Genomic DNA, 235,679 nt, shown 5'->3' on the forward strand with positions numbered 1-235,679 from the left:
CCTCCAGTGAGCCAACATATTTGTTGACTAAGGCCATTTTTAGGGAATTACCTGTCTCACTTCACCCGTATCTGAAGTGACTCTAAGCGTACAGCTTTGAGCCACACCGCATTTCTCATTCGCAATTCAGTTCCTGAAGCTCTAGAAACTTTGCCGCCTCCCTCCCCCTTCTCCGGGGATGTGCGCGAGCTCTGTTTGTTTTCGCTTTTGTAAAACCTGAGCGTTATGATTTGTCCCCCGTTCCTTTAATAAAGAAACGACAGAGAGCCTTTGTAACGGAGGCTGGGCCGCTGGGTTTGGGGGGAGAGGCGCCACACCCCCTGAGAATAAAGCCCGCGCGACGCTCTCGGAGAACCACGCACGAATGAACGAAGCACACAAAGAATACATTTGGCGACCAAACAGCGCCCTGCAGAAGGAAAGTGCCCGCACTCGGAGCGGGGGCGCGACTTTTGGCGCTCTTTGGGAGCGGCGGGAAGGAGGCCGACCACAGGAACGGGTGGGCGCGGGAGCTGGGGCCGCCCGCTGCCTGACTCCCGCCCCGTCCGCAGCGGCCAGCCGAAGCCGGGAGCCGCGCGTGCCGAGCCAGGTGAGGTTAGCGGCGGCAGCGGCGGCGGCGGCGGCTGTGGCGGTGCGGGGCGCGCCGCGCTACCTGGCCGGGCGGGGCGGGGCCGGGCGGCTGAGGGCCGGCCCAGCGTTCCCGCTGCCCGAGAGCCGCTCCACCCGCCCGAAGAGTTGCGCGCGAGTTGCCGTTTTTGGCGCCTGAAACCCCCATGAGCGCCATTCCCCCGTCGCGTCCCGCTGGCCGGGCGCCGGGGGTGGGGGGTGAGGGGGACCGGCGGCGGCCGCGGGCTCTACCCTGCCGGCGGGTGCAGGGCACGCCTTTGGCGAGGCCGGGCGGGGTTGGGGCCCGGGTTGCCATGGCAGCTACTAGCCGGGGCGGGAGCCCCACGCCCGCCGCCGCGAGGGAGCCGAGAGCTCTGAGGTGTGCTCCGCGCGGACTAAACCAAGAGCTTGAGAGAAGTGGGGGGGAGGCCCGGGCTGGGCGCCCCCCACGCTCCAGGGCGCCGGCCTGCTTCGGCCGGGAGCCCCCGCGCTTGGGAGCCAAAGCGAAGCTCCTTGCCTCGGGGCCCGAAGGGAGGCTCGCGCGAGCCCGGGGGGGTCGGGGCGGAGGGGCCGGGGAAGCGCCGGGATCGTCGCCTCAGTCCGGGAGTCCCTGTGCGCGCGTCTCTCGCCTTCACATTTTACACCCCACAGCGGCGACTCGGAGCAGGGTTGCACGTCCCAGTCATGAAGTTCTGTAGGTGGGGCGGGCTTTAATTTGCTTATATCTAATGATTTCAGGAGCCTCGCTTTAAAATGGCGGCATTCAGTACGCACCCCTGCTAAATGCTCTCCCGGCACCGGGGCCACCTCGCGCAGCGCTGCTTTTGCTTCTGCTGCTAACAGATGGCATGTGCCGCTGTCGCTGCCCCCGCCGCTGCCGCTGAGAGCAAGACCCCTTAGCCCCTGGGTTTGCGCTGGCAGCATAATAAGGTAAGGCTGGAGTTGAGCCGGGGTTGTGAGAGTGGCTGCCTTCCTGGGACGCCAACGAAATTAAATGCCTTTTAAACTTTAGTTTTCAAGTGGCAAGTAAAAGGAAAAGTAATACTGCAACTTTGCTGCAATCTGAGGGCTTTAATCTTTCTTCTTCTTCCTGTTCTTCCGTCTTTCCTTTTCTCTGCCTTTTCTTTCGTGTTCTTCTTTTTATATTTCTATACGGATTTTTTTTTTCTGTGTGATTTAAAGGCATTTCTTGCGTGGCATATCATCAGCAAAGGCTTTTAACACCTAATTTCCCCGTGTTCCTGCGATATCGTGAGCAGTGCCTCAGCTTCCTTGCAGAGCCTTGTCTTTTCCCGCTCTGGATCAACACATTTGGCAGCTTGCTTTTACTACCGGCATCTGAAGGGCATGAGGATAGATTTTAGGAGGCTGTTAAAAAGGTGACTTTATTTTTAGCATTCACACAGTCAGCTTTTATGGTAACAAAACGAAATTAAATCAAGGCAAGTAACGAAACTTAACATTCAGGTGATTTATTTGTGTAGTTCTAGCATTACTGTAGTGGACCTACTGTGTACTTCTCGGACTACTGTCTATTGATTGATATGTATGGATACAACAGTGAGGTTGAATTTATTATATTGCTCTACTCGAGGTAGTGTATTTTAGAGGACTTCTTTTTTTTCCTAGATGTTCATGTTCCCAAATTGCTTAATTGGGCATGGATCCGCACATACGGGATAAAGCTTATGATTATGAGCAGGTATCCTTTCTCTACAAATGTATTAACTTCATGGGAAAGCATCAATTAAAACAATTATTACAAGATTTGATTTTGAAATGACTGCTGATTTTTCACTGCGTTGACTCCCTGGTTTAATCGATAAGTCTGGGTGATTACTGATGTGATGGTTGGAAAGTGGACACTTGAAATAGCAATCCAAGTGACTAGGCATCCTTAATATAATTCATCCGTGGTTCTCCCCAACCTCTGATAAAAGGAATATTGACAGTGAGGCTTACCAGAGACCTCGGATATTTCTGGTTATATTCATACCTTCTTTTTTGCCTATGCAGATGTTTAAATGACAATTTTTTAAACTTGTTTTTAAATTTTTGCCCCAGCATGCAGTACCTTTGGGAGCTGCCTTCACGTTTATGGAAACTTCCCTAAACATAGTGTAAAAGGGCTTTTGCCTATAGCCGGCTGATATTCTGCCTCTGTCTACTTTTTACTTCTCCCTGAGCAATAGAAGCTACTGGCTGGCAGACTCTTCTGCTATTAAATTTAGCAAGCTTCTGGGAAGGGGTGAAAGAGATTGTTTTGCACCTATTAAAGAACAGTGCAGTTTTCCTGCCCAGGTGCTGCGGTGTGCCTAAAAAGGAAAAAATGAACTGTTTACAGTGGAATTTACTATACAATGAATTTTGCGTCAGTGTTTCCAGATCATTTTTTGAGAGAAGTGTATAGGGGATTCATTGCTTCACATCTGAAAGGAGAGTTCCTGCAGGTAGAGCAAACAGATACCTGTGTTGTTGCCCTGGGGAAGGGGGGTGGAGGATGACCCAGACCAACTTCTCCCATTTTTAGTGCTTAAAGACTTACATCTCACTTCAACACACTTGGCCCTCTGATGTGCTGCCTTGGTGCTGAATGACTTTGGACCAAAAGCATCCTTAAAAAAAACGTGAAAAGATTAAACCTTGAGGCCAGAATAGACCAGCTAAACTAGTGGCAGAGACGTTAGGGGGAAGTTTTGCCGGTTAACATGCTGCAGCTTCATATAGTGAGGAGATTGGAGACCCCGTGTGAAAACATCAGTGAAGGGGTTTGCCAGGAAAAAAAAAATATTTTGAGAGAGAATTGATATAGTGCAAGGCTGGAGGTGGTGACTGCATGTTTTGCTCTACTTCTAAGAGCTACTTCATTTCTCTAATTTCCTTTGCTGCTTTAAGCACTCATAATGATTCCCAGGACTATTATAAAGTACCTTTTTTTCCTCAACTGTCCACTCCAGGCATTTTACAGCAGCTGCTCTTTCAGGGGGATATAAAACCTATGATTATGAGCTGGTATCCAAAGTATCTTTGGTATTCCCTTGCACCCACCCTTTACCTAAGCAAAGCTTCATGCAAAGTAGACACTTGCAAGATGTTGAATCAGAAAAGAAAAAAATGAGTAATTTGTAAATTCACAAAGGAGCAGATTTTGTGCCCAGCTTTTAATTGCAACAGTACATTTTTGTGTACCTGCAGGAACTGAAAAATTTAAAGTAGGTGAGATGGTCCACTTTCCTAATTGTCTGCATTCTGTTTGCCTCTCACTGTACCTCTAGGCTCTCATGTAATTCATTTTTCTGACCAGTAGGTATTTTATTATTTTGCCCAGCTCTACAGTATGAAGAAGTAACCAGAGCAGCTTGGGGGAAGGAAAAAAAGGTTTTGTACTGCACGTGCTGGAACAGTGACAGTCTCTTGGCTGCTCTGCAAATGCTGACAATAGTTTGAAGTACAATTTTGTTCTCTACCCAGCTGTCTTTAGATGTGAGAGGGGATAGGAGGAAGGGGGTGAGAAGCCATCAAGTGATGTAGATTTTCATTCTGAAAATCATACACTGCTCCTGCTTAATAACACAATACATTCAGGAAGGGGATGGTATTTTCATGTTTGGAAATAAATGATGTTGTCTGGTAGGACAACAAACAGGGATTGGGGCATAGCAGATAAGAATAAGTTACATGTTTGACAAGTAATCTGATCCTGTAATTAAAGGTAGATAATGGTCACTGCCATGTTAAAACTATCTAGTGTCAAAAAAACAAAAACAAAACCAAAAACAAACAAACAAAAAAACACTAGTGTCTGAAAGAGCACGAGGCTACAGTCACCTCTACCTCAAGGTTCTTCCACACTCTTGTGTTTTCTTAAACAGGGTCTCTCAGGCTGAACAGATGGATTCCCCTCAACCCCATTCTCAGTGTATGTTATGTCAGAAAACGGAAGTCAGAAGTTGTGTTTCTTTGTGGGCTTTTTCTGCCCCTCCTGAGGTGTGATACGGTTGTCACTTCGAAAATAGAAGGAAATGTGTACCTCAGATAAAATGAGGTGGCAATTTTTCTTTTTTCCCTAGGAGAATAAACTGTGTTTGGGAGCAAGTCGTTTAATTTTAATTACCAACCAAACAACAAACAAACACAAATTATGGCCAAAAAGAAAGCAATTAGATCTGTATTCATGTGGGCTTTCAGATCTTAAGGAAACCAGATGGTTCCAAGGCATCCTGCTCTTCCTAAATGGTTATATATCGTCTCAAGACAGCCAAATGACAGTGTTGGAGGGACACCTTTGAGGATTAGGATAAATAAGGTATCTGTTACATTACCAAGTGTTAATGACATCCATGTGATCTAAAAGGGATCAGAGAGGTGTTTTTTTTCCAGCTCATTTTAGTAAAAACGCAGTATCAATCCATCATTTATTTCTACTTCATATTAAATGGAGCGACAGTGTTTTTAAAAGATTGGTCAGAGGCATAATGCAGTCTGGGAAGAGGGACCTTATTTTTGGGTGAAAAATAAAGGTATTCCCAGGTTGTCTGGGCACATCCACACAAGCACACACGTACATGCGTGCACAAAATAGTTGTCACTTTTGAACAATATATACAGCCATGCGTTGACTTCTGCCTAGAAGATTATGGGCAAATATCTATTCAATTCCAGGCAGTGAACTTTTGGGAAAAGGATACTCAAGAGAAAGGAAGAATGAAAGGAAGTTTGATTTAAATGTCTTTTTTTAAAAGGTATTATTTATTTATTCATGAGAGACACAGAGAGAGGCAGAGACATAGGCAGAGGGGGAAGTAGGCTCCATGCAGGGAGCCTGATGTGGGACTTGATCCTGGGGCTCCAGGATCACGCCCTGGGCCAAAGGCAGGTACTCAACCGCTGAGCCAACCAGGCATCCCAGAAGTTTGATTTAAATGCACATGAGCATGTGTGTGTGTAGTGCATGTATGTATGTGAGTATAACATGCATATGTATCTACGTGTATATTCACGTGCATGTATATATGATACACATATAAATTTTCCGTCTGTGTGCATATGATGCTTTTCAAGAAACTCCAGCACAGTCATCCCAGAACTCTGTAACAGCCGTGAGGACAAAGTGTTAAGGGGAAGAAAAGAGCCTGTTTGGAGATTTAAGAATCAATTACGCACGCTTGTTAAATACTATGTCCACTCTCAAGGCCCACTTCCATCAGTGCCAAATTGGCTTATGAGTAGGAGTGATTTGTTTCCCATTTCAGGCAGGAGTTTGTTTTATGCCTGCACCATGGGTGAACTCAATGGGCCCAGGAAGAAAGGGCCTCCAATTGAGAAAGGCAGTCTGGACCGAAATGTGGGGAGTTGGCACTAGAAACTTCTGACAGGCTATTTGATCTCCTGAGGCCATGGGAGCATCCTAGAGCTTGGCAGTTTGCTGGCTCTTCTTCCCCCCTCCCTTTTTTTAAAAGATTTTATTTATTTAATCATGAGAGACACACACAGAGAGAGAGGCAGAGACACGGGCAGAGGGAGAAGCAGGCTCCATGCAGGGAGCCCAATGTGAGACTCGATCCCAGGACCCCAGGATCACACCCTGGGATGAAGGCAGGCACTAAACCGCTGAGCCAGCCAGGGATCCCAGCTGACTCTTCTTTTCCATTTTGAATCATTCAAACTGCTTCAAAATTATCTGCGTCGGATTCTTTGCATCCTGAGCTTCCTGGCATTTCCTGCAATTGATGTGGAAGTTTGAGAGACGTATCTTTGGGCTTGTTCAGGGGTCCCTGGGCCACTTATCAGGCAGGTGGCTGGGTTTTCTGGCCTCACATCCTCCATGCCCGGCATGTAGTAGGCGCTCCATGAAAGTTTGTTAAATAGAAGTGTAGATTAGTCTTTCTAACTGGTCCTTAGATTTTTATCAACATCTTTCCTGTGATTTCAGGTAGCAGTATCTCTATCTTTAGCGTCCCCCCTCCTCCCCGCAAAATCAGTAATAACCACAACAGCAACAATCAGACTGAAGCCCAGGGTGAGTGTCCTCTGGCAGTCACAGTAACAGCTGGAACAGGCTCAGGGCAGAGCAAGCAGCGGCAGCCTTTGGAGTGGCCTGCAAGCCAGCTGCTGTTTTTTTCTATCACGTGCAGTTACACTTACCTGTATCTGCCTCCTGTCTCAGGGAAATCAGTCTTCAACAAGAAGTTCTGTAGAAATAGTTCTTCAAACCGTTGCACCAGATTAAAAGAAAAAGAAAAAAAATGAGAAATACGGGGACTTCGAAGCCTTGTGCCACGTGTAGTTTAGAAAGTGATGAAGTTACAGACAAAAACCAAAAGGACGCTGAGAGCTGTCTCATTTTCAGTTAAACACTGCCCATTTGGAGGTTTAATTTGCATAGGTTTTTATTTACCAAGATACAGGTATGAATAGCGCCTCTTTTTACTGGATCCAGAAAGCAAAGTCCACAGGGTACAAGAGACACAAGAGCTGCCATTTCGCATCTCCCACAATTATCTTTTGTGCCCAGAGGACCATCACTCTTTAGATACAGCTTCAAGCAATCTCCCCTTATGTGGCAGTATGAAGAGACCAAACAAGAGAGTAGGATTGGGGGGGGGGGGAGGGCTGTTAGCAAAAAAAAAAAAAAAAGCCAGTAAAAACCAGAGAGCTTGCATTTCACCTTTTGTCTGGTAGTCCTCAACCTTCACGAAGGAAAACAAAACAATGCAAAACAAAAGCACCACGTATAATACTATCTTGAGCATATAGCCCTTAGTATAATTCCTATTTTGTGCTTTACAGACCAAGAAAATGAGGTGAACACGTGCTGTTAAAGTGGCTGCTCTATTAAGATTCGATTCAGGTACTATGTAATGCTGCTTCTGCATTGTTAAAAAATGTGTAGAGACACATTCAGCAAGACCCATGGAACACTGGAGGCCACATTTCCCTGTAGTGCCCACATGGAGGTTGCATTTGTTCTCTGAAAAGTCAGGTGTTCGAGAGATGGTCCAGTTGTGGGTTCACAGTTCACAGATGCTTCTCAAAATGCTTGCTGTCTGTGATCGATGAAGATCCCAAAGTAGAGGAGTGTATTCTTTTCCAAAGTGATTTTGAGAACAATTTAAACTCCTCAGTTCATGTGAGCATTTTTCCTAATTGGATAGCATGAAGAAAGACCTTATTAGCTCACCCAGAAGTTAGGAGTGAAAAATCGTATGCGTGATAAGGGCACATTTTAGGTCTAAAGGCTTCAAAATACAGAAAACATGAGGTGGGAGACTGGAGTGCCAAATAACCTGATCTGTTTCATGATTGCCTGTGGTAGTGGCAGTGGCCTCAGGTGGATGCAGAGGCTACAGTCAGTAAGGGCGCTACCAGCTTTCTGTGAGCCAGGATCTCGGCTCTGATTGACAGGCACCCCAAGAGGGCCTTTTTGAGAAAGACTTTAGATTTGGGTGGGGGGACTTTTGCCCAGGCAACTCGCTGCCTTGCTAACATGTGTGAATCCTCTTTCTCAGACAGAGAAACCTGGTTTTGCTGGGGGACTCATTTGTACATACTGAGAGCTTTAGCGTCATGATAATAAGAGGGCAAAATGCTTTTACTTTCTGGCTAAAACTTCTCTTCCAAAGCTCCTTTGTATAGCGAAGTTGACAGGCTGGAACAATGTGCCATAGGGCTTGGCATTTCATACTGCTGGAAAAAGACAAGAATACCTCCACGTGTTGCAAAGAGTGTGATAATGATAATAGTAATAAAAGGATCTAAGATATGATTCCCTTGGAAAGTTCTCATGCACGCATGCACTTTGAAGTCGCCTTGTGGAATGGTGAGAGGGAACCAGGGCAGAGAGACCAAGTCTCAGAAGTGAGTTCCTCCTCTATGAGATGCTGCAGTCTGCAATCCTCTCCCTTACTAATATAATAGCAGCTCTCAAAATTGATCCTAAATGAACAGGAAACAATAAGGCTAGCTAATGTCCAGTTGTAAAGACTTATTTTACTAATATGGTCCATTCCTGAGTTCCTTAAAATATAGGAGTTCAAGTGACTGGTTGTGTGACCTGTGCTATGTAAACTGGGGGTGGGGGGTGTGGTAAAAGTCACATTTTTTTTTCACTTTTAAGCCGCCTCCTGGCCTTCCATCCATCCCCAAAGAAATTTCCGTATTTTTAACCATCGAAGAAAACAGTTCAGACAGAGGCACTCAGAAATGGTGACAAGCAATGACAGGAAATGCTGGTTGCACCTCGTTCTCCTTCGTGACTCCGTGAGACCACAGCTGGCTGATTTGCTTTCAACTTCCTGTTTGGGGGCTCTTTGGGTCAAAAGTAGCAGTGTTTTCCATATAGATTTTTTTTTTTTGCTTTATTCTGTAAGGCCACAATAAATCTGTCACTGGACTGCATGTTTTGTATATTTTATGGACTGTATCATGTGGTTTGAGTTTAATTTGGAAAGCAGTGCTGTTATAATCAAGAGTCCCCCCCCACACACACACGTGCAGCTTTAGGGTCTGGGAATTGCATGGGGCCTTCGAAAGTTTATAGCTCTATTTACACAATAGTGATTGCCAAGGAGGGCATTTCCTGCCAGTTAATGACCGGTTGGAAAGGCCAAAAGTCCAAATCCAGGAGTAGAGGACCATTCATTAAATGCCACGAAGAGACCAGGGCTCTTTTATCAGGAGGTGGTGAGGAGAAAGTGAAACCACATTCTGCCTTTTGAAGAGCCCAGGACAGCGTGGGCAGAGCCACAGATGGATGCAGGGCCACTTTTCAAGATAGGAACCAACGAGCTGGTCCACAGGTTGTCAAATCCAGACTCGGGTAGCTAGGACATTTTCCTTTTGGTGGAAGGGACAGATAAGGATGAGGCCCCCTAACTCACCCCAGTATTAACTGAGAGAAAACACTCACCTCCCAGGTGTTACAGCTACCTTAAAAACCTGTAAGACTCACATGAATGACTTTCCTAATTGGTTAGATAATTGATTGTTGCTAAAGTAGACGAGAATTTAGGAATGGAAGGCATGATACCTTTACGAGGTCAGTTTCACAGGACACCAATATTGCATTTGGATTCCCTGATATAATGACAGTACATAAGGTGTACCAGGAGCACTCTGCCTTCTGTGGAAGTTCCTTTGAGGGTGAGGGCTGTAATGTTAACCGTTTAACCTCAGACATTCCCAGGAAACAGTTTTGTCCTCAGCATAATTCTTGCCTGCTATAAAGCAGCTGAGGTGTGAAGAGTTTGGCATTGATTTAGAGCAAAAACAGAGTCAGACCGAGATTAGGTTCATATCCAGGAATTCCGGACTTCCTGGCCTGTCCTTCACTCCCTTAGCTTCCTAAGCCGTCAGTTTGCCAAAATGTTAAATGCTTATGGAAGATAAACATCTGTTCCGAGTTCTAGAGTAGATACCACCATGTAAGGGAGGTTGTGTGACACTCCCACTTCTGAACATAGCTTGATCCTTTACCTTGAAAATTTTAACTTTTTTCATATCTTCCAAATTGTGGGGGGAGTGCAGGGGGTGAGCTGGACCTCTGAAATATAGGCAATCATTACAGGCCAGACACCTGGCTTTCTTCATGGGATTGAGTAATCTGTCAGATGCACAACAAACCAAATATTAAGTTTCATTTTTGGGTCTGGCAAATGTCATTATATGCTTTTTAAAATATGCAGTCATCCAAGGATTTTTGGCCATTACCAGTTCACAAAATAAAAGAGTTTTCTGAAGTTTAAAGCACTCTACGAAGGAACTGTATACCCATTACTGTTGTTGCTATTAGATGAAACCTCGAGGAGATGTAGAAACAGAGTGACTGGCAGAACTACAAAATATATTTTTTAAAGACCTGATTTTATTCTTTGAACATCACCGAGTTTGGATGTTAAGATACACTAAAATTTTCCTAGCTCAGCTTAAAGACAATATTCTGGTTTACAAAATGTTGTGGGCTAAGAACAAACAAGGTTTTTCTAAGTAGGTGTTCTATTGACCTGAAAAATTAACACTCATTTAAAATTTAATTACCACAGCTGCATTTAAATAATGATCCAAAAAATGTTAGAAGTATCTTGTTCTGAGAGGTTACATACCCCTTCCACCTTGACATTATTTTGTTTAGCAGATTCTTTATAGGTTATTCAAAAATAAACTTCAAGCTGGCTCAGGTAACTGCCACAGTCTGTACTAGGGCCATCAAAGTTAATGAAGATTTACCCTGCTATATATGGAGCCAACATTAGCTCATGGCATGGGAAAAGTCTATTCATTCTGTCATTGTAGCTTTTAAGTGGTAGGCAACAACTCATTAGTGCATAATGAAAACCATTTAGTAGGTTGTGACTAGCACTCTTATAAACAAAACTGAATAAAATAGTAAGAAAATATCAAAATATGTTGTGTAGGAAGATTAGATATTTTTGGTGAGGCTTTTTCAGATCTAGATACATACATACTTCGAATGTGAAATATGCTTCTTACTATTTGTTGCTAGCAAAAAGGTTGAGAAGTCAGTGCTTTAGTGGGCGTTTATTTCAAACTGAATCAGAAACATAGGGCAGCCCTGGTGGCTCAGTGGTTTAGCGCCGCCTTCAGCCCAGGATGTGGTCCTGGAGACCCAGGATCAAGTCCCACATCAGGCTCCCTGCAGAGAGTCTGCTTCTCCCTCTGCCTGCCTCTCTCTGTGTCTCTCATGAATAAATGAATAAAAAAATCTTTAAAAAAAGAAACATTTTGTCCTGCTTTTGAGGAGAAAGTGGTCGAGGGATACTGGGGGCTGTGGTACTGACACACTAAGCAATGGCTACTTAAATACCTTGACAGTCACGTATCTACTTTTCAATCTGAAAAATGAGACATATTGCTGCTGGGATGCTTGCTATAAGGTTTAATGTCTATGGTATTTTGTAATCCTGAGGAGATCCACTTCCTGTCAGTATTCTGTATTTACCAAGTGGTATTGCTAAAACACGAGACAAAGAAAAGACTGCTAGCTAGGAACAGAAGGCAAAAAAGTATATCTTAGGAAAAAAAAACACACTAAAAATCTTGGGATAGTTGGGCCTGAGTTCTTCTAGCAGGAAAAGAATTGTCAAGAAAATTTAAATGTAAGATAAAGCCCACCTTATTTTAGGATGAGTTAAATGTAAGTTAAAAGTGTTCAAAAATTGCTTTTGATTTCTTAGAAATAAAAAACGGTCCTATCTAGAGAGAAGGTATGTGCCAGAAGAAAGCTGATTTTTAAAGAATATGAATGTACACATTTACCATACATTGGGAGAAAATCTGAGCATGGTTGTTTTTTCTGCAGTGAACAAAGGCAGACATTAAATGAATTTGAAAACTGTGGATAGGAGGCAGAAGGCAAGCGTCTGTTCAATATACCTAGGATATTGATGTGAATGATTATACAAATAGAGAAGACAATAGCCACATAGCCTTTCTCATTACTATTTTATACTAATGAGAATTAAGCCCAGTAATAGAAAAGAAAAAGCTTTACTCACAGGTGGTACTGAGTGTACTGTTTTAGGAGATTGGAAACATCCTTAGAAACCTGGACAATATTTGCATATTCCCTTGACTTAAATAACCATTAGAAGGGAGGAAAACATTGCCTTCTGGGGCACTTGGCATCTCCAGTTGGATCCTAAGGACCTTGTCTTTACCCCCCACCATCCACCTCCTTACCCTGGCCCTCAGTTGCCTCCCAGTGTCATTAAATCTTACTACTGCTTTCTCAAGTCTGAGAATTTGAAATGAAATTAGGCTTTTCATCACAGACATTTAAATGCTAAACTTAAGTTACCTCTGAATATAAAATAAATAAATAAAATAAGCACAATAATAGAGTGTTACTCCATCACCCCCTAAAAAAAAAACACCCAAAAAAACCTTGTTACATACATTACCATATTGATGATGAGAAAAATGAACACACACTGATGGGTGAAACTGCGTACATTTCCAGATCCTGGGAGTGACAGCTTTTAGCTATTTCTCATTCTATTCATTAAAACTCTTTAGAAAGCATCACTATGTATGTTTCTTGGCTGGAGGATAACGTTGCTCGTAGCAGCGATTGCACCATAAACAACATTTACAGAGGAGCATAGAGTAGGTATAGTAAGGTGTGGGTATTTAGAGCACACATTAAGATTTCCAGCTGCAGCAAGCATATGGTTATGGTTGGTGGTGTGTTTTAGGCAAACAAAATTAGTCATTGGTTTGGGGTGTCAGATCCTTTTTTTTTTTTTCACTTTAGCCGTCTGTGTTTTGTTTTATGGAATACTCGGCAAATGATTAGTGATAGGAAAAGCTACATAAGAAGGTTTGCTAAGGCCAACTAAACCCCAAGCTCTTGTTCATTTCACTTAGCATTCCACTGTTTCCCGGTGTGTTTGTGAAATATGATAACTCGCATGACACATCTGCCAAGTTACATTTAAAACTTTGAGGCAGACACACACCTTCAACAGGTGAGTTCTTTTCATTTATTGTGAACAAAAATTTCCTTCAGAAGGCAACGAGACAGTGAGGGCAAACTAACTTCTAGAATGACTAAGGGAGATAGAAAGGAAGAGACCAATGCTAGATTTGCTAGTCTTTTGCTAGGAGCAAAAGACTATACTGTAGTCCTCATTTTTGTGGAGCCCTATTGGCCAGAAGAAAATTAAGAAGTTGATATTGCTGTTGGCTCATCAGTGAGGAAAACCACTTGGTCTGAAGAATTGCAGCCATCAGCACTCGCAGGAAGCCTGCAGTGATGAGGCAGAAGGAAAGCAAAAAGCCTGATCATCTCAGCCCCAGGACAGGAGATCCAGCTCATATTGTTCCTCGTGGTAGGTAACAATTCAAACCAAACAAAACACAACAAAACCCTCTTGAAACGAGAGGTTGGTTTGTTTTTGAGTGAAAATAAGCTGGGTTTCCTTGGATTCCTATAAGGGGACTACCATGAAGTATGCATCCAGACTTCTGAGACATCCTACTTTTAGCTTCCTAAAGCAGAGCAGACTTAGGAAATAGGAAGTCAGAAAATAAAATCAACAACCATTGCTTTCTTTTGTGTCACTAAGGATCCCTTTCTGAATTGGTTGGTGTGAACGATGGCATAGACTTGTCACCAGGTGTGATGTCAGAGGCCTGTGACTTCCCTTGACACTTCCTCATGCTGGTAGGCCCCAATAGGGGCCTTGACATGGGCTCTTGGAGTTCTTGAGTGGCAGCTTTTGCTACCACCTTCATCTCCAGGAATGTCTTATGCTTTAAAATCAATCTTAATATCCATAGGCCGGAGTTTATATATAGGAATAAAATTTGAACCCCCATTTTCACACCCAATAAAAACGTCCTATAATAGGTATTTATTTAGAGTCAACTGACATTTATTGAACAATTACTATATGCCAGATGCTTTGATAGGTGCTTTCATTTTGTTATGACAAAATTTCCTTGAGCTATGAAATACCATGGGTTCTATCCGGGCAGCTACTCTCCTTGGCATCTAATAGTTATCAGGCTAAAAATGGCACCTTCAATTCTTTGCTCACTTTTCAAAATGAGCAAACCCCCCCCACCACCACCACCCAACACATGATAATTTCTTCTTTGTTGGGTTGCGTTCTCTTCATCACTGGGGAAACAACTCATGTCTTATGGGCTGCCTCTTCCATCAGCAAAGGCATTTTTTTCCTGGTAAATCAGACTGACTTTAATCTCTCACTCATCCCAATGGAACAAAAACAACAAAAAACTAGTTTTGCTATCTGGTGGATGGTGCTACAGTTGGATAAGAAAAATCCAAGGATGTAGAGTAGGAGTCAGGAAAATGATGTTGAGTGCAACCATGTGTACTGTAGAAAATCCTAGAACAAAGTTGGATGAAACTTGTGCAGAGTGAAGAGAAAAGTAACAGAGCAAGACCATGGGAGTCTGTCTTTCACTCCTAGGAATGGCCCATGCAGTCTAAGGAGAACAGAGGAGGAGGAATCTCTCTGATTAAAGGAAGAAAGAATGTTATTTTGTGTTTAAGGTAGGAGTGACTTAGATCCTGCTCCCTGGCTGGCAGGGAGGCAGAGGCAAAGCAGAATTTGATCTTTGATCCTACTTTCCCTCACCAAGCATAGAACATAGGAAGGGTCTGTAAATGGCCAGATACAAAGAGCATGGCTCCCCTACTTACACAGCGTCTGTGTTAATATGCCCAGTCTTACCGGTGCAGCCTGATTAAGTAAACCACGAAGAACCCTTGTGTTTATTCTTTTTGCCCTTAAGGTGTAGGATTAAGCTTGTCAAAAAAGAACTGGGATAGGTTGGAACAAAACAAAACAAAACAAAGACAAAGGAATTCATCCAGAATAATAGATACGGTTGTTTTTAAATGGCTTGGGAGACCTGTCGATGCTACTGAATTGGTGCAGATGTGACTGACATCTTTCTATAGGTTGGGCTCCAGGAAAATGAAAGACGAGTGGGGAAAGCTGTAAAGAATAATGAAGCTTTGAATATAACTGCCAGGGATGGGCTCTTCCTTCGTCACTGTCCTTTAGATGAGGATCCCGTGGCAGTCCTTGATAAAGTTAAAAATTTCAACATGGGCAGCCCCTTCCCTGTTGTATTTGATCCTTCTGGTTTTGGGGGTGTCTTTTCTTTTACCATGTAATTCAAAAAATAAGCCTAAGGTCCGGATTCAGTCCTCTTCATTGCAATCACCTTCTCCATTTTCCCTTCTAGAACGTATTTTCTTCTTCTTTTCTCAGCAGCTGATGGTTATTGGTACAAAATAGCTTGAACACGAGCCTTGTACTTAATGTCTGGGTTGAAGTTGATTCTAGTCAAAGAGAAAGGGTTGGTGCCTTGAGGTTCTGAAATGCTTTTTATTTGAAAGAGGAAAATGATGCAAATTTGACAACATGTTGAAAAACTTAAATCTTTGGAGTTATTGTAAAGGTACTAATTATCTAAACCCGCATTTCCCAGTCTGTGTTTATTTTGCCACATGTTCCAGGTAAAAAAAAGGGGGGGGGGAGGGGGATGCTTCTTAGGTGGGATGCCTGGGAATTGATGGTTAAAATGAATACCACATTCTGAGGATTAAATTGCATTAAAGCTATATTCCCTACCCACTCCCAGAGTATCTAGAGATATATGTGTATGTGATAGTGTATGTGTATATATGTATATATAATTTTATAATTTCAAGGGGTTTTTTATACTGCATTTTAAGTCACTGGTCAAACACTACTTGATGATAAGAATTTATGAATACTCCATCAACAGGCATCAAAATAGTTGCATGACATCTTCCTGCCAAGAGAATATACTGCACAAAATCAGCAGTATTTAGATTAAAAGATCCTCCTCCCCAGGAAAAATGTTTGTTAAATAGATTTCTAAAACAACTGTGAAATCTTTGCTTTTACGTTTCCTGTTTATGATTTCTAGTTTAAACATCTTCCTTACCATTTGACTGGAGAATAGGTATCTATAGTATCCTGAATTGAGCAGCAAGCCAAATGGTTTTACATTTAGGTTATTGAGGGTATCTCTGTATTTTTGTTCAAGTGAAAATATTCAGCAGATCCAAACTTAAAATGATAGCATGAATGGGCTTATTCAGTCTGTGATCAACAATTTTCAACTCTTTGCTTGATAATTGAAAGGATTTCACAGGAAGGCAAGTTCATATGGGTTGGTTTAAATTAAGGCTATTGTGTTGAGGGAATCAAACAGCTTGGTAATCAAGTTTGAACTCTATGCCTCTCTTAACTAATTAATTTAGTCTGATACCTCTTCAAAGGTCTTGTTCCATGTTACCAATTAACTATACCTCTTAGGCATCTCAGTTCCTCCTCCGGAGTCTGCTCTCCAGTTTATTATTACAATTACTTATTGGATCAGTAAAAAAAATTGAATTTGCAAATGGGTCATTTTTGGATTTGATTAGTATCCATGCTAATACATTCTCAGAGTCCTTTTGCACAGCAAAATTGTATTTTTAACAATGAGGTCTGCACATTGAAGTTAAAAATAATTTAACTTATTAATAAATAATGTTAAAATAATTAAAATAATATAGAAAAATATGTTTCCCAAAAACTGGCACTGTGTTCTCTTTGTGTGTATGTATGATTATCATTGTAATAAATACAGAAGAGATGACGACTTGTTTGTTGAGCTTACGGTGGGGAAAAAATCCAGCAAGGAAGACAAAAGTGAGTGATAGGAGAAACCCTTTGCCTCCACTTCTGCCCAGCTGTGTTCAGTAGAGATGAACATTTACTCTAGAATCCCAAGTATCTTGTCTTTTCAAAGCTAGGGGAGTCTGGCTTTGTCAGACTTGCTGTCTTGGAGAGGTATTCACTTCTTCAGATTCAAATTCCATTTGATTTCTCTTATGTGTGTTCATCAAAAGGTAAGCTTACATTTGACCTCAGTTCCTGGTATAATATTCATGTTCCTTAACATCCATGTGGACATTCAGAGGTTTTGTAGCCTCTTTTCTTGGCATGAATTTGATTCTTCTGGTATTGGAATTGAAAACTGTAGCCTTGTATGTATAGAACAGTTGGCAAAAGTGAGGTAGGGGGCTGGTTTATCTGACACCAGTCAACAAGCTACCTAAATGCATATGAAAAAAAAAAAAACAAATCTGCAAAAAAATAGATGGGGAGAGATCAGGTATACCAGTTGTGTGTGACTTGTGCAGTTGACTTTCTACAGGTATTAATTCTGGCATCCTTCCAAAGCAGGCTTTGACCAGGTAATCACTGTACCTCTAACCTTGGAAAATTGCTTTGGTGATAAAATATATCAGACATCATGTCTTCTTTTGGTTTATAAAGCGTATTTACAGACTACGTGTTTATTAGTTTATAATAGGCCATCCTGAATGCTAAATGCTTCCCCTCTGACATATATGCACATAGGAACAGTTTTGACATTCATTCAATTCATTCATTGTTATGACTTATATTTAAACCTGAGTTCTGTAGTAGTTTGCAGCTGTGTTACAGATCTGTAGTAGCTGTGGACCTTTTGTAGTTATATCATCTCATGTAATATCTGACCTAGAATCAATCAATCATACCTTTTATTTAAATTTAATATGAATCATAACCAGTTTTTAGTACCAGAACAGGCCTCACAATAGAACAATCTACTAGGAAGAGAAAAACAAAAGAAAAGGAATATTAAAAAGTGATAGGAAGAGGTGATAAAATTTTGCGCTCTTTTTCAAAAGCTTATTTATTTAAGTAAGGCCTACACCCAACATGGGGCTCAAAACACATCCTTGAGAGTCACATGCTCCACTGACTGAGCCAGCCAGGTGCCCTGTACTCCTTTCTCATGGAAACAGTTCCTTACTCTGTGCTGGGCACTCTGATAAGCACTTTGCTCACATCCTCTCATCTCATACCCACTGCCACCCTGTGACATTAGTGTTATTATTTATCTCCTTTTTACAGATGGGGAACCTGATGCCTGGGGAGATTAGTAGCATGCCCAAAGACATTCTGCTAGTCAACAGCAGCATCAAAACTTGAACTTAACCCCCTGATTCCACAGTCTGTGCTTAAAATCTCCATGTTTATATTATGGAAATATTTTTTTAAAAAAGGTTTCCATTGGGAACTTGAGTGTGCTATCTCTTTTGCAATGCATTAGTGACCTAAGACAGAGGGTGCTGGCTGAAGACAGTGCTGCCTGGAATGAAGTAAACATCTGGACAGAGCAAAGGCTACAGACTGCCCAAGTTATAGAACCACAAACTCTGGGCAGCCCGGGTGGCTCAGCGGCTTAGTGCTTGCCTTCAGCCCAGGGCATGATCCTGGAGACTCGGGATCGAGTCCCACGTCGGGCTCCCTGCATGGAGCCTGCTTCTCCCTCTGCCTGTGTCTCTGCCTCTCTCTCTCTTTGTGTCTCTCATGAGTAAATGAATAAAATCTTAAAAAAAAAGAACCACAAACTCTTAGAAGTGAAGGGGAGTAAACATCACCCAAATAACAGGCATCCTTGTGTGGGATAAGTCCTCTCTGCACGCCACTGTCAGTAATAGTAACCAGACTTTTAAAAGTTATATTATGGTGAGAAAAACTCTTATTTAATAGTGGTGGTGCCTGATATATTTTTTAAAGATTTTGTTTACTCATGAGAGACACAGGTTGAGAGAGAGAGAGAGAGAGAGGCAGAGACATAGGCAGAGGGAGAAGCAGGATCCATGCAGGGAGCCCTATGTGGGACTAGATCCCTGGACTTCAGGATCACGCCCTGAGCCGAAGGCAGATGCTTAACCGCTGAGCCACCCAGGCGTCCCTGCCTGATATTTTTATAGCAATCTTTTGTTTAGGAGATTTTACGGTAAACTGCGCTGAATGGATGCAGCCATCACAGCATATTTTAAATCCTGGATTGATTTTTCTGATATTTGATTTCCCAAGACTTCTCTGTTTCACTTTCCTTCCCATCCCACTTATAGCATTTTTCTTTCTCTCTCTCTTTCCTTTCTTCCCTTTCTTTTTTTTCCTCTCTCTCTCTGTGTCTCTACATTGGTTGTTCATTCAGCATACCCTCACTGAGCATAGTGCACAAGCCAGCCATGTTTCTAGGTGCTGAGGATAGAACCCTGAGCAAGTATTCAAATAAGTCTTAATGTTAAGGAACTTAGATGTTTTTCTATAAAGACTTTCAAAAACAAAGTAACAGCTAAATTGAGGGGGTTATTCATGTATTTTTAAAGAGAGGCAAATAAGAATGAAAGTCAAGGGAGGCAATGGATTGAGACAGTGTTGGACTCCCACTTATTCAGCCACCTTTAAGGATAAAGTTCATTTCTTACTTGAAGACCCATACTCAACCATCTTCTCTTATTGATCTCACCATGTACTTGGCACTTTGCCATGCCACTCTGCACATGGACCAAATCTCTGTTTTCCCATCAGCTAATGCAATGTCTTATATACAACAGGTGCTCACTACTTCCATAGCTTAGCAAGTATTTGTTGAGAGTTTAGTATATATAAGTTATTGAGTCAGTGACAGGATGAATAAGATGTGTCCCTGAAGTGTTCACAGTCAAGCAGACAGCTTAAATCAAGAGTTCCACCGTGTGACAAGTGTTGAGCTGGAGATGGACAGACATGTTTGATGGGGATGCTGAAACATTGAATAGAATTCTGCGCTGGATCTCATTCATCCACTTATCTGATATACATATCCCTTCTGGGGCATTGTTCCCTACATTTGAGCCCATCCATTAAGAAGGCACCCACTTTTTAGTAACAACACAGGGAAGTTAATCTACATTCTCCTAATCTCAAATGTCTGAGTACTTGACTTCAAATCTATGAATGCCATGTAATTACAGATTTCATTTGTAAATAAAACTTAACTAGAGCTGTTGTTGATATTGCTTGGCATCTCCACAAATTATATCTTAATAGAACTTTGAATAATATTTACAATTATTTATTTAGTAAGCTCTACCCCACCATGGGGTTTAAACTCATAATCCCGGGATCAAGAGCCAGGCACCCCAATCTTAACAGTTTTTTTTTTTTTTAAAAAAGCACTTGGATTCATTTTGTGCCCAAATCCTTTGTAATACGCCTATACATTTTAGGTGATGTTTATGCATTTTTGTGCCCACAGGAGGCAGGACAGAGTGGTGATGGAAAGTGTTCTGGAGCATGTTTGAATTTGATCTATGCTTTACTAGTCATCCAATGTGTGGCTATGGACTAAGCTACTTAATCTTTCTGTGTCTCAATTTCTTCATCTGGAAAATGGGGACAATAGGAGCACTTGGGTGGCTCAGTCAGTTAAGTATCTGATTCTTGGTTTTGGCTTAGGTCATGATCTCAGGGTCCGGAGATGGAGCCCTATGTGGGGCTCCATGCTCAGCATGGGGTCTGCTTGTCTGTCTTCCTCTGCTCCTCCCCTCACTTGTCCTTTCTCTCCCTCTGTCTCTAAAATAAATAAATAAAGTATTTAAAATAAAAAGAAGATAGGGACAGTAACAGTACCTACATCACAGGACTTTTATGAGCAATAAATGAATCAATGTATGTGAAAAAGCTAAGATTAGTGCCAGAGACATAGTAAACACTGCACTTTTGCTGTTATATTTTCAATTCAACTGAAATTACATGCTTTATTCTGTTTTTCATAAATCATACACACTCCTCTGGAAAGAACATTCAAATCATTAGAGATTGATGGGAAGGTTTCTATTACATGAAGTCTCTAGCCCTTTGATTCTTTTCACAGCAAAAGCCAAGTAAGTTCACAATTATCTATACTTGGAAATGAGAGGCCAACTTTGACATTCCTTTCTGCTCCTGTTATGTGGCCATAGAGTTCAACAAGACTCTCTCCTGTTAGCTTGGTAAAAATCTCCATAGCTCACACATTATCCCATGCTAAGGGATCAGTGCTTTTAAAACATTTGCTGTGTAGCTTAAAAGCTACAAGAAATAAAGCATACAACAGAGTTTGCTTTACATTTCTTGACTGCCATCGATGCCATGCTGCCTTTGAGCCTTCTGATTTACATGGCTATTTCTTTAGTCACCTGGTAACATCTTTGACAGTATGCTGTCTAGGGGCCAAAATTTAATGGTGAGCTTCAGTCTTCTACTTCTGATCACTGTTTTTGGCAATGCTCAGGAATTCCATGTGATCAAGACAAATTGGCAAATACAGAGTCGTTTAGAGTAACAGTGAATTAACATTGAGATGACTGTTTGCCTTTCGTCTTTCTGTATTGTTTCACATTTATTCTTTCCAGGGCAGTGATGATATAGTCATTTTCATGATTAGTCAAATGGAAAAAAATGCTGAAAATGGCAAAGAGGAATGAGGGGGCCACTCTGGCCCAGTAAACAGGAGATCGGTGGCACTAGATGCTATACTAAGTGCAGCTCAAGCCAGAGCCAGGGAAGATCCACTTTATGGACCAAGTTTGTACAATTTCCTCAGCATTCTATTTAGATGATGATTTTATCTTTGTCATTAAGTGGCACCGTGTGGATGCTGTGCTCACCAAGCCGGCTTCCTCAGTAGCCATAAGTAAATGGGTTAATAAACTTTTACATGGACCACGGATATAAATTTTTACTCAGAAATTTCCTCACAGAAAATACGTAAGCAGTTAAGTTGGCTATAGAAATCCACCAACAACCTTTATAACCTACTGTAATTATCCCCAGAAATCATCATGTGTTCAGTGACTAACTCTCCAGAGCTTTTACTAAGATAAATAAACAGAAGCAGCACTAACCAGTTCCCTTGCATTTCCTAATCTCTGGCATGCCTTGTAGTCATATTTTAGACTTAAGGAGGGCTCTGTCTCTCCCTAGGAATCCAAACTATGCTTTCTCCTAGTTGGCTGGCTGGAAAATTTAAATCTCCCTCTTGCTGATCAACTTCAGTCCCGAGGTCTTGTATATCCTTGTACATTGTGCATATGCCAAGGGATCTGAACATGTGGTATGTGTTAGCAAGCACCTTACACAAAATAGCGGTGTGATAGTCCAACAGTATGCAGAAGCAGTATATTAAAATACTTACTGGAATACTGTCTTATTGGTTGGAACATAAACACTGACCAGAACACCCTTTCCACTGCACACTTCCTGTACGTCCCCATGATTCAGCAACAAAAATGTCACCGAGTGCCCAATATATCCTTCAAGGCATGACTGGTGTTACTTTTTTTTTTTTTTAAGAATTTGTTTATTTATTTGACAGAGAGCAAGCATAAGCAAAGGGAACAGCAGAGGGAAAGGGAGAAGCAGGCTTGCTGCTGAGCAGGGAATCTGATGTGGGGCTTAGTCCCAGGACCCTGGGATCATGACCTGAGCCAAAGGCAGATGTCCAACCAACTGAGCCACCCAGGTGCCCCGTGACTGGTGTTTTTAATCATGACCCAGAATTATCAGAAAAGGCATAATTCTGCTTTTCCTATACTATGTCTAAGGGGGCAACAAAGTTTGAAAAAGCATTTCAGAAAGATATCCATCAAGACTGATTAAAAGCAACAAATATTAATGTTTAAGAGTTTTGTTTTTTGAAATCTCATTTTTATTGATCCTCTCCTTGCTTGACAGTTCCAACCAATGAGGTGTTAATATAATAAGACCTCAATACGAATTTATGGACTTTTGTAGTATCTTTATGGGCCAGCAGTATTAACAAAAATTATTTGTCTTTGAAATTAGGGTGTTGAGAAGATTATTTGGGGATTGGTAGCTACTGGTAGCTACTTTCAGTGAAAGCACTTCCAAGCTCATAGAGTTGGGTGGGTGGTAGACTATAGAATATTAATCTTCTGTGTTCTCTTTTTTAATGAAATTTGATTGAGGAATTATTTTCTCACTTAATAATAGTCTAAGAAAGCCTGGTGTAGAAGAGTCTAAAATGAACTGTTATCACCCCTAGATTTTTTTCATGCGCACCTTTTTTTATTTCATAAATATGCATTTGTATCTGGAGGGAAAATTATTTTCTTTCATCAATATCATACATGCTTCAAAATACTTCTGCATTATTTAGAAATAGCAATGCAGACGAAAAGGATAAAGATGAAGAACACTAAAATGTTTTTTGAAGTTCAGTTCGCCAGTGGAAGTTTTTTCAAATAACAGTAACATGTTGCTTATCACGCAAGGACTTTCAAATGGGGGGTGGATGTGAATCTTCACTGCTACTTTGTGTTAGAGGTGGTATTCTCTGGAAAAGAGCACTATAGAAATGTGAATGTTGCTTGTGTGTGCTTGGGGAAAAAACTCCATCATTTCCTTCAGAAGCGTAGCTTTGAACATTAAGGTCAACTCTGTATCATTCAGAGCAATGAGCAACGAATATTCTAATTTATTTAAGAGTTACCACTATCATGAGAAAATAAATACAGAGTAACTTACAAATGTGCCCTAAATAGAGTTTTCTATGTGCAAATATATACACTTAGTTTACTTGAGGGAGGCTTTTTGATAGACTCCATATTAGAATCTGATATTTATGCTAACATATATTTTTGAAAACCTACTATATGCTCAGCACTAAAACTGTTTTGATCCCTTTTTTCTGCATTATTCCCTTTCCATTGGCTTAGTAATCCTCTTTTATCATTTCCACTTCCACTACCTTTAGAAAATGGCATTTCAGGTGTATCAGATGGTTTTTAAAGCATGTTCTTACCTCTGCTTAGCATAGTGAGTGTATTTGGATAGCAAATGCAATAGGATTGTGTGAATAGGATAATCACACAATCATGTGTGATTTCATGTTTAGCTGAGATAGTACTGTTCCACTTATTGCTAATGGTTTTCCTGATTTTTCTGTTGACGTGAATAACCCGGTAACGAAATGAGGTATGGAATTAGTGTTTTCCTTGGGTCTTAACTCTCATTTCTAGTTTCCACTGCATGTGAAAAGGGAGAATCCCTTCATTGGTTATCTTACCAGCCTTTGCCATTGTAAGGAGCAGGTTCTCTTGAGTTTAGCTAGTAGTACAAGGTATATTTAATTTGGATTTTATTGGAGCATCATATTGTTCCATTTGTAGGAGTTGCTGGCACATTTTCTCAAATACACTGAGATATTAATTAAGTGGAACTCAACTGTCTGAAACTCATAATCAATAATAATTTTTTTCAATAATAATTTTTATCTGCATTCCATTGTTATGAGAAATAAAATACGAATTTACCAGAGATTAAAGATAAAAAAAATAACCTGTATTGTAGCCTGAGGTAGATTCATTTTGAAGCCAAACCCCAGTAGCTTCTATTAACCTTAATAAGAATTGATGTCCAGGGATGCTGGCCTCAAGGCATTATAATATCTCTAGTAATGAGATAAAGATTTAATTATGTTTATTTTATGTTGTTTAGTAAGTCATAAAAAGGATTGTATTGAAAAGATTTCTAACAAAAGTGGTTCCTAGTAACCACGATTTAAGAAAAAAATTCTCCCAGTATTTTCATTAATTCATCCTGTTTTATATGATCTACTAATTTCAGACAACGTGCTTTATCTTTTCATAAAACTGATGAAGGAAAGCTATTTCTTCTCATGCATCCAGTCATTATGTTAACAATCTCACGCCACATTCGTCTTCTCTTATCCCTTAAAAAGAATTTCAGCCAACCTCTTTTAGGAACAGTGATGGCTGAAACTTTGTTAAATGTACTGTCTATACAGATTATGTTTGATTGATTATGAATGAAAAATCCACTTATTTTCTAAACACTATCCATTGTTAGGAATTGATATGCAATTGATTCAGCTGTAATAATCTGTATAAATTTTAAATACCACCAAGGTGAGAAGAGCAGTCATTGTAAAGGCATGGTTTTAGTTATTTGGAAACATTTTATAGGGTACATATTTCTTAAATTATGCTTTAAAGGTAGCCTTAGGCAGGGAAATCCACTATGCTTGCAATTCTGGAAGTTGCCGCCAGGTGGCATAATTACCACTTTCGTTCACCATCTTTGTTGTTAACCTCAGCGCTTTCTTTGGTTTTTCCTTTAAGGAGAACTTTTCCTTTTAATCAAAATACTTTGTACTAAGAAGCTCTGGGCCATATGCCTATGAATAGCTTCCTGTAGGTTTTCTGCTTATAGATTTCCCTTCTACTGCCCCAGTTAATTGCTTTGCTGCTAGTTCTTGTTGCCCTAAATGACTGAAGTCTGATTTCTTTAGGTTTCAGGTAAAAGTATTAGTTCTTTGGCACTCTTTATGTAGGAAAGAATTGTGTCATGTTCAGTAAAATGTCTCACTAGGTTTATCTCCTTTTTAGCCAGCAGTCTTAAGATTCTGTCCCTTCCCCCTATAACACTCACACATGCACCCACAAACATACACATGTGCAGACACACAGGTTTCCAGCAGTGTAACATACATCCATAGAATCTTCCTTTGGTCTCTGACTAATCTTGTGGTGGTCTCCTTTCCACCCAGCTGACTTCTATAACTTATTCTAACTAATGCTTTCTCTTGGACTTTGACGCTTGGATTGTTTTAAAAGCTAATTTGCATCAAATAGTAAAGATTATCTATTAACTTCCCTAGCAGGTTGTGAGCAGTTTTATAGGTTGCTTTGTAAAAATAGGCCATTTACTCTATTTCTTCTGAACATTTGAAAGCATTTCTTTCAATTTCCCTTTCAAATAAATATAAATAAATGGAATAGGTTTTGAGTAGAAACACAGAGGCTTCAGTTCTTTTTTTTAAATAATAAATTTATTTTTTATTGGTGTTCAATTTGCCAACATACAGAATAACACCCAGTGCTCATGCCGTCAAGTGCCTCCCTCAGTGCCCGTCACCCATTCACCCCCACCCCCTGCCCTCCTCCCCTTAGTTCATTTCCCAGAGTTAGGAGTCTTCATGTTCTGTCTCCCTTTCTGATATTTCCCACCCATTTCTTCTCCCTTCCCTTTCATTCCCCTTCACTATTATTTATATTCCCCAAATCAGTTCTTACGATTGGATGTATTCTCATGCCATGGAAATTAAGAGTTTAAATATGAAGAGAGAGCACAGAAAGAGGGAGAAAGAATTAATCAGACACTAAAGGAAGGAGGGAGGGGAGAAGGGAGGAAGGGAGGGAGCTATTGAGAGATTGAGTTTAAATCTTCTCCAAGGTATAGAACTAAGGATTCTGGGGCACCCGGGTAGCTCAGTGGTTGAGCATCTGCCTTTGATTCAGGTCATGATCCCGAGGTCCTGGGATCAAGTCCCACATCGAACTCCCTGTGGGAAGCCTGCTTCTCTCTCTGCCTATGTCTCTGCTTCTCTCTGTGTGTTTCTCATGAATAAATAAAATCTTAAAAAAGTAACTGAGGATTCCACTCTGGTTATTAGAACTGAGCTCTCATGCTGGCTATGTCACTAACTCTTTGTAACTGTGACCGAGTCATTTATCTTTATAGTCTTGTTGTCTTGTCTGAAAAATTAGGGCATTGGCCTGTAGGTCATCATTGCTCACATTGTGAATCTGTGACTCAGGCCCATATTAAAGCAGAAATGTAGGAAATGCAGCTGTGCTTGAGGTCTTGCTCGGGTTCATGATTGAACAACTGAACTAGCAATAAAAAGTACAGATCATTTTATAATAATGAAAATGTATAAGTTCATTCTTTTCCTTTTTGTGTCCTGCATTTCCCGGACCTGCTGCTATCAACATAGCCCTCTACATTCAGGAGACATTGGTAGATAGAACACTCTCGTTCGCACATTAAAGGAAAACTGAACCCTGAAGTGGATCTTTCTGTCTTCCACTTGCATAAACACACCAGTCACTGTGAGGGACAAGAAATACTACTTTTAGATAAGAGAAAGTATTCTCAGAGGGCATAGGTTGCCATTCTGTGTTTCTAGGAGTTTGTGCTTATAAAGGAAGTGAGATTCAGAACTTCGTTGTATGCTACCTCAAAGAATTTGTGGATGTGAGATTATCTCCATAGCTAGAGTCAAACTCCATGAGAGAAGACAATATGTCTTATATGCATTCCATGTCACCCACAGACCAAATGCAATGCTATGCACACAGCACCGAAGTCCCCGATGCACTTCCTCTCTGATACCATAATAAAAAGTTACTGACTCAGGGAATCTTAGCCTGACATGGTGCTTTGGAAGTTTCTAGCCCAGTTTCCCATGCCAAGTGGTAGAAACCCAGCGAAGACAAGTGCCCCACCTAAGGAAGCAGCCCAACATACTGTGAGCCAGCTCAAGCTGTCAGCCAGCCCCTTGCTATGTCAAGTTCAACTATGCCTCTCTCAGACTCTCTCTAGCTTTTATCTATAGATCCTTTCAGAGAAAGAGAAAAACAAGTCAATCTCTTGCTCTTATTTTTTCTTGTTCACCTCCAGAGTCCCTCGTTTTTAAAAGCATTTGTATAAGGTACTTGGTGGCTTCCGAGTAGATACATAGCAAAAACATTTAAACAATTTTTTATAATTATTTTAAAGTCAGGGGATGAGGTTTGTCAAATTCCCATTTCCATATTGAACAAGACGAGGTAATTTATTTCAGAAGCACTTAATTACTGCTTATCCTGTGCCAAGCACCGTTGTAAGTGTTTTATAAATATTAACACATTTCAATCTAGAAAACAACCCTATTAGATAGATGCTATTATTGGCACCATTTTCTGTGTGAGGAAACTGAAGTATACATCATTTAGGTAAGTTATCCAAGGTCTCCCAACTAGTAGTTAAGAGGTAGGATTATGAACAAAACCTTCTGACGCAAAAATCTTGCACTCCACCACAGTACAATGGTGGGAGATTTATCCTTGGTTCATAAAAAAGGAGGGACATTTGAATGTTTCTCTTTTTGTTTGCACAAGTAAACACCCAATTATTGAAAGTTTCCCATTTTTCATGGCATTTCATTTATTAATACTATCAAATTCACTTTCCTTTTTAAAGATCTGAAAAAGGTATTGTTAAAGACCTAGAAATCATCTATTCTATTTGTTCTTGCCATCTTGAAGCACTCTACCTTTTTACTTGCATTATATAAAACTTTTTCCCATTTAATTAACTGATGTTGCTAATATCTGAGCGAGTTTTACTGTAGCCTCTAAGGATGTTGTTACATCAGCTCTGTTTTCCATCCCTGGGGCATCACTTTACTTTTTTTCCAGCCAGGTCCTTTGTCCTCTCCTAAACTGGATTTCTTTAGATGTTTACTTTGGCTAAAGTCAGGCCCAAAATGTCAAGTAATTTTCTCACTTATATATTTTCTCATTGTCTTAAAATTCCTCACAACCTACCTACCACATTTCATACCATACTATGCCATTAACTGGGAACTGGGCTTATCGTCTGCCTCCTTTACACCGGGGAGTTCACATCTGCCCTATGATTTGTTCCTGCTGGGAAACTGAGAGGCTGAGGTTAAGTATCTTTTTTTTAAGGTTTTATTTATGTATTTGAGAGAAAGAGAGAGAGACATAGCAAGAGAGAGCACAAGCAAAAGAAGCAGATTTCCTGTGAGCAGGGAGCCCAACACAGGCCTTGATCCCAGGACTATGGGATCATGACCTGAGCCAAAGGCAGATGCTTAACTGACTGGACCCCTCAGTCACCCCTGAGTTAGTTAAGTATGTTAACCAAAGTACAAATGCAGGTCTTTGGGCCTCAGTGTTCTCATATGTGCAATGAAAACAAGTGGGCTCAGAGCCCACTAAGTGTCAGGCACCAGCCTTCTGCCCTGTAGCATTTCACAGAAATAACTGCACACCTATGATCCAGCAGGTTCAGGGTGGAGAGTTCTGTTTGAGCAGTGCTCTGAGAGCTCGATGGTCTCTTTTCCTTGGTGGAGCTGAGAAACTGGCCTTAGAAGAATGAGTGGGATTTCTCCCTTTTTATGGGAGGCTCTTTCCATAATTCTATACAATCCTAAAATATATATCTTTTAAAAACAAATTTAAGTGTGTGGCACTGACATATTTGCTAGACGATTAAAGTCCATGAGAATAGAACCCATGTCCAATGCATTGTACATAGTACTTAATACATATTTGCTGGGCAAACAAGAAAAACTTTGTTGTAAATATGTGGACTTTTACCTATACATGACTAAACAGTTCAAGATTTTAATGGGTGGCTACTATGTTATGCATACTGCTGCCTTTGTTATTGATGTAATATCAACTCAGTATTTATGGAGAACCTAGTTGTGTCAGGTACTGTACTAGGTGAGCTAATAGTAAATATACGTACACTTCTAGCGATGTTTAATTTGGATTAGTATTGTTCTTGAATGAAGTCGTTGATTCTCGAGTGGTTTTAATAGAATGGTGGAGATGGAAGCCATCAGACTATAGTCTGTGCAAGAGTGATTGAGAGTGAGGAAGAGAAGGTATCAGAGGGAGAATATTCCAGCAATGAAGGCTTAGGAAGCTTTCCTTGAGAAAGAGGCAGAGCTGAAGTATGAAAAAGTCACGTGGCTATTTTGGAGGAGACACAGAATTGCACCCTAAGAGATAATAGAGATAATGGGAAGATACCTGAGGATCATGGTCAAAGAATGGATGAGTTCCTAATGACATTATGGTTTGGCTTATTCATCAGAAACCCTTGTGGACTTAAACATAAGTTTTTCAAAAATGAAGAGTATATAACATCTTGTTTCCTAAAATTATGTCATCTATCCCCTAAGGTTATCTTTTGGAAATTTGAGATTTTGAAAATAAAACATAACATGAGAGGCTGTCGGCTTGTCCATGTTTATGCCCTTGACACAGTTATGTGGCCCTACGTTTATCCTTAATAAATGTTTATCAAGGGAGACTATATTTATGAAAGAGAAATTACAGAGAACTACTACTGATATGCATTCTGTAATTGAATATGAGCCATTTACCCTGAGTAGTTTAGAGTCTTTCATATACTTGCCTGAAGGTAATGCGCTAGATTGATCTTTCAAGATTCCTTGTAATTCTAGAATTCTCAAAATCTTCATTGGTCCATAAAAGAGTTTCATTTGACTTTTGACAAACCTGATAACCCAAGTTGTGTTGTTTCAGTGCTCACTAAATGTGAAAGGTGTTCTGGTGCTTGAGACGTGAATGTTTTTGGTGGAACAGTGTTTGCCATTTCACGTGATAGATAATACCTTCCATATTTGGACCCTGGGAACTTAAGCTCCATTTTATGTCAGCGCGAATTGAAGGAGTTTCTATTATGCTGAGCATCTTTATGATCTTTTGTGGGATTATACTATTACTTTAAATAGAATCAAGGCATTTTGGTCTCCTTCATCGATATAGTAAATTATGTGACAGTCACATTTCATCATTTCAGTCATTCAGTACTTGGTGATATAGATGTTATAATGTTAACATTAGTTTCCACCTCATCCCTGTAAGGTGTACTCACATGATTTTATATTAATGAACACAACATGGTAACTACAGTATAGAATTTTATCAGCTTGTTTTAAAGATTTTATTTGTTTGAGAGAGAGAGAACAGAGCGAGACAGCAAGAGAGAAAGAGAGAGAGAGAGAGAGCAGGAGCTGGGGGGAGGGGTAGAGGGAGAGGGAGAAGCAGACTCCCCGCTGAGCAAGGAGCCGTATGTGGGACTCCATCCCAGGACCCCGTGATCACAACCCAAGCCGAAGGTAGATGATCAACCGACTGAGCCACCCAGGAGCCCCTGGAATTTCTAAAGCTCTAATGGACATTCTGTTCAGTATAAGTGTAAGTGTTCCCTTTAACTCAGTATTTGGACCATTTCTCCTTTTCCTCTTTTGCTTGGCCATGTAAGCTGAGTGGATTTTTTTTTTTAAGATTCTTACTCTGTAGGTATCTTCTTACTTTCCATGTGTGTTGGTGCTTACCTCAATGCACAGACTTCCTTGCTGGTTGGACTTCAGTTTTTCCTGGAGTTTTATTTTCAAATCCCTGCTTTCTTTCCAGGCTCTTCCTCACATCTTATCCCGAAGCCCTCATGTAAAGAAATCTGTTTAATTTTCCTTCTTTTTATGATCGGCATGCCCCAGATTTTGACATAGCAAGCTTACAAATGAGCAACAGAGAGAGGAGGTTTGGAAGGTACTGGCTAGCTTGTTGTAGTATCATAGTTTAACAGTTGTTTCATAAATGTCTAAATCTTGCTTGGAAATTTTTTATTTGATTTGGAGAACTTTTCTTGTTCAGAACTTTTATTAAAGGAAGGATTTAGTATGCTCAGAGGCTTTTATGCTTCCCTTCTGCCAGCTGGGTGCTAGATTTCTGGACCACATATTTTCTTGAATGGGTGATTTTCAACCCAATATATCAACCATTTTTGAACTTATTTGCCAGACATGCAGGAGAAGATATATTCAAAAAATTATAAGCAATTCGGGATCCTCTGGCTTCCATGGATAGGCAGTAATGAGCTTTTGTTTTGTAATTACAGGAAGCTGGGAAGAAAATTGAGAAACTGGAGATTTTTTCATTAGTGTCCAAGACTCTATTATTATGACATCTGAGAATATTAAATATGGAAAACCTCAATACCACTATTTGGTGACAGGTGGTGACTTGAAATTTGTGAAATATTTTTTTTTGAAATTAGACTTTAACATTGCTCCTTTGGGGATCCCTGGGTGGCGCAGCGGTTTGGCGCCTGCCTTTGGCCCAGGGCGCGATCCTGGAGACCCGGGATCGAGTCCCACATCGGGCTCCCGGTGCATGGGGCCTGCTTCTCCCTCTGCCTGTGTCTCTGCCTCTCTCTCTCTCTCTCTCTCTCTGTGTGATTATCATAAAATAAAAAAATAAAAAAAATTCATTAAAAAAAAAATTTAAAACATTGCTCCTTTGTATTGTCTACTTTACAGGACATTAGAATGGTTGAATGAGATAATGAGTATAAAACACTTAATACAGTGTCTGGCACAGAATAAGAGCTCAATAAATGTTAACGATTATTAACATCAAGGAATATCAATTGTTCAATAACCCAGAGACTGCTTTCAAATACATCAGAAAATGTGCTCAGCAAAGCAAATTTATCCTCCTCATTGTGTTTTTGCTTTTTTTTTTTTTTTTTGGTGAACCCTAAACTCACTGTTAGAATTTTTACTCAATAAAATTCCCCAGTGTCCCAATTGATTATAAATTGATACAGAGAATATTTTTATGGAGCATTTTGTATGTATGTTTATCCTGACCAGAGGAGAGCAGGAGAAATGGACTCTCCTCTGAGTAGAAAGAAGAAAAGTAGAAAGAAGAAAAGCAAAGCCCAAACAGTTGGTTAAAGGAGAAATATGGGGATCCCTGGGTGGCGCAGCGGTTTGGCGCCTGCCTTTGGCCCAGGGCGCAATCCTGGAGATCCGGGATCGAATCCCACATCGGGCTCCTGGTGCATGGAGCCTGCTTCTCCCTCTGCCTGTGTCTCTGCCTCTCTCTCTCTCTCTCTCTCTGTGACTATCATAAATAAATAAAAAATTTAAAAAAAAAAAAAGGAGAAATATGTGAGCTCATATGTTGTGGCTAGTAGCAGATTGTGGCCAGGAGGGTTAGATGGTTATGAGCAGGTAAGTGGAGTCTGATTCTAAGACATTTTCAGAATTAGAGAGGATCAGATAGAGCATGATAGAAAAACAGAGCCCACAGTTTAGGCAACCTATGGTAGAGAGGCAGTTGGGACAAAATCATGTGTGTAAAGAACGTGGTATTCTCTGAAAGAATAATAATAGAGATAAGACTTCCTAGGCCTTCATTGCTGGTATATTCTCCCCCGATACCTCCTCTTCCTCACTCTCAATGCAGTTGCATTGAAATTAACAAAAGACACAGATTCACAGGGTCAATAAATATAAATATAAATCTTTATAATCTCAGAAGCAGGGGACTGCCTTTCCCCCACAGATGCAAAGCTATGGAAAGTACCCTTCTGGTTTTCAGTAGTGTGAAATGCCTCCATAGCCATGAATTAAAGTCCACTAGGGTTATGAGTTGCCAGTGGAAGACACTAGATGAATCGGGATGGTGGAGTTAAACTTCTGGGAACTCTGCCTACCCATTCAGATCACAGATTGCCAAAATGTAAGATATGATGAAATCGGATCACGAGCTTTTCATGTGTACACTAACAATTTTAGGCATTTCAGCCAAGTAGATGAACCTCTCTGGGCCTCTGTTCAAGGTCAAAGTGATCAATAGATTACTTTGCTCCTCACTGGCTTTGGTAACTGTCGTGAGCTCATGTAGAGTTTTTTGGAGTATTGTCATCTTGATGTGAATTTGTTTTTCCACACCCTCCTTTTTAAAACCTGAAAACTGGATTTAAGTTACACACCTTACAGGAGTAGGCACGTAAGTTATTTCTCCATTTTTTGAGGCAAACAGGAATTGAGATTGATAGATTTCACAGAATTGTTATTGAAGGCGAGTATTACATTTCAGGGTTAAGGTGTTGCTTTTCATTCTCATGGTATAATCAAACCAAGCTTCTCGGCACGCCTGGGTGGTCAGTTAAGTGTCTGCCTTAGGCCCAGGTCATGATCCCAGGATCCTGGGATCAAGCCTCCCAGCTGGGGTCCTTGGGCTCCCAGCTCAGAGCCTGCTTCTCCCTCTGCCTCTGACTGCCACTCAGCCTACTTGTGCTCTCTCTCTCTCTCTCTCTCTGTTAAATAAATAAAATCTTAAAGAAAAAGTTTCTCTCTAAATCCCTTTTACCTGTTTAGGTTGAGCTTGAGAAATAGTGACACATCATTCTTTAGTGTTAGAGGCAGTCAGCACTTATACAAAATGCAATGAAAAGATGTTAAGCCATCCTAGTTTACATTTCCTCTAAATTTTTCTGTAAAGAAAGGCCCCTGACTTCCAATCCCGCAAAAATCTCTCTGAAATATCGAGAAAAATAGAATTCCTTCTTTCTTTCTTTCTCTTTCTCTTTCTTTCTTTCTTTCTTTCTTCTTTCTTTCTTTCTTTCTTTCTTTCTTTCTTTTCTTTCTCTCTTTCTCTCTTTTTCTCTTTCTTTGTTTATTTATCTATGTTAAAGATTCTCTTTTTAAGTAATCTCTACGCCCAGTGTGGGGCTTGAACTTACCACCCCAAGACCAAGCCAAGAGTCTCACTCCACTGGCTGAGCCAGCCAGGCAGCCCTGGAATTCCTATTTCAGAGGCCTTCAAGGAAGGATACTCTCAGGTCCTCGTGAAGATTGGAAGAAGTTGGGCAGATTCTGTCCTGTGCTCCCAGCTCTTCACAGCTAACTCTTTACGAAAGCAGCCCGCTCCCCAATCAACTCTAGGCATTTGGTTTATAGAGATAGCTTTCAGTCAGGTATATGATATGAATGGGAGAAATAATGCCTCTAGCAAACGTAACTTCAGACATGAAAGGGAAAACACTTATGTACATGTGCCTAGAAAATTCACTTTCCCAGAAAACTTCAAGTCTACTGGGAATTTTGGTATTGATGTGTTAAACTACTGGGTCCTTGTAATCAGGGTGCATTTGGTCTACTCCCAGCATTTTCAGCCACAAACCTTTGTCCTCTATCCTTTCACTAGTTTTATAAGCACTCATAATAAGGAGCAGAGATTTTGTATTGAGATTGAGAACATTAATTTCGTGGCTATAGTACCAGTGATGAATTCAGGTAAGGCAGCCCTCACTGGATGCCTCCTAGATAGAGCCATGCATTCCTTTACACCATTAAATCACTTAGATGTGACTTAAGTTTACTTCTCTGACAAATGGTCATCCTTATGTGACTCATATGCTTGACCAATTACTTGGCTGTTTATAAGTCTTAAAGGATAAATAAACATTTAGTGATAGCTTTTTAAAAAAAATATTTTATTTATTTATTCATGAGAGACACACACACAGAGAGAGAGAGAGAGGCAGAGACACAGACAGAGGAGAAGCAGGCTCCATGCAGGAAGCCTGATGTGGGACTCGATCCCGGGACTCCAGGATCACACCCTAGGCCAAAGGCAGGGGCCAAACCGCTGAGCCTCCCAGGGATCCCCTAGTGATAGCTTTTGATCATTGTTTTTGCAGTGTGTGTGTGTGTGTGTATGTGTGTGTGTGTGTGTGTGTGTGTTTATTGATGAACAGTGAATATTCAACCAAATCTTATCAGTGAGTAAATTGGCCCCCAAAATTCAAATGAATTCAACTCAACTCACTGTGTGTACTTTGGGAGGAGCACAAGCACTTTCAAACCACTCGGATGCTGGTTAAAGTCCTGTAGCAGGAATTTACAGGATGCCAGCAGAGCCAGAAAGTTGCTATTTCAATGCAACTCCCTGCATGAGCTTGTTCTGCAACAAAATGGAACTGCAAAAAATCCTCTTGGAGCTTTCAATGAGCGTTTAGAAAGGAATTTCCACCACAGAGATTAAGACTGACGAGTATTTGAGTCAATTCAAAGATGGGAATACAGTTACATGTCCCTAAATGACTGGGGTCATTGATAAATGGGTAGGTAGTTAGCAAGATGCAAACAAGAGGCTCCACTTTCCATCTTGTTTCTCTGCCTACTTTTAACCTCGGCCTGACTTGAATCACTCCCTAGCCGGGTTTCATGCAGCCTGTGAGAGCTCTGCCCTTTGTCTACCTCCTGTTTACTGTTTGTTCTTCCAGATTATGTTGGATGCATAAAGTTTGCTCTGACTGGGTGTTGTGAGCTCCGCAAAGAAAACTGTTTTACCAAGGCAGATCATTGTTACCATATGACGTTTATGGCCAGTCAGGTTCTAATATCTTTGAGCGAGGCTCCTAAGATCTCCATAGCAAATATATATTCCTCGGGTCACCTTCCAGGTCCTTCGGAAACTAGCTATACATGATTTGCCTTCCCTCCTGGCCAGCCCACGTCTGCTCACCATCTGATGGAAACCTGGCCAACTAGTGTTCTTTCTTACCCTCATTCACTAGGTTTCTGTTTCTTTTTTGTTTTTTTGAAAATTTTATTTATTCATGAGAGACACAGAGAAAGAGGCAGAGACATAGGCAGAGGGAGAAGCAGGCTCCCTGCAGGGAGCCAGATGTGGGACTCAATCCCAGGACTCTATGATCACGCCCTGCGCTGAAGGCAGATGGTCAACCACTGAGCCACCCATGTGCCCCACCCGGTTTCTGTTTCTTCATTCATTTTCTAAGGGCCGGCGCCACTTGCTCCTCTTGGAAAACTCTTATGATGACTCCAGGCCTGAGTGACATTCTTTCCTCAGAAGTCTTCGTGCATTTGTTGTTAGTGTCCCTGAAGTCAGCTCTGAAGTATCTGCATTGGGCGCTTTTCTTTCACATTATGTTGTTTTTGCCTCCCCGACTCCATAGAGGCTTCCTCAGGGCGGAGGCTGTGTCTTTCACCTCTTCTGATTCCCCCGGAAGCTTGGTCCAGAAGTCTGAGCATACAGTTTGTGTACAATAAATGTTTCTTGGTCAATTGATATTGTCACACATGAACATTTTTAAAGGCCTCATTTGCTTGAATTTTAGGGAGTGACAATAAATATTTGTTAAATGGATAAAGGGAACAAAAGGTACAGTTTTCTGGTTTATTTTTTGCCCCTCCTCCTCCCAAGCCATGGCCCAGCCAACACCTAGGTCCGTGCCTGGGTCACATGAGATGCCAGATAAAGATTTGTTGAATGGATTTTTAGCAAAATCACCCTGCATATAATTACATGCCATCAGTCTTAGGACTCATTTTGTATTTTACTCATCTTGAATGCTTGAGCATTATAGGACTCGAATTGCCAAATATGTTATATTCCCATTGACTTCAAGTTCAAGTCCAGTTTATTACTGAAGAGCTTTTAATGGCACTGAAACTTATGTCCCATCAACACAAGCAAGCAATTCACCAGTATTGTTTAATAACAACTGTGTTTAGGACCCAGGTTTTAAGGTGTATTTATATTAAATTGGATTTATTTAAACTCTTTAAATGGCATTTATTAGCAAGTTCTCATAATTTTGTATATTATTGAAAAGAGCCATACCTTTTGTAAAAAGAAGAAAAAGAAGAAAGAAGAAGAAGAAGAAGAAGAAGAAGAAGAAGAAGAAGAAGAAGAAGAGAGAAAGAAAGAAAGAGAACGAAAGAAAGAGAAAAGAAAAAATGCACTCCTTTGACAGACAAAACCAGTCACATAAGTTGCTATGATTATGGTCAAATGAGACACTGTGGCACCTGTGGGGTTTTTTTCTGTGATCATATGTATGAACTGAGGTGGGGGGGGGTCTCTTAATTGCTTTATCAAATGGAATAACTTGGCTTACCGGGTTTTTTTTGTAGAAGGTATATTAAATGTATTACTCTAGGAATATTATGGGACAAAATGCAATGAAGCTTTAAAAAAACCAACAATGCAAAAGTTCCATACATAGGCAAAATATTCTTATTTGTACAGCCTTTTCTTTCGGACAGCAAAGCCTATTTTCCATAGGATGCCTATGAAATCATCTGCAGTGCTGAGCACTTTTCCCATGCCTTAAAGAACATGTATTGGTGGACCACTAACCAAAACACGTCAGGGAAATAGGACTTGAAGCAAAATCGAAAACTTGAAAGCTTTTCAACCTTGTCAGCTTGCCAACTCAAGCAGTGTGTGGCAGGTGTGTCATATATTCGTGGAGCCAAAATAAATGGTCCCAAGAAATTCCAAGCTAATGCAGATGTAAGGGAAGCTTAACATGGAAGGCAAGCAAACATTGTTTTCATTGTTTATACAGAGCTTGATGAATACATTGAAAGAAATGCCTCTTCAGATAGTGCTTTAGGGGCCAAATTGAATCTGTGTGATCTTTGGGACCAGGCGTTGGCAGCATTTCCACGTTATGTGCTGACTTGTGCAAGGAAGGTAAAAGAGAGGAGGAGACACAGAGTGTAGGAAAAATGGCCATGTAGACAGCTTTGGAACAAGTTACTATTTCCATTAGATCAGTAGAAAATATTTATTTCTTTTGTTTTACCATCAAGAAAACTTCCATAAGAAAAGGTATGAATCCTTTAAAAAGCTATAATCTAGTTTTTCAAAGGAAGCACTTAATAATGAATCTAGTGTGTATATAATTTTAAAGTAGGAACATTTATGTCTTCTCTAGAATTCTTCTAGATAAGCATTAAGGAACAGTCACAACGAACTTGTATTTTCAAGGAAGAATATGTAGGGAATGTCTCGTCCTGTGGCTCAAAGTGAAATCACCACCCCCACTCCCAGTTCAGTTTCATCACACTGATTATTGGGCAAAAACATTCCAAAGATTACCCTACTCTTTGAAGATATAGACAGAAATCACTTGGGTGTCCCACATTTTTACTCTAAACCCAGGATAAGATCTCACTGCAACGAAATGAGCAGGAATAGATCATTCCTGATGAAAACTGAATGTGCTATATATCAAGAATCCCAGGCATTAAACAGTCTTATTTGAAAGCTAGAATTGTGAGAAAATACTCAACTTTACAGGGCCAATTGGTTCAAAACCAACAGTGGTAGCCAAAGTTCAACCAGCCTAGAGGGTGTTCAACAAAACTTGCCAGCAAGGTAAACAGAAGGGTTAATGTTAAATTCTCACTTACTCTTTGACCTTTCAAAATAGGAATCCTGGGGAATGCTGCATGGTTCTAACTTCCCATTAGAACATTGAGCTGGCAAAACTAAGTAAGACGTGATCTCTACCTTCAAGGAATATATAGTCTAGTAAAGGAGAAAAGTTAAGGGTTGATAAGGAGGAAGAACGTTTACAAATGTGATCTGTGCCATAAGACAGACACAGTATTGTGATGTGGTGAAGAGGGGACTCTGGACCCAGACTGCCTGGGTTTGAACCAGCTTGGTCACCTATGAGCCACACGAAGTTGTACAAGGTTAATTAATTTTCCTCTACCTCTGTTTCCCCCATCCGTAAAATGGGACAATAGTATCCCCCTCCCCCTAGGGGAATCCAGGGAGCAGTAAGACTTGGTGTGAGTCATTTTGAGGTCTTCCTTTTGGGGCTGCATTTTGTTGCACTGGTGTTTGAGTGTTTGCTTAAGAGCATTCGTAAGTTGTAGGCCTTGCTGTCTCATTCATGGGCAATTAGCCTATGCAGAAGTCCGAAGACCTAGCATCTGCTTCCAGCCCTTCATAAACCCTCACAATCATTTCTCTTCCTGGTGCCTTAGGTTTCTTCTCCAGTTAAATGAGCATAGGAAATTCCATGACAGCAGGGACCTTATCTTGTCCAACATCTAGAACAGTGCCTGGCTCATAGTAGGTTCTGGGTAAATGTGGGTGCAGTTCAACTCAGAGAAATTAAGAAGATGTTTGTATAACAATGTGAATGTAATTTTGAGAAGGAATCATAGGTACAACACAAAAATGACTGGCTTTCCGTGGTTAAGATTCCCAAGAGGGATCCCTGGGTGGCGCAGCGGTTTGGCGCCTGCCTTTGGCCCAGGGCGCGATCCTGGAGACCCGGGATCGAATCCCACGTCGGGCTCCCGGTGCATGGAGCCTGCTTCTCCCTCTGCCTGTGTCTCTGCCTCTCTCTCTCTCTCTCTCTCTGTGACTATCATAAATAAATAAAAATTTAAAAAAAAAAAAAAAGATTCCCAAGAGAGACAAGAGATAAGAAATGATCTCTACTACATTTCTCTGCCAGGATCTAAGCACCAGATTTGGAATCAGACAATCTTGCCTCAAGTTGTGCTTCTACAACTTAAGGCTCGGTAACTGTAGATAAATCATTTAACCTCTTTGGGCTTCATTTCTTCATTGGTCTTTTTGGGCGACCACCTATGCTTTTGAGTGTTCTTTAGAGCTCCAAAAATCAAGGAAATAAAAGCACTCGAGAACTAGCAAATACTACACAAGTACAAACATACTAAGAAATGGGAGCTTTTCATGCTCTACATCAGAGGAGTGTAAATCATAAAAAGCAAAATTATATTCCTATTACCTGAGTGTAAGGCAGTGAAGATAAACCTGTATGGTCCCTGAGACACAGTTGATCTTCTTTAAAATACAGTGGGGCGGGGGTGGGGGGTGGGGTGGGAATGGCCCATTCCCTGTCTTTTATACACAGCCAGAGGAGCAGAGTGACTCGAAGGAACTACTCTACCTCCACACAGCACACCAGCTCCCTTTAGCTGCCGCACCTTGCCTCTGTGCCAGCTCCAGAAACAGTTCCAAGTTTGAAGGAAGACATGTGCTGGCTACAGACTGTTTTGAAGAATTGGCCAGGATCCCACCAGAGGTTGCAGGCCAATTTCAAAAAGAAGAAAATTATTTCCCCCCTTTGCCCCATCTATCATAAAATGTATGGCCAGAGTCCAGTTCCTGGTTGCATTTTTCTTTTCCAAAAGTTCAGAATTCAAATTTATTATTCATTATCTATTTCTGTACTTCATGGACCTCTATAAGGAAAATATTTCTCCAGATCCCCTCACTGTTTATGTTCTAAGCAAATCATTTATATAATTATATATGATTATATATATATGCATACATATATATGTATTCCTTTTTGGTTATTTTTATTTCACATGTGTTCAGACAGCCTATATAATTTAGTTGTAGGATTAACTTTGAATATACTTTTAAATATAAGCTTACAAACTTGCAGAATGTTCTCTTTTAGGGTATTTTCCATACTACACTAAGTCAACTACACTATGGAAACTAACTTACTCTTGAAATTCCACTTAGGAACATTACGTAGAATTTGTGTCTAAGGAGAATTTAAAAAAGAAAGCTTAGGGTAGCCAGTTCTATCACTCATGAGGGCTTTTTTAGGGGGAAGGTTGTAATGTTTATTTAGACTCTTTTTACTATGAGTGTTATTGATATGTTATTCACATACTATCTAATTCACCCATTTAAAGTGTAAAATTTAGTGAATGGGTTGTAGTGCATTAAAAAATTATGCAAGTATCACCTCTAATTCCAGAATAGTTTCATCACTCCATTTTCTCCTCTCCCCAAAGTCCTCACAACCGCTGATTTGCTTTCTGACTCTGGATTTGCCTAGTGTGGATATATCATATAAATGGAACCATATAATATGTGGCCTTGGTGACTGGCTTCTTCCACTTAGCATAATGTGTTCAAGGTCCATCCATGTTGTAGCATGTGGCAGTACTTTGTTTCTTTTCTTTTTCTTTGTTTCTTTTAATGAGGGACTAATATTCATTTTGTGGGTGTGTCATATTTTGCATATTCATTCATCTGTTAGTGGATACTTGGGTTGTTTCTACCTCTTGACTATCATGAATAGTGCTGCTATGAACGTGCATGTATAAATAGCTCTTTGAGACCCTGCTTTCAATTGCTAGGGGTATATACCTGGGTATTGTGCTGGGTCATATGGTAACTGTTTAACATTTTGAGGACCTGTCAGGCTGTTTGCCACAACAGCTGCACTATTTTACATTTCCATCAGCAATGATGTTTCCGATTTCTCCAACTTTTCTGGTTTTTACTATAGCCATCCCAGTGCATGCAAAGTGGTATCACATCGTGGTTTTCATTTACATTGCCCCATCTGGCTATTTTTTAAAAATATATATTGTAAATATTTTCCTAGAGATCATTCGCCAGACAACCTTAACTCTCTAGAAAGTGATCCTGCATGGAATATATTGCAAAAGGGCCCCCAAACCAGTAAGAGCAGTCATAGACTTTCTGCACGAAAGCCTTGCACTTTGCCCCCTAGGCTCATCATTCAGTGAGTAACTAATATTCACTCTTATTCTACATTCATGATTGGCTGTTATGTTTTCCAGAAGGGAGCCGGACAATCTACTATGGCAGGTATTATGTCAGGAAGAGAAATGACAGTACAAGTGACAAATAACAATCTATCACCAAAGGAGGGAAACTATAATAATTTCTAGGATGTTTATGACACCACGTTATCAACTAGAGGTCATATTATGTTCAGTATTTTGTAAGAAAGCAAAGCTACATATAATACATTTTAGAAAGGTTTGCATGAAAAATGACTCAGAGAAACCCAGGTGTGAATGGATAAGCTTGCCTGAGTTTTCTAGATATTTAATTTCCTGGAGATATCTAAACAGATGATATTGAGTTTCATCTTGAATGTGGAAAGACAAATGGAAGATTCAGATTCTGTAAAGTTGTTAAAAATCACGTTAAAAAAATTAAGTGAAATGTTTTCAAGAGGGGATCCCTGGGTGGCTCAGCGGTTTAGCGCCTGCCTTTGGCCCAGGGCGCGATCCTGGAGTCCGGGGATCGAGTCCCATGTCGGGCTCCCAGCATGGAGCCTGCTTCTCCCTCCTTCTGTGTCTCTGCCTCTTTCTCTCTCTTTATGTCTATCATAAATAAATAAATAAATAAATAAATAAATAAATAAATAAATAAATAAATCTTTAAAAAAAAAGAAATGTTTTCAAGAACTGGAATTCTACTTTCATGATAAAGTTGACCATTGGTTAATTTGACTGATACTCTAAACTTATTTTTATCTTAGAAAGTCCTTGTTATTTCAGTATGTGTCCATGACATCATGGCATTAAATTAACCTTTTATCTATTCTCTCAGCTGAGTTGCTAAAAATTGTTGCTGGTTGACACTGGGTTAACCTGCAAATCCTAAAGCTGCAAAGTATTTAATGTATGACTGAACAGTACTTTCTGTTCCATGTTTTTGTAAATGCTGAAACCTCCTTCGGTAGACCTTTACAGAGACTAAGAACTAATAGGGCAAACACGGGGCGGGGTGGAATACCAGTATCTTTTCAGAGGATTTTTTTCTTTATCTGAAGCCCTTTTACATTTTACTTCCTCTCTCCTACCTCACTTGCAGTGGGTGTCCGGCAGGTTACATCACGACCATTTTACGTGATCATCAACAACTACATTTTAAATACACACACAGAGTGACCTCTAAGAGCAACTTAAACTTTCTTAGTGATTCCTGGTCTGGATTTTGAGAGCAGATAAGAAAGCCTTCGATCAGACCGTAGTAAAGCCAGTTTAATGACAGGTCTTTGGTAGCCTCTAGAAACTGAGGGGCTGTCCTGTCCAGCTCTGGCATTTTTTGTGCAGTGAACCCCTAAATGAATTTCTGCCCCCAAAAAGAATGAAACCATCATCTCTCCTTTTTAATTGGGCTTGTATTTTTTTTAAGATTGATTTATTTATTTTATTTTATTTTTATTTTTTTATTTTTTTTATTTTATTTTTTTTTGATTTATTTATTTTAGAGAGAGAGAGAGCACAAGCAGGTGAGCAAGAGGAGAGGCAGAGGATAAGGAAGAAAGAATACTTGAGCAGACTCCCCGCTGAGTGCAGAGACCCACGTGGGACTGGACACGGGGCTGGATGCAGGGATTGATTCCAGGATCATGACCTGAGCCAAAACCAAGAGTCCACCACTTAACCAACTGAACCACCCCAATGCCCCAGTTGGGCTTGTATTTCAACAGTAAATCTATGTGGCTGCCTCCTTTTACTCTACGCTGAGAAATGCTTTTTTTTATTGACAGTGGCCAACGGTACTGCATTACACTGTCAATATCTAGGTGCTTCCTGTTTTTAAATAGGATATGGTACTTCTTTTCCAAATCTAGAGTTTAAAACAGAAGTATTGTATTAGATTAGCTAATTTTATTTTTTTTTTTTTGCAGGTTTCTGAAAAGTGCCTTTTCTGAAAACTGCTGCTTGGATTCCACTCTAGAGCTATCTCTTTATAAACCCTACCCAACCCCCAAATCTGGTGCGCTTATAGTTCAGTTTCAGCAACTTGTCCATTCTTTTTTTCCTTTGATTCCCAGTTTTCATAATCATTTTCCCTCCTCCTATTTAGCAGTAATTTTTTTTACACTTGTAACATCCTTACCAATCTTAATCCTTAAATCCAAGAAATAGGGAGAAGGACATTTCTTCCCTTGATCTGAGACCATTCCATAAATTGAAGGGTAACCAGCAGCATATGCTTTTTGCAAGAATAATTGAAAACATCAACTGGAGAATACAGAATTCTTTTGAAAGCCTGCCAGTTATTTGAAGTAACTTCGGCAAAGGAAAAAATTAAACAAGCAATATCTTAACCTTCCTGGTTGCCTTGTTAGGAGTTGGTCTCTAATTTAATTTTCAGTTATTTTGATACAGTTTTTGGTTTGTGATTGGCTTTTTGTTTGACAAGACCAAATTTTGGCTAAAACAAAAACCTAAGTGCTAACAAAGAAGCATTTCACCAAAGCAACCTTACCGCTTCACATATAGCTTGAATTCACTCTTACCTTTTAACAGGAGTGAAACTGTCCTAGAGTGGGTGCACTTGATTCTAACTTTGCTTTCAATATGACGGCTGTCAATGTCACCCTGGTTCGTGACACCAAGTGGCTGACTTTAGAAGTCTGCAGAGAATTTCAGAGAGGAACCTGCTCTCGAGCTGATGCAGATTGCAAGTTTGCCCATCCGCCAAGAGTCTGCCACGTGGAAAATGGCCGTGTGGTGGCGTGTTTTGATTCTTTAAAGGTGAGTCTCATCTACATACACATAATATTTCATTTAAATTTGCTAATATCTATGTGTACTGAAATATGATGTGCTTTGAAATGAGGAAAGCTAATAATAGCATGGAAGTGGTAGGTTTTGTTTTTTTTTTAAGACAGGATGTAGACTCTGTGTTTGTAGGACTACATCGGACTATAGCTCATCTCATCAAAGCCCACTGATCAAGACAGACTTGAAGGAAAAGAAATTAAAGAATTTTTGTAGGAGTGAGATGTTGCAGCCTTGCCATACTTTACTTCTTTGCATTTGATCTAAATTTTGAATACTGTGATCATAATTCTTGTAGAGCCTAAAGAAGCCCTTTACTGAATTATAACCCTATTAACTGTGTTATCAACATACACTTGGCAGGGACCAGTCAGCTTTCAGAGGACAAGTAAAATCAGACTGAAATATTATAAGGTGAAAAAATCTCATCATCCAGGAAGAAAATATCTTTTAAAGTTTATTTATTTTAGTCATCTTTACACCCAACACGGGGCTCAAACTCACAGCTGATCAAGAGTCGTCCACTCTTCCGACTGAGTTGGCCAGGTGCCCCAAATACCTGGCAGTTTTATTTTTAATTTTTATTATTTGTTTGAGTAAGCTCTCGGCCTACCATGGGTCTTGAACTCACAACCCCAAGATGAAGAGTCTCACAGTCTACAGAATGAGCTGGCCAAGGCCCCCTAGCATTTTGAACTTTCTTAGTCAAAGTATATTTTGAACTTTTAACTTAAACATTGCTGCCAAACTAAGATCACTTAATTTTCTTCCAGAACTGATGATTAATGAAGCTTAGATTTGTGAGTACATTTTATAAGCAAAGTCCTATTGCCAAGGTCATCAAACCCAAATATTATGTACTAGAGTATAACCAAAATATAAGAGCAAATGAGATATTATGTAGAATAGAACATATGTGATTGCAGAACAAGAAAATGCACTGACTTTTCATGTTTTATTCATAGTTATCTTTAAATTAAGGACAAAGATGTATAAATTAAAGCATAGAAGTAAAAAAATGATAATAGATTCCTGGTTTAATAAGATTTGCTATGATGCATTCGCAAATTTTTTTAAATATATCAAAATGAATTAAGCTTAATAAGAACCTTCTTAATTTCTTGATATTGTTTTAGCCTCATCATGACCAATTTTACATCATTAACATTTTTATTTATGGCTGCATTGGTTGACAGAGATATTCCTTTGTGTGATCATTTCTTCAGAAAACATTTTATCAAAAGACACCTTACATAGTTACTTTTTTTTAAAAACGATTTTATTTATCTATTCATGAGAGACACAGAGAAAGAGAGAGAGACAGAGACACAGGCAGAGGAAGAAGCAGGCTCCATGCAGGAAGCATGATGTGGGACTCGATCCCAAGACTCCAGGATCACACCCTGGGCCAAAGGCAGGCGCCTAAACTGCTGAGGCACCCAGGGATCCCACATAGTTACTTTACCTTCTTTCGTGGTTACTAGTTTTTGTTGCAGACCTTCCCAAGTCAAGAATGGAAACTTGTTATTGTAAAAACAAACAAACAAACAAAACAAACAAACAAAAAAACAGTAATCCTTACCATTGAAAATGTCTGAATTGCTCTTATTTGCAGGAGATATTATCATTAAAGGGCTTATTCTCTACATTTCATTGTCATTCAAGTTTCATCTACAATTATTTTGTATGTTACTGAAATTTCCTGCTGTATTGCCGAGAAATGCCTTGAAGCAGAGAAGAGCACTGGTCTAGTCTCAGGGAAAACAGGAGATATCTTTCATCCAGTCTATTTAGAGGGTCTGGGACAGCATAAGGCACTGTGCTTGTTTCAGGGGACCCGGGGTACTGTCCCAGCCTTGCTACTGTGTCTGACCTTAGCTACTTACTCTGATAAGGCTTACATTACTTTATCTCAACCTAACTTCCAGGATGACTATGGAGGGTCCATGAGATGACGTAAACGAAAACTTGTGTATTGCTCTAAGAGTGAATTAAATGGAAGATTATTTTCTCACAATGTTTGTCCTAGGAGTTCTTTAAAACAGCTCTATTTAACTAGGGTTTATTGTTTAAAACTACAAACTCGGGATCCCTGGGTGGCGCAGCGGTTTGGCGCCTGCCTTTGGCCCAGGGCGCGATCCTGGAGACCCGGGATCGAATCCCGCGTCGGGCTCCCGGTGCATGGAGCCTGCTTCTCCCTCTGCCTGTGTCTCTGCCTCTCTCTCTCTCTCTCTGTGACTATCATAAATAAATAAATAAAATTTAAAAAAAAAATAAAACTACAAACTCATGTTTCAAATGGACATGCCCAAGGGGCACCTGTGGCTCACTCAGTTAAGCATTTGCTTTCAGTTTGGGTCATGATCCTAGAGTCCAAATGGACATGCCCAAATCCAGTTGCCATGAGTGTCATATTAGTTCTTCAAGCTGGGTATCACTGTTTTTATAGTTTACTCTTTGATAGAGTTCCTTGCAGGCTTTGTAAATTCTATCTTTCCAGACATCTGGTGGAAGGAGATGTGTGATCTTCCTAATCATTGGTATACTTCAAGTCTGTTCTCCTACTTGGAGTGCCATAAAGAAAACGTTTTGAAGCAAATAAGCAAAGCAATTGTTAACAAAACACTACTGTGCTACCACTTTAAAGCTTGGAAAATGTTTGATTCAGAGATGACATGGATAATGGCCAATGAATATTAATAAGCCATTTAATTATTTAAATACCCTGTCTACTCACTATATCCAGTGGTGTTAAAATAATTTTTGCATTATGTTAATATCTTGATGACCAATCACACAGGATAAAGACGATTTCTATAATCCTCACATTTTCATATTTTAATGAAAATTTTAATATTTCAAATACCCAAAGCCTTTCAAACAATTAATTAGTTTGCCATTTAGATAGCACATTTGTCACAGTTCCACGTCCACACAAAAGCTTTGTGGTTCTCTGCTTTTATATTATTCCTTATTGATGATATGAACCCTATACTGAGTCAAGAGTAATTGACCTATGTGGATTGTACAACTATCTATTTCTAATATACAAATAACATACCTCAATGTTTATTGTAGCATTTGCTACCCTCCTTGAGGTTGTATAATTGAAACACCTTTGAAATGCATCTGTGCACTATTTCTATTTCTATGAGTGGTTAAATAATTGAAGCAATCATTTGATGAGTTTTGGGCTGCTGCTTTTGGTTTTCTGTGTTTTGTTTTTGTAAGGATTCCATTAGCACTAGGTACTCTACCAGATGATGATGGTTCTTTGCCTTCATAATAGGCACATAGACAAGATGTTCTACTCACCTCACACAATTATACTCACCTCATAATGAGCGAATGTTGTAAAAATAAGGAAGGCAAGCTTGATGGCTAATTGTGCATTGTGTTGAAGTGCTGTGCCCATCACTCCATGAATGTTGAGTGTTCATTGATGAAGGTTGTACCATCTTCAGATAGACATCTAGACAGTACAGCCCATAGATTAATTTCCAGCCACATGAAAGAGTCTCATGTCATGTTAATATGCAGCTGTTTTTTACTCAATTGCCTAGCCTGCTGGGCACATTAATTTCAAAATTTCTCTCCAAAATATTGGTTAACCTGTTCTATGCCAATTTCTTGATATGACAGTTTGCCGCTGACCTATCTTGATACTTCCAGTGCATGTCCCTTATATTTAACAATATATCATCACTAAAAAGACCACACTAGAATCTTTGTGATCATTTCCGTAGCCAAGATTATTATCTTCATGTATTCTGCTTTGACGATGCCATGCTATCTCCCCTCCATGCCTGAAGCAGTGTGACGTCAACCACTTGTTATCCAGGAAGGGTATAAATGCTGTGATTATTTCATTATGACAGGTCAACACCCATTATATCTGCCCACCCTCCTCCCCACTTTGAGTAGTTTTGTAACAAAAATTTCCTGGCAAAGGCCTTGGCAGCAAGTATAGTCAGAGGACAGTCATGTCAACCCACATAACATTCCTGAAAGATGGAAACTGGGTGCCGAATGCACATAAAATAGCCCCATACCATGTCTTCAAACATTACATATGATCACAAGTGAAACCATATTTTGACAAGTGAAACCTGTTGTCTAAGCGTATGGATTTGAATCCATCCTTGGAGGTCAGATTGCCCTGAGTTACATGTATATTCTGTACTTAGTCTCACTAGTCACAGCCATGTTCACTAGTTTAATTTTTGACTGAATATTTATGTCATCCCTGTTTGCTAAGGGAAAACTTACTGGGAGCAGAAGACTCCTAGCAACATAATCCCAAGGGTTACTAGATTATGCAAGACTTAGAACCATTTCTAAGCTTGATCAGAAAGGACTGCCTGCACATAGACAGCACTTGTCATCCTGAGACTCAGAGAAAATAACATTTTTCTTCCTTGAGGATATCTATCTTTGGTAATACTGACTGTGAAAAGGAAGCATCTTTTTTTTTTTTTTTTGAAAGCATCTTTGGTAAAAGTCAATGCTATTTCAGACATTTCAAAAACTTTTTTTGAAAGAAAAATGAAATTACAATTAGTACCTAAACAAATAACATATTAACAACTCAGACTGTTTAAACTTTTTATTTTGAAATAATTTCAGGGATCTAGAAAAGTTGCAGAAGTGCTGCAAGGATTGGGGTGCCCGGGTGACTCAGTCATTTAAGTGGCTGATTCTTGATTTCATGATCTCAGAGTCCTGGGATCAAATCCCATGTTGGACTCCTTGAGATCAGTGGGGAGTCTGCTTGAGGATTCTCTCTGTCTCCCTCTGCCCCCCCGCCACCATCTCTCTCTCTCTAAAATAAATTAAAATAAAATTAAAATAAATAAGATAGAACAAGGAGTTCCTGCATACCCGTCACCTGGCTTCTGGTAATGTCAACAACTTACTTACCTTAGCACAGTTATCAAAACCAGGAAATTAACTGTAGTACAATATTATTAACTAAACTAGAGGCCTTATTTGAATTTCCCCAATTTTTCCCTGATGTCCTTTCTCTGTTCCAGGATCCAATCCAGGATCCCACAGATTGCACTTACTTGTCATATCTCCTTCGTCCCCTCCACTCTGTGACAGTTCCTCAGTCTTTCCTTATCTTTCATGACCTTGGCACATTGGATGAGTACTGCTCAGTTATTTTGTGGAATGCCTCTTAATTTCAGTTTGTCAAATGCTTTCCTGTGATTTGATTAAGGTCAAGCATTGTTGGCAAGAAAACCGCCAAAAAGATGTGCATTGTATCTGAGAGTGCATGATGTTGATGTAGCTTATTACTCATTATATTAACCTTAATCACTTGATTAAGATGATGTCTGCTGGGTTTCTCTGCTGTAAAGTGGGCAGTTTTCCTTTTGTGCAAATTGATAAATATCTTCTTCATTTATTCATCATCTCTTACAATATGCCTTTGATTGTAAGGGACATCCTAATATCTAAGCTGTTAAAATGTAAACGAGTGTCTTCCTTAGAAGTGATGGGTAGTTTGTGTCTATAATTAACGGTCATTCAAGAAGGGAAGTGAGGAGAAAATAGAGTGAGGGCATAACAGAAAAAGAAGCAGTGATGGGTCACCAGAATGACAGGACACTGGAGGATGAGAAGCCCAGGAAGTTTTGTGATGTGTCCGTCCCTGTCATGTGACAATGGGTGACCCTTATGCTGAATGAAGTCCATGCCCCTGGCCACCTCTAACTTATGATCCTCCTACATCAGAAAACTTACCGGCCATTGTTTCCAAGATAAATAATATTTCCCCCAATTGTAGAAGTTATCCATCTCTATGAAGGAAAGGAAAATACAAAAGAAATCTTGAAAGTCATACACAAGGGGACGCCTGGGTGGCTTAGTGGTTGAGTGTCTGCCTTTGGTTCAGGGCGTGATCCTGGTCCAAGGATCGAGTCCCTCATTGAGTCCTGCATCGGGCTCTCTGCGAGGAGCTTGCTTCTCCCTCTATGTATCTGCCTCTCTTTCTGTGTCTCTCATGAATAAATAAATATTTTTTTTAAAAAAGTCATACATAAGAAGATAAGAATAAAATGTAACAAAAGGTAGGTAAAAATGTAAACATTATCCCCACTTTGCCAATATCATCATTTTCTATTTCCATCCAGTTTCTCCATCCTTTATGTGACTATATATATGTCTCATAAAGCTTGCTTTACCTCTTGCATCCTCACAGACCTCACTCCACCACTCCCTCTCCCAGCCATCCTGTGGAGCCAAACTCTCCCTCCATTTATCCCTCCTCTCAGCGTCATGTTCTTCCCAGGGTACCAAAGAAAGAAAGAGAGAAAGAGAGAGAGAAAGAGGAGGGAAGGAAGGAAGGGAGGAAGGAAGGAAAAAGAAAAAGGGAAAGGAAAAGAAATCTAGATACTGCTTGATCTTTCATTCAGAGACTTTTTAAAAAAAAATATCACTTATTGGGATCCCTGGGTGGCACAGCGGTTTGGCGCCTGCCTTTGGCCCAGGGCGCGATCCTGGAGACCTGGGATCGAATCCCACATTGGGCTCCCGGTGCATGGAGCCTGCTTCTCTCTCTGCCTGTGTCTCTGCCTCTCTCTCTCTCTCTCTCTGTGTGTGTGTGACTATCATAAATAAATAAAAAATAAAAATAAATAAAAAAATCACTTATTGTGGCAATTTTTCTGGTCAGAAAATGAAAACATCTTTTCTAGAAAACTGTAATATAGAGGGACACCTGGGTGGCTCGGTGGTTGAGCGTCCACTTTTGGCTTAGGGCGTGATCCTGGGGTCCTGGGATTGAGTCCCACATCAGGCTCCCTATGGAGAGCCTGCTTCTCCCTCTACCTATGTCTCTGCCTCTCTGTGTGTGTCTCTCATGAATAAATAAAATCTTAAAAAAGAAAACTGTAATATAGAGACAAAGATTTCATAAAAAAACCCAAATCTGTAAGTCTGTTACCTGATGAATCTCTTAAATATATATGTCTTTTCAAAATATATTTTAGTGACAACTGTTTCCTCAAAAAGAAAAAAAAAAGATTTCAGCCATTCCATGGAATTCCAAAAGCTTTTCATACTTGTGAAAGAATAGTATTTTAGAAACATACATCATGTAAAAGATACTATTATTCAAATAATATGCAGCCATCAGAAATTCTACTTGAGGACTATGCAATTGTTAATAATACGCTTTATCTTATACTGATGCCTACTATATTCCAGAAACTTTATACATGCTGACTCTAACCCCCACCATAACCCTGTGTTGGCTTTACTGTTGGATGGGCCAGGTTTCGCCAGCTGTGTGGTCTTGAATAAGTACCAACCTTCCTGTCCCTATGTTTCCTCACTTGCAAAAACAAAGAACCTGTCAGCACCTACCTCTGGAGTTAGCATTAAAATGATGTGATCCACATAAGGCACTGGGAACAGAGCCTGGTTCATTATCAGCCCTCAAGAAGTGTCTGTGTTCACCAAATAAATTCTGGGTGCCCTCACAATTTAAACATGAAAAATGAAATTAAACTATCACAGTAATAGAAGAAAGTGCAGGTGAACACTTTTATAACCTAGGGGGAGGGGAAGACTGAAACACACCATCAAAGGCAGAGACAATCAAAGCAAATGATTATTAGAACAGACCACACAATAAAAATCATGCTGAGTGACAGTAAACACCAAAGAATTAGAAGATAAACAATAATTTAGGGGATCCCTGGGTGGCGCAGCGGTTTAGTGCCTGCCTTTGGCCTGGGGCGCGATCCTGGAGACCCGGGATTGAATCCCACATCGGGTTCCCGGTGCATGGAGCCTGCTTCTCCCTCTGCCTGTGTCTCTGCCTCTCTCTCTCTCTCTCTCTCTCTCTCTCTCTCTGTGTGACTATCATAAATAAATAAAAATTAAAAAAAAATAATTTGGGGAAAATTGTAACTAATTTGACAGATAAAAAGGTCTTTAATATACAGCAAGCTTTACAATTTAAAAAAATTACAAATGGTATTTTCCTAGAAAAAATAGTTAAAGGACAGAAACAGTCAAGCAAGACAATCCAATGTAGCCAGTTTCAGCATGGGGACATTTGGGTGCATCCTATTGACACAACTACCCTGACACAGCCACCTGTTTCAGCTGTTCTCATCACAGTACATTCCCCCAACCTCACTCTCTCCCCAACCTCCAGTCCAGAGAACTCTTGCTTTGTATTTTAGTTCTTTCTGCATTATTCATGTTTTCTTTCACAAAACTGTTCCTCCTAATCAAAAGGAAAATAAAAAGAAGGAAAGAGAAAACCTTTTAGACAGGGTTAACCTCCAAGGGGAAACTAAAATCATCTTTATTATCAAAGAAGTTTTATGATATTAAATATAATGTTTGCTTACTCACATCTGCAGAGGAAAGTTGAAAATTTCATTGAGCATTTCCTCTACCATCTGGAGCTGAGAATACGGAATCTTATGTGCCCCAAATACCTTCTCTCTTCCCCTCTGCTCAGTGTCCATTGATAGATACATAGATAGATAGATACATCGATCTATAAATACATAGATGGATACATTAGATAGATGCAGTGTATTCGTCCATTCACTGGATAGGTACTTAGCACCTGTTGGGTGCCAGGCATGGTGCTAGGCATGGGGATCTAGCAGTGAACTAGAAACAGCCCTTGCCCCCATGAAGCCAACAGTCTATTTGGGGGAGGGACAAACAAAAAGGAATTCAATATTCAGGTGAATTTCACCGTCCACTGTGAAGAATCATGAGGCAGGGAAAGGACACAGAGAATGGGGGAGGGGGGCTGCTGTTTTACATTAAATAGCCAGGCGGAGAGATTTGAGGAGAGGCATGAAGGAGGTGAGCGAGTGAGCTATGAGGATTTCTGAGAATATTCCAGGCAAAGTCCTGGAAAATGCAATGGCAAAGGCCCCGAAGCAAGAATGATCCTGGTGTGTTTTATGAATCTTGAGGTCACCAGGGTGACTGGAGCAGAGGGATGAAGGGAAGAGCGGTGGGAAATGAAGTGGGAGAGGTAACAGGAAAATGAGGAGATGAGTTGGGGCTGTGTCTATCATGTCCGAGATGAGGAAGGACACTGGAAGCCTGCTCTAGACGTCAACTGGACTCTTCTGAGGCATATCTTTTCCTTGCTGCTTTTGCTCTGTATTTTTTTTGTTGTAATAAATCTTAGCCAGTGAGTCCTATAAAGCCTCTGGCAAATTGCCAAGCAAGGCTCTTCCACACCACACATTATCCTTTATATACATTATTTACCTGATGACGTTTTACTTTTACTTTTGACGTTTTAGAAAAAATGTTATGAGCGGGTTGTTTCTTTCCCTTTTTGTTTTTTAAAATTTAATTTTTGAATGGACAGTGTATTCTAATAGTCCAAAAAATTTTAACAACCAATGACCATGAATTGATGAGTAGACAAAATGTGTTTTCTGCATATAATGGGCTATTCTTGATCTATAAAAAGGAATGACGTAGTGATACGGATGATCCTTAAAAACATTAGGTGAAGTGCAAAAAGGCAGTTCAGAAAGACTACATATTGTACGTGTTGTATGATTTCATTTATGTGAAGTATCCAGAGTCGTCAGCAAGTCCATAGATGGAAAGCAGATCAGTGTTGACAGGGGCACTGGTGGCAAGGAGAGAATAGGTTGAGAGAGCTAATGGGTAGAAGATTTCTTTTGGGGATGATAAAAATGTTCTAGAAGTAGACAGTGGTGACGGTTGCACAACTAGGTGAATATACAGAAAACCGCTGCCATGTACACTTTAAAGGGGGGGACTTTATGATATATAAATATCTCAAAAAATAAATAAAAATTAAGTATAAGATGTATGCAGTAAAAAAACCAATAAAGGGTATGCAGTGAAGTTTCCCTCTCATTTTTTTTCATGCGGCTATGACCTTGCAACCAATGTATTGAGTTTTCTCTCTCCCATAAATATTTTATGAACATACATGCAAATATATACATACCAAGTCTCACTTTTTTACACAAATAGTAGCATACTGTTCTTCTCCTTGCTATTTTTGTTTTAGTTACAAATGTTAAACGGAGAGAAAAAGATATACCATGCTGACATTAATAAAAAAAAAGATTTACTAACTAGAACCCAGTATTTGTGTGCAATTCTGTTTATCTTTAATGTACACAAATACTGGGTTCTAATTAGTAAATCTGTCACTCACAGGCACATGTAAGTACTTTATATGGATGCTGGGGCTGAACAAACAGGTGAATAGAGAATTGATAACAATAGCCAGCTTCTTCACCATCACAGAAAAGAGTTCAAAGTAAGGAAAAGGGGAAAGCTAGAATGAATCATGTGGTGTGGATTAGAGTGGAAACATCAGTATGTTCATTTTCATATATTCACAGACAGATACAGAAATAGACATAGAGATGTGTGGAGGCATGGATCACCATACATGCTTATGTCTCCTAGCTCTGTCTTAGGAGGACCCACAAGCAAGGGCACCCCAATAGTAATAAACATACCTAGCACCCAGCTCTTGGTCTCCAAATACCATTCTTCAATAAGGGAACCAGGGCTCCTTGGAATAATAGCTGATGCTAGACTGAAGCAGGGAAAGTAAAAGATGAGCCTTTAATGTCTTATGGGGCCAGAAAGTAAGTAAGTGCTCAAAAATGAGTAGGGCATGACAAGAGGACATGGGAGCCAGTCTGAAGAGGCTCCCACCCGCCAAAGTGTCAAGGTCTTAAAGACAAGGAAAGATTGAGGAACGGTCAGAGATTGGAGGAGACTAAGGAGACATCTACAGGTTAATGCAATGTGACATTGTGGATCCCATCCTGGAACATAGAAAGGACATTTGGGGGCAAATTGGTAAAAATCAAAAAGTCTCTCGTTTAGTTAATAGGGCACTAGAGTTAATTTCCTGGTTTTGATAACACTGCTATGTATGGTATGTAAGTTGTCTACGTGAGTGATAGGAATCTGAGTGAAGGGTATGCACAGACTCTGTACAATTTTTGCAATTTTTCTGTAACTCTAGAGTTATTTCCAAATCAAATGTTTCTAAAAGTTAGCTTTTTTGTTCTTAAACAAGCATCTCCTGTCCTCTGATACTCAGAAATACAGTGAGGTACTGTTTCTTTTCATTTTGCTTTCTTCAGCCTCAGGTATGTTCATGAGAAAATGCTGATGTCTGTGCAATGGCTGATCCTGGGCCTGACCACAACCAGTTGGATGAGGCAGAGAGTTAAATCATTCAGAAAACTTTCAGGGGCACCTGGGTGGTTCAGTGGTTGAGCATCTGCCTTTGGCTCAGGTCTTGGTCCCAGGGTCCTGGAATTGAGTCCTGCATCAGGCTCCCCACAGGGAGCCTGCTTCCCCCTCTGCCTGTGTCTCTGCCTCTCTGTGTCTCTCATGAATAAATAAAATCTTTAAAAAAAGAAAAGAGAAAGAAAGCTTTCATACCTGTAGTAGTGCTTCGCAAACCTAGATAATCTAGAATTGGGGCTGGAGAAGGAAGACCACTGAATTCAAACTGTTAGGATTTCCAGATAAGGAAACTGGAGATCCATTGAGGGAGAGTCACCTACCCCAGGTCACATAAGCAGTTACCAGAGAGCCTGGGGACCCCAGTCTTCTAATCATTTCAGTTACCACCACCACTACCCCCTGCCATAGAGAAGAAGGAAATGGAAAAAACATCAATTGGGCTATCATTTTTACTAGACCAAAATCATCTGGCCCTTACCTTGGTCAGATTGTGTCATGTGATACTGGTGTGTGCTGTCTGTGAAGTTTTGTGGTTCCCCTTCACTTTTTGTACTTCAAAAGGTGGGCCAGGGGGCGGGAGGAGGAAGCCAATGTTGCCATTCCTAATCCCTCCTTCATTTATTGTTTCATGACACTGCATTTAGATTAAGACTTTTTAAAATTATTTTTATTATTTTTAAAGAGTTTATTTATTCATGAGACACACAGAGAGAGAGAGAGAGAGAGAGAGAGAAAGGCAGAGACACAGGCAGAGGGAGAAGCAGGCTCCATGCAGGGAGCCTGACATGGGACTCGATCCTGAATTTCCATGATCATGCCCTGGGCTGAAGGCAGTGTTAAACCGCTGAGCAACCTGGGCTGCCGAAGACTTTTTTTTTTTTTTTTTTTTGAGAGAGAGAGAACCTTGAGCTGGCGAGGGTTTTGGGGAGGGGGGGTAGAGGGAGAAAGAGAATCCTACGCAGGCTCCATGCCTGAGGCAGGGCTTGATCTCATGACCTGAGCCAAAATCAAGAATCCAGCGCTCAACCAGCTGTGCCACCGAGGCGCCCTGCATTTAGGTTGAGACTTTTTTTTTTTGAGAATTTATTATTTTTTTAAAGATTTTATTTATTAATTCATGAGAGACACAGACAGAGGGGCAGAGACATAGGCAGAGGGAGAAGCAGACTCCTCACAGGGAGCCCCATGCAGGACTCGATCCCAGACCCTGGGATCACTCCCTGAGCCAAAGGCAGACCTTCAACCGCTGAGCCACCCAGGCGTCCCTAGATTGGGATGTTAAATTAAGGTTCATATTTAGTTCTTTGATAGTCACTGGGGCTATTAATTTTGAGAAGAAAGAGGAAGAGAGGTCAGGTAGCTGGATGGTTTTTATTTGTAGACAAAATTAACTTCATGATTTAATTAATTTCTTTCATTGTTTTATTTAAGGGCCAAGAGTCAGAACACCAAGCTGTCTCAACATCCTTGTCTATCTTTCTCCCCCAAACCTTGTGTTGCTGAGTTAGTTAGCTAGAGTTGGGGATTTTGACTGGATGTGGATCATATACATCTTCGCTGCATGAAACTCTGACATCTGATTCTTTTATATATTCATTAGTACAATGCCCTAGTTAGTTAGAGAGGTACCTGTCACAGATCAGCTGAAACTATTGCAGTGGCAGTTCAAGTTTCATGATGGTCAAATACTATTTCATAAAATAACTCGGAATCTAACTCAACTCATTTAAAATGTTGTTTTACGGGAGCATAGCTCAAGATCATTTCTCTCCACCTCAAAGCCAAGGCTGCCATTGGCCATCAGGTGAGAAAGGAATTGCAATTTGGCCAGGGTTGTATTTTTCCACCACAATTTGATGCCATTAAGACCAACTGCTTGCCACAGGAACCTTGAATAGTGTGAAATACCTGAAAATCAGAAGTTTGAGAACTATCCTACTGTATGTCAACTCTTTTGTTTGGAAGAAACTCTTACATGTTAGAGAAATGTATACCTGATCCTACTTGATCATTAAATAATTCTCTTCATGTTGTGGAGCTGTCTGAAGTCATTACAAATATTGTCTTTTTCCCTACTTAAAGTTTTTGTGAAATGTGGATGCCAGGCACTTCTGTGCATCTGGAAATAGCAATTAGCTTTTCGAGAAACCTGACTTTATTCATAGAACATCATTTACCTACTGTTCTTCTTTGCCCTTACAGATTAGCTTTCTGCTCTTAATGGCCCTGACCTTACCATCTTTTCCTCTGTCTCAGCCTGCTGCTTGATTATTGACCTATAGGGTTATATATTCCAGACGAATCTTGGTCGTTTGGTCTTTCCTCACTTATCTCTAAATAATCTTTTCATTTTCTTCCATATTTTCCTCCTCTCTGTAATCAGTCTTCAGTTTCTTAAATTGATATTTTTTGTAGTCAATGCTGTAGAATCCAGATTTTCCATCCTGTGTAGGTTTTGAAACAATGCTTTTATTTCTGTGCCTTTGATTCTTCTCATAGGGTCAAGTTTTACTGCTAGATGTAATTAGGAGTTTGATTGGCTCATTTTCCTGCCTTTCTTGATATTGCTTTCTTAAAAGTCAGTAAACGATTCCATTTATTCTTCAACCTTTTATTCTCTAAATAATCTCCACTGTTTGGGCTTGGCCATCTTGTCTCCAAAGTCAGAGTAAATTATTTCTTTCAATATCTTGTTAATGATGAGTTTGTATGATGTTGCTTAGTTTAATCTGTGATTTAGTTAAGTACAGTAGATATATCTGTAGGTTCCATCAACTTTGGCAGATATAATTTGGTCATAGGCATTTAAATATTTGCTATAAATTGGATTTTTTTCTATCCTAAGTGGCCATATGTTTTTTGTTGAAACTCCAATTTTTATTTACCCACTGGAAATTGGTAGAGAAGAAATTTGCTCCTACCCATGTGTTCGTGGATATGCAGTGGACAAGTGAAGGTAGTTTCCACACTGTGAAAACCATCCACAAGTTGGAAAATGTACCATTCACAGTGATATAACTGTTAAATATGTGTTAAATATGACAAATTCCCTCAGCTGAGACCTATCTTATGTGTCAGCCATGATTTGCTAGCTGACTATAAAATAGTAAAGTTCTAATTTCTGTCCCTAGCATACAGCAATGCAAACAAGAAACCTTTTTCTCTGGAACTTTAAACTCTTCACCCACCTTTTATATGCACCTAGGTGCACTGAGTAGGCAGCATTGTAGTATCGATCAGCTCTTACTCAGTTCCAAACCTTTTTGGAGACTCCATTTTTAAAGGTCACACATTCTTTTTAGACCAGCCGCACTGTTTCATTGTCTTCACGTTTTTGTTCATTCTATTTATGAAAGAATAACACTGAAGTAACACTTCGAGAATGTTTATCTTCAAGAACTTGGTGTTCTTGTTTTAAACATTTGATACATACCTATCTCAGAAGTTGTTTCTCTGTTGTGTTTATGCTTATCACATGCTCCATTAAACAAACTTAAAGTTTCTGTAGTTTTTGTAGAAATATGACCTCTAGAATTTTTGCAAATTCATGGTTATTTCTCTTTATTTTATTAGCCAGGAAAGCATTCTGTGTAGAAGCAAATTAAATATTCAAATGTAAGTAACTGAAAATTTTTAAAACCTTGTCTATTATTTTGCCAGTACTCCAATGGAGGACGGATTTATATTTTTTTCTAGCTTTATTAAGACATCATTGACATATAACATTGTATAAATTTAACTTGTACAAACTGATGATTTGATACAAGTAGTGTGAAACCTTTAACACAATAAAGTTACTTAACTCTATCACTTGCATAATTACTTTTTTGCAATGAAAAAGTTTAAAATTGACTCTTTTAGCAACTTTCAAGAATATAATTCAGTTATCATTCACTCTTTTAGCAACTTTCAAGAATATAATTCAGTTATCATTCACTAAAGTGGTACATTACATCCCCAAACTTATTTGTCCTATAAGTGAAAGTTTGTACCCTTGGACCAACATCTCTCTGTTACCCCCAGCCCCTAGTTCCTGGTAATCTCCACTCTATTCTCTGTTTCTCACTTGAGATCGTATAGTATTTGTCTTTATGTGTTCGGCTTATTTCACTTAACATAATGACCTCCAGGTCCATCCATGTTGTTGCAAAGGGCGGGATTTCCTTCTTTCTAGTGGCTGAATAATATTCCATTGTACGGATACTGGAATATTGCCTTATTTTTCAAAGAAGTCTTAGAAGTCTTCTGTCTGGTTGAATGTCTGTTTCTTGAGTGAACAACAGATGTAATCATGGAAATAATCCGCAGCCGAGCGTAGTATCAGCAAATAGTACAAACAGAGAAAACACTGCCTTGTAATAACATCCCAAACAAGGACTCCTTGTGTGGCCTTGAGCAAGACGCTCTGTTTCTCTTCATACAAGAGCAAGCAGCAGCACTCAATTTGTAGGACTATTGGTTGTGGTTTACTACAAGGATTTTATAAATGTCAGGGGTTATTTAATGCTGAAAGTCCTGTTAAATCCATTAAGAATTCTATATACATTCAATTCCCCAAAGAAATGATTCATTCAACAAACATTTATTGAAACCTATTACTTGCTGGGCACAGGGCTCAGGACTGTGCAGGATACAGTTATGGAAGACATGATCCTTGCCTGACCTCTTAGTATGAAGCCGCTTGTGTTATGTGCCATAAGCCAGGTACAAACTAACCGCTAAGAGTCCAGGGGAAGAGGCGGAGGCTGAGATTACATCCAGCTGTGGCATTGAAAAGTGCAGTCATGGGAGAAGTACTATTTGAGATATTCTTTGAAGGAAGGATAGGAGGGTATCCCAGGCAGAGAGGCATAACCTGAGCAAAGAGAGGAAAAGGTGGGATGTAGGGGGAGGGAGTGAGGTGTTAAGTCAGCTTGGCTGAAGCTAGAGCTTGTGTTGTCAGAGAAGTAGCCTTAAAAGTCCATGAGGAGTTTGAACTTGATTTGGAGCTCTGAGGAGTCTGACGGTTTCTAAGTGGAGAATTGACATCATCTTAAGTGAAGGTCTGCCATACTTTTCTCGGTTTCACCTTGTTTACCACCGTATCTTCTGTGCCTCACACAAGTCTAGTACATATTGCGAGCTTGGAAAGTATTTGCTGGATGAAACATGAGCTTGCTGAATCACTTGGAGGAGGGGAGAATAAATACGGGGCTCACCTGCAAGGTGCCCTGTCACCTCTCTTTCTGTGTCTGGACTTCTACCCCCATTACTTAAATATGAATTGAAAACTGTTTATGCCCATGTGCTGACTTTTCACTCAACCATATTTTAACCTAGATATGATGGCTTACACACTGCTTGTTTTTGCAAATTTAATTTCATCCCTTAGCATTATAGAGATCTTCTTTAGTCAAATACTGTTGGATGCTCTCTAAATGTTGCATTTTTTAGTGCTTTTACTCCATATATAGATTTTAAAAGATTTTTGCTGAGTGGCCCCTGTTAAATATTATTTTTTTTAAATATTATTTTAAAGTATTTATTTGTGCGATTAATTAATTGTGTGTGGTAATAAATTTATGTTGTTTATTATTGTGATTAGTGTGATCATCTTGTAATATTCAAGCATTATTTTTTTTTTGCCTTACAATGTTTGAAATAGAACTTCACAGCAAATGGCTAGCTTGCAAATCAAAGTATTCTTGGAAACATGATTAGCACTAATAAGGTCATTCTGAGTCAAGTACAAAGTCATAATCTGCAGAAAAGGGTTCTGTGTAAAAGGTGACTGCCTAGTCCAATAAAATATATATATCTGAAGTTTAACTAATAACTTACTCTGAATGTACTTACTCTGAATGTGATCTTTTAAAAGTCCAAAGAGTTTGATCATAGAAAGGCAAAGAAAAATTCCCAGAGAGAGAGCCCATGCACTGATATTTTTAAATAAACTTTTTTTAAATTTTTATTTTTATTTATTTATTTTTATAATACATTTATTTTTATTGGTGTTCAATTTGTCAACATACACAACAACACTCAGTGCTCATCCCGTCAAGTGCCCCCCTCAGTGCCCGTCACCCATTCACCCCCACCCCCCGCCCTCCTCCCCTTCCTCCACCCCTAGTTCGTTTCCCAGAGTTAGGAGTCTTTATGTTCTGTCTCCCTTTCTGATATTTCCCACACACTTAACTAGAGCCCTCAATAGCTGGAACTGAGTGCAAGTAATCGGCTTTTAAAAGAAATGGGAAAAATGATTTCAAGATGTTGTCTAGGTTTATAAGCTATATCTTGGAGTTTGTGTAATCAAGCTCAATCTCTTGTACCTTCTCTATCTTCCTCTTCGTTTCTGTGTCATGATTATCTGTTCTTCAGAACAGAAATTGCTATGGGTATAATCCTCATTAATGGAGATATGATTCAGGTTTGGGCACCTAACTATTTTCAAACACAGTAAAGGTGCCTGGAATATTTTAGAAAAATGTCTCAGTAAAGAAGGAAACTTTAATAATTTTTAGGATTTAGCATTCAAGCCGACATCATCTAATATTTTGTAGTAATATCCATAATTGTGACTGGCATATGTTAATAGGCAATTGACAGCTAAACCAAAACTGAGACTCTCACATTTCTCCCCAGTTCTCAAGACCTCACTCTGGGGGCACAGGACGTTTACTCCATCTTTGAAGTATTATTGATAAAACATATTTAATCATATTTCACTTGTTGCTCCCCCAAATTTCCCATTCTCCCACCAGAGAAATGCATAAGAAAAAGTGACATTGCTTCCTGTCAGAGATGGAAGGAAAGAAGGAAGGAAGGAAGGAAGGAAGGAAGGAAGGAAGGAAGGAAGGAAGGAAGGAAGGAAGAGGCACCTGTTGAGAAGCTTTTCATTCTGCAATACTTCAGCTCAATAATAATGTATTTGAAACAAATCAGAATGAAGGTTTAATGGATAAAATCACACACTAATGAAAAGGCAGTAAAAGAGAAAGTGAGAATCCCCCAGAGAGAATTATCTGTATCATTCTTTTTTTTAAGATTTTATTTATTTATTCATGAGAGACACAGAGAGAGGGGCAGAGACACAGGTAGATGGAGAAGCAGGCTCCATGCAGGGAGCCTGATATGGGACTTGATCCTGGGTCTCCAGGATCACGCCCTGGGCCAAAGGCAGCGCTAAACCACTGAACCACCCAGGCTACCCTGTACCATTCTTCATCACACATTCTCCACTCTAAACTTCTTGGCTTTCCCTGAAGCAACAATGAACAGCTGTGATGAATACAGGCTCCAAGAAGTCTCATCCTCCCAATCACACATGCTCCTCCTTCTCCATAGCATCACTACATGCCTCACATCAGTCACCTTTGATGTTTACCTGCCCCCTGGGTTTTCTGTGATTTCTGTCACCATTGTGTCAAGTGCTAGAGCGTCACATGTCTCTGCAGTCTGGGGAGAAAGATTTGCAAACTCCTCGTGGGCAGGTTCCGTGTCCTCTTCCTCTGTGGATCTTCCTCAGGGTCCAGCAGTCTTTTTTACAAAGAGATGCTTATCAACCAGTATACTTTCTTTTACCAGGCAGCGAGAACAATGCAGTTCAATCTATTCTCCCATGTACTGTGGTTGCCAGAAAGCGCACAGCTCCATTTAGGGCACCGCCAAAGTAATTAACCTGCGTCTAGAGTTTTAAAGTTTTTGTGTGTTCTTCCTGAAGTCCCACCTTCCCCAACACATCGTCTCACTCTTTAGGCTTAGATAGTGATCTTACTGGCAAGATACCTTTCTTGTCTTTGGGGAGGAATGCAGTGAGAAAGCAAGAGGCCAAGGGAAGGAGCTAAATCTATGTTGAATTCACTATTTTCGGCTTGTGAAGCTGTCTGGTTTTCATTTAGACGCAACCACACATTGCAGTCAGTCTGGTGTTGGAAACTGGGGGCCTCCGTTGGAAACAGGCTGGCAGTGGTACTCAGAAGGAAAGTCAGTGCTGTTGAGACTACTCATTGTACAGAAGGGGAAGAATTACAAATACCGGACACTCCTTAGACCGCTGTTCAGTTTCTTCCAAGGGAAAGGATGGACAGTGTTGTCTGAGATGTACTGTTTCTTTACTGCATCGCTGCACGTACAACCAATGAACTTTGTATTCGGTGCTTGCTTTGAGGTTGGGGAATCTATCAATACCTCAGCTTTTGATTATCCATGCTGCAATACCGTCGTCAGCATTGGGTTGTTTGCCTATTTGACATGAAAAGTAGTTTCCTCCTTTTAGCTTTCTTTGCCCACGTCTTTTTTTGGGGATGGGATGTGAGGAGAAGAGGTAAAGCTTCCAAAAGAGTGTGCTTTCTGCAGTAAGTAAAGGTACTTATTTATTGGAGAGCTGAGAAGAATTTTCTAGAAAACCTTTTGTTGCTTAAACTTGGGTACATGGGAAACATTTAGAGAAACACACTCTGGTGAGGCTTGTAGAGCACATGCAAGTGACATGTAATAAATACACAGCTCGTAGTACCTTTAAAACTAATAACACTGTTTGTAAATAGAAAATGAATGTGTTTCCTAAGAGTAATAGAATAGAATTTCAAAAAGTCTAATTCTTTTTCTCCATGATCTGGACTGGACTTTTTTTTTCAATCTTTTTTTAAAATTATTTTTAATTCATCTCTACATTCACTGTGGGGCTCGAGCTCACAACCCTGAGACCCAAAAGTGACATGTTCAACTGACTGAGCCAGCCAGGTGCCCCAGGACTGGCCTTCTTTCATATGACGGTTAACATCATTACTGAGGTTAGAGATGTGGGATTCCAGTATCCAAATCCCAAAGGTCTGACCTTTTGGAAACTGGATTATCGGTAACACAAGAAAATGCTTAATAAATAGCTAAATCCATTGTCAGATAGGATAGTATTCCCACAGAGCAGAACTTCTCAAGGCTCTTGTTGGCACACTAGTAGCTCCAGCTTCACCTGGGAACTATTAGAAATGTAAGTTCTCAGGCCCCACTGCAGACCTGCTGGATCAGAAACTCCAGGGGCGGGTCTGATAGTGTTTGAAGAAGCCCTCCTGGTGATTCTGACAAATGTTAGGTTTGAGAACCATTGATTTAGAGATTTCTCAGTGCTCTGCATTGTTCCCTTCATGCTTCTGCCTTTCTTTCTGTCCACTTTTGTCCCAAAAACTTCATACTTGGGTTATTGTTTCTATTACGATCCTGGGGAAAGAAAGCCACGTCTGTTCTGGAAGGCTTCCATATCTCTGGGAAACTTATTCTCTTTCTCCCCCGCCAGGAGCACCACAATACTCAGTAGCTAAGATAAGGCGCTGAGACCTACTGCAAGGAAGACAGTTTAGTTCTGCTGAGGCCAACATTTCTCAAAATTCTTTGGCCACAGAACCCAATTTTAAAAAGATTTTATTTCTGTATTCATGAGAGAGGCAGAGACATATGAAGCGGGAGATGCAGGCTCCCTACAGGGAGCCTGATGTGGGACTACATCTCAGGACCCTAGGATCAGGACCTGAGCCAAAGGCAGATGCTCAACCACTGAGCCAACCAAGCCCCCCCACAGAAATGTATTTTTGTGGAGTATATAGAACCTTCCCATTCGTGTCTAAATGTATGAAACCAAGAAGAAAAAAAATGATTTAAATAATTTATCAATTCTAATCATTTGGAAAGATTAGTGACTTTTTTCATACCCCCAAAGCTCTGTTGTAGGTGTTGTTAGCTGCCACAGCGGACATTGACAGTTTTATACCCAAGCAAGTATGGGGACTTGCATATATATATATATGACATATATTGTAAGGGCAGGAAAGTTTTCCCTTCTTCCCTTCTAGGCTCTTTGGCTGGTGTAAGAATTAGATTGCTATCAGACAGCTTAACAGGAGGCAGCTAAACAAAGATTTAATAACATGTTTTTCTCCTATGTACACGGGAGAGACCCAGGAAAACTGAGTCATTCCCCCAGATGGCCAAAACCATCACCTTATCTACCATATTTAGCTAAAGACAAAAAGGTGATCAGGAAAAGCACAATAAACATGGGTATGATCCTTACGCAGATTTAAGATTCTGCAGACTTAGAGTCATCCTCCTCTTCTTAGTACAGCCAGGACATCCCCACAAATAGTGTAAATGTAAATGTCCCGTACAAAAGGGTAACTTCTCAGTTTTCAGGGCTTCACCTGTGTCTGCCATTTCTTAAAAATCACTGGTTTAAAATTATCAATATGCCAAAGGGGCATAATTTGGGGTGGCAAAATCTGGTCCCATTCCGTACGTGCCTTGCTATATGCTTATGTGTAATATACATGATATATTTACTAGTTTTTTACAATAGAAATAGATATATCACATATTCAATCATGTTTCACACTTCTATGAGTCAATCTCAGCTTCTAAGAGGTCGACTTACCGAGATGAAAAATTAGCTCAAACATGTATAAAGAGGAGCACCTGGGTGGCTTAGTGGTTGAGCGTCTCCCTTTGGCTCAGGTCATAATCCCAGGATCCGCATGGGGCTCCCTGCAGAGAGCCTACTTCTCCCTCTGCCTATGTCTCTGCCTCTCTCTCTGTATCTCTCGTGAATAAATAAATAAAATCTTTTAAAAATGTATAAACAGTGTTATAACAAGACTCAATTTTATTACTTATCAATTTGTATAAGTAATATTCAAAATCCCTTTGATCAATGACTTACTAGTATTTTAGGCACTATTACCATCTTCCCTTATAGACTCTTAATTTGTTCTCCTAACTTACCTGGGGAAAAAGACTTGCCTTATTTCTTTTGATCATTTTAATATATGTTATAAATAAAATACAGCAGCAGTTGTAATGATGTAAGAATTGAAAAAGCACCAACCGAAAGGTGCAATGCTCCAAATGTTTCATATATAATAGAAATCACTTTAAGTGTTTTCTTCATTAGATTCTAAAGTAAATTTGTGTTCTGTGGGATCTTTAAGTAAGGAGCCTGTGATGGTGGGAAAGTGTCTTTTGACTAGATAAACTTGTCTCCCAAGTAGGCCCTAGCTTATTGTTTCAGTTATTTTCAAGGATAAGATTAAAACCTGGATCTTTTCTTTTTCCTCTGGTATCTAGTTCTGAGAAGCAAAGTGTCCTTGGCTTTTTAACATTGTATATAAATTCCATCCCTGGGCATGTGATAATTTCTATTACCCATGTAATCAAGGATTACCCATATAGTAATGCAAGACCTTTTTTGGAGAAGCAAAATGCTAAAGCATAGTTTGTAATCTGTAGTATTTTTTATACTTAATTCACAGTAACAATTTTAGTTCTATTGTAAGTAATAAAGAAAATAGTTGTAATATTTTTTACACTTTGTACTGATTTTATTTCCAAGGCACACTAAATTGCATTTTCTTCCTATATTCTTTCAAAGCACCTGTGAGGTATACAAGGGCAGGAATTATTCCTATCCAAACTGTTTACCATAACTGGAAAATCATTTAGCCATGCTCTAAAGATAATTAGAATCCAGGGCACTTAGATCCTAGTCGAGAACTTTTTTTGATAAAATACTGCTTTCATCTTACAATTTAGATGTATTACTGCCTTGTCTAGGAACAGATACATTTGAAGTCAAAAGTACAAATAGCCTGTGATGTGATTCCAAACAATGGATTCATGTCAACACTGGAATTATTATTATTATTATTATTATTATTATTATTATTTATTATTATTATTTTCCCTATCACATAGTCTTTTTTTAAAAGATTTATTTTAGAGAAAGAGAGAGAATGAGATATGGGGAGAGGGGCAGAGAGAGAGGGAGAGATAGAATACTCAAGCAGACTCCCCACTGAGTGCTGAGCCTGAGGCAGGGCTCATCCCATGACCCATAAGATCGAAACCTGAGCCAAAACCAGGAGTTGGGCACCTAACCGACTGAGCCACCCAGGCACCTCTCTATCATACCATCTTTTTTTTTATCATACCATCTTTAAAAGCATAGCTACACTTGCAATTGTCTACTCTCTAATTATAAGATCCAGATCCATTAGTGTCATCAACAAATATCTGTATTATTTTGTCTTCTAAAAGCTGTGGAAAAGCCTAAATGATAAGTTATATTGAATAGAACAGATATATTTATTTATTTATTTTTTAATATTTTATTTATTTATTTATGATAGTCATACAGAGAGAGAGAGAGGCAGAGACACAGGCAGAGGGAGAAGCAGGCTCCATGCACCGGGAGCCCGATGTGGGATTCGATCCCGGGTCTCCAGGATTGCGCCCTGGGCCAAAGGCAGGCGCCACCCAGGGATCCCCAGAACAGATATATTTATATTATTAACGTGTGTACCTGTTTCCTCTAAATATTGATTTGCCTTTTGAAATCTTTAGTATTACTTTGTGGATAATGTACTTAACCCAAAATAAATTGGCAATATAGAAAAGAAACAAACGTAGCTATTGTTCATAGGCTACAGCTGGAGTGTGGAAAAAGTCAAACCCTAATTTTCAGGACTACAAATCATCACCCCTCTTTGCACCCTCGGAGTATAGACACTCCCTAGTCGTTTAAAGCAAATCCCTACTAAAACCGAGCATTCAGTGGCATAGACTTTTGCGAGGTGGTGTGTGCAGTATATGTGAAATATCATTTGCCTGTGCTTTCAGTGGGATGAAATACTTCAGAGGAACACTTTGGTACTTCTTTTGTGATAAGGTTGATCTTTTGTCATTGTTTGAAGATTTTCTCTGCTTTGTTATAGTATGGAACCTCTAGCACTCAGGCATCTACAGTCTGAGTAAACCTGCTTCTGAATGGCAGTACTGTACTTTGCAAAGCTTCTTCTCTTAGGGCAGTAACAATAGCCACAAAATGCACACCAGCAACTTTTGCTGAGCCCACTTCCATCTGTTTCATGTCTGTGGATTCTTGCTGGACTGTTGCTTTTGTCCAGCCCTGGTCATTTGTGCTTAAGCTCTCTTAACCCAACTCCTGATCATATGACACCGCTTTCCCCCAGACCAACTGGCCAAAATTCTATCATGCAAACATTTACTAAAAATCTGTGCTAAGAGAAGACGTGTTTGTCCTAATTGTTCTGCTTCACTGAGGATGAAAGACTTAATAGTGCATATAAAGCACCATGAATAGTGCCCAGCACGTGGCCAAATACACAGTAAAGGTAGCCGTGACTATTCAGGTGAACATTTAGGTACCTTCTCTTATTCTTTTCCAAGTCCCTCGAGATCCCTAGGCAGTTAACAAAACATCCCTGCTGTGCATTTATCTATTAAATCATTTCTGGGCATACCTAACTGTCAGTTGATGTGCAATCTCTGTTACAATCTTAGAGGGAAAATAATGGCCCAGGCAGCAGAAGTATTTGAACTAGCTCATTCCGCTGTTTAACACATGCCGAAGGATTGCAAAGCAGTACTGTACTGGGTAAGAAGGTGAGCTCCAGACCCAGCGCATCTCGGTTCAAATACTTGTTCTGGTCCATTTGTTTTGTCATTCTGTGGGTCTTTCTTCACCTTGCTGTTTCTCAGTAAAACACTGACCGGGGTTATTGTGGAAATTACATGAAGCGCTTTGAACGGTGTCCAGCACGCGGTAAATACACAGGAAAGTCAGCTGGTATTCAAGTGGAAGTGGTGTGAAAAAAATGCAAACCAGACCACAGTGTTCTATAAATCCCTCAAATGGGTTTTGTCATTATGACTGCTTTCAAGATATGAATGGAAAATATAATTTTACAAGGCCTCAACCTGTTCTCCAAATGTGTGTCAAGAGTTGTCACATGCTGAGGAGCATGTGCTAAGACTAGAGACACAATTATTCCCCAGCACCCTCATAAATGGTCACAGTTTGCCTCCGAAGGATCATTTGACCTTACATCCCAGAATCTGGTATATAAATTCGATGTAAAACATGAAATAAAGCTAATTACACGCTCTAGTTATCTTTAGTAGAAAAACAAGTGCAAAAGATTGGCAGACTGATGTTTTAGACTACCTAACTCATTTCACTGTATCACTTTCTGAAATATTTTTCTAGAATGGAATTTGATTTACCTGTTAGGAGAGACACGAACTGGCCTTTTTTTTTTTTTCTCTCAGAAAGCCACACTTTCTGAAGTTTTCTAATTTTCTGATTTTCAGGGAAGGCACAATGAAAGTAGAGTAGAGGGGTGTTCTTTTCTTTTTCCCTCCCCCAAATAAGGATTGAGGTAATTAAAAGGCACTAGTTAGACTATAGCCATGATTCTAGAAACTTAATAGAGAGGGTACACGTGGTTCAAGAACATTACACACTTACAAGTGTATTATCCCCCAATAACTCTTGTTCCAGCTGCTTCAACTGACTTGGCAGTACAAATAATAGGTTTGAAAACTAGTTAACTTTTGCTGTTCTTCACTTTGTTTTATTTTTGCCTTGTTCAGATCTGGAGATAAGCATTCTTTGACAGAGGTCATATTTCAGCTTCTCCTTCATAAGGATTATGAGACATTTATGGCTGAGAGATTGACTTATTTTAAAATATAAAATCTCCACTTATCATTCTATCTTCGTTAAACTCATGCCATTTCTAGTGACATTGTTTGTGGATGGCCTTGTTTGGTTCATTAAATACTAGGAACAGTTTCATCATCATCAAATATTAACCGCTCACAGAGAGCAGAAGGTGAGCTCCACAAGGTTGCTGTATTTACTAAGAGCGACTCATTTTGAAACATATATTTTTTAACAGTAATTTCTGTAGTTGCATCTGGAACATTCTCAATTATGTTCACATCCCTGAAACCAATTGCAGATGAAGCTTAATATACTCGGCAGATATTCAGGCCACGCAGAATAGATCTTTATTTTGAAAAGAGAAAACATTTGTAGCAATAAAATTGCTTGTTTTTATGTTCACAGAACAAAACAAACAGGAAGTTGGCCTAGTTTTCAGATACCCTTTTTAAAAAAATCACTTGGTTTCAAAACGCCACTTTAAGTACACGATGCGTTTGGAGTTTAAAGTTTTTTGGGGGGAGGAATTTGGTACTCTAAAATGCCTACAATTTTAATAACAAGGTAGGCATAGAGTTTTCATTAAGAGTTTTGGTGACAAAAATAGATTACCCTTAACAAAATAAGCTTAGTCCCTGCCTCAGAGTATTTGAATGGCAGTCAATACCCCTAAGACTTCCTGCTTGGAAATTGCAATTCCACATTAGTCTGGTGGTGGGGTAAGCGTGTGAGGAAAATGCTTATTTCAAGTGGATACATTTGGCCTCTCTTTGGGGCTGGAAACTGGATTTCACATTTGTGAATTTAGCAAGACTCCACAAACAGCTGATTGGATACCATGCTTTTAAATTTCTTTATCTGAGAGAAGCCTTAGGTTTAGCAAAAGAGGGACTGATTGTCATCTTTGTTCCTCTAATTTCAAAATGCAAAGGTAAATCAATAACTATACCTGCCCTTTGTATAACCTCTGGGTGGAGGATCCGTGCCTGGCTATAGAGATGCAATTATTTAACGTATTCTCAGTGGCATACTGAGCCCTACAAAGATAAATCTTTGCAAGCTGAACAATCATCAGTGCCTTTCCCACTTTATAGGCTCCTTAGAAGTTTGCTGAGCTGTTTGAAACTTTATTTCTTTGAAACTTTCTTTTCACTCAGAGACAGGAAACTAAGTTTTGCCAAGTGGAAACCCCAGGTTTAAGTTGAGTGTAAAACTAAGACCCTTAGGAATCGAGGGGATTGCCAAATACCTCCTTACTTCCCAAGTTTTAGTGCAGTTTTAAGTCATGGGAAACCTAAGGTAGGTGGCATGGCTTCAAGGGACTGGAGTCACGGTGTAGGGGAAGCCTGTTTGATAAGCCCTAAAGTTGGTACTCCAGTGGTTGCCTGGCTGAAGTATTGAAAGAAGAAACCTGGGAAAATGATTGTGAGATTTTCTTTGTAGCAATCATAGGGAAAAGCTCCTCCTTGTTAGCTGTCAGCAGACCCAAGCAAAGGCAAAAATGTTCAAAGTCATTTCAACGAAACATCCAGTTCTTGGAACTTCACTGTCTTTTTCTAGTAAGGAAGAGAGAACTAGAAATAAGGAATATGAAGGGAAAACTAACTTGTCCTGTCAGATGCCCTGGGGCTTGGTTTGAGCTTTAGTAGGAGGGAGTATTAGATCAGCATTTTCCAGAGGGGCAGTCTAGTGAGATACTGGTAAAAGGTGTTTTATGAATAAAAGAAGGATGGCTTCTGTGATTCAGCTGTGTTGTGGTAGCAGGTTTTTTTCTTTTTAACTTTATATTTATTTATTCATAAGAGACACAGAGAGATAAGCAGAGGGAGAAGCAGGCTCCCTGCAGGGAGCCCAATGCAGGATTCGATCCCAGGATCCCTGGATCACGCCCTGAGCCAAAGGCAGAAGCTCAACCACTGAGCCATCCAGGAGTCCCAGGATAGCAGGTTTCTTTACTGTAGGACATATGAGAGAGATGCCTTAATATGCTCTGATGTTGTGTCAGTTTCCAAGAGAGAATGTAGTCTGTCATTCTTATAAGAATTTCACCAAGAAACTGGGCTTCTGAGGCTCCTCTCTTGGAAACAGTGGTTTCCGGTACGCACTCTGATGAATGCTTTCCAGCTTGACTGTGTTTCCATTACGTGTTGCCTGTAAACATATAAACTTCCCCAGGGTAGTACGATTTCATTCTTTCTGACCTTATTCTAAATCTTTGATAATTCCAACAAGGGCATCTGCATCTTTTCGTTGAATGTTTTAAGACGGACGGACTTGCTCTTATTCTGTGAATTTCTGCATTTAAAAATACAGAAGTCATCAATTACATTCCTATCTCTGTTGCACTCATGGAATATAAATGCTTTGGAATGCACAGTGCAATTAAAAGCATTTTTGTTTCAAAACGGCTTGTTAATATGTCATAGGAAAAATATGAAAAAACTTAAGTGAAGTTTATGAGGTATTGAAATTTGGGGGTCAAAGATCAGGCAGATGAGCAATCAATCGCTTGCCAATCTTTGCTCCCAGCCAAGCGCTGGCTTCTCTGCTGGGACTACAACATGCATAGAACATGGCTTCTGTCCTTATAGAGTTTATGGACGAGTGAATGCTCCTTACACCAGAGATCATTGCATACTTACTAGGGACTGCAGCACTCCAAATGTGGTCTAAGGACTACAGGACTACCCTTTCTGGGGTCTGCGAGATCAAAACTGTTTTCGTGATTATATTAAGATGTCATCTCCTATTTTCACCGTCATTCTCTCAAGAATGGAGTTTTCCAGAGACTACGTGATGGGTGATGTTGCGACAATTGAATGCAAAAGCAGGAACGAGAGGAGTCTGCATGCCTAATGACTAAAAAAAATAAATTCAGGACCATGTCTAGTAATGGATTCCTAAATGTTCACAATAACCACTTTTGTGATATACATATTCTGCTGTGGGAGGGCAATTATGGATTGCCATTTTTACTGAATATATTATTTTGTTCATTAGAATTAACCATGCCCGTTTACTTCTCCCTCTCTTTTAATATGAGTAATCAAGGTTTGACTGAAAAAGACATCTATGCAAATAATGGCTATTCATGCCATTGTTTGCATGTTTTGAATATGTTTCTGCATAGATCTTATGTGTGTCTTTGGAAACATGATGCTTAAGCCATCATTTTGCTCAGCTTTAATGGATGACTTTTGCTGAAATTTGAGTATCCCACAGACAAGGCTGAAGAAAAAAAATAGTTAACCCACCCTCCTTACCCCTCCCACACTCAAATAAAACCTTCAAAACACCAAAGCCTCATCTTCCTGTAGTAATTCCTAAGTTCCAAATATGTGTATAAATTCCAAATCAGAGGAGTTAGGCCTGGTCGTCACCGGCCATGCCCTTCTTGGTCCTAAGCTAAAAGGAGGAGCCCAGGGCAGGCACAAAGTCATTTGAATATAGGATTGCGCCACTGTGGGTGGGAAAGTAGAGTGGCTGACGGGTAGGAGGGAGCTGTGTGAAGCTTTTGGTGGGAGGAGCCATGGATTAAAAATTGCTTGCTCCAACAGCCAACTTCCTTAAATTCCTTGCAGCTGGTCAGGTAAGAGGGGACTGAGGGTGCCTTCTACTTTGCTTGGGGCAACGGAAGGCCTAGTAGAGCCTGGGCTGATTCCATGGAGGGAAATCCTTATATCCTTAAGGTAAAGGGAGTAAAATGGGTTTTTGAGGATTGATTTTATTTAGCTCAACTCACCAGGGTAGAAGTATGGATACGGAGAGGGTTGCCAGATAATATATTAAATGGAGAGCATCCTTATACTAAAAAATTGTTCATTGTCTGATATTCAATTTGATTGTGAGTTCTATATTTCTTATCTGATAAATGTGGCAACCCGGGGCCAGGAGGGGTGGTGGTGGTTCCAGGCAGAAGCCCCAGCCAGGAAGAAAGGGTGCAAGCAGCTGGAGTCCTCTTTGTCCTGGGTCTGTATTGCTATGATACGTAACTAAGTGGGGTGTCTAAAAAAGAGTGGTGAAGGAACCCTAAGAGCCCAACATTTGACTATGGGACGAGAGAAAGACACTCCTGTTTGTTGTTCCATGACAAAGCCTATGTTGTATGATTTTATTTGTATTTTGTTCCTTAGAATAACAAATTGAATGTCATGTTTTCTTTCCTGTTTTGTGTATTTTAATGACATTTAATGTTGGCAGCCATCAAACTAGTTTAAAGACAGCATCCATGAATAGGTAGCATGAGAAGTGCCTTCTGACTTTGGTAACTTGGTACCAGTGTACTTTCATTGTTTGGGGGCTTTCATTTTATTCCAGTTAGCTGTTTTGTAAACAGAGAGGGTAAGTTCTTGAGGAGCTTATTATTGAACAGATATTCAGTTAATATTTTTCTAATTCAATTGAAAGTATTCAATTAGATTGGACAGGGTTGGGAGGGGTGGGTGGCATAGAAGAAGGGGCAGGAAGCAGATTTGAGATATTGGCAAGGCAGGCTTGGTTTCACTGCAAACAGTCACTATGGTTTTTAGTGTTATCTGCTCTTCAAAAAAAATTCACGTAAAAATTTAAGCTCAGGATTATCTGAAAACAAATGTTTGATGTGAATGCAGCTGAACGGGTGAGGGAGGGGGTCTGGAGGTATAGTGGGAATATTTTTCTTGGAAGAAGTCAGCATATGCAATAGAGACCCACAAGAAGGCCTCACCTGGTGTTCGTTGTAAAGCCACATATTCTACCTTTGTCTGAGTAGCTTCGGGGATTTTGACTTGTAATTTGTTCAGAGAAATGTGGGTCAGGGTGGAGCAGCTGGTGAAGGCAATGTGTTTGAAGTTGACCCTGGAAATTCAGTGTTCCCCTTGGGTGGACTCAGGTGCTGATTACATATGAATCAGCTGCAGGTTCCTTTATTCAGCCCTGTGGGGCCCTATATCCTAGGGGTTCTTGTGGCTACAGACCCCTGGAATCAGCCCAGGATTTGTATCTCTGTGCCTCATGGATTCATGACCCTTGTGGTTCAGTTATATTGAATTACCAGGATTTTTCAGCCATTGTGTCACATACACCCCAAAGTATATATTCATAGCAGAAAAAGAAGAAGAAGAAGAAGAAGAAGAAGAAGAAGAAGAAGAAGCAGAAGAAGAAGAAGAAGAAGAAGAAGAAGAAGAAGAAGAAGAAGAAGAAGAAGAAGAAGAAATGAATTAGCTGTTTTTTAGACCTGAATAGAATAACCAGTCATTTGGGACAGGCAACCAGGAATGGCCTTATTCATAAGTTGGCTATTCTTGTGTTGGAAGAAGAAGAAAACTTTTTTTTTTAATTTTTATTTATTTATGATAGTCACAGAGGGAGAGAGAGAGAGAGGCAGAGACACAGGCAGAGGGAGAAGCAGGCTCCATGCACCGGGAGCCCGATGTGGGATTCGATCCTGGGTCTCCAGGATCGCGCCCTAGGCCGAAGGCAGGCGCCACCTAGGGATCCCAGAAGAAGAAAACTTAATGGAAGGAAACAGCCAGAGAAGCAAGTAGGCTTCTAAGGCAGACTTAGTGTTACTCCCTATAAAATCATTCTCACAAACTTTATTCATTCGCTCAACAAGCATATGGAATGACCACTCTTCACCAGGCACAGAAACATCCCTGGAGGTTCAAAGATGAAGAAGATAGAGTCCTGCCTTTGGATAAGCTCAAAGTCTAGGCATGCAAACAATTTATCGATGTGCACAGTGATAAGTGCTGGGATAAAACTGAGTGCAAGGTGCAGATGGAGGCACAAAAGAGGGAGAGGTGAAGGAGAGTGGGGGTGGGGAGATGAGTCCAGGCAAATCTTTACAGGGGAAGAATCATTTGAATGGAAAATCCATATTGGGTAATGCGAGCCTGGGAACTTGGCTTCAGTCCTTACCGTGCTGCTTGTAAAGTAGGACAAGTCCTCTCACTTCTTTAGTCTTTACTTTCTCAGGAAGATAAAGGCACACAAGATGTTCCTCAAAATCCAGTTCAGCCCTAAATGTTACAAGCTAGTAATCAAGTTATCTTAGTGGACTGTTTCAGAATAGTCATCGTTGCGCCTACTCCCTTCATCTTTTTCAAGGTCACAAATTTAAAGCTTTCTTGAGGCAGATAGGCAAGAAAATTCTTCTGCCCTCCTCCCAGCTTCTTACCTATTCAGACCTGATGTCCAGTTTGCACCAAAGTCATTGCCCTGTGTATGCATAAATGGGATGTCAAGAAAGCAGAGTTCAGCAGCATAAGGAAATGAGATGCAGAGCTGACTGCAGTTGGGATGTGTGTGTGTGTGTACTTGGCTGCTCCTCTCCATAGGGGTCTATGTTCAGCCTCATTAATCTTGCCTTTAGAATTTTCAGGAAATGGTTTGTTAAAGACTTTAAAAAAAAAAAAAGATTCTCGTCTGCATCCCAAATTTAAATTACAAGTTGTATGTAAGATTTAAGGATGCTCTGTATGCATATTTATCAATGTTCATAGATTGTATAATGTTGGAGGAGAAAATGATGCAGATTATATCCATTTTTAGAAAGACAGAACCCTAAGTGGAAGAAAGTGGGAAATTAGCCATTAGTATGCTGACATCTGGCTAATACTCAGTTTATGTTGCTCTCCCCCTTGCTTTTAGCTCCTTTAGATTGTTCCTAGCCTTTAAATAGGTCTTGATGGTCGTAGGAACCAGGCAACCTCAGATGTGTGATTTGTAATTCTCAAATAACTGTTACTTCCTCTGAGAAGCCGTGTCTATGCATGTTAGTATGTGTCAGTGGGGCACTGTGATCAATAGGATTTTTCATTTAACACATGATCATTAAAACGAAAAAAACATAATTTGTTTCATAGAACAAATCATCTGTTCATTGCCTTTATTTAGCATTTCACTTTAACTCTTGGTCACCTAGCAGAGCTGTGAAATGTCTTTGAAAAGGTAACCCAGTTATTGAATTTTAGGGGAGGGGTCCCCCAACCCCTTAATTCCAAATGTATTTGAAGAAGCCAGTCATTCTGCAAACAGCTGTTTCTGTGACTGACAAAGGGTAATTTTCAGCTTCCTAGGGTCCTTTTCTTATTCTGATGGATGGTAGAGCTTTCTCTTAGGAACATAAAAAAAGTACATTTCACAGGGTTTTTCTACCACCAAGTACATGGGAAATCTTGGATCTGACAGACTCACTCTCATAACTCCCAAGACTTAGGTGGGATTTGAATCTCTACAATGCTACTTTTCTCTCTCCGTCAAAGGCTTTGTACTCATTTGTCAAAAGCCTGAAGGTAGGAAAAAGGAAATAGATTGAATTGTGGAGGTTTTACAAATGCTCTGCAACTTTTTCCTTTGTCTGTCATCAACTTTTTGATGCAGATGTATTTCAGAAGTTTCATTGACCATTTTCTCCCCCTGCTGCTTTTTGGGTGCAATTTCAAAGCAAGTCGATGGGAAGGGCGAACTGGAAGATTCATGGGCGTAGTGGCTTTTATTTCAGCAGAGAACCACTTTCCTATTGAATCACTTTGCTATTTTCTTAACTCAGTAACATAGTGAAAGGCCAGAGGAGAATGATTTTGTTTTTAAGACAAAAGGAAATGGAAAAGAAGCGAAATTCAGGCAAGCATACATGAACTTGCACACTCATCTCTGCGATGCTGCTTTCATTTTCCATGTGTAGAGGAGGCAGAGAGAGACTTGTCTTTCTTTAAAAAAAAAAAGATTTATTTTATTTAGGGGGGGAGAGTGCCAGGTGCACATGGGGTGGGGGAAGGGCAGAGGGAGCAGGAGAGGGAATCCAAGCAGACTCCCTGCTTAGCATGGAGCTTGCCTTGGGACTCCACCCCAGAACCCTGAGCCGAAACCAAGAGTCCGAAGCCCAACCAACTACACCACCCAGCCACTCCATAGGAAGTTCTTTGTCTTGATAAGCCTTAGCTACTATCTTTTGGATAGAGCCAGCTCTTCCAGTGGATGGCAACTGTCACAAGTCCAAGACTCGTAGAGTCCTTTATGATGTGGTCCACTGAGCACATGGCAACTCTGGACCTGTGGGTCTAGAAGGAGGGCTTGGGACACCTTCGATGTGGCTTGGGAACCTGAGGGGTGATTTTTTTTTTCAGACCAATATCATTTCTGAACTGTTACAGACCCAGTGTGATAGGATATCTTGTGACCCATTCAAAGTGCTTAGCTGGTCTAAAGAAAATACTCGAACCTTTCTAGTCATTAGTTTTCCAGTGGCCAAGAACAATAGGTGATCACATACTGTGCTGGGCCATCCCTCCCCTCCCCTGGCTCCACCCCCACCCATCCCCACGGTGTTTATCAAAGCCTTAATCCCCTACAAGGACCAAAAGCAAATGTTAGCAAATGTCAAAACAAAGCTTATCCCCCCACTGTAAACTCTAATGAAAGTATTTTGGCCTATAATTAAGCTCGGGCCTCTTGAAGAATGAATACTATATGGAAAAGATTTATTATCACTGAGTCTCGTGCATGTAAATATATTACCCTGAGTTCCAAAGTCATTTTGAAAAAACTTAAGAGGCTTGGTTTTCTTTTGAAATATTATGTTCCACAGATAACATCGATATTACATTATTTGGTCTCATCATCTATTGTTTGGATAGAAAATGCAGATTTTTTTGTCTTTTATAAGCTTTCTTTGACATAAGCAGCAGTCTCTGGTAAGGTAGTATTGCTATGCATTTGCATTGTTATAGAATTAAATTTGGAGTCTGTCGTTCAAAAGAGAATGCTTTATAAATCAAGTAAAATCTCATAACTAAGATGAACAAGGTTTTTTTTGAAGTCTTATGGGGCCTCATATCCCATACTTGAGTTTTACAGCCCAACTTGATGTAATTATTAAAATGTAATTCTCTTTTCTTTTTCTATTTCTGTGTACTGTTTTTGCTTTGTACAAATGTCATTAGTTTTCCAAGACAAAGCTTAAGAAAAGTTATTATATGTAAAGGACAGTAATATAAAAGCACAAAGTCAGGCAGTAATTCTTTATCTGTAGATTGGCAGGAAATGTGCCAAATACACAACGTTCTCTCCCTCCCTGGCTTCTTCCCCCCTCTCTCTCATTGCATTCAATGTAAATGATGTTAAAACTCTAAATTGTAACAATGGTAAAATCCTAATGTATTCCTTTTCTTTTTATTGTTTAAACTGATCTATTGTTTGGAACTCCTGAATATAAGAGACAGCCCTCATTATAAAGCTTTTTTGGAAGGGGTTACAAACTGTGTTCTGTGTAAACGTCTCTGGTTGTGTTTGCCACTCGTCTGGAAAAGCTATCAAGGTGGGTTTGCAATCCTCAGGCAATCCTGCTCATCAGGTGCCTTATTTCTTTTTTCACGGCTGCTATGTAACTGTCCCAAAGCATGGGAATTGGAGCAATGATCCTAAATGGGGACGGTGCAGGAAGAGGAAAAACCGTCTACGGAGAAGGAAGGTCAGAAGTAAGTTATTTAGACCTGGTTAGGGGGCAGGATCTCCAAATGCAGCTGCAGTTAGTGATGAAAAGCACTGATGTTCCAAAGAGGGAACAGAGGTAGAGAGAAAGATTTACAATCTGAGCCAGTGCGGTGATAGATGAAACTTTATAAGAACTTCATTTCTCCAGGGAAGAGAGATTAGAGAGGAGAGCAGAGGATTTATGACCAAGCCTTGGGGAAATCTTAATATTAGGGTACAGGAGGAGGAAGAGAAACCCCAAAGTATAAACTAGTATGCTTGGCTGTGGAGGCCACCAAACATCATTGCTTCCCCAGGGGCTGTCAAAATTCTGAGCCAGAGAACCCCAATCTATTACACTGGGTGGAGGGTGGAGAATCTAGGAACTAGAACCTTTGTGACTTTGCCTCCCTGCAGGTTGTGGTAGGTGTAAAAATGAAGCTTCTGTTTTCTCCTAGGGGGCACATTAGTGGGGGGAGGAGGGAGGACCTCCATTATTGTGTTTTTGAACACAAATAAGGATTTCTGTACAGTCCTTTTATGTACTGAAATTATGTAGATATTCCTAAGCTGCTTTTATGAAATCAGAAATACTGGGTTAATACCATTCTCAACTCTTCCTACCAATAAATGCTTCCTTTTCCAGGATATGCAGAGAAATGTAAAGGTATGTTGAAAGTAAGATATGACTTGATGTTCTAAATCATTTAATTTGGTTAAAATAAAGTGATCTTCGGGAGAAATGAAAGGACAAACCTGACAGAAAAAAATAGTGGCTCCTTGCATTTCTCAAGCTATGTTCTAAGTTATACTCAGCTTCTCGCAGTGCATCTGAGTTTGTGTTCAGTGTAGCTCCATAAAGTTTTGAAGGATGCACCTTGGTTTGCAGTGAAATTATAGGAATGCTTTAAGATAACTCAATGTGGAGGAGTGATTGTGGGAACCGTTTAGCCATCTTAAGTAAAGAAAAATTCATAGTATGCGTTAAAAACACTTGATGAACTAACTCATTTCTCCTGTGTATTCAGGTGCTCTAGCAGCGTGCACTCCTGGGTTACCCGCCCCCTAAAAAAGCTGCCTTTATTCTCCACCCCTCTCTCCGATAAGCTCATGCACTGTAAAGAATTTTAGCATCTGTGGGAAAAAGGATTGCTTACAGTTGTGCTTGTCTGAAAACGATTATTATGGGGAGTGGGTGTCTGGTAATACAAATGGGATCATCAGCAGCCTCTTTGTATAGTGCTCATGAGTTAAACAAACAGAACACCAGGACACATTTGACATTGTGATAAATCTCTATCCAGAGACGGCCTTTTCTGCCACATAGCAGTTACCATAATTAGCAGCTATGTCAGCATTTAGGCAACACCAAAGGCATATTTGATTGCCCAGAACTAACATATTATCCTATCTGGAAGTATGTAAACCATCAATAAGACTTCGAAAGAGCCAAGACTCCAAAATACACTTTGGTCTCAATTATCCAAGAGATCTAGGGCCATTGCCTCCAGAACCTAAAGAACAACATAACTGGCAGGTATAAACATTTATTCTCTGATGAACAGAACATCACGGGATTTCAGGATGTTTCTCACATTGTATGAATCCAGGAAAAAGTATATTAGACCCAGAATTGTCCAGAAAACTGGATCTAAAATGTATCAGGTATATTTATGTGTATATAGTTATCTAACATTGTCCCTCAATTTTCTTGATTGTTTCTATATGCAAATGCAAATCCTGAATCTTATTTAACATGCATGACACATTGGGAAATTTTTATTTACATCCATAACGCTGTGAAAGTATCATAGTATTCCTACTCTTTTATGTCTTTTTAGAAGATTGATTTATTTATGAGACAGCAAGGGTCGGGGGGCTGACAGAATCTCAAGCAGACTCCCTGCTGAGAGCGGAGCCCCACACGGGGCTTGATCCCACCACCCTGAGATTGGGACCTGAGCCAAAACCACAAGTTGGGCACTTAATCAACTGCGCCACCCAGGCACCCTCTAATATTCTGTTTTTAAACATAATTTGATGCATATCAAAGTAGGGCAGAACAGAGCAGCTAAGAAAATGGGTTCTAGGGATCCCTGGGTGGCTCAGCGGTTTGGCACCTGCCTTTGGCCCAGGGCACGATCCTGGAGTCCCGGGATCGAGCCCCGCATCGGGCTCTCGGCATGGAGCCTGCTTCTCCCTCTGCCTGTGTCTCTGCCTCTCTGTGTGTGTGTGTGTGTCTATCATAAATAAATAAATAAATCTTTAAAAAAAAAAAGAAAAGAAAATGGGTTCTGGAATCAGACTAACTGGGTTTTGGTTCGGGTTTTATCACTTTGTAGCTGCGTGAATTTCTCTTAGTCTCCTTTCCTCAGGTGGAAGGTGAAGATCACAAGGGTATCACTCTTAGAGGGTTCGTCCAAAGACGAAATAAGTTTATTAATGCAAAGTTACAGCCCACCCACCCACCCACCACGTACTTGAAGCTGCATAAACTTTTGTTATTTCGTTACCAAATTTTTAGAAATATCAATGCCCATTCCTCTAAGCCCATTCCTCTAATTCTTCATTTTCAGGGCCGGTGTGCTAGAGAGAACTGCAAGTACCTTCACCCTCCTCCACACTTAAAAACACAGCTGGAAATTAATGGGCGGAACAATCTGATTCAACAAAAGACTGCCGCAGCCATGTTCGCCCAGCAAATGCAGTTTATGCTCCAAAATGCTCAAATGTCATCCCTTGTAAGTCACAGCTATGTCTTTGAAAAACTGCATATGTGTGTCTTTTCTTTTTTCCCCAAGAACATAGATCCAGACCAGAATCACCTTGTCGGGCTTTCAGGAACTTAGTTACAGAAGGATTAAGGACGACGGTGCTAATGTGTTAACTGACACTACAAAGCTGCTGTGCATAGGAGGGGGAGCATTGGAGTGTGTTAGGTTTAACACCTGGGTTGCATTTATCATGAATTCAGTTCATAGAAAGATATTAATAAAAGAGCAGGGGCATTTTAAGATGAAGAGAGGGTCTGATTGTTATTACAGGTAAGCCGTTGAATGAATTCTAGGATCTTAATTCAAACAAATTTCATTGCTCTTTCATGGTGGTTTTGTTACTTTTTAATAGGCTTTTTATATTGAAATAATTATAGGTTTAAGGAAAAGTTGCAAAGACAGTACAGAGTTCCCGCCACTGTTAATTTCTTATGTTTTCATGGCATGTTTGTCACTTTCTTCAGACTTCTGTTAGTCTTTCCTTTAGGGTCCTCTTTCTGTTCCAGTGTCGAACCCAGAGTACCACAGTGCATTTATTTGACTACTGTCTCCGCTCTCTCATCTGCTCTGTGACCAATTCTCAGTCTTTCCCTGTTTCCCATGACCTTGACATTCTTGAGGAATCCTGGGCAGGTATTTGATGGTGGTTTAACTTACCCCAGCTATGGAGTTTCCCTTTGCAGGAATTAAAAAGATTATGTTGTCATTCTAGACCAGCGTCTGGTATTTTTATGGATCAATGAGTTGAAATGGATCCTTTAAAAAGTAATTTTGTCCTATTGAGAATTCATCTTGTCCTGATACCTTATAATATAAAGTTATAGTTTAGTCTTAGATCTTTTGTTATTTAGATACCAATTTGAAAGCGTTACGTTGTCTTTATCTGTTATCCATTTGGTCAGTGACTATGTAATAAACTCTGTAATAAACTGAAAAACTATATAGTATTTAGATGGATACAATGAAAATGTGCTAGCAGGTTAACCTGCTCTCAGCAAAGTCTATTTCATTATAAATTTGCTTCTCAGAATTCAAGGAAATCAGTGTGGACAGGGCAACCCCTTCACCTGGTACATCTTTGTAGATAGTGCACAAAACAGGTGGTAGGGACATTGATGAGTCACTGAAATTTTGGATCATGATCCACTTTTTCCAGAAGGCCCAGACAGCTTTAAGTAAAATGAGATTTCACCTCCTATACTATTAGTTTGCCAAAAACATTTGCCTTGGAACCCAGTGCTGATTAATTACATTGATAAATTAGTTGCCAGAAGGTCATCAGTGAGCTCTTCTGAGCTCTTCTTTGACCTCGCACAATACTTCATATGGTTCGGGTAACTGGGTGATTGGCACGAAGGAGGGCACATGATGTGATGAGCACTGGGTGTTATATGCAGCTGATGAATTATTGAAGTCTACATCTGAAACTATGTTGGCTAATTGAGTTTAAATTAAAAAAAAATACTTCACGTGGTTGAAATTCTTCAAACTCTTTCGTTAGGTTTCACACACTGAAGTATTTTAGTTCTTACCTATTTCTAAAAGGGGTGGAGAAGAGAAGGTGTTCTAGGTACTGGGAATAGTATGAAAACCACCACAGAGAAATGAATGCACGTGGTGAGTCCAGAAAATGTGAGTAGTAGGAGAATAAAGCAAGGGAGCTTTTCACCCACCACTATTACTACTCTTGGCCTCTCATGATGTCCCAATTTCAGACTGAGCAAAGAATAGGGGCCAGATTGTATAACACACCTGAGCCCTGCATGTGTTTTTTCTTAGGTCAAGGGACAGCATTGGGACATCAATCAAATGCCCTGTTTCAGGGAATCAGAGAGCAAGGCCTGAGATAAAGTAGGGGTAAGGGCAGAAGGCGACTATTCATCTTCTATTTAGCCTCCAGGAGAGTCTTTCCATTCCATGTCTCAACCATTCATGCATTATTGATCATGCTGGCTCACCCTGGAGACTAGGGAGTGGCCTTTATTTAGAGTCCAATAAGAGATCCATTGAGCTCTCCAGCCTCTTGTGCTTTCTAATTTAATTCTCCATGCTTTCTATAATAGAGTACATTTCCTTTTTTTTTTCCTCCATGAGGGTGATTTCAGATTTCAGGCTGCAGAATATGACTGATATGACTCACAGGAGTACAATTTATTTTATAGCATATCGTAAGATACAAGACATTACTTAGAAGACCCCAGGGAACAATTGAAAATTGCTTTTCTATCTTGTAGATTATTTAACAATAGTTGTTGTGATGTGATAAACTGATAAAAGATTAATTTCTGCAGTTATTATGTATACAAAAAACTAACCCCGAGATGATTGATATGATCCTATTTTGTGGTCTAGAAAGCTTTGTAGGCGTGTTGTAATTGCACTAGTGTGAGCAATTTTAAGTGACATTTACCAGTCTTATTTGAAAGAAATGTTCTTTATTATGGATCTTGATATAACCATAGAAGTAACATATGATTCTACTTGATTTTTCTGGTACCTATACTCCAAAACAACTCTGTATCCCTCTTAACACCCCACCACCCTGATAATATTATACTTCTCCCTAGAATAGTCAAGCTTTTGTTTAAATTTCCAGACCCAATATTTGTATGGTTGCATATTAAGACCCATTTGGTATCACTGGCTTGAACTTCAGGTCTTTCCACAAAGCATACTTTGATCCGTTTCTAGGATACCAAAAGAGCACATCTGCTTTCGGAAAATTGAGTATGGTTTGCTTATTATAAGTCCCAGATAAAGGGAATGTCAACCTAAATGGGATGGCAGCTAGAGAACAGATTCTGTTCGGTGTGACTGAACAGTGAATAAAAGCCATACCAAAGCATTCCATTTGGGTGGAATGCTTGCTGTGGCAGGCAAGTTTGTTCACTGTATATTGCAGGTCTTAACTGACATTTGCTAGTATGAAATTCTGCCTCTGAAAGCTTTTGTTAGCTTTATTAAGGAAGTTTAGCAAGTGAGACAAAGGGCGTGACTCCCCAATGTTTTTGATGCAGTTAAGAGATGGTTTCTGATGTTCATAGCAAAAAAAAAAAAAAAGTTTGAGAACTCCCCCTGGCAGGCATAATTAGGAGGCAAACAGGAGCCCTGTAGAAGAATTTTAGGGAAATCAGACACACTGGATTGCTCTCAGGCAAAGCTAATGTTTTAAAATTTTAATTTCACAACTAGGAATTTTTATTACAGGAGGAAGGATTCTCACTGATGGATGTAATGTATGCATATATAAAGCAGATATGGTGTCATAAGTCTATTAAAAACATTTCTGATTTAGACATTTTGCATAATCTAGACCCTACCTATCCACGTCTTGGAAACTCCTTTAGTTTCTCTCTTTGAATGTGATGATGCACATGGAAGCAGTTCTTTTTTTTTAAAGATCTTATTTATTCATGAGAGACACAGAGAGAGAGAGAGGAAGAGACATAGGTAGAGGGAGAATCAGGCTTCCTGCGGGGAGCCCAATGCGGAACTCGATCCCAGTACCCTGGGATCACAACCTGAGCCAAAGGCAGATGCTCAACCACTGAGCCACCCAGGTGCCCCTGGAAGCAGTTCTTTACATGCAAGTGCACTTGGCTGATGCAATCAAGTGTATTCACATAATGATTTATAGAGAGGTTGTTGGTTCAGCCATCAGGGTGTGCCAAATGCCCTGATCTGCTATATGTTTTACATGGCCTACATTCCTGTGGCCAGGTTATGGCATTTCAAACCACAGAGGCTATCAACATGGGTTCCACTCCAGACTTTTCCTTCATTACATATAGCATCATCTGATGTCTGTCTGAACCCTCCCCACCTTTTTACATCATTTTTAGAATTCTGTGTACCAAATACATTTCCCATATACAAGCTCATATATAGCAAGGAACGAAGATGATACAGTACCTCAGAACCAAAAGGGTAAATAATAGGTAGTACCAGTAACTAGGAAAGGAGATACACTGACAAGAAATAATATCTAGAGACCAAAGTTTTCAATGCTTTTCTCCCTTAATTAAATAGGAGTTCTAAGGTGTTCTATAATTCCACAAAACTGGACTAGGACAGTTTTAAGTAAATAGAAGCAGAGTTGCAAAATAAGCTATTTACTTTTTAGTTTTTTAAAATGTTAAGTACTTAAATGATTCAATAGATAAAGACAAAGGATAGCATCCTTCCTCCTTCCCTAACCATGATACATTCTACACTTTGCATATGCACATCAGAGTTACACGTTTTCTAGTTCACATACTTCACAAAGTATGTTCACATACAAAACTAACTTTATTGACTGTGGAATATCTGCTATCTCCCTATTGTCATGGCTCTTTAGTAAAAGTTATCATGAGGGGCACCTGGGGGCTCAGTCAGTTAAGCATCTGCCTTCAACTGAGGTCAGAATCCCAGGGTCTTGGGATCGAGGCCCGAGTTGTGCTCCATGATCAGCAGGGGGTCTGCTTCTCCCTCTGCCTCTGTCCTTCCCCCCTGCTTGTTTTCTCTCTCTCTCTCTCTCTCTCTCTCTCTCAAAAATAAGTAAATAAAATCTTTAAAAAATCAACAAACTAAAGTTATGAAAAAAGATGGGCAAGCCATGTTGTAGATATTAGAGAAAAGGAGATCATGTCCCTTTTCCAGTTTCCAGCATGTCAGATGACCAGTTTCATGATCAGTACAGAAATGATTATGTATTTTAATGAAGGTTCTTCAGGAGATTTTTCAATTTATCTACTCTCGAAATGATAAATGATGACATTTAGCTCTTTCATCTTGATGTGCTGACATTAAATATTTTGTGAAGTGATTTTTGCAAAATGTTTAAGTTGATGACAACAGGCATTATGTAGTAATTATCAGGTTGCTATGCTCTTGCTGTCATGATGACTGTCATTACCACATGAAGGTCTGCATTGATGGGGGCTAAGCCAACCATGCTGCGGGAATGTGTGGAGTGCAGCTAGCCCCAAATTCATATGGGTTTTTGCCATGTTTACTAGAAGGTTAGATAAGATTTCACTTTGAGATATAGCAACCGAAGCCTTAGATTATTTGTTCAACCAGTTTTTCCCAGGGTAGGCTCACCTTGAGGTTGGTGAAGGCTCAAGGCCCCCTCCTGTGCATGGTCTCCATCCAAGGTCCTGGAAGGAGACCTAGCCATGTGTTTACAACATGTTTGTAAAATTTGCAAGATCTATTTGTATTCTATGTTCTTAAGACTCCCCTCCTCTACCCTACTGCCTAAACTTCAGGCCCTGGGGATCCTAGATTCACTTTTTTTTTCCTAGATTCACTCTTGATGGCAGTTATTGGTCCCAAGAATTCATTATTCAGGTCCTTTCCCTAGGCTGTGCATGTCACACAGCTCAAAGCTCCTTTTATGGTAAAACCAAAGAATTCCCACCAGCAGCAGGTTTGCCGCCTTGCCCCAACTAAAACCTTGTTTTTGCGGAGGTTAAACAGAAATGCTACAATTTTGTGGCCAGAGAGCATTTGTACAGGATATTTTTTATGGTGCCCCGTTCCTCTGATAGTAACAAATCTCAACATCCTCCCGTTAGCCTCCCTCGTATATTCCCGTGGGGTAAATTCAACGTAATCTCCTCTCAGCCCATTTTGTGTCCTCCTCCCCTGGGGCTGCTTAGCTCAGTTGGCTAGAGCCTGGAGCTAATGAGACCATGTGGGCCTGTTAGCTTCTCTGTTCTAGATCACAGTCTAAGCTACAGCCAGCTACCTCAGAATTGCTTGTTGATCACCAGTGAGTTGAGGGCAGGAAGTTTGGAGGGCTCTGTGAAAATCTTTCCTAATGTAAGATAAAATAACAGTCAACAAAATCAGTACTTGACAATCTCACCTATCTGGGATGATTTTTTTTTCTTATCAAAACCATCTCCTTGCTTAGATCAATATAGTTCAGTAAAGAGAGCCATCAGGAGACCGAGTGTAAAGTGCCTGTGGTTGTCCCCAGCAGCTGATCATAATCTTAAATTGGTCCCCCAAATGATCCTATTTTGCCTTAATATACTTTATGTATCTGCTAAATTCTTTTAAAGATTTATTTACTTACTTGAGAGGGAGAGAGAAAGAGCACACGAGAGAAGGGGAGTGGAAGAGAGGGGCAGAGGGAGAGAGAGAGAGAGAGAGAGAGAGAAAGAAAGTACAAGTAAAAATGAAGAGAGAGAAAGAGAGAGAGAGAAAGAAAGAAAAAAGAAAGAAAGAATGAATGAATATCCAGTAGACTCCCCACTGAATGTGGAGCCCAAGGCAGGGCTTAATCCCACAACACTGAGATCATGAGTTGAGCTGAAATCAAGAGTCAGGCGTTTAACCGACTGAGCCACTCAGGTGCCCCACACCTGCTAGACATTTTAAACTCTTCTTTACCTAGTCTCTGCTCTTAAACCATTCTGTGGATGCCAGTCATATTAACAATTCACAAGTCCCCTGGAACCACACATTTTGTAATAAAAAGTTGCATCTTTTGATATCACTAAGCCATTTTTTTCAGAACTTTGCATTGTATCCCCTCTGATAGTGATGATTTAGTTACTCCAGTTAAAAATGCACACATACAGGTGCACCTGGGTGGCTCCATTGGTTAAGCATCTGCCTTTGGCCTAAGTCATGATCCCGGGGTCCTGGGATTGAGCCCCAAGTTGGCTCCCTGCTCAGCAGGGAATCTGCTTCTCTCTCTCTCTCTCCCTCTGCCCCTACCCCCTGTTCATGCTCTCTTGCTTTTTCTCAAAAAAATAAAAAAATCATTTAAAAAAGTAAATAAAATGCACATACATATGCAAAGTTGTGTCTGCTTGCACAGGCACATACTGTGTATATAAAGTATCCTGTGCTTCTCATACTATTTGATTTAGCATTTCACATCTATGTGAAAAGACAGTTTGGGAGTGGCCTGCTTAAAGTCTTCCTCAGCAGATAGCAAAATTGATGGATTTATTCTATCTCTGTGCCACCACTTCTGATCCCTGAATATTTCTTTTGTACTGTGATGCTTGAATTGGATTTTTCTAACTGGTAAACCCAGAAGTCATCAATGACTTAGGAATCTCTTTTCATTACACTCAGTAAATATTTATTGAGCATTTACTCTGTGCCAGGCATCTAAGAGGGTAAGAGGTAGATAAAAAGATAAACTTCAGTCTCTACCCTCTAGGAATGTATGATCTAACAATAGTAAGATGGAAAATTAATGTTTTGGTGATCCTCTTAGTTTCTTTTTTTAAAAAGATTTTATTTATTTATTCATGAGAGACACAGAGAGAGAGGCAGTGACACAGGCAGAGGGAGAAGCAGGCTTCATGCAGGGAGCCTGATGCAGGACTCGATCCAGGACCCCGGGATCACACCCTGGGATGAAGGCAGATGCTCAACCGCTGAGCCACCCAGGGTTCCCATCCTCTTAATTTCTGATTTCTACCTGATCTTCTGTATTTTTTTATAGCCTTGGAATTTTTTTTTCTCATCTTTCCATTAGCCATGCAAAGTTTTACTCTGATTTGTGCTGTTGTATTGATGGTGGTGATGGTGGTGGAGGTTATTTGAACCATTGAAAATTATAACCCTTAGCATCCATTTATCCTGGATTCCTATTGAAATGTTTATAGTCTCCAGGCTTCTTGTAGGTTCTTTGCTTTTCTCAGCTCTTGTCATCCCCCCTTTATCTACATTTCGTTTAATACCCTTTGTTAAAATTGGGTTACCACTTGATTTTTTAATACTTTTCCTTTTCTAGTGGAAGACTGGTTCATTGTTTATCACTATAATGACATAGCACCTCACCAAGAAGTGATTTTTAGGTTGAGTCCTTGATCACTTTTCAGGAACAATTATAATTGCCTTGTGCATCTAAAAAAAGAAGCCAATTGCCCCTTGCTGAATTCTTACCTGTAGTAATCATCTGGTGTCATGCAGATCTGTGTTTAGGTGCACCTTTTACATTCAGAGTTAATCTATTGATCCTTTGCCTACCTGCCTACCTTCAGTGGAAACTTCTGTGATTAAGGTCAGAAAAGTCAGATCTAGATGAGGACAACCATTCCCTTTGGGTCCTTGAATTTATTTATTTTTTCTAGCTCTCTCTTGAGCCACAGTGACTTATTCATTAGCAAGTATGATTAGAACATAAACACCACTATCAGCTTGCATCTGTTTATAAAGTTAACTCTCTATTATTAAGGGACCAATTAACCAGTCTGAAGGTTGCAGGGGCCTCCTACAGCATGCCATTTGGCTACCTTAGTCCCCACAGAACATCACTCAGAGAGTGTGGAGGTGACCAAGCAAAAACTCTGAAACAAAGATTATTCTCTTGTGCTCCACGTGAAATCAGTAAAGTCTAAGGGAAACTAAAATTATACATTTCACTGTGCTCTAAGTACAGAAATTCACATGGTGACTGACAGTTGAGCGGGGCTTCCTTTTATACTATAAAAATGCTTGTCACTGAGCAATAAAGTTAAGGTATAATGAGTACAAGTAAAAATGAAGAGTGGTATTTTTCTGGTATTAAATTCGGGTCAACAAATTGTTACCAAATGTTTGCCATCCTATAAAAGAAAACATTTGGTCATCTGCCTCTAAACAGGAGCTCAGAGAGGGAAGGCCTCAATTATGTTGACTTCAGGCCAGGATTAGCCTAAGTGACTTAAAGTATTTTTCATTCATCCAACAGTAACTGTAACTGATCTTGGATATTACTGAAGTATATGTAGATGTAAGCTGTTGGGAAGTCACAAAGATTGCTCTGGAATAGCATTTCACTTCTATTTCTTTATACTAGTTTGAGGGATAACCCATTTTAAATAATAAGTTGACATTCCTAAAATGTATGTGTAAACCAGAGATATTTATTTCAGGCATTTTTTTATTGAATTGAATTATGATTCAAAGATGTTTCAGAATCCTTTAAGACCCAATATGTAGTGGCTCCTAAAATTTTACCTTTACAAGACTCCTTCTGTCTTCCCATTCTTAGTCACTGAGTGATTATTGTTGTTTAAGTAAATAGAATCCTAATTTTGTTTTATTTTATTTTTTAGAATCCTAATTTTAGTACCGATTAAAAAATATTTTAGTGAACACTATAGTATTGGTTTCTAAAGCCAAACTTTTTCAACTTGCAGAATCTTGTCACAAGCATTAGATTTATATACATATACATATAGAATTAGCGCTTTACTCCAGAAATTGATGGTGCGCTTTACTTTTTTGGAATCCTCTAGAATGAGGGTCAGCAATTGTTTCTGTAAATGACAAAATAGTAAATATTTTAGACTTCGTGGGACAAGAAGCCTATCTACGACTTTTTGTTAATACAGGTCTCCTAATGAACACAGTAGAATTTATTTAGGGATGCTGAAATATGAATTTCATATGCTTTTCATGTGTAATGAAATATTCATCTTTTACTTTTTTCCAACCACTTAAAAATGTAGAAACCATTCTCACCATCTGGCCAGGCATCTGGATCAGGCAGGCCAGATTTGGCTCAGTGGCTGGAGTTTGCCAACCCTTACCCTAGAACGTAAGCTCTTAGACTGTGGGTAGTCCAGGGGCACCCAGGTGGCTCAGTCAGTTAAGAGTCTGCCTTTGGCTCAGGTGATGATCCCAGCCCTACTTGGGCTCCTTGCTCAAGGAAGAGTCTGCTTCTCCCTCTGTGCCCCACCCCCACCCCACTTGCGCGCTCTTTCTTTCAAATAAATAAATGAAATCTTTAAAAAAAAAAAAAGAAAGTAAATAAGGAGATCAGGAGTTCCTGCCTATGCCTGAGGGTTGTGAACAGAAAAACTTGCTTCTTCTCAATAAACAGTGTTACAGAATGAAGTTTATAATCAAGGAGGAAATGGTTATAAAAGTTTTAATACTCATTTTAAAACCTGAAGATAGCACCATATAGTTTGTGGTGCAACCTCAAAAAAGTCCAAACATTTTCAGCAAGCCCCTTGCACTTTTTATATAGATATAGACTTCTAAGTAATTTACGACTTCTTTTCACACACTTAAAGCATATAACAAACCTAAAAAGGTTACAATATATTCCAAAGGAAGTGGAAGTTAACCAGGAAAATTTCCCTGAAAAAGGAAGGAAAAAAATACAGAAGTTCAGAGCTATCAAAAAATAGGAAACATCGCTTACTCAGATATTAGGCTTCAATATTATTAATTGATCAGTATGTATTAATGACTAATGATATTTAATATGGAAAACCCACTCACCTACAAGTCTTTCACTTAATTAAGTAGTTTTGGTGGTGCCTGGGTGGCTAAGTTGGTTAAGCATCCGATGCTTGATTTCAGCTCAGATCATGATCTCAGGGCCCTGGGTTGAGCTTTGTGGAGGAGGCTGTGCAGGTGAAGATTTCAAATCAGACTAAGGGGTGGGTTGGTGACTAAGGGGTGGGTTGGTGAATATATATTGCCCCTCACTTCATACTCCACAGCCTCCCATTCTACCTGTATTTTAAGCTGTTCCTATTCATGTGATTTAGCAGAAAGTTCAGGCACATCTTGACAGAGCAGAAGATCCATTCTTCAGTGAAAAAAATAGAGAGTACTGGGTGTTATACTATATGTTGGCAAATCGAATTCCAATAAAAAAATACAAAAAAATATAAATTAAAAAATTAAAATAAATAAATTCACACACACAAAAAAGAAGACAAGAATACATGCCATTCGTAACACACGGTGACACCCCACCAGGTGCACACCAGTGCGCTAACTACCTCCTAGAGTCCCTGCTAGAAATGTACTGCATTTAACCCTGGTTTGTCATTAACTCATTAAATACTTTAATTTATTTTTAAACCTTATTTTGGATTCTATCAGTCATTTGCTAAGAATGAGATACAATAGTGGAGATGAGAACTATTGAAGAAATTAGAATCACATTGAGAAGAAAAGATGATGCCCACTTAGGAACAACCTGGAAAATAGTGCATAAAGTGACCAATTACATGGCTACAGACAATGAAGGCAATACATATATCAAGCTTCTTGAGATTAGGACTTTTCACAAGACAGAAGAAACCGTGGGATCCATTTGCATTGTTAATGCTTTTCTTTACAAGTTGTGCTCTGTCTGGTTGATAGCCATTAAATAAAGTCTTGTCATCTTATTTCTTCTTGCCTAACAGAGATCCTTGGAGCACTTTTATAGGACCCCTTTTTGAACTGTGGATATCTTCTGGCCCCCTATGTAAAGACGAGGCTGGACCAGTCAGATTTGTTTGTGAAATAGAATCCCTAATTAAAAAAAAAAAATGAGGGCAGCCTGGGTGGCTCAACGGTTTAGTGCTGCCTCCAGCCCGTGGTGTGATCCTGGAGACCCGGGATCAAGTCCCGCTTCAGGCTTCCTGCATGGAGCCTGTTTCTCCCTCTGCCTATGTCTCTACCTCTCTCTCTCTGTCTGTGTCTCTCATGAATAAATAAATAAAATCTTTTAAAAAATTAAAAAAATAAAAAAATAAAATGACCATACCAATCTCATTTTAGGTGGACAGCAAGAAGTTAGAACTCTCACTTTTCTTTAATCTACCCCTTTCTTCCACACTCCTTGCTGTCTTCCATAATTGATTGTGGGCCCAGAGGAGAAGTCCGTTATCCATAGGGTTGGTGGGAACTTTGGTAGGATTGGCAGGCTTAGAGCTTGGCAGTGCTGATGCCAAAGAAGGAAGGTGGAATGAAGGGGCTTTCAGGAGAACCTGAAATTGGTCTGCAGGGCACATTGCCTCTATCGGTGGTATGGTTTTTAGGTTAAGAACGGAAGTGCGTGGGGATCCCTGGGTGGCTCAGTGGTTCAGCGCCTGCCTTTGGCCCAGGGCGTGATCCTAGAGTCCCGGGATCAAGTCCCGTGTCGGGCTCCCGGCATGGAGCCTGCTTCTCCCTCTGCCTGTCTCTCTCTCTCTCTCTCTCTCTCTCTCTCTCTTTCTATGACTATCATGAATAAATAAAATCTTTTAAAAAATGGAAGTGTGAGAGAAAACACATTTCAAAGAGATTTCATCAATGAGACTTCATTTGGCCAATTCATGACTTAAAATTATGTGGCTGGTTTTATCAGTTTCCCAATGAATTTGCTACTCAACAAGATTTGTTGGTTTAAAGTAACTCCTTATGTTGTAATTAATATGAGACTCAAAAAGAAATAGTGGTAAATTTGGATATGACTGACGCTTTCTGAAAGACTGTCCTTGTGTAATAGTAGAATCTATTTACCTCTAATACTTTTTTTCTCTTTTAAACATATAGACTTCCTTTCCTATGAATCCGTCACTTGCAGCTAATCCTGCCATGGCTTTCAATCCCTACTTACCTCATCCTGGGATGGGCCTGGTTCCTGCTGAACTCTTACCAAATGGACCAGTTCTGATTTCTGGAAACCCACCTCTTGCATTGCCAGGAGCTCCTGGTCCCAAGATGATGCGTTCGGATAAACTGGAGGTATTGGTGTAGAAATATATAAATATCTATAGGGTAGATATTAGTCTCATGCATAAAGCAACTTTCTCAGACCCCAGTGTTTTGAATGCTTTAAATAAGTGCACCTGGGTTTCTAGCCTATGAAGTGTAATGTCAGGAAAATGGTAAATGGTTTACTACTGCAGCTGTACCCTACTATGAAGTGCATTGATTCAGTTGTACAACAGATCAGACAGTGTCTTACTGTGCGCAGCCACACACTATGCATCCCCTTTGCTATGGTGCAGGAAACCTGGTGGGAAGGCTCCTTTTGCCCAGGCTCCCACTTTACAGATTGCAATTAACTGTATTGCTAATGAGTCTCTACTTACTAGAATGATCAGACTGAGAGGAGAAATAGACTAATCTAACTCTATGAATGCAGAATGTTAAATGACTATCATAGTGTCTAAGCCTTTTTCTCCATCTTAAGAATGATGGAGTAGATAATAAATATGCCCACTGCCTACAAAAAGGCAATGTAAAAGAAACTTCACAGAGTGCTTTGACTCACAGAAGTTCTTCAGTCTTCCCTTGTCATTCTTCATATGTTGAAATAAATAACTAGTCCATTTCATAGAGTCAGTGCCATTGGCTGACTTACAATGCCTGGCAGTGTGTCATAATAGAATCTGATTGTACATGTAGCTCAGTCATGATCCACGATTTTGCTGAGGGAAAACTGCGTTGCTGTATGATGGGAGACTCATCTTGGACTTTAGCAAAACAACCCCCTCTTGCAAATTTGGCTAATCACACTTCAGGCTGTGAATTAACTGGAAGATGATGAAGTGGTTTGCAACAATACTTTTAAGCGCTTTAATTTCAACATAAGGACAACAGACAACTTTCCTTCAGAGACAGTGGGGAATTTTTTTCTAGGACTGGAAATGTCTATGTTTACATCTCACGGTGAATATGGCATTACATTATCCCTCAGCTTTATAGATTTTTCCTAAATAGATGACAAAATCATGTAAACTATTACTCTTGGATTTACTGGCAAAATAAGTAAAAACTAATCACCTTCCAGGCATCAATGTGATGTGTATTTTGGGGTTTTGTTTTGTTTTTGTTTTTGTTTTTTTAATATAAGGTTTGCCGAGAATTCCAGCGTGGAAACTGTACCCGTGGTGAAAATGACTGTCGCTATGCTCACCCTACGGATGTTTCTATGATTGAGGCAAGTGATAATACTGTGACGATCTGCATGGATTACATCAAAGGGCGATGCTCCCGGGAGAAATGCAAGTACTTTCATCCTCCTGCCCATTTGCAAGCCAAACTCAGGGCAGCTCATCACCAGATGAACCACTCAGCTGCCACCACAATGGTAAGAAGGGGCCTGGAGTTGTGAACTGTTTGGGTAAATAATAGTATATTCCTCAACTTGTCTAATACTTGTAACCATAATCTTAGATAGTCATGAATGAATCTTAAGATAAATAGCCAGGGTTATAAGCTGGAAAAGAGAGCACCTATTTATTCTGCTTCATTCTCTAAAATGTTCTAAAGATAATTGTTTCATTGTTTCAAAGCTTTACTAAGGCTTTTAATTGACTGTGCTTTTGCCCCCATCTTTAGAGAGAGGGTAAACGATGTCATTTAAACAGGAAACTAGGGGATTCCTGGGTTGCTTAGTGGTTTAGCGCTTGCCTTCGGCCCAGGGCATGATCCTGGAGTCCTGGGATTGAGTCCCACATCAGGCTCCCTGCATGGAGCCTGCTTCTCCCTCTGCCTGTATCTCTGCCTCTCTCTGTCTCTCTCTGAGTTTCTCATAAATAAATAAAATCTTTTTTTAAAAAAATAAATAAACAGAAAAAATAAATAAATAAATAAATAAATAAACAAACAGGAAACTATTTTTGAGTGGTTTTGGTTTGGGTTTTTTTTTTTAAGATTTTATTTATTTATTCATGAGAGACAAAGAGAGAGAGCCAGAGACATAGGCAGAGGGAGAAGGAGGTTCCCCGTGGGGAGCCCAATGCAGGACTCGATCCCAGGACCCAGGATCATGACCCGAGCCGAAGGCAGACGCTCAACCACTGAGACACCCAGGCATCCCTGTTGATGAGTTCTAAAAAGACTTCACCAAGTGGTTTTTGTCTTAAATTATATTGAATGAAGGGATTTTAAGCCATGAAAATAACAAGGTATCCAAAATGTTCAGTGCAGATTTTAGATCTTAATTTTCTTTGATTTTACTGCTGTTGGTGACATATTGTTTAGAAGCAGTGTAAGCCTATAATAAAGAAGAGGAAAACAGTAGGCCCTCTAAAAGGAAAGGTTCTCATGTGTTTGGGGTGTACAAGGAATGGTTTGCTTATGCCATTGTGCACCTCTTCCATGCTCGGGCATGGGGCCTTCATATGTATGTGTCTGTTTTCATGATTCAGCTGTGTTTGGTAGGCTACATTTAAGTCAGCCCCAAATTTCCATATAGAGTTAACTATTACCTTCATTGAGTATTTATGAATATCATATAAAATTCCTTTCTGAGTAACTGATCAGAGCAGAATCTTAGGGGGAAGGCAAGATCGGTCTACCAGAATTGGTTTGAGGTAAGATCAAATAAAGAAGGCTCCCTGAAGAAATGTAAGCTTTCTGTATTTTTAAAGATTCAAGAGTTGAAATGCTTGGTAAAATATTGTTTTTTTTTTTTTTTCTGCTTTCTTCATGTTCATGTGCCTAGCTCAGGTTGACTTCATCCCTGCATTTAAAAGCAAAAGAGAAAAAAAATAAAAGCAAAAGAGGTGAAGGGTAAATATTTAGTTCCCAAAGGAATATAGAGATAGGTTTAGACTTTGTTATCCATAGGCAAAAGGAGGTCATGGCTTGCCCCCTTTTTGGCATATGGAATGCTAGTCACTCAACACAAGTGTTCCTGTCTCCTTAGGAATTTGGAGCATACCTAATTCTTGTCGCTGGGGCATGTTTTTTAAGTCACGTGTAATTTTCTGACAGAAAAATACAAGTCATGTCAAACTTCTCCAGTGAATCTGACCCAGGAGCAAATTTGACTGGGTATAATAAGCACAGTGGGATTTTGAAAGAAGTGTAGACATGAAAGAAGGATTTTAGATTCTAATGCATTTTAGAATTAAACTTGACAAGGACTTAATGAAACCAGTGGTACATCCCGAAATGCACAGCAAGCATCTACAAATGAGAATTGCACATATTTTGCTGTCTATGTTATCTGGGTGAGGCAGGTAGTGGGGAAGAAAATAATTTATTTGCTTTTCCCTTACATGGTAGTTGGGAGAAGCACAGTTCTAGGATTTAGACTTGAAGTCCTTCTATAAATTGGATTTTGTTTTATGGGGCCACAGTATCAGACTCTGACCCCTCGACATCTGTTTTATCACCTATATACCATTGACCTCCTAGATCTATGTTGGAATTTTAACTAGCAAAAATCTCTTTCTTGATGTATCTGTTGCTTCTGCTCATCTCATTGTAATAGATTCATGGGTGAACATCTCTGAGATGTGAATTTTAAGTGATTATTTGCTGTTAAGCTTCAGGTCACATCTTGGCTCAAATGATGAGGTACTTTTTTATTTGCCTAAATGAGTGAAGTTGAAAAATCATGGGTTTTTTTTCCCCTTGTGTGTTTATTTCCCGTTTTGGACTGAGTACTCACCTAGCAAATTGCTCAGTGGATAGGATACCCTTGCAGAGGTTTCTAGGGCCACACGTTATCTAACTGCTGCTTGCTTGCTTTGAGTACCTGTTTTTCCTTTCTCTGGTACTATTTATTAATCCATCCCTCCCTCACAGGCCCTGCAGCCTGGTACGCTTCAACTGATACCAAAGAGATCAGCACTTGAAAAGACCAATGGTGCCACCCCTGTCTTTAACCCCAATGTTTTCCACTGCCAGCAGGCTCTGGCTAACCTGCAGCTCCCACAGCCGGCATTTATCCCTACAGGTGAGTACAGGGCTCTGGGCACTGTCAGTTTAGCCATGTTGTGCATGTATACATAGGGCACACGAGCTGCCCAAGAGTTTTTATGGGAGAACTGTCAACAGGTGTTTGGGTGGGAAATACAACAAGGCAGTTGTACTTGATCTGCTCATCCATAGAACCAAATTTTTCTATGCTTCCTCAAAAGTAATGATTTGAAATCAAACTAGGAAAATCTGTCAACATTTTTCTTAAAAGCATTTCTCAGCTTTTGCTTCTGATGAATGTTTCACTTGGTTCAGTCTCAAACTAATTCCTTGACTCTTAGGTATCCCCTTAAAAGACACTGGTTAGGGCAGCCCGGGTGGCTCAGCGGTTTGGTGCCGCCTTCGGTCCAGGGCATGATCCTGGAGACCCAAGATCAAGTCACACGTCTGGCTCCCTGCATGGAGCCTGCTTCTCCCTCTGCCTGTGTCTCTGCCTCTCTCTTTCTCTGTGTCTCTCATGAATAAATGAGTAAAATCTTTAAAATAAATAAATAAAAGACACTGGTTACCCCTCAAAAAAATGTTTCCTAGCTTCAGCATTGTAAAAACATGTAATTTATATATCTTCAATATGCCAAAGACAGTTATAATAAAACTACCCTTGAACTTATAGTGGTTATAAGACAGTATAGTTTATGTGTTTGTGATATATATATATGTATGTATGTATATATATACGTACATATCACACACACATATATATATCACATACTTTTAGCCTTTAACTCTTAAATACCAATTAATATTTAAAATACAGCAGTTTATCATATTTTCCTGATACTATCAGGATATTTTGTTACCTTCAACATTCAAATGTAATAGCATAACAGTTTTGTACCAAATTGAATAGAAAATTCTGCTCAAATAAATATCATATATGAGGGGAAATACTTTTCTTCCTGTGGTTCAATACTTTAAGAATGAGCATAGAGTCTCTTAGGAATAAATTGAAAATACTAACCACTGAGTGAACAGATTTTTTTTTTACCAGAGTCATAAATGCCCCAGTTTGGAAGCCATTATTAAATGAAACTGACATGCTTTCAAATTAGTTTAGAAAGCCTTATTAATTACATAAACATAGCGAACACATGGTATTGTATACCTATACTTGAAAACACCCAGTGGTTAATGGATAAATTGATTAGCTAATTAATTTAGAAAGCCATAGGGATCCCTGGGTGGCGCAGCGGTTTAGCGCCTGTCTTTGGCCCAGGGCGCGATCCTGGAGACCCGGGATCGAATCCCACGTCAGGCTCCCGGTGCATGGAGCCTGCTTCTCCCTCTGCCTGTGTCTCTGCCTCTCTCTCTCTCTGTGACTATCATAAATAAATAAAAAGAAAAAAAATTTAGAAAGCCATAAAAAGCCAGTCTTTAGTTAACTAACCACAGTAGTTCTTTATTTAAAAAACACAATTTTAAAATTTTTAGACTTCTTTTGCTGGAGATGGCTAATTTAAAGTCTAGATTTAGGAGCCAAATGTCAGAAGCATTCGTTTCCCCTTAATTAACAGCAAAATTAAAACCTGTCAGGCTTAGCACCCCCTCTTGATGGAAAGCCTATTTGCCCTTTGTGCCTAGCAAAGTTCATGGTCGTGATGTGGAGGAGGCTGTGATAATGTGACCAAAATAAAATTGCAATTTAAGTGAGGTAATTCCTTTAAAGAAAAATTATGGTCATTTTTATACCTAAGAGTCCAAGAATTACTTTGATTACCTGGGTTGGGGAGCTTGAAACTAAGCTGTAATTGTAAGCATGGAGTTTACTGGATTTGCATGTGCTCGTTAATTAATATGCAAAGAATATCTTTCTAGTTAAAAATTATTTCTCTCCGTAAAGAATTAATAATGAAATCTCTCTCCTTTACTTTTCACGCTTTTCTGCATGGTGTACAGGGCCAATACTGTGCATGGCACCCGCTTCAAGTGTTGGTAGGTTTTGTATGAACATTCTCACCTTTTTCTAATCTGAAAAAAGTATTTCTCTGTTAAGACTGTGAAAGAGATGAGTGACTGGGTGATGTGGCTCATGGGCCACCAGCTTGGGAGGAGGGGGCATTTGGAAAGAGTCGGGGCATGATGAGGAGAGAAAGCAGCAGGTAAAGAAGCTTGGAAAATGTTATTGGGGGTCTACCATTGCCAAATGGAAGGCTGAGCATATTTATGACAAAAGTTTCAAGAAGCTTTTTTTTTCCTCCGGTTTCACCACTATGGCTACCAGACCTTCCCCTCTTCCTACAATTATAATGCAAATATGTCATGATTGGAATAATTTATACATACAGATGATATAGAAAACCAGTTGCATTGTAAAGTGTGAGCAGGTTAGGGTACTTCATCCCAAATAAGAAGAAAATAAGAGAATTCTGCACTTTTCGTATTTTAAAGTATCACCAAGCTTTCCCCCCTCCAAAGTTATCTAGAAGATCTAAATCATTCAATACTCACATGTTGACAAAGGAGGAGTTATGCAAAGCTAGGGCATTCTGTAGTGTTATGTGATGAATTCTGTGGCATTCTAGGATGCAGTGTCATGTGCGTGGAACCCAGGCACAACAGAATGATTTCAAAATGACTCTTTGGAAGTATGCAATTATTCATGATCACTTACACACAGATCCTTCAATTAGTCACCAATACAATCTGGTAGCCATCTCAAGACCATTTTTCTGTTACTACTACTGAAGAAGACAAGAAAGAGTCTTGTTTTCATTGTAGGAGTTCTTGGCTCCTACAGTCCATGGGCACAGACCAGAGGAAAGTAGCTCTGTTTGATAGATGGAGGAGTCACCCCACCATACCCACCCCTACCCGTGTCCTATCAGTCCAGTGCTTTTCATCATTTTTGGAAGTTGACCACAGCTTAGCCTCCATCCTGTTGGTTGACCAGAGTAGATGTAGATCCCAAAAGGGCCAAACAGGTTTATTGAGATAAAACAGAAGGTCAGAATAACAACCACATAGTAGTAGCGGTCAAAGACAGAGGCAGGGGGTGAACCCTGGCTATGAGGGGAGGCCTCTGCTATTGAGGGATTGGCTGTCCCCTGTAGGAAGTAAAAACATTTCCACCTGATCCTAACAGGAGCATCATATGCATATGATTAGAATAGACTTCTGCAAGTTGGTGAAATGTATCTCTGTCTTCGCATTTTGTGACTCTCCTCCCCTGTCTTTTCACCTAACAGCTCTGTGTAGGAATGCAAACTGCATGCTTCCGTGGCACTGCTTCCTGCATAGTTGCTGTGGTCTAAAGGGAAAACAAGAGTGTTTTTAGAATCGGCATGTGATCCGATAATGGATGTCTATAAGTAATGTGTAACTGGACACATAAGAGATCACTATGGGATTTCTGTTAATCACCATTTGCGGCACATTTGTGATTTCTGTGACATTGTGTATATTGATTTTTCTCTCTCCAGGCCATTTGCTTTCTCTGTAGACTTTCAGAAAATCTGAATTCAAAAAAAAAAAAAGAAAAGAAAATCTGAATTCAGTGGATATAGACATAAATTATTACATATGCATGCTCACCATTCACACAGTACCATTCACACATTAATTCCTTAATTTGCTTTCCAAAATGAGCTAGAAATGAGAAAAGCATCCAAAAAGCTTTTAAAATGAGGTAGAAACTAGAAAGAGCAAAAGAAAACATCCTGAAACAGGCATTATAGCTGCTAGTCATACTGCCATCACTTTATTAATTGCAATGAAGACAAGATTTTGTCAGATTTTTAGTAGGAAGTGCTGCCATGTGTGTGTTTGATGAATAGCCTAGATTTCCAAGGGATTTGCCAGAGACATACTTAAAAACCTCCATACATACTCCACTGTATTCTTCATATCTGCTTCCCCATCATATACCCACCAATCAAACTGCCAATTTTTTTTTTTTTGCATGTAGATCAGGTAAGTATACCTGTAGCTGTCTCTTGGTATCTGACAATATAGTGACCATGCTCAAGTCTCTTAGGTTACTGAAGCCAAACACCAATTCACACTTCCCTACCTACATTTCAAATGTGCAACCCAGTCACTTGTCTGCTCAGCAAGGTGTTCCTATAGCCAGCCTTGGTAAAATCAGATTTTGTCATATGTGCTCATCATAACCCCTTCCGAAAATTTGGCCTTTTAACTCAACTATATAATGGGATTCTGATAAACAACTAACTGTTGAGAATGATTCCATTTTCCTTAATGGTAACTATAATTGGCTTTCCCCTTTCTCTTTTTAAATTTTTCCCCCTTCCACGCTGTGTTGCTTTGCACTGACTGTGATTGCATGTTGCACCTTGGTGTGTCCATCACGATGATGTCACATGGCTTGTTGCTGTGATACCTACCACGCCCCATCCCATCGTTTATGTCATGGTTGTGTAAATTCTCCACCCTCCCATGTGTTGCTCCCATGGTTTCCTACTGAAAGTGCCCATGATGCACGGCGCAACTCCTACCACTGTGTCTGCAGCAACACCACCTGCTACCAGCGTTCCCTTCGCTGCAACAGCTACAGGCAATCAGGTTTGGCCATTTATTTTACCTGTTCAGACCTAGATAACTACCGTGTGTTGGTAAGGCACAGTATATGCTTTTGGGATTGGCAAGAGACATTGATCCCTATTCCTGTTTGTTTCCTAAGAAGTCGTTACATTTAGAATTTTTGGTCTTGTGTATACTCTAGAGGGGTGTATCTGCCACCCATCCTGAGGTGAATCAGCAGTTTTCTCATTTTTAATCAGTTACCAGAAGTTGCTCTTCATATGTCATATTCACAATTGTCACTGTCAAACCAATCCTCAAACACATATACTAAATACTCCTTAAATGCTTCCTCATTGGTCAAGAGAAGAATTTATTTTATTTTACTACCCCCTTTTTTTTTGGTTATTCCATTTTAACTTGCACTTGGTACAATCATCACCTTTTACCTTCAGATCTGCTGGAAAGAAAGCCAGATAACACACTTCTTTCCAGCACACAGATACCCTTATCATTACCCTGTGATGACATCAAAGATGTCACACTGACACTCTGACACTCGGTGACACTCATTGGTGACATCAGAGATCTCACACTGACATTAGATGTGCCTGTGTTATTGTGATTTTCATTTGCTTTAAGGTATTTACAGGCAGAGTCCAAAGACAAATTTTAAATTGGGAGAGAGTCTCAAAATTGTAATGAGATACATAAAATAATCATCATGTAATGTGAAGGCTGTTTTGCCTTATTAAGGTGGTAACCATGCTTCAAGACTACACATTCCACAGCTGCTTCAATTACCATGATAACCACACAGCACATAGAGCATTAATCCACTGGGGGAATAAGCCACATTCTAATCTGTGCTTTGCAAAATTAACTATTAGTGGATATGGTCAATAAGTCTAAATTTTTCTGTGAAATTGATTATGATTTTTAATTACCATGTCCAAACAGTGAACAAAATAAATGGGATTCTCTCAAGAAACTATTTTAATCTAAAATCTTTTTTACTACTATAGATAACCCCATTATCAGTAGATGAACTGAATAGCAGCATGTTTGTTTCACAGATGTAGAAGTTACCAGTAGAACAGTAAGTTTCTTTAAGTATTCATATGAATAATATTTATAGGTTATATTTTTTATTTACACAATTACATTTGCTAAAGGCTTTGGTAAATATTTTTATTAATAGGTGTGCTTATAACTTAGAGCTTGAGTTAAGCATTTTAAATTTTCCAAATTGAGATGTGGGAAGCAAATATGCAACTTTTTCTATGAAAAATGACAGCTGGTACTATATTTTCCCAATGAGCTTACAAATTCTGAAATGTTTTCCTGTTATTAAAGGAGGTTGATTTGTCAGCCCACTACACAAATCACTTTTGAATATTAATTCTTTAACACTTTTCTAGCTTTGGTTTTTTTTTTGTCCTTGTTGAAGTAAAGCAAAGTAATTTTGTTGGTCTGACTATGATGAATATCTTAAAGGCACTCAGGAATATGCTACTCCCATGATGTTGTAAAAGATCGTGCTTTTTACACTCTGCCATTTTGTGTTGTTTACCATATAGGTCTATCAGAAATGCTCCAGCTGTTTTGAATTTTTGAGTGACATAATTTAGTAATGTAATCATTTTCCTTCAAATCGTGGCTTTAAAAAAAAAACCCAACAACTGTTGTTGGATTCCCCTTCCCCCACCACCCACACCTTTGAACATTTAATCTCCTGTTTGCCTAGTCCAGAGCCAGACAGAGCACACACTTAATTTGAGCAGTATTTCATTTGGAAAATGACTTTTCAAGCCACTTCAGACTCCTAGGTATCTTAATTAATTACCAATAGGGACTTACTAAACAAGTGTATGAATTCTGAATTGCATCTATTCATCAATGAAAGTTTGAAGCTCTCACAACTGGAGCGTTTCATTTAATTGACGGAGGTGATGGTTCTGTTCACTTGACAGACTGGTTCCCCAGAACCTGGCCCAGCATGCAAACTCTGTCCTGGACAGAGCCTATAGCTGACTGCATATTAGACAAACAAGCCTTTTCAATCATAAGGAATGTTTTAAAGAGACCCCTTTGAGTACACAGAATAACAGAAGTAGCTATAAATTGTAATTGTGTCCAGGAGTATCATTTGGGATAGCAGCAACTTGGAATTAGCATCAAACATGAGAATATGGGTTTTGCAAATACTTGCCTGATTCTCATGGGCTACTTTACATTACGGTAAACAAAAGTTGTCCCGTACAATGATAAAGTTTCCAACAGAACATATTTGAGGGGATTCCTTTTTGCTATATTCCACTAGAAAATTTAGACATATTTGGCACACCATAATCATGATCTTCCACATGTAACAGATGTTGGAAATTTCTCCAAAGTTCAGCAACATAATTTTGTAAAATACTGTATACCTAGATTTCACACCTTGGCTATTTCCTACATGGTCCGAAACGTCCAGATTAAAAAGTTTAAAGTGTGTTTAACATTTGCATATTTCACAATGGTTGGTATCAAACATGTGTTCTCAACATATGTTTGAAGGAAATTGAAGGAAGTGGGTAGATGGGTGGAGGCTTATCAATACGTTGAGGCATTGTGTGGATGATGCCTTAAGCTACTGAGCATATCTCTGTTAACTTAGGGCGATTCTGTGCACTAGCACTCAGTGAGAACCATAAACTGTCATGCTATATGACTCTTTGTGACCCTTTCCAACAGCCCCATTTTCACAAATGTAGAATATGAAACTCAGAGTGGGGAGTATATTGGCAGTTCGCATACAGAAATGGCACAAGAAGCCAGTATCCTGACTCCTTCTTCCATGACCCCTTAATATTTCTCATTCTTTCTCTCTTTTTTTTTTTTCCATTTCAGTTGAAATTCTGAACAACAGAGTTACGGAGTATCAAGATCTCTCCGTGAGAACCTCCATATGGCCTTTCTATATATATTCTCATAGGTCCTCTTCTACCAACGCAACAATAAGTATGGTGCGGTCAATATATTAAACAAAGTGCACATATCAACACATTCAAAGAAAAACAATGAAGCACTAACCAGTCAACAGAGGTGTTAAAACATGAATAGAAAATTAATAACTACCATTTATCTTATTTGAATTAGTAGGTAGAACATGACCATAAAGTTTTGTAGTTTGTTACATTATTCTTTGTGATTTTCCAATAACCATTATGCTGAGTGAATCTCCACAGTGCACTGTTGGCTTACTGTGCATTCTTGGTGGGTAAATGTTCATCTGTTTTGAAGTGTTACCTTACTGTTTTGTTTACACAATAGTCTGTTGGGTTTATTTAGAATGTAACAAATGTATCCAGTAGCATTTTCCCCACTCTTGTATCTATTGTGGTGTGGCGTGGTGTGTTAGATTTTTACATACTATAGTGTTTTCCTCTAGATGTGTGGTGTTAGATTTCAACTAAAATATTATTAATGGGAAACAGAAATATCTGTGTTTGAAAAACATGACAGATTAATGTTAATATGCTTTCTCTCTCTTTAGAAAATTTCTGTAGGTTTCTTATGGCAGACATTCAAAAGACCTCACTTTTGAGTGTGCACAAAACCTGTTCATAAATATGCGTGTAATACCTGCAGATCTGACCTTGCATAATACAATCACATGCCTAGGTTTTTTGGGGGAGTGAGAAATAATTACCCATCAAAAAACCCCCAGAGAACTTCTTAAAATATGAACCTCTAGTCTCACTCCATAAAAAGCTTGCAAAATTGCAATTTACCCTTAAATGAATTTCTCAGCATTTATGTAAAATGCCCATTACATTTTTCTGTGGTTCAAGGATCCTATCTCCTAGATTGAGTGTCTAAAGCTGAGCCACTTGTCAACTTTACCTGAAAATTGGTACTTGGAGGCTTAAAGGTATGCTAATTGTAGGTTCTAAATTAAACAGGGAGGTGGAGGCATGGAGGTAGTTTTCATGTTTTGGAGGAAAATGTGTGAAAACCATTGCAATGCAACCTTTTTCACAAGTGCCATTCTGTGAATGAAAATGGCTAGTGCTCTTTAGACTACTCTGAATAATAAGACGCAATCTTGCAAAAGTCACGGTGAAAGAGAATTGGTTCCAATGAGGCCTTTCCTCCCCAAATGGACAGTCTTCTCCACTGATCACAGTTGGAGCAGAAGTATATAGGTTTGGAGAAATGGTGAGGGTGGAGAGAAGGGGTAGGGAGGCATGTAAAAGTATTCTTTGATTTACTTAAAACTTCTAGGAAGGCTGTCCACAGTTGTCTTTAGCTTCAGTTCAACCAAATTTCCAGTTCCGTTGAACACTTTGTGAAGGAGCGAGCGCCTGTGTCAAGTGTTGCCCTTCCCAGACTTTATTAACAACAGTCATATCATAACCAAACCATTTTTTGTTTCTTCATTTAAATTTGTTTTATATGTATTTGAAAATGATAATAGAGAGGTTTTCATTAGTTACTATTGTTAGTGCTGAACCATATGATATTTCACATCAACTTAGATTTAATATTTTCTACTAAATATATATTCTCCTGCTAGAAAGCATACAATCATCAAATTTAATATGTATAGCAGGTTTGTTTCCCTTCACGAAAATAACAAGCAAAGAGAAAATCAGATTTAGAATACCTTAAGCTGGCTAGCAGTGTTTAATCACAGAACAGTGGAGTTGGCACAACCTTTTGACAATTGATGAAACTGAGGCCCGGGACATGTGACCTGCCCATAGCTACCTAATCCATTCTGTAATCGGTGGCAGTCAGACCCAGAAAAATCTCCCAACTTTCATTGCTTCCTCTGTTTCACATTGTCTGTGTTTCAGAACATTTGAGACTCCATTCCAAAGCAGATCCACTTCGCTTAGCAAAAAATTAGCTGTTTGGTAGTTGGTATCCTGTTGTTCTTAATGATCAATCCTATATCATGATCATCAGTAATTTCTAAATGGTCTTGGCTTGCATCAAGACATTGTCACCTGTTAACAGTATTGCCTGGAGTGAGAGAACAAGAAGTGTCCTGACTTTTACCTGTTGATTCCTTGAACCACTTAATTTCTGTTTCCCAAAATCTTAATGTTGTTAGAGAAGAAAGTAGAATATGCCTTTGTGAAATGACTTGTGTATAGAACTGAGTTTTGTCTAACCTGTGCCAATGCCTCTCCAGAAGGGCAGAGCTAATCACACAAATCCAGGAAGGATGCACCTGAGCTAGTTTGGTGTCTTCCTTTAAGGTGATAGAGATGTCTTCAGTGCAAAATGAACTCTTTTGCATAGCTAGATGTTTTCATACAACGTACTGTCTCATTTAACCTTTTAACCTTCTAATGAAGATGTTACATAGACAATAAGCCCAGAGTCGTACGGTGGTTTTTGTGATGCTATGAGCACTGGAAGACAGCAGTAATGACTTATTTTTTAGTAAGAGGTTTAGTGAAGGATATTCAGGATAGTTGTAGTTTCAGTGCCACGATATTTGATATTGCCGGCATTTTAACAGTTACTTTGTTAAGTGAATTTAAAGAAAGAAAATTCAAAGCACTAACATTTCGATCGGATGCTAAAGAACATCAACAAAAATGCAATTTTAAGATAGCACTCTTCAAACGAGTTGTGCAATGAATGGCTTACTCAAATTCTCTTTATTCAAGAAAAGAAAAGAAGAAAGGAGAGTCATTAGACTATAAATTTCAAGTTAAAAAGCCAAGTCACAAACTAATCAGTGACTCTAAACAACAATTTACTGGATGAATTGTATATATAAAATTCTAACCACTTGTGATTCTTAGTTAACATTTTATAAGCTTTGTATTTTACAAGGACTTCTATTCTTATTTATCCAAAATTATTGTTTTTGTCCATTTCTCTCAGCCTTTTGCAAAAATAGGCAAGAGTCCTGAAACTTGGATAAAACAGGTCAGGTATACAGAGAAAATAATCTAAAAGTATCTGTTAAGAGGGTTTTAGTAGTATCAAAAATTTTTTTTGTTAAAAAGGTACTATGTGAACAGAAGTATATTTTAAAAGAGGGATTAAGATGAAATTAAAACCAAATGGATTCATAAAATTGCTATTTGAATACAGTATTTACCTTTGCAATCAGAGCATGATTCTGTAACCAGCTATTGCATTTCATCTCATTTGTCTAGAGTAGAGTCTAATTTGTAGTTCATTGTCATGTGAAAAGCCATCTTCTCCCTTCTCCATCAACCTTCACCATCCGTTTTTGAACATACGAAAGCACTTTGATCTTGCCGTTAAGTGTTGTCCTACACCGTTAGGCTGTGTTCACTAAAGTTCCGACTTATTTTAGTCTGTAGGGTAGGATGTAATGTACAGAATGATTAGAAACTAGAATCTTTTTTCTTTTTGCTTTCTCCATTTCTACACACATTGAAATAGAAGAGGAGAAATACAATTTCCCAGTTCTGTTGAATAGATGTAGGAAGATAGTGGCCTCATTTTTAATTTCACCAGTGCCTGTCAAAGGCACCAGAATGAATAGTATCTAAAAGAGTATCACAACTTTTTTGCAAACTTAGTTGATAACATCATCAAACTGTAGATAATAATTATGAATATAGATTTGGAGCACCAAGTCACTAATTGGTGCCATGTCCTTTGTTTTTCTCTTTAGTTTTTAAGGTTTTTATTTTACTACATTTTTATATTTCTAAGTAACTAATGCAGGAGAGTTAGAGAAAAGTTTATAACTAAGTAACTTCGCAGGAGAGTTAGAGAAAAGTTTTAAGATTTTACTACATGTACTCAACCCACCTAGATAGGTTCTAAACTGACACCGGCACATAATAAGATATAGATTATAGTTCGTGTAACTATTCTTTACACTTCACAGTTTAAGAACAAACTTAACTTTATATATGAATAATAATTTTAACTAATTATATTTAGTCGTTGCTTTAGCAACAAAACTACAACATGGCTACCTTTAGACACATTGTTTTTGTTTATTGTTGGTTTTTTTTTTTTTTGCTGTTAATTTTACTTGTAAACTATACATGGTTTTTGACAGTATGACCATATAGAAGGTACAGCTCAAAACTCAGAGAATAGATATGGCTAAATTTTTCTTTAAGCCCAAATCGCCAGGTGAAAGCTGAATTTGTGTCCTTATGTGACTTTTTAATCAAAAAGTTTACAACACATGGATTCTAGAGTCAGGCTTTATAGCTTAATGGAATTTGTTGTGTGGATAGGGTTGTTCCACAGTATTTAGACTTCAAAACATGATCGTTGCCTTTATAACCTATTACCTGACCTTTTTTCATAACATTTTTTATTCCAAATTACTCTATGCACAAGACATAGCTATCACTACAAAAAATTGTCTCTTCTGGAATCATATACCACCGATACATCCAAATGCGGATTAAAGAATGATAGAAGTGTATTTTAAGATTAATTTCCATTTGTAAAACCATGCAGATACTGTGGAATGACCCCTTGACAGTGTTTGAGAGACATATGCTGCAGTTCATTGATGGTCTCAGTTAGGGTGCGACAGTGTGAGACACACCTTTTTTGCACTTATGTACATAGTCCATGAACGCTATGCTTGGAGCTTTTTTTTTTTTAATATAAGAGATCTGTGATAATAGCGGAAATGTTAGTAAGATAGAGTTATTCCTAAAGCCTTGAGAAGGAGGGGAGTTTTGCTAGAAGACTTAATTAACTAAAGCATGGTGTCGCTTTGCTGTTGGGGAGGCTTTCTGGTTTGCTACAGTTCACCAAAAGAGAAGACTGGTAACAGGTAACACAAGTCACCTTCAGCTTACCAAGAGCAAAGGTCCTTCATCTTTTGGCAAAACCAGTAGCAAAGATTGTTTGCCTTTTAGATTCATCTCCATTGTAAACACACACACACACACACACACACACACACTCACCAGGTAGGTTTCTGGCAAAGGTTTTGTTTTTTTCAATGGTTGCAAGCAGTGAGATGCCCTGTAAGTTGCAAGATGGATAGTTCTTTGACAGAACATGACCAACTGAGATGTATCAGTTACATCAATTAATATCCACTTAAGTGGCAATCAAAGAATTAACATTCACCACTACTTCCCCTTTAAAATTCAGATCCCAAAACCCATTGGCAACCATTGAGAGACTGAATTTTACAGTTAAGTATGGCCAGCATGAGGCATTTTGTTCCCTCCAACAAAAGAAAAAAAGTGCTTCTGGCACTTTATAAATGGCTTTATTTACCTTATACCTATTGAATGGAAACTGTTTTTTGACTTGCCCCTACCAGATTAAAAAGTGCTTTACTCTGCCACTATAGCCTCCCACTGTTTTAACTCAACAGGAGAGAACCCGCCCAAATCTCACATACATAGGAGCTGGAAAAGAATGTTTCAATCAGACCGTCTCTGTGGATTCTAGCTCCCTGATCATCTACCATTCACCATTTAACTTTTTGTTGCCTCTAGGCAATGAGGTTAGAAAGGTGTAAGGATAGATCACCACTGGTAAATTGAGTCCTTCACATCCTGGGGGCGTGTCGCCCTTGCTTTGGAGAAGGAACCCATTTTGGGATTAGGGGAGTTGGTACTAGTATCACTATCCATTTTGATGGTCTCACAGAGATGGAAAAATAAGCCAGAGCCAGAAAGTAATCCAAGCCTTACAGTTGTCCAATAGCTCAGGGCCAGTTGATTAGAAATTTCTCTTCCCTGCCTGCCCCACCTTCAGCCCTTAATCAGAGTCAGCTACACAACTAACAGCCTGACCATCTGACCAGCATTTCCACCAGTACAAAATGTCAGCATTCATGCATTCTGTAGTTAGGGACTCCAATTTCAACCTCATCACCAATGTATTTGCCCAGCTTACCCCATGTCCTTGTGTTGGTATTTCCCTGTGAATCTATGAGCCACAAGGATATATTTTCATAAGGACAAGAGAAGTATAAAATTTTAAGTGAAGAAGAATCACCTATAAAATAGTAAGAATGAACTTAGAAGCATCACAAAAGATAACCAATTAGCTGATGGCATGTTGTACATGCTGACAGCCACTGGATCACCCTCTTTGGAGCTTAAACACAGTGGCTGTGTTTCAGTGAGTCAAATTAGAGAATGAAGCATAACAAAACATGAATGACTTGAGGCCAAAAAGGGACCTCTTTTATTAAACCCGGGAAAGGGCTTGGTTTGACTAATTCATACACTTTTCAGCCAGCTCCTCTACTTGATCTTGCCTAGAAAATAATCACCCATTCATACTCCAAAGCAGGATGATGCCAGAGAAATTTTATCTTTAGATAGGACATATCCTCAATTATAGCATCCTGAAAAGAAAAGAAATGTATCACTGTGAACTACATCACAACTATTTGAAGGTATTGCAGAAATTCTCACTAGTCACCTTCTACATCATATTACTTTAATCTTTAAAAAAGTACCTCTGTAACAAGACCAAAAAGTAACCCAACTTTAGGCCATGCTCTTTTCTCCCAAAACACACAACTGAAAGATTTATCTAACATAGAACTGCATGGATGCAAAGCTTTATTTCTGTATGCAGATGCTATCTGTTCATAATGGAAACCAAATTATTCTGTTGCTCTTTTGTGTCTAGCGGTTGAGAGAATGATATGACCATCATATCATTGGGTTCTGGGATTGCCCTTTTCAAAATAAATTTCCTTTTATTATTGTTGTTGCTTCTTTAATTATTAGCAAATGAATGAGTTTGTTATCATACCCCTAAATTACAGTCATTCAAATTTTAAGAAAAGATGTTCCTAAATGTACTCCCTTTTTAAGGGCTAACTTTGTGTGTTTATATAACAATCCAGTACAATGTAGAAAATGAAGCATGTATTTGGGACAGAAGAATGTCAGTTTAAAACTACCTGTGGATGAGAAAATTATTAGCCATGTGCAACAATTATAAATTTAATAATGACCACGATGTTTCACAGATGTAAAAACTCTTCCCATCATGTTTTGCCTGCAAGATGCAATGGCTCATTCCCTCAACTGCTATTATTAGGGTAGATGCTTTGATTTTTTTCTCCCCAAGTTATAGTGCTGTACTGCTTGTTTGTGTTTAGAAATGTGCATTATGCAACTCATTTTAGTATGCTACTTCTGTGTTTTTGTTTTTGGTTCTTTTAATAAAATGTGTAAATTTCATGGTTCTGTCTTTTTTTATGAATCCATATTCACACATTAAGAGTTTACTTAAAAGCTATTCCTGTTCTAGTATATTAATCCTCAAATTTAGTAATTCTAATATAAAATTTAAATTTGTGATTTGGTCCCAAGTTCTACTTCATACATAGAAGAAATGCATTTCCAATTATACCTGCAGTATTATGAATTATATAGATAATACATTCATTGTATTAGATGTATTATTCCTCTGATATTGAAATTACACAAGAAAGGCACATTTGTATTTTAGTAAAAGAGAACTCAACATTTTGAGATAATGCTTACTGGCTTCTATTGTGCTCCAGCAATTCTGAGGTATTTCCTAAGATACATTATTAGAAGTTTGTATTTTCCAGTTATTCATTTCTATCTTGCATCTTCAGTGGAACACATGAAACCAGTGTTGTGTGTTTTGTTTTTTTCAAGATGAGCATCAATGGTTTCATAACAATGAGATGCATGAATTTTTCTATCACAATGTTTTCTCTCGCTTAAAATTGCTTTTCGCCAAAAAATGGCACTGGAATGAAAAGATAATTTTTGTTCCTTAAGAAAGCAAAATGTAACTAGGTGATATTTTACTCTGTCAGATTTCTAAATACTTAAAAAAACACTAGTTGTGAACATCTCCACATTGGCCACTGTTTGGTAGCCAGGCTGATAGAAAATGGAGGTGAAGAGGCTTTGGATAAGAGGCTAGGGCAGATTTGAGTATCCTTCACATGTCCATAACTGTGCCAAGGGCCAAGGAGGAGGTCCAGCGTCAGCTGAATCATACAGAGCTAAGAGCAACTTTGTCCCTTTCTGAGTGTGGTTCCCACCCTGGCGTTTCTCAATGAGCCAACTAAGAGCCTTTGGGTGTGTTGTATATGATTCTGTGAGTCTGGTAATCCCAGCATGAATACCAGTTCAGTATATAAACATTTGCAAAAGGTCTTTGGGCCTCTTCAATATTGAGTTTATGTCTTCCTTTTTGAAACTGCTGAATGATAAGAATTCAGGGCAGGCATTCCCAACCACCATCAAAATGGAGTCTTTGTTGGCCAGAGGGAAGTTGACCCACAGGCAAAACTGGATGTAAACTGTTTACTTTGGCATTTTTCAACCTCTTTATTCACTATCCTTCTAAGAGCCTCCTTTCCTCATCCCCCATGGTGACCTCTGGCTCTCTAGAAGCTCCATGGTAGCAACTTACCAGGCCTGCTTCCCCCAAACATATCTGGACTTTTCTCCTTCATAACTTCCCTGTTGGGGCACCTCAAGCTATGGAGAGCATCTCAGAGCTGAGAACTAAGAGAACAATCACACTATGGTGTGAGACTGGCAGTGTTTATGTGCTGCCTCCTGGGAGTGTTTGTATTTAAAAAGGCCTAACTCATGGTGCCTAGCTGACTTGGTCATAGAGCTATGCAACTCTTGATCTCGGGGTCATGAGTTCGAGCTCCACGTTGGGTGTAGCTCTTACTTAAAAAATAAATCGATAAAAAATTAAAAGGCATGACTCTCCAGTGGTCATGTGCCTAGATGAGGGATATATGTTTTACTGCAACAAACAGCATTTAGGCAGCAGATTCCTACAGATGAGTGGTATATTCATTCACCATCTCAAGAAGGCCAAAAAAGAAAGCTCCTGTATTTTTGTTATTGTCAGGAAAGTTATGATATAATAATGAACCTAAAATATTGAGTAGATAGTAAACATTCTGAAACTCCACATGTTAAAATCCACCCACATGGTCAATGTCTGTGGTAAAGAGCATGACACAGGATAGGCCTGATACATGATCACGTTCCTAGAGCAGTCTAATAATGCCTGCACTTGCTAATATTCAACAGTTGGGTACACATAGATTTTTTTTTCTTTACTCTTTCTTGCACTAGAATTCTAATTTAACTGAGCCCACCCAGATCTTCCTCTCAGTGCCTGGACTTACACCTTTCTCTTAGGCAGGAAGACAGTGTGTATGTGGAGAATAATAGCCAAGAGCTCCAATAAGAAAAAGGAAGCCACCTGGATGGAAAGGTGAGGTTTATGAGAGGAACAGAAGGTCCAATTCCTGTCCTTACAAACAGATGCCTGAAACAAAAGCAGAGCATTCCAAAATGGAAATCAGAATAAGAAGAAATCAGTCTAAGAAGGAAGTTCTGGTCAGCGTAGCCCAGCATTTTTGTGTTGTAAATGGAAAATGGAGTGCAGTGCAGAGGCAGGCAGGGTGTGCCTGGGACAAAAACAGAACAGATGCAAGAGAAATCATGTTTTCCTGATGACGATGAGGGAGGTTTCTCCCCATAAATGATTCAGTGCTTTGTATGTATGTATACGAACAAAGAGATTGGTGAAAAATCACAGGCTGACAGTGGTTGGACAGCAACAAGCAGTGGCAACAACACTGGTTAAAGTGGACAGCCTGCTCATTACCAGCAGGGCTTAAGAGAACACAGAAGGAATCTGAGGAGTCTCTGCTGTCAGCATGCTTCTGGGGATGCTATGACTACAGAAGGTGATGGTCAACTCATTGAGAATCAATGTAGGTCGTAAGAAGAGGGTGGGGAAGAATAGGATTGGGACTGAGACTTTGCCTTTAGCTTTCATGAACTGAACAGTTGAACAATTCTTTCTTGGGGAAATTGACAGTTAAGAGAGAAACATATCTGTGTTAATTATATATATATATATACATATATATGTAATAAGTGGTTGTTGATGTCCCTTTGTCAACTATTTAATAAACATATGCGCAGTTCATTCAAAGTGCTTTGGTTCTTCTCAATTTCTATGTACAAAGTCCTATGTTAAATCCATTTGTGGGTTGTTAGCATAGGAAGAGCTGAACTCACGTGAATCCCGACATTCGAAGTCACAATCCGTGGCAACAGGTAGGCGCTGTAATCAATGAGGCATTCAGACCTCACTGAATCTCCAGCGAGTGTTCACCATAAACCGAGCACCAGCCAACGGTAGAGACCACTGTGATAAGCAATTTTCCTTCTCCTGCTGAACACTGTCAGAGATATTGTAGATCCTAAAGAAGCTAGGGGACCTCAAGAGTCATTGGGATGAGACTGTGGAGCCTGAGGGACACTCAGACCATTCAGGAAAAGTGGCCCAGAAGTGGCAGACATGCAGGCACAACTGCTACTTTTGTCCTCTATTCTCTGCATCCTGGGGAGATGCCCCTATGGTAAAAATAAAAATACACAGGTTCAGATATTGTTTTGGGGCTTAGGGAAAGGTCAATCCAAGAATAACCTCTGAGTGATAACAGATTAAGAAAACCCTTAAATTGTATTCTAAGATTATTACCTTGCCCACAGTTAGTGCCATGCCACTTGGCCCTTCCCTCCCCACCCCCCACCATCCACCCTCCACATTACTACTAGTGTCATTTTTCTAAGCTGGAAAATTCATGATTTCTCTTCCCTGGCTAAAAATATTCCAGATCTCGGAGCACCTGAGCAATTGAGCATCTGCCTTTGGCTCAGGGTGTGATCCCGGGGTCCTGGGATTGAGCACTGCATCAAGCTCCCCATGGGAAGCCTGCTTCTCCCTCTGCCTGTGTCTCTGCCTCTCTCTGTGTGTCTCTCATGAATAAATAAATAAAATATTTAAAAATAAATAAATAAAATAAAAATATCCCAGCTCTTTTCCCTGTCTTATGGGATAAAGCCTACACTCAAACACACCAAACTCCTGTACTCAGTCAGGCTTTAGTCTTGCCCTCGAGCTTCTCCTCTCCCCTGCCTTCTGTAACCTGCCCAACTCCAGCCCAACCAAAGCACCACTGGGGAAATACAATTAAGACCAAGACCTTCTAGCCCAATAAATCCTCCCCACAGAGGTAGCAGTGGAAGCAAACACTGTTTTTATTGAATGAACATCAAACCAAAACCATTGGCAATCCACTAAGAAATTGTGAAGGCAGAGAGGAATCATCCCCTTGTATAGCCAGCAGATAGAACCCATTACATACATCTTTACAAGATAAACAACAGCTGGTCCTTAAGTAAGAAGACTTGACAGCACCTTTTGTCATTTGTGGTTCATCTTTTTTTTTTCTTTTCATAGTTCATCTTAACTTTATCCTGTAACTGGGGAGATGACCTGTGTTGACTTTATCCATAGGAGAAACAAACTTTTCATATCTTTACCTCCAAGAGGCAGTTTTGCAAATTGGAGCAAGGTTCCCTGGGGAAGCTAGGCTGTGACCCTGCTACAGGAACTGAGATGGGGGCTCCAGAACCTTGATGTTTGCATTTCAAAGAAGTGGCTTCTGGGCACCTGGGTGGCTTAGTGGTTGAGCATCTGTCTGCCTTTGGCTCAGGTCCTGATCCCAGGGTCCTGAGTTCAAGTCCTGCATCACGCTCCCTGCAGGGAGCTTGCTTCCCCCACTGCCTATGTCTCTGCCTCTCTCTGTATGTCTCTCATGATATAAATAAATAAAATCATAAAAAGAAAAAAAAAAGAGGTGGCTCTCTGGTCCCTGTGGAAAGGTGGGGGAATTGTGAAGCTAGCAGACTTGTTTAGCTATTGCTTAAGATTTACATACCCAAGGACAGAGGAAGAAATTTTGTAAGAAAAGGGAGAGAGGTGGGAGGAATCTCCTCCCTTATTTCTGACAACGAAAATTAAGCCTCTTATTTTTAATTTGTATTTGCCCTTACACCACTCACGTTTCCCAGGTACATACCATTATCTCCCATACCTCTGTGCAATTTACTCTCCACTTGAAACACCTTCCATCTTCCTCCTCTTCTTAAAAACTTGTCATTCAAGGTATATATCAACTATTAAGTCTTCCTTGAGGTCTTTTCTGGCTTTACCAGGTACCACTGAGATACAGCTAATATTTATTTAGTGCTTAGCAAGTAACCTCAAAGCTCAGTAACCACGTTCCCTACCCTCCTGACATTGTCTATATTCCTCCTCCATTAAACTGGGGTTCTCAAGGGCAAAAACCAGGTCTACTTGATCTTGATACCCTTGACAGTAGCCATGCAATAAATGCATAATAGATTTTTGGAGAAATAGTCAACTAGGGAATCAGAGCACTTTTATTGTAAAAAAAAAAAAAAAAGGAAAAGAAAAGAAAACCTCAGTCAAATAAAAGAGATTTATGTAATGATAGAGGGAAATTTCACAAATTCTGATCGTAGGAAGAACAATTGGGCCTCATAGGACTGAAAAGTTATCAGGTAGCTTGTTTCTTCTCTCCCTCTCTGTATACGTCTGTGCCTGTCTCTCTCTTCTCTTCTATTCTCTCAGTCCCTCTCTTCAGTCTCTGCTTCAGTCTCCTGCTTCTCTGAAGACCAGCTTTTTCTTTCTACTTATCACACTCAGGTGATTGATCAGGGCTACTTCCAGAATGGTAATCTTATCCCAGGAGTCCATATCAGTGACAACCTGCACAAGCACCTGGAAGGCTTGTAAAACACAGGTTGCTGGGACCGACCCAAGAGTCTCTGATTCAGTAGCTGTGGGGTGAGGCATGAAAATTTACATTTCTAACAAGTTCCCAAATGATTCGGATAACCTGGGGACACTGTTTGAGAATGATTGATCTACTTGACCTTCAGCCTTGGTTCTCCCACAGTTGATTCAGTCTCTGGGGCCCAATGCCTGATTCTCAGGAGAGAGAATTTGATTTGTAAATCAAATATTAATCCCTGTAACATTCGGTTGTGTCCAAAAGGCTGGAGTCAAATGGTAAATATGAAAGGTTGCCTCTTTGAGGCTGTGGGCTGGGAAACATTTCAAAGGAGGTGGATCTCCATCACAATCACTCCCAGAGTTCCTTTCAAAGCTAGATGAATTTCCACACTGCACTAGCTCCTCGGTCTTTATGCTTCATGGCTCCATAGCCAATAGAGCCAACAAGGACATAATGACCATTTATCAGCATCTCCAGCCACTCATCTCAAAGTAAATCTTTACACCTATCTCTAGATGCATCACCTTTCTCAAACATGTGGCTCCTCCACCCAGTTGTCCAAGCAAAAAACCTGGGAATCTTACCTTGACTCCCTGCCCCCATATCTCAGCTTTCGGGACAGCTGTGTTGGGTTGGAGGCAGCAAAAGCCTGGGCCTGTCATCTCATGCAGCATACAGCTGCAGGTCTACCTACCTCAGAATGCCATACAAAATTCTCATGCTATGTATATATACTATGATGAAATAAGAAAAAAGATTGAGAAGCTCTGATCTAAAACACAAGTTTGACTATGTAACTCCTATGCTTAAAACCTTTCAATCACTGCATAGGTCTCAGCATAAAGCCTTAAACACACCTTACAATAGCCCATAACATCTAGCATAATCCAGTCCCCGTCTATCTCTCCAGCCTCATCTCTTGCCACTGCCTGCCTTGGACTTGCTTCTTCAATAGCAGATAGATGCTTGTAGTTTCCAGAATGTTTCATGCCTGCGAGCCATTGCTCATGATTTTCTTTCTGCCTGGAATGTCTGCCCTTCCCCCTTTTGCCTGCCTAGGATCCTTTGAAACCAACATAATCCCAAAGCACCATATCCCTCAGGAAAACTTCTATGTCTGCTTCCCCTCAGGAAAACTTCTATGTCTGCTTCCCACCTCCACTAGTGTGCCCCTCTTTGAAACTGACATAATACCTTCTGCATATAACTGTCATTGGATTTACCACACCGCATTAGAATATTGTCTACTTTGGGCTCCTGGAGGGCTCAGTCAGTGAAGCGTCTGCCTTTGGCTCAGATCATGATCCCAGAGTCCTGGGATGGAGTCCCACGTCGGGCTCCCTGCTCAGCAGGGTGACTGCTTCTCCCTCTCCATATGCTGCTCCCCCTGCTTGTGCTCAATCCTCTCTCTCTGTCAAATAAATAAATAAATAAATAAATAAAATCTTTTAAAAAATAGAATATTGTCTGCTTCTCCCACTAGCTTGCAAGTGTCTATACTTCCAGCACCTAACACAGTGATGAATTCTTTTTAATTCATTCAACTCAACAACAACAACAACAAATAAATGACTGGATTTAAAAATGGGCAAAGGATGAACTTGAACATCCTTTACATCCATATTTCTCCAAAGAAGATACACAAATGGCCAGTAAATACACAAAACGATGCTCAACATTATTAATCATTAGGGAAATGCAACTCAAAACTACAATGGGATACCAAGTCACACTCATTAAGATAGGTATCATTTTAAAAATGGCAAGTATCTAGTGTTAGTGACGACATGGAGAAATTAGAACCCATGTGCATTGCTGGTAGGCGTGTAAAATGGCAAGGCCATTATGGAAAACAGTTAGGCAATTCCTCAGAAAGTTAACATAGAATCTTATGAATCAGCAATTTCCCACCTGGGGGTAGACCCCGAAGAATTGAAAGCAGAGACTTGAACTGATACTTGTACACTAATGTTAATAGCAGCATTATTTACAATAGCCAAAATGTGGAAAGAATCCAAAATGTCCATCAACAGATGAATGGATAAATAAAATGTGGTGTATATATAATTCATAAGATTATATACTATATAAAATATATAAAATGTGATACATATACATAATATGTGTGTATATATGTGTATACATACATATATAATGGGATATATTCAGCTTTTAATAGGATTGAAATTCTGACACATGCTCCAATGTGGATGAACCTTGAGGACATGATGCTAAGTGAAATAAGCCAGACACAAAAGGGCACATACTGTATGATTCCACTTACATTAGGTGTTAGAATTGGCAAATGCATAGAGACAGAAAATGCAATAGAGGTTGCCAGGGGCTTGGGGGAACTGGGAGTTATTGTTTAATGGGTAGAGTTTCCATCTGGGATTGCAAAAAAGATCTGGAGCTTAATAGTGGTGAAAATTACACAACATTATGAATATACTTCACTGAATTGTTAAAATGGTTAGAATTGTCTCGTTTTGTGGCAAATAATAGAAATTTAGTCGAATCAGTGCAGCAGCTATGAAGATAGTCTACAAAATGGCTATATTATTTCTCCAATTTAAATTTAATTATCTCTAAGTCCCACCTGATGGACTGGTAGAGAATTTAAAGTCTTTCCCTCTGCCTCTTACCCGATGCACATTCAAGGACCTTGAGGGTTTTACACATTCATAAACAGAGAGAGGTATTCTGGTCTTATGTCCATATTAGTCAATATGCTCATTATTTGAACTTGCATGTTTCTTTAAAAGCAGATGACTCAGTTGAAAGTAGGGACTCATACGGGTATTTGTAGACCCATGTTCATAGCAGTATTATTCACAATAGCCAAAAGGTGGAAGCAACCCAACTGCCCCTCAATGGATAAATGGATAAATAAAACGTGATATATCCATACGATCAAATACTATTCAACCTTAAAAATTCTGACATGTGCTACAACATGGATGAATTTTGAGGACACTATGCTAAGTGAAATAAGTCATTCACAAAAGGAAAAATACTATGTGATTTTACAAATATGAGGTACCTAGAGTTGTCATATTTATAGACACAGAAAGTAGATGGTGGGGGCACCTGGCTGGTGCAGTCAGTTAAGCGTCAAACTCTTGGTTTCAGCTCAGGTCATGATCTCAGGATCATGAGATTGAGCCCCATGTTGGGCTCCATGCTCAGTACAGTCTGCTTGAAATTCTCTCTCCCTCTCCCTCTGCCCTACCACCTGCCACTTGTCTTCTTTCTCTCTGTGTCTCTCAAATAGATAAATCTTAAAAAGAAAAGAAAGTAAATGGTGGCTTCCAAGGGCTGGGGGCTTGGGGGTAGGGGGAATGGGGTGTTAGTGTTTAATGGGAACAGAGTTTCGGTTTTGAAAGATGAAAAGAGTTCTGGGGATGGATGGTGGTAACAGCTGCAGCATGTGAATGTACTTAATGCCACCAAACTGTACAATTAAAAGTGATTAAGATGGTAAATTTTTTTCTGGCCTTATTGAAGCATAATTGGCATGTAAAGTGTAAGTTTAAGGTGTACAATTTGACAATTTGATGCACATATATTGCTAAATGTTTACCACAATAAGCTTAGTTAATGTGTCCTTCCTTTTACATAATTGCCATTTTGTTGTCATTATTGTTACGGTGAGAACATTAAAGCACAACTATCACGGCAACTTTCAAGAATACGATATAGTATTGCTAACTATAGTCACCATGCTGTACATTATCTCCCCAGAACTTATTCATCCTGTAACTGAAAGTTTGTACCCTTTGACCAACATCTCCCCATTTCCCCTACCCCATATGCCCCTGGCAACCAATACACACACGTGGCATTAAGAAGCCCCAATTCCATTTGTGTTTGTCATTGGAAGTTTCACACTTTCATCTAACTAGATTAGCATTCTAAAAGAAGAGAGCACAGTACTATTTTGGATTTTTTAAGGAACCTCCATACTGTATTTCACAGTGAATGCACCAATTGACACTCCTACCCACAGGGCACAAGTTTCCCTTTTCTCCATATCCTTGCTAGCATTTGCTATCTCTTGTGGGTTTTTTGTTTTTTGTTTGTTTGGTTGTTGGGGGTTTTTTGGTAATAGCCATTCTAACCAGCTTGAGGTGATACCCCATAGTGGATTTTTAAATTTTTGAGTATAGTTAACACACAGTGTTACATTCATTTCAGATGTACAACATAGTGATTCAATTTCTCTATATGTTATGCTGTGCTCACCACAAGTGTAGCTACCACCTGTCACCATACAATCCTATGGCAATATCATTGACTATATTCCCTATGCTGTGTCTTTTATCCTCGTGATGTATTCATTCCATAAATGGAAGCCTATATCTCCCACTCTCCATCACCTGTTTTGTTCGTCCCCCCACCTCCTTCTCTCTAGCAACCATTTGTTCTCCGTATCTGATTCTGCTTTTTGTTTGTTTATTCACTTGTTTTGTTTTTAGATTCCACATATGAGTGAAATCGTATGGTATTTGTCTTTCTCTGACTGACTTATTTCACTTAGCATGATACCCTCTAGGTCCATCCATGTTGTCACAAATGAATGGCAAGATCTCATCCATTTTTATGGCTGAGTAACATTCCATTATGTCTATATATGTGTATGTGTAAGTGATATATAATTATATATAATATATTAATAATATATTAATAATATATATAATCACATCTTCTTTATCCATTTATCTACAATGGATATTTATGTTGTTTCAATATCTTGGTTATCATAAATAATGCTGCAATATACATAGGGGTGCATATATCTTTAGAACTAGTGCTTTCATTTTCTTTGGGTAAATACCACTAGTGAAATTATTGGATCATGTGTTATTAATATATTATTCACACTGTCTAGGACATGAAAAAAAACCTAAGTGTCCATTGGTGGATGAATGGATAAAGAAGATGGTGTGTGTGTAATGGAATATTAATTATATTAATTTGCAACAGTATGGATGGACCTTGATGGCACTATGCTAAGTGAAATAAGTCACAGAGAAAGACAAATGCTGTATGATCTTAGTTATATATAAAATCTAAAAACATTGAACTCATGGAAACAGAAAGTAGAATGGTGGTTGCCAAGGGCTGAGGGGTGAGGGGAATGAGGAGATGTTGGTCAAAAGGTACAAATGTTAGTTACAAGATAAATACATTCTGAAGATCTAATGTACAACATGATGACTATAGTTAATAATACCTGTGTACTTCAAAGTTGCTATGAGAGTAGAGCTTTAATGTTCTCACCATAACAACAAAAAAAATGGTAATTTTGTCAGGGAAGGATGTGCTAACTAACCTATTGTGGTAAGCAATTTACAACATATACATTATCAAATCACTATATTGTACCAGTTAAAATTACACAATGTTTTGTGTCAATTACACTTCAGTAAATTTAGGGGAAAATAAAAGAAGAGAATGCATTGTTCTTAGTAATGTTCCATTGGCTGATTTGTTGACCTAGTTTTGGGCACATAATTATACCTGTTTAGATCGCATGCCCATTCCTGAAGCCAGGGGATAGAACATTCTAATTAGTCAAGTTAGAGTTTATGCACCTACTCTTTGAACCAGGGAATGGGACATCTCTGCTTAGAAGTTGTGGATTGAAAGAGAAAGAAATTGAAAGAGAGAGAGAGAGAGCTCATCACTCAAAGGGAAGCCAAAGTGCTGTTCCCAGAACAATTGGTGATGTATTCTGGATGGAGAAAACCAACATATGAAATTGATAGCCACCTGATCTACAAAAGGTCTTCAACTAATATGCTACCAAACCATACACAAATGAAAATATGCTCATGCTTTCTGTATAGAAAGACAGTCCAAATTCACATAGCCCAAGTGCACCCAACATTAAGCCCAAAATCCTTCAGTAGTTCATGATCATCTTGGGCAGGTCTTCTTGTAGTTCCCCATGGTTTCACATCTATAGGTAAATGGTACATTAGACCATATCCCAAACACTTAGTCTCTGATACTAGAAGGAAAACAGGATGAATTAAATAAAACATCCCATTTGGAAATGGAAAAAAAAATGGATACGACACATGAAGATTGTCAATCAATATAGTATCAATTTGTGTATCATATACATAAATAGCAAGAACTACATAGCAGTGGAGTGAGTTCTTGGTCAGCCCAACTGAATGTCTTAGATTCTCTTCTCTCAGATCATCTCCCTTGTGTGTTGTCCTACTTGGCTACTACTGAAAGGGGCATTAGGGAGGTTTACCCTTCTGGAATGGTTTGCATCATTTCAGCAACCCTCTTCCTCCAAATGGGGATTGCTTTAGGGGTTGAAAATCATAAGCCTTTGTGGTTTTGTCCATGCTTGTCTCTTCTCTAGCAATGCATTTCCTAGGGTATGGATGTCATCCTTATGGTCCAAGATGGCTGACAAAACTCATTATCATATCCACATTCCAGTCAGCAGGATGGTGAAAGGTGAAGAAGAGCATGCCTCCTTCTTTTCTAAGGAAACTCCTCAGAAGACCCATGAAACACTGTTGCCTATGTCTCATTGACCAGAACGTAAAGGTATGGCCATGCCTAATGGTATGGGAGGTTGGGAAATGTAGTCTAGTCTTTTATTCCAAATAGTAATGTGCCCAGATAAAAATTGGAAACTGATTACTCTTTTTCTCCCCGGCTGCTTGAAGCTCGGCCGCCATCATGAACGACACAGTAACTATCCGGACCAGGAAGTTCATGACCAACCAACTGCTTCAGCGGAAACAGATGGTCATTGATGTTCTTTTTTGTTTTTTTTTGTTTTGTTTTGTTTTGTTTTTTTTCATTGATGTTCTTCACCCCGGGAAGGCAACAGTACCTAAGACAGAAATTCGGGAAAAATTAGCCAAAATGTACAAGACCACACCAGATGTCATATTCGTATTTGGATTCAGAACCCATTTTGGTGGTGGTAAGACAATGGGCTTTGGCATGATTTATGATTCCTTGGATTATGCAAAGAAAAATGAACCCAAACATAGACTTGCAAGACATGGCCTGTATGAGAAGAAAAAGTCTTCAAGAAAACAGAGCAAAGAACGCAAAAGCAGAATGAAGAGAGTCAGGGGGACTGCAAAAGCCAACGTTGGTGCTGGCAAAAAGTGAGCTGGAGATTGGACAACAGAAGGAGTAAAGATTCTGCAGTGGCTTTATCTGTGGTGATTGTGCAGATTTTTCATGAGAGGATTAATAAACTAAGAACGTTAATGTGAGAAAAAAAGAAATTGATTACTAAGGCAGAGAAAAGAGATAGTGGGGTAGGCAACTAGTATTCTACATTCTACTATGATAGGTTTGATTTAAACTGTTTCATGGGGGTGGTAGTCAAAGGAAAAGATATGAACTCATGTCCTTGAATCTACACACTAGCCTAGAAAATTCTATCCTTTTAGCAATAGGCTTTAGGACTCTGCTCAGGCCCTCTAGTCTCTCAGTTAAATGGCTTCTATCTTGGCTTTTGTATTGGGGTCACAAAAAGTCACCTGAGGTAGAGGAGACACGCAGCTAATCTTCTTTCTTTTAAGATGCATCTGAAGTATTGGACTTCCTTTTAATAGGAGTAGGCCCTTGGGGGATACTTTGGGGATCTGGATTTTCCCAGGCTCTATTCTTATGTTCCACTGTATTTCTTTTTTTATGTTTTTAAAAAGTTTTCTTATCCTCTTTTTTTTATGTACTCATCTCTACACTCTACCCATTTCCCTAGCCCTAAAATAACCTTAGTTAATGTGACATCACTTATAAGTAGATCATTGTCAGTGGGTTTTTCCCTTGGTCTGACAGAGAATCATTAGCAGAACCTACTTGAGAAAGACATAGACCACTAATTGTGTCTTCGGCTGTAGCTGCCAATTCTTTGCCACTGATTGTACCAGCTTTGGTTTTGAGATACAAACGCTATTGGTTTTTTTCGATCCTGGAAGTCACCAAATTATGGAACAGTCAGTTTAGACTACAGTCCATAGGTGGAAAGCACTTACCTTAGAAATGTTGTTTTCTTTTTATGTTTACTCGCAGACTTCCGCAGTTTTAGTTTAAGCTAATTCCTCTCTTGCAGAACTTTGGCAAATCAACAACAAGTAAGTAGTAAACGTCAACATCCTAATCTCTCCTAACACTACAGTCATTGCCTCTTACACATCTGCTTCATTTTTTTCTTTGGTCAGAACAACTGTCTTTGTTCCTCTGTGCTTTCTGCTGGCCCTATCAATTCTTGGATTAATGTATCCTCAGTTTTGGGCAGCCCCCGTGGCTCAGCGGTTCAGCACTGCCTTCAGCCGGGATGTGATCCTGGAGACCCGGGATCGAGTCCCAGGTCGGGCTCCCTGTGTGGAGCCTGTTTCTCCCTCGGCTTGTGTCTTGGCCTCTCTCTCTCTCTCTCTCTGTCATGAATAAATAAATAAATAAATCTTAAAAGAAAACATATCCTCAGTTTTGTCAAAAGCACTGGGACTCAGCAGAATCTTTGAGTTCCAAGTTCAGATGTCCTAGACAGAGAATCTTATTGGTTCCATTTGGTCAGTTACACAGCCATCATTAAATCAGACTATGAAAGGGGGCAACGATTGGGTACTAAGAATATGGCAAATAGAATTCTTTTTTTAATTTGTTTTAATTGGAGTTCAATTTGCCAACATATACCATATCACCAAGTGCTCACTCCGCCACGTGCCTCCCTCAGTGCCCGTCACCTAGTCACCCCAAACCCTCGCGCACCTCCCTTTCCCCTACCCCTTGTTCATTTCCCAGAGTTAGGTGTCTCTCATGTTTTTCACCCTCACTGATATTTTCACTCATTTTCTCTCCTTTCGCCTTTATTCCCTTTCACTATTTTCTATATTCCCCAAATGAATGAGACAATATAATGTTTGTCCTTTTCCTCTTGACTTATTTCACTCAGCATAATACCCTCCAGGTCCATCCAGGTCGAAGCAAATGGTGGGTATTTGTCGTTTCTAATGGCTGAGTAATATTCCATTGTATACATAGACCACATCTTCTTTATCCATTCATCTTTCAATGGACACAGAGACTCCTTCCACAGTTTGGCTATTGTAGACATTGCTGCTATAAACATCGGGGTGCAGGTGTCCCAGCGTTTCATTGCATCTGTATCTTTGGGGTAAATCCCCAGCAGTGCAATTGCTGGGTCATAGTGCAGGTCTATTGTTAACTCTTTGAGGAACCTCCACACAGTTTTCCAGAGTGGCTATGCCAGTTCACATTCCCACCAACAGTGCAAGAGGATGTCCCTTTCTCCACATCCTCTCCAACATTTGTTGTTTCCTGTCTTGTTAATTTTCACCATTCTCACTGGTGTGAGGGGGTATCTCATTGTGGTTTTGATTTGTATTTCCCTGATGGCCAGTGATGCGGAGCATTTTCTCATGTGCTTGTTGGCCATGTCTATGTCTTCCTCTGTGAAATTTCTGTTCATATCTTTTGCCCATTTCATGATTGGATTGTTTGTTTCTTTGCTGTTGAGTTTAAAAGTCTTTTATAGATCTTGTATAATAGCCCTTTATCTGATATGTCATTTGCAAATATCTTCTCCCATTCTGTAGGTTGTCTTTTAGTTTTGTGGACTGTTTCTTTGGCTGTGCAGAAGCTTTTTATCTTGATAAAGTCTCAATAATTCATTTTTGCTTTTGTTTCCCTTGCCTTCATGGATGTATCCTGCAAGAATTTGCTGTGGCCAAGTTCAAAAAGGGTGTTGCCTGTGTTCTCCTCTAGGATTTTGATGGAGTCTTGTCTCACATTTAGATCTTTCATCCATTTTGAGTTAATCTTTGTGTATGGTGTCAGAGAATGGTCTAGTTTCATTCTTCTGCATGTGGTTGTCCAATTTTCCCAGCACCTTTTATTGAAGAGACTGTCTTTTTTCCACTGGATATTCTTTCCTACTTTGTCGAATATTAGTTGACCATAGAGTTCAGGGTCCACTTCTGGATTCTCTATTCTGTTCCATTGATCTATGTGTCTGTTTTTGTGCCAGTACCACACTGTCTTGATGATCACAGCACTGTAGTACAACCTGAAATCTGGCATTGTGATGCCCCCAGCTCTGGTTTTCTTTTTTAAAATTCCCCTGGCTATTCGGGGTCTTTTCTGATTCCACACAAATCTTAAGATGATATGTTCCAACTCTCTGAAGTAAGTCCATGGTATTTTGATGGGATTGCATTAAGTGTGTAAATTGCCCTGGGTAACATTGACATTTTCAAAATATTAATTCTTCCAATCCATGAGCATGGAATATTTTTCCATCTCTTTGTGTCTTCCTCAATTTCTTTCTGAAGTGTTCTGTAGTTTTTAGGCAAATAGATCTCTTCTCTGCTGTTTTGGACTGTTATTACCAAGGTAGAGGTTTAATTGTCTGGGCAGACAACTGAAAAGTCATCTTCTACAGATGTAATCATAAATAACTATGATGCAAGATAAATACCACAAGGAAGATAAGAATTAGATGCCATACCAACATAAAGGAAGAAAAGATTTCTTACTGTAAAGAAGCTTCATAGAAGTGAAGATGGAGGCAGAGATTGGAGTGATGTATCTACAAGGCAAGGAATGCCCAGAATTCCAAGCAAACACCAGAATCTAGAGGAGGGGAAAAAATAATTCTCTCTATAGTTTTCAGAGGGAGCATGGCCCTTCTGAAAACCTTGATTTTAGATTTCCAGCTTCCAGAACCATGAGGGAATAATTTTTTTTTTTGTTTCAAACTACTCAGTTTGCAGTACTTTGTTACTGCAGCCCTAGGAAACTAACATACACTGTAACGTGGCAGGTGCCATGTGCCCCAAAGCCTCACCTTACCTCTGAAGGACATCTTAATTAATAACTTCACCATTACAAACAGTGACTTCACATGGGGAAATCCTCACTGCTACCCACTCCACCCCTTTGACCTTTCATTCCCTTTAAGGATCTTTTCCTTGTGACCTATTTCTTAGCACAAAATCATATATAATTTAATCTTTCTGATATTATAAAGGAAAGATCCTACCAAAAATGTAAATTACTTTTGGTAATGATGGTTTTTTTTAAATTTTTTATTTATTTATTATAGTCACAGAGAGAGAGAGAGGCAGAGACACAGGCAGAGGGAGAAGCAGGCTCCATGCACTGGGAGCCCGACGTGGGATTCGATCCCGGGTCTCCAGGATCGCGCCCTGGGCCAAAGGCAGGCGCCAAACCGCTGCGCCACCCAGGGATCCCTGGTAATGATGGTTTATGTGTAACTGGTGTGAATGGTATTCCACAAACTGAAGTATGTGAGGACTATCACATTTCTTCATTTCCTTTAAGTCTAATTGATTTCGGGGCACCTAGGTGGCTCAGTGGTTGAGTATCTGCCTTTGGCTCAGGTCGTGATCCTGGGGTCCTGGGATCAAGTCCCACATCAGGCTCCCCATGGGGAGCCTGCTTTTCCCTCTGCCTATGTCTCTGCCTCTCTGTGTCTCTCATGAATAAATAAATAAAATCATAAAAAAATAAGTCACATTTATTTCAACTCTACATATCTGTACTGCCAGACTGGCAAAAAAATTAAATTCCAATCACTTTCTGGAGTTTTATACACTCCCTACAATCACACAAACACTCGGGAGCTTTGTGGGGCAAGTGTCGAATAAGGAGAGTAGCTCTAATTGTCAAGCCATTGTGCTTTCTAGCCCAAGCCCACACGGTGCTGTAAAAGCAATCACTTGCCTCATGCCTAGGGGAAAGCTATGGCACCAGAATCTAGCTCCTAAAATTGACTGTGGATATGTTATCCTCAGGAGTTCTGCCTGGAAGTGGCCCCAGATCTTACTATTCTCAAACTGGCAGCTCTCAGTGCTTCCAAAGGCTTGGAGAAATCTCACTGACTCTTGTTTCTGAAGTCAGCTACTCCCTTCCCTTTCTTTGAGCATAATCCTTACAATATGCTCAGGATTCCAGGTAAACAAAAGCTAGGAAGACAGACTTTGGGCCCTGCAAAAAACCCCACTCTTTCTCCAGGAAAGAAAGCACAAAGGGCTTCCATTTCTCTTTGGAATGCAAGAAAAAGAGGTAGAGGGAGAAGAAACACAGTATTTCAATAGATTACTCTGCCTCACTTAAGTAGCAGGATAAAATAACATTAAAAGCTTATATTTTTGAGTGCTAACTATGTGCCAGCCATTATTCTAAGTGCTTGACATGTATTAACTCATTTCAGACTCACAATCTATCTTGTAGGTGTCATTATTATTCCTGTTTTCCAGATGGAGACCCAAGGCACAGAGAGTTGATGTCACTGGTATAAGGTCACAGAGCTACTAAGTGGAGGGCTAGTATCCAAACACAATTAATTTAGCTCCAGAGACTGTACTCATCTTTATGCTTCACTGCCTCTCAATGGAACATATCATCTTCTTATCCACATAGATATTTTCAATCCCAGTAATTCCTAGATTTGGATGATTATCAGGTTTCATTCAGATGCTAGAGATATCTCTTTCTTCCCTATCTCATCTACATCTATAGGGCCTCTAAGAGCTGGATTTCTCAATAAGCCACCACAAGTACACATAACTTTCTTCATGTTAGCCCTTGGCACCAGTACCTTTAAATATAGAGCTCTATTATAAGTCATTGTTTCAAGCCAAACAGTCTTAGATAATAGTTAACTATGATCATGTGCAGATCTCTGATCTCTGGTTCAACCTATCACTGCTGGACTTAACTATATTACTCGTGTTAGTTGCTCTCAATGCATATGGCATAGGCTCTAACAATTTATTCAGAAAGAATCCTGCAGCTAATTTCTTCATGAAGGGACTATGGGAGTGGTGGTCACCAAGACTATCAAAGATTACAGGCCAGGGTCATGCTAAATAATGAAGACGTAATAACTTTGGAACTTAGCAAGTATTCTAGTGTCACAAGTCAGGCTCTTAGTAAGTCAGGCCCTATTTTCCATGTACCTTATCCTGGTGAACTGCTGGTTTTTTGTTTTTGTTTTTTTGTTGTTTTTTTTTTCAGAAAGATCCCTGAGCTCAATAATAGGATCCAATGGTGAATAAATGCCTTCTTGCCACTCTTACCCCTTCAAATGGTAACTAACTATGGCTGCATGTAAGAGTTCCTTATAATCAGTAAATCAGTAATAAAAACACTAAAGGGGCACCTGGGTGGCTCAGGGGTTGAACATCTGCCTTTGGCTCAGGTCATAATCCTGGAGTCCCGGGATTGAGTCCTGTATCAGGCTCCCTGTAGGGAGCCTGCTTTTCCCTCTGCCTTTGTCTCTGTCTCTCTCTTTCTGCCTCATGAATAAATAAATAAAATCTTTTTTAAAAGCTAAGGATGAATGTAAAAAATGTCTCTGAGTATATATTTGGACAACCCTTCTGGATTTTAGGTTAAGAAGTCAGAGCTTTTGCCCAAAAATATGAAGACATGATGAGGCATGATCAACACATTCAGAGCTTTTCCAGTGCATGAGTGTGATCTGCCCAGATGGGCCCCTCAGAGCTGTTAGTTGCAGGACTTGAGTAAATAAGAAAGAAATATAAGCTGAAGTTATACATATACATATATTTTATATATAAAATACATTTTATTCTGCTTTTTTTCATTGTCAGTGATAATCATAACATGTTAGATCTGAAGTCAGAATCAAAGATAGTACAAGGTCAGAGAAGCCAGATATAATCAATGATAAACTCATGAAATGGAGCCTAAGAAAAAAAAGCAGCTGTGTTCATTGGATAAGGAGTCCAGTCAAGAAAAGTCATCATAAGTGGTTAGTCCATAGCCCCAACCCTTTCCTATTCTTTAAGATAGGAATTATAGAGATTTAAATAGATAGATAGATAGATAGATAGATAGATAGATAGATAGATATATTTAGTGATTTTTTTCATCTTCCTGCCTAGAACCTTTATTAAGATTGGACCATCTCATAAGATCAGTAGAAGATTTTTCAAGTCATGCATCAGTGAAACTCCTCCTATCATCTGTGATTATGTCAAATCCTCTATATCCTTTTATGTGCATAAACTTAAATGGTTGTCAAGGTGAATCAGCCTGTAAATGCCTGGGCTGGAAAATTGCCCTACCTCTTTCTGTTCTTCATATTTACCAGCTAACTCTTCTTTTGATGCTTTCATCCCTGCGAGCCTCTCCCTAACTTTTCCCTTCTTTCTCTTTAAAAATCTGAATCAGGTATTTCCTTCAAGGATCAGTCCACTGCCCAATGATAATCATGACATGTTGGATCTGGAAATATCTTTAGGGCTTTCCAAAGCCCCACTCACTTGTTTTGTAAATGAGAAAATTGAATCCCAGAGTAAGGAAGTGACATACCTACTACTCCTGAAACCTAGGTAATCTTATTTCCAACTTGCTGCACTTCTTACCCCTGCACACCAACTCAGGAGGCATTAGTCATATCTCTTTGCACAGCTACATCTAGAAACATTTGAAAAAATAGATATAGCATCAGAGACAAAAATATCGGCTTTACTGCCGATAAGGCTTAGAGAAAGTGGCCTGGATCTGTGGCCACAAATGGGCTTCTAATACATGTCACTTCAATTGTCCTCCACATCAAACCGGACTAATTTGGCACCAAGACAAAGAGCCAAGGAGCCTAGACTCAGGGCACTTAACACATAGCAACATCATGGTGGGGAAAGGCAGGTCTGAGCCCCACATACTCAAACTTTCTTCCCAATTTCATCAAATATAAAAGTCATTCCTCCTCTTGGATAAAAGAAGTAAGAGGTAGGGGAAAAAAGCAGAAGTTCTATTCAATATTCATGAAGGGGTGAAAGTCCCCCTTTTGTAGATCAAGTTTGGAAGGAATACATGAGGAGGAAAATTACCCCCTCCCATAAGCTTCAATTCCCAACAAGTTTGTAAGAGACTCAAATCTGGGCCTATATTTTATCAGTAGATACTACAAATGAAAACTTCTATTTAAAAACACCCAACAGGGATCCCTGAGTGGCGCAGCGGTTTGGCGCCTGCCTTTGGCCCAGGGCGTGATCCTGGAGACCCGGGATCGAATCCCACGTCAGGCTCCCGGTGCAATGGAGCCTGCTTCTCCCTCTGCCTGTGTCTCTGCCTCTCTCTCTCTCTCTCTCTGTGACTATCATAAATAAATAAATAAAAGCTTTCAAATTAAAAAAAAATAATAATTTAAAAAAAAAATAAAAAATAAAAAATAAAAACACCCAACATCTTTTTTCCCTTCTTGATTTCCCTTAGGGAAACCATACCTCCTCTGAAGTTGTTAATGACATTGTAGTAGAGAGCTGGTAGCCCTACCCCATCCTTCACCCAGTTCTAGGAGTGAATATACGACCTGGGCCAGAGACTAAACAGGCACATTAGTGGATTTAGAAATGGGCAGGTAAGACAAACTGTGCCAATAAGAATTTAATTGAGACTTTGCTGGAATTATTAGGAAAGAAATGGCACTGTCTTTCTCCTGGGCTTGTTAAGCCTAGATAATGTAAGCTTAGGGTTGCCAGTTACCAGCTTTGTCATCATGTGGGAAGAGTCTCCTAATAATGATGCAAACATTGGGAAAAGTGAGCTGACACATAGGCAATGACAGAGGGAGAAACATAGGGAGATCCTGATGTCATCAAGCCCCAGTACCCAGTTGTTCCTTAAGCCAGATTGACCGCCAGACTTTTTAACTATGTGAGCAAATGACTTTTTCTACATAATATTTTAGCAATATGGAGTAGGGTTTCTATCATAACTGAAAGGCTACTGATGAAAACACCTCTTTTGACAAGGCTAAAATGATTCTTCTCACTTTTGTGCTTTTCTGATCCACAGTCTTTGACTATTTCAAAATCCATTAATTAGCATTGGGATGACACAAATGAGTTGTTTCTTTTTACTCTCTTTCTTTATGATTATTTTTTAAAATATTTTATTTATTTGATTGAAAAAGAGAGTGCATGAGCATGGGTAAGAGAAGGAGACTCACCACTGAGCAAGGAGCCTGATGCAGGGCTTAATCCCAGGACCCTGGGATAGAATAACACTTAACCAACTGAGCCACCCAGATGCCCCTCTTTATAATTATGTTTAATGCATGTGTTTCCCCCTTCCCAGTTACTTTGTAGATATTTGCATGCCAGAAATGAGGTTTTACTCTTATTTTTTTCATTCCCCAATTTTACTGAGACATATTTGACATGTAACATTATGTAAGTTTAAGGTGTAAAACTTGATATATGTGCGTGTTGTGAAATGATCACCATAGTAAGGTTAATTAACACATTTGTCTTTGTTTCTCTGAGTTCAATTTCTTTTAGATTCTATATATAAGTTAGATCTTGCAGTATTTGTCTAGACAAAATGACAAAGCAACCTACAGAATGGCAGAACATATTTTCAAATCATATATCTGATGAGGGATTAATATCCAAAACATATGACAAACTCATACGACTCAGCCAAAAACAAAAATGTGATTACTCTTCTTCAATCTTCACATTGCTGGCAACGCAATAGATTCATTGAGTCAACCTACTAAGAGCCTTGTAAAGGCCTGACTATGCAATAAGCATCTCAAATTTTACTTTGACCAGCACAACATACATGAATCTAGTAGCTCTTAATAATTGTGATCAAATATTTAGGTTTTATTGCTTATTTTATTATGAACATGAGTGCATTAGTCTTAATAATTGTGATCAAATATTTAGGTTTTATTTGCTTATTTTATTATGAACATGAGTTTGTCAGTTTTGGTGCATTTTATTTTTTTGTAGATTCAACATCTATTGACCTTGATGAAGGCTTGAGAGGAGAACATAGTTTTTGTGACAGAATACAGGCTGATTTTAATCTTGGTATCCTCTGGTAAAGGATTAGTATACAAAATATATAAAGAACTTATATAACTCAACACCAAAAAAGCCCCAAATAATCCAATTTAAAAATGGGCAGAAGACATGAGCAGACATTTCTCCAAAGAAGACATACAAATGGCCAACAGACACATGAAAAGATGCTCCACATCACTCATCATCAGGGAAATGCAAATCAAAACCACAATGAGATATCACTCATACCTGTCAACATGGCTAAAATGAAAAACACAGGAAACAACAAATGTTGGCCACAAGTGAATGTGGAGAAAAATGAACCCTTGTGCACTGTTGTTAGGAATACAAACTGGTACAGCCTCTCTGGAAAACAGTATGGAGGTTCTTTTAAAAATTAAAATTAGAAAAAAAATAAAAATAAAATAAAATTAGAACTACCATATGATCCAGTAATTCTGCTTCTGAGTCTTTACCCAAAGGATACAAAAACACTAATTTGACAAAATATATGTACCCCTATCTTTATTGCAGCATTATTTACAATAACCAAATTATGGAAGAGACCCGAATGTCCATTGATAGATGAATTGATAAAGAATATATGGTACATATATACAATGGAATATTACTCAGCCATGAAAAAGAATGAAATCTTGCCATTTGCAACAACATGGATTGATCTAGAAGGTATAAATGCTAAGTGAAATTAGTGGGCAGAAAAAAAAAAAGAAAGAAATTAGTGGGCAGCAGCGGTGGCTCAGCGGTTTAGCGCCACCTTCAGCCCAGGGCGTGATCCTGGAGATCCGGGATCAAGTCCCACATCGGGCTCCCTGCATGGAGCCTGCTTCTCCCTCTGCCTAGTGTCTCTGCCACTCTTTCTCTGTGTCTCTCATGAATAAATAAATAAAATCTTAAAAAAAGAAATAAGTCAAAGAAAGAAAAGTACCATATGATTTCACTCATATGTGGAATCTCAGAAACAAAGAGAAAAAGAGACAAACCAAAAAACCAGACTCTTAACTATAGAGAACAAAGTGATAGTTACCAGAAGGAAGAGGGTTGAAGGGTGGGGGGACGAGATAATGGAGAGTAAAGAGTGCCCTTGTCGTGATAAGCACTGAGTGATGTATGGAACTGTTGAGTCACTATATTGTACGCCTGAAACTAATATAACACTGCATGTTAATTACACTGGAATTAAAATTTTTAAACCAACTAAAAGAATAAACAAGGAAAAAATAAAGAGTCAAAAAGAACAAAACAAACTAGAATTCTAGACACAACGTAAAGCTGAAAAAAAGTTTTTTTACAGAAAACATAGTAAAACAAAACAAAACAAAAACAAAAATATTTTTTAAAGTTCTTGAAAGCTGAAAGGAAATTATTCCAGATATAAATAGAGAAGTGAAAGAAAGCATGAACAGGACTGAAAGGGATCAATATTTTGGTAATTATAAAAGACGATTGACTAAAACAACAACAATAATAGAGTTTTGTGGAGTTAAATGTTAATATGGTATGTAATAACTAAAAAGGTGGGAGGGATAAATAGATCTGAACTGCTAGGAAGTTCCTGCATTGCTCTGAATGTGGCAAAAGTACTAGTTTAAGGTAGACTGTAAAAAGCTACAGGTGCATTTGAAATTTCTAGGACGACTTCTAAAAGAATAATACAAAAGGCATAACAAAGAGGTAAATGGAAGAGATAGAACAATAAAGGATCACACTTCATTAAAACAAGAAAAAAAAACAAGGGTTGTTCAGTGGTTGAGTGTCTGCCTTTGACTCGTCATGAGTCAAAATCTTTTAAAAAAAAACAAGAAAGAAAAGGGAAGAATAAAGAAATAAATGAGACATAGTGCAAGTAGCAAAATGGTAGGCTTAAGGTCAACTATATCGGTAATTTTTTTAATTTTATTTATTTATGATAGGCACACAGTGAGAGAGAGAGAGAGGCAGAGACATAGGCAGAGGGAGAAGCAGGCTCCATGCACTGGGAGCCCGACGTGGGATTCGATCCCGGGTCTCCAGGATCACGCCCTGGGCCAAAGGCAGGTGCTAAACTGCTGCGCCACCCAGGGATCCCTATATCGGTAATTATATTAAATATAAATACACTAAACACTCTAACCAAAATAAACTAAATTACCAGACTAGATTTTTAAAAGTAGACCTCCCCCAACTATGTATGTTTACAAGAAACAAGAAACACACTTTTTAATTTTTTTAAAGATTTTATTTATTCATTCATGAAAGACACAGAGAGAGAGGCAGAGACATAGACAGAGGGAGAAGCAGGCTCCATGCAGGAATCCCAATGTGAGACTCAATCCCGGGACTCCAGGATCACACCCTGAGCCAAAAGCAGATGCTCAACCACTGAGCCACCCAGACGTCCCAAGAAACACACTTTAAATGTAAAGACAGAAATAGATTGGAAGCAATAGAAAGAGAAAGATACACCATGCAAACACCAACCAAAAGAAGTGTCTGTTTTAACATGAGACAAAATATATTTTTAAAAAAGAAGTATTATGCAAGATCAGAAGTAATATTTCATAATTGTAAAAGCCTCAATTCAATGGGATGATATAATAATTCTAAATATATATGAACCTAATAACATAGCATTTATATACATGTGCATGAATATCTTGAGACCGCTGCTGGAAAACATGTGATTCAAATCGACTGGCTAGTAACCAAACCAAGAGATAATACTGAATCATGATTCTTCACTCTGGACCAGCTCCCATTTAAGGATTCCTTCTGTCTTTTTGAAACAAGAGTCTCCATCTCTGACAAATGGGCTAGATTGGAGATAGGGATAATTTATTCCTTGTTCTTAAGCTGTATTCCAATGAATGGTTCTTTGCAATCAATGTCATTATTAAACTGTTGTGGGAAGGGACTGTCAGTGGTTGGGATGGAGCTAAGGAATCAAGCACATCTCAATTCTCAGGCCTGCCTGCTCCCAGTCTGATTTGCTGATATTTTCAGACTCTCTGGTTTTGTCTTCTCTCTCTAACTTCAACATAGGAAATCCTTATACATTCACCATGGCTCTCAACCATCTAAAATTTTTTGGCAGCGGGACGACATGGCCTTGTTTAAGAAAACTTTGTGCCCTTTTTTTCCACTTACATATGGGCCAGTGTGGATCACAGCTGCTTTCCACGCAGATACTTGCTGAGAGCTACAAAATGTGGCAATCATCTCAGCATCTTGATCTTTTCCAAGATTAGGACCAACAGTTACACGGACTGATCTACAGGATGCAATAAAACCAGCTTAACCAGATGGTTTGCAAATTTATAATAAAGTTAACCATCTTCCCAGTTGGAGATGAAGGGATCCTCCTGCCCACCTTCCTGTTTCAAAGCAGCAAATTCCATACTGTAGGTCTGTCACTCTCTACATGCCAGTTCTGTTTCCAATTTTGATTTAGACAGGCCTCTTTCAGATAAAGGCAACAGGAACTGATTTCAAAGTAATTTAAGCAACAAAGAGATGTATTGGCTCACAGAACTGGAAAGTCCAAGGGCAGATCTGGCAGAGCTGGATCCAGGAGCTCAACAATGCTGTCTGGGTTCTTTTCTTGTCTCTGAGTTCTCTGTGCCTCATTTCTGTGCCTCTCTTCATGCTGCTTATTTATTTGTTGAGCTCTCTCAATTTGGCAGGGGAGATGGCTGCTGGCAGTTCTCAGGCTGTATTTTCACAACCCCAAATTACAAAGGTAAAGCGACCTTTCCCCCCACCCCCACTCCAGTATACTCCTAGAAAAATCTCACAAAAGGATTCTTATTGGCCGCCTTGGTTCATGAGATGTTCTCTGTACAAATCACTGTGTCTGGGGAAGATCTAGTATGAGGATTGGCCTGGTCTGGGTATCATACTCATCTCTCCTCCCAGTCATAGATACACTTCTCTAAAAATGCCTATAAATTTATTCTATTCATTTCCTTATTCTTTAGTGAACTCTGGACTGTCCTTCACCAATCCAACAAAACAGCCCTTAGGAAAGGTCGTCATTGACCTCCATGTCACCAACTCCAATGGACACACTACCGTCCTCCTAGTTTATCTCTCGGAGTCATTTGACACAATTAATCTTTTCTCCTTCTTAAAGAACACCCCTTTGGCTTCCATATTACCACATTCTACTTCTTTTCCTTCTATCACTCTGCTCCATGCTCCCCAGTCTGCTCTGCAGGTCCATGCTCCTCTTTCTAGGTATTCAATGTTGGAGTTCCTTAAGGCTCTGTCCCAGTATTTCTGTCCCTATCCTTTCCATACTCACTCCCTAAGTTACCTCATCCACATCCATAGCTTAAATTACATGTAAGTATCAGTGACTCCCAAATTAAATTTCTAGCCTACATCTTGCTTGTAAGATCCACTTGATATATCCAATTTGATATACTGAAGACCATTTAACTAAACACCTCCAGATCTAATCCTCCTTCGGTGTTAACTATCATCCACCCAGTACCTAGAACCAAAAAGCTAAGTGTCATCCTTAACTCTCCCATCCTTCACCCCTCCCACATTGAATACATGATAAACCCCAGTTAATTTTACCACCTAAATATTACTAAAATCCATCAAATTCTCTCCATGCCATCTACCACCAGCCTACTTTATCTGAAGGATTACAAAAAACCTCCTATCTAGTCTTCCTGAATCTTCTCTGGCTTCTTCTTCTGTAATACATACTCTGAATTGTAGCCAGATTCCTCTTTTCAAACAGCGAATCTGATCATATCACTCATTTCTAAAATAAGACTTTAGTGGTTTTACATTGCTCCTAAGATAAAATCAAAGTCTGTGATGTGGTTGCATAGCTTCTCATGGTTTGTCCTCCCCAGGCTCACCTCTTGTCATTTTCTATCTTATTATCAGAGGCTATTCCACCTCATGGGCTCCTCCTACAATAGGGTGTGGGATGATGCCCAGTGTTCTTCCCTGCTAGTCTTTTTTTAACTCTTTCTCAACACTCAGACAACAGAATAGGTGCCCATTATCTAGCCCACTCTACTCTCCTCTAGGCTATGTAAGGGTGTTTTTCTGTTATATGTTCTTATGGAACCTTTATGATATTTTTAGTTGAATCGTTCTGCTATTGAGCATCTAGTTGAATCAATTCTTATAGTTCACTGCCTTTTGCTTTTTGGTATTGGTTTTGGGGGGATTTGTGTGTGTGTGTGTGTGGCGGGGGGGGGTGCTTTTTGTTTGTTTGTTTTGGTCCATCTACATTCTTTGGTTTTGCATATCTGATTCAAGATGTTTTTTGCATATATCTCAAAGCTTTCTTGAGGATGTATCTAATTCAGTTTGGAGAATTGCTTTGAATTTTATTTGACTTTGTGGCTTGTGGGGGGAGATAATTTTCACCACTTATTTTCTGATTCGTTTTACAGTAGTTTGTATGCATGTGGTCTGCTTGTTTGATCTTCTATTAATTCCCTGGATGGGATTCCTAGTTAGAGAATGCTCTCCTGTCTGTTCTAGTGTCTTCTGTGAAGATTTCTTTCTGGATGGTGTTATTGGTGCAAGGGAGAGACAGAGTGGCTGACGTGTCTTGTTCTCCTTTCTTTCCTAAAGGATCCTTAATTTCCCCTCTGATTTTCCTCTCGTCCCACACAGCCTTATCTCTAGAATCTACTGAAGCCTCTCTCTCTCTCTCTCTCTCTCTCTCTTTCTCTCTCTCTCTCCTTTCCCCCACAGGAGGGTATGAGGCTGCCCCGGCTGGTCTCCCACACTTGCAAGCAAGCTACTTTGCAGTTGGTGTTTTGAACTGCCAGTTCCCAACCCGTGTTCAACATTTTGACATTTATTGTTCAATGTTCACATTCAAGGGTGATTTTATCTGTGCCTCATCTAACTCCTCCGGTCACACCAACTCTTTTCAATGAACTTGTTAAACTTCTCCTCTCTCGTTTCTTGCACCCACAGGCTTTTGTAGCACGTGGGCAGAGAGCTCTGCTGGAATGATTTTTTTCTCCTTAAAGGTAATTTTACAGTTACAGTGTTCCCTGTCTCCTAGATATGCTGAAGGCCTGGCTTATGTATGCTTTCATATGTTTTCCTTGTGCACTTTATGGGTTTTTGAGAGGACAGTATGGAGATTTAAACACGGCAGCCATCATCATTCTCTATATCACTTTCCCTTTCTTTTAAAGAATAGTTTAATCAAAATAATAGTTTAATCACAGATGTATGCTTCCCTACAGATTATTTTGCCATGTTTTGCTTATATTGAGCTTTATAAAAATATATTCATACTGTATATTCTTTTAAGAGTTGGAACTTTACTCATCATTGCTAATAGTCATCCATGTTTTTGTATAGACATTCATTTTTACTGCCATCTGCCATCTAGTACTCCACTATATGACTATCATTCATACTGTTATTCATTGGTTTTGGGGGGATTTGTGTGTGTGTGTGTGTGTGTGTGAGAGAGAGATTTATATCTATATATAGTATAGATTTATATCTTACTTTTGTTACTCCAATCAGTGCTACTATAAACATTCCTGTATATATCTCTTGATGTACATGTACAAGAGTTTCTCTAGGGTTGCACTGTCCAATATGATAGGCACTAACTATATTTCACTACTGAGCATATGAAATGGGAGGGTAAAAATTGTAATTTGCAGGGCACCTGGGTGGCTCAGTCAGTTAAGTGTCTGACTCTTGATTTTGGCTCAGATCATAATCTCAGGGTCATGAGATTGAGTGCCATGTCAGATACCACACTCAGCATGGAGTCTGCTTAAGATGCTCTCCCTCTCCCTCTGCCCTTCTTTCCTCACTCTCTATCAAAACAAAAACAAAAATAAATAATAATAATTAAAATAAAATAAAAATGCTTAAAAACAGAATTTTAATATGTTGTGTAAAATATGCCCTGAATTTCAAAGAATCACTGCAAAAAAAAGACATAAAATATTTCACTGATAATTTTTATATTGATTACATATTGAAAGGTACTGGCTGTACTGTGCAAGTTAAATATATTATTAAATTATTATATTAATTTTTACTTTTTAATGTAGCTCCAAGAACATTAAAAATCACATTTTGGCCTGAATTTGTCTATCATGTTCGATTTCTATTGCAATGTGCTGACTTAAGGTAAAAACTAAGGAATAGAATTTCTGGGTAGAAGATTACGTGAATCTTTACCTTCACTGATAAAGCCAAATTATTTTGCAGTGAGATTGTATCAATTTATAGCATCAGCAGTACTGCACAAGAATTCCCATTGCTCTACATCCTCTCTAATACTTGGGACTCTCAGACAATTTAATCACTGCCAATCAGATAATTGTGAAACTGCACATTACTGAGGTCTTGATTTTCATTTTTCAGATTACTGAGGTAGGAGAAATTTTCATATTTTTAAATTGCCATTCATGTTTCTGCTAATATGAAATCCCTATTTTGTCTTTCTCCTCTCTCCTTTCCTGATTTTGTCCACTACCTTCTTCGTGTTTTTCTTCCTGATTTATAGAAATCTTCTTCCTATGTAAGACACCAAAACTTTGTCTATTACACATGTTGCAAATATCTTCTCCCTATTTATGGCTTGTCTTTTCACTTGCTTTATGGTATATTTCTATAATCAAAAAGTCTCGGTTTAGTGTCATTGAATTTATCAAACTTTGTTTTTAGAATTAGTAGTCTATTTGGATCTTGAGTCTAGCCTAGCCAGGATCATAAGGGTAATTGCCTATAGTTTCTTCTACAAGTGTTAGAACATAAACATGAAATTCATAGACTTGTCACATATCCCCATTTCTTTAAGCCTTCCTTAGTATCTCTAAATGTAGGTTCAGAAATTTCACCACGGATATCTTGCACATCTTTTGTTATACATATTCCTAAGGAGATTTTTTTAGCTATTATACATGGTGTCTTAAAAATTATGCTTTCTGTTTATTGCTAGACTATATAAATACAGTTAAATTTATATGTTGATCATATTGTGAGCCATCTAGCCTAACTCTTATTATTATTTGTAATAATTTGCACATAAATTCATTCTGGTTTTCTATGTAAAAAATTTGGATTGTAAATAAGAACAGTTTTGTTTTATCCTTTTTACTTTGTTTCACATCTCAGTCCTTAATCCATATGGAATTTATCTACCTGTAGGGTGCAAAGTAATGGCTTTATTTCATTCTCCATATGGATAACCAATTCATTTACTGAACAATAAAATCTTCCTTATCCAGTGATTCCAATGCCTCAGTCAGATACCAAGATCCCAGTTATACATGATTCTGTGGGCTATTATTTTATATCAACCATATTATTTCCCTTCTCTAAAGAACTTTCAGCATTTCTTGCAAGGTAGGTCTACTGACAACAGATTCTCTCAATTTTTGTTTGTCCAAGAAAGTATTTATTTCTTTTTTTTTTTTGAAAGTATTTATTTCTCCTTCACTTTTGAAGTTTAATATCACAGGGCACAGAATTCTAGGTTGATGGGCTTTTTCTCCCAACACTAAATGTTGTCCTCCCCTCTTCAAGCTTGTGTGCTTTCTGAGAAGTCAGATGTAATTTGTATCCTTGCTCTTCGATAAGTGAGGTGTTTTTTCCCTCTGGATTCTTTCAGAATTTTTTCTTTATCTTTGACTTTCTAGAGTTTGAAAATAAGATGCCCAGGTGTCTTTTCTCAGGCATCTATCCTGCTTAGTGTTCTCTAAGCTTCTGTGATCTACAGTTTGGTGTGACATTAATTTGAAGAAATATGTAGCCATTATATTTAAAGTATTTCTTCTATTCCTTCCTGTCTTTCTTTTCCTTCTGGTATTGCCATTCTGCATATTCCACCTTTTTTAAAAAAAGATTAATTAATTAATTAATTTATTTATTTATTTATTTATTTATTTATTTATTTGGGAGAGAGCGATAAAGCACAGGGAGAGGGGAAGATGAAGAGAGAGAATCCCAAGCAGACTCCATGCTTGACATGGGGCTCTATCTCACGCCCCTGAGATCATGACCTGAGTCAAAAGAGTCAGCTGCTTAACCAACTGAGCCACTCAGGCACCCCTGCATGTTACACCTTTTATAGCTGTCCCTTAGTCCTGAGATATTTTGTTCCTTTTTTTTTTTTTTGTCTTTGTTCTCTTTGAGATTTTCAGTTTTGGAAGTTTCTTTTGAGGTACCCTCAAGCTCAAAGATTCTTTCCTCAGCTGTGTCCAGTCTACTAAAAAACCCATCAAAGGCATTCTTGATTTCTGTTACCATTTTTTTTTAATCTCTAGCATTTCTTTTTGGCTCTTGCTTAGAATTTCTACCTCTTTGTTTACATTGCCCATCTGCTCTTGTATGCTGCCCATGTTATCTATTAGAGCCTTTAGTATAGTATTCACTGTTGTTTTAAATTCCTCATCTGGGAATGCCTGGGTGGCTCAGAGTTTGAGCATCTGCCTTTGGCTCAGGGTGTGATCCTGCGGTCTCAGGGTAGAGTCCCACATCAGACTCTCTGCATGAAGCCTGCTTCTCCCTCTGCCTATGTCTCTACCTCTCTCTTGTGTGTCTCTCATGAATAAATAAATAAAATCTTAAAAATTTTTTTAATTCCTCATCTGATAATTCCAACATTGCTGCAATGCTTGGTTCTTTTTTTTTTTTTTAAGGATTGTATTTATTCATGAGAGACACAGAGAGAGAGGCAGAGATATAGGCAGAGGGAGAAGCAGACTCCCTGCAGGGAGCCCGATTCATGACTTGATCCCAGAACCCCGGGATCAGGACTGGAGCCAAAGGCAGACGCTCAATCACTGAGCCACGCAGGCATCCCTGCCATGTTTACTCTGTCACTTCAAATTGTGTATTTTGCCTTTTGTTATGTCTTGTAATTCTTTTTTCTATTGAGACATGAGGTACCAAGTAAAAAGAACTGTGGTAAATAAGCCTTATAATAATACTGTGAAGGAGTGTGAGGGGAGGGGAAGCATTCTATAGTCCTATGATTAATTCTCAGTCTTTCAGGGAGCGCATACCTCATGACTGTGAACTCCACAAGTGCTTCCTCGTACTTCGCCCCACTTAGGTGGAACAGGTTCCCTAGATGGGGCTGTGGCTGGGTATTTCCATCCACCCAAATCAGTTAGGCTCTGATAATATGCCAGCAGGTTAGGCTCTTGCTAACTAGTTCCCCTGAGGGCAGGCCTTGTTAAGAAAAACAGAATGTCTAGCATTTTTCAAAATGGTTGTTTTTCCTCTGCCCCCATCAGAAACACATAGCACTTCTTCTCCATTTTCTGTGAAAATCTGCTTGAACTCCTGGGTGTAAAACTCACAAAAGTATGGAGCCCCCCCTATGACTGGATTCTGCTGGACTTTTTAACTCTCAGACTCCTCTACACTGAGCCTCCAACAATTCGTCCATTACAGTTCAGATTTTCAAACCCTGGCACTGCTTCCTACAGCAGTGTCACTCGTGAGTCTGCTCTAGGAAGTTGTGATTTCTAATTTTTGCCTTTTTGTCTCTTCAATCGTGGGGGCAGCAGTTTGCCCCTTGTCCTTACCTCTCTTCCATACATAAGAAGAGTTGACTTTTTCATGGGCCTCGGTGGTGCAGTCGGTTGGACATCCAACTTTAAAAAAATTTTTTTAAAGGTTTTACTTATTTATTCATGAGAGACACAGAGAGAGAGAGAGGCAGGGACAGGCAGAGGGAGAATCAGGCTCCATTCAGGGAGCCCGATGTGGGACTCGATCCTGGGTCTCCAGGATCATGCCCCGGGCCGAAGGCAGGTGCTAAACCGCTGGGCCATCGGGGTTGCCCAGACATCCAACTTTTGGTTTTGTCTCAGGTCCTGTCCTGAGGGTCATAGGAGTGGGACTCCAGGTTCAGCAGAGTCGGCTTGGGATTCTCTCTCTCCTTCTGCCCCTCTCTCCACTCCTGTGTGCGCGCTCTCTCTCTCTCTCTTTCTAAAATAAATAAGTAAATCTTTAAAATATTTTTTTATAAAAAAAAAAGAAAAGTTAACTTTTTCACCTGGTTAGCTTTTTATCTGTTGCTAAGATGGAGTAGTGACTTTCAGGATTCCTACACAGGGAACCAGAAACCAAAAGTTTATTATTGATTTATTTGTTTTTAACACTGAGTTGTGAGAATTGTTTATATATTCAGGATACAAGTATTACAAGAAATAAAATTTGCAAATATTTTCTCTTATTCTCATTCTGTGGATTTACTTTCACTTTATTGATAGTGTCATTTGAAGCAGAAAGGTTTTTAATTTTGATGAAGTCCAATTTAGATACTCCTTTTTCTCAGCATTGTGCTTTTGGTGTCATCTCCAAGAAACTATTACCTACCTCAAAGTCACAAAGATTTATTTCTATGTCTCATTGAAGGGTTTTATAATTTGCGCTCTTACATTTAGGTTATTGATGTATCCTATTTTTGACCTATTTGTGTCTTTGAGTTTAGTGTTTGTTTTTTTATAGACAGCATATCATTGAATTGTATATTTTTAACCCATTCTGCTAACTTCTACTTTTTGTTGGGCATGCTTACTCACTTACATTTAATATAATTACTGATAAGGTAGGCATTATGTCTGCCATTTTGTTATTTGTTTTCTATGGATTTTTCTTTCTCTGGCTTTCCATTACTGCCTTTTCAAGTCCATATACTTGTGAAAACAAGCTAAGAATTGCTATATATTTTGAGTCAAGTTAGCTTTTTATTTTGCAGTTACCCTTTCTATCTATAATAATGCTTTTGGGGGCACCTGGGTGGCTCAGTGGCTGAGCATCTGCCTTTGGCTTAGGTTGTGATCCTGAAGTCCTGGAGTCAAGTCCCACATCAGGAGCCTGATTCACCTAACTATATCTCTGCCTCTCTCTCTTTCATGAATAAATAAATAAAATATTTAAAAAATATTAATAATGCTTTTTGTCTTAGTTGTCTTTTATTTTTTAGTAATATTGCTATCCAAGCTTTCTTTTTGTTTACAGTTTTGCCTGCATCTTTGTTTCTCCTGGTGTATTTTTTGATAATATATTATTTCAATCCTTCCTGGAGGTGTTTACTTATTGAGATTACTGGTATATTTAGACTTGTCTCTATCATCTTACTGGTTTTATCACTGTTCAACTATTTTTTATATACCTCCTTCTAATTCTCTCCCCGACCCTGATTAAGTTACAACAAATTTCTTGTATTTCCATATTCCATTTTCTTTTCCTGTAACACTTTGTAATTTATACATCACACAGTATTCTCTGAACAGTTATCATTAAAGTTTTGTTTCAGGGGATCCCTGGGTGGCTCAGCGGTTTGGCGCCTGCCTTCGGCCCGGGGAGTGATCCTGGAGATGCGGGTTCGAGTCCCATGTCAGGCTCCCAGAATGGAGCCTGCTTCTCCCTCTGCCTGTGTCTCTGCCTCTCTCTCCCTCTCTCTGTGTATCTCATGAATAAATAAATAAAATCTTTTTAAAAATAAAGTTTTGTTTCATAACACAGCTTAAAGTTAAAAATAATACTTTATGGGGTGCCTGGCTGGCTCTTGATCTCTGGGTTGTGAGTTCGAGCCCAAAACTGAGTAGAGATTACTTTTAAAAAATAATATCTTAAAAAAATAATACTTTACTCTTTCTCCCAAACAAAACATGGATATTAGTACATTCTAACACCAAGCAACCCTCTTCCCATCCCTTCCAATCACAATAACAATTTACCTACCATTTGATCTGATATTTATTTTATTTTTGTCCTTTTTATGGGCCAATAAATTAGACATGATTAACATTTGATACATCAAATGTTTACTAAGATGGACAGGCATGCTTGCCATCTATGCTGTTCAACATTCTGTCCTTTTCCAAAACAACTTTTTAAAGTATAACTTAAAGACAATAAAATGTAGTCACTGAAAATATATAGTTCAGTAAGTTTTGACAAACCTATATACCCCATGTTGAAGATGCAGCCATGTGCACACCACCCCTCATCTCCACCCCCCTCACCACCACCACCACCACCCACCCCACCACCACCACCACCCCATCACCCACCCACCCCCCTGCGCAGCTCAGCCCCTGCCACCAGCCACAGGGAAGTCAGTCAGCAGCCAGGGCACCATGTTGAAGAGGGCTGGGGACGGAGCTCATCTGCAAAGCACATGCTCCCTTCTAAATGGAGACGTTGCTGCTTTAGTCAACTGTAACCATGAGGGCCCAGGGCTGTCAGTTTTTTTGATTTTTCAGGAGATGCTGGAAATTCAGATATTATGAAAAATGTTCTGATGTTTCGTTGTTGGCCATGGATTCAAATGTCTTAAAACCCTGAGCACGCCAACACAAACTTTTTCTACAGGCAGTACCTTCTCTTTTGAATCACTATTTTTTCACCTTGCCCAAGATCATGGAAGTCCGCCCCTATCAGGTTTGGGTTAGCTGCCCCTCAACATCAGAGTGGGCTCCATCTGTGGGATGAAAACATGTGCCTCTCAATCTCCTTCAGTTAAGATCCAAACTACGTGTTAAAGAAGGAGAATGAAAAGAGGGACAAACTAACTGAGACAGTCATGGAAACACCTGATGGGGCCTTCTCTACTGGAAAGAAAAGATGAGAACTTCACATAGTACAGATGGACCCTGATAAGGGCCCTTTGGCTCCTAGAGTGAAAGACACAGTTCCCACTTATGGGTGTTTGGCTGCAAGTAATGGTTTTTTCTCCTTCTCCCCTCACAAGGAGTTTGGTGGTTGGCCTGGGATTGGTTTCATTGCTCAAGATCAGTCCAGACTCCAATTTTCTTTTTCTGCCATTCATGCTATTTGGCTTATTTTCCCTCCAGGTTTAAGATAGCTGCTGTAGCTCTAGGCGCTGCATTCATTTTCCCCAACAAGGAAAAGGGGAAAAGAGCAAAGGCAAAAATGTGTATGATAGCAGAGTTTCTATCTTCATAGAAGGAAAACAGCTTTCTCAGTAGCCTTATCTCTTAGACATCTGTTTCCATTTAACAATCTAGAACTTTGAAAGGTGACCCTTTAAGCTGCAGGGGAGGCTGAATAAAGAGTACTGAATAAAGAGTTCTGTTAAGAAAAAAGTAAGAGGGCACATGGTGGCCCAGTAGTTGAGGTTTTGCGTTTGGCCTATTTCTCTGCCTCTCTCTGTGTGTCTGTCATGAATACATAAATAAAATCTTTTAAAAATATTTTTAATCTGGAAAACTGTGTGGAAGTTCCTCAAAGAGTTAAAAATAGAGCTACCCTACCACCCAACCATTGCACTACTGGGGATTTACACCAAAGATACAGATGCAGTGGGCAGCCCGGGTGGCTCAGCAGTTTAGCACCTGCCTTGGCCCAGGGTGTGATCCTGGAGTCCCAGGATCGAGTCCCACGTCGGGCTCCCTGCATGGAGCCTGCTCCTCCCTCTGCCTGTGTCTCTGCCTCTCTCTCTATGTCTCTCTCTCTGTGTCTCTCTCTCTCTGTGTCTCTCTCTCTGTCTCTCAAGAATAAATAAATAAATTTTTTTAAAAAAAAGATACAGATGCAATGAAAAGCTGAGATGCCTGCACCCCAATGTTTATAGCAGCATTGTCCACAATAGTTAAACTGTGGAAGGAAACTCAGTGTCCATCGAAAGATGAATGGCTAAAGATGTGGTCTATATATACAATGGAATATTACTCAGCCATTAGAAATGACAAATACCCACCATTTGCTTCGATGTGGATGGAATTGGAGGGTATTATGCTGAGTAAAATAAGTCAATCGGAGAAGGACAATCATCATATGGTTTCACTCATACGGGGAATATAAAAAATAGTGAAAGGGATCATAGGGGAAAAGAGAGAAAATGAATGGGAAAAATCAGAGAGAGTGACAAAACATGAGACTCCTAACTCTGGGAAACGAACAATGGGTAGTGGAAGGGGAGGTGGGCAGGGGGATGGGGTGATTGGGTGACAGGCACTGAGGGGGCACTTGATGGGATGAGCACTAAGTGTTATACTATATGTTGGCAGGTCAAACTCCAAAAAAAAAAAAACCATATATATATATATATATATATATATATATATATATATATATATACAAAAAAATTTCTTTTTTAAAGGAGGAAGTGAATATTGACGTTACCCAAACATATACGGTAATTCTTGGGCAAACATGCTATTATATTCTTATGTTAAGGTTTGTTTTCTATTTGCTGAATTTATCCCTGGTGCTTCAGAAGCTATGATACGTCTGGAAGAAGTCAAAATAGCAGAAAAGCATGAGGTCCACATCTCTCTGGTCCTCAGGAAATTAGGCTGAGATGATAAATATCCCCTTGCTACTCTTCAGCCTGAACTCAGTGGCCTTTATAAAGAGATGGTAGAATAATCAGGGTATGGGATCAGTACATAGAGTGAAATTGACCTTGTCATAATTGTCTTTCGCCATATTTCTAATCTAGTATTCTAGTCCTTTAGGCTTGGCACTGTAAATCAGCGGTAAAACATGTGAGTCACAGTCTGTGGCTATCTTGAATTCAAGGAGTGATTATGGTCTCAAATTCAAGATTGACAGAGTGGCTGATGATTTGGATCAAGAAAACTTTTAATTTGCCAGCAACACTGTCAACTTTGAAACAGCAACTGCCTCTTAGGCAGTGTAGAGCATACCTCTTAACTAGGAGTTTGATCAGGGCTATCTGTACCATGGTTTAAAGAAAAAACAGACAAAAACAGAAGGATAGGGAAGGATGAACCCCAAAGTGAGCCATTGTCCTGGTTCACTTCTAGGCCTGCTCAGTACTGTTTGGCATTTAGAAATCTGTTTCAATCATTCCCTTCTTCCATTATTTTATCATTGACTGATTCATTTAGCAAACATTTGAGTAGCTACTCATGCCAAAGAGCTGGGTTCACAGTGGGTGTCAAGACTAAAAGAATGCTCTCAAGGTCATAATGTAAGTGGAAGAAGTTGGGTAAATGTGAAAACTTTATAGGGACTGTAAAAGTGGCACAATGGGGAATCTACAGCAAGGCCCTTGTGTTGGCCTGATTTAAAAACTAACATTAGTAATGTGAGGATATTAGGGACAGCCAAGTGGATACTGAATTATAATCTATTCCCTGGAACAGATAGGGAAGGGGATATAAACACTGAAGAGTAATTCACAAAAAGACTTTTCAACAAGATCACTGGAAGGAAGATGGAATGGTATCCGTAGAAGTCAGATCACTTGCTATGAGGTCAGAAAGTCCAAAAGTGGGCAGCCCTGGTGGCTCAGCAGTTTAGCACTGCCTTCAGCCCAGGGCATGATCCTGGAGACCTGGGATCGAGTTCCGTGTCAGGCTCCCTGCCTGGAGCCTGTTTCTCCCTCTGCCTGTGTCTCTGCCTCTCTCTGTGTGTGTGTGTGTGTGTGTGTGTGTGTCATGAATAAATAAATAAAATCATTTTTTAAGTCCAAAAAAAGTCCAAACATATTATGGTTCCAGATCAAACAGGATGGAAGGAATATTCCCAGACTAGCATGGCTAGGTGCCACCAAAGTGTTCCCAGTTCAGGGTGAACTGATCCAATATTCCTCAAAGAAGACCACGATGTTGAGAAGTAAGTACCCTTGGAGGTGAAGGGTGGACTGAAGGAGCTTAAATTTGTAGTCTCTCAAATGCTAGACAATCCATTTTGACCAAGGAATCTGAAATCACTGAGGGACAATAATTGTCCTCTGACATTGAGAGTGGTGAAATAGAACCTTGGAAGTAGTACTGCAAAGTAGTGACAGCAAAGCAAGAGTAAAACTACAGAGAGTAACTGTTTCACCAAGGAGCCGAGAGGGGAAAACGAGAGGCTTATGATGGTTATAGTTTATGTGGGGCTCAAAGCCAAATATCACCAAATTTTTCTTAAAGCCTTTGACTACTCCTAAATCTAGACTGCCATGCAGAAGCATATCTTTCTTATACTGATTAACTTATCCTGCGTCTATATTTAAAGCTTATATATTCACCTCTCTACACAAAGTCACATCATTCACACATATACGATTATTTTCTTGGCATACATTTGAAAATTGTTTAATGCTCTAATACATTCCCCGCCTTTTGGGTTTCAGTATTTGTGAGCCAGGTCTAATAAAAACTTTACCTAGAATCAACTCTATGAAAGTTCTGTGACAAGGTTTCTAAATCCATTTCTCAGGGGCCTCAACAGGATAGGAGGAAAATGGGTTTTCATTTTTCTTGGCTTTATGACTGCTTAGCTCTTTTTGATCCATTTTCTTTTCTCTGAAAAGAATATGAAGTAGAAATAAATATTTCATAAGCCTGTAAGTGTTTAAATGTAAGAGAGCCTTTCAAAATAAAGGGCCATTCCACCAAAAAAAGGTTATTGATTTAGTTATCGAACCTGAAACAAGTTTGGGGATGGAGAGAAAAATGGGCAGGTTGAGAACTAAGGTATTGATTCATAGGTTTTACTCTTGAGAAAAAAAAAAAAAACAGTGAAAAGGACTTCATTCAAAATGAGCCTCTTTTTTTCCTTCCTGAGGTCCTGGTGTTATGTCTAGTGAGTGGACACTTGCCAGGCAGTAGATACACCGAATTGAAATAAGAAGGCTTTTGGATGCTCAGGGACGATGGCCAACCCAATGAACCCACACACCATCCACCTACTACCTGTAATGCTATGACTGAAGACCCAATAGGACCCACTGACTTGTTTTCCACTGGCTGTCTCCCACTGATACTACAACCCTCATGTTGCCACTAGCCTTCTGGACTTTTGCATTAGTATTTACTGACTTTCTTGTCTGTGTGGAATAGCCCAATTCTTGTTGGTTTACCCAAAAATCAATTCCCCAAACTAGCCATCTCCATACACATGATCACTGCTCCACTGCAGGTGTACAGGAAGGAGTACCAGATGATGTCCAGACACTCAGCTGCTCAGGAATCATGGGAACTAAGACTAACAAGTAAATGTAACAGGGATAAAAACTTGAGTCAATTCACTATCCCATTAAACTTCCAGCCCAAAGGATTATTTTGTAAAATGAAAGATTAAGAGTGGGCAAGATTCCATCACCCACTTGTTCTTGTCATAGCTAATTGTTGTCTGGGGCACTAGGTCTTGGGAAGCTAAGAGAAGTCAGGCCACTGTTCATGCTCACATGTCTACAGGGTGCTGGTGTAGAGTGCACAAAGGAAGGCCTTTTCATCCTTTCCTACCATCTTTGTCATCAATTATCCTATCAAGGAACCTAGGTTTCACCATGATGGAAACAAAAGCCCACATTTTCCGAGAAGGGCTTTTATGTGTTTACAGGCAATCTGTTGTCATATGTATCACTGGTGGCAGGTTTTAAGGATAGAAAAAATTGCAGTAATGTTGATGGCAATAATTTTATTTACTTCTTTGCTTCCTTGGCTCTACAACATGAACCAAATATAACCTCTAAATAAGTGAAGATTATAATAATGCTGTTGAGTGCAATTTTTACTGTTATAGTAACTGTAAGAGCACTCTGATAACAGTTTAAAAAATAGTGGTATATTGGGATTGGATTTTAGTGCAATGGCTAAAACCCCAGAAAACAAATTTAATGAAAATATAGTTGTCAGGAGTTTTGTATGTCATGATATAGGATCTAGTGAACAGAACAGGTCAAAGGATTTTGACTTTAACTAATGGTGGAACACAAAACTTAAGCAATGACATTTCCAGATGGCTGGGAGCTTGGAGAGAGGGCAAAGATACAGTGGATAATATTTTACAGGTACGGCACGAAGGTTCCCCCATTGCTGAGCGATGTTGCTTTATTGTCTGCTTCATGTGTTGTGTTTTTTTTATTGCTGCTGTTGGTGCCACTTCCAATGCTTCTCGTCACCATCAAAATTTCCAATAGTCATTCCTTCTGAGAAATGTGATTTCCGGGAATGCTGTCACAGGGACTGACTCTAGCTCGCCCTCTCCATGTTCCTCACAACAGTGTCACTAGATTATTCACATCTGTGTGGAGAAGCCTCCAGTAAACTTTGACCATTATTTTGGTGATGGCCTTAACATAATTCCCTTGCTTGTGTGCGGCAAGTTTGGACATAAGCATTCCAGTCTTCCATCTTGGATACTGTGCCCTACATCTCCAGATAAAGAAAATAGAGCTTCCAAACCTAACTTTCAGAATCACCCCTTTCTCCTTCCTAGACAGGTCTACCTTGTCATTCTTAGCTGGATCTTTGGGCTTTTGGATCAATAGATTTAGTCATATGTGCCTCAACCTACCACTTTCCATCCTCCTTTTTGGAGCTTTAGGTGATCATGTAAAAGGCTAAAAGGTTGGACCTCAACAGCTAAACAGCATCTGGACATCTGAAAAGGTTGGACTTCATATCCTAACAGCAAGCAGTATCTATGCCACAGGACAATAGTATTTCAGTTAAGATAATCAAAAATGGCCCAATGTAGAGATGAAGAAACTAAGGTTCAAAGGAAAAAAATGACTTGCTGAAGGGTACAAAGCTAATTTCTGTAAAGTCACAACCAGAAGGCAACTAATTTTTCTACCACACTATGGTGTTTCTACTAATGCCTATATATAAATATATATTATTTTCATTATTAGAATATTATATCATTATGTTATTAATATTACTACATACTATTGTTATATATAATTACATGTTATATATACTATATTATATATTACATGTGTTATATTATAATCATCATTTTATATAGTTTGTAATTAATATATAATTACTGATACATAATTAATTAACATATAATAATTATATAAGTAATATAATTAATTATATATGATAATATTTATAATAACATAATTGTATATCATATTTAATACTTAATGATATATAATGATTTATATATAAGATAACATATAATATTAACAATTTTACAACCATATATTAAACTATATCATTACACACTATATATTTTATATTATATATATTTTGTGTATATTATAAAAATATACATTATACATATTATATTATTATATACTAAATATAATTATACATATTTATATTTATAAATTAAATATAATTTATATTAAAGTTTTTTTAAAATTTTTATTTATTTATGATAGTCACACAGAGAGAGAGAGAGGCAGAAACATAGGCAGAGAGAGAAGCAGGCTCCATGCACTGGGAGCCCGACGTGGGATTCGATCCCGGGTCTCCAGGATCGCGCCCTGGGCCAAAGGCAGGCGCTAAACCGCTGCACCACCCAGGGATCCCAAATATAATTTATATTAATATATAATATATAAATATGATATTTAAATTATATTTAATTCATAAATATATAATACATTTATATGTATTATATGTATATTATATATGTATGTACATACAAATATATAAATATGTATATATAATATATGTAAGATATATAAAAATAATGTAATATATATTATATACTATATACTAGAATTATATACTGTATTATATACAGTATATCATATAATATGATATAATTATATATTAAATTATAATGTGTAATATATGCATAAAGATATAATAATTGTGGTATTTATAATATATATTAATATACATAATCATTCCTCAAACATCTTGAAGCTCTTTATATGATTTTTTTTAAGATTTTTTATTTATTTGAAAGAAAGAGATGGGGGAGGAGGGGAGGAGAGAAAGAAGCGGGCTCCCTGCTTAGCAGGGAGCCCGACGTGGGGCTCCATCTAGGATCCTGGGATCATGACCTGTGTTGACACTTAACCAACTGAGCCACCCTGGTCCCCCAGCACTTTATATGATTTATTTTTATTTATTTATTTATTTTTATTTATGATAGGCACACAGTGAGAGAGAGAGAGGCAGAGACACAGACAGAGGGAGAAGCAGGCTCCATGCACCGGGAGCCCGACGTGGGATTCGATCCCGGATCTCCAGGATCGCGCCCTGGGCCAAAGGCAGGCGCTAAACCACTGCACCACCCAGGGATCCCACTTTATATGATTTAAAGACACTTTCACATCAAATGTGAGGTATGAACGGAAGTAATGAGCTTTGAAGTATTATCATCACTTTGAAAGAGACTCAGAGAGGTGATGTGACTTGCAGAGCTGAAACCAGAACCCAGGTATAGAGCCCCCTTTCTAGTGCGACACACTAATCAGAATGTTGGTTGCCACTGGGGTGCCAACAAGCATGAATATTACACATACACTGAAGTCATGTCAGAAACCAAGCTAAGGATTTAGGCAATCAGGTAGAAAATTAGGACAGAAATGGAGAAATTGATCTGCGTAGTCAGATTATCAGTCCTGTTCAACAGATTCATTTTGACCTAGGACACTATTCCTGTTTGAGAGCTTCCTGAAGACATGTTTTACAGATCTCTCCAGGGAATTTCTAAAGCCATTGCAAATTCTGCAGTAGCCAAAGTGTGGATACCATTTCTCTGCTGAGTATAGGAGATGTTTCTTTCTTTATGCTCAAGAAAGGATGCTTTATGTCTTCGGGAACAGAGAGGCTCAGGGGAGCAGTGAATCTCTCCCTGGAACCTAGTGGTGTACCCTATGTGAGAGCATTTGGCACTTCCAAGTCATTTTCTGACAATAGCTCAGTCATGATAAAATAAGCTATTCCTGTTTTGTACCTCAGATAGTTACTAAATAGTTACTATATGCTGCACACCATGAACAGTGTATACTGAGGAAGGGGATGTGATAAATAAAACACGATCCCTGGGCTCCAAGAGCTTATCAGGCAATGGAGACTGGAAGTAACGGTGTGGGTCAGATTTGCACAGACACTGAGAATACAGAGTAAAAAGTGCTAAGAGTACATGCTATTCCTTCTATCTGAAACATTCTTCCCTTCTGCCTCTCCCAGCTATTATCCATTCTATGGAGAAACCCTCTGTATCTCGATTCTTCCAGTGGACTTGGTGTCCTTCCACAATATTATCACAATATGGTCTTCCATTCTTGATGAAATGTGATTTTTTAAAGAAGAGCAACTTTGTATTTCTGTATCCTCAGAGTTTATCACTGTGTCCAGAATACAGAAAGTACTTATTACATGACTGTTTAGTTTTGTGCTGAGTAAATGAAGGAATGCCTAAATGCACTCTGGTGAACAAGGGAGAGACAGATTGCTTCTGTCTGAAAGGTATATGAAAGGTTGCATCAAGGAGATAGCATTCCTTGATTTTTGAGGAGTAGATATGATTCGAACATAAGAAAATCATAGAGGCCAGAAAAAGGGGTTAGGAATGTGCTCTAAAACTAATATTTTGAGGGGCACCTGGGGGGCTCAGTCAGTTAACCATCGGACTCTTGATTTCAGCTCAAGTCATGATCTGAGGGTCCTGAGATTGAGCCTCACATTAGACTTCATGCTCTGTGGGGAATCTGCTTCAAGATTCTCTCCTTCTGCCCCTCCCCACTGCTTACTCGTCTCTCTTTCTCTCTCTCTCTCTCAAATAAATAAATAAATATTTTGGAAAAAAGAAAAAAGAAAGTTAAGACTTTGAAAAATAATAATACTTGGAGAGGGTTTCTACTACTTCTACCATGGTGAAGTAATTGGTACCAAACTTGCTGCCCCACCACAAGCAACCAGAAAACTGAACAAAATATGTGAAACAGATGTTTTTAGGCACAAGAATGGGAGCCCTAAAAGAATCGAACAATAAAGCAGAGTCCTATTTTCTTGTCTATACCACAAGCAGAGGGAACTCAAATTTTATTGAGATATAATCCATAAACCATATAGTTCACCCACTTAAAGTGTACAATTCAATGGTTTTCAGTATATCCACAGATTTTGGTAACCTTCACCACAATAGATTTTAGAACATTTTCATTACCTTGAAAAGAAACCCTGAAAACTTTTGCTATCACCCCCATATTTCCCCCTGCCCTGGCCCTAAGCAACCACTTAATCTACTTGCAGTCTCTATAGATTTCTCTACTCTGGACATTTCATCTAATTGGTGTCATACAATATGTGAACTTTTGTGTCTGACTTTTTTCACTTAGCATCATGTTTTCAAAGTGGCTGTTATCAGCACTTCGTTCCTCTATATATATGTTGCTTATCCATTCATCAGTGGTTGGACATTTCAGTTCTTTCTACCTTTTAGCTATCATTAATAATGCCTATACAAAAATACTTAGAATAAAACCCAAACTTCTTATACTCTTCCCCTACAACCACTACTGCTCACTGCCCTTCAGTCACATGGACTTTTTTTGTGTTCCACAAACATGCCAAGACATGTTCCCACCTCAAGACTGTGACATTTGTTATTTCCTCCATGAGGACTGCTCTTCCTCGGGTCACCCCACAGCTGCCTGCTTTTTGATAATTCTGATCTCTGCTTAAATATTTTCTCACCAGAAACGTCTTTTCTAACCACCCTTATTACAACATCCCCCTCCTCCAGTCACCCTCCGTTCTGGAAGTGGGGCTTATTCTCTGCATGGCAATCATTATGATTACTATTATTGGTTGATTCGTGTTCTTAGTTATTACCTGCTTTTAACCATTAGAAGGGCAAATTCCATCAAAGTACCAACTTTATGGGTCTTAATTCCCATTGCATACCCAAGAATGGTGACTCTTAACTCTAGAGAACACACTGGTGGTTACCAGAGGGGAGGGCAGTGGGGGGATGGGTGAAATAGGTGATAGGGACTAAGGGGGGCACTTGTGATGAGCACCAGGTAATATATAGAATTATAGAATCACTATATTGTACACCTGAAACTAATATAACACTGTGATAACTGGCATTGAAATAAAAACTTTTTTAAAAGTAGGGCTGGGGCACCTGGGTGGCTCAGTGGTTGAGCATCTGCCTTCTGCTCAGGGCATGATCCCAGGGTCCTGGGATCTAGTTCCACATCGGGATCCCCATGGGGAGCTTGCTTCCCCCTCTCCCTACATCTGTGTGTGTGTGTGTGTGTGTGTGTGTGTGTGTTTCTCATGAATAAATATATAAAACCTTAAAAAAAAAACGTTCAGGGCTATCAGCAGAAGGGTGAAACTGATGTGGGAAACAAAGGCAGAAGAGAGATTATTGAATTTCTTTACTCCCTACAGCCCATTGACAAGTTGTTGAAACAAGCAGAGTGACATTCCTCTAGGGACTCAACTGCCTCGATGTTGACACTTTGCTAAGGGCAAAAGGCAACCTTAGCCCAACACCCCTCCAGGCCCCTGTGAGTCTACTTTAACATATAGAAATTCCTTTGGAAACTTCCTTTACCTCTACCACCCAAGATACATGTTGGCAATCATCCCCCAAGTATATGACCTACCAATATTCATCTGAAGGGTCTCATGACTTAGTTTTTAGTAAACACTAATAAATGAGGTTTCCTAAGAATAGCTGGCCCCCTCAGGAGCCTGGAAACCTTGTTTCCAAAATACCTGGGAGGCTTACACTATCCCTAACCCCCTCCCAACTTGAAAGTATATAATGGATGACTCCTGACCCCAGTGCTGCTCTTTCTGCCCGCCCTCCCCTCTGGTAACCACCAGTGTGTTCTATAGAGCTAAGAGTCTGTTTTTTGGTCCTGTCCTGGCACTGTAATAAAACCACCTTTTTGCACCAAAGATGTCTCAAGAATTCCTTCTTGGATGTCAGCTTCAAAACCTAGCATCTTTCCTACATCAGTACCATATCTTCTTTGCATTAAAGGAACATTTTTCTCTTTTAGTATTTCTGAAATGAAAATGCATCTTGCAATGAAGTTTAGTAAAGCTATTATTGAAACGATATGTTACCATCCACGATGTCTTAGAATCATGGAAGGATAGTACATGAGGCACAAAGGGTGACAAGAAAGGGTGGCCAGAGGTGGAATCCTAATGAATATACATACGGGGATTGGATGAAAGTTTACCTTAGCGGGGTGCCTGGGTGGCTCAATGGTTGAGCATCTGCCTTTGGCCCCAGTCCTGCATCAGGCTCACCACAGTGAATCTTCTTCCTCTGTCTATGTCTCTGCCACTCTCTCTGTGTCTCTCATGAATAAATAAGTAAAATCTTAAAAAAAAAGGAAAGTTTACCTGAAGAGTTGAACTCTGCTCTTGAAGATCTCAAACTTTTCCCTGTCATTGAAACCAGCTCAATGAGAATTTATGGAAAGTATTGCACAGTTTTCTGCCTTCCTGAAACATCACTGAATGTTTTCCAGATGAACAAACAGGCTGGAGAGTGAAATTTGGAAGGATCACAGCAGGGCTAGAAGATAGAGAAGGGTGCCAATCCTTCAGGACAAACTTTCTAGCTGTTCCTCTAGGCCTGCTGTGCTGGGGAATAGCAGTGCTTGGCCTTATCCAGGCAAGAGACTAGAAAATACTGAGGGAATGGAGTAGTCAGGGACTGCACAGAGGTCATGAAGTTTGAGATTCGGATGCCATTGCCAAGTTCCCTGCTAGCGGCTCCAGGCTCACTTCTCCCCATCCCCTATGGACCTGCCTCTCAAAAGCAGGAGTTGAGCTGCAGCTCTGCTGGGGAAGCAGGACAAGCTGCATAACAGACTACTGATCTGCAGTCAAGTCTCTCCAGGCTGACTTGGAGGGAACTTGGAGGTGGAGAGCTGGAAAAACAGGTTCAGCAGTTCAGGGAGCCTAAAGACAACTTTTTGCATGTGACCTAAAAGGGTTCTCTTCACTTCAAGGAAAATCTGACCTATGTCCACAAGGCATTTCCAGAGACTTCTTTCTAAGCTCTGAGAAATTAAATAGAAGTTCAAGTGATACTGAACATGGAAGAATCTTTCAACGTCCTTTTTCATCTTCCTCTCTCTGGGGCCAAAGGCCAGTCCTGGGAAACGCTTCTGTAGCCAGAGGCCACAGGCAGTTGTTTGTTTCTCTAGCCAGGACTGGATTTGGGAGAAGCTGTTCGAGCCTCCGACAGGAGCTAGCAGTTACCCACAATGGGGAGCAACATGTCCAGTCCCCGAGGCGTAGAGATTCAAACCCTCGGGATGGGCTAAAGTAGGGTAAACAGGTTAATCTCGATATAAAAATCCTCCTTGGAACTTAGGAAGGCATTGGAACGTATCAGGTGTCTTTAAACCTCTCAGCTCCTACCTGTACCCCATTTCTAGGCTCAACTTTCCAAGTAACTAACTCCCAACTGAGGAAGAGCTACAAAGTGAGGAGCAGAAACCTGGATATGCATAAATTGCCCGCATTAAGCTATCCTGGGGGCACAGTTAAGCAGTGTTCTGTAATACAAAAGGGAATGGTGAAGACTATGGCTCACAAGTGAGACATTTCTCTGCTTAAAAGTATTCAAACTTGTATATTCCTTAAAGCTGTGCTAGCCACATATGCTCTGTTGGGACCACCAACAGGATAGTTGTGCTATCCCTGTGCCTATGGATAGCACAGGGGGGCATTTAGGCATCTGTCAAGACCACCAACCTCTTTGCAACCTGGGAGAAATCTGCAAATAATGAATGAATGTATTTTAAATGGGAGCATTAAAAAAATAAAAATAAATAAATAAATAAATGGAAGCATTAGAGGGAGGCATGGTGACAAGCACTGCAACCCACGCCCCCCCCCCCCCCCGCGCCACCTCGCCTGTTACTCCTCAGGGCACACCTGAGGAGGCAGTCACCTGATCACAGGGCTGATTCCCCTGCCAGGCAGTCATCAGCTCCTGAGAGGTATCCCTGGGGACCTTGCTCCCAATGAAAATGTATTTCCTTCTTGGGAGAGAACTAGAATCTCTAGAATCTCTAGCTGCTTGTTTAATTACATTCACAGAATAGATTGCACACTTGTCCCGACAAGAAATCAAACAAGCAAAAATGCAACTGTTAGAAAATTGGACCCACCTAATGAGTTATGCCAGACACGTGAGCACATGCACTAGAAAGCAAGAGACAGCTTTCTGCTCCCAAAATGCCTACTGAGGATTCTTCCTTGTCACAGATAGTCAGCACCTGCTCTGGCCCTGGGAAATGTTGCATTGAATGTCAGGGTTGGCTAGGCTCTAAGTTACAGGTAAGTCCAGCCTCTCCTGTTATAGATGGAGAAACTAAGTTCAAAGAGGATAAGTGACTTGCCCAAGGTCAAATACAAATAGTAGAGCAAAGGTGTGCGCTTTATTTTGACTCTTGGAATGTCAGTTATTTTTTTAAGATTTTATTTATTTATTCATAAGAGACACAGAGAAAGAGGCAGAGACATAGGCAGAGGGAGAAGCAGGCTCCCTGTGGGGAGCCCAATGTGGGACTCAATCTTGGGACCCCAGGATCATGTCCTGAGCTGAAGGCAGGCACTCAACTGCTGAGCCACCCAGGCATCCCTGAATGCCAGAGTTTTTAAGGTGCTTAGCAATGTAGCCTATGCTTCCTCTCATTTTATAGAAGGAGAAACTGAAGCCCAGGAAGTGAAAGGGGTTTGTTCGAAGTCATACAACTATGTAATGTTTCAACCAGACATTAGAACCCAGTGTTCTGGACCCCAGACAAATGCTCTTTTCTCTGTACTGTGCCACTTCTTGGGTTCTGTTTGGAAATAAAGGAGCTTCAAAGCAAGGGAATGAAGTTTTGGGATCACTGATGCCCAATCTCTTAAGCTATCCTGAGGCTGTCCTCAAGTCCCTGCGAGCTGGAGTCAGCAAGGCTAAAGCCATGGGCCTCTGAAGGCGTTTCTCTATCTTTATTTGTCCCTCTGGTTCCCTTATTCTGCTATTGGTTACCTTCTGCCTGGTTGCTATCACTTAGTAACTTTGACAGTAACTTATCATTAGTAACTTTAGACAGTCTGGTCTAATAATGTAACTCCAGCCCTGGGTCCCTTACATTGAGATTGATGTGACTGAGGGTGGAAAGAGGAAGAAACTTGTGTCTTGGGGTCACTTGCTGGTTCCTTGTGAGCTGCTCCCTACACTCTGCTGTGCCTCCTTTGCCCATAGGTAGCACAGGGGGGCGTTTAGGCATAGAGCACCCCCGAGGAGCCACTGAAGGGAGGGAGAAAAGAGACTTGCATGTGGGACTGGATGTGCATTAATGAAAGTCTGATGGGAAAATCTGAATAAATCTCATTCTAGAAACACCAAAAGCAGCCTCCACTGCCAGTATCCAACCTACTATTCCTGCAGACCCTGAATGCTACTCTGGCTGTGTCAGCCTCTCATGCATGTCACAGCCACACTTTTTATGAGTAGCTGGCTTTATTCAGGGACCTGTTCCTTTAAGCAAAAGGAACAAAATGAAAATCTTGTGCCAGTTAAAATAACAGGATCTATCACCCAAGGAATGAGATTTACTTTCAACTGAGCCAAAGCCTCAGCAGCAATCTCCTTTGTCCAGAATCTAGCACAGAGCAATTCAGTTGCATTCTACTTCCACATGAATTCTACTGCATATTCAGGGAAATCTGAAGAGCAAAGACCACAGCAGAAGCAGTAAATAGCGAGATCTCTATAAATGATGAAAAGCAGAGCCTTTTCAAATGAGAACAAAGAGACACATCTTCCATCTTGCAACTTGTCCCATCCGTTATTCCATCAACATTTTAGGACTAAGGAGACTTGCTCTCTCAAATAGATAATGTGGAAAGAAAGCAATATATAAGACAAATGTTTTAGGTGTCAATGGTAGAATTTCAGGTTCTGACCTCTTAGTAGAGAGATATTTGTGGGACTGGAAATTATGCTTCTTACTTCTCTGACCACACCAATGTAGAACCTCCATGTCACTTGGCCACTCTTGTAACACTTGACATATTTTGCTTTAGGCAATATCTTGGCATGATTTGCAAGGAGGGCCCATTTCTTTTTTTTTTAAGATTTTATTTATTTATTCATGAGTGACACACAGAGAGAGAGGCAGAGACACAGGCAGAGGGAGAAGCAGGCTCCATGCAGGGAGCCTGACGCGGGACTCAATCCTGGGTCTCCAGGATCATGTCCAGGGCCGAAGGCAGGCACTAAACCGCTGAGCCACCCGGGCTGAGGAGGGCCCATTTCTAAGTAGTAGCCCACCATAAACACACTCAGAGGTACCCATGGGTTTTCCTTTTGGTGCAATCAAAACCTATCTTTGATGACAGCCCATGGTCTCCCTCTTTTCCCCCCAACTTGTCCCAGCTCTTCAAATGATCTGGAGCTTTCAGTTTGGTCAAGGCCCCCCTCTTCATCAAGAGGGGAGGAGTGATGGTGGACCCTTCTATCCAATGGCTCCTTATAGTCTCTTTTGGGAGCAAGCATGTGTCTTTCAAAGCCTTTAGCATAGGGCAGTCAAACGACCTTTTTTTCTTGCTAATATTGAAGTGTCCTTAATGGCAAGACTTTGATGCATCATTATACTTAAAAGCTCTCTCCCCACTAGAAATAAGGAGGAGAAGAAATGAAAAGATCTAAAAAGAACCCTGTCCCACTATGCTTACATTAAAGTTATCTGTCTTTCCCCCTAGACACAGTCTTCTAGAGGGTAGGGACCGTGTCTACAGTAGTGAAAACATTAGTAGCTCAGCAATATTGTTCAGGGAGTAAACAAGTACATAAACAAATATTCCATGAGCCCACTTCTTTGTGAAGACTGGCTGCAAGAAAATTCATCTTTGTAAATGGATTGAGAAAATTCCCCAATCCCCAATTGAGTGTTAAAGTGTTAAAGAAAGAGTGAAGTAAAGTAGTTATTCTTGCCCTCAGTGAAATCTCTGGACATAGAAATGCTGGTCTCCATGCCTGCATTTTAGGTCTGTCAAAGCCATGACAGTGTAAATGGCAGCAGATTTGACCTTTCACATTAATAATTATAAAACTGGACAAAGTATATGAAACACCAGGTGTGTTGAACACTGAGCAACAAAAAGTACAGGGCTGTGATTCCCTAGATATAGGAAATAAATAAGGTTGGCCCTATGATTGTCTCAGCTTCTGACTGCACATACTTGCCAGTGGCTCAGGGAGGAGAAACTCAAGTGCCGTAGTCTCACTGAGTCAAGAAGACACAGATTAAAGTTCATGGAAACTGAAACATGTGGAAATCATGGGACAAAATAACACAGAAGAGGGAGCTATGCAGAGAAAAAGCCCCAGAAAACTCCCTGGCATCCTCTTGCATCTTTGGCTGAATACAAAGCTGCAGGTACATATGGTGAAAATTCATAAGGCCAATGCAAGGAAAAACTACTGGGAAGCTATAATCTGGGTAGAAGACATCTCAGTTCTAAGCAGTCAAAGTGGAGAGACCACATTGAACACTTGGAGCATTCCGTAAAGAATGGAATAGTCTTGAGTTTCTGGTGGGTTAAATTAGCACATCTAGAGGTTCTATTAGAACCATCTAAACAAAACTTAAAAACAGACCTTGAAAGGATCAAGATGATCCACAAGTAACTTAACTTCCTGCTGGGGTCAATTTCAACACTCTGAAGGAACACAACAAAATCCAGGACCTCAGGAAGGTAATACTTGTGATTTAGTAAAAAATTAATAGCATTTAGTAAAAAATTACTAACAGAAAAGGCAGGAAAATGTGACCTGTAGCCAGGAGAAAAAAAACAGTCCAAATACACAGACTCAGAAATTACAGGGATGATAGAATTAGAAGAGAATGACTTTTTAGAAAATATTATAAATACTGAAATGCTGAAAGGAAAACATGAACATAAAGAAGAGAGAAATGGATGGGAAAAAAAACAAATGGGACTATTTCCACAATGGAAAATTAAAATATCTAAAAGTGAAAAATTCATTGAATGAATTTAACATCCTACTAGTAGTACAAAAGAAAAGATCAGTGAACTTGAAGAAGGTGACAACAGCTGAGCATAGAATGGGTCCCACTCCCTTTTGAGCCCCTGAGCTCTGGTGGGGAAATTCTGGTTTAAGTCATCCCATTCTCCCTCCTATTATTTAAATCAACTTTAGCTTTCTTCTTCTCAAGAGGCAGAGGCAACATTTTTAGGTTAGATTCTTGACAGAGTGTTAAACACTGCCAGCAACATTGCCTTGATGTGATTCACAAAGCAATGTCCTGCACTTTCAAGGTTTTCCATTTATCCAGAAAATCATTTATTCAGAAACCATCTATTAAGAATGTATGAAGTTCCAGGCATAGTGCTAGACATTGGGGGTGGAAAAATAAATAAGAAGGGTCATGGTCTAGTGGAAAGACAAGAGTACACAGATCAGTATAATACAGAGTAATAAATTTGACTCAACGTGTATTCACTAAACTTTAACTCTGTGCTAGTCATTGCTAGCTGCTGATGAAATAAGTTTCTGCTTAAAGTTCAGGATTTCATAAATGTACTTAAAAGTTAGAGCCAAAGAGCACTAATGCTCAACTGTTGGGGAGAGGAAGAGATTTGGGATATTTGGGATTCTGTTTATATGAATTGACTAATTCTTGATATTTGTGAGTTTACCTCATGAGGTTACCACACATCCATTGGTCAATAAAAATGGACTATGGGGGCACCTGGATGGCTCAGTGGTTGAGCATCTGCCTTTGGGCTAGGGTTGTGATCCTGGAGTTCTGGGATTGAATCCCACATTGGGCTCCCAACAAGGAGCCTACTTCTCCCTCCGCCTATGTCTCTGCCTTTCTCTCTCTGTCTCTCATGAGTAAATAGAATATTTTTTATAAAATATTTTTAAATGAACTATGAACACCCATTGGTGTCCAAGAAAGTTTGCTTGTCCTCAACAGGCTTCTACTGAGATTCAGTTTCTTTCTGGTCCCTGACTCTGGCCTCTAGCTTTTGTTTATCACCCTTGTCATGCAGTTCACACTTGGTCTATCCTGCTTTTTACTCTTGTATTCATTTCCAAGACTTTTTGCCTGAATATATCCTAATATACCCCAAAGAGCCAAGCTCCATGCTTGTCCACCATATTTATTTTAAGGATAGGTGGTTAAGGAAAACATTTCCATAAAATGGAAATTATCTTAGGTCATCTTGAATTTATATATGTTGCATTTCAGATATTCACAAAGTTGAGTAGAGACATAAAAGATATTTTAAAAAGCCAAACTGAACTTCTAGAGATAAAACTACAATGTCTAAAATGAAAAAAATATACTGAATTGGAACTAATGGCAGAGTACACATTGCAGAAGAGAGTATTAGTGAATGTGAATACATATCAAGAGAAACTATATAAAATGAAATGCAAGGAAAAAGGGTTTTAATGAACACAGCATTTGTGAGCTTGGGGTTACAACAAGTGGTCTAATACACATATACTCAGAGCCTCAGGGGAGCATGGGCAGAAAAATATTTGAAAAAGTAATGGCTGGAAATTTTCCAAATTTAAAGAAAACTATAAACCCACAGATCTAAGAAGCTCAGTGAACTCTACACACATGAAATGTGAAGAAAACGAGACCAAGGCACATCATAATTGAATTGCTCGAAGCCAGTGAGAGAAAGAAAATCTTAAAAGTAACCAGAGAAAAAAGACATGCTATATTTAGAGGAACAAAGGTATAGATGATAACAGATTGCAAATTAGTAACAGGGCAGGCAAAGGAGCAACATCTTATTAGAAGGTGGGAAATAAATCCAACAAAAATTCAGGGATCTTCTATCTCAGGGAAATTTCTAGGCTTTCAGTGATTTGGGGCATGTCAAGATGTCTCTTCTAAAGTAAAGGATAAGTTGTTGCATCTGGTCCCTCTCACAACCAAAAGAGAGGCATAACACCTGGTGGGCTTCCTTCTTTGGATATTGGAGACAACATATTCCTTATTTGGGTGTTTACTCTGGTCAACTTACTTAGGGACCTGAAAAGCTGCTAGTTTTGAGTGGAGAACAGAACAAGAGAAGGATCTGCAAAAGGTCCAGGCTGAAATGCAAGGTCCACCACTTAAGCCATATGATCTAGCACATCCAGTGGTTCTTGAAGTGTCAGTGCATATAAGGATGCTATTCAGAGCCTCTGACAAGCCTCTGTAGGTTAATTACAGTACAGACCCTTAGTATTTTGGAGCAAAGCCCTGCTATCCTCTGCAAATAACCACTCTCCCTTTGAGACACAGCTTTTGACCTGCTACTGGACCTTAGTAGAGACTAAACACTTGAGAATGGGCCACCAAATTACCATACGAACTGAGCTGCCCATCATGAACTGAGTGTTATCTGACCTATCAAGCCATAAAATCAGACATGCACAGAAGCACTCCATCACCAAACAGAAATGGTATATACATGGTTGAGCCCAAGCAAGCCCTAAAAGGACAAGTAACCTATTTAAAGAAGTGGCCCAAATGCCCGTGATTCCCACTCCTGTGACATTACCTTCTCTCTCCCAGTCTGCACCTATGACCTTATTGGGGGGGGGGGCGGTTCCCTATGATCATTTGACAAAGGAGGAAAAGATATGTGCCTGGTTTACAGATGATTCCACACAACATGCAGGCACTACCCAGCAGTGTGCAATTATAGCACCATAGCCACTTTGGACTCTTCATACCTCTGAGTCAATAACCAAAGAGAGTTACTGTACTGATGGGGGCACTGGATCCTAAGCACCAAAGGAAAATTGGACTATGATGACAATCATACTTGGTGAATGCAAAGATAATATGGAATAAATAGAAGATCATTATAAATACCAGGTATGGCTACATGATCAGTTTCTGTCCTCCTTATTTTGTTATCTAGGTTTGTATATATGTTTGTACACACATACACATAGAGAGCAAGGACCTTTGTTTGAGAGAGGGAGAGAGAGAGAAAGAGAGAGAGAGAGAGAGAGAGAGAAATTGGAAATTGGTGATTCTGTTCCTGATGCCAGCTCTTGAGCATTCCCCAGGCAGGGCACCTCTCTGGGCAGCATCCTCTTCTCCCACTGCTGAGCCAGCTCCCAAGTGCCCAGCTAGATGATAAGCTCATTCATGATACAGTGTTGATGGCTGATGGAGGACATAATTAGGGATTTAAGACTAGGGGACCTGATGGGTCAGAAGCTAGTTTAAGACCACCACACCTGTTTCTTTGGCTGCCCCATTTCTTGTTTTATTTTTTTTGTATATATTTTTTATTGGAGTTCGATTTGCCAACATAGAGCATAACACCCAGTGCTCATCCCGTCAAGTGCCCCCCTCAGTGCCCATCATCCAGTCACCCCAACCCCCCGCCCACCTCCCTTTCCACCACCTCTTGTTTGTTTCCCAGAGTTAGGATTCTCTCACGTTCCGTCACCCTCTCTGATATTTCCCACTCATTTTCTCTCCTTTCCCCTTTATTCTCTTTCACTATGTTTTATATTCCCCAAATGAATGAGACCATATAATGTTTGTCCTTCTCCGATTGACTTACTTCACTCAGTTCCATCCACGTTGAAGCAAATAGTGGGTATTTGTCCTTTCTAATGACTGAGTAATATTCCATTGTATACATATACCATATCTTCTTTCTACTGCACCCTATTTGACTCACTGGTAAAGCCATGGCACCAATCCAACATCTTTATTTGTAGATGCTTTACTTTTTCCCTACTATCACAAATGCATCTGGCTGGTTCATCAGTCTCGAAAATCATCTCTGAGGTGGACTCTTGCAACCTGCTCCCTAATTTAGAACTTTCCTTTCCATTTTGATGTGTAGATATTTGTCTTTCTGCTAATTAGGGCTAAGCTGATCCACGATGAGAGGCAATCCACCCTTAGAGGTGGAACCCTTTGTTTAAAGGAACTCGAGTTCCTTTAGAGTTGTAAAATTTTTTACAAAGTAAAAGGGGAGCTTCTCGGATAAGGGGGCTGGGGGAGAGAGGATAGAACTGAGGCATTTCCACTGAGCTCTGGGGCTTACAAGACCTGTGGTTTAAAAGCCAGTAGTGAACAGAGATAAAGATTCCCCAGAATTCTGTTTCTGTTTCAGCCTTATTGAGGCATCATGGGCAAATAAGAATTGTATACATTTAAGGTGTACAGATTGTATTTTGATATGTGTGTATATTATTAAACGACCACCACAATCAAACTAACATATCTGTGACTTCACAAAATCACCATTTTCTTTTTTTTTTAAAGATTTTATTTATTTATTCATGAGAGACACACAGAGAGAAGCAGAGACATAGGCAGAGAGAGAAGTGGGTTCCTCACAGGGAGCCAGATGCAGAAGTCAATCACCAGACCTGGGATCACGCCCTGAGCGGAAGGCAGATGTTCAACTGCTGAGCCACCCAGGTGTCCCCACCATCTTCTTTCTTTTTGTGGTGAGAACACTGAAGATCTGCCCTATCAGTAAATTTCAATTTACAATCCAGTATTGTTAACTATATCTATATTGCTTTACATGAGATCTCCAGAAATTATTCATCTGGAATAACTGAAATGTTATACCTGTTAACTAACGTCACACCGTTTCTTCCTCCCCTGGCAACTGTACCACTCAGCTTCTATGAGTTTGACTATTTTTTTTAAGATTCTTATTTATTCATGAGAGACACCGAGAGAGGCAGAGACATAGGCAGAGGGAGAAGCAGGCTCCCCACAGGGAGCCTGATGCAGAACTCAAACCCAGGACCCCAGGATAATGACCTGAGCCAAAGGCAGATGCTCAACCACTGAATCACCCAGGTGCTCCAAGTTTGACTATTTTAGATTCCACATATAAATGAGATGCTGAAGTTTTTCTCTTTCCATGTCTGGTTTATTTGACTTAGCATTCAAGTTGTCACAAATGACAGAATTTCCCTTGTTTTGTGGCTGAATAATTTTTTGAATAATTTTTTATTGTATAGTTAGTTATATCAAATTTTTTAGCCATTCATTCACTGACAAATTAGGTTGTTCCCACATCTTGACTACGATGAATAGCGCTTCAGTGAACATGGAGTGCAGATAATCTCTTCAAGACACAGATTTTATTTCCTTTCGGTATATACACAAAAGTGGGCTTGCTAGGTTGTGTGGTAGTCTTGTTTTTCCTTTTTTGAGTAACCTCCATTTTGTCATCCATAATGGGTGTCATTCCCACCAACGATATACAAGGGTTCACTTTTCTCCACATTCTTGCTAACACCTTGTACTTTTTGTCTTTTTGATAGTAGCCATTCTGACAGGTGTGAGGTGATAGCTCATTGTGGTTTTGATTTGCATTTCCCTGATGATCGGTGATGTTGAGCACCTTTTCCTATGCTTGTTGACCATTTCTATGTCTTCTTTTTCTGTTTTCTGTTTCTTGGGTTTTTTTTTCTTTTTAAAAAATATTTAATTTATTTATTCATGAGAGACACACAGAGAGAGGCAGAGACATAAGTAGAGGGAGAGGCAGGCTCCCCACAGAGAGCCCGATGTGGGACTTGATCCCAGGACCCCGGGATCATGTCCTGAACCAAAAGCAGACATTCAACCAGTGAGCCACCCAGGTGTCCCTGTATGTCTTCTTTGGAGAGACGTCTATTCAATTCCTTTACCCATATATATATATTTGCTATTGAGTTGTAGGAGTTTCTTATATATTTTGGATATGAACTCCTTATCAGCTAGATGGTTAGTAAATATTTTCTCCCTTTCCATAGGTTGCCTTTTCACTCTGTTAATTGTTTACTTCGTTGTGCAGAAGCTTTTGGTTTGATTTGGCACCACTTAGCTTATGTTGCTTGTGCTTTTGGTGTCATATCCAAGAAATCATTGCCAAGACCAACATCATGAAGCTTTTATTCTTTGTTATCTTCTATGAGTTTTACATTTTCAGGTCTTATAGTTAAATCTTTAATCCATTTTATTGTTATGTACGATGTAAGACAAAGTTCCAATTTCATTTTTTAAGGATTTTATTTATTTATTTGAGAGAGAGAGAATGACAGAGAAAGGGGCAGAGGGAGAGGAAGGAAGCAGACTCCCCGCTAAGCAGGGAGCCTGACACAGGGCTCAATCCCAGGATCCTGAGATCATGATCTGAGCCAAAGGCAGACTCTTAACCAACTGAGTCACCCAGGTGCCTCTCCAATTTCATTTTTTTGCATGTGGATCTCTAGTTTTCCTAATACCATTTATTGAAGTGACTCTCCTTTCCCCATTGTGTATTCTTGGCATCTTTGTTGAAGATCAGTTGACCACAAATGTGTGAATGTATTTCTGGAGTCTCTATTCTCTTGATCTATGTGTCTGTTTTTATGCCAGGACCATAGTGTTTTGATTATTGTAGTTTCATAATATATTTTGAAATAAAAACGTGTAATGCCCCAGCTTTGTTCTCTTTGCTCAAGATGCTTTGGTTATTAAGAGTCTTTTCTGTTTTCTTTCTTTTTTTTCCTTTTGTTTTTATATGAATTTTATGATTTTTCCATAATTGTGTAAAAAATGCTACTGAAATTTTTTAAAGATTTTTTAAATTTATTAATGAGACACACACACACAGAGGCAGAGACATAGACAGAGGGAGAAGCAGGCTCCATGCAGGAAGCCTGATGCAAGACTCGATCCCGGGACTCCTAGATCACGCCCTGAGCCCAAGGCACACGCTCAACCACTAAGCCACCCTGGCATCCCTGCCACTGAAATTTTGATAAGGGTTGCATTGAATTCATAGTTCAGTTAAGGTAGTATGTACATTTCAACAGTATAATATCCTCTAATCCATGCACACATGGGATGTCTTTCCACTTATATATATATCTTCTTTAATTCTTTTCTCAGTATTTTATAATTCTGGTGTACACTTCTTTCACTTCCTTGGCTAAATTTATTCCTAAGTATTTTTTATTTGTATTGCTATTGTAAGTGGGATTGTTTCCCTGAATCTACTTAAAGTGGCTCTGAGCCTCACTGATCCCATCTAGAAAATGAAGACATTGGATCAGTGAGAACATTCTTTTTTCCCTCCAAAACAAAATCAGATCCAGAAGTCCAAACTATAAATTAACATATACAAATATACTTCCTTTTGTTGAATCAAGCACCAAGGCCTACAGCCTTCCTGCTCCCCAGTGACTTGTTGCCTCTGAAGTGACTCCATGGAGTCTAATGCTTAGATAATCCCTAAGGCTCTTCTAAAGGAAAAAAAATGTCATTTATGGAGCATCTACTATGTACCAGGCCCTGGACTAAGCAGAAGTCAAGATCTAAGGCAAAGCATTCTCAGGGAAAAGAGGGGCAGGAATGGGGGGCATACAGCAAATGGCAAGAGTAAAACTGGCTGAAATGTTCCTGGTAGAGAAACACACCTCAAGCCATTTGGGGATATGAAGCAGGAGTTCAGAAGGGGAAAGAGCAGACTAATCTAGCTTTGAAATGTTGCTGTTCAGACTGTGTGGGCACTGATGTGCCCATGACAGTCTGAAAGAGCCCTCCGATTTTCCCATGTTCCAGGTGCTTTTAAAGAGCCCTACTTTTGGAGTTTGTATGAAGTCATGCTTACCTCCTGTAGATGCTGCTCAGCTGTCAAGAGCTCTCCAATCCCCCAGGAAGTCCTCTTGAGACAAAGGAAGCTGTGGGATGCAGAGGGGCCCAAGTTCCTATGAGTGGGTGAGAGATGGAAGCAAAGCAAATGGGATTTAGAGCGGGAGAATGTTCAGTTCCTTCTTGGTGATGTCGCTAAGGAAACAGGAGCAGAGGAGATAAGCTCCCAGCCTAATTTCATAGTTTAATTTCATCTCCGAGTGGCTGAGACTAATGGGGAAAAAAGGGCAAAGTGAAGAGACAACTTCTTGGGGAATCGAACTTAGTGGAAAGTTTCCACTGAAAATAGAAAATCTGAAGTGCAAATGTATTTGAAAGTTCCTCTTCAGTATTAGTAGGAAAGGAGCCTGACATTTAAGGATTAAAGAGTCCAGTGTTAGACCACCAGTCCAGCCTGATCTCTACTTCCCTTTGACCATCACTCTTTATCAAGCCATAGGCCTGGACTCCTAAATAATCGTAACTGGTGCATTTTCCATCTCCAAGCTTCACCTAACTCTCTACCCCTCCACCCCACCCATGGCTTTCTTTCTCCTTAGAGCTCTCTCCTCTTTGCATTCGTGAGCCACTCACACACACATCAGCATTGTTCTTGCACCACCTAATCTCAGAAAACATTACGTCTTTTTTACTGTGCTTAAGTCTCTCACGACAGGACAAGTTACGTTCCTTGCCTCTTTGCCCTTCCCCAGGCATCTAGCCATGCTAGCACAGTTAGTGGACCAAAACGATCTTCAGGTTATTTTGTTGATTATTACAAATATATCAGGAGCCTCTGACCCATATACTCTGCCCTGAATTCCTTATAGGTCCTTGATCAAGCTTCTGCTCCTTTAGGCGCCTCAGTTGCCTCATCTGCAAATGATGGGGTTAGACCCGAAGTATAAGAGCCCTTTAGGCTTTAACACGAGATTCTTTGAGCGCGTGCTCAAAGCAAGGAAAGAGGATCAACCCACCTTGCTAAGGTGGGGGAGGCGGCGGGGAGGAAGAAATGAATCTAGGAACTCATGTGAGAGTTGAGGTGCGGGGCGGGGGTTGGGGGGAAGCATCTGCTCAGAGGACGGGCTGTTAGAGCTGTACGTGTTTTAGAAACACAAGTTGTCTTTGGTGGTGGGCAAAGGAAGGTCTCGTAACTGGTTGCAACGCAGTAAAGGCAGAATAACCAAGTTGAAACTCCCCACAGCTGAGACCTCAGGTCCTACTGAATGGCTGGGACAGGTTAGCAAAATTCCCAGACACTGCCATCTAGTGGCAGGTCAGAGTTATTTGGGGCAAATCGCTCTTGTGTTCTCAGATGGGAGCTATCAGGCTTTTGGAAAACCATGGGTCTGCCCAAAGGTGAAATATTGAGCTGATGAAGAATGAAAAAAGGGGCACGGGCGTGGCTCAGTGGTTGAGCGTCTGCCTTTGGCTCAGGTCATGATCCCAGAGTCTTCAGAGCCTGCTTCTCCCTCTGCCTATGTCTCTGCCTTTCTCTATCTCTCATGAATAAATGGATAAAAATCTTAAAGAAAAAAAAATGAAAAATTCCCTGAGAGAAAGACTGATGAAGAAACTAAGAGAGACCAAGACAGAGAATGACAAAGACAAGGCCAAAGCAAGTGAGACACAAAGACAGGTATTTATGAAGCTAACTGAACCTTTCACTGAATATTGGAGAGTGGTGGATGGGGAGAATTAACGCAGTCACTTACTCTGGCCCAGCACCCCCATCACAGCTTTAGGAGGCTGGTGATGGAAGAAGCTTCTGGTAGGCCTTCTGTGCTTTTTTTTCCCTTGTGATCTGAATTTCTTCCTTATCTCTCACTCTTTTACTTAGCCTTTGTATGTCCCTCCCCTCGTGACCATTCTTTACCCACCCACCCCCAAACAAAAACAAAAAAATTCCAAACAACAAAAACTCCCCTTGGGGTTGCAGATAAGTATTAGAGACTACAGAGGACCAAACACTCTTTTTGAAAATGGTTAACACCGAAGATGTCTCCAGAGTTCTGAACACACTTAAACTCAAATAATAATGTAGAAAGTCTTTTGTCTTGTTACACTGTAGCCCTTCCTTGCTCCTGAGCTGCAGATCTACTGCTTAGTGGGCATTTTTATTTGAATGTCTTTATAGCTTTTCAAAACTTCATTTTTCCAAAGTGTGCTTCCTTCTTCTATATCCCAACAACCTGTCATCGTTTTCTGGTCCTTCTGTGTCAGGCGCTTTTGTTCTACCAGTAATCCAGAGCCAAACTCTCCTCTTCCTCCCTCTCCACACATTCCAATTCTCCCATTAGGCACCAAGTCTTTGCAGCTCCCCCAAAGCAATATCCCTTTAAAATTCTATTTTCCCTTTCTACTTATACTGTCCTAGATATGGTTAAAACCTCTCAACTGGACCATAGAAATGGCCTTGATACAGAGGTCGAATTCATCCACCTTTCTTCATTTTTCACTGGCAACAACCCATTCATAGTTTCATCATCTTTCACTTGTGTTACTTCAATAGCCTTTTAACTAATCTGTCTACCTTCAGACTTGTCCTACAAAGGCCTTCCTCCATACAACAGCTAGATTGATCTTTTTACCCTGCAAAATCTCACATTTCTCTTCCCTGTTTTAAACTCTTCAACAGAGCTACAGCTGAATGACCTCAGGTTGAGTAGAGTTCTTAGATATAATACCCAAAGCACTCTCTACAAAATGTAGAAGTGATTAGCCTTCACCCAAATAAAAACTTTTATGCTTCAAAGGATTCCATCATGAAAGTGAAAAGATAAACTAGAGTGGGAGATAATTTTTGGAAACCATATATCTCATGAGGATTTGTATCAGAACAAAAAAATCTTAGAATTTGATAATAAAAAGGTAATCCAATGAAAATTGGCACAAGGATCTGAATAAATAATTCTCAAAAAAATATATCCAAATGGATACTAAGTACGTGAAAAATGTTCAACATCATTAGTCATAAGGAAGATGCAAAGGAAAATGACAAGATACCATGTCACATTCACTAGGATGGCTATAACTTAAAAAAAATAATATGTGTTGGCAAAAATGTAAAGAAATTGGACCCCTCCTACATTGCTGGTGGGAATGTAAAAAGGGTGTAACCACTTTGGAAACAGTCTGGCAGTTCCTCAAAGGTTAAACATAGAGTTACCATATCATCCAGAAATCCTACCCAGAGATATAGACCCAAAGGATCTGAAAACATATATCCATACAAAAATTTGCACACAAATATTCACAGGAGCATTATGCATAAGAGCCAAAAAATATAAACAACTCAGATGTCCATCAATTGATGAATGGATAAGTAAAATGTGGTACACCCATACAATGGAATGTTCTTTGGTCGTGAAAAGAAATGGAGTACTGAGAGCTGCTACAACATAGATGAACCTCAAAAATACAATGCTAAGTGAAAAGAGCCTGTCACAAAAGACCACATATTGTATGGTGCCATTTATATGAAATATCCAGAATCGGCAAATACATAGATACAAAAAGTAGATTAGTGGTCACCAGTGGCTAGAGAATTGGGGAGGTGGAATGGGGAGTTTCTCCTAATGAGTATGGGATTTCTTATTAGGGTAATGAAAATGTTCTGGAATTAGTGGTGATGGTTGCACTTGTAATATGCTAAAAACCACAAATTGTATTCTAAAAATATGCAAATTGTATGGTATACAAATTATATTTTAATAAAGCTATCACTAGAAAACAAAAATGTCCATAGCTCCCTGTTGTTCCTAGCATGAAGTCCTGAAACATCAGAGCCTTCACTCCTGCACACATGTCCGATCCCCGGCATGCACTACATCACATCTAGCCTCTCTAGATCCACTTATTTCTAGGCTCCCAGCAAGCTGCGTATGACTGCTCAACTATGTCTTTGCTCCTGCCATTCCTTCTTTTTGGAAAGTCTCCTCTGCCTTGTTTACTCAGTGAACTGCTACTTATTTTTGCGGAAGCAACTCAATCATCTTCTCTCTCTCCAATCTCCATCCCCCTAGGCCAAGAAGGGCTAACTCCCTGTCTGTGCCACAACTGTTCATAGTACATACCCTATCACTGCATGTCTGACACTGTGTGGCAGTTATCTGTATTGACCTCTTGTCTCCTTAGCTAGATGATGAGTTCATTGCAGGTGGAAACTGTGTCAGATCTACCTCTCTAAACCCAGCTCCTAGAGCAGGGCCTGGTACATAGTAGGCTCTAAGTATGTATTTGTTGGTTAAATGAATGAATTTAAATAGGCTACCAGTTATTCATACCAGGTTGTCACTCCACTTTTTCAGAGTGATAGCAGATGACCTGTGAGCTGGCACCAAGTTCTGAACACATGGAAGAGTAGGGCAGACCTATTTTGGGAGCAAGGAGAAGGCAAGCCTCGCCAGAACAGTGCAGAGCACAACCCTGGGAAACCAGAATGCCAACAAAGGCCTGTGGCTGGGAGGAAGGAAGTAAGGGTCACTGGATTTGAAGGAAATAGATAGAAAGGGGAGGGATCATCACCACGCAGGCAGAAATGCAGGCCTCCTCTTCATCCCCTTGTCTGAAATCATTGACCAATTGGGTAGTGAGCTCCTCAAGGGCACGGATCACATCTGATTCTCTTCTGAAGCACCGTGCCTGGCACCGAGTGACACAAATTAGCTGTGATACGAATGGAGGAGTTTTGATGGCCTCTCAGGATCATGGCAAGGGGGAAACCAGGCCCAATCAGATCTTCCCTTGGGCTTCCTAGGGCTGTGAGCAGCAGGAAGAGACCAGGGAGTACTCTTCCAATTCAGAGGAGTTGGCCAGTCTTGCAGGCCAGGGCAGTAAAGAACAGAAAGGGCCAAACTCTAGGGGCTTTCAAGGCAAAGGAAGACCTTAGAATAGCTCTTGAGACACACTGCCTACCACCATGGGCCTTTCCTGAGAGATGGGACAACCTTGATACTGCCCCCAGAGATTTCCACCATGCACATTGGTGGCAGCAGACAAACACCCCTGTCTGTACTTCCTGGCTTCCTAATTCTACAGGGAACCTTACCATATTTCCAGACCAATGACCTTGAATAACCAGAAAAGCCAGCTGCCCCTAGCCCAGAGTAGCGGTTTGCTTGATTTTGGGAGGTGAGGTGGGAGTGGGGAGATGAAACCTGGACCAGAAAGTGGCCTATACTAAAGGAAGTTAAAATACCAAAAGTGCCTGAGTGTACTAGAGAAGGAAATCTGCCTCAAATCTGTAACATAGAAATCCTGCCTGAGTTTCTAGCCAGCTGGCCTGTCCTACATACTTCGAACATGCCAGCCCCCACAAGCACATGAGCCAATTCCCTAAAATATCTCCCAAGACATTTTTATATAAAAAATATAAAATACCTCGAGAGAGAGGGATTAAGAGAGATCATATATAAATATATATATATATATTTTTTTTTTCTGTTTGTCTCTAGAATGTTGACTGATACTCCCAGCAAAAGAAGAAACAGTTGAAGAGGAAAATGTGAAATGTGTCTATTTCACAATTTTGTCCCCTGGCAACTCTCTCATATGGAGGACAGCTTCCATCAATGGCCTGTTTGTCATTGTCCAGTTTCTGATTCAAAACAGTTGTCTCTTTGCTGAGCCAAGCCCTATTTGACAACAGACACTTCTGATTAAGTGCACGCGGTCGGTGGCCTGAGACCGCACAGGTGCCAGCAAACCCTCCTCTTTCTGTCATCTGAGTGGCAGAAGGGACGGGTTTAACTTTCTTACCCAGAGTCAGACAGAAGCCGGTCTGGAGCCACTCCCGGCTCCGGCTGGGTGTGGTTCCGATCTGAAGCCCCGGGGCTCAAATGAGAGTGAGGAGGTTTGAAGGACAGTCATTCATCAGCAAACACAGGCCCCAGGCAGAAACGGCGGGTTTTGCCACTTCCCGGTTAGAGCGGCCTTGCCCGGACTTGACGGCCTTACCAATTACCAGGTCTTTCCACAGCGCGCAGTGGAGAAGTGAGACAGTGTGCTCCGTAGGACCCGTGGGCATCTGTAGACAAGGTGGGTGCTGAATGTAACACCTGAGCCATGGTGATAATTAAGGAAGGCCCAGGGAAGGAGAAGAGGCTATTCTTGTTCAATCAGGGGGAGGAGAAAGTTCAGGAAACAAAGTTCTTTTAATGGAGTCATGACCTCTTTTCTAAAACTGAGGAAGCTGAAGCACCGCTGAGTCGTTGGCCCCTTTAGATTAAATACAAATGCACTTTGTACGAGATATTTAAAACCACGATGAATTCAAATAATTCAATTGTTCCCCTCATCCGTATTCACAGTCATGATCCTCTGCCAGCTCCAGATGTTTCTAGGAGTGGTTTGCTCTAAAGCTTGTAACATAGACTTGACATCATTCTGTGGCATTCCTTTCACCGATGATGAACAGAGGACACGAGGCCCTGACTCACAGTTTGGCCGGAGTCTGCCCTGATGAAGGCAAGCTGCACAGAGTCGCAGCTTACCTCCCCGATCAGGGCCAGCTTTGTGCATTCGTGGCCCTCTTATTAGGACAACGGTTTCCCTTATTTACAATGGGGTTCCTAACCATCCTGTTGAGGGGGGGAGGGTGCCCAACTCAGAGCCAGGCAACATCACGCTGGTAACGCTGAAGCAGAGATACGTACCGTGTGTCTGATCTGTGAATTGGTAGCCGGCAGGAAGGCGTGGAATTACAAGGTGTGCTGTTAGTCTTTGAGGATGCATGTTCCCTTGTGTAATAAAGCAGTGCATTGCATCTTAAATTTTAATGGGCACGTCGATCACCTGGGGATCTTGTTAAAATGCAGATTCTCATTTGGTAGCCTGGTAGGTACCGAGATTGTGAATTACAGGCAAGTTCCTGATGACACCTTACGCAGCTAGTCCTCTTCAAATCCAAGGTTATAAAACCAGCGTAGACGTGCAAATAGGCCCCACACCTCTAGTGTCACCAGAGTACTGTTAGCCACACACAGAAGTGGCCTAGACCTTCTCTCCTGTGGTTTGCAGTCCAGCAGAGAAGGAGCCTGTCTGCACATAATGGGATTAGAGGCACGAGGGTGGAGATGTTCCCAGGAACAAGTGGTCACTTCCAGCTGAGAGGGGGAACTGCAAAAGCTTCAGAGAGGACACAGCTCTTAAGCAGCGGTATGAAGGAGAGATAGGACTCAGGCAGAAGTGCAAGAGGGGCTTGCCAGATGGACAGATCTCTGAAAGCAAAGTCACAGAGGCTATAAACCAGAAGGCATGGGCAGGGAAGAGCACACGATTTCATTTGACTGGAATGTAGACTCTACTAAGCAGAAACTAAGGCAGACAAATAAGACTGGCCAGGGAGTTTAGGACCAAACCATGGAAGATCTTGATGTCATATCATACAAAAGCATTTGGACTTCATTCTGTAAGTGAGGGGGAAAACTGATTTTTGTTTTGTTTTGTTTTGTTGTAGCTCAAATGTGACTTCAACATAGCTATGCCTTAGATCCCAGGCTTGGGAAATCACTCTGGGGGTGGTAGAAAGGACAGGATGAAAGGGGAGTGTGGGTGGGGACTGTTATTTTGTCCACCATCCAGAAGGTGTTTATTGAGCTGCTATTGTGTTCCAACCACTGTGCTAACAACTTGAGCCAAGAACAAGAACATACATGTCCTATCCCCTTGTGGCACCCACAGTCTGAGGAGAGCTACCAAGAAGTGCAGGGGGTTGGGAAAGAATAAAGCCTGCTGAGAGAAAGACCCCAACAAAGGCCCAGAGACTAGATAGTTTGGCATGTCAAGAGATTGAGAAAAATAGAGCACAAGGTGCAGGGCCTTTGTAAAGGAGGCAAGGAGTTTAAAGCTTGCCCTAAGGGCAATGGAAAACCATTAAGCACAGGATTGACTTGATGAGATATATATATTAGAACGACTCTTCTGCGTCTTTGCTATGTGGAGGATGGATGGGGACAGGAAGCAAGATTCCATGCAAGGAAGCCAGTTCTGAGAATGTTTGAGTAGACCAGATGTGAGGTGATAGAGCCTTGGTCTGAGCGGAAGAGAGGGTGGAGAGAGGAAGGTAGACAGAAGTGATAACTGGAGAAGGGGGGGGAGAGGACAAAGAAGAGTGGAGAGTGGTACCCACTACTGATTAAAGAACAGAGGAAGAGTTGATTTGGAAGGAGGTGAGGAAGAGATATTCAGGTGAGGGTCCTGTGGGACATTCAGGGAGAAATAATTAGGCTGATCCACACAGCACAAGATTTTGAGAAAGAAGTCTGATCCAGGGAGGGAAATTTAGGAGTAATCAGGATAAAGATGGTGGCTAAATCCGTGAAATATCATGGCTGACGCCAATGCATTCTTCCCGGCCTCCCTAGCAAGGCTCCCAACTGGCGCCCCAAATCCATCAGGGACAGACATTGTGATGGATGGGTTAATGCAGCAGTCCAGATCCTCCCATGACTGAAGAAAAGGAGAACAGTTTGGAGGTGAATCGCAGAGAGATTTTGAGAATGTCAGAAATGATGGCATCCTTGGAGATGGTATGCAGCCTCTAAAAGGGAATAACAGCTCTCATTTCATATGGGAAGTCTAGTAGATAAGTTGCAAAAAGAGGATTCAAGACTTGGCAGGCAAATTTTACATCAGACAGTTTCTTAAGAGTCTTTGGTCAGCTCTCCCTGCTCTGCTACCCAACGTGTTCTTGACATGTATATGCTCAGAGCATGCATGCTAATTCTAGTATTAGCCTAAGCAAATTCATAATTAGGAACACCTGCTATTGAGAAAAATCTATAATACATTCCCAAAATAAATATAAACGACCTTTTCTCCTCTGTTTCAGATTCTTTACACCCCTTCACCCTTTCAGAAGCCTGGATAATTGAGTTGGCTAGATTTATAACATAAAGATGTGCATTCGAAATAAAACAATGCAAGGTAGATTGCTTTATACAAGTGGTCATCTTGGATGATATGCCTATCAGCTACATCCACAATGTACTTTGAAATTATTACGGCAGCAAATTAATGTTTTCACAGGACTTGTTGAAGTGGAACTCTTCACAAAATGAAAATGAGTAAATAAAGCCAGTGGCAATATGTCTTCTCAGTTAGCAGCAGAATGATGCCTGGGGCGGCAGGGAATGGACTTTGAACTCAATCTGATGCAAAGCTTGGGATGACATCACATATTCATACGGAAGAATTTTTGAGTGAAACCAGGACTTGTAAAGGTATGTGGTGGTGGTGGTGGTGGGTGGATATGGTTCCCTAGAAAGGCAATACCATTGAGCAATTATTAGCCTCCGAACAGGCAAGTGCATAGAGGGAGGAGACCCCCTCCTTGAGTGACTGATTATGAGTCAGCCAGAGTTTCTCCACCTGCCCATTGATGCTAGAATTGCCAAGATCTGGGACTGAAGTCTTTATTGCACAACTCAAGAGGAGACTTGCATACTACCTTCTGGGATGATATCTTACTAAAGTTCAACTCACACAGAAGTGTGGATCATACAGGAAGAAAGCTTTTTCATGGAGGTTTGAATAGGTTTCCAACAAGGAAAGCTCAGGAATGGTCAGATATCAGATCTCCCTTGCCCTACCTCATTTGTGGGCTATGGAGCAGTTATGAAAGGAGTGTTTCTATTATCTATTGTCACCTAACAAATGTACCCCAAAACACAATGACTAAAATATCAATCTATTTTCTCTCACTGTTCTGTGAATTGGCAGGCTCCACTGGGCAGTTCTTCTGCTGGTCTTACTCAGGATCTGTCACATAGTTGTATTCAGATGGCAGCTAGAGTCATCCAGAGGTTCAACTGGGTCTCTAAGATGACTGGTCTTCTCTTCCTGTATGTAAAATCTCAGGGCCTCTCCTCTCCACATAATCTGCCCAGCAGGGATGCTGAACTTCTTACAGAGCTGCCCAAAATGAGCTCTAACAGGGAGTAAGAACTGCCAGTGCTCTTAAAGAATATGCCCAGAAAGGCAAAACTTCACTTCTGCTGCATTCTATTGATATTGCCAATCATGGGCCAAATGTCCATTTGATTTTTTTTTTTATTGGTGTTCAATTTACTAACATACAGAATAACACCCAGTGCCCGTCACCCATTCACTCCCACCCCCCGCCCTCCTCTTTTTTTTTTTAATTTTTTATTTATTTATGATAGTCACAGAGAGAGAGAGAGGCACAGAGACACAGGCAGAGGGAGAAGCAGGCTCCATGCACCGGGAGCCCGATGTGGGATTCGATCCCGGGTCTCCAGGATCACGCCCTGGGCCAAAGGCAGGCGCCAAACCGCTGCGCCACCCAGGTATCCCCCATTTGATTCTTTATAGATTCTAATGACTGGATTGAATTTTTCTTTTCTTATATTTTTCCATCTTTTCCTTTATTTTTTTAATATATAGTTATTTGAAATTCCTTGTCTGCTAAGTTATATATACGGATCACCTGTGGGTTTGTATCTATTGTCTGGTTCTGATTTTTTTTTTTAGGTTTTCCATCATATGGTCTTGTCTTTTATAATTCCTAAAAAGTTTTGAATGAATGGCAACCAGTTGTGCATAATTATTTATAGGCTCCAGATGATGTTATCTTGCCACAGAAAGAATTCACTCTTTTCTCTTAAGTAGATCAAGTAAGGGCAGATCACTTTTACTGAATCAGTGACTAAGTTGAATCAACTCCAGGTTCAATGTTGGTGAAGCCCTTCTACTTTTCTTTTTCCCCTTCTTCGAAGACATTATTGTGCAGAACTTTCAGCTGATAATCTTGTGTGTTCAATGAAGATATTACCATGGGCAAATCTTAAACTCTGATTCTTATATACTCAGCACAGTGAGACTGCCCAAAACACTACTTTGTTTTTTGAGCCTTTCTTTTTTTAAAAAAAAAAGATTTTATTTATTTATTCATGAGAAACACAGATGGGGAGAGGCAGAGAGAGAAGCAGGCTCCATGCAGGAAGCCAGATGTGGGACTCAATCCCCGGACTCTGGAATCACGCCCTGAGCCAAAGGCAGACGCTCAACTGCTGAGCCACCCAAGCATCCCTTTTTTAAGCCTTTCTACTTAGCTTCTCAATCATTAGATTCAAGGATGGTTCAACACATACAAATCAATAAACATGATACATCACATTAACAGAATGGAGGATAAACATTGTATGATCATCTTGATAGTGGCAAAATTCAACATCCTTTCACGAAAAAAAAAAAAACCTCTTGACTAACTAGGCAAAGGAGAAATTTACTTTAATGTGATAAATTCCATATATGACAAGCCCACAACGAGCATGATACTCAATGGTGAAAAATTAAAAGCTTTCCCCTAAGATCAGAACAAGGGAAGGATGCCCAATCTTGTCACTGCTATTCAACATGGTACCAGAAGTCCTGACCAGAGCAATTAGACAAGAAAAAGAAATAAAAGGCATTTAAATCAGAAAGGATGAAATTAAAATCTCTGTTTTTATTATTTTTTTTTATTTTTTTTAAATCTCTGTTTTTAGATGACGTGTACTTTTACATAGAAAACTCTAAAGACTCACCAAAAAAACCCCACTTAGAACTAATAAATTATTTCAGTAAAGTTGCAGGGTACAAAGTCAGTACATGAAAATAAGTTGCATTTCTATATGATAACAAGGAACTATCCAAAAAGGAGATTAGGAAAACAATTTCATTTACAACAGACCAAAAGGAATAAAATACTTAGGAATAAGGTTAACCAAGGAAATGAAAAACATGTACACCGAAAACTATAAAACATTTATGAAAGAAAGTAAAGAAGACATAAATGGAAATACATCCCATGTTCATGGATCACATGACTTAATATTACTGAAATGTTTACACTGCCCAAAGTGATTTATAGATTCAATACAATTCCTATCAAAATCCTAATGACTTTTTTACAGAAATAGAAAAAAACAATCCTAAAATTCATATGAAAACAGAAACCCTGAATAGCCAAAGCAATCTTGAGCAAGAAGAATAAAGCTAGAGGCATCACATTTCCTAATTTCAAAACATATAACCCACATGTATGCAGTCAACTGATCTTCAACAAAGGTGCCAAGAATACACAATGGTGAAAGGAGAGACTCTTCAATAAATGGTGTTGGGAAAATGAGATATTGACATGCAAAAAATAAAATCAGAGCCTTGTATCATACATAACAATGAACTCAAAATAGATTCGACACTTAAATGTGAGACCTGAAAATGTAAAATTTCTAGAAGATAACATAGAGGAAAAGCATGTTGACATTGGTCATAGCAATGATTTCTTGGATATGATACTGAAAGCATAAGAAACAAAAGCCAAAATAGACAATTGGGACTACATCAAACCAAAAAGCCTTTACACAGCAAAGGAAACAACAGAGTGAAAAGCCAACCTGCAGAATAGGAGAAAATATTTGCAAGCTATATATCTGATAAGGTGTTAATATCCCAAATATATAAGGAATTCCTAAAGCTAATTACCTTAAGAAAACAAAACCAAATAACTTGATTAAAAATGGGCAGAGGGCCTAAATAGATGTTTCTCTGAAGAAGACATGTAAATGGTCAACAGACATATGAAAAGATGCTCAGCATTACCAATCATCAGGGAAATGCTAATCAAAGCCTCAACGAGACATCACCTCACAACTGTTAAAATGGTTATTATAAAAAAGAAATAACAATGTTGGTGAGGTGTAGAAAATTTGGAACCCCTGTACACTGTTGGTGGGAATGTAAATTGGTGCACCTGCTATTGCAGACTGTGTACAGTCTCAATAAAAATAAAAAACTAAAAATAGAACTATGATATGGCCATATGACCCAGTAATCCCACTTCTGGACATTTATCCAAAAGAATTGAAATCAAGATCTCAAAGTGATATCTGCACTCCCATATTTATTGCAGTATCATTCACAATGGCCACAATTTGGAACAACCTAAATATCTATCTACAGATGAATGGATAAAGAAAATATAGTAAGTGCATACAATGGAATATTATTTCCATCCTAAACAAAGAAGGAAATCCTGACATATGATACTAACCAGTTAAACCTAGAGGACATCATGCTAACTGACAGGTACAGTTTCAAAATTAATCAAAGTTCTGGAGGAAAATACTGGATATGTGTCAGGTTCATTTCTTTTCCTTTTTTCACTGAGTCTTGGCCCCTCAAATCTGCCCCTAATGACTGCAAAAGCTCTTTGTCTTATGTCCTTTAGCAGTGGCCCTCTGTCTAGCCAAAGCCCAGATTCTGTCTCTTACTCTGCACCCAGAATTTGCAATTGTCCCCCAGGAAAAATAACTCTCCTTTCAGTGGTTCAGCCCTCTTTGAAATCTTGGCCCCTCTTACAAAGATTGTTTTAGCAGCTTCCAATGCTTTTACACACATCTATATCCAGATTTTTTAGTTTTTCTTGGTGAGAATGAAAGCAGGAGCTCACTGAGAGATTTAAACAGAGAACTAACATGACTAACTTTGCCCTTAATAAAGGTCACTCTGGAGGCAGTGTGGAGGATGGTGTGTTAGTTTGGTAAGACTGCCATAAAGTAGCCGTCTGCCTGGGTGGCTGAAACAACAGAAATTAATTTTCTCATAGTCTGGAGGATAAAAGTCCAAGATCAAAATGTGCTTTCTTCTGAAGCCTCACTCCTTGGTTTGTAGATGGCCATCTTCTCCCTGGGCCCTCCCTTGTCTTCCCTCCATATCTACCTGTGTCCAAATCTCCTCTTATTATAAGGACACCAGTTACAAATTGGATTAGAGGTCACCCTAATGACCTTACTTTAACTCAATTACCTCTTTAAAGAACCTGTATCTGGGATCCCTGGGTGGCGCAGCGGTTTGGCGCCTGCCTTTGGCCCAGGGCGCGATCCTGGAGACCCGGGATCGAATCCCACATCGGGCTCCCGGTGCATGGAGCCTGCTTCTCCCTCTGCCTGTGTCTCTGCCTCTCTCTCTTTCTCTCTGTGTGACTATCATAAATAAATAAAAATTTAAAAAATTAATAAAGAACCTGTATCTAAATATAGTCACATTCTGAGTTTACTGGAGTTTAGGAATTCAACATATGAATTTTCTTTGGTGAGGAGTTACAATTCCATGCATAACAGCTTGTAGGACAATAAAAGTGGAGTCAAGGAGGCCAGAGAGAAAGCTATTGGAATAATCCAGGAGAGAGACAGAGAGAGAGAGAGATTGATTTTGTTACATTGAACTAGGTTATGGCAGAGAGGCCAGAGATCATTGGATTGCTTTAAGAGAACATCAGAAGATAGAATTGATAGTATTTGGTAATTATGAATAGGATATGTTAAGATACTGAGGAAAGAGTCAAGGATGATACTCAATTTTCTAATTTGAGTATCGAGTAGAGGATATAGACATAACACAGATTGGGAAGAACTGTCTTCCAAGATACAGGCATAATCTCATTTCTCTCCTGCATTCTTTGTGAGATACTGCTCCCTGAGTGACCTTCCCTCTGTCCTTATCTGCACACCATAGCTAATAATACTCTGGGTCCATTCTGGTCCCCATCCTGACTTCTTATTCCCTGAATTCCTGAAATGCTCAGGCCTGTCCCACTGTAAGGAGGCTAGAGAGCTAGCGTCAGTCAGAAGTTTAGGCTCTGCTCCCCATGGAGCAGATGGTTGCCGGCTTCTTTATTCCATGGCAAGATCTGCTACTTGGGCTCCAAGGACTTCCCTATAGGGACAGGTTTCCCCTTCATTTTCGACCTCTTGGTGCTGATTAATTGCCTGAACATGTACCTGTCTTTGCTTTACACTTCATCTTGATGGAATTATCCAGTTCGACTATCTGCCTCTGTCTGGTTATGAATCTACTGCAATGCCTCATTCCTGATTCCCAGCGGGTGGCAATGCCAACCTCAGAGAATGACAGCAGTGACCTGAACTAGTTCAGAAATATTCAGGTCTCCCCTTCTCAGACTTCCCTGTCCATCTGGAGAAGATGCCCTTCTCAAAAACAAAATGTGAGACTGGGAGACTAACCTAACATCTCAAGTCGGGCAAAGTGCAACTGGCTAATAAGGCCCGAGTGAGTGACACAGCTTAAAGACAGAAGTGACTCTACTGGGAACATTCTGGCCAGGATTGTATCTCTTCTCATCCTGCTGAATTTTTTTGGTAGCCAACCGAGAATGCATAAACATAATTTTGGCTTATGCATCACCCAAACCGGCAACCTTCAGACAGTGTTACTCTTTAGTTGGCTTTGTCTCAGACTCTCCCTAGTCTAGCATCAAACCATTACACCACTAAAACTGCCTTTACCCTACATGGGAAATCAAATTAGCATGTGTTAGAAACTGCCACTTTCCTACCACTGCTCATTCTGTTCCTTTATTTCTTTTAGTAACATAAATCCCTGAAAAAAAAATTTAAGATTTTATTTTTAAGTAATCTCTACACCCAATGTGGGGCTGGAACTCACAACCCCAAGATCAAGAGTCACATGCTCTATGACATAGCCAGCCAAGCACCCCTTTAGATCCCTGAGATTTAGCAATGAACCTGGATCCTTATGATGAAGACTACATTTTCCCATGTCCCTTGCAGCAACATGTGGTCATATGCATATGGAAGTAATGCCTGCAACCTCTGAGTCATTTTCTGAAAAGGAAATGGCTTACCAGCAACCCAAGTGCTTATTCATAGGTGAATGAATAAAGAGGTTGAGTTATATGTGTATACATATACATATATATATACATATATATACACAATGAAATACTACTCAGCCATGAAAAAGAATGAAATCTTGCAATTTGCAACAACATTCTAAGTGAAATAAGTCAGTCACAGAAGGACAAATACCATATGATTTCACTCATGTGTATAATTTAAGAAATGAAACAAAGAAAAAAGATAAAAGAGGGGAAAAAACAGCCTTTTCAATATAGAGAACACACCAATGGTTACCTGAGGGGATGGGTGAAATAGGTGAGGGGTTTTAAAGTATACTTATCGGGATCCCTGGGTGGTGCAGCGGTTTGGCACCTGCCTTTGGCCCAGGGCGCGATCCAGGAGACCCAGGATCGAATCCCACGTCGGGCTCCCGGTGCATGGAGCCTGCTTCTCCCTCTGCCTGTGTCTCTGCCTCTCTCTCTCTCTCTCTCTCTCTCTGTGACTATCATAAATAAAAATTTAAAAAAAATCTAAAGTATACTTATCATGAGGATCCCTGAGTCATGTATATATATGACTGTTCAATCACTATTATCATACACTTGAAACTAATATGATACTGTACTTTAATTATGCTTGAATTAAAAAAAAAGAAAGAAAATGGCTCACCCTGTGCTTTCTCTTCCTCCTTTCCTAGCAGCTAAAACACAGTCATAGTGGTGACAAACCAATTTTGGCTATGCAGAGAAGCAAAGTATTCTAGGGGATGATGGAACCATAAGACTTGAGTTCTCTGTTACTAACTCTTGAAGCACCACAAGCAAGTCTCTTCCTCCGCCTCAATTTCCTCTTCTGTGAAGCAAGGGTGAATTCAGGGATTCTGCTAGCTCTAAACTTCTTCATGTCTTTGAATGCAGCCATAGTCGATGTGTGAGCACCTGAAGTTCTACGTAAAGATCTGTTCTTATGTCTCCTCTGTTACAATGCCCTGCAGAGGATGCAGGGCAAGTCCCATTAGACCTCAAATATGTCAACATGAATGTGTTTCTGTTGATCCCATTGTTTTTGGTGGCCAGGCACAAGTGATCATGTGGAACCAGCAGCCTCCTAGACATGTCAAAAAGTAGAACGGAGAGAAGGGAGAACCATCAGGAGAAGGAAGGAAGGCGGTGAAGGCACCCTCACAGCCTAGGCTCTGTCTGTATCCACACGAGCTTCACAGAAAGGCCTGCCTCAGGAAATGCAACCGTTAGTGGGGCGAAGGTTAACTCACCCAGATTCCCCAAACTGGGCCGAATAGTGGTGGCCCTGGCATTCCCAGAGGCTGCCACTCACAGAGCATCAGGGCTAAGTCCTCATCCCTCATCAACTGCACCTCCGAAGTGTGGCCCCTCCCAGTATTCCCACAGCAGGGACCTTCCCAGGCTCTAGGCTTTTCTTGAGGGGCTGACTGGGACACTGCTCTGGACAGCATCCAGCTTGCCAGGTGTCTGGCTGGAGGCAATCAGAGAAGACCTGACAGGGCGGACCCGGCCTATGATTTTTGGTTCCTTGCTGGGAAGGCTGCTCAATTTGCTATGAAGACTGCTGCCTTTGCAATTTGGGTTGCTTATGGATCAATGGGCAGGGAGTATGCCTCTCCTCAGGTATTTCTGTCAGCACACATGACCCTAAACACCTGTCTTCTGCCTTGGGTGTTAGTCACAGCTCTGTGACTCTGGTGAGACAAGCACTGAGAGCACGGAGCTGCCACATTTGTCATTCAGGTCACCAAACAGAAAGGACACTGGGGCCTTGTTTTCCTCCTGGCTGCTTCTCTGCCCGACCTCTCTTGGCTCCCCTTTCTCTGCTAATGTCCCTGCCTTTCCTTTGTTTGCCTTGGTTTAGTGCTTAGAAAGAAAAGAATCAGGGTTCAGGAACACCTGGGTGGCTCAGTGGTTAAGCATCTGCCTTTGGCTCAGGTCATGTGAGATCAAGTCCTGCATCAGGCTCCCTGCAGGGAGCCTGCTTCTCCCTCTGCCTATGCCTCTGCTTCTTTGTCTCTCATGAATAAATAAATAAAATCTTAAAAAAAAAAAGAATCAGGCCTCAGAACAGGTTGGTAAAGAAATCCTGGAAGAGCCCAGGCATGTGTAGCGGCCAGGGGAGTCTTTTAAGGGCAGTGGGGAGGGGCCACAGAAAATTTACATGGAAGCCCCTTGGTGGAGCAGTACAGAGGCCGTGGTCTCTGGCAGCCAATGCTGAATCCTTGTGTATCTCCATCCTTACTCGTGCGTTAGTTGGATAACCTTGACCTCATGAAAATACTTTACAAATGCAATACAAATGTTTGGTTTGATTACATGACTCTGAAAACGTAGTAAAAGTTTCCATGCTACAAAGTCTGTCACCCACATAACCGGCCCCCATCCTGGCCAGGACTTGTGCGAATGCCTGTTGATCCATATTGAGAAATTATTCCTTGCTTAGCATTGTCCTGCTTGAAACCTCCTCTTTTAAAATGCACACCCCAGCCCCCAGGACACTCCTTCTCAGGGATGTCCCCTTAAGTGCCTTGGATCTCAGTGTGAAAGAGTATTTTGGATCTTCTCTCTCTGATTATAGCCAGGATGAAACCACAGATCTGTGGGCAGAGCATTCAGAAAAGGGAGGTGAAAATAACCTGTTGTCCTTATGTTTAACCCCCACTGATTCTTTTTCAAATAAATCATTATTTGTATCTAAGTATTCTTTTTTTTTGTATCTAAGTATTCTATGCTGATTTACAATGGTACATTACTGTGTCTAAAAGGCTTATATGACCAAAAAAAAAAAAAAAAGCAAGACCTCTGTCTCCTTGTCCTTCCTCTACACCACCTGGCCTATTTCAAGTTTTTAACTTTTTAAAAAGATTTTATTTATTTATTCATGAGAGACACACAGAGAGAGGCAGAGACATAGGCAGAGGGAGAAGCAGGCTCCACACTGAGCCCGGAGCCCAATGCAAGACTTGATCCCAGGACCTCGGGATCACGCCCTGAGCCAAAGGCATACACTCAACCCCTGAGCCACCCAGGCACCCCAATTTATCAACTCCTTTTTCTGGGATTTACTTCCATATCATTAAATAACATGGGTTCATTGTCTTTTGATTCATCATCATTAATCCATTGGAGTCTTATTATGGTAGATGAAGATTCAATTTCCTTACAAACCCCCTCCCCTCCTCTATTCCCCCAATAACTATATCATAATCTAAAGTTTGCATCGTTATGGTTACACAAATGGCATTCACTGATGAACCAAAATATATATTATGATCACATTTCTTTTCTTGTACAGTTTCTGCTCTTTCAATAGTTAATGATTACCCTATTCACAGTTTCCCTTTGCATAGTTTATCTGAACCTGTAGCCAAGTCTTTCCATACCTTCCAACAGTCTTGTAAAATGCCTCCTGGTCCAGTCATCCACCCAGTCACGTGAGCAAAGCTTTCAGATTCTCTCTCAGGTTTGTTACTGTTGTTTTGTTTTGTTTGGGTTTTGAGGCCTTTTCTTGGTACAAATGTCCCTCCTGGAGCCTTCTGGCCTGCTCCAATCTGAGCTGTTGTGCTCTGAGCTTGCTGAATAGCTGTCATCCTGTAAATTCCTGGTTACCTCTGCCCTAGATAGAATCCCTTTCTTGGTTTACATCCTTTTTTTGTTTGAGTATCACCTTCTGAGTAAGGGTGCATTATAGGTAACATTTTTGAGACTTTGCTGAGGGAAGCAATCCTGCTTGAAAATAATCATTTGCTCAGAATACTGAAGGCATTACTCCATTGTGTATAATCTTGCTGTTGAGAAGCCCGCTACTTCGTATGGGACTTATTTTATTTTTCTCTCAGGAAGTTTTCAGGTTCTTCTCTTTATTCCCAGTGTTCTAGAATCTCATGATGTTCTTGTGTCAGGCTCTAGGTAAGCCCTTTATATCTGAAGACTCGTGTCCTTTGGAGCTTGGAAAACAATTTTGCATTATGTCATTGATAATTTTCTCCTATAATTCTCTGTTTTCTTTCTGGAAATTACTTAAGTTTTCTTTTAAAAAACACTTATTTTTGAGAGAGAGAGAGCACATGTACATCCACGTGCGTGCTTCTGCTCACAGGTAGACGGGAGTGGCAGAGGAAGAGGGAGACAGAATCTTAAGCAGGCTCCACACTTGGGGAGGAATCTGACACAATGTGCGATCTCATGACCCTAAGAGCATGACTTGAGCTGAAATCAAGAGTCAGAAGCTCAGCAGCCTGAGCAACCTAGGTGCTTCCCTTTCTGGAAACTCTTATTAGTTGAATGATGGATAGGTTGGATGGTCCTACTTTTCCTTATTTTCATATTGTCCACCCAAATGTAAGCTACATAAATATAGGGTTTTTGTCAGTTTGTTATTGTTGATGATGATGATGATGTAATGACATATTCCAAGAGCCTAAAACAATACCTGGCACACAGTAAACACTTAAGCAATTTTGATGAATGAAATGAAATCTTTTTGTTCAACTTTCTGCGTGAGTTCCTCAACTTTATCTTCAAACCTGTTCACTAAACTTTTTTTATGTCATGTTTTTAATTTTCAAAAACTAATTCTTCAATTAATCTTTCTTTTTATATATAATCATTTTCCTATTTTAGTGATAAAATGTCTCTTATTTCTTTGATTACTCTTTCACAGATATTTTCTCCCACTCTCTAAACTATAGTTTCATAGACATTTTCTTCCACCCTCTAAAATGTTTCAATCCCTTTTCTCTTTCAAGTTGAAGCTTTCTGCCCAATGACTGGTGACCTTTAGCTAGCCATTCCCATTTAAGAGCAAAGAACTGAAAAACACAGTGGAAGTTGTGCTGCATAAGTGGGGCTTAGTAGCGTGTGGCTAGAACTTAATGCCTGTAATATCTAAGTGTTTCTAGAGTCCCCTAAGCTTGTTGATATTCCTTCCTAACCTTTAAGTCTCCTTGTAGCAATTATTTGTATCTCCAGCCACTGTTGCCACCACACTGTTCCTAAGCTCTGAGTCCCTAATTATCAGCTGCCATTCCATTTTCCTTTTTAAAAAATAATCCTTGTGGCTGGATTGCCTGGGTGGCTCAGTCGGTTGAGCGTCTTGCTTTTGATTTCAGCTCAGGTCATGATCTCAGGGTCATGGAATCAAGACCCGTGTCAAACTCCATGCTCAGCGGAGAGTCTGCTTGAGATTCTTTCTTTCTCAAAATAAGTAAATAAATCTTTAAAATAAGTAAATTAATAAAAATGCTTGTGACCGTTTTCGGAGTATAGTTAACATACAATATCATGTTAAGTTCAGGTGTACAAATAGCGATTCCACTTTTCTATATGCTATGCTGTCCTCACCACAAGTGCAACTATACCATCTGTCCCCATGGAACATGATTATAATATCATTGACTATATTCCCTAACCTCTGCCTTTTATTCCATGTATTCATTCACAACTGCCATTCCATTTTCTTTTACCCTTTCTGTCTCTCAGCCTTCAGCCACCTTTTCTTACTCACGTCTTCCCTCTCTTCCCATCTCAGTGTTTATGGAACACCTGCTGTCAGGCATTGTGCTAAGTGCACAGTACTATGATACAAAAATGACTAAGACATAGTGCCTTCCTTCAAGGCCCTCCTGATCTAGGGAAGGAGGCAGCCGTGCACTCAGATGACATCGATATCATGCCTTCCCTGCCCTTATAAAGATACATATAGGGTGCTGTGTGAGCGCAGAAAAGGGGCTCAGGAAAGCCTTCCCGGAAGTAGAGTGTTTGAGCTGAGCATCAAAGGGTGCTGTTAGTCTTCTATGGCCACTGTAACAAATTACAACAAATGTATTGGCTTAACACAACATCCACTTGTTATCACCCAGCTTTGTAGGTTAGAAATCTGGGTACAGTGTAGCATGGCTGCTTCCTAGGCTTTGAGTCTCATAAGGTCAACACCAAGGCGTCAGCAACCACATTCCTTTCTGGGGCTCTGGACATGAATCCACTTCCAAGCTTATTCAGGTTGATGGCTAAATTCTGTTTCTTGTAGTTGTGGGACTGAGGGTCTCATTTCCTTGCTGGCTAGCAGCCAGAGGCAGTCTTTGCTTCTAGAAGCCACCCTCATTCCTTCTCATGGTTTCTGTGTGGCCACCCTCTGGCAACACTGAGTTGAATTTGTCTCATACTCCAAATCTGACTTCTTTTTGCCACACCTCTCTGACTGCAGCTAGAGAAAGTTCTCTGCTTTCAAGGGCTTATGTGATGTGATTGGGCCCACCCGGATAATCCAGGACCATCTTCCATATCTTGGGGAGTGTAACCTTAGTGACGTCTGTATAGTCCCTTTTACTGCAATAGTCACAGGTTCCAGGGATCAGAACTTGGATATCTTGGTGGGGAGCCATTCTGCCTACAATAATTCCATTCCAGAAAAAAATGAGGGAAAGAGTGCTCTGGGCAAAGGCCTGGAGAGGTGAGAAAACAATTGATTTCAGGAAGTCATAGGCAGTTCAATATGACGGCACACGCATCATAATGAGATTGGAGAAAGAGGCAGGAGCCAGATAATAACCCGACCTCAGGAATCCAACTCTTCCTGTTCTCCTTTGAGTCTTTGCCCCCAGTAAGTCTTTTGGAAACACTATATCAGAATGGCCTGAATGTTTCATTTCAACTCTTCCATATTGCCCTTTGAAACTCTCTCTCCTCCCCATCTGAATTCATCTTGGCTGATCCTCGGCTCCATCTTTCCTTCTACAGTCATCTTGCTGCTCACTGTACTGGCAAGAATCTTTGCAACTGGTGCATGTACCATCTGGATGGCCATATGTAATCCTATAAATCTTGGTCTAATTTTCCCACAACACTACTTTCATCATGTCACTACACTACTCAGTGGATCTTGATGGCATTTCTTTGCCTGTAGAACCCAAACCAAATTCTTCAGCCGGATTGCCAAGTCTGAGTGTACCCTGTCATGCCAACATTCTCAGGTCTTCTGCCCTAGGCAGCCTGGCCCCTGCTTTGTACCTGCCTACCATATTCACTCCTTCATTCCTTTGCTTTTTCCCTCTTCTTTTCCGATCAGAATGTCTCATTCCCTTTCCCTTCTGTGTATCCAAAACATGCCTAGCCTTTGAGACACAGCATAAATTGCACATTCTTCATGAAACTTTCTCCAAGATGTGAGCTACTATTAATGCTTTGTTTCTCTTCCCAACTTCCAGGGCCCCTGGGTGGCTAAGTGCTTGAGCATCTGCCTTCAGCTCAGGACGTGATCCTGGGGTCCTGGGATCGAGCCCTATATCAGGTTCCCCGCAGGGAGCCTGCTTCTCCCTCTGCTTATGTCTTTGCCTCTCTTTGTGTGTCTCTCATGAATAAATAAATAAAATCTTTAAAAACAACAACAACAAAACAAAATCTCTTCCCAACTTCCCATAGCTCCCGAGGTGTGTCGGTACCATGCAGCTTTATACTAAGTTAAGCACATGTCATTCTTTATCACAAACCTTCTTTGAGTTTCATGATGCCATGTGTGGAAGCCTCATCTTTCCAACTGCTCTATAAGGTACTTGTGGACAGGCCCCAGGCCCCATTCAATTTGGGATAGAATCCTTCTTCTCAGATTTTATCCAAATATCAGACATGTTGTATACAAATTTAAGAAATGTGAAAATGCACATGTACCTCTGTTCTGTCTCTAAATTAAGTAGTCACCTAAACTGAAACTCGAGGGGAGAAAGTTTCCCATAACATCATCTTTCAGATAGGATTATGAAATCTTTATCTCTGGAATCAGAAATTTTTACCAAGTTTCTCTTTATATTTAAAGAGGTCCATGTCAATGAGTGTGTGTCTTTATTCTTGCTTTCTCTAGCTTTCCCCCCACAGGCCAGTATTTTGTCAGTTGGCCAAACATGTGGATGATTTATTGCTGCTTAATCTAATTCTTGCATAGTTTTTCACCAGGCAATGATGGGAGAAGAGAACTACTCTTTGGAGAAGCTGCCAGACTTTGCCCTAAGACATTTTGCAAATAAGATACTGGATTGATAGCCAAAGTCATTCCAACAAACAAAAGTGTACAGTAAATTCAGTTCCAAATCATGAAGTCCATAAGGTTCTCACTAGGGGGCTTCGGGGACTCAAAAACCCAAATCTTTCTTTTGATTCTAAGCAGAAAACTATTACTGGAAGTGCCGACAGTTGATAACTTGGAGATATATGGTCCTATTCTCTTTCTCCAAAATGAGAATGGTGGGCTTAGCAGTAAACTGATAGTGTAAGTAAATCTAGCACTTGAAAGAATGTAATTAAATTTCCTCCATCTTCAGTGTAAACACCAGACAGAATCTATCCTTCTGGTAAGGAGAGGAAATGGAATTCCCCTATGGCAAATGGCTATTGCACTAGACTAGCTCCTGTTGAAAAGGCAGGAATGATGCTCATGCAAGATAGCCTATAGTCAACAGCAGATAAAGACTCTACAATTTTGAGAGGGAAATATATCACAAATGAACACTAACATGTCAGCTCCTTAGGAGCACCAAGCACTCATTCCTGTGAGCTCAAATACAATAGCTAATAGATTCCACAGCAAAATGAAAAGGAACCATTTTCACCAGACTAGTAACCAATGTTGCAAGTGTAGCCACAGAGTGGGGGGTGGGGGAAGGGATGGAAACATGGGAGGTGTAGACTTTAGTTGAAAAATATTCCAGAATAATACTAATATTTAGGAATCTAACAACTGCTTTAGAGTTCTAGAAGCCTGGATGGCTAACTGAATTTTTATGGCTACTGTCTTTTTTTTTTTTTTTTTTCAAAAAAGAACAGGAGTTCACACAGAGAGTTTTTAACCAATTCAGATGAATATGCAGTAGCTGGTAAAGCGCCACTCAAATCCAGTTGTGCCACTCAGCACCATGTTTACACGGAAAATACCCGTAAAACAAATTTGGAAACAAAACTTTCTTGCAAATGCAGACACTTCTAACTTGATGCACGTATTCCAACTTGATGCTATTTTATGAAACAGAGGGAATATAGATTAAAGAGTGGTTACAGGCCTGAATCTGGGCAACCTTGGGACGAAAACAAAAGCTGTCTCATCTTTTTGTCTGTACCCCAGCCTTTCCCACAGCTCCTCTCAGTAGTGATGCTCAGAACCAGTTAGAGTCACCCTCACTCCCCTGGCTCTATGCACCTCTGCTTTTGTGTTCATGCCTCCCCTCTGTCAGGAATGTCCTTGCCTCCTTGCCTCCTTTCTGCTTGGAGTTCTCTTCCTTTGAGACTCAAGGGGCACCTTCTCTGTGAAGTTTCCCAGATTCTGCCTGTACTCCTAATAGCTAACCACTGCTTTCTTTGTGCTACCCCTATCAGGATCTATCTAGGTGTCCAATATTACATCTGAAACTTTTTATCATGTTTTTGCATGTCTGTTTCTCTTCTCTAAAGTATAGGTTCATTGAAAGCAGGCACATGCATTTGTAACTCCCAGTGTATTTGTAGCCTTAAGCATGGGAACCAGCACATACTAGTTGCTTGGTATGTTTGCCAGACAAAAAAATGCTTTAAGTACAAGGAATAAAGCAACTGTGATGCCAAAGCAGTGTGCCTAAAAATCATCATTTCATTATTTTATTCATCTTATTGATTGATCCCAACCACCACCTAGTTGATTTATTTGCATAAACATTAAGATTGGTGTTTACCTCTATTTTGGTCCTTGCAATTGTCTTCCTCGTATTCCTTATTTTTAAACACTATTCTTTCTCTAGTAGACTGCCAATTTCTTGAGGGCAGGTGGGTGTTTCTTTTGTGCATTGTATACAACAGGCGCTCAATAAACATTTGTTAATTCCTTACTTTGTGTATAGCTCTTTTCAGTTGGCAGGGCTCTTCACAGTAACCCAGTGCGAATAAGCAAAGCATTATTCTCTTCATCCCTTCACTTGTTTTAATTAAAGAAACTGATGATCAGAATGCACCAGAGCCTTGCCCACCTTCCAATAGTGGGCAAGAATCAGGGCTAAAAGGCATCCTGCTTCTTGCACTGAGATCTTTTGCTCCTTCCTCTTGTTCTCCCTGTTTGGACCAACCAGCTTCTCTCTGCAGGTGTTGTCTTTTTTTATTTTTAATTTTTATTTTTTTATTTTAGAGAGAGCAAGCTAGTGCGCATGAGCAGGAGGGGCAGAGGGGGAGTGGGGAGAAAGAGAAGGAATCTAAAGCAGACTCTACACTCAGTGCGGAGCCAGTGCAGGGCTCAATCCCACAACACAGAGATCATGGCCTGGGCAGAAACCAAGAGTCTGAACTTAACAGACTGAGGTCCCCAGGCTGTTGCCTTTTTGGAGCATTGTCCTCATTTGGTTCATTGATGTAAAGCACCTCCTTGAATAGGTTTGGGAGTTTGGAGGGACTTTTGGTGTTTTGTTGTACTATTTTCAACTTCTATTAGCTTGCAATATAACACAAAGGAACCCTCACACAGTGTTCTGTATCTTTTTGGTGAAGCAGCTAGATTTTAAGAAAGCTTCTCAACTTGAAACTGTACTCTGCATTTTTTTTTAGTCTTTTTAAGTGAGATATAATTGACATGTAACATATTCATTTCAGGTGTACAACATAATGATTCAATATTTTTATATGTCACAAAATATAATCAAATGGTTTTTTTTTAGATTTTATTTATTCATTCATGAGAGACACAGAGATACAGGCAGAGAGAGAAGCAGGCTCCATGCAGGGAGACCAATATGGGACTCGACTCCAAGACTCCAGGATCATGCCCTGGGTGGAAGGTAGACGCTTAACCACCCAGGTGTCCCTAATTAAATGTTTTTGACAGTGAGTAGTAGCAGCTGCCATGCTTAATTGTCAAAAGGAGATCTTTCAGGGCCCAGCCTTTAGTAATATATGACTCTCTTCTGTTTTCTGGACCTAGGACAAAGAACATAATCTTTCTCTAGAGCCAGCCCAGAACCTAGATCAAATTATGTCAAAATCCACATTGGCTTAGTGCTTAGCCAATCACATAATCGACGTGAAAAAAAATGATACTGTGCATTTTATACCATGCATCATATTTCTTCAACATCTACTCAAATACAGTACTGCATTCAGACGGTCTGTCAATCCCGAGAGGGGAGGTAAGGTAAACATTTTTATCCCCAGGTGAAAGATAAGAAAGCAGTCCAAGATGACTAATTACCTAGGGTTGGATAGTTATTATTTCCTGGGCTGCGAAAAAATTTGAGAAGCCTGGAGACTATTTAGAAGAACTTTTAGGGGTGCCTGGGTGGCTCTCAGTTAAGTGTCTGACTTGATTTTGGCTCAGGTCATGATCTCGGGGTCATGACATCGAGTTCTGCCATGGGCTCCAAGCTTCTTAAGAAAGAGCCTCCCGGGCAGCCCCGGTAGCTCAGCGGTTTTGTGCCGCCTTCAGCCCAGGGCCTGATCCTGGAGACCGGGGATTGAGTCCCACGTCGGGCTCCCTGCATGGAGCCTGCTTCTCCTCTGCCTGTGTCTCTGCCTCTCTCTCTCTCTCTCTCTCTCTCATGAATAAATAAATAAAATCTTAAAAAAAATTGTAATGACTTCCAGAGGAGCATTTTGTGTTCATGTCTTTCTTTCAAAAGATGGAATCCCTAGATCCAATTCCTCCAGTGATTTTTTTACACTATAAAAGGGGTTCTAACTGAAGAGTTTGTTTCCTGTATCCTGGCATTACACATTGAGGGCTCTTGGTTGGACTTTGTGAGCTTTTTTCATGCACTCATTGAATTTTCCTTTGGGTCAGCAAGATGAGAGCTGGTAAGAGAACACTATAGAGAATGGAGTAGGTAGAGAATGAAGAGAACCAGGAGACTTAGACTTTTACCTAAAGAAGGGGAAGGAATCCAATTCAGAGTCACTGTTTGTGAACTGACAGTCTCCAAAGGCTCTTTCTTACAAAACCACAGCATATTTCCATGAAATAAGAGACAAGGGGTGTGCCAGAGAAGCTGGTTGGTCCAAACAGGGAGAACAAGAGGAAGGAGCAAAAGATCTCAGTGCAAGAAGCAGGATGCCTTTTAGCCCTGATTCTTGCCCACTATTGGAAGGTGGGCAAGGCTCTGGTGCATTCTGATCATCAGTTTCTTTAATTAAAACAAGTGAAGGGATGAAGAGAATAATGCTTTGCTTATTCGCACTGGGTTACTGTGAAATAATATACAGGTATGCCCTGCTTTTCCAAAGTTCCCATACACCACTTCACTTTTATGAAAGACATACATTGATACCTGTTTTTGCTAACTGCAAGAAATCTGAAGAGTATTTTCACTTGTAGAGAAAAAGAGGAAAAGCAAAGGGAGGGTTGCATTTGGGATTTGCACTGAGCTCTTAGAGAGGCAGCTTGTGCCCCGAGCAGTGAGAGTGGTGCTTCCCAGCCCCTTCTCTGGCAGCTACCGTCACCATCTCAGCATCCAGCCGCCAGAGCTTCGAACTGTGTCTGCAAGCATCTGTGCTTTTTCTTGGTTTATTTTATCCTCCATTAGCAAGACGTGTACTAAGGTACCAAAAAAGAGAGGTGATTATTTTGGATCTGGGAATGCTCAAAATGTTTTCCATATCATGAATGGCAATTGCTTCTTAGCTTAGAGCCATTTCAGCTTATGAAAAGCTTCATAGGGATGCTCTACTTTTAGATAGTGGGGGGAAACATCTTAAATGTGGTACAGCTGATATGGTGTGATAAGAATGGTACTTTAGGGATCCCTGGGTGGCGCAGCGGTTTGGCGCCTGCCTTTGGCCCAGGGCGTGATCCTGGAGACCCGGGATCGAATCCCATGTCGGGCTCCCGGTGCATGGAGCCTGCTTCTCCCTCTGCCTGTGTCTCTGCCCCTCTCTCTCTCTCTCTCTGTGACTATCATAAATAAATAAAAATTTAAAAAAAATTAAAAAAAAAAGAATGGTACTTTACCTCTGTGGTCTTCTTCCCCAAATACCATAACCCCAGTCTAATCATGAGAAAAACATCAGTCAAACCCCACTGAGGGACATTCTACAAATAACTGACCAGCATTCCTCAAAACTGTCGATGCCAACAAAAACAAAGAAAATGGGGCAGCCTGGGTGGTTCAGCAGTTTAGTGCCGCCTTCAGCCCAGGGCCTGATCCTGGAGTCCCGGGATCTAGTCCCACGTCGGGCTCCATGCATGGAGTCTGCCTGTGTCTCTGTCTGTCTGTCTCTCTCTCTCTCTCTCCCTCTCTCTCTGTGTGTGTCTCTCATGAATAAATAAATAAAATCTTAAAAAAAAGAAAGTGTGAGAAAATGTCATAGCTAAGAGAAGTCTAAGAAAATATGACAACTAAATGCAATGTAGTAACTAATAGATAGGATTTTTGGACAGCAAAAGGGCATTAGGTAAAAACTAAGGAAATTTGAATGGGTTGCCATTAATGATAATGAAGCAATATGGACTCATTAATTATACCAAATGTACCATAATAATGTAAGATGTTAATCATGGGGGAAACTGAGTGTGGGTAATATGGGAACTCTGTACTGTCTTCACAATTTTTCTGTAAACCTCAATCTACTGAAAAATAAAAGTTTTTTTTGAAAAATAAAAGTTTATTGAAAAAGGCATAACTGTCATTACCTCTGGGTAGTAGGATTTTAGGTAAACTTTATGTTCTTCCTTTTCACAGATTATAGTTTTCTATGATTTACATGTATTGCTTTAGTAATGAGGAAAAACAAACATTTATTTGTAAAAGTATGTGAATTTCTTTTTATTCATCACAATAGCATCTGCATATATTTAAAACATCGTATATATGTACTAGATCTGTTTATTGCACACCATGTTTGCCGTTTACATGGATTTGCAAGTCCCTAAAGGATACACAGCCTCTAGTTTGGAAATTTTGACCTTAACCTTAGATGAATCTGGAATCCTGTTCCTAGTCCAGTCTTTCCTGATCACTGTGGAAGGAGGCTGAACTGCCAGGCTGTCTGAAAACTTTTTGGAATCTCTGTTTTTACTCTCTGCTACCTTTTCCTAAGTCAGATGTACCCCCAAATTATGTCATTAATTAATTAGAGAATAGGATAAAAGGTGGGGAAAACTAGTCATAATGTCCCTGTAAATTATAAATAGTGTCAACTCAGTTCACACTCAAAAGACATTTTCCTAAACTTAATGTAAAATGTTCATTTTTTTCTGACACTCAAATCTGTGCTTAAAAGATTTACTTTTCAAGCTAAATCCTACTTATTTGCACATGTTTAATTTTAGTTTGCAAATTTACATAAAAGATGGAGGAGAAAAAAGGCTTTATTTCCTATTAGGTATCTGGCACACTGTCGCTGATGAGTGCAAATTTCCTTCCTTCCCTCCTTCTTTGTCATTATGTCCATAGCTCTTGAATTTTTTACACCACTTACTTGCCCTCAGGTGTCATCTCAAGTGTCCTAAAATTCATCTCCCCAAAACATGGTTTACAGTGTCATAAGTGACTGAAGGGATAAGCAAAAACAAAGGATAAACCTCATTTTAATCCATTAGAAATTTTTTTATGAAATACTTCCTAGGTGCTTGGGATATAGAGCCTGGCACATAGTACCAGTCAACAAACATTTGTTGAGCTAACAAACAGGGTTCCTGTCATCAGGGAGTTTACACACCAGTGGAAAAGACAGACAAACAGAAAATCAAAATACGGTGTGTAAGAACGATGTTCTATGAAAGCATAGAGGAGGGGTGCCTTACCTTCCCTGAAGCACCCAACCATGGCAGCCAGAAAGGGAAGATATTCAAGCTAAAATCCAGGGGATAGAGTAGGAGTGAAATGGGAGAGGTGGTACATGTGGGCTGCAAGAATATGGAAAAGGAAAAGGTGCAGAGGCAAAAATGCTCATGGTATATGTAATAAATATATCTTTAAAAAAATAAAGTTAGAAATTGAGGAAGACACAAAGAGATGGAAAAATATTCCATGCTCATGGATTGGCAGAATTAATATTGTGAAAATGTCAATGTTACCCAGGGCAATATACACGTTTAATGCAATCCCTATCAAAATACCATGGACTTTCTTCAGAGAGTTAGAACAAATTATTTTAAGATTTGTGTGGAATCAGAAAAGACCCCGAATAGCCAGGGGAATTTTAAAAAAGAAAATCATAGCTGGGGGCATCACAATGCCAGATTTCAGGTTGTACTACAAAGCTGTGGTCATCAAGACAGTGTGGTACTGGCACAAAAACAGACACATAGATCAGTGGAACAGAATAGAGAATCCAGAAGTGGACCCTGAACTTTATGGGCAACTAATATTCGATAAAGGAGGAAAGACTATCCATTGGAAGAAAGACAGTCTCTTCAATAAATGGTGCTGGGAAAATTGGACATCCACATGCAGAAGAATGAAACTAGACCACTCTCTTTCACCATACACAAAGATAAACTCAAAATGGATGAAAGATCTAAATGTGAGACAAGATTCCATCAAAATCCTAGAGAAGAACACAGGCAACACCCTTTTTGAACTCGGCCATAGTAACTTCTTGCAAGATACATCCACGAAGGCAAAAGAAACAAAAGCAAAAATGAACTATTGGGACTTCATCAAGATAAGAAGCTTTTGCACAGCAAAGGATACAGTCAACAAAACTAAAAGACAACCTACAGAATGGGAGAATATATTTGCAAATGACATATCAGATAAAGGGCTAGTTTCCAAGATCTATAAAGAACTTATTAAACTCAACACCAAAGAAACAAACAATCCAATCATGAAATGGGCAAAAGACATGAAGAGAAATCTCACAGAGGAAGACATAGACATGGCCAACATGCATATGAGAAAATGCTCTGCATCACTTGCCATCAGGGAAATACAAATGAAAACTACAATGAGATACCACCTCACACCAGTGAGAATGGGGAAAATTAACAAGGCAGGAAACAACAAATGTTGGAGAGGATGCGGAGAAAAGGGAACCCTCTTACACTGTTGGTGGGACTGTGAACTGGTGCAGCCACTCTGGAAAACTGTGTGGAGGTTCCTCAAACAGTTAAAAATAGACCTGCCCTACGACCCAGCAATTGCACTGTTGGGGATTTACCCCAAAGATACAAATGCAATGAAACGCCGGGACACCTGCACCCCGATGTTTCTAGCAGCAATGGCCACGATAGCCAAACTGTGGAAGGAGCCTCGGTGTCCAACGAAAGATGAATGGATAAAGAAGATGTGGTTTATGTATACAATGGAATATTACTCAGCTATTAGAAATGACAAATACCCACCATTTGCTTCAACGTGGATGGAACTGGAGGGTATTATGCTGAGTGAAGTAAGTCAGTCGGAGAAGGACAAACATTATATGTTCTCATTCATTTGGGGAATATAAATAATAGTGAAAGGGAAAATAAGGGAAGGGAGAAGAAATGTGTGGGAAATATCAGAAAGGGAGACAGAACGTAAAGACTGCTAACTCTGGGAAACGAACTAGGGGTGGTAGAAGGGGAGGAGGGCGGGGGGTGGGAGTGAATGGGTGACGGGCACTGGGTGTTATTCTGTATGTTAGTAAATTGAACACCAATAAAAAAAAAAAAAAAAAAGAAACTCCTAACTCTGGGAACAAACAAGGGGTAGTGGAAGGGGAGGATGGCAGGGGGATGGGGTGACTGGGTGACAGGCACTGAGGAGGGCTCTTGACAGGATGAGCACTGAGTGTTATACTATATGTTGGCAAATGGAACTCCAACAAAAAATATATACAAAAAAAAATAATAATAAAGTCACTTTTGAGTCAAATTAAGGAGATCATTGAATGCCCAATTGAAGAATCTGTATGTACTTCATCTTGGAGGCAACAATGCATCATCACTGTTATGTTTGAGTGGGGCGCTGACTGATGTCTACAAAGTAGTTTTTCAGAACAGTATTCTAGGAATTTTGGGTTGACCCAGAAGAGACAATATTAGAGGAGGAGAGGTAGTTGTAGTGTGAAGTGATTAAGACCTGAACTAAGATGATGAGACTGAGAATGGGAAGAAGTAGTGACAAATGGATACAGGAAATATTCACGAAGAAGAATCAACAGAATCTGGTGGCCTGACCAGGTGGAAGGAGGAAAGGGAGATAATCCATACAACAGATGCCCACAAAGTACATGTGCTTCATCAGTTGATTTGACTTGCCTTGGTCCTCAAACCAGATCTTGCTTCGGAGTCCCCCAGTGGGCTTATTCAATCACAGATGGCTGGGCCCAACCACTGAATTTCTGGCTTGGTAGGTCTTTGATGGGACCTGAGACTGCATTTCTTTTTTATTTTATTTTATTTTATTTTATTTTATTTTATTTTATTTTATTATTTTATTTTATTTTTTTCATTAGTTTCCTTTTTTTTTCTTTTTTTTTAATTTATTTTTTATTGGTGTTCAATTTACTAACATACAGAATAACCCCCAGTGCCCGTCACCCATTCACTCCCACCCCCCGCCCTCCTCCCCTTCTACCACCCCTAGTTCGTTTCCCAGAGTTAGCAGTCTTTACGTTCTGTCTCCCTTTCTGATATTCCTTCTACCACCCCTAGTTCGTTTCCCAGAGTTAGCAGTCTTTACGTTCTGTCTCCCTTTCTGATATTTTATTTTTATTTATTTTATTTTATTTTATTTTATTTTATTTTATTTATTTATTCATGAGAGAGAGAGAGAGAGAGGCACAGACACAGGCAGAGGGAGAAGCAGAGGGAGAAACAGGCTCCCTGCAGGGACTGGATCCCTGGACCCCAGGATCATGCCCTGAGCCGAAGGCAGATGCTCAATCACTGAGCCACCCAGGTGCCCCTGAGACTGCATTTCTAACAAGTTCCCAGGTGATATCAATGCTAGTGCTCTGGGGACCATAATCTGGAACCACTGGAGTATGGACTGTGTCATACCTCTTCCAGCAAACAGACCATTAGAATCATGTCTTAGGCTTTTCAACATAAGGTGCTGGAACAACCAGCCAGCTGTGGGAGAGCAAGACCTCAGCAGGTAAAAGAAACAATAAGAACAGGGCCACGCATAAATGGCAACAGCTTTATCCATGTGTCAAAAGCCAATTACTCCTGCAGTCGGTCCGTCCTGAAGACAGCAATGGTGATGAACAGACAGCCAGGCCTGTGGAGATCAGCTCTCCCATCCTCCACAACCCCCTAGTTAAGGCTCCTCTGAGTCCTGTTCAGCAAGTCACATCCACAGTCCCCTCTTGCCCCTCACGTGATTGGTTTCTTGAGTTGTTTTTCCTCCCTTGTTTCCACGTACTTTACATTCTAGGTAATAAAACTGAGAGCCGACCTGAACTCTCTCAGGGCTTCACCTTGGCACCTGCACTTCTCGGTGACGCCTGCCGGTGGAGGCCCTTTCAGGCCTCTCTTTGTTCCAAGATTTCAGACTCTGAATAATCATTTCTCTCATCTGAAGGTGCCATGTGGCAGTTAGCCACATGCAAAAGAATGAAATTGGACCCTTACCTCATACTATATCTACAAATTAACTCAAAATGGATCAAAGACCTCAATCTAAGACCTAAACATAAAGAAAAACTCTTAGGAGGAAATGTAGGGTAAATCTTCATGACAGTGGATTTGGCAAAGACCTCTAGATACAACACCAAAAGCACAAGCCACTAAAAAAGAAGTAGATAAATTGAACTTAGTCAAACTTAAAAACTTTTGTGCTTCAGAAGACACTATCAAGAAACTGAAAGACAACCCAGAGAATGAGAGATTGTATTTGCCAATCATATGTCTGTTAAGACACTTGTGTCTAGAATATATAAAGAACTCTTACAACTCAACAAGAAAAAGACCAATAACCCAATTTTGAAATGGGAAAAGGATCAAAATAGGCATTTCTCCAAAGAAGATATACAAATGGCCAATATGCACATACATGGAAACATGTTCAACATCATTAGTCATCAGGGAAATGCAACCATGGCAGGGACAAGATTATAGAAGACCTTATCTTCTCTGCATGTGAGTTTGTACTTTGTCTTGATAGGGAGTCACTGCAATCAGCAGAAAGATGTTGTCAGCATTGCTTCAAACAGACTTGCTTCGGGATGCCTGGGTGGCTCAGCGGTTAAGCGTCTGCCTTCGGCTCAGCACGTGATCCTGGAGTCCCTGGATGGAATCTCACATCGGGCTCCCTGCATGGAGACTGCTTCTCCCTCTGCCTGTGTCTCTGCCTCTCTCTGAGTCTCTTATGAATAAATAAATAAAATCTTTAATAAAAAACAAACAGACTTGCTTCATGACACTGGTAGAAGAGTGAATGAGGGATTACAAGCTTATAAATCATTTTGGAGGCTATTACAAAGTTTAGGAATGAGATGTCACACAAGTGTTTCTCCAACCTCTCCACACACTAAAGCAAACATAAAATGGGACAAACGTAAGAAATAATTAAGGAAGTAGAATTGGTAGGACGGTAATTGTTTGGTTAGGGGAAGCTAAGATAAAGAAAGAGTTGAGAATATCCAAAGTTCCATTTTTTTTTATTTATTTATGATAGTCACAGAGAGAGAGAGAGAGAGAGGCAGAGACACAGACAGAGGGAGAAGCAGGTTCCATGCACTGGGAGCCCGATGTGGGATTCGATCCCGGGTCTCCAGGATCGCGCCCTGGGCCAAAGGCAGGCGCCAAATCGCTGCGCCACCCAGGGATCCCCAAAGTTCCATTTTTAATAACTGGTGGGTCGTGGTACCATTTACTGTGCTAGAAAACACAAGAAGGGGATTTCTGTGGAATCAGAAAAGACCCCAAATAGCCAAGGGAATATTAAAAAAGAAAACCATAGCTGGGGGCATCACAATGCCAGATTTCAGGTTGTACTACAAAGCTGTGGTCATCAAGACAGTGTGGTACTAGCACAAAAAACAGACACATAGATCAATGGAACAGAATAGAGAATCCAGAAGTGGACCCTCAACTTTATGGTCAACTAATATTCGACAAAGGAGGAAAGACTATCCACTGGAAGAAAGACAGTCTCTTCAATAAATGGTGCTGGGGAAAAAAAATAAATGGTGCTGGGAAAATTGGACAGCCACATGCAGAAGAATGAAAGTAGACCACTCTCTTTCACCATACACAAAGATAAACTCAAAATGGATGAAAGATCTAAATGTGAGACAAGATTCCATCAAAATCCTAGAGGAGAACACAGGCAACACCCTTTTTGAACTCGGCCACAGTAACTTCTTGCAAGATACATCCATGAAGGCAAAAGAAACAAAAGCAAAAATGAACTATTGGGACTTCATCAAGATAAGAAGCTTTTGCACAGCAAAGGATACAGTCAACAAAACTAAAAGGCAACCTACAGAATGGGAGAAGATATTTGCAAATGACCTATCAGATAAAGGGCTAGTTTCCAAGATCTATAAAGAACTTCTTAAACTCAACACCAAAGAAACAAAGAATCCAATCATGAAATGGGCAAAAGACATGAACAGAAATCTCACAAAGGAAGACATAGACATGGCCAACAGCACATGAGAAAATGCTCTGCATCACTTGCCATCAGGGAAATAGAAATCAAAACCACAATGAGATACCACCTCACACCAGTGAGAATGGGGAAAATTAACAAGGCAGGAAACTACAAATGTTGGAGAGGATGCGGAGAAAAGGGAACCCTCTTGTACTGTTGGTGGGAATGTGAAATGGTGCAGCCACTCTGGAAAACTGTGTGGAGGTTCCTCAAAGAATTAAAAATAGACCTGCCCTATGACCCAGCAATTGCACTGCTGGGGATTTACCCCAAAGATACAGATGCAATGAAACGCCGGGACACCTGCACCCTGATGTTTCTAGCAGCAATGTCCACAATAGCCAAACTGTGGAAGGAGCCTCGGTGTCCATCAAAAGATGAATGGATAAAGAAAATGTGGTCTATGTATACAATGGAATATTACTCAGCCATTAGAAATGACAAATACCCACCATTTGCTTCGACATGGATGGAACTGGAGGGTATTATGCTGAGTGAAATAAGTCAATCAGAGGACAAACATTATATGGTCTCATTCATTTGGGGAATATAAATAATAGTGAAAAGGAATAGAGGGGAAGGGAGAAGAAATGGGTAGGAAATATCAGTAAGGGAGACAGAACATGGAAGACTCCTAACTCTGGGAAACGAACTAGGGGTGGTGGAAGGGGAGGAGGGCGGGGTGGGGAGGGTGACTGGTGGCGGGCACTGAGGGGAGCACTTGGCGGGATGAGCACTGGGTGTTATTCTATATGTTGGCAAATTGAACACCAATAAAAAATAAATTTATTATTACAAAAAAAATTTTTTTAAAGTAAAAAAAATAGAAAATACAAGAAGGGAAGTTCACTTTTTTTTAAAGATTTTATTTACTTATTCATGAAAGACATAGAGAGATACAGAGACATAGGCAGAGGGAGAAGCAGCTCCTCACAGGGAGCCCAACGTGGGACTCAATCCCCAGACCCAGGATCTTGCCCTGAGCTGAAGGCAGATGCTCAACCCCTGAGCTACACGGGCGTCCCAAGAAGGGAAGTTCTAGAGATTAAAAGAAACAACAAGGATGGGTGCCTGGCTGGCTCATGAGTCAGAGCCCCACGTTGGGTATAGACATTGCACTAAAAAACACACAAGCATATGCTGAATATCAAACACGGTAATTTTGAGATGCCCTTATGATCAGCCAACTCCCTCGGCTCTCTAAGTGATCCTTTGAGTTAATTTTGTTTATCTTGTCCATGTGGGAAGAGCATTCACTGAGTTAATTAGCCCAAGTGCTGTCATCCACTTGAAAATTAGATTTCTCTCTGTAAAATGATTATTCAGACTTTCAGGAAATGGTTCACAGGAGGGGGTTCACCTCTCAAACCTCACCTTCAAACTTCTAATCCCTCAGCATTCCAGGTGACACAAAACAGAATTCCAGACCATTCAAAGCTGGAGGTCAGTCTACCACTCAAAATTGAGCGTTGGTGATCTCCCTAAGGTGCCCATTTTGAGCAGCAGCAACCTGGCCTCTCACCCACTGGCACTGTCCCAGCAACAAGGAAGTGTGTTGTGTCTTCTTCATTTTAGTCCAGGAAGCAGATTTTATTTTTATTATTATAAAAACTTTGAAAATAAAGAAAAAGAACAAAAAAGGGGATGTTTCTAGCTTAATCTCTTGCTGCCACCTAGTGTCAGTACTCAGCATATTCAGCTAGCTACTCCAGATAAGAAAATTAACAGGGTTTATGCATTGCCACAAATTCGAAGCAGACAATAACAATGATCTGTTTTAGAAAACAATATCTACATTTACATTAATTTTTCATATTATTTCTCACATTTTTTAAGATTTTATTCTTACATAATCTCTATACCGACCTGGGGCTTGAACTCAAAACCCTGAGATCAAGAGACATGCTCCACCAACTGAGCCAGCCAGGTGCCCTTGTACTTCTCATATTTATATATCAGCCTTTTCAAGGATTAAAACACCAGTCCTTTTAAATGACTGAGAATTCAATTTTAAGGCAATCTATTTCTAGCCTCAATTTTGGTTACCTGCTGGGGGAATTCCTGAGAACACATGGAAGCCCAAGTAGCTCAGAATATCACTTTCTTTAAGTTGTGAAGACTTAGGATAAATTACCCTTGGAAGCTGAATCAGATGGGACTGGAGTCTATAATGTTCTCATAATCATACTTTACAACTTTGGAAGAATCTTCAATTTCACATTAAGCCTCTATATGAAATATCTAAAATTTAGCCTGGCTTATAATTATTTTAAATTATTTTATAATTATTTTAAATTATTTATAAAGAAGAACAAATTAGTAAATGGAGGAGAATGACTTTTTTCCTAGCTTTTTTGAGATGCAATTGACATATAACATTGTGTAAGTGTAAAGTGTACAATGTGACGATTTCATACATATGTCTTTTGTGAAATGATTACCATGATAAGGCAATGCATCCCTCACCTCATATATTTACCTTATTTGTGCATGTGTGTGCATGTGCATGTGTATGTGTGTGGTGAGAACTTTTAAGACCTACTCTCTTAGCAACTTCCGTGGATACAATACAGTATTGTTAACTATAGTCATTATGTTGTACATCACATCCCCAGAATTTATTCATCTTCTACCTGGAAGTTTGTACTCTCTGACCACCTCTGCCCATTTTCCCCTACCCCCTGCCCCTGCCAACTACCAATCTATTCTCTATTTCTATCGGTTTGGGTTCTTGTTTCTTCAGGTTCCACATCGAAGTGAGACCATACCATATTGGTCTTTCTCTGATTTATTTCACTTAGCATAACGTCCTCTAGTTTCAGCCATGTTGTCATAAATGGCAGGATTAGGGGCACCTGGGTGGCTCAGCAGTTGAGCATTTGTCTTTGGCTCAGGGCATGTTCCCGGAGTCCCGGGATCGAGTTCTGCATCTGGCTCCCCACAGGAAGCCTGCTTCTCCCTCTGCCTATGTCTCTGCCTCTCTCTGTGTCTCTCATGAATAAATAAATAAAACCTTTAAAAATGGCAGGATTTCCTTTTTTTAACGGCTGAATATTTTACATATATATATATATATATATATATATATATATATATATATTTCTGTGTCTTGGCTATTGTAAATAATGTTGCAGTGACCATGGGGGTGCAGATATGTCTTCAGTACAGTGACTTAATTTCCTTTGGATATAAATCCAGAAGTGGGATTGCTGAATCAATTGGTACTTCTATTTTAAATTTTTTGAGGTACCTCCATACTATGTTCCACAGTGGCTGCACCAGTTTGCATTCCCACCAGCAGTGCACTAGGGTTCCCTTTTCTCCACATCCATGGCAACACGTGTCACTTTTTATCTTTTTGATAATGGCCAAAGAATGATCTCCAATGGCCTGCAATAATTTTGAGAAAGCAGGAATATTTGCATACACATCATTAAAAATAGAGTTTGAAGTATTGTGTGGTAATAAATCATGTAGGCAGTGGAAGCATTCAAGAGGATTACATTTGTATGTGGAAGTACTAGAGCTACAGAGGCCAAGTAAGAAATTAAAAATGTAATGTTTGTTAAGATGAACATACCAGTTCTCTGCTTGAATCTGCATCTGCTAGCCTTAGGTAAGTTACTTACCTTTCTGAGCCTAGTTTCCTCACCCTTCACTAGAGATGATGATAACAATACTTGCTGTGGGTTGCTGTGAGGATTGAAGTATTCCACTAACTTCCTGACATATAACAAGCACTCAATAAGTAATAACTGCTATTTGTAATAACAGTATTAAAAAATAATTCAGCTTACCCCTTACTTCCTCCCATGGAGTTAAATATGGTCCCAGTTGCAAGAGAAGGAGGTTCCCTGTTGTAAATGCTCCAAGGCATTTTGGAAAGTGATTGTGACCACCTCAGTTTCAACAGCAAGTACCACAGACCCAAGGTCAAACGATCCCTGGTGGGTCACGGAGGCATGTTCTCAGAGAGGATATGAAATAGGTAGGAACAACCAGACTTGCTCAAGATTAGAGAATGTGAGAATAAAGCCCAAAATCTTTGACATTGTCTTACAGCCCATCACTGCTTTACACTCCAGAAAAACAGAACTGCTTGCTGTGAAAAAATTTGGTGAATATACCGCAGGTTCTGGGGTCAGACTGACCTGCGTCTGACTTCAAACTCTGCCCCTGATAAGCTGTGCGACTTTGTATAAGTTACCTAACTGCTCTGAGCCTTACTCCCTTCACTGTAAAATCGGGGATGATAACAGTACTTAACTCTTATGGTTATTGCAAGAATTAAAATGATGTGTGTAAATCACGATGCCTCTCAAACAGTCTGTCATCCATAAATCATTATCAGTACACCATGAAATCATCCCACTTGCCACTACATCAAATATGGCCTTGATATTTGAACTAGCCTGGTAGTTTCAAACGAACAGTAATAATCCGAGAAGCAGGTCTTTCATGTCTTTAGCTTTCTAAAGTTCAATTCTGACCATAATCACCCATTATTAAATACTTACCATATGCCAGGAATTAAGATACTTTTTCTTGATCTTTGCAACACCTAAATAAGACAGATGCTATTTCCCCCTTTACATGTGACCAAAAGGAGGCTGAGAGAAGACTGAGTAACTTTTCCCAGGTCATACAGGAGGTGCGGCCAATATTCGAACCTGGGCCTGGGTGCCAAATCCCCTACTTCTGCCCATTGTAGTATTGCCTGACCTCTGTGAAATCACCCTCCATGACTTCCCACAGCCTTCAGGGGAAAGGTCAAGCCCCTCAGCTTACTGCATAAGGCTTTTCTTCATCTGGCTCTGGCCCCTACTGACCCCTCTGACGTCTTCACCTACAGCCCAACCACCTCCTCAAAAAGACATTTCCTGACACCCTTTCTGGGTCTCCCAGAGCACTATGGCCATATCTCTATCATGACACTTGTCACATTGTAGTGTAAATATTGAATTAATTGTATGTGTTCTTCAAAAGGTCATGAACTCCTATGGGCACTGTGTCTTATCCATCTTTCTATTCCCACTATCTGGCAAAGTGTTTGGCACAGAGTAGGAATTTAATCAATGTGCATTGACTGAATGAATACTTGAATGAGTGGATTAATATTGAGCATGGAAGGCCCAAATATAACATCCTACCACTTTTTAGAACAGTGGTGCTTAAGGTAGGGTTCTTGGAGCAGCAGCAGCAGCATCTGGGAACTTAGAAATGCAAATTATGGGCCCTGCTCCAGAAACAGAAACTCTGGGGGCGGGGAGCTGGTTAGGGCCCCAGCCACCTGTACGGTACCAACACTTCCAGGTTACCTTCAAATGCATATAAATTAAGAATAGGTTTATACAATGGATTTAAATTGCCCATAAACATGCACATATAAACAAGAAAAATATTATGGTTATTATTTATACTAATTCCTTAAATTTATTTGGTTCTTAATAGATTACAAAATGCTTTCCTAATGACTATATTTGAAAGGAAAGATGAAATAGGGAGAATGATAAAGGGGTTCAGATTGGTATGTTACACTCTTACTTAATAGGCCCCTGAGCTCCTAGAGAGAGAACTTTCTCAGCTGCCACATCAGGAAAATAAGAATTTTGTGCCCCTAAAAGAGCATTTGCCAGGTCAGGCTGGGGAAGTGGGTTCTGTGGTAAGCAGCCCTTCCCACAAAATCCCATTGGTTGGATGAAGGATTCCGGGTGGACAAGGTTGAATGTGATTAAATCTTAGTTGGGGTTGTAGGAAAGCTAGAGCTATGGGGAAGAAGGTCTACTGAAGCTGAGAGGTACCTGAGTATTTTTAATACTTTATGCAGGCATGAAGTTTCATTACACAAAATTATATCACCACGTTCTCAGTTAAAAAAAAATTTCACTCTCAGAGAAAAACACAGTGAAAGGAACTAAAATTTTATGGCAATTTCCTTTGGGTAGTAGTATTTCACCTTTTTTTTTAAGAGTTTTTTTTTGCGAAAAACTTTTTTTATAATGAGAAAAGGATAATAAAGTCATAAAATTTGTTCTGTGTACCTGGGGAGACTGATTTGCAGAACCAGCAGCTGGTGCAGCTGGAGGCAGAATCTGACAAGGGAAATTGGGATCTCAGAGGTTAGAAGGAGCTGGGAAGGACCCAGAGCAGTGTTTATTGAGAGGCCCATCTAAAGCAATGAAGTAAGAGGAAATGCCCTGACGAAGACTTTTGCAGGCAAAGACCTAGGACACTACTAACTCAGGCTCTGTTAATCCAAAGGCAAGTTCAAGCCAAGGAGTGGGAAGCGCCTGGGACACCAATATCATGGGGCTTGGGTTTCTTCCCAGGACCTGGAAGGTGAGAGGGCTCCCTTGGGAGGGTGGAAGTGAGGGAAAATGATCCAGAACAGTTTATGGCTCCAGGGCTTGCAACTGAAGGAGGTAGCAACTGGAAAGGGACAACTAGTGCCTTAAGCAAACTTTCACACTTACCACTTGTGCTGAGCCATTTGCACAAAACAGGATTAGGTACCTGTAACTTACATATTCTGCGTATAGTTTATACCCTAAGATTTCTTCACTATGGTAGAAAGTCAGCTGTGTTCTTAAAACTGATTGCCTGAGCTGCAGTTATTTTCTAGTGGAGGCTGATACAGAATTACAACAGAAGTTCTGAATCTCAAGGGCATACTATCTGGAGAAGTGACCCTCCCCCATCCTTGAGCCTTGGGAGTGGAAAGTTGTTATGTGAGCATTTTACATTTATGAAGCAGTTAGTGTTTGGAAGGCTAAGTGCTTTGAATGGGCTGTCTCATTTATTCTTCCAAGGAGCCTTATGAGCTAGTTACCGCCATCGTGTCCAACTTTACTAAACGAGGGAATGAAGATCTAGCTTGCAAAGGAGAATGTTAAGACTGATTCTGAAGCCCAAATTCCTTCTATCATACTACCCTGCATTTGTTATTCCTGAAAATACCCTAAAGTGAGTAACAGTATCTCTAAAAGACTAAAACTAGTAATACCTAGGGTGAGGTTACAAAAAAACCACATGCAGTGTCGGTAGGAATGTGAATTGGTATGATGTTTCTGAAGGACAATTTCACAATATTGACCAGAGAATTTTAAATGCAAGTACCCTTTTGTTTCAATGATTTCCATCACCAAGATATAGTAAGTGAAAAAAAAAAGCAAGGTGCAGAATGATGTGTATAGTAAGATGTCTTTTAAAATAACTTTTAGGGGATCCCTGGGTGGCTCAGTGGTCTAGTGCCTGCCTTTGCCCCAGGGCATGATCCTGAAGTCCCGGGATCCAGTCCCACATCGAGTCCCACATCCGGTGCCCTGCATATAGCCTGCTTCTCCCTCTGTCTGTGTCTCTGCCTCTCTCTCTCTCTCTCTGTCTTTTATGAATAAATAAAATCTTTTAAAAAACAAAAAATAAAATAATTTTTAAAAATACATATAGAAGATGGGTTGATAAAAATGCTAGCACATGAATACTGTTTTCCCCCTGAAATACAAGAAGGTTTTAACAATAAATATCTTTGGAAAGAGTAACTCGGTTATTATTTTTGTGCCATTGGGAGATATTTGGGCTTTTAAAGTTTTGTTTTCCTCTCTATGTCCACTGATATTTTTTAAGTAACACTTTACCAAGTCTTTTAAATAAAAACCAAAGAGACAGCATTTATTGAGGATTGGTCATGACCAAGGAACTGAACTAAGCATCTTACATATACTACTTCATTGTATTTTCACATGAAATGGTTAGCTTCATTTTACAGATGAGAAGCTAGAGCCTTGGACTGGTGAAATCACTTGCTCATGGTGCCACAGCTAAGGAGGTAGGCAAGTGGCCGCATAAATGCCTGCCTTGGTTCAGAGACCTTGGCACTCAACTGCCTGGCTGTGCTCTTCTAATTGGGTTTTTAACTCTCATTGGCTAATAAAAGTAAACTGGTGAACAACTGGAGTCTAATGAGATAATGTATGTGAAAATACTTTTCTAAGTATAGAGATGTTTGGGGAGGATAGAACAGGCAGCAGGAGGGAGTTTAAATTGGGCAGACTTGTCCACTGATCCCCAGACAGTCAGGATATTGTTTTTTGAGGAAGTGGTGATTAACAAATTTCTTCTTTTTCCTTTAAAAATATCATGAAATGGTATTTATTCCCTCTTCCCCCCAATAACACCTGATCATTGTTGAAAAATGAAAAAGTTGTGGAGAAATGAAAATCCTTTCATAATACTTCTCATGGATACTTCATGACTTGTTTCAGGTGTTAATGGACACGCAACTATATATTGCACTTTCCCACATATTTTACCTTGATGGAAGCAACTATGTATTTGTTCAGTATCTTGCTCTCTTTCAGCCTTATCACATGTCCTGACCATCTTTTCATATCAGCACTTACAGATCTTTCTTCTTTTAAATAAATAGCTGCATTGTATCCATTTTGCAAATGTACACACACACACACAATTATTTTAGAATTGTCTACTGAAGGGCATTTTAAGCTACTTCCAATTGTTTGCTTTCCTAACTGCTGCTGGAATGAAGCTCGTTCCCAAGAAAGTTTAGAGGGAGCTTCAGATTGAGTGTGACACATGTCAACTCTGTAGCTGATGAGTGACCCTGTAGGACTCTGTACTGAGGGGAGGAGCACGTTTCACTGTGTGGAGAAACAAAGAACTGTGTCCAAAACAGTTTGGCCAACACAATCAGAGATATGAGACTTGCCAACAGTTGGGACAACCTCAAAAAGAGGAGCTCCCTGTTGTGACAGTTTAGTAATAAGGCAGAGGTTGGGTACTATTTCTCAACAGTGATTGCTGGATCAGAAGAGGATTTCCAGACTCAGGTTCAAGCAGAGTTGGTGCAGGGTATAGATCCCACCAGACAGTCTGGAGACAGCTAGACAGGGAGATGGGCAGCAGAGCTCCAAATCAGGCAAAAGCACGTGTGGAAGGAGCAGTGACCTATGGGGAGACTCAAAACTCATAGACCAACCTCTTCCAGCAGAGGGCAGTGCCTCAGATATCAGGCGGGACTCAGGCCAGCTGGAGCCAGAGCTGGGGACTCCGCTGGACAGATTGCAGCAGCCCCGAGCCGAGGAGAAATTGAAGTAAACTGTCCTCTGGACACTGTAAGTGACATTGGGGAGTGCTCAGGGAAAGACACAGTGGGACTTCAAACTACCGGGATTTGCCTGTTTTCTAATGTCTACCAGTTTGGGTTTGGTAATAAATCTCTTTTCATCCAGCCTGGCTGTGAGGGCTTGCAAGTAAGAGAATTTGGAATCAATTTAAGGCGACCGGTCTCTCAGGTTCCTGGGTACATGCTTGAATCAAAAAGGGGGTGACATGCCTAAAATATAATCGAGCATTGGGGCTCTGTGGATCTGACACAAAGTTTACAAATAGAAAGTTAGCAGAGGGAAAGATATTTAAGAAGTAATAAATTTATCTAAAAATAGAAACTTAGTGTTTAACAGCAGTCCTTTCCTCTTGCATTTCAAGGACTATGAAGGATGACCATTGAAACAGACTTTATCGGGGAAGAGCCAGCTGCGGGAACTGCTCTGCGGGCAGATAATGAAAGATTAAAAGCAATTAGTCTCGTAGGCCTAAACAATTTCCAATCAACTCTCCCCTGAGTATTGCTTACCTTTCCCGCCGTGTAGTGGTTACAATCAAAAATGGCAAAGCTGAGTTATTGTCAGATAAAGTGTTTCTATTCCTGTCGTTTTTGAGTCTTGTGATAAGAAGGGAAGGAGTGACTTTGTCATTTGCTGGTGGAGTCGAGCCAATTTGCTAGATGATAAAAGTACTGTATTTAATTATTTGTCAGGCATGGCCAAGTAAGACACATCACAAATGGATTAAGAGCGGTAGTGCAGTCGAAGGGTAGTTTGCACGCGTTTCTAGAGAAACATCAAGTGTTCGAAACACGAGCTATGAGAATGAACTTTCTTGGCTGCTTTATTTTCCTTGCGCCTTCTCGAGCCGGGATGTTGGGCGCTCTCCCGGGGGCCGGATGGTAACCCGCCGTCCAAGCACTCGCCAGCCGGCGGTGCAAGTCCTCTGGCTGCGAGCCGCGGAGACGCCAAGGGGTTTGGCGCCTTTGGGATGCGACTGTCAGCGGCTGGGGTTGCGGGCAGGAAAGGGAAGGCCGCCGGAGGTTCTCTGAGAGGCCCTTTGCCAAGGCCGCGGCCGCGAACCGAGACCGTCCCCTGCCGCCTCACTCGGCAGGGCGCGGCCCCAGAGCCACCCGGCTCGCCCCGGAGAGGTGGGACTTTCCCCACCGGAAGTGATCCCGGCCAGTCTCGGGGAACTGGGGCACCTCAGCCAGTGTGTCAGGGAAACCCTTCCGGGTGTGTGCTGGGGGGGGGGGGGTGAGGAAAAAAAAGAGGTGGCTAAGCCCAGAGTGGCAGCCGCCGCCACCGGACGGCCCCCGCCCCTTTCCTCTCCGCGAGCAGCGGCGCTGGGGCGGCGGTGAGACCGAGGAGCCGGCCGCTGGCCATGGCCTTGGCGTGACGGAGCCGGCCGGGCGGGTGCGGACGGCGGGGTAAGTGGCGGCGCTGGCGGAGGCAGCCGGGTCCGGGTCCGGGCAGGAGCTGGCGGGGAGGAGGGGGGTGCGGAGCGAGGAAGGCGGGCGGCGGTCGGGGGCCCGGCGGTAACGCGCCCCCTCACCCCCTTCCCCACAGGCCGGACGACGCCCGCGGGAGCCGCGGCCCAGAGACCCGCCCGGGCGGCAGTGACTGGAGCCGAGCCCACAGGCCTGGGCTGGCTCGGCGGCGCGAGCAGGAAGCGGGGTCCCTGGGCCCCTTTGTGTGAAGGGCGGGGGGAGGGGTGCCGGGCCAACCCTGGCCGCGGGGGCCCCCGTTGCGCGGCCCCCACCGCTTCCCTCAGGGGCGCGGCGCGTCTCCCCACCCCGCCTCTCGGTGCTTGCCCTCCTCCCCACGCCCCCTGCCTGGGCTTCAGTTCCTATAGGAAGGGCATCACCATCCCATCCCCACCCACCCGACACTTGGCTCTTTCCCCTCCCCCTCCTTTTAACTTCCTCTTCTTCCCCCGTTGGGCCCTCGGCCGCTCCGCACTCTCCTCCCCAGTTCGCAGATTTCCGCCCACCTTCCGCCTCCCCGAGCCGCCGTGGCTAGCGGGGTGTTCTTTTCCCTCCCTGTGGTAGAAGTTGCTGAAGGTGAGACTCATGAGGGAATACAAGGTAGTGGTGTTAGGGAGCGGAGGGGTTGGCAAATCTGCCCTTACTGTGCAGTTTGTCACCGGGACTTTCATTGAGAAATATGACCCCACCATTGAAGATTTCTACCGCAAAGAGATCGAAGTGGACTCTTCCCCCTCCGTGCTGGAAATTCTGGACACCGCAGGAACTGAGCAGTTTGCCTCCATGAGAGATCTCTACATCAAAAACGGCCAAGGTTTCATCCTGGTTTATAGCCTGGTTAATCAACAGTCCTTCCAGGTAACCAAACCGAGTCTTGTAATTTGTTAGAAGGGGGTGTGGTGATCCCACATTTACTTCTGGTGAGCTTGAACTGTGTGTTAATCACTATGTTTTGCTTCAGAAAGTTAGACATGGCGCATTTTTGAGGTTACTTCTGGCAGGGAAAAGTATCGGGTTTTTTCTATAGAGAGTCTGCAGTAACAACCGTCAACAAATATTTCAAAGTTATTTTTGCGTCAAATTGAGAAAGAAATAGGGCAGCCTGTGTATGTTTAGCCTGGAATAGAACCTTCTGAAATTGCTTGTTCGATTCAACAAGTATTGATCAAGGTACTTAACCAGAACAACATTTAACAGATAACCTCAGGTAAATAGAAAACTTTGGAGAGAAAATTATTTGGAGCCCGGTATCTGTAACTCCTCTGGGTCTGCTTTCCCCACCTCTTCCTCTGTTCTCTCATCCAGATTCATAAATCTTAGCGTTACAAGATGAAGAACTCAACACCTGCCTTCTAGGCATTTTACTCACCTTGGGGTGTGTGAAGGAAAGTTACTAACTGAAAAGATTATTACCTAGAATTAATAGCCTATAGAAAGCTACCGTGACTCTCCTCTTCTGCAGTTGATCCAAGTTGTTTCTGATAACACTGACTATATTTAAACAAAATATGTGGATCAGAGAACACCGGACAAGTGCAAATTTCTAACCCTGGCTGGGTGGCCAAGCTGGAGGTGGTCCAATTTCTTCTGAAAAATCTGTCCTGTCCTTCACTGGGAGGCAGACCGAAGGTTTAACATTATTTTAAGAGATGCAGTAAATGTTGCTATTTATTCCTTGAAAATAAATAACCTCATATTGACCCATTGTATTGACCTCCATTGATTTAGGAAATGGATAGTTTTTCTGCATTTAAAGGTATGAGCTTAATGTTGCTTAAGAGACATTAAGTGCTTTACCAAATACAATGTGCTAATTCCACTTCGTATTCAAATTACAGTACTCTAGTGAAGTTTTCCAGTAACCACATATAGCTACTTCACGATTTTTTTTTCCTTTAAAGAAATGAGTATAGTGACCAAACCAAAGTACAGTTTGTGTGGGTTTGAATTCCAAAGCAATAGTAGTATCATAACAGCATTTCCCCCCCAGAAAGTACCAAAGTATCAAAGGTGCTATTTGACAGGCATTTTCTTTCTAAAGGATCCTCAAGAGATTTGTTATTCTATTAGCTGACTCTCTTGAGGCTAGAAGTCTTTTGAAGGATTTTTTATATGATTTCCATTATATATGCTGCTGTTTTAGGCATAAATACGAAGTGAAAAACTGACATTATTTCAACAGAGACAAACTCTTTCAAGCCCGACTATCATAAATTTGGTTTCTCATTTGAACTTGTGTTTCAGTAAGGACACGGGGAAAAAAGCTTAACCTAGAAGACCAAATTGATAACATGAGCAGACAAAATCGTTGCGAACATCAAATGGTGTTTTCATACATATTCACAGTCCTCTGCTTTTCCTCCTTCCCACAAGTGAATATTCCATTTACTGTTAACTATTCAAATTAAACACGTTTGATATTTAAGTCAAACCTTTTAAGTCATAGAAAATTAAAAATATTGTGAAGTTAGTATTAAATCTATAAAACTGCCTTAAATCAATACTCCCCACCCCACCCCACCCCCCGCCACTAAAGTTGATGCTACCTGAGAATCAGCAAGGCTCTTTTTATCAGTTGTAATTAGAAAAAATAATACACTTGGGGAGAAAATTCAAGTTGTAAAATCTAACTAGGCAAAAAGAAGTATGACTTTCTCCCTGCCCAGACTCCTCCTAGGTGTATTTGTCCCTCCCAGGAGCTGCTCACCGTTAATTTGGTTTCTAGTGTATTAAAATACACTAAAATACCTTAAAAGGTGTTTGATTTTACTGGGATGAAGGCCTACCATTATATTTAAAATGAAATGTTTAAGTGTATAAATCTGTTTTGAATTGGCCTTCTAGGCATGACCCGGTGTTTTTGTTGCCACCTGAAACACTTTCTCTCAGGCACTCTTGCTAAATGGCTAGGAATGCCTAGATGCCACAAGCCTGTGGCAGGATAACAGGTGTTTTCAGGAGTGCTGACAAGCTGGCAGGTTTAAGGCAATACCTAAACATCCTTATGTACAAATGAATTCATATTTGGGAACTTTTAAAATCAGGACAGACTAGGGGAAAGAAGTATGAGTCCTAAGGTTGGTGTGTGCAGCCTACATTTTATATTCTTGACAGAAACCCAGCAGGTGGGATCTGTGGAAATTATCAAGCTCCTACTTCAGTGGAGAAAAATGTTTATTTTCTCCATTTAGGTATATGGTTTTATTTTGGAGTCAGCTTTCTGTAATCCCTGAGGGATGACTTCTTGTGATATTGTAATACTTCTGTTATGGTCATACAGACAGCATAATTTTATTTTCTCTTTGTGATTGTTTGAATAGGATATCAAGCCCATGAGAGATCAGATTGTCAGAGTGAAGAGATATGAAAAAGTCCCACTGATCCTAGTGGGAAATAAAGTGGATCTGGAACCAGAAAGAGAGGTTATGTCTTCAGAAGGCAGAGCTCTGGCTCAAGAATGGGGCTGCCCTTTCATGGAAACATCGGCAAAAAGTAAATCAATGGTGGATGAACTTTTTGCTGAGATCGTCAGGCAAATGAACTATTCATCCCTACCCGAGAAGCAAGATCAGTGTTGTACAACTTGCGTTGTCCAGTAAAAAAAAAAAAAAGAAACCTCAATCATGGCCATACCGAGCAGGTTAGTTGTCAGTGGAAACTTATGAGTCCAAGAGTGTTTTGATTTTGATCGAATATGACAAAAAGCTGGTTAATATTAATACACATTGTGCTACCTTCAATTTCCTTATTTGTTTTTAAAATAACATTTCCCTTAGCACAAAATAGTCACCATGCAATGAAGAAAATAAAGATAGAGATAAGCAAAATGAAGGTAAGAGATTTCCTGTATTCCTATCACTAAGATATATTTTTAAAAGTGAATTAACTGTTCTCTTTCTGCTTCATTGGTAACATTCCTTTGGGTGGGGTGAGTTAAAGGATAATACACCTTTTCCCTGTTCTAGTGATTTCACACATCCAATAATAATTTCAGAAGATGATTGGTTTTATGTTTTCGGCACTTTTCTGTCCCAGGCTAGAGAGCTGCTATAATTGAAATCATCAATTTACTAATCACCCAAGTGCTTGATTTAATAGGATGATTATTTAATCAAGTTCATCTGTACCTTGCACTTAAGAGATTTAAGTGACCTCTGATAATAACAAATCGTAGTGCCACAGCTTACCTTGACTTCATTATGAATATATGGTCCAATTGAGAATCTGGTAAAATCATCTGTGTTGTGTTAGAAGAGACACACCCAAGCCCAGGCAACGTTTTATTCAGTTTAATAAATAATGGAGTTATTAAGAACATTAACAAGACCTTCACACCTTTCATTGAGTTGAATAACTTCATAAGTTTTTTCAGATGAATGAGTTTTTGAAAAAGCAAGGTTACATAAGACTTACTGAGCATTTTAAATGGGATTCTTTTATTCCTATCATGATCTTTTAATCTAGATTATAATTGGACAGATAGTCTCACTTAGATAGTAACCCTTACATAACAAGATAAAACAACCAATATCCTGGATGACTGTGAAACCACAGCAAATGGCTGACTAGCCTGACAATCTCAGGACTGGAATTGATTGTTTTGAGCCAAGACTGACCTCAAGTCTAGGAGGCAGTGTTGCAAATGGCAACAGGCATTTCAGATTGCAGTGATGATTCCTAATCAAAGGTCTGGCTTTATATGTGCTCCCTGAAGAAAAGAGTAACCATCCCTAATTTATCTTTTCAGACAGATACTGTCAGGTACTGTTACCTTTGAAAATGAAGGATGACAACAGTGCTTTATTCAAAATGCTTTCACACATCAGCTATTTAGCATACTGGAATATGATGAAAACACATTTATTTTCTAATACCTGGCTACATCTGTTATGGCATCACTGTTCAGATCACACTCCAGCATCTGTTCATTTGATAGCATCACACTTGCAGTATAGTTTTTTGAAGCAGGAACAGGCATATGTAGGTGATCCTGTCCTGTGTTCATGTTTCCATAATCTCTTAGATTGTAAGCCAACTTCAAGTTTGAACAAGTTGTGTGTGGTGATTGCATCTTTACCGTTGCACTCTCTTTCCTTATCTGACACTTTTAACTGGGCAAATGACAGAAATCTATATGTTTTAGTGTTGTCATCTTTATAAATAACCAGCTCCCGCAAAATGTTCCCAGTTTTCTTTCCATCACTAATGTAGACAGCTACAGGAAGTAAGCTGAATAAAATTCAGATTAGCAGATGGAGAGTTTCTAAAGTGATTTTTAAGTCTCTTACTCTGAGTTCTCTCTAGGTTTATTTCATTTTATAGCTTATGTGATCTAAATTAATTTTCATCCATTTGGTTAACTGGAAATGATTAAATAGAATTGCTTTATATCTCAAGCCAACTATGTTTTTTGTTAACATACTAAAAATCAGAAAATATTAATGCCAACAACTGCTCATTTTTTTATGATAATAGATCAAGTTGCCTGTGTAGGCTTTTGTTTGGTTTTCTTTTTTTTTTTTTTTTTTGTTTGGTTTTCATTGTTGTAAGCAGAATACATACTGAAGGTGTGAGCATTGGACTAAAATAAGCAGCCAAATATCTGAAAATATTAAAGGAAATTTCCTGACGGAGATCTTTTAGAACAAAGCACACTATACTTTTTCTTTTCTGGCATCACATAAGATGGAATTGATGCGTATGGGAATCTGTAACCTGAGGCCTATAAAGTTTGTACCTGTGCTTGCTTACTATTTATCTAAAAAAAAAAAAATAGGTGATGGATTCTGAATCCTGTAGCTTGAGTCACGGAGATCCAAGGTCTGTCGGTCCCAGATCTAGACTGAAGATCAAACTCTGACAAGTAAAGGTGATTTGAGAAATATTTGTCCTTAATAGAAGAGTACCTTTGTCCAAGTGAGAAATCATAACATTCAGATAAGTCAGAAGAACAGTTGGGATTGTTATAAGTTGGTTTCTCTTAATCAAAAGGAGAAATTTAAATACTCTAAGAATTGCTTCTGATCGCTGACATTTCTTACCACCCTTCAATGTGGGTCACAGGTCTCTTGCCCAACACCTGTTTATCTGCATGGCTCCCCAGATTGTTTCCCTACCTTTTACCTTTCCACTGGCTATAGTCTTAGTGTAAGTTTTGAAGCCCAGATTCTTTACATGCTGTTTTCGTGGGCAGGTTTCCTTACTGACCAGAGGAGCCTGCCATCAAGGGCCTTGAAAGACTTTACTGTGAAGCAGCAGTATAATAGAAACCCAGGTCAGCGCTGCAGGCCTGGTTTGCTTTTATTAACTACATCATAGTCCTCTGTATATTGGTGTAAATAATTGACAATTGGCTCTTTTGGTACACTGTTGTTGAGAATGATGGGTGTTTTGTTAACCATCTCATAATACTACAAAAGAAGTAAATCACAGTGCTGTGGGCATTCAGGGAAAGGAGAGACTACCATCCAGTTAGAGCAGATTTCTTAATACTCTGGGCTCTTTGTTATGGGGACTGCCCTGTGCATTGTAGGATGTTTAGCAGTGTCCTTGGCCCCTACTCACTAGATAGGTGCCAGGCAGCATTCTCCCCACCCCATAGTTGTGACAAACAAGAATATCTCCAGACTTTGCCTAATGGCTCCTAGGGGGCAAAATCACCCCTGGCTAAGAACTACTGATTTAGAGGAATTGGGGAATGGTAACACTTGAGAATGGGTAGGATTTGAACGGGTGGGGGAGGGGTAGAGATGATTTCCAAAGAGAGGGAATGCCAAAAAATAATATGCCTTAATTAGTAGTCTATTGGTTCCCTGAAAGGAAGATGGGAATTGCAGTGAAGTTATCCTTCAAACGTGACCATTTGATAAATACCCTTTTGGCAAATAGAATTTTTAAAGAGATGATTTCTCAAAGATTTCTGTATCTCAGTCCAGTATTGATGAAAGTTATTTAAAAAAAAAAAAAAGAAAACCAGAAAAAAGGTGTTCTTCACTACGGTTTGAAGGTCTCCTGCAGGATTTTATCCTATTCTTTTTTTCCATGTATTATGGAATGGGTTCTCCCAGTGAGAGTAAATGGTGCATAAGAGTACCAAACACCAGCAATCAAATTGAAAGAACAAAGATCATTATTTATGTCAGCCTCAGTTCATTATATATGTCAGCCTGAAGAAAAAGCGAGATTCTTGATTCAAGACCAGCACATCATTTCACGTGGCAGCAGAATGCCTGGGATGTTAACAAAGGCTCCTGAAAGGCTGAACCATCTATGAATGTCATTTTAGTCTAGCTGGCCTTACCATTTCTAAACACAGTGGAATTGATTAGCATTTTCGGGGTTTTTTAAATAAATACGTGGAATCAGAATTGTTCTTAATCTTTTGTCTCCCTGCTTTTAATTAGATATGATGTGCTGAGGATTTAGCAAGCAGAAGAGGGAAAATCATGAAAATTAAATCACATTGTGTACTTTAAAATGCTGGCATTTTCATGTCCAAAGTTAAATATTAATCCTATTAGTGAAACACTGGGGTGGAATTCTGTTGCAGAAGTTAGTTTAGATACTTTTTTTTCCTGCCCTATTTTGCATATCACCTTGAGTAGGGAAAATAGCTTCTTTTAAATGCTCATTTGTCATCCAGTTCACATGGTGTGAGCCAAAATAGAGCCTGTGGCATGACAGCCCTGGAAGGAGCGGGCAGCATGCTTTGGGGGTAGTATAAAGACCTGCAGTGGATCTGGGGTATAAGAGGGTCCTTTCTGCCACCCTAATTTTCCAAGACCTTCACTGACACCACCCTCCCCTGCCAAAAGGTTCATGTTCTGGGACTGTTCAGAGTGAATAGGTGCCTAGTTAGACCTGCTCTGGGTGTGGAGGTGTGTGGTGATTAGAATGACTCTTAGTATATCTGTTGCCTCTTTAATTGCTTCCTTTTAACCTCGAGATTAGGCTTTTATTGCAGAATGAAATGCATATGAGCCATTCAGTTTTACTCCATTACTTCTCTGGCTTAGAATGAACCATCAGTAGAATTAACAAAAATTGCATCATAGAGTTGGAGAGTTGCCACCGAGGAAGTATTCTAGCCATACTACAGGAAAGATTCTCCTCGTGGGATTACTTCTCTATGGCATTCGAAAATCCAGAAGATAATATCACTAAGAAAAATTTAGGTCCTGTCAGCTGTTGGAAAAACTTACCCTACCAAAAACATACTCCCAAATTCTTTTGATTAGCTACAGTTTTAGGAACATCGGATTCAGAAAAAGCGATTTCGAGTGGAGGGGCGCAGTACCCTACCTCATCTCATTCAAAGCTAGTGGCTGGAATCCGATCATTGGGCTCATACTCCGCTTATTATCAGTGGACATGCTCATACTACCTGAGATCTCAGAATTCATTATTTTAAGTTTATGGAGATTTTAGGTATAGGGCAGAAGAAAATAGCTTATCCCTTCTTTTCTACCCGGGGTTTGCCATAAACTTTTAGGGTACATAGTCTCCTTAAAGCATGGTTCTACTTTTTTTTTTTTTTGGTTCTACTTTTATTCAAAGATTTGATGCCATAGTTTCAGTATTTAACTTGGATACAAAATTTCCAAGTAAAAGAATGTGAAGGGAAATTCATTTTTTTAAAAATTCCTTTGGGGGACGCCTGGGTGGCTCAGTGGTTGAGTGTCTGCCTTTGGCTCAGGCCGTGATCCTGGGACTCAGGATCGAGTCCCACATTGGGCTCCCTCCATGGAGCCTGCTTCTCCCTCTGCCTGTGTCTCTGCCTCTCTCTCCATGTCTCTCACGAATAAATAAATAAATAAATCTTTTTTAAAAATTCCTTTGGTTAAATCCCCAGAATATTATATGTCTAAAACTAGAAAAAAATTAAAATTGATTATGGTTACACATTTATATTTGCTAAAAGGAATGCTAGTAAATACCATTGTATTTAGAAATGGTAGATTCAGCTAAGCTAAAAAGACATTCATAAACTGCTAAGCGTTTCAGGAGCCTTTGTTAATATCCCAGGCATTCTTTTGCCACGTGAAATAATGTGCTAGTCTGGAATCAAGAATCTCCCTTTTCTTCATGCTAACAGAAATAATGATCTTTGTTGTTTCAGTTCTGTGTTTGGTACTCTCGGGTACCAATTGACCCTACTTGGGAGACCCTATTTCATCATTTCCTGGGTAGAAGGTTTGGACTGTTGTCGGGGAGGGGGGAGGTGTATGTACACGTACTCTCTCTTAACAAAATCAAAATAGAGAAAAAGTGAAACCACTTAAGCAAGAGTTTGAGCAGAAGCTTCCAGAGTTGAGATTTGTTGGGTGTCTTACTGGAAGCTTGATTGTTGAGGACAAGGATCACTTGTGTTCTGTCTTAAAAGCAGCAAGTTATACTTCTGCAGTCTGTCTGGATGTGCTGTCCTGGGAGTTAAAAAGTCGGAGTTTGACCAGCTGCCTTTAAAGCTTCTGGAATGTTTTTTTAAATAAATGAGAGTTGTCAGTACATAGAGAATGTTGCTGTCACAGTGTGGAACAAAAACGTTTATATTTTACGTTCTATGAAATTCTAATCTTGAGAGAGACTGTCCTTTTTGCTTAATGACAGCTTTTGCTTCAGGATTTGTTACTGCAGAGAATCAAAATTTATTACTCTTCTGAAAAAGAGCTGGTATTAATACTTTGCTTAATGGTATGCCTCATATTAATATTGTTGAGTCAGACCCAGGATTTATCTATGTCTCTTGATTTCACCGGAGGATTGTCATCCTGTGAAATGTGGATGGACCAAATGTTAACCAGATTTTTAGAGGGTCAGAAATAATGCATCTGTCACCTTTTATTTAGTGTAGATTATGGTTCATAAGCTGGTTTGTATTCTTAGTGCTTATTTTGGCTCAAAACAAACAATTACTGCTTCCTCAATTTGATTTCAGAGAATGCCTGAACTAAAACATCATCTATTACAAGTCTTCACTATTTAAGAGAGGCATATTTGAAAATCCCAAACTCTATAATCAATTTTTTTAATGTGGATTAAAATTTACAGCAAACTTACTAATTCAAATCAATTGAGAGAAGTCTAATCTGAATTACTGAGAAGTCGTCACACTGAATTGCACATATATTGAATACTGTTGTGTTCAAATGGGTATAAAAATTCAAATGAGGCTAAAAAATATAAAGGACCTCAGTCTGGATATCAAAGACATAATTCTGGTCTTCTAGAATTTATAGCATAGTTGAGAAATGAAAATAAGAAATATCCAACGTTTGCGTACTTTGGAAGGTACTTTCACACATTACCTTATGTGATATTTACCACAATCCTTGAGGAAAGAATTTTTATCTTTATTTTAATGATGAGGAAACTGGACTTGCTTGAGCTTAAATAACCAGTGTCTTAGTTAACAATTTTATGCAAAAAAGATTTAGTTTTAATTGGAAAAAATGTTTTATAATCATTTCTAAGGAGGCAAATTCTCCTATTTTTCCTAACATTTTTAGGTGGCAGAATTTCAATAATGAGCAGAGATGTTCTTTAAAAGTAATCATTTTTATGATATAGCTGCTAATAAAGAGTTCTCTCAGGCTCTTTGGACACTAATAGAAGTGTAGCTGTCAAATGAAATTAAAATTATGCACGTATAAATATTGGTAGAACCTTTAGATCTTAAATTGGTTTCACTTGGCATTCTTTCATAGTTGCTGTTTTAGTCTGTTTCTGGCTTCATTCAACAACTTTTGTCTTTTACATTAAAAAAAAAAACAAATGTAATTCCACTCCACTAGAAGCTATAGTGATCCAGCACAGTTAAAGGATTTTGTGTCTGAATGAGAGATTTTTTTTCCTTAGTATTGATTAGAAGGGCAGAAGTCTGTCAACTCTGAGAGTGGAGACTGAGAAATCCCAGTCATGGAGAGGTATCTGGTGGGGAAGATGTCCAAAAGAAAACAGACCAGAATGGGATCTGTGAGCTACTGCCAATCACTTAGCATCCAGCCCAGGTCTGGGTACTTACTGGGTGCTCAGTAGCTAGAACCTGATTGGATTACATTTTCGTATTTAAAAATTTCCCCCAAACGCTACATTTTGAAGACGTTTTCTATACTGCCAAGTTTGCTCATAATTAAGATGCATTTAATTCTAATGCCATTTCCAATCAAAAATATGAAGACATTATTTTTTTTTCACTCAGCATAATACCCTCCAGTTCCATCCACGTCGAAGCAAATGGTGGGTATTTGTCGTTTCTAATGGCTGAGTAATATTCCATTGTATACATAAACCACATCTTCTTTATCCATCCACCATTTGCTTCAACGTGGATGGAACTGGAGGGTATTATGCTGAGTGAAATAAGTCAATCAGAGAAGGACAAACATTATATGGTCTCATTCATTTGGGGAATATAAATAATAGTGAAAGGGAATAGAAGGGAAGGGAGAAGAAATGGGTAGGAAATATCAGAAAGGGAGACAGAACATAGAAGACTCCTAACTCTGGGAAATGAACTAGGGGTGGTGGAAGGGGAGGAGGGTGGGGGGTGGGGGTGACTGGGTGGCAGGCACGGAGGTGGGCACTTGATGGGATGAGCACTGGGTGTTATTCTGTATGTTGACAAAGTGAACACCAATAAAAATACATTTATTTTAAAAAATAATAAAAAATAAAAATAAAATATGAAGACATCAGATTCAAAGTACAAGTAATATTCTGCCACTTTTATACTGTGAAATCTTAGAAACTGGTAAGAACATTTTCAGTATTATACCAAGTATAAAACAAGTATAAAGTATAATTATTTAAAAACAAATCAGAGTTACACAGAGTTCAGTGTAGTTACATACACACAGTATGTTATATTCAGTGCATCATTAGTGTTTCTGATTTTCAGTGACTCTTTGTGACCACATAAAATTACCTTTTAATTCAAACTGATGGGGAACACAGTGAAATTCCACCTGAAGATAGTGATTCTGGTGCCAGTTCAGGGTGTGTTTAGATCTGTTGTCAGTATTCTCATTTGAAATTGTAATCTATATTTCTATTTTTTATGACATTTTAATCTTAATTGCAGATAAAACTCAGAGGAAATTTGCACAGATGCTGCTTTGGAGAACTTTACAACCTGGGTTGCAGAACTGAGCCTTGGTAAACCTGTCTCTATTACAGCATGTTGCCATACATCTAATTCAGCGCATAAGGTCTTTGGCCTTCAAGATCCATCGACCTTAAACAGGAATGCTTAGCACGTTTACCATATGTTTAAAATCTTTTCTTTATCAATCAGTCCTTTTGTAGCTTTCTAAGTTCTTATTGATGGCTAATATGCAAGAATTAATTTTTAATATTTTAATTGATTTTCTTTAATCAGTTTCTCAACTTGTATTTATTACTCAAACTCAGTATTACCTACTCAATGCCTTTTAAAAGAAAGTTATAATGGAGAAAAAAATTGAGCCTTAAACAAATGGTTACTTCTGTATATTACCTCGCACCAGTGCTTCATTCTATTTGTAAAATCTTTCTCCTTTAAATGGTTGGTTAATACTTTGAGACTTTGTTTACGTGTGGCAGTGTTGTAAAAAGAAACTAAAGATCATGTTTTACCCTTATGGATGGAATATCCCTTTTCCTCAAGTGCGGTTTGTGATGTGTTTTTGGAATTAACATGTTCTGAAAGTTCCAACTGATATTTGAAATTGATGGTAGAGCATTTAGCTGAAGAGTTAAGCGTTTGATTCCATTAGGTTTTCACATGTGTTAATCTCATTTACAGCATCAAATTGCAGCAGTAACATTTTCCTTTCTGTGAAGTTCTAAATTTAGTTATGACCTACTTAGCAATGCCTTTGAAAAGGGATACTGTATCCATGGTAAATTAATTGTATACCTAAACAGAGATCGCTCAGCTTTGCCTGTCAGGCTTGTAATTGACATCTAGTAGACTCCTGCACATGTAAAATTGAATTCAAATAAAATCGTATACACTTTCTAGTTCTTAATACTTGTCTTTCTGGATAATAGTTTAAAGCAATATTTGTTAAAGTTTTCTTGCACTATCACAATTGCTTTTTAGTTTTTTCTCAAGAAGCATGTTCATAGTAGAGACAAAAATCTGTGTAACAGGAGAGGATAGCGCCAAGTCTCTGGGCTTTTTTGTTTGTTTTTTGAAACTTTTTTTTTTTTTTTCCAAATGTGCTTCTAATAGCCATTGCCTTCCATGTTGTTTACCTAATCAGCACATTTTGTCTGAATACTTGAACATTTTAACAGTAACACAGGTATAGAAACAGAAAGGAAACTCATAGAGTAATCTTTTGGTTCAGTTTTAACATCTTGACAACAAGCGCTTTTTCTAGCAATGACTTTAAAATTTTGTAAGTTTGACAGTATTTTCTTGTTGGGTTTTTATTTGGTTTTAGTTGTGTGCTTTTAATTTGCAGAAGTTATTAACTGCAGCTCACCTACTGCACCAAAGTTCTCAACTCTAAGAGCCCAGCTTTAGTCATTTGAATATGCTTCTAAATAAAACAGAATAAACCAAAACTATACTTTTGATCTATAATAATAGCTCAATAACTTTGTCAAGGAAAGCTCTAATATATGCAGTGATGGTTTATGGAAGGGTGTGGCAATTTTAAATTTATATTGTGTGTGATGTTCAAATAAAGTGATCTCTACATTCATGTGGTTTATTGGTCAGCATGACCATTAATTATTACGTAATTAATTAAACTTTGATTTCCTTTTTTAAAATCGTGTTGCATTTGATTCCTGATCAGATTCCCTCAAAGTGAACTCTTGATCTGATATTTTGGATTTTATGGTGAGATTTTAAGGGTGGAAGCCATTAAAACATTGTTCCTTATTTATAAACCACTTGAAGTAAATACCTAATTTTAAGTTTGCACTTTAATATCAAACTTAAAAACGAAACAGTTCAGAGTAGGTTAAGTGATCGTGGTTCATCGTTATTAGATGTGTGAAATTCTAAAGGAATCAAATAATTCATGATGATTTAAAATTTTTCTGCAGATGATTTTTTTTAATATACAGCATTTGTTTCCTATGGATAGCGCCCCCCCCGCCCCCACAGCATTGACCTCAGCAGCAAATTTAACTTGAATTCACTTAAGATCACAGGAATCAGGGGAAAGTGATTTAAAGGTGGTTTCTCCAGCACATTTTAAGAAAAGGGACCAAAAGTTATTTTAGCTTCCTGAATAGATTGCATGTCAAGTTGCTTATTAGGATAATAAATTAATATTAAATGCAATATATGTCTTGTCTTTACTATGGCATCTGTTTTTAGGAGTTGTTCAAATCACTGCAGTAGGGCTCTGCAAATAAAATCATGTAACCTGTTAATGGATCTAATGTACTGTAACTATCAACGAAAGGTAAAAATCTCAAATAACAAGTACAAACATTGAACAATGACCTATAAAGATTTGTAAAAGTAAAATTTTTCCAATAGATTTCATTCTTGTCATTTTGTAAGATGACCCTGCAGTCCACCTGTTTGTAACTTTT

At 39.9% G+C, this 235,679-nt stretch overlaps 2 protein-coding genes, 1 long non-coding RNA gene and 1 pseudogene across 16 annotated transcripts; 3 read left to right on the forward strand and 1 right to left on the reverse strand.

Moving 5' to 3' along the window:
- The first annotated feature begins 333 nt into the window (after nucleotides 1-333).
- MBNL3 (muscleblind like splicing regulator 3) lies at nucleotides 334-113,660 on the forward strand. Of its 11 annotated transcripts, none has more exons than XM_077888058.1 (11): nucleotides 334-589; nucleotides 43,722-43,810; nucleotides 44,347-44,574; nucleotides 82,375-82,539; nucleotides 94,837-95,028; nucleotides 96,143-96,379; nucleotides 98,830-98,980; nucleotides 100,900-100,935; nucleotides 103,430-103,524; nucleotides 104,508-104,581; nucleotides 106,375-106,515. In XM_077888058.1, exons 3-10 carry the CDS (start codon nucleotides 44,398-44,400, stop codon nucleotides 104,562-104,564), a joined length of 1,110 nt encoding a protein of 369 aa, XP_077744184.1. In that variant the 5' UTR covers nucleotides 334-589; nucleotides 43,722-43,810; nucleotides 44,347-44,397; the 3' UTR covers nucleotides 104,565-104,581; nucleotides 106,375-106,515. The 11 variants fall into 11 exon arrangements, with proteins under 11 accessions (XP_077744184.1, XP_077744182.1, XP_077744185.1 ...); XM_077888057.1 differs by lacking the exon at nucleotides 334-589 and adding an exon at nucleotides 1,249-1,536; XM_077888056.1 differs by having other exon boundaries at nucleotides 43,722-44,574.
- On the reverse strand, nucleotides 112,983-220,893 carry LOC144307963 (uncharacterized). Its single transcript, XR_013374603.1, has 3 exons — nucleotides 220,185-220,893; nucleotides 120,305-120,521; nucleotides 112,983-116,858 (listed from the first exon to the last, which is right to left on the reverse strand). It is a non-coding gene; the product is annotated as an uncharacterized LOC144307963 (long non-coding RNA).
- Nucleotides 125,785-126,367, forward strand: LOC144309128 (small ribosomal subunit protein eS24 pseudogene; annotated as a pseudogene).
- RAP2C (RAP2C, member of RAS oncogene family) lies at nucleotides 219,508-224,781 on the forward strand. 4 transcript variants are annotated; one of them, XM_077888069.1, is made up of 4 exons: nucleotides 219,510-219,663; nucleotides 221,224-221,717; nucleotides 221,839-221,999; nucleotides 224,462-224,781. In XM_077888069.1, the coding sequence occupies exons 3-4, from the start codon at nucleotides 221,925-221,927 to the stop codon at nucleotides 224,738-224,740; spliced, it is 354 nt and encodes a 117-aa protein (XP_077744195.1). In that variant the 5' UTR covers nucleotides 219,510-219,663; nucleotides 221,224-221,717; nucleotides 221,839-221,924; the 3' UTR covers nucleotides 224,741-224,781. The 4 variants fall into 4 exon arrangements, with proteins under 4 accessions (XP_077744193.1, XP_077744195.1, XP_077744196.1 ...); XM_077888070.1 differs by having other exon boundaries at nucleotides 221,854-221,999; XM_077888067.1 differs by having other exon boundaries at nucleotides 219,508-219,663; nucleotides 221,224-221,999.
- Nucleotides 224,782-235,679: the final 10,898 nt, after the last annotated feature.

Source organism: Canis aureus, chromosome X (assembly GCF_053574225.1).
Source record: "Canis aureus isolate CA01 chromosome X, VMU_Caureus_v.1.0, whole genome shotgun sequence".
In the NCBI taxonomy this organism is placed as follows: Eukaryota; Metazoa; Chordata; class Mammalia; order Carnivora; family Canidae; genus Canis; species Canis aureus.

Bases quoted from the DNA above. Each gene is read 5' to 3' on its own strand.
- RAP2C (XM_077888067.1), top strand. From the start codon at position 221,727: ATGAGGGAATACAAGGTAGTGGTGTTAGGGAGCGGAGGGGTTGGCAAA. The intron at 222,000-224,461 runs GTAACCAAACCG...TTGTTTGAATAG, and splicing joins TTAATCAACAGTCCTTCCAG to GATATCAAGCCCATGAGAGA.
- MBNL3 (XM_077888056.1), top strand. From the start codon at position 44,398: ATGACGGCTGTCAATGTCACCCTGGTTCGTGACACCAAGTGGCTGACT. The intron at 98,981-100,899 runs GTGAGTACAGGG...CATGGTGTACAG, and splicing joins GCCGGCATTTATCCCTACAG to GGCCAATACTGTGCATGGCA. The intron at 100,936-103,429 runs GTAGGTTTTGTA...TCCTACTGAAAG, and splicing joins GGCACCCGCTTCAAGTGTTG to TGCCCATGATGCACGGCGCA.